Genomic DNA, 211,476 nt, shown 5'->3' with positions numbered 1-211,476 from the left:
ATGTTTCAGGACGGTATTGTAAGATCTTAATCATTCGGACATCTGCCTTTATTTTTTATTCCACTGAAATGATATGTTATCACACATTCATTCATTCAAAACCCTGTATCATTCTAAGTGCCAGGTACTTGGGGATATTAAAAGAATTCACAGCCTGGTGGAAGACACAGATTCCTAAAGAGTACACATTTATCCCTGGCACATGCAATCATCCTAAAGAGTTTAATGTTTATCCGCCTGATTAATCCAACATCCTGCACTATGGGCATCTGTGAGCCCTCAAATCCATCTCAGTAACCTACTTCCACATGCCATACCAAATCGATTGACATTGCCTCGGGTATCAGAGCCTGAGTATACACTGATCACATTTTGGCAAATTTTATTTACTAGCAATTATATGAGCAAGTTGCTCTCTTAAGATTCCATAGCCTGATCCCTAAGTGTATTAGAACCAGAGCAGGGCCTGGGCTGAACACTAAATTGACAACTGGGCTAAGTCTTCTTGTAGTTCATAGTGAATTGAACATCTGTAATTACCAAGAGAGTTTCTTTCTTTTTATCTTATTTTTTTAAGAAGTCTTTCTTGGCCCTGGCTGGGTAGGTCAGTTGGTTAAGAGCATTGTGATAGGCCAAAGTTGCAGGTCGGATCCCCAGTTAGGACACATACAAAAACCAACAAATGAATGCATAAATAAGTGGAACAATGAATCGGTGTTTCTCTCTCTCTCTCTCCCTTTCTCTCTCTCTCTCTCTCTCTCTCTCTCTCTCTCTCTCTCTCTCTCTCTCTCTCTCTCTCTCTCTCTCTCTCTCTCCCCCTCTCTCAAATAAATTTAAAAAAGACAAAACTACAGGGAGAACAGATAAGTATTTGCTAGGAGTTGAGTGAGGCAGAGATGGGGTGGAATGAGCAAGGTATATTAACTATAAAGGGGTAAATTGAGAGAATCTTTGAGATGATAAAACAGTTCATATCATAACTATCATAGTGGAGATACACCTACGCATTTCCAGAAAACTATGTACTACAAACACTGAATTTCACTGTATAAAAAATTTTTAATAAAAATTAAAAACCTGAGGCTCAGAGAGGTTACGAATCTCACCCAAAGTAACACATCTTGGATATAGTACAGGCAGCATTTCAACCCAGAGCCTTGATGGCTCCAAAGCCCATAGACACACCGCCAACCACATTGCCTCTGGATCCCTTACTGCAGAGGCAGAGACTCCCATTGATACTGATTTCTCTATGTTCAACTCTCTGCTCCCAAACAATCTACCAATTGATAGTGTCCTCAATAGCATAGATTTCTTTCTTGACTGCAAAAAATATTTTTAATTTAAAAAATTCAGAGAATTGCCCTCAAATGGGAAATTGCTACAGCTGTGTTCTTCAGGTGCCAGAATTGCCAACATTTTTTTTTAAATCCTCACCCAGGGATACATTTCTTAATTTTAGAGAGAGAAGAAGGGAGAGAGAGAGAGAGAGAGAGAGAGAGAGAGAGAGAGAGAGAGAGAGAGAGAGGGAGACACTGATGCAAGAAAAACATCCATCGGCTGCCTTGGGTAGCACCCTGACCAGGAATCAAACCTGCAACCTTTTGGTATACAGATGATGCTACAACCAACTGAGCCACACTTGCCAGGGCAAGATTTCACACACACACACACTGGCAGTAGCAAGTACCAGAGATCCCAGGGCAAGATTTCACACACACACACACACACACACACACACACACACACACTGTAAGTAGCAAGTACCAGAGATCCAAAGTAGATAGCAATATTTGTATCACTACATACACTGCTTTAATGTATTTGGTTAGAACACTGAAACATATTTACTTTGCAAAACAGCACACTATGGCTATTTAAATTAAAGTTATAAAACAGTTGGAAAACCTCCCATGAAAAAAAGATCGACACATCGGTGTCTAAACTTAGACTATGATTCTCCCAGGAATTTAGCCAACTTTTCAGCCCGAAGCCTTTTCTTTAAAGATTTTTTTTTTTTGTATCTTTGTTTTCAATTTAATTCCCATCATAAGCAGAAAGTAAGTAAATTAGAGGCAAGTGAGGGGCTACATTATATTGCTATTGCCCATGTTTGACAAATAGGCACAAAGAAGAGCGAAGAAGTTACTTTCCCAGAGACAGCTGATCTCAGTGGCAGAACTGGAACCTGACCTCGGGCCTTCCTGCCCTTTGTCCTGATCTCCAGCTGTAATATGTTTAACACTTCCTACACAGCCTGCTCATTTTTTTAAAAGCAGTTCAGTTTAATTTTTAACAGTTTTATGATTGTTTACATGACATGTCCTAGGGCTGTTTACACAGCTGATGACTCAATTTAATGAGAAGAATCTTCTGAAGGGAAAACCCAGCACTGGGCTGAAGGAAATAAAACCTTATTTCGCCCCTGGCTCGTGTGGCTCAGTGCCCCACGAACCCAAAGGTCATAGGTTCAATTCCCTGGGTTGTGGGTTGAGTTGTCTGTCAGGGCATGTAGAGAAGGCAGCCGACCGATATTTCTCTCCCTCTCTCCCTCCCTTCCCTTCTCTCTAAATAAAAAATAAATAAAAATAAAATTTTAAAAATCTTATTTCAAGAATGAGGCCTCTTGGAAATAAAAGGGTTGATGAAATGGAGATGAGGCGTCAAATTCTTTGTACCTTACTAAGTAGCCACTTGATAATCAGATTCCTGAGTAAACAAATTCACTATTCAAATATTTGGATACTGTGTTTGTGTTGTTAAAAAAAAAAAAAGAGAGAGAGAGAAAGAGAGCACTTGTTCATATTCTAGATATGTGGGTGGGTTCCTCCAATGGAAAAAGACTGGGTAGTGTAATGAATAAGCACAGAGACTTTAAACTCACTGGATTCAGATCCCAGATTTGCCATTTATTAGTTCTGTGATGGGGAAAATTGCTTAACTTCTATATATTTCAGTTTCTTCATCTGCAAAAAGAAGATATGTCATTGTACCTACCAGAAACTTCCTGTGAGAATTAAATGAGTTTTTGGATAATAAGTTGGTATCTTGAAAAAAAAAGTTAGATTCATTCCTCACACCTAAAAAATTAAGGTACTAAAAGAAAACATGGTAGGATTTACTTTATACTCTTAGAGTGCTCAAAGCCTTTCTAAACATAACACAAAATCCAGAAACCATACAAAAATGTAATTTAATTTATCAATCTATATAAAAGTTTTTTTTCAATTCTACATGTCAAAAATGCTATTATATAATGAAATATTATGCAATTCATTGCTTTATTGTTAACACATGACAACAGGAATAAATATGAGAGCAAAAAATGGCAAGCCAAAGAATATATACTACATGATTTCACATAGGCAACACTAATTAGGTGTTAGAAATGAAGGAAAATATTGTCTTGAGGTATAGGAAAGGCATAGAAATGGGGAGAGGGTTGAAGGGATAATCTGGGGTGCCTACCAATAGGTAGTATTCTGTCTTGCCTGCCAACAGTATTCTATCTTTGTCATTGGTAGTGATTAAAAAGATATGTTCAAAATATTTGTTTCCTGATTGTGGTGGTAGGTATACAGATCTATATATGTATGTTTTAAAACTCACATACATTGAAAGTACGATTCAATTTTACTGCATATAAACTCTTTTATTTATTTATTCTTTAAATTTGTGTTTATTGATTTTGGAGGGAGAGGTAGAGAGAGAGAGAGAGAGAGAGAGAGAGAGAGAGAGAGAGACATCAATTCGTTGTTCCCCTTATTTATGCATTCATTTGTTGATTCTTGTATGTGCCCCAACTGTGACTCGAACCTTCAACTGGCATATCAGGACAACTCTCTAACCAACTGAGCTTCCTGGCCAGGGCTATATATAAATTTTAAAATAAGCCCAGGCTGGTGTGGCTCAGTGTATTGAGTGCCTGCCTGTGAACCAAGAGGCCGCTGGTTCAATTCCCAATCAGGGCACATGCCTGGGTTGGGGGTGGGCCAGGTCCCCAGTTGGGGGTGTGCAAAAGGCAACCAATGTGTGTCTCACACATCGATGTTTCTCTCCCTCTCTTTCTCCCTCCCTCCCCCTCCCTCTAAAAATAAATAAATAAACTTTTTAAAAAAGAATACTTTGCCATGAAAACAAATAAATAAGCACAAAATTTTTTAAAAAAAAGAATGAGGCAGCTCTATGCGTATGGATATGGGAAGATCTCAAGATTTTTTGTTAAGTGAGAAATCAAAGTGCACACTGTGTATAGCATGCTACCATTAGTGTGATTAAAAAATATATTCAAATATACATATATGTTAGGTTGAATCTCATGACAATGGTGATTCTATACGGTTCAACAAATGTGTATATGTGTATTTGTAAACACAGATATTACAAAATGTATCTGGAAAGACATAAGAAATCAGTGACAGTGGTAGCCATCAGTGAAGGAAATTAGGCAACTTGAAATATCAGCACTGAGATTTACTTTTATGTCTTTTTTATCTTTTGAATTTTTCTGGGAGGAAAATTCCCTGCTCTCTACCCTGCCTTAGCTCTTATGGCTGGAGTAATAATAAAACAATAAAATTGACACAAGGCTAGATTAACAGGAAAAAAAAACAATTTAATATGTGTGCACAGGAGAATCACAATATGATGCTCAGATCGTAATATGAGGCTCAATGATCAAACCAGGTATCTTCTTTACACTTTTTAGACAAAGAAAACAATAAATTTGTGAAGAACTGATGGAACAAATGGGAAAAAATGTTAGTGCTCATTAGAAAAGACTATTAAGCAAGGTTTGGATATTGATTAATGAAGAATTTTAAAAAGTAGTAAATTAGAAAAGAGGCAACAAGTCTTGGATCTGAGTTGTTTGACTGTAGCAATTAGGAGTGTCTTCTAGGTATGGGGAGAACACCTGTCACATGGGAGATGTAGTTCCTGAATTCGAGGAGACAATGGAGGGTCAATGTGCCCTTCTGGCATGGCTGCTTGTCAAGTAATTTTAATTCAAAGTAATCAATATGCCATTGTGGGATGTTTTCAGGCAGCCTGTCTTGGGCCCTGACAAATTCATATTTTAACATGTTAAAGAAAACATAGGCAATGGAGAACTACCTTCAAAATTTTAAAGGAAAATTGTTTTCTACCTCAAATTCTTTTTCAGCCAAAATACCAAAGGAAACACACCAAACTCTTAGTTGTGAACATGTTAACCTTGAACAATTTAACTAATCGAAACAGGGGGAGTGCAAGTTTTATTTTTCAGTTTGAGTGTATCTGTATGTTTTGAATATTTAAAATGTGTATATGACACCAAGATGTGGCTGCACCCCAAAGGGAGGTGCTGCCCCTTCCTACCTCCATCTCACAACAGGATAATACTTTAAATGACTCTCCAAAGGAAGACAGACTCCCTTGTGCAATAGAGAAACATGGATATTTTACTCCAGAATCTAGAATTTCTAGAGTCTAGATTTTTAAAAAATCCTTACCCAAGGATATGTTTATTGCTTTTAGAGTGAGAGACAGACAGACAGAGAAAAAGAGACATCTATGTGAGAAAGGAACATAGATCAGTTGCCTCCCATATGCGCCCCTAGTTGTGGATTGAACCCACAACTTAGGGATGTGCCCTGACTGGGATTTACATTGTCTGGTACACAGTACTTTTCTCCAAATATTCTCATGAAACATACGTTTCTCCCAGACCGTCCTATTCACTGACCTCTGGGTTGCTGTCAATCTCCCTATGCAAATGTCAGCCTTGTTTGGCTGAGCCTCCTCCTCCTCCTGGTCCAGAGCAGTCCGGGGCCTCTGGCATCTCTGTCCTTTCCTGACGCACGGCCTCCTCCAACCTTGCATTCCCGTCTCTGTCTCTTAATTCCATCCTCCCGGGCAGGTGAGGCAACTGTTGCCGGGAAGCTGCTTCTGCACTTAGCAAACCAAAGATCCTCTGGTTAGTAGGCACTGCCTCCTTAGAAAGAAGGGAAGGAATTGGAAACAATATTTCTTTTTCTAACAGCAAGAAATATTTAAAGCTTCACACTTGTAATTTAAGAAAATTAGAGCTAAAAGATAAAGCCTTCTCCTGACATTTTCCTAACTGTGGAAACTTGGTTTCAATGCATAAGCTAAGGATCTTTATATGAACAAGGGTTTCTGGCCACTGGTTCCTACAGGAACAGATAAAGAAAATTAAAGTTGATGAGGGATATTAAAAACATCAGGCTGTGCTCTGGCTGGGTAGCTCAGTTGGTTAGAGCATCATCTCAATAAAGCAAGGTTGCAGATTTGATCCCCAGTCAGGGCACATACAAGAATCAGCCAATGGCCCTGGCCGGGTGGCTCAGCTGGTTGGAATGTTGTCCAAAGAGTGCGGATTCAGTCCCTGGTCAGGGCACATACCTAGGTTTCGACTTCGGCCCCTAGTCGGGGCATGTATGGGAGGCAACCAATCAATGTTTCTCTCTCTCTCTCTCTCTCTCCCTTTTTCTCTCTAAACTCAGTTTAACAAAAAAGAAAAAGAAAAAAATCAGGCTTCGCTTTTCAATCCAGGGACAAAAGGACAAGTGTCCCACATTTGTGAGGGTCTGGGATGCTCATGGCTGCACCTTGTAGACCCTCGAAAATAAGCTTGTGTGCTCACCTTCTACCAGGAGTAAATTACCCACCAGCCGCCCTCCAGGGTTCCCATGGCAACCGGAGAGTGTTGGGCCACTCTCTCCTCACATTAGGCAGACAAGTGGGGCCTCTAGTCTCAGCCAAATCCCCACCCACCCCACCTCTAGGCCAGGTTTGTGAAAGGTGGAGAAGCATTCCTTTCTGGAGTGTGCTTCCACCTCAGACCGCTCCCTGAACACCAGTTCAGCAGGTCCCCCAAGGGGCACGCCCCAGTTCCAGAGTCAACCTCTAGAGACACCAGACGCCTGCCCTGCACTCTCCACATCAGAACTGTCTACACCTGAGGCACAGTATACCTCTCATCTTCTGTCCTGATCATGGGACAGTTAAAGTGGGATGGATTTTAACACACACGCATGCGGTATTCTGAACGAAATACATTTTCTTTATTTCAGAGGTCAAGGTGTACATTTCATTACAGGCTCAGCCTGCAAAAATCATATGTGGTAAACTGCCATGTCTAACTGTCCCAGAAGTGTGATGCTAGAATTCTGTTCTTTCTCCATTTGAAAGGGCATTATTCAGAGTGCGTTGGCCTGCTACTTGAACAGTCTTTGAGGGGGGAAAAAAAGACAGTCTCTCTTGTATCTTTTTCCATTGTGTATGAAAGAATTGCCTGTCCTCCCAGGGCCAAGGGACAGATGCCAGGGTGAGCTGTGGCTCAGCGGTGTGGGATGACTGTGAAAATATTGACCTTTGACAATAGGCCCCAACCACCAACTGTGACAATTCAGTAGCTGCCCCAACTCAGGCAGGCTATGGTGGCAGCCAAAAGAAGTTGTTCCCCAAAGAAGAGGTGTCTGTTGTGGGACAACTCCTCTGATCCCCACCCTAGGCAACTGCAGGACAACACTGACTTATTTGTGACTTCCTGTCACCAACCAGAGAGAATCACTCCTGTGCAGGGAGCTGGGCTGCCCTCTCTAACCTGCCCTTAGCTCTATTTATAAAACTTCCTCCTATCCCCTAGGGCGGAGGTTGTTAACTTCCAAAGGAATGTGCTGTCAGAGTGATGGTAGGTAAGAGCTCAGGACACCATGTGCTGCAGTTGCCTCCTGGTCTCCTTCACTTGCTGTTGATGTGTCTTGACTTCAGTGGAGTCTACCAAGTCAAGGAATGTTGGCCTATTTCTCAAATGTTCTCCCTCTCCCGACTCCCATTTTTTGATACCTCCATGTACCAGGGTCCACTCAGGAAAACATACCAGGTATGGGGAACTAGTTACACAGGTATTGGAAAAACCAAAAAGCCAAACAAGGGATGGTGAGGCAATCTCGAGCTTAGCAAGAGCAGGGAGCTGCTCCCATTTCTACGGCAGAAGGCAGGAGGGCAGGAAGGGGTGTTAACAGAGTCCAGGATTAGGACCAGAACCACAGAGATGGAGCCATCTCATTGGAGACACACTCCCTCTCCTCCCACCCTTGATCTTCCTGTGCTCACTGGCAGCACCCAGTTGGCAGGGGAGCCTGGGAACTGTACTTGCAGAGTCAGCCCCATGCAATTCCAGAAGTGCAGAGCAGAACTGAGAACAAATGGGAAAATGACTGTCACTCTGAAAATGTCATTTCTGCAACAAATAGAAGCTCAAAATCCCCTACAGTGGACTCTGCACTCTGATCAAGTGCAAAATTCACAGAGCAAGAGACTCAGGTGCTGTCCCCACGGTGGGACCAATAACATTTCCTAGTGTTTCCCAAGGAGGATCCTTGGAAAACTAGATTGGGGAAATGTTAGCAGCTGCAAGAAGGAGGGAGAAAGGGAAAGAACCTGGGAAAATGGGTGTTTTTAGCAGAGATTAGATAAGACCTGATTTGCATTTTTACAAGAGAAACCTGGTTGTGGTTTAGAGCAAGACTTCTAAAACGTTAATGTGCGTGATCACCGGGGCAACTTGTTAAACTGTGGGTATTTTAGCAGGCTAGGGTGGAGCCTGAGATTCTGCATCTCTAGGAGGCTTCTGGGAGATGTTGATGCTGCTGGTCCATTGACCACGTTGGAAGCAAGGATTTAGGGAGGGTCTTGAGTTTGTGTAAGTGCTGATTGGAAAGATCCAGGAGGAAGAAAGTGTTGATGCAGAAAGAGATAGAAATAGAAGATTCCTGAGAACGGGGGAGAGGATATGATGCTGCACATAGATGAAGAAACCGTTCTTAGGTGGAAAGAGATCCTCTGTGAAAACAGGAGTTAGCGAGAGATGTTGCATACAATAGAAGTAGGAGGCTTGGCAGGAGGTTATTCAATGTTAAAAAGATTTCAGATCATACAGGTTTCTTAACTGAGGTTTCTTTCAGAACCTTTACTATACTAAGGTGTATTGTGATCTAATCCTAATCATAACTGACTACAGAATTCCTTGTCAACATAAGAAACATCCAAACCTGCAAGAATTTTTATGAGTTTATTTGAGCCAAACTGACGACAATTGCCGGGAAGCAAAATTGCAACGGATTGAGAAAAAGCTCCAGAGAACAGCAGTTTTGCTCCTTATTTCATACATTATAATCAAAGGTGGAGGCATAAGTGGTTACATGAAATTCATTGGTGATAGATTAGGGAGGCGAAGAAAGCAAAGAGGGGAAGGAGAGAGGGAAACTCTGGGATTGGATAAAAAGTAAAACGAGACATATACTTCTTTTTCATGGGTGGGCATAGGAGAGCTAACAATTAACATGATAATAATGAGGGACTTGTGGTCTCTGCTTTGGTGCAGTGATTATGCTTTGAGGGATCCAGAGAAAAGGAAGTTACTCTGATATTCCAAAGGTATGTTATCATAAATGCAAAGAAAGAGAGAAAAAAAAAAACAGGCTCAGTTAAGGTAAAGATTGAACTTTGTTACGGAAAAATACTGGCCTAAGACATGACTGCCCACCATGAACCACTTCTGGTTAGAAAGTTTTAATTTCAGGCCACCCTGTGTGGTTACTCGAGGTCTTTAATTCTTAAGACCACCATGCAGGCCTCTCTTGAGCTTGTCAGGTTTAGTATGTGACCTCTTTTTTGTCCACATACATTTCACGGCTCACCAAGGGGGCTTGTGTTCCGAAAAACATAGCTTGCAAAACCCTGACCTACCTAATACATGCTTGAACTTTCCTAGTTATTAAATGGAGACAGTAAGATCTTATCTGACAATTACTTCGTGATGATAGTGTGAAGATAAGTTTGAAAAATATACATTTCATAGTTAAGGTCCTAGTGTAGAGATTCAAGTAGGGAAAGACATATGTTTCAGCAACAGTATAGTCCAGGTGGTCATCTGAGCAAGTAGAGCTGGCTGTTGTCCAGCAGAACTCCCAGAGTGGCATTTAATTACCTTCATGAATTTACCAAAGCTCTCCACCTTGCAGGCTCCGAGACTCTTTTCTCAACACGCTGACAAGTGACATCTCTCAGAAGCCAGTGTGCATGAACTAGTATCTCATGATAGAGACGTAAACTAAAGTTCATGCATTTACAACAATGAGGGCTATATCTGCCCCGTGGGCCTTGGTAACCTTATTCGTTCATTCAAGAACATTTAATAATTGCCTGTTATATGCAGGGCTATGAAATGGACATAAGATCTCAGCAACGTTCATCAGTGTCCTTCCTGGGAAGTGATACACAGATCTCTTTCTGATGACATGGTCTAGCTTGAGAGGATGTGACTCTTGGGCTGCTGGAGGATTAAAGGTGTTGTGAAGGTTGCCTGCAGAGAGAATAAGATGAACATGCAGTGAAAAGTGGGGACAAATTATGGTGAGATCTGGATGGAGAGAGAGTCCTGTTTGACAGGGAGTTCATGCTTGCAGTCCCTGAGACCTTCAGTTCTTTGGCTTCTCCTCCCACCTTCTAAAATCACCCTTGACCTAATAAAGTATTTCTGCTTAAACTGAACAATTTGCTCAGGTCCCTTTATAAGTGACAGAATCCTGACCAGTATACCTGGAACAGAACTTTTCCGGATCAGGCTAAATTTGAAGTCATTTAGAGCAGCTGGTGTTGCCTCATAATTCATGAGCCTTGACAGAGAAGATGAAAGATGCAAGCAGGGCAGCAGGATGTGTTTAAGGCTAACATCTGCAAGATCTGAGAAAAGAAGACTGAAGAATGGCATCTTCCTCTCTGTGGCTTGACCAAGGACAGTGGTGCCCCTTTACAAACAAGAAGGGTAGAATTGAATGAGTCTTTTAAATGGTTGGGTGCAGAATACATCAGTACCAACCCGTTTCCTTAGTTGTTGGTTCCCTTCTGCCCGCAGCTGCAGCCCAGGTCCAATCAAAGTCTGATAAAGGAGGCATCTGACGAACTCCCGCCCCACAAGCGAGGCATCAGCGTGGATGATGTTACTTTGTTCTGGTTGCAGTGACCCAGTTCTGATAACTGAGCTCTGGTCTCATCAACAGGATCACATCCCCAACATCCCCAAGTATTCTGTTATTTATTTGGCCTCTGCTTGTCTCTGTTCCTAAATTCTTATTCTGATACGCCACCTAGTATCTCAGTCTTCCTCCTCCTCTGTGGACTATAGATTTTCTCCTTTCCTCAGGCAAGCGGCCAGTGTCTTGCCACGGCCTGACCCATCTACCTGTTTTTCGCTCATTCCGAGTTCCTAGCTTTCTACCGTGCTTATTGTAACAGTCTCAGGAGGCTCAATTAATAACCTGCTACTCTCCTTTCAGGTTCTGAGCCAACGGAGAGATAAACACCGGAGTCAGAGAGACGGAGAACAAAGTGTCAGCTTTATAACTGGTAAGAGTGATAGGGAGTAAGTGGCATGTTGTATGTCTCATGCCCTTGTTAATAATCTTCACTCCAGAACTAAACGAACGATTCAGCAGAGGCAGAGGCATGGCATTCGACTGCAGCCTCTATGCCCTGATGCTGCTGCTAGGGCTCAGGCTGGGCAGCTGCCAGTACTTTGTTCATATCACCCAGTTCCCGGTGACAACTGCCCTGGTAGACTTCACCCAAGACAACAGCTCAGGTGCAAGGAGTTCATTTGGCAGCTAAAGAAACACCAGGAGGAGGGGACATGAGACAGCATGGGAAAGGCAGACAGAAAAGGGGACTTGAACATTTTCAAGCCAACTACCATGGGGACAACTGGAGCTCAATTGTGATTCTGGGAGCCAGTGGAGACTCCCACTCAGGTGTCCGACCCAAGGGGAAGGAGCTTTGGTGTTTATACACTAACTCCCATTAATCATCAGTTGAACAGACTAGTGGGGAGTGGGGATGAAATAAGGGGAGGGACGCTAATTCTGGACACCTGCAGCCTGCCACACAGGTGAGCAGAGAACAGTGGCCAGAGAACAGCCCTCAGACAAAGTTGTAGGAGCTGGCAGTTGGAAGTTGGTGTCATATGAAGAGGTAACTGAAGAGTAGACAGTCATAAAACATAGTAAAATGTATTCTAGAAGCATAATGAGTACTTAGTAATGATTTATACCCTTATCTTCTTTCTAGAAGGCACTGAAGCTGGATGAGGCAGTCCTGGCAGCAGCTCTGTGTTCTGTCCAGTGTCATCACCGCTCTTTGGCATTCAGGTACTTTATCTAGGTCTTACTCACTGGGCCATTCCCTCTCTCTCTCTCAGAGTCAGTGCTCTGAGCCTCTATTGTCCCCCTTGTAATCTGAGCATCTCTGGAGTGACTCACTCATCAGATATGTTTATACAGCTGATGTGTGTCTGATATAGGAATGCACAGGGATCCAAGGTGCTCCCTGGAAGCAATCCCAGGAGATCCTGAATTTGAAATGTGGATCAATGGGAAGGGGCACTGCCTAATCACTCTGCCGAAAGCATTGCATCCAAGGTCGTGTCTGCTTGACACCATGATGGCAGTCACTGTTGGTACTCCATGCAGATCTTTTTACCTGATGGTGACTTTGGAGTTGTGGGTACTGTGACCTTCTCCTGTGCTCTGCCCTTGGCTGATAGGAGCCACCTCCCTGGATCTCCCCAGGAGGTTATACCTGCTCCCCACAGGGGCAGTCAATGAGTGATCATTGCTGTAATGCAAACACATCAGGGCAGGGCAACTCTGTTATGATTTACACTTTACAGTGTCCTCCGGCATAATTTTCTCTGATGATGGAATTGCTCTGTTCAATATGGTAGCCACTAGCTATAAGTGGCCACCAAACACTTGGCATGAGATTGAAAAACTGAATTTAAAATTTAATTCCTTTCCCCCCGATATTTGTTTATTTATTTATTTTGAGAGAGGGGAAGGGAGGGAGAAAGAGAGGGGAGAAACATCAGTTTGAGAGAAAGACCCATCAGTGGCCTCTTGCATGTGCCCCGACTGCGGACCGAACCCACAACCCAGGCATGTGCCATCATTGGGAATCAGACTGGTGACCTTCTGCTTTGGGACAATACCTAACCAAGTGAGCCAACTAGTCAGGGTGAATTTTAATTCCTTTTAATTAATTTAAATTTAAATAGCAACACGTGGTTACTGGCTACCATATTAGACGACACAGATCCAGAACCTCCCATGTATCAGGCCAAGGAGAGACTTTGCCTGAAACCACCTCCTTATTCGTCTCTTCCCCTTTTCCTATCCCATTTCATGCCCTCCTTTACTGGCTTCTCCTGAGAGCACAACCTCAATAAGTCATATGCACTCAAACCCCTGTCTCGGGATCTGCTTCTAGGGACTCCACCTGGGATGTTACAATTATTTAATAGCAAATCACAGAAAGCTTAAGCTCTGAATCAAAAGTGCACATACAAATTCAATACCAGTCAGAATGTTTCAGCAGAAAGTATAAAAGAGTCTCAGATTCATCAGGCCAAACAACAAGGAAATGATTATCCTGCACCTAGAAATTTAAGCCTAGGACCGCTCCGAGGCTGGATGATTCAGTGGCTCGACAACATTCTCAACATTCTTTCCATCTTGCTGCTCTGTGACCCTGGTGGACAGCCTTCATTTTTGGACTAGCCTCCCCCTCATTGTCACAAGGTGGCTGCCTTACTGCCAGCCTTCATGTCTAGATAGAGCTATCTCCAGGAGGGAAAAATAAATCATATTTTCTGGTGTGTCTTTTGTTGGGAGCAAGACAGCCTTTCATTCTTTCAGTCTTTCCCAGAAGCCTCCTCTAGACTTCCCCTCAGATTCACTGGTCAGAACAGCATCACGTGGCCATGTCTAAACCAATGCTTGCAAAGGGCAACAGGAAAACCAGAACAGTCATAGAACAATCAGGACCTGCCCTGTGGGTCCATGGCCAGCCTCTCCTGAAGCACATGGTTGAGCAAAGAAGGGTGAATACCTAAAGGCAACATACAGCATTGGTGTAATATAGCTGGATAAAATGGATGTTATAGAGACAACCACTGGATCAATTACAGGTTTCCTCAGGCCAGTTTCTCCTACAATGTGTTCTAGGAACCATCTACATGAAAATCATTTACAGGGCTTGTTTATATGCAGATTCCTAGGCCTAAGGCATTGTCTGATACTTGGCAGAAGCTTAATAGATATTCGCTGGAAGGAGGGAAGGGAAGGAGGAGGGAGGGAGAGACAGAGACCTATTGAGTTAGAATCACCCTCAGATGATTTTTATGCCCACTAACCCCAAAGAAACACTAACATAAGCTGAAAACTAAAGATTCACCTCTAGTCTCTTCATTACCAACCTCCCAGCTGAAGGGATCCCAAGTGTAACCAGGCTGCCACATGGTGCCTCTTGGCTCTAACACGCTCAGTGATGTTTTAAGATGACAAGAGTGCCTATCACTTGTACTTAACATACATTATTAATATGGCTTTCAGCTTCACTTGCTGAAGCCGCGATTCCTGTTACACCACATCGTGAAAAATAAATGAGTGTGATAATGGCTTCTACTTTGTGGATTAATATATTAAAAAAACATCTGAGAAGACTTAAATATGATGTTTGTAAAAAGCAGCATCTGGAACCATTTTTTTAATGCAGTAAAAGATATCAGGGGTAATTTTGGCATCTGGAAAGCAGCTTCCCCAACAGCAAACTGTTTACCTCCTGGATAACTCTGAATGGAGTCTGATACAATGCTCAGTCTCCACTTGACTAGCGTTCATCACCAGGGAAAAGAAACCCTGGGCTTTCTTAAACAGTAATCACCTCTGTTTTATTGTGAATACTTTGACTCTTTTTGCAAAGTGCTTGCTTAACTTCATTGGATGTCTAAGAATCATTTCAATTATATATATATATATATATATATATATCTCCAAAATAAAATTCTTGAGTATACCTTCACTGCTGATGTTCCTGTTAGTTTTTGTCCCTTCCCTGTCTCACTGTCTCCACCGCTTCACTTCTGGTCCCTGGTCACCTCCCTAATAAACTGTTTGTACCTAAGCCCTGGCTTCCATCTTCAATTTTGAGGAAACCCAAACTCAAACAGGTGATAGGAAAGGAGAGAGGATTTCTTGAAATATTGCTAGAACACTGTTTCAAGGAAATTATGAATACAGTACACACACAGCACAAATGACGTGCCTTGAAGGATAGACATGATTCAAAGAGGCACAGAAACTGGTAACGTTTACCTCTGGGGACAGGATCGGAGACCAAGGGAAGGCATAATCAAGGAACTTACGGTTCACCATGACCTTTTCTAACTTAAATGCTTTTTGCCTAGTTAAACATACCTATTTTATTTTCCTTATTTATTTTTTAGAAGATATTATTTATTTTTAGAGAGAGGGAAAGGGAGAAAGAGAGGGAGAGAAACATCAATGTGTGGTTGCCTCTCACACGCCCTGGCCCGCAACCCAGGCCTGTGCCCTGAATGGGAATCGAACTGGTGACCCTTCAGTTTGCAGGCTGACACTCAATCCACTGAGCTACACCAGCCACGGCCATACTTACCTATTTTGAATGTAGACAGACACAGTGACTCTGAAATCCAGACTGTGCTATCTTGGTATGGAATTTGCTTTGTGCCTGCACTGGGGGGCATGTGTCCCTTAGCCCTAGAATCTGCTTGATGTCATAACCACAATTTAAGTTGCTTTGTAAAGAGAGCCCAAGCATGTAAAGACCTACTGAACTTGGTGGACAGAGTAACAAATAAGAGAGGATTTATCTTATGCAGATAAACCTCCAGGGCTCTAACTAGAGGGGAAAAGTGTATTTCACAGTCCATAGGTTACTACTGTGGTTCCCAGTATGCAGTCTTATTATCCTCCAGGCCTTTAGGTGTTAGGTCTAAAAGAGACTGAGAGGACAGAAGGACTGAATTTTCATGAATAATTAGACAATTCAGAATACAAGCTGCCAGCCAGTGTTTCCTGAAGGGTGGGTGGGACACACATATCTCTGGAGTACAGGAGGTCATTTTAGGTGGTCCTTGGCCTTTGCTATGATCTGCCTTTCATGGTGACCCTTCTCGTCCATGGTCCGTTTTGGGGGGGGGGGGGCGGGCAGGGGAGAGTGCTTGCCAGTTCTAGGCAAGGCTTGCAGAGAGAACTCTGGTTGCAGAACTGGCTCCTTCTGCTGAGGGAGGCCTGGGGAGAGAAGGCTGTACCCACACCTCCATCGGGGTCAGAGACGAGGTGTGGCCTCCCCTACCCCAGCTGCTGGGTGGAGGCAAGAAGTGAGTGTCATGCTGCCTACGTTCTCTGGATCTGATACTGAAAGTGATGCCACAGTTGGATACACAGAAAACCTGATCCCAGAGGATGGATGAGGAAAACTTTCAAGGATAAGTCTCTACAAGTTATAAAGTCCAGGGCAAGCAGAGCCCACTTTACAGTGTATGTAAATAAGTTGGATCTTAGTTGCATACATGCCCTGAATTATTCTCAGATGCCTCTCCACCTTCTGTCATGCTACCGGAAGGCCGAGGCTACTATGCGGGTATTCTCGAGTTTTCAGCATTGGTCACCCAGCATTGTTTCCTTAACTACCTGGGTTCCAGGCTGTCTTCTGATCTCAGACTCCGGTTTCTGTAAGACCTTGGCTGACTCTAGACCATGGGCCTCAGGCCTGCTCCTAGACATTTTCAACCAGAGTTAAAAGGGAGTGCTGAATGGGCAGCAGCAGAAAAACTGCATGGGAAGGGCAACAAGCCAGACCTCAGAAGAGATAGGTACGAAGGGATGAGCAGCCATTAGGAGTCAAGAACAGACAAGAAAACTGCAAGTCACCAAAGAGAGGCACTTAAAAGTCGGCAGGTGATGGCAGAGAATGCTGGCTTAGACGACAAAGTTGAGATTCACAGAGAACTCAGCTGGCTAGAACGTGAACTCAAAACAGCAACATGAGATGTTAAAGTAATCAGAGTGCTTTCTGTTTTTGGTATCACCATGCCATAACCACCGATGGAAAACTTTTGGTTTGGGAAAAAATTTTATGTGAAAAACATCTCCGGGTTTAGCACAGCCCCAAGGTGAGCCTCAACTCTTAATGCTGAGCTAAGGAGAACGGGGTTTAATGGTCCCCTTGAACTCTACCCATCAGACCACACCTGAGATATGTGGGTCCTGGTCTGGGTATAAAGACTGAAGGTATACAGATTCCCTTTCCTGGGCAGCCATTCCCCACACACCACAACTGGTGGCTGCTGACAATTCACAGCTGTACCTTGCTCAAATGGGAAGCACTTCTCTCAGGAAGGTTACTCCTGTCCCCAAGCTCCCAGAATGATGGTTGAGTGACACAGATTATCACAAACTGAGCCACCAAAAGATGAGCCATGGGTTTCCAGGTGAAATAACTCTGTAGTGCCTTTCATGCTCCAGACCTGCCCTAGGGATCAGCCTGAGGCTCATCTCTAGCTGAGACCACTTCCTTGCTCAGCTCTGTCCCCTGCCCCATTCTGCATCTCTTATGCCCCTAGCACTGTCCCCTGAGGGCACCCCCCCATACACACACACCCTCGGAATCACTTGCACTAGAATCCTAATCTCACACTGCACTTCTAGGGAACCTGACCTGAGAGAGAAGTACAGAGTGATGGGGACTCTGGAAATCATACTACATAAGAAGAGAGGAAAAAAAGCTAAAATAGTTCAGGGGAATAATATGTGGAAATATGATAAGCAGCTGCGTTCAATTTTTTTTTTTTTTTTAATTAGACAATAGGAAAAGGACGGTTTGGATAGAAATTAGATCAAGGCAGAATTCGGCTCAGTATCAGAAAGAAGTCCCTAAAAACCAAAGCTTTACAATGTAAGTATAGACTGCCTTACAAACTGGCAACTTGCATGGGAAATAGTCACCCAGAATCCAGACAACCATGGGATGGGATGATGGGATACAGTAGGAGGAACTCTACGATGGTCTGGGGGGTGATTCACAGGACCCAAGGCAACACTCTAATTGTTATTACTCTGAGTGGCCACGAGATGGCAGCAACAGCAAAGTCACTGGAAGGTGATTGCATAGAAAATTCTAGTTGTTTACACAGATTTGACTCACATCTTCAGACATTATAGGAGGTGTTGTGTATACCATTATAAGCCCTTCTGTATTTATGACACACAAACTTGCAAAGTAATAACGTTTTCCCCAAATCATACATTTTATTTACTCTTGGAAAAAATGGAATCATAAAGGCAGAAAGAGGTAAAACCCTGATCGTTAAGATTACACTGAATCAGGATAAATACACTTCTTTTGTTCTCATAATGATGTCGTTTGTATCTTGTCACACAGGTTTCTAGGTCCAGCCATTGTGTCCCTTCCATGGGGTCTGTGTTTGAAACAGGCTCAACGATAGGGCTCCATGTTAGGCCTCAGCCCGTGCTGGTCTCTGGTCCTCACAGAGAAATATCTCCGTGTTTCTCGGCCCCTTCCTACATCAATGTCAAAGTCTGCAGGAAGCTGTGTCGGCACTGAGGGCCTGACTAACAACTCTGTGATTCCATGAAGCATACTGGAGCCCTGTGTACAACGCTGAGGCCGGCTAAACCCACCAGGCCTTCCAGCCCTACCTGGTCCCTTCGGTGGCTGCCACCCTCCCAGATGCCCCCACTGCCGTGATCCTTTCCTGCTGGGTCTATGCCATTGTATTGTCCCCGTCCACACTGAATCACGGCGGGTCTGTGTGACCAGTAGGACGCTGTAGGAGTGATGAGGTTTATCTCCTAAGACTAGGTCCTAAAAGACATCGCTTCTTCGGTTGTACTCTTATTGGGTCGCCCACTCTGGAGGAAACCGGCTGCCATGTTGTTAGGATATTCCAGCAGCCTCATGGAAAGGACGTAGGCCCCCTGCCAACAGCCAGCGTGACTTGCCACCCACACGAGTGAGCCATCTTGCTGGTCAGTCCTCTAGCCCTAGTTAATCCTACAGAAGACCGCACCTGACCAACACCTTCGCTGTACCTCATGTGAGACTCCAGGTCTGAACTACACAGCTATGCTGCTTCCGAATTCCTGACCCACAGAAGCTATGAGATAATTTTCTAAATTAATGTTTATTGTTTTAAGCTACTAGTTTTGAAGTAATTTGTTATGTAGATAACCAACAGAACATTCCAAATGCCAGCTTCCCTGGCCATAGACTCTATCTTTTCAAACATTTTCCTCTCTACACTCTGGCTGCTGTTCTCCCCACTCTGGTTAAGTAACAATAACCTGCTAACTTTTTTTTTTAAATCTGACCCAAGGACATTTCTTCATTGCTTTTAGAGAGGAAAGGAGAGAGAGAAAAACATCAACGCGAGAGAGAAGCATGGATTGGTTGTCTCCCATATGCGCCCAGACCGGAGATCCAACACCCAACCTAGGTATGTGCTCTGACTGGGAATTGAACCCGCAACCCGCTCCAACCAACTGAGCCACAGAGACCAGGGCTAATCTGCTAACTTTGAAATGCAACAGGCATTTTCCAAGACTCATTGAATCTCTGCTTTATCTGGCAGTGGAATCTCCCTGGCTTCCATGACACTCTACAGACTCCGGTTTTCTCTTTCAAGTCTTCTTTCACCTTCAAAGAGGTTTCTTTTTCACATGACATGTAAGTGTGGGTGTTGCATCAGAGTCTATCCTTTGTTCCCTCCTTTTGACCCCGAACCAACTCTGCGGGTCATCCTACTGTGAGGTTACTACCCCCACAGCCAGCGGCCTGCAGGCAGAGGTGCACCGGAGCCCATTCTGAGCACCTCTTGAGAGTCCCCTGCACACATCTCTTCCCAACTCTATACTTAGCAACATCACGTTGGTAGATTGAAACCAGCCACGATGAGAGTATTTACACCATGGCATTCGATAAATGCTACCAATCAGGTCTTTGTCAAGAGCCAGTTAATAAACATTTATCAGCACATAGCTGTTCAATCAGATGCTTCTGCCTTCTGGGTTCCAGCCACCTCTCCTCCTTGCTGTTCCTGGCACGCATGAGGACTCTCTCTGCCCCAGGGCCTTGGCACTGGGTCCTCTGTCTGCCTGGAATCCTCTTTGCCCACATATCCCATGGTTCAGTCCCACATGACCCTGAGAAATGGCCTGCTCATTAGCATATGATCACCGAAGGGCTATGGCCATATTTTTCCAACTGTCCTTTGGATAAAATATCGGTTCTTGGGGAGGACACGTTACATTTAAAACTGACAGCCTGGGAACATCTGGATAGGGTGGGGAAGGAGTGAGTTGAGGGTGATGCAGACAGAGTGGCCCATATTCAAAGGTGGAGGAGAGATGTGCATACCATAGTCAGGAGCTACTAATACAGGAAACCAGGCTTTGAGAGAATGAATCACTTCCCCTGAGTCCTAATAGACCCTCTGTGGACTCCAGGACTTCTAACTCCCAGGTCAGCACTTTCTCCATCCCTCCATATTCTTGAAGGGTGATAAATGTTCAGGTCTAGTTCCTTGAGAGCACTGAATACTTCACGGACCACCATGGTCCTGTTCAAGCTGCATGGGCTGTATCTGTATCCAGATTCCAAGAATCCTATCAAAACAGGAAGTATCCCAGGTTATTGTTCCAACTCTGCCAGCACCTGGGTCCCTGTCCATTCTAGAGGTCAGTGCCTCAGATCACAATTTCCCTTTTAGCATAATGGTAGAAGTTTACACCTGTGAGAGCTTTTCTTATTGACTTTGTCTCACGTGTATTAGTCTGTAATTTCAGGCTGGGCCCCAAGGGTTTTTCTGTGTGGATTTGGGGTGGGTGACGGGTATATAGGGATGGTCTGTGGCTTTGAATCTGAGCTTTAACTGGTAATAATAATAATTGTTAATTAACAACTGGAGTAATATCACAAATTTTCTTGATAAAAATAATAACACTAAGCCATCATTACTGAGTGTTTGTAATGTGCAAGCCACTAAATTATATTGAGGTAGGGGCATTTAAGGGTAAGGAAATCAACCACACAAAGTCAGTGATGGAGCCAGGGTTCAAACCTGGGCAGACTGACTCAAGTGCTTATTCTGTTCTTTACAAACAAGCCTCCATCCTCATATTCTCCCCTCTTCCGTAGCACTTGCTTCTCTCCAGTAATAGTTCTCAAGTCTTTGCTGCCTCAGCTCACCAGATGGATGATACTTCCTTGCACAACTCACTTCTTGGGTCCATCCAGTCTCTGATGTGTTGCGTGCCCATCTCTGTCGGCCGGCTCTGACTCCCCTTGCAGCTCTGATTATGGCCCGGAGTGTGTCCAACAACATCCCACTAAGGGTAAGGCCATACACCCTTCAGAGAAGGAGGAAAGGACTTTCTCATTCTAACCTACCCCAGCCCCATCTTCCACCTGATTTCTCACACTTCCTTGAAGTCTCCCCTTGAGCCAGACCAGGCAGAGTTCTTGTGAGGCTTTGCCGATGACGTCCTCCTCACCTGGAAAAGCTATTCATCCTTCCCAGCGATTTTTGGAAGGCTCTCATCTCACAGAGTCCAGGAACTTTTTGTACAAGGCAGAATTCTGACCTTTGAAAGACCTCATTGGAATGATATGGGAGAGCTCACAGAATGTACAGAATTTGACCTGTCTGGCCCCTGAAAGAAGAGAAATAAGGGTAGTCTAGGTAGCAGGAGGTAAGGGGCAGTCTGTTCACGGAGCCTCCACCAGGAGAGATTTTTTTCCACCCTTATGTTCTTGTGTTCAAGATCCAGATTTCTGAAAGAAAGAACGCGAATGGCCTGGCTTGGCTTACTCAGTCACACATACCCCTTGGCCATTGCCCTTTAAGTGACAGTCCCATCAAGATGATATGTAATGTGTGAGGGCCAGTTTCTCAAGGGTTCATCAAGGTGCTGCAGTCAGCAGAAGGGGGAAGGGACGCTGAGCAGAAGCTTTCCCTCTCCTCTCTCAGGCCTTAGACCCACCTTGCTGTCCTCCCTCAAGGTGGCCTCTCACCCATGTGTCTTGCCTCAGGTTGTTATTTAAGTTGGATGCAGCAAAATCACTGTCATAGCCATCATTGTTCCGTGTCAGAAGCCCGTATGTTACCTTCCTCCAAAGTCTGTAAACTCCTTGGAGTCAATGGCTGAAGCTCCTAATTCCATAGGTTTGCTCAGTGCCCCGCCAGGGGCCATATAACAGCTGAGTAACCGGCTCCATGTTGATGGAGGAAGAGGACACGGAGGTGGCAAGAAGCTCTAGGTGAGTGGGATACTTTCCCTGGGAAGCCCTTAACCCCTAGAATATGCCTATTCCCAGGTGAGAGCAACTAGCTCCAGAGGCTCTGGGAGAATTTGATCAATGAATTGCACACGCCTTGGGGCTGCCTCGCTAGGTCAGGCTGCGCCAGACTTCCTTCACGGTCATGTTTGCTTTCCTAAGCTCTCCCTGTCATTGAATTTCCTGTTATGCTTTATTTCCCTTTTAGTTTTTCGTTAAAAGCCCTTATGGAAAATACTGACTTTTCCTTTGTTAACTTACAGTTTGGGAAAGAGCCTGGACAGGGGACTCAGGACATGTGATCTCTGAGGCCAGCTCTGCCCCTAACTACTGGGCTGGCCATTCATTCATTCAACAAATAGGTATTGAGAACCTACTGTGTGCCAGGCACTGCTCAAGGGCCAGCTGGGATACAGCAGTGACCAAAGAGACCAAGTTCCTGCCCTGATGGAGCAAATATTCTAGTGGAGGACCAGAGAGAAAGCAGGTTATGAGGCAGGGAGCACATTCCCCACCTCTCTGGGTCTCCATTTCCGGCCTTTCTTGAAGGTAGGAGGCCTTCATCAGCTCTCATGGCTTTTTCAGAGCTAAAATTCTAAAAGGATATATGAAGAGACAATAAGGAGAAAGCTGTCTGTATCTTGTTCAAAGCAAAGGGTTATCAAGGTACCTTAAGAGGTAAAACAACAGAAGTCCTGGTTGGGTAGCTCAGCTGGATTAGAGCGTTGTTCCAATATGCCAAGGTTGTGGGTTCGATCCCCAGTCAGGGCACATACAAGAATTAACCAATGAATGCATAAATAAGTGGAACAATAACAATTGATGTCTCTCCCTCTCTGCCTCTCTCTCAAATCAATTTAAAAAAATTTTAAAGCAACAATGCCCAACACATAATGAACACTTAATAATTATCTGTTTAGTGGGTAAATCACTGGGAAAGGGGAAGGAGAAGGAGAGTTAAAGAGTGATTGAGAGGGCGAACTTCCTACTGCCTTAGGCCCTCACATACACCTCTTTCTCTCGCTCCTATTTTGGGAATACTGCTCCTTCAACGTAGCCCCATCTGTAACTCCCCGCCTTCTCATGCATTTGGGTCCAAGCAGGGTTCAGGTCGGAAAGTCCAGAATTGAACTGTGGGATCTGCTTCTTCCTACTTTCCATGACACAAGAATAGGCCCTGGCTCATTATTGACTAAAACTGGGCTCCCCCTCCTCTGAAGGAAACCTGCCCCTCTTGGTCTTCCTATTTCTTTCTCACAGAGGAGAATGTTGGCTTCCTGAGCACCTAATATAATCTTCCATGATGCACTTAGCCCTGGGGCACGCAGGTACACACAGAAAGAGGCCAGGCCCTGGCCAGTGTGGCTCAGTTGGTTGGATCATCACCCTATAGACTGGAGGGTCCTGCGTGTGATTCCCAGTTGTGGCACATGCTTGGGCTGCAGGTTTGATCCCAGTCAGGGCACATGTGAGGGGTAGCCAGCCAGTCGATGTTTCTCTCTCATATCAATGTTGCTCACCCCACCCCCACCCCCTTTCTGAAATCAATGGGCATGTCCTCAGGTGAGGATTAGAAAAAGAAAAAAAAGGCCAGGTAGGTAATGTCAGTTGTGATAGACAACAGGGAGTGCTGGGGACTGTGGTAAAATGGAAAGCTGAGCCCTATGTGGCCAAAACTGTACTTTCAATAAGTACTGTGCGGGCCAAACCAACCTCTTCGGTGAGCGCTCTGAAAACAGTGGTCTACCAGTTCACGGCACCTACCAGTTATTAGGGACAAGCCAGAAAAACTTGTTAACTTTTAACTCTTCACTCTGCAGCATGTCCTCCCTGAGACTGTGCTTGAAAGGAGGGAGGTGACAGGAGGACATGCCCACTGCAAATCAGAATGTAGGTCAAAACCCTAAAATATCATCCTCCTATATCTACATGTGGCTTGGGTTGAAACTTGTCTTGGGCTAAACTATTCCAATATATAAAATTGCTATCGAGGCACAATGACTGGCTTCAACAAAAGCTGCCTCTGACCATTGAGAAGGGAAAGTCTGGGTCAGAAGGATCCATTTCCTCACAAGTCAGTGAATAAGTCTGAGTGGAACTAATCAGGCTTGTACAGAGTCACCCTTTTATAACCCATACTCCAGTGGTGTGAAATCTGACCACCCTTTTGTGACTTGCCCACCACCTCCTTCTGCTTTCCTAACACGTATGCAAACTCACTGCATATGCATGCACACACAGGCCCCTGGAGGGAATAAGATGTAGAAAAGTAGATTTTAGTGATAAGAAGGCTCAGAGAGGATCTAGAGCCTTCTAAACAAGACCGGAAACAAAGAGATATGCCAGAGGATGATGACCAGTGGGAGAAACTTAGCTCTCCTTGACTCCAGGGAATGAGGAAGGTCTCCGGGAAACACAACCCTGGGTAACAGATGAGCTCCTCAGCAAGGTGAATTCCTGAAGGATCAAAAGATGGGAAGCATTCCCAGCAACACTTCTGGTTACTGATGCCAAGGGAATAGGAAAGTAATCGATTAACGTTTCCTTCAGGATTCCAGCTGGTATGATCCCACCAAGCCCTGGATCATATCTCCAAAACTGTCTTAGGTCAGGCCTGGATTACCCATTTTATTAGGTTATATTGGTTTCATGGAAGAAAACAGACTTGGGCTGACTTAAATGAAAAAGGGGAGGTGGTTATGGGGAAGCTCTTGGGGCTTTTATACAATGAAAGGAAGGCTGGAAACCACAGCTCAGCAAGGGAAGAAAATGAGCTTCAGGGTTCATGGTTGTGGTGCCATTGATTTGATGGTTTCAGCATGTCTAGGCTCTCTGACTCTTTGGGAAAAGAGGATCTTAAGGTTTCTATCACTTTGCTTAGGTCCCCTAGACTCAGAGAGATTTTGGTGCAAATGATTGATGGGAAAGTGCTCTCATGAGGGAAGCAGGATGCAGCAGAAGATAGAACGAAGCAAGTCTAGATTCAGCCAGATCCCATAGTGGGGTCTGGAGAGTGAAGGACATTGCAGAGTTATCCCATCTTTTGAAGCAGTAGAGCTTGCTTTCTGTGCCTCCCTACCCATCAATTATTGGCTGTGGGTTGTATTTAGGGGAGGGCAAAGTTTCTCAAGCATATTGGGGCAAGGTGATTCAATAGAAGGGGGCAGCCGGGAGCTGCTAAGCAGCCAACATTCACAGCAGCTGGGGGATGGTGCACTGCCCTGCAAGGAGGTCTAGGCAGAGCGCCACTGGCATCCATGGCTCCTGGCATGGGTAAGGTGTCTATTCAAGAGCAATCAGCCACTGAGAGAGAGGCAGAACCTTGAGGTCTAGATGTGGTGGCAGGGGCTGTTCCCAGAGGAAGGTAAACAGAGGAGAGAAGGGCAGCCATGCCAAAGGGTGTCCAGTGTATACGTACACTTAAATCACTTCCGCTGGAAATGCCCTTCTGGTCAGCAATTAATATTACTTGCCTGACCTTTCTCTATATGCATTTGAACTTGTGACCCCAGGTGTAAACCCATTAAAGAAAAGTTAGGTGTCTATATACGCACCCAGAAGTGGAATCTATAGGTCATAGGATGTGAATGCATTCAGCCTTAGTAGACATTACCAAAGAGCTTCCCAGAATGGTTGTACAATTTGATAATGCTTTTAGCAATGTGTGAAAGTTCTAGTTGCCCCATACCTTTACCAGCACTTTGTATTGCTTGTCTTTTTCATTTTCACTGCTTTAGTGAATATATAATATTGTCTCATAGTGGTGGCCAGATCTGTTCCATGGGCAATAGTCTGCCAACTCATGCTCTTGTACTGCCCCAGTTGAAACAGAAGAAGTAGTGTTTGATTTCATTCTTATTGATTTATGGGAACTCATTATACAAGGTCTGTCCAGAAGATATCCAGCCATGTAATATGAAAAATAGAGACATTTATTGACGGAGATACAAGTAACGTTGTATGTAGGACAATGACATCTCAGTTCCCTTCAAAGTAGGCACCTTGGGACCTCACACAGCTCTCCCAGTTGCCATCATCTGCCCCATCCTATTTTCCTGAACCTCATCAGTGCTTTGAAATCTCTTCCCTTTCAAAGGTGGTTTTAGTTTTAGGAAAAATCCAGAAATTTCAGGAAGCCAAATCTGGGCTGTAGGGGCTGAGTCACCTGGGTGATCTGATGTTTCACCAAAAAACTTTGCACTAGACGTGATACATGAGCGGGCATGTTGTCATGATGAAGATGCCAACCACCAGTTGCCCAGAGCTGTGGCTTTCTGAATCATCCCAATAGTTTCCACAGAGGAATGTTCAAGCTTAATGCAAAATTTGATTCAGATTCGATGATCTACTCACTCAGTCATTTTGAATGCGACAGTCACACAGGACACATGTTCACTCAGTGGAGTCTACTGCCCCCACTGACTAGTAAAATAAAGTCATCCTTGTTCACACATGCGCATTCCAGTCTGTTCTTCTTGGCTGCCAGGTTACATTGATGTTGTGCAAATTGTTCTTGTATTAACAATGGCTGGACTTTTTCAGGACAGACATCATGTATTCTGAGTTTTCTGTCAGATATATATTTAACAAAGGATATATATGTGTAGACAAATACAAACACATATACATATACAGAGAGAAGATATGTGTCATTTATATATCAACCACTTTAATTATATATTTTAATACAAACATATTTGTATTAAATAAATATATCAATATGTATTTGCATTAAATATATTAATATATTTGTATAGCATATAAAATATACTTATACATACAATTTATAAATTATATTTAATACATATTATATATAAACATATATAGCTGTCACATATATCTTCCCTCACTCTTGCCTTGCATGCTTTTTCACCTTTTTAAAGATATTTTTAATGAATACAAACGCTTAAATTTAGTTTAGTCCAATTTAGTTTAGTATCCATTTTCCCCTTTATTTTAGCATATTCTGTGTCCTACTTAAGAAGTCTCTTTACATGTCACAGTCATATAGATATTCTGTTTTTTTCCTAAAAGCTTTATTATTTTACCTTTGCTACTTAGAAATACAATTCACCTGAAATTTATTTTTGTGTTATGAGCTAGGAGTTAACTTTATTTTTAAAATATGGATAGCCAGTTATCCAGCACCATTTTCCAAGAGCATCCTTTCCCAAGTGGACTGCTGCTGTGCCATTTTTGTCATAGTCACATGATAAAATATGTACGGGTCTATTTCTGGTTTCTTTGTTCTCTTTTACTGGTTTGTTTATAGTTGTGCCAACATCACACTGCCTTAATCACTATCGTCCTATACGAAGTCTTAAGTTAACTGATTTATCCTGGTTTTCCCAGTGCATTCTGGTTCCTCCCCATTTTTACTGAGATGCAATTGGAATATAACATTGTATTAGTTGAAGGTGTACAACATAATGATTTGATGTACGTAACTCTGGGTTTTAGAACAGAAACCATTACATCCCAGGAAACCCCTGGCAAACAAGGACAGTTGGTCACCCGACTAGGTTGTGATATCTGGTGCTTCAGCTATTCTTCATCATTTACATTTCCACCAAAAAAAAAAAAAATTGTTTGGGGCTTTCATTGGGATTGCATTAATCTATAGATAATTTGAGAAAGTTGGCTGCACATTTTTCATTACATTTGTTCCTACATATTTAATGTTTTTTGGATGTTGTAACTAGTACTATTAAATTTTTTCATTTTATTTTTGTTACTGTGTTGCTGGTATATAAATAAAATTAAATTATGTATATTGACCCTCATTCAGTGACATACCTGAATGCACTTATTAATTGTAATAGTTTATAGATTCTTTAAACATTTTTTAAATCATATTTATTTATTTTTAGAGAGAGGGGAAGGGAGGGAGAAAGAGAGGGAGAGAAACATTGACGTGAGAGAAAAATATCCATTTGTTGCCTCCCATATGTGCCCTGACTGAAGACTGAACGCACAACCCAGACATGTGTCCCAACTTGGAATCAAACCTGTGACCCCTCCCTCTGTGAAACAATGCCTAACCAACTGAGCCACACTGGTCAGGGCTAGTTTATAGATTATTTTGAATATAATATGTATACAATCATACTATCTGCAAAAAAAATAATAACTTTTTTCTTTCTTTACAACCCCTAACATCTTTTATTTCTCTTTCTTGTCTTATTGTGTTGGCTGAAAACTCTAGTGCAATGTTGAATTGAAGTGGTAATAGTGGTCACACAGTCATCTTTTAATTTGATCCTTTAGAAGATATTATTCTTTAACTTAAAAAAAAATATTGAGGGTAAGAGTTTTAAATACTGTGGTGAATAGTTAGTTATATGGCTTGTGGGTCTAATTGCATCCTTACTTTTAAACAAGCATATACTGGAAGTACTCCTAACTGAAGCCAAAAGAGATGATTTATTTATATTCACCCATGTGGTGCTGAAGTCCATATTTCCTGACAAACTTCCTGTAAGAACATATATTGATGTTTGTCTACCTGGCATCCCTTCCCCTTTCTTACTTTCTCTTTGTTTTTCCTTCATTCCAACCAGGAGATTCCAATGAGGCCCCCAATCAGATTACTGTGTCCTCTTTGCTACTGGGCTGTAAACTGGGCCCATCAGTTTATTTCTCCCCAATATTCAACTGCAAGGCTCCTGAAGTCTTATAGAAATATCTTAAGAGTAGGCCCAGAATCTCTAGCTGCTGAGGACCTGACGCTTTCCAGTTCCTGTTCTTCTGAAAGTCATGATCTCCAGCTCTTCCTTCAATTCTGGAACTGTTCAAGAACCCTCTTTCCAGTAAACTCCCTTTCCCCCTTAACCAGAGTCAGTTTCTATTGTTTGTTAATTGGAGAATAATTGTACACCCCGTTCTCTTTGCCCTGCCACCAACAGTGAGCAAAATGGGAACATATTTTTAAGGATTTAATAGTATTCTATTCATTTATATTTTATTTTATAAATAAAATTTTAATGGACTTAAATCTAGACATTGCATATTAAAACCATAACTGTGAATTTCTGTTATTGCATATTCATATGCATAACTTGAGTCCATATGTTCTAGGTTTATTTACCCTAAGAGATAACTAGCAACCTAATTAAAAAAAAAATTTCTATCCCTTTGAATCCTCTATTTTAAGATAGGCAAACTATTCTGTAAAGGACCAGAAAGTAAATATTTCAGGCTTTGTGAACCATATGGTTTCTCTCATAACTCTATTGCTGTAGCAGCCGTAGGCAATACATAAACAAAATGGGTGTGGCTGTGTTCCAATAAACAGACACTGAAAGTTGAATTTCACATCATTCACATGTGTCATAAAATATTGTTCTTTTGATTTAAAAAATAATAATTCTTAGTTTTCAGGCCATACAAAAATAGGTGGTGGCCAGATTTGTTTCATGGGCAACAGTTTGCGAATCTGTGTTCTAGTAGTTCCCCAATTGAAACAGAATATCGACTTATGAAATTGAGATTATAAAATAGCAATAGGCATTATTTATGGACTATATAGCAGCTTATTTGTCTCCTCAAATGTATTCAAAGACATAACTATAAAACATTAACTGGATAAAGTTTTTCTTATTCCCCGGAATTCCTTTGTAACATAGGAAAATTCAGGAAGATCGCCCACACTATATGCTAAACTTCTCTGTGGTTGTTTCTTACTATCTAATTTTATAATGCATTAATTAAACATTTGCTGTTAACATAGAATAAAAGGAAATAAGGGGCTTTCAGATATAAATCACCTAGTCACTTAAAGTAATAACGATGCCTAACATTTATATAGCATGTGATAGTTCCCAGAAATTACAGTTTCGTATATTATCTCTTAAGATCCTCACACCAATCCTGTTGGTAGAAAGGCAAGGTATTTATTAACCTAATTTAAAGAAGAGCAACCTGCCCAAGATTACACAAGGAACAAGGGAGTGGGAGGAATACTCTGGTCACACCTCTGAATCATAGTCAGAGTTAGGTGTTTCCATAAACTGTAATAATACAATTGTGTAATTCAAGAACTGGGTAACGAGTAAACCCTGCTTCACCAACTGAAGAACGCACAATGCCTCACCATAGGGATGTTTCCGGTTTGTTGACACCAGCCTCACATGCCTAGATCAGTGGGAAATCTAGACCTCCTCTTCTCCCCTTCTCACTTCACCTCTTCCCCCCACATGACTAGGGATCACTGGGATCACAATCATGGCTGGTTGCTCTGGAAGGTGTCACCCTGGCTGCTGTGGAATCTGGGAGCCGCATGTTGTTGCTGACTCTGAAATATTCCACAGCTATGCCCTTGGAAAACAAGTCCTTTGTCAACTTCCACTGCTGCCCACAGGAGGGTCCTTATACCTAATGAAGACTCAGTTGAGATAATTATACCCTAGTTCAGACCTGAGCTCCAGGAGTCCTGTCGGTGAGAGCTTCAGCTACCTCTACTTGGATCACTGGTGGACACACAGGTCATCGGAAAAAGTGACTTGAATTGTGCTTCCTGTCCTCACAGTGGCTGTTACTATCCTCAGGTTTACACAGTTAGGTAGATGCATCCACACCTACTGGCTCAGGGATTCCAGCATAACAGTTTATATTCATTCACAGTTTCTTCCCTATGGCACAAGTCAGGTGCAGGAATAGGCTGCCCTGAAGCCTTTATGTATGTAAGTAAGTATGTCTGTATTCATGGATTGATTTAACTTTTAACTTCTGTAATAGTAAACACACACACACACACACAAATAGATTATAGTATTATACCCCAACCCTTCATCTGTCCTGACACTTCCCCTCATTCCTTCTATTTTGAAGGAAACCCTAGAATTTCATACTTAAATTACATAGACAAGACTGTTTTCAAAAACAAAACCACAGTATGATTATGACATGAGCAATTATTAACCCTTTATTAATAGTAATTCCTTAATGTCATTGAATATCCAGTCTATGGTCAAATTTCCCCATTGTCTCAAAAATGTCTTTCTATAACTGGTCAAATCAGGATTCACATGCTATATTTTGTTGTTAGGTCTCTTACATCTCTTAATGTAGTGAGGTAATTTATATGTTAAAGAAATCCTGTCATTGGTCCTGCAGAACTTTTCATATTATGGGTTTAATTAATTGTATCTTCTTGGTGTTGACACATTCCTCTATTATTCATTCTCCCTCCTTTCCAAAAACTGATGGCTACATTTAGAGGCTTGATTGAATTCAAACTCGAAATATTTGGAGGGTTGACAAAAATACTTAATAGGTAATTCAATATATTTTTGATTGCACTACATCAAAATGCATGTGATGTATGGCTATTCGATTTTTAGTGATGTTAAAATTAATCAGTGGGTCCAGGTGTTACCCACCTGGTCCATTATTATAAATTCTATCCATCAATCTTTCATCTAATAGTTTTAGTAGCCATTGATGATTGTTATTTAAATATGTTATTTTATTAGATGTTTCCAAAATGATGATTTTTTAATTTTATCATTCCTTTTACATTTGTTAGTTGGAAATATTTGATACAAAAGGACTTTTCCTTGTCATCTCTTTGGCTACTCTAAAATACAATTTGTACAAAAAAGGCAGAATAGATGTTTGATTCTTCCTCTTTGTTTAGCAATTACCATTACCATATAATTTAACCATAGCAACTTTTATAGATGACATGCAAATTATTTTCTCAGTATCATTAGAAACCTGTGAACTTTAATATCGTTTATGTGATAAATGCTTTAGAACATATTCTGTAGGCAGTGGAGAGCCAGCACCATTTCCAAGTTTCAAACATAAAGTGTACCTAAAAATATATCTAAAAATCAAATGATAAACTTAACTGTTTTAGGAGGAATCTTTTCCCGAAGAACTAAAAAGGTCAAAATCTCTAAACACACCCGAACTTTTAGGTACAACTTTTAACAACAAGTATTTGAGGATTCTGTTTCTGTTCTCTGCTTTTCTTCTTTTTCTTCACACAATTTACTGGCCTTTGTTTCGTGAATGTTCGGTTGTGTGATTGAGGCTAAAGATTTACAGCTTCTGGCGCACCTAATGATTTCCACCTTAATGTCGCATCACATTGGTAAGACCTATAGTTCCTGTAACTAGTATTTTCACTTTCGCTTTTATAGACTAAGAGGGAATAAAAACTCAAATAACTGAACACTAACAATTGAACGCTGCTCTGTGAACGAGGACGGGGATGTGGCTCAGACTGAAGCACTGACCAATAGCGAACGCCACTGTGTGGGCTCAGCATGCTTGTCAGCTGATGTACCCACGCCAGATCTGATGTGTCCAAGGAGGCTCAGGCGCTCTGACGGCGAACGCACGGAACTCTGTTGTCAACTGTGACGTGCTGGATTGTTTCTGTCGGCTTACTTGTTACAGCTCCACTAGGCAGGTCTGGGAGGGCAGGAGCCACACCTGTAGTGTTCATTCACTCCCGGCATCCAGTACGTAGTTTTCTAACAGTGAAAGAACAAGTGATGTATGCGAGGTAAGAGAAATATCGACAACGGTTTTGAGCAGTGAGACTCATAATTAGATCTACGTTTTAGTTATATCTTCTGTATATTTTGAGTGGGGTATTGGCATTATAAGCTATTTTTCTTTAAAGATTAATTTATCTGAGTATAGATATAATGTATTTCACCTAGGAATGTTTCAAAAAGCGAACAAATCAAATTAAATCACTGATAATCCATTTCTTAAGGTTAACATTTGGGCATCTTTTCCATTATTTGTCTGTCTATAGTGTTAAACAATATTGGAATCATCTAGAACATGTTTAGTAACTTACTTTTTATGTCTAAATACATGGTTAACACCATCCTATGCTACCTTCCCCTACAATAGAAACTTTAATGGCTATATTCCATTATATCTATTTTTTTTTCAGATTTAATGTGTTTTATTGATTAAAATATTACATTTGTGCCAATTTCCCTTCCCTCTGCTCCCCTCCACCCGGTGGCCCCCCTCCCTCCAGTTGTCCCCCCCTTTTAGATTATGTCCATTAGTTGTGCATACAGTTCCTCCCAACCTCTCTCCGTCTATTCCATTCCCTCCTACCTTGATCCCCAATTCCTATATCATCTCCCTCCCTTTCCCCATTCCCCCTCCCTGTTGACCTCCCCCCAATATGCTTCCCGTACCCACAGTTCCTTTTCCACTCTCGTTGCCTATTTAGTTTGCCTTTGTTTCATCTCCCTAGCTTCTGTTTTTTTAAACCAGTCCCTTTAACATCTCATATAACAGTGGTTTGGATCTAATGAACTCTTTCAGTTTTATTTTGTCCTGGAAACACTTTCTCTGTCCTTCTATTCTGAATGACAATTTCGCTGGATAGAGTATTCGTGGTTGTAGGTTTTGGATTTTCATTACTTTGAATATTTCTTGCCAGTCTCTTCTTGCCTGTAGGGTTTCCCTTGAGAAGTCAGCTGATAGTCTAATTGGGACCCCTTTGTACATAATTCTTTTCTTCTCTCTTGCTGCTTTTAAGATTCTCTCTTTATCTTTAATTTTTGACATTTTGATTATAATGTGTCTTGGAGTGGTTCTCCCTGGGTCCAGTCTCTTGGGAACTCTCCTTGCTTCCTGGACCTGCAAGTCTATTCCCTTCCCCAAGTCTGGGAAGTTCTCCTTTATTATATTTTCACTCAATTTTTCAAGTTCTAGTTCATCTTCCTCATTCTCTGGCAAACCAATGATTCTTATGTTGGGCCTTTTATAGCTGTCCCAGAGGTTTCTGATCCTCTCATTGTTGCTTCCCATTTCCTCTCGCTGCATTGGTTGACTGTTTGTTCCTTCTCCATATTCCAGTTTGTTGAAATGAACTCTGGATTTTTTTTTCTCACCATCTATCTCGTATGCGGTTTTGTTCCTTTCGTTATGAAAGTTTTTCGCTTCTTTCTTATCTTTTTCCTGCTCTTTTGTGAATTCTGTAAGCCACCTGATAACAATGGCCCAGAACTGAGCCTCTGACAGGTTTCTTATCTGTTCATCTGTCAGGTTCTCTATCTGCTGCCTGGTGAGTTGTGTCACCGGGATTTCTATAGTTGTCTGCCTCATTTTGACAGATGCGTTTTGTTTTCTTGGGCGGGCTGTCGGGGGCAGTGCCTGTGTACTCGTAATGACCCAGCGACCGGCGGGCGCCGTTTGGCGTCACAAATCAGCGACCGGTGCCTGCCTGTCCGCGACCTATTTCGCAGCCCTGTGGTGCTTTCTTTGGGGGCGGGGGTCCAAGATGGATTCACACAGTTATTCAGCTAGGAGACCGGGATCCGTCCTCCCGCCCCCCTGGGCCTCACTGTTCGAGGCGATGCGGTGGCCGCTCTCCCCAGCGCCGGAGTCGCGCACCGCCTGGGGCTTGACCGCAGCCGGGATTCTTCGCCGCTCGCCGCTCCGGGTGCGACCGCAAACAGCACTGCCCTCTTTAACTCTTACCTGCCCAAATGGCACTGCTGGTTTATAACTTCATATGTTGGGCTTCCGTGTAGTTTTATTTTCTGGAATTTCTAGTTATCCTTTGTTTTGAAGTAGTTGTATTCCTCTCTAGTTGTAGAGGGAGACCTAGCGTGTCCGTCTAAGCCTCCATCTTGGCCGAAAGTCCCATTATATCTTTTTTTAAGGTAACCAGAACCAAATCCAATTTCCAAACACAAAATTTTGATGAAAGGTCCACAGGGCAGTGACTCTGATCAGAACTGTGATTGTTAATAAAAGCCGGCTATTCCACAGCATGCACAGCTCCAGGATGTGAGATTAACTTCAACAGCTATTCATTTGGTTTGGTTTGACTTTCTGCCAGTCTTACGACCAACCTGAAGTGGGTCTTAGAACAGAGAATGTTATGTTTGGTGTCCAGGGAAGCAGCAAACTAGAGGAGCCACTTCAAATTCCAGAATATTAGATAGAGCCAACATTCCCTTTACACCAAAGTTATCCGTTTTCTGCAGCAAAATCTGAACAAAAATGTTAAAAATGCCATATGAGTTAGATCAAACATCTCGTGGGGAAAACAATCTGTTGGTGTTGAAAGGAATAAAAATGGTGAAGCTGAAACAAAGCTGAAGAGAAAACAGTTACATCCGTAGATACATTTTGCTGTCAAGATCTACACTGTGTAAATGTCCTTCCAGAAGATAAACCTAAGCTGATTCATTGTCACTTGCTTCTGCAGTGGTTTCCCAGGCATCTTAGCCAGCAGCCACCCTGGCCCCAGGGGACTGAGGGCAAATAGATGTTTCAGGCAGACTGACAATAGGAAAGAATTGTAGGACATGAAACTACCTGTAATACCTTGGTGGGAGTATCCTGGAAAGTGAAGAGCAGAGATACTGACCCTTCCAGCTGGTTAAGTTCTATACTCATGCACTTACTTTTTGTGACATCCACTCATCGGTGACAAGTGAATATTTTCCCCTAATGATTCAGGGGAAAATGCAGTATTGTGTATGGACTTGGAAGAGAGTCAAAGTGAGTGTCATGACATGAACTTCTATTAAAAGCTTAAGGGAAGAACAACGCCCAGACCTTTGAGTTACTGGTGCTGTTTTTTGACCATCAGTATTCATTTCCTTGTTTTGGTGACAGCACTCCATTTTTATTTCTGGGCAACCACTCCCCTCCTACAGTCTTTGTTCTTCTTTGGGTGAACCAGAGGTGAAGCATGTGACTCATATCTGGCCAGTCACAGCACAGAATTTTCCCAGCTACAGCTGTCAATAATTTCTTCGGGGATGGGCAGGTCATCCACGTAGATTCAATTGGTAAATTCAGGAACTGCTGAGAAGCATCTCCTTCTTGCTGAAGTCTTGCTGGGCATAAAGTCTGAGTATAACCCAATGTAGAGGAGGAGAGCTGAAACTTTTTTTTTTTTTTGATAAGGTCTCTTTTATCTGGCCTGAAATAGGCATGAGTGGCAAAAAATAAAAAATATCTAACTCTACCCTTATTTTCACAGGACAGCTACAGGTGTCTAAATTAAAATTTTGTAAGAAAATGGATGTTTTATAACACAAAAGAGATGCAAAAGTCTATATTACACTAGTTTATTATATGAGCATCATGAAATGTCTTCTAGGAATATAGCATTGTAAGATCTTCCCTGAAGATATGTATAATCTGCTTGGGAAGAGCCAAAATTAAAAATCTAAACTCTTTAGAATACAAGTGAATTGCAGACAGTAATGCCTAAACATTTCTGAAAGGCAATATAAAGTAACTGATAATTATCTACAAACAAAGCCACCCTACAACAGAAGCATGAGCAAGAGGCTTTAGGCTAAACTCTGGATATTTCCATATGATTCTCAATGTATAGGTACTTGTATTCCTATTATTTATGTGAATTCATACATTTCTATTTCCTACCTGGATTATTTCCTCTGAATTACTGACCTTCATATTCAATTACCTCTTTGATATCTCCACTTAGAAGTCCAACAGGTATCTCAAGCCTACCTTGTCCAAAAAGTCTTTTCCTCCAAACCTGCTTGGCCTAGACTGCCTTTTAGTAGATGGAATCCCCATCCTTTCAGTTGCTCAAGTCTAAAATCTTCCATGTTATCTTTTATTTTTATTTTTCTCACATCTTGAATCCATTCCAAATCTTACTGGTTCTACATTCAAAATTTATTCAAAATCTAATTACTTATGGTCTCCACTGCCACCTAAATTATTGCAATGGCTTAAATGGTCTTCTTGATCTCACCCTTGCCCCTGTCCCCACAAGGTCTATTCACAACACAGCAGCTGAAACAGTCTCCTCGTTTTATTAGAAAGTATTTTAAACATACAGCAAAGTGGAAAGGATTTTAGTGATCCATCTGTACACCCACCACCTAGATGCTACCATTAACAGAACAGTTCTTTAAAAAGTGACACGTGTAGCTCCTCTACTCAAAAATCTTCACTCGCTTACCTCATTCAAAGAGAAAAACCAGTTTCTTACTATGGTCTAGAAGACCCAGTACAACCTGGTCCCAACTGCTGTTCTTCCCTCTTGTCCATTACTCTTCGGTCACACTGGCCACCTTGTTGCTCAGATATGGCCAAGCACATTCTCACTTTAGGGCCTTTACACTTGCTGTCCCTTCGCTTGGGATGCTCTTTCCCCAGGTATTTTTGCATGACTTACCTCTCTCTTCCTTTGGATCACCTCATAAGAGGTCTTCTCTGACACTTCCAAGTATTAGGTTGAACAATATAACTCCAATGTCCCAACCAGTTGACCCACACAAACCTAATGTCATGCTGAGGTTAAAAAAAATGATGTAAAAATATCAATAATTTCATAGGGTTCAAGCTAATAGTGACACCACCTTATCCTTTTCTTCTTACATGGGTTCTTTGTAGCACTTTTCATTTTGTGTCCTATCTGGGTGTTATCTGTAAGACCCGCAAAAATAGAGACTCTGTCTATTTTGTCCACTGCTATGTACTCAGTGCACAGACAAGTACTTGGCCCATAGTTGGCAAATGGGACATATTTGAATTCTTCACACTGAAGCCAAAATGATTTTTTGAAAACACAAATCTGATCATGTTGCTCCCACTAAAAACTCTTCAATTAGTTTGCATTGCTTTTCAAACAAAGAGTCCTCACCAAGCCTATAAGACCCTTACTTAATTCTCTAGATTCATCTCACATTATCGCCTTCACTTCTTTTCACTCTGAGACTCTGCTGGTTCCATCATGAGGTCTTCATGTAATTCCTTCCTCTTCCCCTACTTCTACACTGAGTTTACTCTGCGGCAGTTTTAAACCTTGGCTCAGAGCACCTTTTGCTAGAAGCCATTTCTGACAACTTAGATTGGGTTGAGTTTCCACTTTAATGTCCTAATGCAGCACAGACCTACCCTTAGTAATAACTATTAGGATTATAGTTACTTTGGTGTGATAATTTGTCTGTTACCAGACAGTAAGGTTTTTGTTTTTTTGTTTTTTTTTTAATAAATATAATTTGTTTTGAGAGAGAGAGGAAGGGAGGGAGGAAGAGAGGGAGAGAAACACCAATGTGTGGTTGCCTCTAGGACACCCTCAACTGGGGACCTGACCTGCAACCTGGTCATGTGCCCTGACAGGGTACCGAACTGGCAACCCTTTGGTTTGCAGGCCAGCACTCAATCCACTGAGCCACACCAGCCAGGGCCAGGGAGTAAGTTTTATGAGAGGGAAACACAGCTTTCTTTTTTCACTTCCCATTAGATCCCTAGCATCTGGCACATAGTAAGAGCTTGATACTCATTTTAAAAACAGATCCTGTTGCCCTGGCAGGGTGCTCAGTTGGTTAGAGCATCATCCCGATAAACCAATGGTTGTGAGTTCAATCCTGGGTCAGGGCACATACAAGAAATAACCAATGAATGCATAAATAGGTGGAACATCAGATAAATCTTTCTCTCTCTCAAATCAATAAATACTTAAAAAACAGGTGCTGTGTGTCTTTGTAACTAGTGCCTAATTAAGTGCCTGGTACATACATAGTAGGTGGATAAGTTTGTTAAATGAGCCATAAGATGAAGGATGCTTAATTATTCATTTAGAATGATTATATAACTCAGGAGTGCCATTACTTGGTTATCTGATTAGACATTTTTACATAATTGATATCTATACAAAATCCCAAATTCTCCCCTCTTATTAACCTTTCCTTCACCATTAAGACTGAAGAAAGTAAGTTCCACATCTTTCCTTTCCTTTGTTTACCCTCTGGTAGCGTAAAGGGTGAGCTACTCTGGCTAGGAGATATCATGTAGAGCCAGAATTAACTAAAAATGAGATCTGGCTTCTGAACCAACAAACCATGGCACTCCCATTTGTATAGTTAGATGTTTAAATACTTGTTTTTTGAGTCATATGAGGGGATTTTCATTATTTTTTCTTTTACTTTAATAGCAATCTCTTTAAAAACATTTCAGTGGCCAGAAACTGTATGAAATACACACATATGCAGGTTGTATAAATTTCTAGGTTTCTTAGGGCAGGATGACATGAAATAGTGTAAGCAGAAAAATAACAAAAATTCTTACAAATGAGTCATTTTTAAAAAGATTTTTTAAATTTATTTTTAGAGAGAGGGGAAGGGAGGGAGAGAGGGCGAGAAACATCTATTGGTTGTCTCTTGCCCACCAACTGCGGATCTGGCCCACAACCCAGGCATGTGCCCTGACTGGGAATCAAAAGGGTGACCTTTGGGTCCACAGGCCAAGCTCAATCCACTGAGCCACACCAGCCAGGGACAAATGAATGATTTTTAAGTGTGTTGACCCACAGAAGTTTTTAGTAAACTTGTAACTCCAGACGAGGACCATGGGTTTACTATTTAGAAAAGGGAGAAGAGCCAAATCAAATGCAATAGAAATGAATTGTGGCGAAATAGTAATTTTTTGATATAATGAAACAAAAATAAACTAAAAACCTGAAAAAGATAGCCAGATGCCAACTTCCTAGTTTTCATAATGTAATTATAGATATGTAAAAGGCTACCAATGAGGGACACCTCTCTACTATTTTTGTAACTTGCTGTGAATCTATAATTATTTCCAAATCAAGAGTAAGAGAAAAAAGAAGACAGCAAGAGAAAAGAGTAAATCTAGATAAGAAGGAATTTTTTGAAAGAGAATATTTGTTTTACTTAAAACAAATGTACATAGTTGCTATGTTTGCATAGGTTTGTAAGGAGTTAACCAAAATTTAAAAAATGCTTCCAGCACACACACACACACACACACACACACACACAAACGCACGCAGACACTTTACAAATATAAATACTAGGCTCTGAAAAGTGACAATTATTTTTAATGTTTGAATTAATGTTTTTCAGATATGTGTACAGAATGAAACATAGCATTATGTTCACAAAGGACAACTTAATTTTTTAAAAACCACAAAAATGAGTGTTTGCTCTTGAGAAAGGAAAATTTTTACTTCCTGACATCATCAAAGAAAAATGTGAAGGATCTGATATGAAAGGAACAAAAATGTACAAATTCTACTACCTCATTCCTCAAAACTGTATAAACACTTGCAAAATTTTCCTTCATCTGTTAATTTTTCCCTAAAGCAGCTAGACCACACAGACCTGGGGGCAGTACATGTCAGAATATTCCATCAAGATATGGGAACTCATATTTTTAGCAGAACGATCACTCAATGTGCAGGGAAACTCTGGTTACGAAATCATTCAGAGTGATGCATTTAGTCAGAACCCCCTGGCAATGACAACGTCATGTTAGCATCATCCTTTGTAACATTCTTGGGAGTATTCAAAAGACACATGGCAATATGAACTCTTAAAACAAGTGGAGTAGTTTTTACAGTGCCAAATAGATGGCAAGTATCCTATAACAGGAGAAGTAAAACAGAGAAGTTCCAAAACGGACTCGTTTAAGTCCTGTGTAAAAGTATATTTTCATAATAAAAACTTAAAAGCAACATAGAAATTTGCTTGTCTGGACACTTCACTTATATTGCCCTCTTAAATAAATATTAAAGTACAGCGATATGGTGTGAAGGGAAATAGGGCCACAAAGATCTGAGTTCAAATTTTAGCCCTTCTACTTAGTCAAGTCACAGTCTCAATGTATTTGTTATTAAAGTGGGTTTGGTGATCTCTGTATCTTAAGGCTGGTCCTAGTACTGCGAGGGATAATATACTTAAGTGCTATCAGAATGCTCTGCAAATCACAGGTACCCAATAAGTGTGAGCTCCTGTCCAGTTTTCACAGAAGACACAACAAAATATTTCTCTCTTAGTTTGGTTTGAGCCAAAACATGTGGTTTAAAGAGTAAAATTTTTAAAAGGCAAGAGAATCTCATCCTAATACTATCCAATCTTTCCATTAATTATGCAGTTATATAAACTAATATTTAATAAACATCATTGAGTTTATTGGTATTATTCAGGTAATGCATCATTACCTGAATAGGTACTCTCTCTTGCAAGTTGGCATTTAATTTTGTCTTTAACTGATTTAGCAAAATATGTCATTAATTCTTTATTCGGATCATAAAATAGTACGCTCTTTTGGGAAGATTACGCTCCTCTGGATCCCAGGTAAAAGTCATGGGTTTGAGAAAAAAGTGACATGGAAAGAGAAACAGTGAAAAGCTGAAGTTGTCTTTCAAGGCTGATGGTATAATGCAATAAAGCATCTGTTTCAATCTCACTGTCTAGAAACCAAAGTTCCTCAATTCATGCCCTGAACTTCTCCTAACAAGGCCGTAGTCCCAGCCCCCTTAAATGCTAAAGGGCGAGCAAGCCTCCTGAAATAGCAGAAGCACAGAAACGGCCCCTAGACGGCTTTAGTGACTGGTCCTTAGACTGGAACCCGAGGGTTTATCCAGGGGGTTCCGGAACCTCCAGTCCTGTATGTTAAGTTGTGTCTAAATGTATTTCGTGCCTTTTCCCCAGGAGGCTGCTCAACTGTCACTTTCCTCTAGTGCTCTTCCCCAGTCACCTGATCCAGCCAAAGGGAATAATCTCATTCATCACTGTTATTTCCTGCAGAGCCTTACACAATCTGTCATTACCTTGTTTGTTTGCCTAAATCCGCCTACCGCACAAAGATCAGGATCCTGGTCTTCGGTGCCTTGGACCTTGTGGTTCTTGAGAGAGACTTTTGGAATGAATGGCAGGCCTGTGTCTATCAGCTATCTAAATGGACTCTATATCCAGCGCCCCCCGCCCCATTCTTCTCAGGTAATCATTTTTAAAATCACTCGTTTTCACTTTGAAAATGAGGCTTTCAGCATTTCAATCACACCCACTCACCCTCGCACACTTGTTTCCTACAGTCGTCACTGCCACCCGGGCCCATTTAACCAAGGCCACTAGGCCGGGCAGTTCAGAGGCGACCACAGCAGGTGCAGCCCGTGAACAGGCACGCTTATCAATTCACATTCCCGGCTCAGGTCCTGGGGGCAGCGGGGCTGCGCAGGCACCGTGGACGTGGAGGAGCACCTCGAGGTCGCCCCCGGCCTCCACTCCACGGGTGGTCGTGCCCCCCCACCCTCCCTCCCGCGCGGCCCCAGCAGCTGGCGGTGGCGGAGCATCACTCCCGCGGTAGCGCGCAGCTCGCCACTGGAGAGTCGGGTACACTTCGCCCGGCCGGGTTCAAGCCCATCCCGTAGCGCGCGCCGCCGCCATCACAACTACTTCCGGGTTAGCGGGTCATCGACCCTGTGGCCCCGCCCCTCCTTTGCCTCCTCCGCCCGCGGCCCGGGCTGCGGCTCCTCCCCGGGGCCGGTTCCCGCTGTCTGTGCCGCGGCGTCGAGAGGACACCGGCGTGGCTGGCTGACTGGTCACCGGCATCAGGAGCTGCCGCGTCCAGCCCGGCCCGCCTGGCCGGGGACCTGGGACCAGGTTCGCCCTCCGCGCCACTCGCCCTTTGCTCCTCGTTCTTCGCCCCGGCGGACTCCCGGCCGGCCCCGGGCGGGCGAGCCGCGCTCTGGCCCTTCCCGGGAGGCGCCGCAGCCAGCAGCCCGCGCCCAGAGACAGGTAAGGGCTGCTCTTCCCGCTGCTCGGGGGAGAGCAGGGACGGGGTCCCCCTCCCCGGCCTGTGCAGCCCGGGGGTCCGCGCCGCCGCTGACCCCTGCTGGGGGCCGGGCTTCCCCGGAGCTGGCCGCGTCCCCCCGCGGGCTCCGGGGTCGGGGTCGATCCCTGCCTTCCGCCTGTCTCCGGCCTCACCCCGGACTTCCAACGCGCGCCCACCGTCCGCGGGAGGGGAAGAGGTTACTCCCATTTGCAGGAGAAATTAAATTGGGCTGCTGTCCCTCCGCTGCGGGTGCTCGTGGCGCCTTCTCCTCCTTCCCAGACGCGGCTCTCTCGGTCCTGTCCCCAGGCAGTCACCCCAGGGAGCGGTGTCACGCCAGCGGAGGGCGTAGCATTTTGGGGCATTTTTTTCCCTTTTCTCCTTGACCCGAACTGAAGCGCGCGGGCATAACAGGCGCGTACTAGGAGTGTCATGCTTCATGCTTGACTAATAAGGGGTGTCATTCACACCCAGATGGTTACACTCCGCAGTCCAGTCAGGCCTGCTGCTCTTGCCTGTGGGTATCCAGTAAGAAGCAGGGGAACCTAAGGAAACCCACTTCTTTTTTCTTTCTTTTGGGGGGAAGAAGCTCAGGTGTTTGCTCGGCTGTGTTTTCACCGTGGGAGATACAAATACCGGGCAGCTGGGTCGTGGCGAGGGAAATGTGTTATCCTCAACTTTACGCAGGTTGTAGCTCTTTTTCTGTGAGTTTCCATTTCATGACTCAGCATTCCTGCCGTAAACAGAAAAACCGTGGAGTAGGTAAATTGGCCAAAAGATAAAGGTGAGGGTAACCGAGTGGCCATTAATTATTTTTATCACAATGGGAAGAGAATGTCGACGCAATAATCGCATCAGCGATGGAGAGCGGAGGATGATGGATGCGTTCTTAATGTTTAAAATAACATTAAAAAATTCAAGATAGCATTTTATTTGGGGGATAAATCTGTTTTTGGAGAATGCAAAATGTAGCAGATAAGAGTTAGTTGGCAGGGACTTGAGGTTTGCTGTGGTTTGACAGTCTTGCAGAATTAACCCTGTGTTATCAACATCGTGTTCGGTTTTAACAAATACAGACCATGATGACATGGTATTCTACAGATGTAGAATAAAAATTTTGGGAAGTGTGATTCATTTAGGAAGTTAGGTCACTACTGGGTGAATCGTTGATATGGATCTTAACGTTGGAGTAGAGGAAAGCCAGAAGTTGGTTACTGCCTGTTTTATTAGATGCCTTCTTCACTCGTTTTATAGGGAGGATTGTATCACACGTTGTTAGGTTTGTTGCTGGATACTTATTGTCATGAAGTATGGCGAGGAAATAAAAAAGAACTCCTGCAGGATGTTTGGATGTTAGTTCCCAAGTGGGTCGTTGTGATTTTGACCCATATTGTGCCTGATGTGGGGAGATAAATGAAGGGCTCTAGAAACAAAACACAGGCTGGTGAAGAGGAGAGCTGCCATGGTTAAGGTAGGGGAAGTTCACAGAAAGAGCCTGCAGCATGCAAAATAGTCCTTTGAGTGAAAGGTCTCACTCATTTTGCAAATCTCTCCTTAAAAATGATGTGGAATGAGACTATGTATACTGAGTTCTTATTTAAGTTCTGGTATAGAAAAAAGTGTGTACTGAAGTTGTGACTTATTATTGGAGCAAATTCATTTTAAACTAGATATAACTTTTTATGCTGAAATGTAACTTGACATTTCGGCTTTTTAAAAATGTTGTTAAGTAAAATAACTGAGTCAGAGTTCTTGATATCCTTCGTCTTGTTTTCTTTTTCTCTCTGAAATTCAGCTTATTTTACATTGATTTTCATTTGTAAAGAACGTTAGTCAGTTATCAGTGATAAAGTAATGGTAAGTTGACCCTGTTGGTCTTGCTTACCAAATTCACTTAATTCTTTGACTAAATTTTGGCATCTTGTTTCCTAGGTTATCCATTCTTATATTCAGAGTGTTCCCTAATGATTTTTGTCCAGTTATTAATGACATAAGCGTTTCAGTTCCCCATGAACAGAGATACCCTTAATGGAAATCCCTCGTGGAAACCACCGGCTCCATCACTGACAGTCTTGCAAGGGAAACCTTCTTAGGTCAGGATTTAAGCATCTCTGTAATGAAAGAAAAATGTGATAGGGAGAGTATTGACAAAGAAGAGTTTTCCTCTCTCAAAACAAAACCAGAACCAGATCTTTACTAGAAATGAGTGGAAGGGAGCAGTTTCTTGCAAAGCTCTTTGTGAATTGTTTATCTTGCCCTTGGTGTAAAAAGGAACAGAATTGATGATGGATAGAAAAAAAATCTCCCTGCAGTGTGCAGGGAATGTTGATGAGGAATCACTTAAGAGGAAATAAAATTCTCTGCTCTCATCCTAAGATCATTGCACCTATGAAATAGAGACCCTTTCGTATCCCTTTCTTTTCAGATACAAGCAGTAGCATTCTCTCTGACGAATCTGAATAGAGAGATGGTCCTTTAACCAGGAAAACATACTACCTTTTCCAGTTTGCACAGAATAAATAGACTTTACGACCATTATTCAGAACTCTTAAACTTCAGAAGAAGTTGAGCAAATTTACCCTGTGAGTAAAATAACTGTCCTTTTTCTCCATTTTCTCCTTAAGGTGATAGATAGGACACTTGAGGAGTGAGTGTCTGTGTGTGTATTCCATTGCCCCTTTAAAACTTTCTGGCTTTTAATAAATTGGGCCCAGACTTAAAAGTAATCAAACAATAAGCTAAAAAACTGGGTTTATCATATTTTCTGCATTTTCCATTTGTCCTGTTATTTCTTTATTTTGCTTGGGGAGGGAGACAGAATTCTTTCTTGGAGAAACTCTGAGATTTGTTGCATATGTATGCTTTTGTTTTTGTCCAGTGGTACGGACAGCAGTAGAGAAATGTTTAAGAGGAGGAAGGAAATGGGATATATGGAAAGAGAACGTTCACTTTGTGAGTTCAGTAGGTTTTTGTAGGACATTTTAAAATTGATCAAACATTTAAAAAGAAAATGTTATATGGTGAAAAGGAAGTCTCCCTTCTACAATAAACTGCTAGCCTTTTCTCAATCCCCAACCCCTAATCCAGCCAACCACTGTTAATGGTTTCCTGCTTATCCTTCTCCAAATTTTCTATTACATGTATAATCACATATGTTTAGGAGAAATGTCCTATACCTTTCATTCTTATCCTTGATGTCTTAGAGATCTTTCTATATTAGCACATATGTCCATCTGATTTTCTTTTCTTTTTTTTTTTTTTACTTTTTAATTGTATTTATTAGGGTGAATTGGTTAATAAAATTATATAGGTTTCAGGTGTACAGTTCTATAATACATCATCTGTATATTGTATTGTGTGTTTACCACCCAGGTCAAGTCTCCTTCCATCACCATTTATCCCCCTTATATCCTCTTCTTCCTCCTCACCCCCTTTTCCCATGCGATTTTTTAAAAAAGACTGGATGTCTTGCCTAGTGTAGATGAACCATAATTTATTCATTTCCTATATTTATTTTACCATTCCCTATTACTAGGATTTATGTTTTTAGTTTTCTACGAATGCTGCTATAATGAACAACCCATATACAAATCTTTGCACTAATCCATAAGTATGTGTGTGGAATGTATTTCTGAAAGTGTGATTGCAGGATTGCAACTTAAGTTGTGAAATCTAAAAATGTATTTCAGTCCTACATTGGGCTTTATTTTATAATAGAAGTTAACTTCTTTCTTAACCTTGAAGAAGGAGAAAGGAGCTCTTAATTACTTGTATTCTTTTTCTTATTTTTTTTTTTATTTTGGTTTTTCAATTTAATTACTTGTATTCTTTATCCTCCTCTCCATTTAAAAAAATACTGCAACTGTATTTTATAAAGCAATTTAAAAAACATTTTAGAGCAACAGGTACTTAGTTTTATTTGTCCTGGTAAGGGTAAAAATACTGTGGCTTAAAGACTGGTGCTGTTACAGACAAATCATGTCATTTATATTTGGTAATAGTTAAATGAATACCTTTTGTAGTAGGTTGATTGTTTTAGGACTTTATGACCAATATCAATTAAAAACATTGTATATAGTTTAAGTATTTATTTATTTTTTACATTGTATATATTTTAACTTCTTGCCCTGCTGAAGTCTGCTACTATATTATTAGTCACAAGGGAAAGACATAACACACCTCTTTTTCCTTTATTACCTTCCTCATTCTAGTCTATTGTTAATAAAATAAACCTCTGTGGAGTTTGAGATCCAAAAAATCCTTTGGCAAACTAGAGTGCTATTGATGGGTTAATTTGCCAAGGCAGAAGGTAGGTACAGTTTCAGTTGTTATTCTGCATTGTTGTGAGCAGAATAAAGGTTTAAAAATTTTAATTTCTATGTTATATAGCTCAATCATGACCAGGAAGAGGTTGAGGAATCTTTGCCCTTTTAAAATAAGAGAGACTAGAGAAAAAAAAGAAAAAGTGCTGAGGGGCTAACATGTTATGATGAAGTTGGAACTTGTGAGTGGCAGTTTCCCTGGCTGGTGCCCAGGGTCTATTTTGAGGCCTTGTCAAAGCTTGCCTGATAGAACCTACCACATTCGTGTAATCTGTCCTGGCCCTGCTGCCAGTCAGGAAGGCCTGCGGTTTAGGAAGAGTGGCAACCATAGAAGAGGGAGCCTATAAAGGCATTGCATTTGCCTTCAGAAGATTAAGGCTACATTTTGCAGTGAACATCTGCTTAGCATGCATATCCTAGGATCCAGTTTTTTGTCTTCCTTTTTAAAGAAAAGAGCATGATTAAGGAAAACTAATGAGGAAAGTGTTTTAGAAAAATGTGTACAAGCAGGAGAACAGGATTGTACCAATATGGGTATTATGCTCTGGTTCTAAGCATGTTTTCCAAGAATCAGTTACATATTTTACAATAGGGCAAAAACATTACTATTACTGGCATAGGGAGGTCATACCCCTATTTGAAATAGTCAACTTCAGAGATTTTCACACTTGTCAATGGGATCAGAAGGACACTGGGAATGATGGACTGTTTTGCAGGATTATTTTGAGTTCATGCAGAGAAATTAGCTTCTTCCCAGATTCTTGTTCTCTTCTTTCCATTCAGCTGTTACATGTGTAACATCATGGAGTTACCTCTTTAAACTCTTGGTTCTTACCAGACGCTATCTTCCAGCATAGCTGCCTGTACCCTGTGCTTCTCATGAAAACGTCGGTGTTTTGTATACTCAGTGAATGAAACACTCGAGTTTAAAGTTCTTTAACTGATCTCACTTCTTAGACTAGAAAGCTGTAAAAGAGCTTAGTGCTCCACCCTTTGGACCAAGGTTCATGTCACCATATTTAACTGTGTAGCCTGTATTGCAGTCAAAGTTGTTTGAAGAATTTGGCACACGGACTTAATTTACAGATGCAAAAGCTGCATCCTTTCTTTTGCTTTATATTAGGTTGTGACTCTAGGAGATACAGTTTCTCCTTGCCCGTGGAAGTTTGGATAGCTAGCATTTGATAATGATGATGTGTTTAGTGTTCAATTGGAGGAGAAAAAAATAAACTGCAGTGTGGTTTTTTTTTTTCTTCTCTATTCCTATGTCTGGTTTATTCCTGTTATCTCTGTTCCTTGTTTCAGACTTTTGCTCCCCTCATAAAAAAAGAAAGAAAGAAAGAAAAAGAAGAAGAAAAAAAGAGGTTAGAACAGAGCAGAGGTGAGAGTGGAAAAGAAGATTGGTTGGAGTAAAAGGCACGTGTGAGGGTGTTTTATTTTCTCAGAAGTGGATTATTAAAACTTTTTAAAAAGAATTCTAGTTTATCTTTTCCATGATTTTCACTTGGAGCCCTGTATATCTTAGTTTTCCTTCTAGTTTTGATATAACGCATCTCTACTGCTTTAGGAAATTAATTTTTAAGTTACTCGTTCTGTTCGCTGTTTTTCGACATCCCTCACCTTTCTAAGTAGAAACATTTTAACAGCTAGGAACAATCTTTTGGCTCTCTGTTTTCTAAGTTAAAGGGAGTACAGTATACCGTTTGCAGAGGATTAGGATGTTTAAATATTTATTTTCCTGTTAAGTGGTTTAAATCATTTATAACAACAAACAGTACAGTTATTAAGCATGCATGTTGTTGCAATTTTTTAAAAAAGTTTCAGTTAAGTCATCCAAGAATTATAGGACTAAAGAAAGAAAGAAAGAATCAGTTTTAGAGTAGATGTTTCTTCCCCTGTTGTGGGTATTACTGTACGTGGGCTGTTAAGGAATGAGACGGTCACTGTCCCCCTTTCTTATCAAGTTCACCCTTTGCTACCCATCCAGAGTTTTGTTTTTGTTTTAATTGTGCTAAAATAGTCTTATTTGTTTACTTTTTTCTTTTGTTACTCTTTCCTGGGGAGGTATGTCTGATAAAAAATTGCTCCGAGCAATGTCCGAGATTTTGCTGCCAGAGTTTTTTTCTAGGATTTTTATGGTTTCGGTTCTAACATTTAAGGCTTTGATCCATTTTGAGTTTGTTTTTGTATGTGGTGTAAGGAGGTGGTCTTGGTTTCAGTTTTTTCTGCATATATCCAATTTTTTCAGTGCCATTTATTGAATATCTTCAGGGCATTGTACGTGCTTGCTTCCTTGGTTGAATGTTAATTGACTAAAGGTGTGGGTTAGAAACTTGGAAAATTAATAAATAAATTTTGGTAAAACGGATATGACTAAATTGGCCATTTAAATACTTCAAGTGTACAATTTAGTGGCATTAGGTACATTCACACTTGCGCCACCATCACCACTGTCTGTCTCAGTAACTTTTTCATGAACCCAAACTGAAACTTTACCCATTAACAATAGCTCCTCGTTCCCCACAGCCCTTGATAACAACTCTTTTACTGCTGTCTCTATGAATTTGACTATTCCAGGTACTTCATATAAATGGAATCATATAATTTCGCTTAGCACAGTGTCCTCAGGGTTCATCCATGTTGTAGAATGTATGAGAATTTCACTCCTTTTTAGGGCTGAGTTAACATTCCATGGTATGTATATGCCCCATTTTGTGTATCCATATATGTTGATGGACACTTGATTTGCTTTCAGCCTTTGGCTGTTGAGAATAATACTGCTATGACAACAAGTGTATATAAATATCTATTTAAGTTCCTCCTTTCCTTTTCATTCTTTTCCTTTCATTTATCTACCCATAAGTGGAATTGTTGGGTCATATAGCAATTTTGTGTTTAATTTTTTGGGAAATTGCCATACATTTTCCAAAAACAGCTACACCACTTCACAGTCCTAGCAGTGGTGTATTAATACAAGGGTTCCAGTTTCTTTACATCTTTTGACACACTTACTTTCTGTTTCTGTTTTTTTTTTTTTTTTTTAATGGCCATTCTAATCAGTGTGAAGTGGTCTCTCATTGTGACTTGGATCTGCATTTCCCTAATGATTAGTGATGTTGAGCATCTTTTCATAATACTTATTAGCCATCTGTATGTCTTCTTTTGAGAAATATCTATTCAAGTCCCTTCCCCATCTTTAAATTGTGTTGTTTATTCTGTTGTTGACTTTTAGGGGTTCTCTATATATTTTGGATATCAGTCCCTTATCAGAGAGATGATTTGCAAATATTTTCTCCCATTCTGTGGGTTACTTTTTTACCACTGATAGTATTCTTCAATGCACAAGTTTTAAATTTTGATGAAATTTAATTTATTTTCCTTTCTTTTGTTGCCTGTATTTTTGGTGTCATATCCAAGAAATCATCGCCAAATCCAATGTTATAAAGCTTTTCATGTGTGTTTTTTCTAAGGGTTTTTATTGTTTTAGCTTACATTTATTTTTCTGATTTACTATAAATTAATTTTTGTAGATGGTGTAAGGCAAGGATCACTCTATTCTTTTGCACGTGGATATCCAGTTTTCCCAGCACCATCTGTTGAAAAGATTGTCCATTCTCCATTGGTTCGTCTTCACACCCTTGTTGAAGGTCATTTGACTGTGTGCCAGGGTTTATTTCTGGGCTCTGTTATATTCTTTATGTCCTTATGCCAGTTACACACTGTTTTCCTTTCTGTAGCTTTCTAGTAAGTTTTGAAATCAGGAAGTGTGATAACCTCCAATTTTGTTCTTTTTTAATATTGTTTTGTCTGTTTGGAGTCCCTTGTGATTCCGCATAAACTTTAATTTTAGGATAGGTTTTTCTACTTCTGCAAAAAACGTCATTGGGGGCCTTGGTGGGGTAGCTCGGTTGATTAGAGAATTGTCCTAATATGTCAGGCTTGCAGGTTCTGTCCCTGGTCAAGGCACATGGAAGAATCAACCAATGGATGCATAAATAAGTGGAATAATAAGTCAGCCTCTCCCCCGCTTCCTCTCTTTCTCTCTCTAAAATTAATCAGTAAAAATATTTTTTTAATGTCATTGGGATTTGATAGAGATTACATTGAGTCTGTAGATTTCTTTGGGTAGTATTGACATTTTAACAATATGTCTTCTAATCTGAACACAGAGTGATTTTTCACTTATTTATGTCTCCTTTAGTTTCTTTCAGCAATGTTTTTTTCCTAATCTTTTTTTAAAGTATATTTTATTGATTATGTTGTTACAGTAGTTCCAATTTTGTTTCCCCTTTGTTCCCCTCTGCCCAGTATCCCCCTTCCCTCCAGCAATCCCACCCGCCTTAGTTCATGTCCATGGGTCGTGCATATAAGTTGTTTGGCTTCACCCTTTCCTATACTATTCTTAACTTCCCCCTGTCTATTTTGTACCAACCTATTATGCTTCTTAACCCCTGCACCATTTCCCCATTTCTCCATCTTCCCCCTCCCAGCTGATAACCCTCCAAATGATCCCCATACCTATGATTCTGTTCCTATTCTTGTTTGCTTAGTTGGATTTTGTTTTTATTTTTTAGATTCAGTTGTTGATAGTTGTGAGTTTGTTGTCATTTAGTGTTCATAGTTTTGATCGTTTTTTTGTTAAGTAAGTCCCTTTGACATTTGATATAATAATGGCTTGGTGATGATGAACTCCTTTAGCTTTACCTTGTCTGGGAAGCATCTTATCTGCCCTTCCATTCTCAATGATAGCCTTGCTGGATAGAGTAATCCTGGTTGTAGGTCCTTGCTTTTCATCACTTTGAATACTTTTTGCCAATTCCTTCTTGCCTGCAAAATGTCTTGAGAAATCAGCTGACAGTCTTATAGGCACCCCTTTGTATACAACTCTCCGCTTCTCTCTTGCTGCTTTTAGGATTCTCTCTTTATCTTTCACCTTTGACATTTTAATCGTGATGTGTCTTGGTGTGGTCCCTTCTGGGTCCAGCTCGCCTGGGACTCTCCGTGCTTCCTGGACTTTGTATGTCTATTTCCTTCACAAAATTTGGGAAGTTTTCCTCCATTACTTTTTCACATAAGTTTTCAATTTCTTGCTCTTCCTCTTCTCCTTCTGGCACCCCTGTGATTCGGATGTTGGCACATTTAAAGTTGTCCGAGAGGTTCCCAAGCCTCCTCATTTGTTTCAATTCTTGTTTCCTCATTCTGTACTGGTTGACTGTATTTTTCTTCCTTATGTTCCAAATCATTGATTTGAACACTGGTTTTCTTCCTTTCACCATTAGTTTTGTGTGGATTTTCCTTCATTTCATTTAGCATAGCCTTCACTTATTCCCTTATGCGTTTGCTGTACTCAAGCATATCTGTCAAGCCTGTGAGCATCTTTATCACCAGTGTTTGGAATTCTGCATCTGTCTGTTAGGTTGTCTGTCTTCTCATCTGTTAGATTGACTGTCTCCTTTTCACTTAGTTCTCCCACTGGAACCTTGATCCATTCCCCGTTTTGGGCCATACTGCTCTGTCTCCTCATCTTGACAGGTTCCTGTATTTGTTTCCCTCTGTGTCTTAGGTAGAGCTGTTGCTCCTGTTACGTTGTAAGGGGTGGAGCCTCAGGGATTCGTCAGTACAGGGCGACCTGTTTCACCACGTTGTGGCGCTGTATGTGGGGGAGGGGTCTGAGAGGGAACAATGTCGATTGCCCAGCACTTGCCCCTTTTCCAGTCACTTTTTCCACCTCTGTATGGGACCGGCGCCTCTCAAGCTGTTGCCCTGGCCGCCGTTCCCAGAGTGGGTGGGTCTGCGGACATTCTAGGACCGTGGGGGCCCTTTAAACAAGCGGACTCTGCTGAGAGACTGGCAGTTTCTTTCTCCACCCCAACCCCCACTGGTCTGCACAGTCAGAGGCAATGAGGCTTGATTTTCCCCAACACTGGACTGTGAGCTTCTCAGTCTGGTGAGGAGCTCAGAACGCTCCCCAGGTGTCCCTCCTGACTTTTTAAAATGTGTGACTGTGCTTTCTGCCAGCCTGCTACTGCCACCACCACACCGCGTCCTCTCCGCCCCAGCTCCGCCCCTTCTACCTGTCTGGATGAGTATTTCTTCTTTATGTCTTTGTTTGTTGGACTTCCATGCAGCTCGGTTTTCTGGAACCTCTGGTTGTCTCTAGTTTTGAGGTAGTTGTATTCCTTCTTAGTTGTGGAGGGAAACACAGCATGTCTGTCTACACTTCCATCTTGGCTGGAAGTCTCAGCAGTGTTTTATAGTTTTTAGTATACAGGTGTTTTGCCTTCTTTGCTAAGTTTTTTCCTAAGTATTTTATTCTTTTTGATGATATTTTAAATGGAATCATTTTCATTTCCTTTTTGGGTTATTCATTGTTAGTGTATAGAAATGCAACTGTTTTTTAAAAATTGGTTTTGTATCCTTACAACTTTGCTAAATTTATTCATCCAATGTTTTAAAAGCTGTTGTATTGGTTTTTTAATGCTGTGTAACAAATTACATGCATTTAACAGCTTAAGGCAACACACATTTATTATCCTTGAGTTTCTGTGGGTCAAAATTCTGAGCATGACTGAGCTGGGTCCTCTGCTTAGAGTTTCGCAGGGCTGCAGTCAAGGTGTTGGCCGAATTCTCACTTGGAGACATAACTGATAAAAATCTGCTTCCAAGTTCAGTTAGGTTTTTGGCAGAATTAATTTATTTGTGGTTTTAGGACTCTTCAAGCTTGTAAAGGCGGCTTTCACTCTTAGAGGCAACCTGAAGTTCCTTGCCCCATGATGTGTCCATATATGACCATTTCAGCAAGCCATCAGGGAGAGTCTAGTGCAAGTCTGCTAGCTACACAGTCTTGTGTAATGTAACATAATCAGGGGAATGACATCTCATAACCTTTTATTGTAGTCCATTGGTTAGAAGCAAGTCACAAGTCCTGCCCACATTCCTGGGGAGGTGTTTACACAAAGGTGTGAACAGCAGCAGGAGAGGGGATAATAGTGGGGAGCCACCTTAGAGCCTGTCTGCCATAACTGGTTACAAAATAGCACATATTTTACAAACCCATTTTTGTTTATAAAACATATATGCATAATTAAGAATATCTCCAGGTGGTGGAAATTACTAGTGGTTTTTATCATTACTTTTTATTTCTTCATTATTTCCTCCCAATTCCCCTTCCTGCAACATGCCAGTTTTACAATTTTAAATCACTTGTTGGTGTTTTTATTATAACTCAGTAAATATTGTTTACTACTCAGCCAAGTATTGTATCATGATTGTTTCCTTTCTAGTTTAACTTTCAGTTTTCTCAGGGTGTGAAGAGATGCTTCTTTTTGCTTAGTTTTCTATTCACCGTATTTTTCCCAACATATTTTTCAAGTGTGTGTTCTATTTATCTATCTAATTTATTTTGAGGAAAATAATTAGTTTATTTGTGAAACAGAGAGATATAAAAGAAAATATAGTTTCTGGAAGAATAATAAAATGGGCATCTGGTCTCACTACTTAAGTCAAGAAATTGAATATTACATTTGTGCAAGAGGTTCCCTGTATGTGTTATTTAATGGTATCTCTTCCCCTCCAAGTAATCGCAGCCCCATTTTACATGTTAATCACTCTTTTGGGACCACCCCCTGTTCCCTATGTGTATTTCTAATCCATATGTGGTTTAATTTTGAAAAACTGAAAATAGCTCTACCATCTCTTTCTATAAGTGAGGGTAGCCTAAGCTACGTTAACAAACAACCCCCACCTTTTGGTGGTTTAGCACAAAGTTTATTTATCACTCACATCTCTGTCTGCTGTGAGTTGGAAACAGTGGCAAAGGAATAGTTTGTTCCACAGTCATCCAGGGACTCAGGCCCCTTTCATTTAGTGGCTCAGCTGTCCTCTGGGACCTCAGACCTTTACTGCTGTCTCTGCATTTGGTTGCTGGCAGATTTGAGGGCAAAGAGAGGGGGTGTGGTAGATTGCGAGGAAAGTTTGATGGGCCAGGTATGGACATGGCAAACTTGTGCCTTCATTCCACTGGCTAGGACTCAGTTATATGGCTGCAGGTAATGGTAAGGAAGTCCGTAAAACATAGCATAGCTGTAGGCAGAAAAGGGAAAGGGCTTAGTGAACAGTAAGCCAATATCTGCCATAGTATGTATGTGTCCCTAAGCAGTATATTGTTTCTTTTGAAGAACTGAATAGCAAGTATAAACCTAGCTATGAAAGGAAAGGTCCACATTGCCACTATTAAGTGCAGGTTCCCAGGAGAAGAAAAGCTGGACAGAGTCTTCCTAGAATCTTTTCTGGTAAGCCATTGGGAAAGTTTGTTAGTCCTGGGAAACTGTAAGACTCACCACAGTCGTCAGGGCATCTGGAAGAGCCGAAGTCTTTACAAGGTGCTGAGTATCTCAGAGAAATATGGTTGGGGGACTAGGCTGCTCTATATACAGGGTGGGGCAAAAGTAGGTTTACAGTTGTTTGTATGGAAAATAATACAATAATTAATAAAAATGCAGGAATAAACTCTTTCGTGTACTCAGCATCTGTAAACCTACTTTTGTATTTTTGCTTCTAAGCTTATCATGCTCTTGCTGTCAGGAATAGGTAAAAGCAAAACGCTATGAAATAAATTCTCGGCCAGTCTAGGCACTGGGGAGAGGGGGCAGCAGGAACTTGGTCAACATGGGGTTAAGACAAACTAATAAAAACCTGGACAAGGCTCACCTTGTATTAAAAAGAAGTCTCAAAGGCTGTGGAGATTTTGGTGATGACATCCCTCCATTATGTCTTTTGAATCCCATTCCTTCAATCTGTATCTTTCTTCCTCGGATATTTATCATCCTGCTGGAGATCAATCCCTGCTGCTCCCCTTCTCTGTGGGATTTATTTCCTGTTTGCTAAGTTTCCTCTATCTTGATTTTCTCTTTTATTTGATGAAGTATATCTTCTAGTAGCAGGTGGACAAAGGGTGTAAAAGTGGTGAACTTTTAAGACCATGCATGTCTGAAAATGTCTTTATCAAGTATGAGGATAGAATGGTTTGAGTGGGCACAGACTGTATAGGTTGTCTGTAATTTTTCTTCAGAAGTTCGAAGGAATCACTCTAGTCTTCTTGTTTCAGAATTACTTTTGGAGGTCTGAAGCCATTCTAATTATTAATTATTAATCCTTTATACCTGACCTGATTTTCCCACCCTTAGAAGCTTGTAAAGTCATTCTTATCCTCCCTGTTGGAATTCACACTTCACTATGAAATACCTTGGTGTGGACTCAGGACTCACGTGCCCCAACTGGGGACCTGGCCTGCAACCCAGGCATGTGCCCTGACTGGGAATCAAACCAGCGACCTTTTTATTGCTTTTAAGGGCTGTGGGGCGAGAGAGAGAGAGAAGAGAGAGAAAGCGAGAAACATCAATTGGTAGCTTTCTTGCTTCCTGCATGTACCTGGACGGGAATCAAACCTAGGTATGTGCCTTGACCTGGAATGGAATCTGCAACCTTTTTGGTGTGTGAGATGACACTCCAACCAGCTGAGCCACCTAGCCAAGGCGACTGGCATAAATTTTTATAGTCCTGCTTTGTTTATTGAAAACCACAAAACACTGTGGAATGAAATTCAGAAAAGGATTTTTAATTGCAGTTCCCAGTTCCCATGCCTCGTCTTAACTTAGTTGTCTTCCATTCTCTACCAGTTTTTTTGTTTGTTTGTTTTTTGCTAACACTTAATTATAAAAATTTTCAAACAAGAGTTAAAAGAGTTCTACTGTAAATATGCATATACCTGCTATCTGGATTATACTATTAATGTTTTATTGTACTTGATCACGTGTCTATCCCCTATATTCATTCCTCTATCTGTTATTTCATTTGGGGGGATGCATTTGAAAATAAGCAGCAATAACAGTACACTTCAACCCTCAGTGTTTCAGTATGCGTATCATTGACCCGAGTTCGATATTTGTTTAGAGGTCTTTTTCTTTTGAAGTAAAAACTACATAGGAGGGTGTGCGTAGATTCTAACTGCACCATTTAATCACCCCTCTTGTCTATTTCCTTCTAAGTCAATTGTTCTAAGAAGTTGACTAACACCCATTGTAAAGCCATCCTCCCAAACTTGTGTGTTCATTTAGACTTTGAAAAATATGTTTTAAATACCACAGTGTACCTTAAATATTTTTATTTTTTATTTTATCATGTAAGTATGCTGTATAGTATGATGATTATACTATAGGCATTTTTATTTTTTCCAGATTGTTCCATGCTTCAGCAAAACTCCTTAGCATGGCAAATGATATCCTATGATGCATGTTGGAGGAAATAACTTGAGGATATTTTTGTTTAGTTGAAAGTATGAAACTGTAAGGAAAGGAAAGGATTGCCCCTTTGTCAACTTCATAAGCTAAATATGTAAAAGAGGTAGTTAATTCATGACACTTTAAACACTTCTGGAGTGGTTTATAGGTTTACTAAGGGGTTGCATTTATCTTAATGCCTTTGAGCCTCACATCACCCATGTGAAATAGCTGGGACAGTTGTTTCTGCTCTATAGATGGAGAAACCAGGGTGTAGGCCGTAGGCAGGGTGGCGCAGAAGCTGCTTGTGCAGTCAGATGAACTCGGATGTAGTCACACTAAGTCTTTAGTTCAGGTGCCATTCCAGATACTGCAAATTGCTTATGAATAACTACCAAGTGTTTTATTGTGCAGACCAGCGTTATCTGTAATGACAACGCTGATGCAAAGACTAATCATGCCACTGTTTCGAGTTCTCCATGATGAAATACTTAATATAAGGGAACTGCAACTATCAGTATCCAGACAGAACTAAGTGTGCTGTATTTAGAATGTGACGTACTGACATTACATACACATTCTGTTCTCAACAAAAGGGAACAATCTCGTAATTGAAGTGCCACTTAATGTGGCAAAATGCCTGTTTTTCAGAACTGTGCTATGTGAGAAGCTCACTGGGGAAGAGAAAGCTTTATTGATATACAGTATCTGTTTATTTTGGAATTTTATATTCCACAACATTCTGTAGGTCCTTCCCTTCTTTCCCTTAGATAGACCAATACTTAATGATAAAACCATCTGGAGAAAATAGGCTTGACGTTGTTCATGTAAAGGACTTAGCAAAATACAGGCAGTTTTGTTCTTGTCAGTGTAAAGGTTTAGCTCTTGGTTTGGTCAATACCACTAAGAGAAAGCTGGAGGAGAATAACATGGCTCCTGAAGAAAAGTGTTCTTGAGGAAAGCTCCTTGGGATAGAAAATCACTGAAATTCCTTTTAGGATCAGAAACTGGAAATAATATATTTAAGTCAACGTCCTTATTGTCATTTTGTTGAAAAGCAGTTTTCCATTGGCTATGCCTGGAATCGTATTTCTTTTAAGGGTTTTCCCCTACAGCTGTTCTGGAGTTATTACAAGATTGCATAGGAGCTGAAAACTTTTTCGGATGTTTGCCTACAGAGTATAAATAATATAATTTTTTTCTATAGCACTAGATTGATTTTTTTAAGTAAGTAGTGGTTGGTGTGCCTATTGTACAGTTGCAAAAGGTGAGAGGACCTGGCCAGTTAGTCACATAAACTTACCTAGGAGCCCTCTGTGGATAAGGCCGGGAAGACAGACCGGAAGTTGTTCTCTTGTCCTGTTTGCCCTCTGCCTCGCTCCCTTTGTTTGTCATCCTACTTTCGGGACTAGTTAGCCTGAAACTTGTTGAAACAGTGTCATTTTGAGGCATTTTTAAGAAAAGATTCTTTATGTAAATCTGTGTGCAAGGAATATCCCGGCAGGTCTAAGGTCTAAGGCATTGTCAGTTGTGGGTTCTGGGGAAAGAGGAGAAAGAAATATATTCAAAAGAGTGCCTACCACCAGCAGCCATCAGATGGGGTTTCTCAGCTGTATAGTATGTTTTGCCTAATTGGGGTGAGAAACACTTTGGGGCCGGTTTATCCTTTGAGCCTTGGATTTGCATGTTTTTATTTTTATTTTTAATGCATGTATCTTTTCCCAGTGCTATTGAAATGTTAGAGAATTAAGAAGGGAAAAATATGCATCTGTAATCCTCCTTTTCTCCTAATGAAACTGCTGTTGCATATACTTCCATCCGAATCTTTTCTTTTTCTTCTGTAGTTATTTTTATGTGTCTAGAATTAGAAAATGCCTATATTTTTGTCTCCTGCTTCTGTGAAATGTCTTTCATTGTGTCCTTGGAAAGCTGGCTGAAGGACAATTACTGGATGATACCACAGTGTGTTAGCTAAGTTGTCACTCTAGTCTGAAACTTTGTATTGCATACTGCTTTTTTCTCAAGACGTGACTAATATTTGTATACTGTTACTATTAAGTGATGAATGATCTTAAAATTATGCTGAGGATGAGGAGAATGGGAGACTAATGAGAAAATTCTTCTGTGCTTTTCAGAAATTATCCTGATTTGTAGCTTGGATTTGTCAGCTGCTGCTTTTAGACATTCATTTTTATTTTTTTGTTGGTTTCCATTTAAATGAGTTCATTTCTTACTTATATCCAGATATATTTTCTATGGCAGAGTAACACTCATCAGTCTTCATTCTGATTGACAAACATAGCAAGCTAGTACTATGGGAAATAAGAAGTGGTGCCAGAAAAAGTGATAATGGCCAGAATTTTCACTGGAGAAAACTTTTGGAAGAGTGAATTGATTGATGGAGTGGTTGGAGTGGTTTTGTTTTATTTTGCCTGAATCAAGTAAATTCTAGTACATTAAAGTCACTTATAGTTTTAATATATATAGTTTATTTTGTTATGACAAACTTGAGAATTCATTTGTGACTCACAGTGTACTGAAGGTTCACCAGTTTATTTTGTTAAAGCAAGGAAACTTTTTAAGTTAATGGGTATTTAGCTAAATGAGCTGTAATTCTCAGGAATGTGTATAGGAGAGAGGGAGATCACGCAAACTGAGAATCTTTAATTTCAAATATGTATTGTGTTAAAAGGTTAGTCAGGTGGTTTTTTATCATCCTTCTTATTTAATCCTGGAGGATTAATTTTTCTTTTCTCCTAAAAATAAGTCTACAATGCTGACAGCAATAATGGATCCATAGATGTATGTCAACTTGGCTTATCACTTTATTTGGTACCCCCCCCCCCCTTAGTACCTGGCAATAGCAGGCACTCAGATATTTGTTGCATGGACAGTGTTGCTTATTGTTAATTGAAGTATAATAAACCTTCATTTGATCTTTTATGTGGTAGTGGTTTAATTGGAATTGTTTCTTAAATTACTCGAAAAAGCCCAGTTACCTTTGTACTTTAAGGCACTACAGTATTCCCTTACTTATTGTGGATATTATGTTCTAGACCCCCCGTGATAGCTGAAAATCCGCGAAGTAGGAACTTTACATTCATTTTAGTATTTATATATATTTTAAGGCTTTATAAACCCTTCCCACACACTTATAAACCATTCCCAGTCCCTTATTAACCTTTTCCACATTTATAAACACTACTTATGTTCTTAAACATATTCTACACTCTTAAACCTACGTAACTTTAACAACATACATATACAGTACCGCAAAATCCCACGATATAGTGAAAAATCTGCGATAAATAATTAAATATAATATTTTTAAAAATCCCACGATACAGTGAAGCCACGATAAGTGAACCATGATATAGAGAGGGACTACTGTATTAAATTTTTTTAAACGTGTTTTCTCAAAGTTTTAAGCTGAATGACTTTTCTCAAAATTATTTTTCCCTCAGGAACAGAAGTAAATTTTAGAAATAGCTGTAGTAGTTTTAAACAAGTAAAATCGATGTTGATTGCAGTTTTCTGAGGCTAATAGTATATTCTCAAAGTTTGCCATGGGTAGTGTAGTAAAAAGGGTTGGGCGGTTCAGTGATTAGTATAAATTTAAGTATTCTAAAAATTATTGGAATAATTTGAAAATGAGAAAAAGTTTTCGGTGATTAAATTTATACATAAATATAATTTTTCTTTGTTAAAAGCGAATATAGTATATAAATGAGCATTAGAACTGCACAAAGAGAAACATCCTTTATTATTGTTTCTTTTTATTTCAGAGCTGAAAACAGACTGAAATCGTTTTTCAGAGTTTAAAGAAGATCAGGAAGACAAGATGGGGACGCCTGGCTCTGGAAGGAAAAGAACGCCAGTGAAAGACCGATTTTCTGCTGAAGATGAAGCTTTGAGTAACATTGCCAGAGAGGTGTGTGTGGAAAACCCCTCTCAGCACTGACATGTACAGATGAGAGTGTTGTAAAAATGCTAGAGTGAGAACTATACAGACATTGATAATGTTTACTATAAAATGTATTTGGCTTCTGAAATACTGTATTAGAATAAAATATAGTTGCCATCTCCTTGGATATCTGTTCAACTCATTTAAATTAACTTTTCATTTTATTTTTGTGGATTATTTGAGTTCCAGGTAGTTGTCCTGATCTATTGAATTTTATAATTAATCTTCAGCATTGGAACTTAAGGTAATTAGAATCATGAAGATACGCTAGCTATATTATAGATGCTCCATAGGCTACATATACAGTTAATATATTCCAGGAGGCTCTGTGTAAATGTTGGCAGAAACAATCCTTATTTGGTATCTGCTTAGATTCAGTGTCTTAACTGTTTTTTAAAATATTGCAGTGGAATTTTTATGTTTAACTTTTAACTAGTAACAGGGCTTCTAGAGCATTTTTGTTTTAGTTTGTTGACAACTCAGAAAAAGAGAAAAAAAAGGAAAGGGTGTCACCTATTGAATCACTGGCAATGTTTCCTTTTGCACTTTGGAAATTTAAGATAACTCCTAGCTGTGATTTCTTAGTGAGGTGCCAACTTTGTTTCACGCTCTATCTATGGCTGCAGACTTGACCTAAACTAATCTGATACAAGAATTGCTTAGAGTGCTGTATTATTAAGTCATACATATTTTTTTTGGTGAGAATTATTCCCTCATCACTTCCTCTTTGTGCTTCGTAGTACGTTTAGACCTACCGTTGTTTCCTTTCGACATATTACACAGTCTTTTTTGGCCCAGCTTATTGTTACATTTTTCCTCTTGTAAACTACTCAGTTAACGTTTGAATTAGAAGTCAAATTTTGTAGGAGGATATTTGAGGCAAAGAAAAGTATTCTAAAAAGTGATGACAAAATTTATATTACTTTAACAAAATTATAACAGTGAGATATTTTTAGATAAAAAGGTAAAGGATATTTAAAAAAGAAATAAAATGGCTATTACTTTATAACAATATTAAGTATTTGCATAAATGGAGTATTTTGGAACCACATAGTTTTAGTTGAAAATTGAAACTGCTCAAAATATTTACTTCCAAAACTGGAGGGGTATACCCAGATTTCTTTAAGGGGATAGGATACCAGTACCTTCTAGGCTATTTTTGTACTGTCATTAAGTATTTGAACTCTTTTATTTTTAAGGGTCTCTTGTTTTATTTACAAATTTGAATAGCATTCTAACATCCAACACCTAAGTACTTACTATGGGACAGACACTATTTTAACTATTTAAAATGCATTAATTAATTTAATCCTCACAAAATTCTGAGATTGGCTTTATTATTATCTTCATTTTGCAGATGAAGAAGCCATTGCACAGAAAAGTTAAGTAACTTCCTTAAGGTCATATAGCTAGGAAATAGCAGAGCTTAGATTCAGACAGATGAACTCTGGCTCTGAAGTCTGAGCATTTAACCACTCTTTCTGCTATATTGTTTCTGAAATCTTCTCGACTATTGTAAACATAGTGCAATGAACAGGGGGTGTATGTATCTTTTCGAGTTAGTGTTTTTGTTTTCATCAGATAAATACCCAGAAATGAAATTATTTAATCATATGGAAGTTCTGTTATGTTTTATTTTCATTCATTCATTTATTCATTCATTCCTCACTCAAGGAGATGTTTTTATTGATTTTACATAGAGGGGCAGGGAGAGAGAGAGAGAGAGTCAGAGAGAGAGAGACAGAGAGACAGAGAGAGACAGAGAGAGAGAGACAGAAACATCAATATGAAAGAGAAACACCAATTGTTTGCTTTCCATATGTGCCCAGACCAGAGATCAAACCCGCAGCCTTTTGGTATACGAGATGATGCTTCAACCAACTGAGCCACTTGGCCAAGAAGTTCTATTTTTAATTTTTTGTGAAACCTGTATACTGTTTCCCATAGTGACTGCACCCAAGTTTTATTTTCACCAGTTGTTTACGGTAGTTCTTTTTCTCCACATCTTTACCACCACCTGTTATTTCTTGTCCTCTTAATGATAGCCGTTCTAAAAGGTGTGAGGTGATATCTCATTGTGGTTTTAATTTGCATCTCTCTGATGATTTGTGACTTTGAGCATCTTTTTTAATGTCTATTGGCCATCTGTATGTCCTCTTTGGAGAAGTGCCTATTTAGAACCTTTGCCCATTTTTTAATTGGATTTTTGGGGGGGTATGTGTGTTGAATTTCATGATTTCTTTATAAATTTTGGATATTAACCCCTTATTAGATGTATCATTGGTGAATATGTTCTTCCATTCATTGGGTTGTCTTTTTATTTTGTTGGTGGTTTCCTTTGCTGTGCGAAACTTTTTAGTTTGATGTAGTCCCATTTGTTTACTTTTTCTTTTGTTTCCCTTGCCTGAGAAGATACATCAGAAAAAATAATACTAAGAGAAATGTCTAAGATATTACTACCTGTGTTTCTTCTAGGATTTTTATGGTGTTGAATCTTATATTTAAGTCTTTAATCCATTTGAGTTTATTTTTGTACATGGTAGAAGAAGGTGATCTAGTTTCATTTTTTTTGCATGTTTCTGTCCAGTTTTCCCAACACCATTTATTGAAGAGACTGTCTTTACCCCATTGTATGTTCTTGCCTCCTTTGTCAAATATTAATTGACCATATAGGCATGGGTTTATTCCTGGGCTCTCTGTTCTGTTCCATTTATATATATATATATAGATAGATAGATAGATAGATAGGTATCAATATATCTGTCTATCTGTTTTTATGCTACATATTTGGTGCTTAAACCTACTTGTAAGAGTAAGGAACAAAGAAAGCTCTGTGGCTGTTTTAACATTTGTGGCTACTAGAAATTTTGCATTTCATTTCTAAAAATAGCTTTATTGAGATATAATTCACATAACAATTCACCCATTTGAAGTATGTAATTCAAATATACTAATAGTATTTGGTATATTACATTACTAATTTTTAAAATTTGTTGAAATATATGTAACAAAATGTGCCATTGTAACCATTTTTAAGTGTACTATTTAGTGGCATTAATTACATTCACTGTTGTGTAACTGCCACCACTGTCTGTTTCTAAAATCTTTTCATCACCCCACACGGAAATTATGTTACCATTAAGCAATAACTTCCCACTTCCCTTTCCCATACCCTGGTAACTTTTAATCTACTTTATGTCTCTTGCATTTGACTATTCTAGATATTTCACATAAATGGAGTTTCACAGTATTTGTCCTTTTTTGTCTGTCTTATTTCACATAGCATCATCTCTTCAAGGTCTATTCATATTCTAGCATGTATCAGAACTTTATTTCTTTTCCCCCTTTTAAATGACTTCATTCTTTTATATGGCTGAATAATATTTCATTGTATGCATCTCCTACATCTTGTTTATCCATTTCTTTGTTAATGGACACTTGGTTGGATTGCATTTTGTCATCTAAGGAGGTAGTAGCTGCTCTGAGCCTCTAGTCATGAGAAACAAAAATGCGTAGTTTTTGATTATGGATTAGCAGCCTGAGAAGAAGGATACAAAGGGAAGAATTGTGCTTAGTTTAAAAGGTACTGTCCATTGTTTTTGTTTCATGGAATGGTAATTGAAATCGTTTGCTAGAGCTGATGATCTTCTCATAGTTATTGTTATTTTATTTGAGTCATTTATTCATTTTTAGGCCATGGCAAATTAAGGCTAAAAAACTTATGGCAAGGATAGCCACTTTTAAAAATGCAAAGAATTATCATAATCAGCAATAATTAAGAGCGTTAATACCATCTTTCATTTGAGAATAGGGTTTTTAAAAAACATGAATTTAGAATGTCATTCATTCAGTAAATGTTTATTGAGCATCTGCTCTTCACAGATGTTGTGTTAGGTACAGAGGATATGAAATGGGCAGGAAATAACATGGTCATTTCCCTTATGTAGCTTAGATTCTAGAGAAGATAATAGACACTAAACAAGGGATTACCTAATACAGTAGTTTTTCAATTTTCAGCTCCTTTTGTCCTTCAAGATTAATGTTTACATTTAGTATGGTGATTTCTTTTCTGGAATTGAAAGCTACAATTGTCAGTGTATATCACAATCAGTGGCATTCTTAGAATTGAGGAAACACAGTACTGTATTTATTTACAACTATGTTAAGTGCTTTGGGTAAACAGTAAATGGTTTTATTACAGAGTGTGACAGGGGAACTCAGGCTTTGGAAGGCTTCCCTGAGGAAGAACCCTTCCACATGGGTTTTGAAGGATGAGTGGAATTATTTAGGGGAAAGGGAATTTCAGATGTTGGGATGAGCTTTCCAGTCAGAGGGAAGACTGTGACAAGCTTTTGGGATTGAAAGAGTATTGAGAATTCAAAGATTAACAAAAATAACAGCTAACATTGCTGAGCTCTTGTTATGTGCCAGACACTGTTCTAAGTACTTGAATGCATTGAGTCCTCACCGTGGCTCAGCTTTGGCTTGCGCATCTGGGTGGATAGAGTGGGGAGGAGGTGTAGGGAGGAAGACCATGAATTTATGTTAGCGTGCGTTAAGGTGCCTATGTGGCTTCTAAGTGGAGATTTCGAAAAGGCAGTTTTGGGGATACAGATCAAGAAGTCAAAGGAGAGGTCTTGGCTGAAGATAAACCTTCGAGACTTGTCAGCATGCAGAAGGTAATTTAAATCAAGAGTGTGGGTGAGACTGTCTAGGGAGAAAGTATGGAGTTGAAGAAAATCACTCCTCAGGCTGAGCCCTAAAGAGATCTAAGATTTCAAAGTCAAGTCTTTGAGTCTTTCTTAATCCTGACACTTTTTTGATCATTGTATATGTTTTGTTCAGATTGTTATGTGCAAATTGAATTTGTCTGAAAAAGTAACTCCATAGGAGGCAGAATTATTCTTACTTAAAATACCTTTTTTTGGTTCTGATGGTGTGGCTCAGTGGGTTGCGTGTCATCCCCCAAACCAAAAGATCCCTAGTTCAATTCCCAGTCAGGGTACATGCCTGGGTTGTGGGCCAGGTCCACAGTTGGTGGCGTGTGAGAGGCAACCAGTTTTCTCATACATCAATGTTTCTGTCTCTCTCCTCCCTCCCTTTTCCTCTCTCTAAAAAATAAATAAAATCTATTAAAAAAACAAACCTCTTTTTAGTCCTTAGAGAGAAAGTGGGAGAGAGAATCATCAACTGGTTGCCTCTGTACACACCCCGAACCTGCAACCTAGGAATCAAACCCACTACATTTCAGTATACAGGATGATTCCCCAACCAACTGGCCAGGTCATAAAATACATTTAACTGTTCAGTGATGGCACAGAAAAATGTATTAAAGATTATGAAATGTGAGTTATTTTTTCAGAATTATAAAAAATGAATATTTTTCTTTTCATTTCTACCCAGTTTTATAAAGATCAAAATTCTCCTTCTTTACTTACTGCTTTTATTAGACAAATCCTTTGAAAGAGTAAATCCAAGTTCTGTAGTCATTTGGGATTTCTTATATCGGCATTAGTGCATGATTTCAGCCAATTCTCATCAAGGGCAGACCTCTCTCCATTTTCTCTCCCCATTTACTCACTGGAACTAAGGCAGAGGAGGTGGGAGGTGTGGATTGGGGCAGCACTCTCTTCCAGCTGCCTCTCCCCTCTTGCCCCCCGCCCCTATGCCAGCCTGGCCCTGGCTCTGTGATGGCCAGTGTTACTCTCAGTATCTCTGTTCCTTGATTTGTCCTTCTAACCAGAGTTAAGGGAGGGTTATTGAACCCTAAAATTTAGTTTTGTGTCAGGGTTATTGAAAAAATATTTGGTATAATGTTCACTGTCATAATCTTCACCATTCCTGTGACTTACAGGAATTTGGATAAAAAAAATTTAAATAGCACAATATCATTAAACTAAATGTGAAGACCATACTGACACCACCTTTTACTACCTTCCCCTCCCCCTCAAGTATATCTGCTAAAACTGATTCACATTTTCTCCTGTGGTTAGTTATGTTACTGCAGATTCAAAGTTTCAGTTTTCCTGTGCTATCTTTTTATTAGGTTCTTTTTAGACCTCAGTAATAAAGTATGTAATTTAAATTTCCTCTCATTCCAAAGAATATTTTTCTATCAAAAGGTCTTGAATAAAAGGCAGATATAGTTATTTGATATCAGAAGAAAATGAGTTAAAAATCCCTAGATTTTATCTAATACATATTGATGCTTATGCTCAGAAAACTTTAAATATTTAGTCTTCATTTATCAAAAGCTTTAAGAAGTGTGGTTTACCCTGGCTGGTGTGGCTCAGTGGATTGAGTGCCAGCCTGTGAACCAAAAGGTCCTGGTTCGATTCCCAGTCAGGGCACATGCCTGGGTTGCAGGCCAGGTCCCCAGTTAGGGGCATGTGAGAGGCAACCACATATTGATGTCTCTGTCCCTCTCTTTCTCCCTCCCTTACCCCCTCTCTAAAAATAAATAAATAAAATATTTAAAAAAAAAAAAGGTGGTTAAACATAATTACATTGTAAGATCTAAGAAAAATGGTACCTAAGATTTTCTACTAAAGGGATGTTGCTAGGAAATTGAATGATGATCTTTATTTCGTAATTTGGAAACCATAGCAACACAGTAAATATTATGTCTCTTAATTTGTCTTTTAGGATTCTTTTGGCATGAGTGCCATGGAAGAATAAACAAAATTAAACAGTAAACTCTGAGCCTTAGCTACCTGAATTAGTCATTTTCCTTGAATGTTTCACTTTCCTAGAATTTTGTATTTCAGATTTGTTGAAATTAAAGCATAGTCTGTAAAGGTCCAGATTATACCTATTTCTATTACTCATGCCAGTTGCATGGCAACTCCAGACTTGGCTCAGTTCAGTGCCGTTAAGGAACTGCTAAGCTGTTTTCAATAGAGGCTGCACCATTTTGCATTTCTATTAGCAATATGTGAAGGTTCTGATTTCTCTGCTTCCTGGCCAACAATAGTTATTTTTGGTTAAAAATTTTTTTTATTATTATTATAGCCATCTAGTGGGTGTGTAGTGGTTTCTCGGTGTGGTTTTGATTTATAAGTTCCTGATGACTAATGATGTTGAGTATCTTTTATGTGCTTATAGGCCATTCATATATCATTAAAGAAATGTGTATTCAGTTCTGTTGACCATTTTAAAACGGAGTTATTAGTCCTTTTACTGCATCCCATCTGCTTTTGGTTCTAAAATTCCAAAAAGCATAAATCTAAAACTGACAATGAAGGCAACGTCCCTAATGTAGAAGTACTCAAACTGTACTACATAATAAATTCTCATTTTTTCCTAGAAGTTCTTTCTCACTGTTCATTATACAATTCCTAATGATTAGTTCAGTGATAAAGTGAACATTCTACAAATATCGAAGGTTGAAGAGTTAACACAACTTAAAGCATTTTTTCAGGTGTGATCAAAGCCCACGATTTTTGCTGTCATTTTTTTTCCCCCTATTTGTCCCAGATATTCAGTGAGAAATGAATTTAATACTATTCAAATGCATCTTAATTTTTTGCGTTACCATTTTCACTGCTCCAGGAAGAATAACATTTTTTACTTACCTGATTGGATATTATTTTCTTTCATCTGCTTTAATGTGCCCAATATGTGAAAGTATAATGATTAGAATCATTTTTAGACACGTACTTGGTCCCATGACCTACTTGACTTTCAGTTTCCAGTACCCGGAAGTGGTAAAATGTATGTAACAGGATTTACCATTTTAATCATTTTGAAGTGTACAATTCAGTGGCAATAAGGACATTTACATTGTTGTGCAACGATAACCACCATCTATCTGCAGAACTTTTTCATCATCCTATACTGAAACTCTTTACCTTTTTAATAACTCCCCATTTCCTCCTCTTCCAGCCCCTGCCAACTACTGGTTTACTTTCTATCCCCATGGTGTTTGTTCTTAGGTATTTTATATAAGCAGAATCATAAGATATTTATCCTTCTGTGTCTGGCTTATTTCACTTAACATTATGTCTTTCATGTTCGTACGTTTTGTAGCATGTTGTCAAGTTTCCTTTTTTAAAAGGAAGACTATTTCATGTGTCCATATATTGACCTAAAAATGCCCAAAACTGTAGTAAATTTTTCATAACAGTTTGAGTCAAAACTAATAACATATGCAAGGGAGCAAGATTTCAAATGCTCCCCAGAATAGCAGCTTGCAATTTCTCTTATGCATTTAGAATTAAGGAGGAAATGTAAGGAAGATTACATGAAGTTTGGAGAAAGCAAGGAGGGGTGGGATTACAGGATAGTTAACCAGATTATTTGTTCTCTTGAGGGTGGCTACACCTTGTAGGTATTGCTTCTGGCATTTCATAGATGTGTCTACCTGGATGCCAAGAACAATAGACCAGTCTTGCTTAAGGGCTGGTGCATGACAACCCACCATGACCTGCCCAATAAGGAATTTCTGATTTATTTCAACATCCCTTTTTCATACACATATATGACATATTTTGTTTATGCATTCACTCATTGATGGACATGTGAGTTGTTTCCACTTTTTGAATATTATGAATAATGCTGCTTATGAACATTGGTCTATAAATATCCGTTTGAGTCTCTGCTATCAATTCTTTGGTCTTATGTACCCAGAGGTGGAATTATTGGATCAAATGGTAATACTGTGTTTAATTTTTTAACCAACTTTGTTTTGAACGCGGATAAACTTCTGTGGTCCTTTATTAGGTCCCATTTTTTTATATGTGTGAAGTAGGTGTTAAATCTGTAGCAATTCTTCCATGTGATTGCATTCTGAGGGGAAGATGCTGGTGTTAACTACCTAGAAGTATACTTTGTGTAGCTGATGGTGGAACTCAAGAGTTAAAGAGTTTAGCTTCAGTCATAGTTGAAAGGCTTAACTGATTAATACATGTAGAAAGCTGTTATTCCAGGAACTGGAATGCATGACTCCAGGAGGTCTACAAGCATTGCAACCTTTGTGCTCCAGAAGGTCTGCAAGTGATCCAGATGGTGTCTGAGCCATGTGTTCCAGGCTCAGATAAAGAATTGTTGATAAGCAGATAAATAAACACTAGGAAAATTGCCACTAGACTGCTAGTCTTATCTGACTAACCTTTTCCAAACACCTTACCTACTCTTTTCTTCTCCCTATAAAAAGGTTGGCTTGAAGATGAGACGTTAAAATGGTTATTGAGGGTCCATAACTCACTGTCTTCTCAGATTGCTGGCATCTGATTAAAGCGCCCATAAAGGTTCAATCCTTGTCTCTACTTTTCGGTTCTGGTAGTGACAGGCAGCACGAACACCCACTTTTCCAATTTCATATTTATCATTGGTCTGTTTAAAAATGTATCAGTGTAAGCAGCTATTTTCAACCCGTGTGCTACTGACCTTTTCTCTAAGATTGTCAGATAGAAAAAAATGACAACAGCCAATACAATAATAGCTATCTGGTGTGAATAAATCAAAATTATACCTATTTTTTGTCAGATTGGTAAAAAATACATATTGCTGTGTGCTGCAGAAGTTTAGTAATTAGTTTATGTGTTCCGTGACATGAAAAAGGTTGAAAATCACTGACGATAGGTAATAGAGCACATGTTTTGTCTACTACACGAGAATTACCATTAGTTCCTTGTTTCTCCTACCCTCAGCACTGCCTCAGGCATCTGGTAGTAATGTAGCCAAAGAACCATGTCATCATCGGCAGCCGTCCGTCTCGAGAGACGATGGTGTAGCTTCTTAAGAGTCTATCTGCACCGCCGAGAATGGTTGTGCAGTCCGACTCGGGAGTGACACGGTATCTGTCTCCTCCCGTGTTGACGCTGGAGTGTCCTCTCCAGTGAAGCTGAAGCTACAGAGCCTGGGCAGGGTGATATGGAGGGTCTGCTGTTGCCCATGCAGCAGACCCCCCCTCTCTTCGCAGCTGAAGGGTCCAAGGGAAAGATGGAGTCAATACAGCTTGGCTTCAGGTGCGCCGCAGGAGTTGCCGGTGTTGACTACAACGTCAAACCGCCTTAGGGACTCCGGCTCCGGATTTTCTGTCGGGGTTTACTCCCTGAGCCTTTCCCCTGAAGAGGTATGCCGCAAGACAACGGAGGTTTTTTGGAATCAGAGTTTTCCTTCTCTGATGTGCCCTGACTGGAAGATCGAACCAGCGACACTTAGCTCGCAGGCCGACGCTCAATCCACTGAGCCAAACCAGCCAGGGACAAAGAACCATATAAAGTAGTTTTAAATCCTGTTTCTCTCTCTTAAGCTTGTTTAGATGCCTCTTCAAGACCTCCAGGGGAAGTAACATCTGAGTTTTGATCAAGCTGTCTAAGTAACACAGGGAAGGGAAGGGTGTTTTTGTGGCACTGAAGTCCATGTTCCTTCTGTTACACAGCAGTCAGGTTCCTCTCCCTTTTGTTGTGAAAGAAGGTTTATTAGAGAATAGATTTCAATGACCTATAATTTCGGTTTAGTGAGCGAAGTCCCATTTTAGTATCTGTTGTGCAAAGTTGGTCACAGATATTAGAAGCATGAAATTAGCATTTTTGATAAATTTCTAAGGGAGGTGACAAGTACAAAGCTAATGTACATGGAAATGAAAATGTGTATACATTGCTATGGCTTTCTTAAAAAAGAGGTTTGAAACTTTTTCCCAGGAAAATGATACTTTGTAATTTAAAAATGTTTTTGCTGTCTGCTGAAGCATAACTTTAGACTTGCGTCTTTTTCTGTAAAATAAAACTTCTAGTAAGAAAGTGGTGCCCACTCATAGAGAGATAAAGAAGGCAGAGCCTAGTTGTTTTTTTGTTTTTGTTTTTGTTTTTTCCTTTAAAAAAGAAGGTGGGTTATAGGTTTTCTAAAGCTAGAGGCTGATGTAACATTCGTATGAGGAGACTAATTGCTCTGGTCATGTCAGTGTTTACAGCTTGAGGTTGGTGGATCGGTTGATTGCAGTTACTTCATAGGGTTTTTGCTACTGAAAGACCAGTTAAGCAGACGGGGAAACTGCTGAAACTGGGTAGCTGAATAACTGTTAACTGTTAAACTGTCTCGTCCTCACAGAAGCCTGCTGTGACCTTGTCAGGCATAACTTAATTGCTCCCTCACGCATGCTTCCTTATAAGCATTGTGTTTCTGTCTCCCTCGACTAGACTGTGAACTTCTTTAGGGCAGGGATGTCTTATCTTATTCTGTATTTTCAGTATGTAGCATAATTGCTAACCCACTGTAGACCCTTTGAAACATTGGTTGAGCCACTTCTTAGTATGAGACTTGAGCATAAATATAACAAATGAGAAGAAACAACCACTGTATACATCTGTCAGGAGGGGAGATTGAAATCAAAGTTAGGATGTGGCTGAGAACAGAGGAAACCACTGCAGGACAGAAACCAGAGAGAAGACTTTTGTTTCATGTGGTTCATCGTGCTATTTCCTTGTCTCATTTCCTTGGGACTTTGGCCCATGGCTTGAAATTCTTTTGTTTACTTAGCAGACATTGAGGCATGCAAGTTGTAGGGTGACAGAAGCATGTCATTTTAATGCAGCGTCATAAAGCCACATGAGAGGCATGTACATACAGTATTATTCTATGAAAGGGGCATTCTTCATAGAATGCAATATTTTAGAATAAAAGAGAATACCTCCTGCCAAGCAACCAGTCTCTGAAGAAAGGCTTAACAGAGCACAGCCAAGTCCAGGAATGGCAGCAGATGGGAGCATCCGGTATCTGAGGGGCAAGCGCTGGGAAGTAAGGCCTCTAGAGATCTGACTGGGAGTAACCTTATTTCCGTTTTGCTTTTCCTCTCCTCTCTTCTATTCTCTTTGTGCTAGTCCGTGGAGTTTTTGCTTTAACCGTAAGTAATGGGGAGACAGTGGAGAATTTTACAGAGCAGAATGACATGATCAGAAATGTGTTTTGAAGGGTAGATTGTCAGTCTTGTAACCATATAGAAGATGAATTATAGGGCAGAATCTCAAGGCAAACAGATGGGTTTGGAGGCAGTTGCACTTTCCAAGCAAGAGAGGAAGAGTTCCTATTGTGTGATTCTATTTATATTAAATGTCAGAACAGAAAAATTTATAGAGACAAAGTTTTGTTTGGCCAAAATGTTTGTTTAGTTTTTTTCTGTATGATGGCTCCAGTAGTGCTTAGTTGTCTTTAACTTCTCTCAAAACAATTTTGTATTGTTTTTTATTGTATTGTGACAGCTGTCATGTCAACATGCATTAAAAAAAAAATCACAATTGGTGAATTTTTGTGCAGCCATTTTAATATTGAAGGTGGAAGAAGAGATACAACATTTTGGCATATTATGCTTTATTATTTCAAGAAAGATAAAAATGCAACTGAAATGCAAAAGATTTGTGCAGTGCGTGGAGACGGTGCTGTGACTGATTGAATGTGTCAAGTGGTTTACAAAGTTTCTTGGTACTGTTGACATTTTGGCTAAATAATCCTTTGCTGTGGGGCTGTCTGACGCATTGGGAGATGTTTAGCAGCACCCCTGGCCTCCGCCCACTAGAAGCCAATAGCGGGAGACAGCTGACATACTCAAAATATCCAAATCAATAAAGTTATTGGTGAAAATGAAAAATGTCTTTTATTTTACAGAAAAAAACTAAACAGACTTTTTGGCCAACCCAATAGATCAGTGTTGCCAGGAGCTGGAAAGAGGGGATAATGAGTGACTATTACTGAGTGTGGGGTGTTTTTGTTTTGTTTTGTTTTGCTTTGGAATGATGAAAATATCCTGGAATTAGATAGTAGTGATAGTTGTGCAACCTTGTGCATATACAAAAAAACCACTGAATTTGATGGTATGTGAATTATATCTCAATTTAGAGAGAGATGAAGAGTTCCTGAAACAGGCAGAAACAGTGGAAAATAAAAAGGCAAGATGGGTTTGTGAGAAACTCAGTGGTAAAGAATTGACCATACTTGGAGACTGAATATTGGCAATGCCCGAAATGAAATAGAGGCTGGTTCTGATGTCTCTAATTTGTATGATTAAATTGATAGGGGAAGGTACTCTGGAAAAAGTGAGTTTGGAGAGACAAATAGCAAACTGTGTGAAAATTTTTGAGTGTGTAATCAAGGCAAGCAAAGGTAAGGCCCAGATTTCATGAGAATCTCTGGGACTAAAGAAAGAAATGAGTGTATAGGAGTTGACTGAAATCAGACAAGCTGCTGATAGATGATATCTTGTCCTACCACTGCCCCCAGCCCATGGAAGGTCATGGCCCATTTGTTCCTTATCCTCTAGGCTGGTGTAGAAGTAGTGGTGATTGCTGTTTTTAAATAAAGCTGAATCTTTATATTACTTTTCAGGCAGAGGCAAGACTGGCAGCGAAACGGGCTGCCCGGGCAGAAGCAAGAGATATACGCATGAGAGAACTGGAACGACAGCAAAAAGAGGTAATGGGGGGAGTAACCCTAATTTTGTGCTAGTCTAAAAAAAATTCATACTTGGCTGGTTTACTTCTGAAGTAAATCTGGTTTCTTTTGAAACATTGGGAAGAGTGTAACCTATTGTGTGTATTTTAACAATCCATTCCATGTCAGCAAGTTAAATGTGGTATTTGTTTTAAATAACAGCAAACACATATTTAGCTCTTACTATATACAATGTTGTAAGTTATTATGGTGTTACAAGTGCTTTACTTATTAGCTATAGTATGCGTAGAGATGACACAGTTATTTACTGTAGTTCTAAATGTCTTAGAATTTCTGTTCATTATACTGTGATATCTACATCGTAAAGTGCTGTGAAGTCATTCATCCTTAGTTTTTAAGCATAATTAATAACAGGAAAATATTCACATGAGAAAGTGAAAAAACAAAACAAAAAAACAAACAAACTGTAAGACTTTTAGAACTCCAATTTTATGTTATAAAACCTGGTACCCAAATATAGGGTCGAAAATTACTAGAAAGAAGTGGTCACTATTAATACTTCAGTTTGTGGTGGAATTATGATAGATTTTATTTCGGTCTTATACGTTTCCATAGTTGATACATTTTAGTCTGCTTTCATCATCATCAGAAAAGCAGAACCAAATTTAAAAAAATAGGCATATAAAAATTAGGATGCTCAAAAATGAAACAAGTACATTTTTTTTTTTTTACCCTTTCTTTCTGACTTTGACCTAGTTCTGTAAATTCCCATAAAATATTTCTGATGCTGTATTAGTACAAAGGAGGAAGAACCTGCAGAGTAGTTTTAAATACTTTATTTTGATATTGATGGTGGATCTTCTGCTAATGGATTAAATAGAAATATATAGTTTCCATATTGTTACAGCTGAAAACCAAAAGCAAAAAGTTCATATGTTGCTAATATTTTTAAACCTCATGTATAGTTTCAAATGTTGAATGCAATTCTTGGCTTGAAACAAAAATGTTGCAATGCATTGTTTTTTATACTCCTAAAGTTTTAGTAAATTATAATGAGATAATTATTAAGTACAAGTTCTATTTATGGTCCTCTAAACTACAGATAACCATATGTGTCTTATTATTGAACATACTTAGTTTAGTAATTTCTGTATTTTTAATGTGTAACTTTGAGTCAGCAATCATTGCTCTTCAGGGCAAATGTATATGATTAATTTAAGACTTCAGAGATTGCAGTAATTTGGAAACACTTCAGTTTATGAAACTTTCCATTTGTAGCATTCTCATCATTCCTTTGATCAGAAGTGGGGACAGATTCACAAGTGGCTGGTAGGCCAGGATTGCCTGTTCTGCATGTTGTGTTCAGTTGCTGAAATAATGCAATCTTGAAGTAAAACATTGACTAATAGTTTGCAAAATAGGAGTGTTAGGCATGTTTGAATCTAAAGGTTAGAGAGACTCTTCCGTCTGTAGTGGACCAAATATGTACTTCGAGTCCAACCATTTCTGGTCTGGTTTCCAGCCTCACAGTTATCTCAGGAATACTTCTGACCAGAAAGATTGAGTAAATGAGTATGTTTTCTTTCTTTGGGTTTGTTCTTCTCGCCTTTGAATTTGTCCCCCTCTCCCTATCTCCCTTTCTCCTCCTCTCCCCTTCACTTTTTCTCACTCCCCCTTCTACCCTGTCCTCCACCCCCCCACCCCTTTTAACAAAGTTAGCAGGGTCTTTATTGAGAGGTGACCCAAGTCAGTTTTCCATTTCCTCTGAAAATTACTCTTACTTTTTCAGTTCTTTCACTTCCTTTTCAAGTCTACCACCACTCCCAGATTTGTTAACTACAGGAGCAAATTGTGAACCAGTAGAATATTATTAACTGTGAGTCATTGTCTCCTATTGCAGGGGTTCTCTACTTGGTATGTGAATAGACTTGGGGACGGGACACAAAGCCTTAAAATTTCACACACACAAAATTTTTTTAATGTGAAATGCCCACAGGTATTTTTATCATCAAATACTCAAAGAGTGTTTGATCCCTAAAGGGTTAGGGACCACTATCTGATTGCTGCTAAGTCAACAACTTTCATAAGCAAATTCCTTCTGTGGCATCATTTTAGGGTACAACCAGAATTAAAATATCTATGACCGTGTTGACCTACACATTTAAAACTTTGTCATACTTCTCATTGTGATATTTTAGAACATAGAAAAAAGATGTTTTATTACTTTAGAGTGGGATCTGTAAAGTGTCATCTGCATGTAATTGGATTAATATTACTAATGGTGCATTGAGAATGTTTTGTGTGAATAAAAGAAATAACTTTGCTTGCAAATTTCCCATAGATATATTAGTTTAATTTCTTTTTAATGATATATTATAGTTCTAAAATTAAATTGCCTAAGATTTTAATATCTTAGAGCAGACCAAAGTGTTATCGTACAAAACCTACATTAAAAGTCTGATATTTGATTCCTGTACTCAGAGTCCATGAAGATAAACATATTTTCATCTCTGTGAAATGTGTGCAGTTCAGGCAGTGAGTGTGCTAGATTTTCGTGGAAGGGAGAACGATTTGGGTCAGAGGTTTAAAGCGCGGGTGGTGGCTAACCCCAGATTTGAATGATAGCTCCGAGTCGGGTGTGCAGAGAAGCTGGGGTTTTAGTTTCAGATGGGAATAATGATCACTTCTAACCTCTTCTGACACTTGCTTTTACTCCTTTCGAACTGATACTTCATCTCACTTTTTATCTTATTCTTGTCTCTCTGGCTGCTTTCTGTCAATGAGTCTATAGAAGTTGGCATATGATAGTCACAATATAAAATATAAATTACTAATAAACTTATAATAAGATAATGCAGACACAAACAATAGGATTTTCAGTTATTAGAAGGAAGAATTTTCCCGGGTGAAAAACTTCCAATTTTAATTAATTTTTTGTGTGAGGTGGAATGTTGGGATGCGAACAGGGAAAGCAAGGGTGCCAGGCTCAGGAATGAAGCTCACTTTGTGTTCTGTATGTCAACACTGTGCTAGTGCTTTTTACATGTGTGTTCATTTCACATTCTAAGATAGGTGCCACAGTCTGTATTTTATGGATAAGGTGATAAAGGATTGGTGAGTAAACCACTTCTTAGTCATGGGCAGAGCCAGAATTTGGAGGTATGACAAGAGTACCCCGTCTGCTAATGGAGTAGAAGGTAAAAGGATCAGCAAGAAAAGACCTAAGTTTTTCTGGGCGTTCAAATAAGTAGTGTTTAGTTTAGCCAGTGAGTCTGTTTTTAAGTGGGCTGTCTTAATCAGTAGCATGTTGGTGACCTGAAAGAGGAACTGCAGCTTCTGAAGTTTCCTAATTGGAGACTGTGGGCCTGGCTGTAGCCTGACTTAAGTGTTATTTGTTGACAGAGAAGATGGTCATGTGTATTCACTGGGTTGTGGGTTTTTAAAAAGTAAAACTACTTTATTCTTACTTCAAGTGGACTTTGGAAAACAAGAATTATGTTTCACTTCCATTAATTTAATTTAAATGTATTGAGGCATGATTTTCCAGAAAGCCTTAAACAAATATAAGCATCGTCCTATACGTTCAGCCTTGGATACTTTATACTAATAAGAACTGCCAGGACAGTGAACATGTGTTGTTTTCCTGACTGTGGAAGAGAAGGATACTCTGCCTTAGAACTGGCGCCTGAAAACACAGCTTGCTGAGTTGTTATTTTATAGGGCCCTGGTGCTGTTAATTCAAGAAAAGCCAATTGGCAATTAATTAATTCATCCACCCTCACCTGAGGACATGTTCATTGCTCTTAGAGAGATGGGAAGGAAGGGAGAGAGAGGAGAGAAATATCCATGTGAGAGAGAAACATTGATTGACTGCTTCTTGTACGCGCTGTGACCAGGGACTGAACCCGCAACCTAGGCATGTGCCCTGACCAGGAATTTAACCTGCGACCTTTTAGTGTATGGGACAATGCTCCAACCAACTGAGCCACACCAGCCAGGGCACAATTGGCAATTTAAATACTGCTATAGAAATACCTAGGGAGTGGAGCTCTTTGTTCTTTCAGATAAGGAGATATTTCTGAGTAAAAATTAGGAAAACTGCTATTTTCTTCATGTTCTTTTTATGTAATCAGTGTAGAGTTAGCCAGTGTAGGATGGAATCTTTATGGTTCAGTTGTCTGGTGAGTCAAAGGAACCGAATGCTGGTCCCAGCTTTATAACTCTGAAGGGATCAGACTAATTGATCTCTAAGGACCCCTCTCACTCTTAAGAATAGTTCTAGGGTGATGCTGGAATCTTTTCTTTTATATGAGGGTTTTCTTCTATTTCCCTCATATTTACCACTATGCAAAAGTATTCAAGGTAGGGGGAGTAATTAAAAAAAACCAAACTATCTAAATGCCTGTCTTTCTATTTAAGAGTGGTTCTGAAGGGCAGATTTTCAGTAAAATATGTGTTTTGGGTCTTTCCCTGGTGTAATAAAATTTTACTTTGAGTTCTTTGTACAGTAGCCACTAGCCATATGTGTGTAATTAGATTTATATTTAAATTGATTAAAATTAAAAATTTAGTTTCTCAGTTGCACTTCTAGCATTTCAAGTGCTCAAAAGCCACATGTGGCTAGTGGCTACCCTATTAGTACAAACATAGAACATTTCCATTCTTACAGAGTTCTGTTGAACAGAACTGGTTTACGGTGTAGTTTACGATTGGAATAAGCTCTATTCTCTCAGTTCAAATTAAGTGGCCTTATATGGGGTTTACATTTTATTCTCTAGACTTCTGAAATCTTTTTAGACCTTTTTTCAAAAGTGGCTAAAAAGAAAAGCTGTTTAAATATAGAGGTATATCAATATTTAATAAGATATTTTTATTTAGAATTATTTTTGTAATAATTATAATTGAAAATGAATATGAATTCATTTGTCTTTGCTGTATCATGAATGGGATGTGCTCATTAGAAGTTGGTTTTTAAAAAGAGCTCTTGTATGGTAGGTGGAATGAAAAGAAAGTTTAGCATGAAAGGAGGATTGAACATTAAACCATATCTGTCATTCTAGTACTCCAAATAATACTGGGTGGGGGCATGTAGAATTAGCCAGCCTTGGTACCACAAGGCTCTTTAAGCTAACCAAGCCAAGTAGCCTAGAACTGGTCACCACTGAACAAACTGAACCTACGCTGCTGGGCTAATTAATGCACATGCCCCCAAAACTTTTGTGCTATCACCTGATAATCAAAGAAAGGCAAGAAGTTTGTTTAGCTTCTTGCAGATTACATGTGTCTATGGAAATATAAACCATTGATGAATTCCTAAAGATCAGAACACCCTATTGGATATTGGCTCATTGAATCATACGGGTGTTTATAAACAGACTTCTGAACAGATTTGATCAGATGTGTCATTGTATACAGCAGATGACAAACAGGAGTTTTTAAAAAATTATTCTCAAAATCATGGCCAAAATAAGGCATTAAATGTGGTGTTTAGTTGAATTACTATTTCTGTATTTGAAATGAATCATCAGGCAGAGCCACATTTTTTTTGTTCCACCTGCATAATGATCATGCTGTGTGGCTGTGGGGTGTTTGAGGTACTGATTCATCACCGTCATCCACTCCGACCCCACGTGGGCCAGTTGCATGTCTGACTCTTAGTCAATACAAATCACTTCAATACTTTGAACTTTGAAAATCTGATAGATCAGAAGTTTTTTACTGTTGGTTAGGTTCTAGGGGCTAGTCATTTGATTTCACATAACTCAGGATTTAATGCTCCAGTGCTAATATCTGAATGTGGAAAAGTTTAGAATTACATTTAATTCAGTCAGTCTTTAGGTTGTGGTCAGTTTTCTTTGCAATATTCATAAGACATAATTCTTACTAACTTCACCAACTCTAAAATACCCAGTTATAAGTAGTTTTTCATATTAACACTACATAGTCAGGGACTGCTTCATTTAGTTGCTTTTTCTTTTCCAGTTAAAGTAGTGAAGGAAAAATAAATCTTTGTAGTGAGCAGAAAATTATAATCCAAGTATTTTCAAAGCAATACACTGTCTCTAATAAATCTGTAATAAAGTAAACATTTCTTCTTGCCTTGCATAAACTAACATTCAGAAATGAAAAAATCGATGAAAGTCTACTTTTAATGCTAAACTCAATTTCTGTGTAAGTATACTTTCTTATTTTTATATTGGTATGTTGAGTTGTCTTCATCATACATAGATTATATTCTATAAGTGGTCAGACAGACATACATACACTTGTTAAAATAAAAATAGCGCCAATATTATTTCTACTTTCTTTCCAACTGAAGCATGTGGCTGCCCAAAACTTAGCTTTTGAAACTGAGTTGTCCATACCTGCTTGCTGTAAGGAAGGTCTGGCTGTGCTTTTAACTGACTGTTCTTCACTCAGTTGTTCTGATAGACAACCCTCTGTTCAGTGATTAATTCTCCATGTACTTTCTCCTTTCCCAGGAAGATTCAGAAAGGGCCAGGTATTCCCACCGGTCCAGTCATCATCGTTCTTACCTGGTTTGTAATAACCTATAAACTTGCCTCTAATACTTTTCCTCCTTAACTTAATGTGGTCACTCACAAACTTTTGTTTTTATTTTTATCAGGGAGTTGAGGATGCATTGTCCATTCGAAGTCTTGGCAGTCACAGGGTTGGTATTTTAAGTTGTTTACACAATAGCAAAAGTTGTATATCTGAGCTTTCTGCAGCACCATTGCCTAAGCAATCTGACAATGTTCATGCAATTCCTTTTCCTTTTGTTTTTTAACAGAAAATATTGGCAAAGTTCTTTCTTTGGAAAGTGATGCTTTCTCTCAAATTATTGCTATAAGTCAATCAATTCTAAAATCATATCTTTTAATCTATTATCATATTTACTCTTTTTCTATAAAAAGACCTTTGATTTTGGAAAATTATCACAAAATAATAAGATTGATTTTATAGAATAACATCTGCATGGTTCTGACTTTCAGATTTCTTCTACTTTCATATTTTTAAAAAATATTAAGTGAGAAATATTTTAATTAAGCTTTAAGTTACTATTTGTAATTTTATTACATGGAAGAATTGAGTTACTGATTTGAAAAATTCCCTACTTGTCATATTTACAGAAATTATCCTGCTTCAACATTGTGATTAACGTTTTGTAGTTATGTTTCAGTTTTAACATGCATTGTTGTATTATGTCAAGGTAAATGAGAAATCACTTTTTGAAGACTTGCATATTATGCCAAGACACTGATAATTCTCTTAAAGAATTGTGCTGTAAACTTGAAAGCAGTTTTTTAAATTTGCACATTGATAATATTACACACATACACCCACACACATCCAGATGTTTCATCTGTTAAATTAACTTTAATGTTAAGGTCTATATTTGTTCTTTCCCTTCAAGTCTAGTTTTCTTCTCATTTTATCTAACGTATGAAAATATACTATAATCAACTAGTATGTTCCAGTATACTAGGTATTGATGTGTTTGTATTCGTAGATCTTTACTCTGGTTATATTACTTTTTGGTGAATGTAATCTATTGCCTTTTTAGAGTAGGTTACTAAGCTAGTTTTTGAATCCTAAATATTTTGGTTAATTATCAAAGTTTATATTTGTAAGAAGATTAACAAGCCTTTACAGAAATCTAGTCAGCAGCTTCAGAGTGACTTTAAAGGAGAAAAATTTTGAGATAATAAGTTTGTCATCTGTCTCCCTGGAGATAGATAGATAGATATAGATATATAAATACTTTGAGAAAAATCATACAGGGAGTTAAGTCAACAAAAGATTAGAAGTTGAATGTCTTTGAGGGCTTTGAAAATAATCTTCTCTCCCTCCCTTTTTAAAAATGCCTGTTTTTTTCTTTACTTTCCATTATAATGTTCATAGTTTGAAGTTTCATGCAGTTATTATCAAATATTTGTAAATTTGTATATGGCTTCAGGGAAACTTGATTATAGTAAATATATTAGTTTAACCTAATGATAAAACAATCCAAATTTGACCTAATTCAGGAGCCTTTAAAACAAATCTGCAAACAAAACAGAACAAAAACAAACAAAAAATTAAAGTAAGCTAGTAAGGAATTGTTTACACAGAATGTCTAAAGTAATGAGTGGGTTTTCTTTTTATAGAAATTATATCATTAAATACATTTAAGATATAACTAGAGCTCTCACAGTATTTTATTAATTATGATAATTATGAAAAATTTGTTACTATGAGAAAAAGAATAAAGCTCTCAATATTAAAAGAAATCAGTGTGTGAACTTAAATATTAATAAAAATCTTAGCCCTGGGCACTGTGGCTCACTGGTTGGGCATCATCCCACAAAGCACAAGATTTCTGGGTTATGAGTTAGGTCCCTGGTTCAAGTGCACAGCCAATCGATATTTCTCTTTCACATTGATGTTTCTCACCCTCACTCCCTTCCTCTCCCTCTCTAAAAAATGAGAAAGAACAACATAATCAATAAAACACACGCACACACACACAGACACAAAGAAATTAAAGAGAATCTTAAGAAATTTTAAAAAAGAAAGTATTTAAAAAATAAAATAAAATAAAAATTTTATACTGGAGGAGATTCTAGTGCTTTACTGTGTGTGAGTATACATTCAGCACATTTTAAATATGTCGTCTTTCCTGGAAATATGTCTGAAACTCACTAATAACATTGTTTAAAAGGAATGTACTTGAGATTAGTTTAATTTTTTCTTTTCCTAGATAATATTGAGAGTTCTAAGTTTTATTAGATTATTTGCTGAATTATTATTATTATTATATTAAACTGAATATGTAGCCACTTTTAATTCTCTGTAAAAATAAACGTTAAGGCCTAAAACACTGACCTACATTGTATTGGGGTTTGCTTAAAATTTTGGGGTTTTGGTGTTTCTCTGCCTGTCTTTTTTTTTTTTTTAATGTTTTTTCTTATGAGCCATGTTTTAAAATGTCTAACACCTTGGGCCCTTGTGTTTGATGTGTGAACATTAGCAGGAGCTGGATGTGAAGCAGATATGGTTTTATGCCGCATTCTTAGGCCTTTGGTGTGTCCTTTTGTCCAGAAGTTAACTTTCAGGAGCCACCTTCCTGAAAGGTGGCCTGCCAGGAGCTGTTCGGGCTGGAAATGGCATCAGTGCTATAAACATTGTGCATAAAAATGAAAAGAGCTAGAAAAATAAAAAATTGTGAAAGTTTAAGACCGTGAATGGTTGGTTTGGGGAGGGAGGAATTAAATCAAAGCTCTGGGGTTAGAATTGAAACAGTCTTTCGCTTTAAAAAACAATCTGACTTAAAAAAAAATGTTTATAGTTGCTTGGTCACTGCTTTATATGCTGAAATACAAGAAGACTATAAGATAGACATCCAAAATTAGAAAATGAGGTGACCTTGAATGAGAGCAGGAGGGATAGTTGGTATTGCTCACTGGTGGAGATTTTTACTGTTTTATGTATTAGTTCCCCGTTATATGTCAATGGCCTCAGTATAACTCTAATGAATTCAATTTTAATATGGTTGCAATTTGTGTTTTGTCATTTACTACTACACTGTTTAATTCCGTGAAGAACCCGTCGAAGGACATAACTGGGACACATTGGAGCAGAGCCAGTACACCCAGAAGGAAAGACATCATGGTGTGTAGTCCAGAAAAATGTGCAGTGTCAGATTGTGCGTTCACTGTTGACTCTCAGAGTTCTGGGGACTCGAGGAGTAGGGATATTCTGATAGAAACGGACACTTACTGAACTTTCTTTCTACAACCTGTTTGCTCTGCTTTTTTAAAAAATTTCTCTTTCTTTCCAAAATGAAAACCTTCAGTTCTCAAGTTAAAAACCATTTTTTTGATAAATTATTATAGTAGATTTGAAAGCGTTTTTGAGATCTTCATGTTTTCAGTTTTCTCTTATTTGTGAATTATTATGTTTTTAAACAACATAAATACCAGATGTCACTTTTTAAGGTTTTTTTTTTTTTTTTAACCCAATTTTTCTAATAGTAACCGGAGTGTCCAGGTTATCGATTTCCCTACCAGATACATTCAGCTGAACTGTGTATTATATTTTGGGAAGGGAAAATTGAAATAGGTTGATTTCAGTTCAGCTTGTTAAATCCTGTATTGGGAAATGTCATTGATGCTACAGAGAGAATAAGAAGAAATAAGACTTGACTCTTCTCTTCAGTGAACTTATCTGGTTGGGAGGATGGAATAGTTTATATGCTAGAATGTGTGGCTTGAGTAATACATTGTTTTGGTCATGGTATTTTTTAAAACAAAAGGAATATTTTGTTAACTGAGAAGAGAAATAAATGAAATTTCTTTTGAAAAAGAACTTTATTTTCAGGAAAATGCTACTCACCATAAAGTGACACTGTACCATTGTACACATTTACTAAATGCAACCACCTCTAGACATTTTAGAAAATTTTGGATAAAATTTTCATACATGTAATAACATGCTTGCTTTTTCTGTTAGTTTCAGGATAATATAAGAAAAGCATGGAAATGCAGATATTTTGTTCTACTTTTTGGTATTTATTACAATAACATTTTCACTGAGTTTATACCAGCAGTGAAATTGTATCACTTAGCCTTATACTATTGAAATATATTTTGGGGCATTTTTCAGTATCTTTTGTAAATGATCATGTCATTAGGCATAAAGAGGAGGGCTTTGGTTTTGTTCGAAGTCTTATTGTAATTATTAGAACTAGAATTTACAATTTCATCTTATACTGTATTTTAAACTTTTAAAATTTGTAACCTTTAAAACAAGAAATACATTTTACACCGTAATCCAGTATACACATGTGGATATGTGCCTGTGTGTTTATATATTATATAAATATACACATTATTATTGAAAGAAAAATCTTACAAAATAATATTTATTCTTACTGTGCATGAAGAACTCTGTTTTCTATTTCATTTTTTAAAAGTGCTGCTTCAGTCCATAAATTGATTTCTTGACCTACTAATTAGTTCCAGCCTACACTTAGGAAAACGTTACTTTAGATTAGGTTTTGAATTTTATTTTCTAAAATCCTCACTGGGTATAAGAGTTGCAAAAGTAAGATATATTTACCAAAGTATACCTGAGGAACTTACTCATTGCTTTTGTTTTTTTATACTTTGCTCTTCTGTGTAAGATTGCTTTAAAAATATAAACTAGAATGCTAAAAAGAAAAGAAAAGAAAGGAAGAATGGTAGGAAACCACAAATCTCAGTAGTTACATTTAATTTAGTTTCTTGGATTTGAAATGTGGTGGTACTCACATTATCTTATTTTCTTAAAGACCCTACGTGAAATGCGGTTTTCTGATCTTATAAATTTTACATCTTTTTCTTTGACTTATATTTAATGCCACAATTATATATATACTGTGTACTCCACACTGTACACTGACCAACTTTCTAGTTTGGTTGAGCATTTTTAATAGGGAACGTCCTTGAGAAGGGAAGTTTTTCAGGTGTGTGTCCATGAGCAGCAGATCCAAAGGAGTTCCCCCTTGATGCTGCCATTGAAGTTTCTGTGTTTGATTAGTTGTGTGCTCTTGCCTCACTGCCTGTCCATGCGTTGCTTTTGTCTTGTTCAAAGGATGGGAAATGATGTTAACAGTCACAATAGTAAAAAGCAAAACATCTTTTGACTTCAGATCGCTAATTCCTGCATTTAAAGCCTTCCTTAGGGTGTTTTGTGCCATAGTGCTGCACTGATATGGAATCATCTCATCACTACCGATTGTGAACTCTGTATGTGAAAGAGAACATGCAATTTTACATATAGTTTAGCAATAACGTACACTAGGAAAGAGGGGGGTGAAGAATAGTCTTTAATTCACATTTAATAGCCTTTATGTTTAATAATTTTGGGCTTTTAAAATAGTGCTGGATTTTTAACAACTGCAAATGTTGCTTTTTCCCCCCTCTTTATATTTCTGATTTTGGAAATACAACCAACTTCCATCTTTTTCTGAAATCCAGTATGACCCTCTCAAGGATAGATCGTCAAGACTTCCATCATTAGTATGTAGTGCATGACTTTTTGTTAAATGTAGTTTTACTTTTTAAACACCTGATGGTGCTAATCATAGATTATGACTAACTTTCATAGTTTTGTGTTGATGTTTTGGGGAAAACATATTACTAACAAAGCAAAAACTCTTGTTTTGCAATTGTGGCATAATTAACACTTGAATAATTTTTTCTTTTAGTATTTTAGGATCAGATAAAAATTATTTGCTTCCCTTTTCAGGACTAAGATTGGTAGTAACATATTTTCTTAAAATGTTGAACCAAGCTGACATCCACTCATTGCCCTAGAAGACATGTTTCTGGCAGGGTTTGATGCTCACTGAACTATGGCAACACAGGCTTCAGCGTGTTTAATGTTGGGTATCACAGGCCAGCAGGTGTGAAGTTGCTAAACAGAATACCCAGCAGTGACAGCAGAGTCCTGAAACATCAGTTCTGTCCCCTCATTTTTGCTTGATTTGGTTTGATTTTTATGGCATGCCATTTTAGCCAAGGAAGTTAAGCTGTAGATGTTTTTCTTGGGTTAATATTGTGTCAGTGGATCATCTGAGTTTCTAGACATATAAGACATGTCTTAAAATGTCCAGGGTAATATGTAAAAGGAAAGATGCTGATTCAAAAAAGAGAAATGACTGTATAATTATCAATTCAGGATTTAGCTGTGCGGGCCAATAGGCTTGCCTAGAGCAGACTGTTGCTAGGACACTTGTAGCTGCACCCCCTCATTTCAGGTGAGCAGTGCTCACCTAGATTGCCTTTCTCGTCTGTCAGTTCACCTGGTTGGTACCATTGCTGTCCTTTATCTCGGCATACACACTGGACTCTTTTCTCCTAGGAGAAGTTACGTGTTGAGACAGTGCTGTCTTCAAAGGACTCATAAGGTTATTGCCTAATAATGCTGCTGCTACGCAGGACGGCCATACCTTCTGGCTCTTTACTCCTGAGCAGTCCTTGCTGTGGGGTCCACTCACTGGGGTTAAGAGCACTGTCTGGGGCAATGCAGCATCATGTTCTTTGTTCTCTCAGTCTTGTTGTGTTGGTCCAAAGAAGGATTCTTGTCACCCATACCTTTGTAAAGAAGATGGTGGGACTCCAGTGAGGCAGGTTGAAGGTCCTCACAAATACCCTGCCTGGCTCTGTGTCCCAATTAGGTTTTTGTTTTTTGTGTAGCAGACTAGGCACTGGGCTGGATGGCATGAGGGTGGGTGAGGAGAAATGCAGTTGTGTGAAGAGGTGGTATATCTTAGCCAGTCATGCGCAGCGAATCATTTACTAACAGATGGGATTAGATTGCATGTAAATTACTCTGCATTTCATATGGACCTCGCTGTCTGTAATTTTTAACATTATTTTTCAAACTTCACTGTATGATCATTAATCTTCAAATATTTAACTTCAAAAATTTACTTCCAGAATCATTCTTACAGTTACTCTCATGGAACGAAGAAGAGATCTTCTGGTTCTCATAAAGACCCACTGGTTAGTTCTGTTGTGTCTCCTATCACAGCATGTGCTGCTGTAAAATTCATTGGTTACCTTTAGGGAACTTAAGAATTACAACTGCTTTGGTGTGCTCTTAGGCATTATTGAAATTTGATAATATACTAAAACGTGATTTATCAGAACCATGCTTAAAAATAAAATTGTTTTTATTTACAAGAGTTAATACCAAGTTAACATATATAAACCCCAGGGTCTAGAGTTAGGAAGGTGTCACAAGAAGGTCATTAACAGTGTATTTTTATTCATGGTCTGTCCTTTGGAATATACCTCAGAAAGAAGTTTAGTGAGATTCTTTTCCTTATTTTAGAAATTTAAATTGATTTAGTTGTGGTTTTATAGGCAGTACCAAACTCACAGATCGGTTTCATTCTGAAAGTTTGTTAATAGCTCAGATTTTGGGAACTTGGCGTGAATTTTCTGTTAGAAATGATAAGGCCCATGATGGCAGACACTCCATGCCATCTTGCAGAAAACTCTTTAACTTATAATTAAATTGCAGAACTAGTAGTGCTTTCCATTCCAGCCCCCTTGCCAAACAACATTTCTACGGAGGGGGAGAGTGTGTCCCGAATGCCCATTTTGAATGCTAGGGGTACCTCTTTCCTGTTAGGCTGCCACAGGCCTGGCAGAGCAAGTATAGTTTCACCTCCCCGCCCTGACCATTGCTGGGTGGAGAGGTCAGGACCTGACTGGTAGAAAGGAGGAGGGGGGTGGGAGGAGAGACTAATGGAGAGGACATTAGTGAGAAGCCCTGGAGGGTTGAGTATTGGGAGCTCTGGGGAGAGGTGAGTCTGGTGCCTCCTGAGGGTGTGTGTGCTACAGGAAGGCAGGGCCTGGAGTGGCAGGGAAGGGTGTCCCTGGTTCCGTGGTCTGCAGTGCAGTGGAGAAGGAGTCCTTTTGTAAGGGATCACCTAAATTTCCTTAACCTTGGGTTAAAAAAAATAAAAAAATGGATGAAGAAGTTAGAAAGGGAATTTCCCCCCTTCAAGTTACCACAATACAATTTTAATTACTGTTTTGTGCAGTGTATTGAAAATGAACCGCCATAGATGTTTTAGACCAAACCAGATTTAGTGTGCTCTCTCTCTCTCTCTCTCTGGTAATTTAATTCAATCAGTTTATTTTGATAAATAATGGGACTAGGAAAAGGTTGGAAAAAATGACTGTTTAGTAATATCTGTGGCATTGCCAAATGGATTATAAAAGTGGTAATTATTCGGTTGTCCTGGCTTTTCAAGGACATTTCTAAGTATGACATGAGACTAAATCGTTTGCTATTTCCATTTTGCCTGAGGGTGTGTACTCTTGTTTTTAAAGTGAAAATTAGTAAGTATTGTACTTGGTTTGCAAACAGTTAACCCTAAAGTTGTTGTTCTGGAGATAAAGGGGTTTGGCAATATCAGATTTTGCCTTTGTGTGTTGTTAAATTAACAACATTTAACTTAAAAAAATGGGCTTAATTTGGTTTTCGCAGAGTGGCCTCTACTTTGACCAGAGAAACTATAGCAGTCTTAGGCACAGCAAACCCAGCTCTGCCTACTACTCTCGGGTTTGTCTCAAGTTTTTTGGCTTCATGTGTTTATCCAACTTTAACACACTTCTAATCTCCTATTTTGCATTTTGATTAGTTAAAACTAACCTATGAATGGCCGTGTGTATGATACTGGTTTGTGGTAGCTGAATTCACATAGCCTGTTTGAGTGTAAATTTAAACAGCAGGAACTATTGAATCACCATGTTTGTAAATGAGTACCCGTTTTTTTCTAATAAAAACTATTTAACATACAAAAAGTTCAAAGACTTGCATAGAACCACCCCATAACTACCATTTAGATTCCACAGTTAACATTTTACTCTGTTTCCTTTATCATGTAATTATCTGACTGTATGTCCATCCAGCCATCAATTTATGTTTTGGGGGGATGCATTTCAGAATAAGTTGTAGCCATCAGTACACATCATGCGGATGCCCTTTTATTAAAAGCTTTCATGTGCAAATTGACAGTGTAAGTGGGATGAGAAAAACGTAATTATTTGTTCAGTGTTAGAATCCTTGTTTTTTTTTTTCAAGGCATTTGGCACATGATATGTTTACAACACATTAAATATGTGGCACACTGCATTTAGAATGATTCTGTTGTCAAACCCTGCACACACAACTCAGATACTCTTATTTTCTTGTCTGATTAGGCTTGGTAAAAAAGAACTGAAAATTGTATCTTCAAATGACAGTAAGAAAAGAAATATTTAATTCCGTTCTTAAAACATGCTGTGCCTTGGTAGTGCATGGATTTATTGTGACCAGTACAATTATCTGATTAAACTAAGGCACTTTGTCCATGACTTGTTTTGAAATACAGGTTTTTCTAATCTTTTCCGACTCTTGGAAAAGAGTGTTTATAGTAATAACTCAGAGCTCATTTTTCAGGTTCCCCAAGGCCATTTGGAGTGTGTCATGAGATCATTGAAAATATCACAGGAGCTGCTGGTGACTGCATTGCGGCCACCACACGTCCTGTGCCATGACCCTCTTTCCCTGGGTCTTCTCAGGTCGCTGTCTCATCTCCCAACATGAACGTTCAAAGACCAACAGGACTCACATGCAGTCATAGAAAACTCTTCCCAGTGTTTTTCTTTCTTACCCCTTAAAATTGGTATTTAAAAAGGTTTCTAACGATGAAGTTTTTCTCACAGTGCATTACTTACACCTTAAGCACTCACGAGTTGCTAATGAATTATAGTGTGAAATAAACATGTTTTCTGCTTTCATGACAAAGACCAATTCATTCTCTCCCTCTCCCTCTCTCTCCCCACTCCCCTTAATTATTTTGTTTCATTTTGTTTTCGTTTCTTTACAGTCTTCTTCCCTGTGCAGTGATCCTCTGGCGACATCTAAGAGTACCAGGGTTAGTACTTTCTGAGGAGTATGTTGCCTTCAAAGCTACCAGTTGTTCTTCTTTGGGTTAAATCATGTGCTTTTTTCATAGGCCTCTCTTACTGCAAATTCTGGTGTGCTGAGAAGTGCCAGTCTGGTTTGTATTTTCCTCTTCCAGCGTGTCTACTCCTGGCAGGGCCGCTGTCATGGTGCCGGCTCTGGCTTGATAGCTTTCCTCCAAAGTAGTCGAGGACCCATGGCTTTCATGCTATGTGCACTGCAGAATGTGCTGCTTGTGCTTGAAATACAAAACTTTACGGGGGGGTCAAAAATCAGCATATTTTCTTCACAGTGGTAGATACTGCTGGTTTTGGTAGGCTCTTGCTTAGAATTCGTTTCCTGTCGAGAAGATAGGTTTGCATGGGTCCCACTATTCTTGCCTACTTTTGTCCGATGGCTGCCCGTGCTTGGGATGTCATTATTTTTCTTTGAGACAGCTGTGGTCTTGGCCATGTTAATACTAGGCTCTAGTAAGGCAGAACAATAGCTCTTTGTAACATGCGAGCAAGGAGTTGGTGCTTTCAAGCTGTTGTTTATTGTGTTGTGGCCTGTTCTAGTGGACTGGGAACCTGAGGCTTTAAATTTTAATTTTATTGTGACATTGGGCAGAATGCTTTGTACCTCGCCTTCTCTGCTCTATTTGCTCTTCTGAGAGACTAAATTCATAAATGTTCTTTTAGTTTTATAACATGATGATTAAAGGAAATACTGTAACCAGTGTGCTTTTTAATGGAAATGTAGCTTGAAGTTTTAATGATGCATATAAATGAGTGTTATCACCTTCACAGTCTTCACCTTGGGAGGCTCTACACTTACACCGTTCTTCAAAACTTTTTTTGGGACTGAGTACTGCAGAGAAGTTAGGACATTTTAAAAATAACTTTGATGCTGAATCGATAAATGGCATTTTCTTTGTTCTCCAGGTGTCATTGTACGATGGTGGATTGTATAACCCTTATGGTTCTCGAACTGTAAGTCTCACCAGGGGAGGTGGTGAGGAGGAGGAGGAGGGCGATGTGTAGGTGGGCACAGTTTACTTACAAAGGAAAGGTCCTTTCATCCGACCCGTAATTACTCTACCAGCTGTGACCCATTAGCTAGCAACTGTGACTCTCACCCAGGCTGTGAGAAGGTGCCTGCTGGGAATCACGGCTTCAAGGATGAGGGATGGAAGTCGAGAAGCCTCTCCTTGTCCATTAGCTCCTCAGGAAGAAGATAGAGTAGTGCTTCTCAGCACCCTCTCCTCTCCTTCCTGCCATGGGCTGGGGTGTGAGGGGGGCGTGAGGTGGAATCGCAGACCGGGGAGTAAGTTACCTTAACACTGGGAGCCAGGAGCTGTTTAGGTCACTAAGATATTCCCAGCAGGACAAGGATGATAGCTATTATAAAACCTTTCTTCTTGGAAACTTTATAGCCGTCTGAATACAGTTATTACTCATCAAGAACAAGTTCAGCCCGAAGCAGTCCTGTGGTGAGCTGTTTGCATGCTTTGTAGGAACCTTTGGTTGTTCCATTAATCTGCACTCACGGTTTAGAACATGGAGGATGTGGTGTGTTTCACTCTCGTGCATGGATGATCGTTTCCCTTCAGTCCACAAACTCGAGTACTAATTTGTCTTAATTGGTGGTTTCTGTATGAATGCGACTTAGCATGTAATTGCCTAAACGAGGCTGCAGTCAGTGTCATTAGTGTTTTTTAAAATTTATATTTGTTATTTATGTGCAACTGCTTGTCTCCAGCGGTCGTAGTTCAGTGTCTGAGTTGGCTGCCCTTTGTTTCTCCTTGCCATCTCTGTGCCCTGCTTTGAGCCATTTCCCTGTCTCGTCAGCGCTTTAATCAGTGGTGTGGGAGAAGAACTAAGCCAGTCAACTTCTAAAAATTGTTCCTTAAGAGACAAAACTGCGACAAGTCTAATTACCTAATCTTTCTGGAGTATTAAGTTTTAAAATATTTATAAAAGTAATATTAGCTTAAGGAAAGTTCAAAGTAAAAGTTTCCTGACCTTCCCCCCCTCCATTTCCATTCCTCAGATGCAACCCCTATACTTGTATACCGTTCAGAGATATTTTATGCATGTATGAGTATACTTTATTTGACATGTATATGGACTCGTACATACTGCTCCTCATTTGTTTACTTAAATTATCTTTTTGTATTAATACATAAAGACTTGTTTCATTCTTTTTTTGACATTTAAAAAGATTTTTAAAAAGTAAACCATGTTGCTTACTTTTTCCACTGAATGCCTGTTAGTTGTATGTCAGTACATTCTTTTAAATGGTGATATATTATTCCATTAATGCACGGGCTGTACATTTTAAAAATCACTTTCCTAATGATGGACATTCAGGCTGTCAGATTATTGCTACTACAGACATTGTACAGGTGTGTTTTGTATACTTCAATGAGTAGATCTGCGAGGTAAATTGCTAATCATGAAATGGGGGAGATCAAGAGTATATACATTTAACTCATGATGTATATTACTATATTGCATACCAGAAGGACTGTACCAATTCATAATTCCAATAGCAAATTATGACTTTAGGAGCTACCTTATTATTCTTGACCATATCAAAATTGAAGAAATTATTAAAGCAGTTTATTAATGGTCAACATAAGTTACTTTGTTCAGTGGAAGAGGTGAGCTCTATGGGCTTTTACGTATGTATTTGGCTCAGTCCTCCTGCCATTTCCAAGTGGCACTTCTCAAGAATTCCAACTCCTATACTGACAAAAAACTACTCAGGATGTTTAAGAAGATAAAAGCTCTTTCACCTAAGAAGGAACTGTACTTTTAACCCACCTTCTAATAAAATTCCACTTGGCAGTTCTTGGGCCTGGTAGCACTTTTTATGTCCCAGGTGTGATGGCCTCTTATAAACAAACTTACTGTAATATGTTTTCAATCAAGTGTAGAATCTTGTCCTTGTGTGCTGGCTATGCTGTTTCATTTGCAAATTGGGTTCAGGGTTATTATCTTAGTGATACCAGAATGGTTTCTTAGTGATGTCAGAATGGAGATAACCTATACAGACTGAAGATGAGTCTTGTACTGCTGGTGAACCTCGAAACAGGCAGAAAACTGCAGGGTGATGATAGAAATATCTCCACTCGTTGCATAGGAATGAATAAGGAAAATAAGAATCATCATTTCAGTGTAATACTGGTAGGAAATTCTGTCTTTGACTTATATTACTTCACTTTAAAATATTTTAAAAATTTTTCACACTAAAGCATTAAATGTATTTATTGACCCCTGATGGGATCCCAAAAGGCCTAGAGGTTTAAAAAGCATGAAAGCTGGCTTTTGCTGTTTACACATGTTCCCCTCCCCCTTCCTTTTCTTTAACTTAAATAGAAGACAAAGTGCTGTTTTATTTTTTGTGCTTTTTGGAAATACCTTTTGATTTTTAACAATGATTCACTGTAGCTTGAAACACCTTTCCTGTCTGAGGTGCACAGTACGTGGTGCCAGTACAGCACGCACAGAGTGTTTGCACGCTTCCCCAAGCCTCCCCGTGTCCTCACGGTCACGCAGCACGTGCAGTGAAATCGCATCTTTTTCATTCTGCTTTTGATATCTGTAGTTGATCGACGATGACACCGCAAGCATTGCGTCTTCTGGTCGTTCCAGTCGTGGGCGAAGGGAGAGTGTGGTGAGCGTGGTTTGCATGCAGACACGTACAATAAGTTTTAAAATTGCAACATTGTGGGATCACGTGAAATGTATGGGAAAGTGAAATCTGCATTTGGCAAAATGAGCATTTTCTTCAAATTTAGCATACATGAATAATTTGTTTTCAAAAACGCGTTTCTGACCGTACATATTCTCTGTGGCTGCATAAGCTTTCATTAATAACTTGGCTCTTCACACTTCTTACGTGCTAGTCATCGTGTATTTAAAAGATTTTCACTTTTTATTTTTTGTTTTATGCACATTTATGTGCACAGTTTACCAAAAGCAGAGTTTGTCAAGCAAAATTAATGCTTCCACATTGTATAAAACTCGTAACTATGGATTATAAGTCATGTTGCCATCAGTTGCTTCTTTGCTGTGTTTTTCAGTTTAATCATTCTTTGTATATCTTTTAAGACCTTTGAACTTTTTAAGAGCTTCTGATGGCACAATTTAAAAATTCTGGCCTTAGAATTCAGCTGGAGTAATAATTGCAGAGGCAACAAATTATTAAAATACAAATTATGTAATTTCAGGGTATTTTGATGAAGCTGGAAATTTTAAAGAGCTGATGACATTTTTACATTTTTTAGAATTTATTTGAAAAGTACATTGGTGAGGATGATGTGTCAGCTTACAGCTAGAAAAAAGAGCCCAATAACTAAGAGGCGATAATTTCTTTTAGAAAAATAGAAGTCCATTTAATATGAGTCATGTTTTGTGAAAGATTTTAAACTCGAAGTTTCATAGAGTAGGGAACACCAAGTGTTTGTGGGATTTGTTACCAAAGATCCGGTGATCTAATTAAAGGCAGTTTGTCCACTGACAAGCCAGTTAATGCTCATATTCAAAGCTGAAGCAGAAAGAAAAAGCCAGGATATTTGAAAGCACCTTAGAAAGCAATGGAGTGGAAAGGCAGGCATTTTATTATTTTTTTAATTTTTTATAATTTTTAAAATAATTGTTTTACTTTTTAAAATTTTCATTACAGTTGCCATACAATATTATATCAGTTTCAACTGTATAATATAGTGATTGGATATTTATATAATTTATGAAGTAATCACCCCGATAGTTCTAGTACCCATCTGACACCATACATCATTATTACAATATAATTAACTGTATTGCCTATGCTGTACTTTACATCCCCATGACTATTTTTATAACTGTCATTTTGTACTCCTTTAAAAAAATTTTTATTGATTGATTTTAGAGAGTAAGGGAGAGAGTAATATCAATTTATTCCACTTAGTTATACATTTATTGGTTGATTCTTGTATGTGCCCTGCCTGGGGACTGAACCCTCAACCTTGGCATATCGGAATGACACTAACCAACTGTGCTACCCATCCAGGGCCAATTTGTACTTCTTAATTGAAAGGCAGAGACTTTAAAATAATGGTGCTTGGCCTTGAACCACTTTTACAACTTATTTGTGTATTAGTGTCAATTTCTTTATTTTTACAATGGATGTTAATAACTATCTTTGTAGGTAGACTTAATGTATGGGTTAAATGAATTACTATATACAAAATAACTATCAAAGTTCTGAGACAGTAGGTACAAATAAAATATTAGGTATGTGTAAATCTAAGTTGTATAATTGTTACTGTGAATAAAAAATTATTGCTTGATTGTATTAGCCCTTAGCAAAACTTTATAGTTGTAAGCCTTCTTTGTCTCTGTGCATGGGCTTCCTTATTTCCTTCCTAGAAGGAAGAGTTTTTTAAGCAAGGTAATCAGACAGAGCTGAGGTAAGGAATAGCCAATGAGTGAGGTAAAAATATTATTAAGTGCTTATGAAGAACCTAGTATATGTAAGGCACTGTGTTAAGTACCGGGAATAATGCGGTAAGCCAGACCATATTTCGGATTTCCTGGAGCTTATATCCTAGTGAAAAAGAAATGGAAAATTAACTAGGAAAGCAAAGAACAAAAAGGAAGTAACTCTGGGACTGTGAGGAGGACAAGCAGGTGATAAGATGGGCAACATTGAGGAAGCGTGTCTGTGTCCCTGTGGACAGGGTGGTCAGAGAAGGGTTTTCTGAGAGAAGTGACCTTTGAGCTGAGACCTGAAGTGTCTTCAAGCCAGCTGCTGCTTTCTAGGCCAGCGCCAAAGTCAAAGGTGGGGAACGACTGGGTGTGTGCGCGGAACCAGAAGGGGGCGAGTGCACGTCTGTCGTTATTGTGATCTACAGTTCCTGGTCATGAGGAACCTGAAAAAGAGGGAACTGTGGAAATTGGGTAAAAGGGGCAGTAAATACCCTAGAAATCATTCTGCATTCAGTATGTACGTGCTTAACAGAGGTGATAGTTATAACGAATAGTAAATTTGTGAGATATAGTAGAGGCTTTAGGTAGCTATTATTCTAGAAACCTTACTAGTGAGGGTGATGCATGTCTTCAATGAAGGAGAGTTTGCCGGCCCTCGGGCATAAATGATGTCTGTGGAGCCCCAGCTGAGACGAGAGAGGCTATGTGAGGGAGCTGGGGTTCATTTAGGAAGCCCTGTACATTTATCATTTTATAATACTTGATCACACATCAAAAAACCTTCCCCTCCTATATGCCACTGTTCTTATTCTTTTCTTCTCTGTCAACTCCTAAAGCATCTCTTTTTTCTAACTGCAAGGTCTCTGCCGCTGATTATTTTAGCCGCTCCTACCGTAGGGGGAGCGTCGTCTCTGAGGTGGATGATGTCAGCGTCCCAGAGCTGGCCAGCGTGAGTGTATTGCATGGGGGGCGGTTCTCTTGTCTCAGGTGTGACTAATGGCTAACACATCATCCGCTTTAAAATTAGGAGCTTAATTTACTGCCTAGGAAATATTGATCTGAACACACTATCATAAAATGCAGTTATTTGTTTTGTTTGGAATGTATATAATGATATGTTCTGTTTAAAAAAAAACTTCCATGGAAATTTTCCCCCATAGACTCCATCAGCAGCTACAACAGTTATCAGTATTTTACCAATTTTGTTTCATCTGTGTCTTCCCCTTGTCCTCTTTCCCCCTAAATTATATTAAAGCAAATCCCATGCATCATGTCATTGCCCAATAAATAGTTCCATATGTCTCTGTACTGAACTTTTGAGATTTTTTTTTCACACTCACTATACCATTATCTTACCAAATGAAATTAAAAATAATTCCTTAAAACCACCTATTACTTAACCCATATTTAGATGTTCCCGGTAGGTCTTAAAATTTTTTCCCTTTTTGTTTTTGTGAATCTATAAAGTTCTGGGTGGACTTTGAAGTTGAGCAGTTAAATATACTACTTAGTAAAGTGTCACTGATTTATAGTAATGGGAGATTCTGAATAGATCTTAAACATTCGGATTATGGCATTGCTTTGAAGAAATGCCTGCCCATTGCTTTCACATCATCGTGGACTAAGTTTAGCAAAGACTGTCCAGTAGATGCCTTAAGGCATTTGTCTTAATGAAAGAACCCCACCAGCAGATCTCTACTTGCCCGATTTGTCTACCAGCCTTATTTTTTTGTGACGCCTCCTCTCGGTTGCTGGCATTAGTGTTTGCCCTTGGACAAATACTGTCCTGACTGTCAAGCACTTTGAAGCAGGTGAGAGGCAGTGCTTCTTCATAGGAAAGTTAGACAGTTTTTTAATGGAGAGATAATTATGTTTAGCACCTCACCGACTGTATTTAATAGCTATTTCTGAATGACTTCAATCCTAGAAAGTAATTTTGAGTGTGGCCCATAACTATTCTGGGTTGTTGGCTCTCACACCTGGCTGTGTAACAGTCGTGTCTCACCCTGCGTCAGGTGAAGGAAGGAATCTCCGCACACAGAATTAGAAGACTGGTTGCCAAGTCTATTTCCCCTGAAATAGTGCTGCTTTTATAATTTTCTTAGTACCCTGTTTTTCATAAACAATTACATTTAATTTGTTGTGTTTACTTTTTCTCTTAAAAACTTTGAATTCTAATAGCCTCTAATTAGTAATGTCTGAATTAGTGGTTATGTAGTCCTTACACATATTTCTTGGCAATTTATTTCAGTAACTACACAGAAGTGAAAAGGTTGATAATTAAAAAAAAAAAAAATCTCCCCTTGGCTCTACTAATTAAATATAACTACTTTTTTTCCAGGTAGTTATTTTATTTTTACATTTTTAAATAAAAATGTACATATTTAAGGTGTATAATGTGATGATTTGATATATGGACACACAATATACATAGCCTATATGTGTAGCAAATCATCATGCTGTGCACCTAGTCACGTAAGCAAAAGATCCTCTAAGGAGGCTGGCAGCTCTGGTCAACCCCCTGTTGTGTTACAGCATGTTAGTCAGTGACGTATTATGGATATTTTTCCATCATCACAACTAAGATGCTCTTTCTTCATTCAAAAAGGTTTAGTTTATTTTGGTTTTTATATTTTAAATAATTATCTGTGAACCTGTACCAGGTCGGGCAAAAGTAGGTTATAGTTGTGAGTACACAAAGAATAGTTTATTCTTGTATTATTATTTATTAATTATTGTGTTATTTTTTCATACAAACAACTGAAAACCTACTTTTCCCCCACCCTGTATAATATTCTTAATTTTGCCTCTTGGCAAAGCTTAAAATATTTTCGGATCCTCTAGATCCAAAAATATTTTCTCTATTATATTTTTTAAAGGGTATCGTATAATTCAGTTTATTGTAGACAAATAACAAATGGGCTTGATGCTGGTAAGCTCTGTTCCCCCATCCCCCAACACACACACTTTTTCAAAAGATAAGCTGGAAATTTGCATTTTAATGTCAAATATTCTGATTTTAAAACGCTGACCATAAATTCAAAAATTTAAAAGATACCTTCTAGCTTCTCCATTGTGGACCAGATATGTATATAGTCAGCTAATTTATAACTTCTGAACTAGGAGGTGCTGAAAAAGAGTGCCAGGCCCTGAATTATGCAGTATTTATGGTCACTTTAGCCCCTTGTCTCTTCTTCTTCATTGTTTTCCTTTCTGTTCTATAGGTCGGGCTAGATTAAAGGAAAAGATTGTAAATATGTTAATTTTAGTTTTACTGATTGTTAATAACTAGACCATTTCTGAATGGAATCCTAGGCCAGTTTTGCTTTAGGAGATTATTAAAATTAATTGTTCCCCTTTTGTGTTTGGAGAATCAGATCTTCAATTTGTTTGTTTTTTCCAAACAGAATTTTTGAATAGTATTATTAAGTCAGTATATGTAAATCAGAAGTTAACAAAGGATTATAATCTAATGACTACATTCAAGAAACTATAGTATACTTTAAATGATCTGCCAAACTAAGAAGCTATACTCAGAGAATAATTCATATCTTTGAAGAAGAAAGAGTTTCAAATATTTGACAAGATATATATTCTAAGAAATACTTCTCATATGTACAAATTTCAATAAATAATCAAGGAGTTTGATTTCAAGAGAAACAATCAATATAATGTGAAGAGCAAAGCATTTTCAGATATCCTAGACATAAAAGAAGGCAAAAGCATTTATCACTGAAATATGGGAAAGATATTTAAGACTTTGTTTACTAGTTGATAATATGAAATTCTTTAATAAAATGTTACTTTTGAACTTTAAGCATTCAAATTGGAATATAAAGTTAGCCATCATGTACTCTTTTTTTGTACATTAATACTAATATGAAATATTATAAGCTTGTTAGCTAACTTTTCATTTACAACTATCCAGGAGAAAAGTGCCATTTTCTTGATGGGAAAATTACCTATTTAATTATTTAAGAGCAAGATGGCATAATATTTACTTGAAATTTTTGAGAATAGTAGGCTACAGTATCTATATAATCCTCACATGAGGACATTTTTCCATTGCCTTTTAGAGAGAGAGGAAGAGAGAGAAACATCGATGTGGTGCCTAGACTGGGATTGTACATGCTCTGACCAGGAATCGAACTCACAACCTTTTGGTTACGGGATGACACTGTAACCAGCTGAGCCACACTGGCCAGGGCTACAGTCAATATTAATGAACGAGTCCTGAACTCCTTACTAGGGGAAAATAAAAGCTTTGCTTATTTCTTTTTTTAATCTACCTTTTTATTAGCCACATACTTATTTTTTAGCAATTTGATGATTTATTTTCATTATTTTTCACTATTGCAGTTTAATTTGCTTGTTTTACAGAATTGTGATCATTTAATACATCCAGCTTTTGTTTTTTGATTTTTCACTTACTAGTCTATAATCATTTTTCATATTAGTGCATATTTTTTCATGTTATTTATATATAATTTCTAAAATCAGCTATAGTCACCATGCTTCACATTAGATCTTCAGACTTTATCTTATAGCTGAAGGTTTGTACCCTTTTACCAACCTTTCTCTATTTTATACCTTAATATATTGAACTCAATTAAATTTTATTCCATTTAAAAAGCCTTTTCAGGGTCTGGCAGACTCTTTGGGTCATCATTCTTAGCAGTAGGTTGTCATTGCAGTGTGACTACGTAGACCTCCTTCCTGGCTGTCAGAGCACGGGGCTTTTAGAAAATGAGGTTTCAGCTAGCATTTGTTGGAACGGGATACAGCACGTAATATAGCGCAAAGGCTGAGAAGTGAGAACTGAAGAGACTCTGGCCAAGTCACTGCAGCCAACATAACCGGACTGCGGCATGGCCGCTCTGGGCGTTTTCTGCCGCGTCATCAGGTGTATGTTGCGACAGTCGGGATCTGTCAGATGAGAGCGAAGGCAGTGGAATCAGCATCGTGCTGGGCTAGTGCAGTATGCAACCTCTACAATGTGAGTTTATTTCTAGCTGACTCTTAAAAAATGGGTTGGTTTGGAGGCTATTTTAGTGGGGGGGTAAATGGGGCAGCATTTCAAATAGGTATAGAAGAATGCTTCTGAATGCTGTTTTTCTCCTTAATTCATTAGTAGAAGAGAGTTGGAAGTTAGGCTGAGGAAAATAAGGCAGTTTATTCAGATGCAGTATTTCTTTCACTCTAAAGAATAACACATTAAATATTAGGCAATGTATTTTACTAGTATAGATGTAGTGGAAGAGTATTCCTTTTCATGGCAAAAATCATCAGTATAAAAACTACTGTCATTGCCTGATTGTTATAAAACACTTTGTGTGTGGTTTGAAACAATCGGAGTGAACTAAAATCAATTCTTTTTTAGAGTAATACAGCAAGAAGTAGCAAAAAGAGTTCAAAGTCTAAGATAGTATTTATATTATTGATATAGTACTCATAATAAAGTGTATTTACTGAGGAAATGAATGTAATAAATGTGGGTAATGAAAAAGAACAGAAAAACTTTTCAAATATGAGGAAGTTAGAATAAAGTGATTTGAATAAAGCCAGATAATGCTGTTTTGTGTTTTAATAATTAACTAAGAAAGGTTTTAAATCTTTAGATTGGGCTGGGAGGGTTGATATAATAGTTGAAGTCTGGGCATATTATTGTTTAGTTAAATCTCTATGTGACCTGCCCCCAAGCCCCCACCAATGGTAATTGAAATAGCATATAGAGGTAAATAATATGAATACTGAGCCAAAATTCACAAAACTGAGATCTGGATGCAGTTCAGACATTGAGTAGTTGTTCAACCTTCAGCGACATCTTTCACCTCTGAATATCTCTTCCCTCAGCTGTAAAGTCAGGGTTTTGCATTAGACTTTTAAGGTGCCTCACTTATTGAAACACTGTTTAACTAAAACAACCTTAAGGCCTATCTGTCAGCGGAAGATAAGATAATCCAGTTACGTTCAGATAATAGGATATATGCAGTTGTTAAAATGAAGGTAGGTCTGCAAGTACAGATGGAGCATGATTCATCTTTTCATTATCCACCAAATTTTGAGTCTATATGTCAGGGGCTATTCTTGGTGTGAGGAACACAGAAAAGAACACAGACATAGAGCTTACATCAAAAAGAGATCAGAAATAAATAAACTAATAAATATTATGGGTCAGGGAGCAATAAATGCTATGAAGAAAAATCAAGTACTTTCTCTAACCTTTGAAACTTGATAAGGGGGAAAAAAGATATAGAATGTATTTGGGACACTATCGTTAGAATTTTTTAAAGACTTGGGAGATAGTTGCCCTTGGAGTGAGAATTGGAGGTCAGGATATGATGTGGTGGGGAGAGTGGCTTATTTTGCATACTTCTGTGTAGTTTTACTTTTTTCATATGTGTGCATGTATGACAGAAACAAAAAACAAAACAACCCAAAACCAAAGCAAAAAGACAATTGAATTCTTAATGTTGTGGGGGGAGAATTTTTTGATGATATATTTAACATGCTTTAGTCCAATCTGAACTTTTTTGACTAAGAGTACCAGTCTTATCTATGTGTCCTGTGTCCTAATAATGTTTAGATAATAAAGTCTTTTGGCTTTTGGTTATATTGGACTTTTCCTGTTGATGTGTACAAGTGTGTTTTGTATTAACATTTGCAATACTAAAACTTTAGTTTATGTATAGTTTTTCTTAATGTGTTCAAGTTCCATGAAAACAATATCTAAAATTTGTAAACTTTTGCTAAACGATAGCTTGCTTACTTAACTTCATGTCTTCCCTAGGGTAAGAATTTAAGTTCTTGACATTTTGTCTTATGTATTTAAACTTTTATTTCAGTTTTAGCATGTTTACTTTTAGGTTCTAAACATCAGCTGAACTTGGAGAAATCAAAAGAGGTCACTTCTTTTTTTCCCCTAAAAAAATCAACATGCCTAAGCATTTTTCCTGATTTTTATCTCTGTTCTTTTCTAGTTGGATGAAAAATCTGACAAACAGTATGCTGAAAATTACACAAGAGTGAGTATACAAAGTCCTAAGGGAGTGAAGTTCTCAAGATCAGTTAGCTTACTTTCTACTACTATTTCATCCTTTTTTTTTACTACAATCGAACTGATGGAGCTACTCTTCCTCTCCTCATCTATTTCCTGTCCGTGACCCCCAGAATTCCTCCGGGGTTGAATCATGTGAAGCACTGGGAAGAGAAAAGACACTGCATTTTATTTCACTGAATGTTGCCTCCTAAGCCTTTGGCTGTTGTTTTGATTTTCATTCCTCTAGAATTTGATCCTGAGAAGAAGCCATTAAACACTGTAAATGAAGTGTCTTTTAGGAATGGTGGTGGCAAACTCTGAGTTTGTTTATTTTTTTCCCTTTAAGATAAATTATTTCTTTGAAGTAAAATAACTTTTTTCTGGGAGTTGCTTTGTGTCAAAGTCTCTTAACTTTCTTCTCCAAGTATTTTTTGATAGTCCTCTAGGGAAATAGGATTACTTTTATGCTATGCCCAAAAAAGATATACAAGTTGCACTATAAATATAGTGCAAGCCACCAATGTACCCACATATGTAAGTTTAAATATTCTAGTCGCTGTATTAAAACAGTAAAAGAAGCAGGTAAAATTAATTTACATAATATATTTTATTTAACCCCAATATCCAAAATATTTTCAGCATAATCAATATGAAAATTTATTGAGATATTTTACATTGTTGTTTTGCACTAAGCCTTTGAAATATAGTGTGTATTTTATACTTTAAAAAAAATCTCAAAGCAAAACAAAACAAAATCTCAACTGGAGTAATCACATTTCAAATGCTCAGTAGCTATACATGGCTAGTGGCTACTATTTTGGACAGCCTAGATCTATGCCATTTATTAATTCAACAACATAATCTCCCATTTAAACTAATTGTGGGAAGAGCAGTTTAAATCATAGAGATACATGGTGTTATTTCTCTCGGCTACAAATAATATCTCCAACTTTATTAACAAAATGTTAGAAAAAGAAACAATCCTAAAGAAGCAGCTTCAGGAACTAAATAGGAGGACTGCTAATTAGCATACCAATTGTAAAGTTAAAAAACTTTTAATATTAATCTGATGTGCTCACCCCAGTGTTGTTTACAGTATAGCAAAGATAAACTTAGAAAATGAAAAACGTACACAAGCTATTTCCTTTTTAGTTATTATGAATTCTAGGTTCCAGTAAGGTGTTTGTGGGAACAGTTGTGCTTATGGTGTCTGGGCTCTCTTCTGGGTACTCCCTCCCCCAAGCCAACCCAAACTGCCCATAGGTTGCCCTTGGTAACTTCTCATCCACGCTGTATCAGATCTCCCTCAGCACCCTGCCCCATTTTTAGTTTTCACAGCAAACATTTTTAAAGAAACAAGAGTTAAAAGTCATATTTCTTTTTTCTAGCCCTCATCTCGAAATTCTGCCTCAGCAACAACCCCTCTCAGTGGGAACTCATCCAGGCGAGGAAGCGGGGACACCAGCAGCTTAATAGATCCAGACACCTCATTAAGTGAATTGCGGGTAAAATGAAATTTTTGGTTTGCTTTTAAAAATTTTTTTGGCTTCTTTGCAGTATACCAGTCTACTGGAACTATTTAGCATCTAACATGACACAGTAGAAAGAAAAGGAGTATGAGTTCTTTAAAAGAAAATTATTAATACAGTTAAAGAATGTGACTTTGGCCTGAAAGGAAGGAGATTGGTTTATTTTTTCTGTTCTTTCCTGAACTTTTGATGATATTGGAATGAGTTTTGCTAATTTACAAATGCCAAGAAACTTTTTAACGTATCTAAAAGTAATTCTCTCAGAAATAATTGGCCATATTTTAAATGGAAAATATGTGTATGTACAAGGAACCAGACCCTGGTAATTACTAGTCTTTTTGAGCCATTATAGTAGTATTTGGCTGCTTGAATATTTTTCATAATAAGACAAGTATAATATATGAGATAACAGAAATACCTGAGTAATGAAAAGTTTATTTAACCTGTTGAGTTTTCATTTTTATCAGCCATTTTATTTGAAAATGGGGACTTTAAAAATGTATTTATTTGAATGTCTCTTTGCAGAACCTGCTATTTGTGAGCAGTGGGGGCAGGGGCGTAATAAAAATTGCATTGCATTCATTCATTCAGCATTTATTGAGCCCTTGGTCCCAGAGATCTAGGCAATAAAACAAACATTGGGTTTTTGGAGTTCACTGTTTCATAGGGAAGATCAGCTCATACAAACCAGTAAAACCAAGCGGTAGCAAGAATAGGACTGTTAAGGGAATTCAGAGAAGCATCTTCTAAATTGGGCTAGAAGAGATTAACAAAAGGCTTTTCAGAGGAGAAAAACTCTCCGCTAAGGTTTGAAGGAAGAATTAAAGTTATACAGGCAAAGAAGTTGAAGGGAGAAGTCTTTCAGAGAGAGATGAATTCAGAGAGCCTTCAAGTGACCTGTACAGTGAGGTTGCCAGAGGGCAGGGTGAGCAGTGAGGGGCTGTGGTGACGGTGAGTGGGGAAGCTGGAGCTGTGGGCCAGAGCATCTTGTATGGCGGCCTACCGGGGGCTCAGGTGTGCCCTGACAGCTCTGCTGCCTCGGGCAGGGGGCCCTGAGACCTGATCTGCATGCCTGAAGAGGGGCCAGGGTTGGGAGGAAGCCCTGGACTTGAGAACAGTAACCCTGTGGTTAAACTTTGAGATGAGAACAGCAAGTCAAACTGTGATGGGAAGAAAAGTAAGAAACTTGCTCTGAAGACAGTATTGGAGGTTAGGAAGTTGGCTGGCCAGTAGCAAAGAGAGAGAGAAGGCTAGGAGAGGATTTTTGTTTTACATTAAGGGTGGGATGATTCTTTCCCTTGGATTGAGGTAGCAGAGTGAGAATATGAAGGCTGAGGAAGGAGAAGGGGAACAGACAGCCAAGTGCCTGAGTGGGTGCGATGAGAGAATGTCCAGGCTCAGATGGATGGGGGCCTAATTTGGAGGGCCCCTCTCACTGCCACGGTGGAAGGGGAGGTGGGGACAGGCGGGGGGACTGAGTAGGAGTGCAGGCAGGGTGGGAGCAGGAGTCCGGTTTGTGAAATGGGCACCTTGGAAAAGCAAGCTGGGTGTCGGGAGAGGGTGGAGAGGTTTGGAACGTGGCAGTAGCAGTGGAGAAGGGGAGCTGACCCAGGTCAGCATGGCCGTGACTTTGAAAGAGTCAGTACTTATTGACCTCTTACTAAGTACCAGGTATAAGTGCTGGGAGTACAAAGTTGAATACGGTAAACTTTTCTTAAAAGCATCCACATGAATCAGTAAAATTTGCTGCTTAAAATGAATTTACTACATATTTTACTAGTTCTAGGTAAAGCATTATGCCAAAAATTATGTAAGTGATTTATAAAATTTTAAATATTATATGATAAAAATGTTATAACTTTTAGTTATTTATTCATATGCAACCCCACCCTAATGCTGTCTCAACATGTGTTAATGCCGAGAAAATATTTAACACTTTAGCTACGTTACTTCCAGACCTTCAGCCCCAGTATCACGTGATGTTTGCCCCTTTTAGGTTGGGATCGGCAGTTACGTTTGTGTACTCTGAATTTTTTGCTTTTAGTCTGGGATAGTCAAATACAGTTGACATTTTCATCTGAATTCTTTGAGACTTAAGATATGTTTGTGGATGGTTTTATGCAATGGTTCATTCCTATGTCCTGCAGGATATCTATGACCTTAAGGACCAGATACAGGATGTAGAAGGGAGATACATGCAGGGGCTTAAAGAACTAAAGGTATCAGGGCCCCTTCTGCAACCCAAGCATGCTGTCTGTCCGCAGAAGTGCTGGTAACGGCGGCTTCGGGAGTTCTGTTACCCGCACTGCACACAGCTTTTACTAACAGCGTTCGTCTTTCCAGCCCGCGCTTAACCCGCAACGCGTAGGAAAGGGGCACTTTTAGTCTCTGCTTGTGTTTACATGTTTCGTACGTAGTTTTTGAACCATTCAGTAGTATTACACCTTACCGTTTTAAAACCATATAAAATACTTAAATGTCATACAAAATTGAACTGGGCAAATACCTAAAAAGTATTCTAAGATTTTTTTTAAATTGAGAATTAGACCTTAAAATTCTTCCAGGTTTAATGAGAGAGTATTGCCTTTTTTTTCTGTCACCAAATTCAGTCAGTACTAAAGGCAAGAGGAAGAAGTTTCTAAGAGCATAATTATAAATATTTCCTCTGGAGAAAGGACCTTAAGCATGAGGCCTCTGTTTTGTTTCTTGTTTTTAATCTGTAGGTCAAAAAGGATTACATAGATTCAGTGCCTTAAAGAATTTGGAGATAAATTTAAATGGGCCGTATGTTTTCCAAGTAAGGCTGGCTACCGGTTTTCAATACGAGCATCCATGTGAGGCAGACATTTTGCTTATTTTGCTCTTCCTCATGTTTTATTATGAAGTTCAAGCCTAACATGAGAGCAAACTCAGTTTCTCTATTTGAAATAGAAAAACACAACAGACTTCTAATAAAAGCGTGAGCAAGGCAGTCAGAAAGGTAACTCAGGATAGTCCAAACGACAAAGTGTGGAGCTAATAGGCAAGGCTCTCCTCTGCCTCCCTGGTGTGATTGTAAGTACCCCAGCCACCAGACAGAATCTTCATGCAGGTGATTGTTGTTCATAAGGAACTTCCCCTGACGCTCATGAAAGGGTGGGAAGTCCTGTGGAGGCTGCCCTCCAGGGAAGCCTGGAAGCTGGGGCATGGCCATGGGAGGGTGTCAGTGAGCATGAGCAGGACCCCCGTTGCATGCTGATGTGCTCATCTAGTCTTATTGCTCTGATTTTCAGGGTTTAATCCCCCCCTTTTAAGACTTCAGACATGCGATTTTTGGAATTATCTTGCTTGGATCAAGGCAAAAAAAAATCCAGTACATTAAATAGATATGCTTATATTAAGTCTCATATGTAATATAATATATCAGTAAAGCAAGCAAGCAACTCAGAGACATTTTTGCTTTTTATTTGATCTAAAACTTTGTTTTACTTTTAAAACTACCTTTTATTGCATTTTTTGAAGGGTACAAAAGAACAGATTGAATTTATGTGAGACTTTGAACAGATAAGGTTCCTTTTCTTATTTTATGGTCAGCATAAAATTGAACTTGACTTCAGGTTATATTTATCCTTGCAAGAACTTTGAAGTGGAAGAAAAATCATTAAAAAAATCTGATTGATGATGAAGCGCAGTGGTGTGATGTATCCATATCCTGTTGAAAAAGAATGCTGGGTGATTGCTTATGACTTTCCCCTACTTTACCTTCCATCTAGAATCACCTGAGTCTTGTTAAAACACAGATTGCTGGACTCCCCAATTTTCTTATTCCGTGCATCTGGGCTGGGGTTGAAAATTTGCATTTTTATTCAGTAATGCTGTTGCTGCGCATTCAGAACCCACCCTTTGAAAATCTCTGCCGTAGGCACATTAAGTAAAACTGATTCCTAATGGGTATCGTTGTGTAAGCTTGATCAAAATCACTATTACTATCTTGATACTTATATTTAAAACAGTTGTCTGCGGTCTTGTTTAAAAGAAGAGTACATTACTTAAACTTTATATCAAATTTCTTATATATTGCGTCTTGCATCTACTGTTGAACTATCTTAGATTCTGGTGTCCATGCGGTTATGACCCATTTTATATGGACTGAGTTGCGAGGAGGACTTTGAATGCTGTTATCCTTTAAGATGGACCAGAATCATTCTACATTCTGCATTATATTAAGATACTACCATATTTAAATTATTATACAATTGACTTTGCTTATATTCCTTATTTGGGTTATATTGTTCCCAAATCTAATATAAATGTTACCTGTTAACGCAGTCCTAGTTGTAAAGTGTCATTAAGTGTGTGTGTGTACTTTATTGTGACAGAATTCACACACCATAAAATTTACCCATTTAAAGTGTACACAATTCAGTGGTTTCTCGCATAGCCACAGAGTAGTATAACCATCACCACAACCCAGTTTTAGAACGTTTTTGTCCCCCCGCCCCCCCCCCAGAAGAAACCGCTTACTAATTATCAGTCATTCCCCACTCTTCCTCTCCCACTCACACACTCAGCCTGGGTAACCACTAATCTTGGTGTCTTTGTGAATTCGCCTATTCTGACATTTCACATAAATGGAATCATACAATATGTTGTCTTTTGTGATTGACTTTTCATTTAGCATAATTTTTCAAGATTGATTCATGTTGTAACATGTATCTGTGGGGGGTGTTACGTGTGTTTTTTATGTCTGGGTAGTATGCCATGGTACAAATTTGCCACATTTTGTTTACCCATCTGTCAGTTGATGGATGTTTGGGTTGTTGCCAATTTTTGGCTATTCTGAATAATGTCGCTATGAACTTTTGTGTACAAGTTTTTGCTTACACACATCTTCTCATTTCTCCTAGGTAGACAGCTAGAAATAGAATTGCTGGGTCATATGTTTTAACATTTTGAGGAGCTACCAAACTGTTTCCAAAGCAGCTGCATATTCTCACCAGCAATGTATAGGGTTCTAGTTTTTCCACATCCTCACCAACACTTTTCTTTTTTTCATTATAGATTTTATCAATTCCAGTACATCTGAATTGGTATCTCATTGTGGTTTTGATTTGCATTTTCCTAATTCCTAATCATGTTAAGCGTATTTTCATGGGCTCATTGACCATTTGGAGAAATTATTCAAATCCTTGCCCATTTTAAATTGAATTATGTGATTTTTAAATTATTGAGTTGTAAGAATTTTTTATATAGCCTAGATGCAAGTTCCTTATCACGTGAGGACTACAAATCGTTTCTCACATTCTATGGGTTGTCTTTTTACTTTCTTGATGGTATTGTTTGTAGCACAAACGTTTTAAATTTACATGGTCTATTTTTTTCTTTTGTTGATAGTACTTCTGGTATCATATCTAAGAAACCATTCAAGTTCATGAAGATTTACTATGTTTTCCTTGGAGAATTTTATAGTTTTAGCTCTTACGTTTAGGTGTTTCATCCATTTTGAGTTTCTTCCCTTTTTGAGTGTGATGTGAGATGGGAGTCCAGCTTCGTTCTGTTGCGTGGGGATATTCGGTCATCTCAGCATCATTTGTGGAGAAAATGATTCTTTTCCCTTTGAGTCGTTTGAGTACCCCTGTCAAAAATCAATTAATCATAAATATAAGTGTTCTGAGCTCTCATTTTTATAGCATTAATTTTCGATAAACATTTGCATTAGTATTTTTTGAATTTATTTCCAGCAGTGATGACTTTTTCTATGTGAACTATTTTTTTATTTTTATTTTTAAAATGTTATTAGGCAGTAGTAATTACCAAATTAGACACAGTTATTTAAAAAACAGACTTATAAGCCATTTTAGGCAGAAAACTTGGAAGAATATAAAATTTCAGGCATTTTGTGGTAGTTCTTTTATAATCATTTTGGTATTGCTTATTTTAAAATGACTAAAATTTGAATAATTACTAGAAAAAAGTGTTTATACATTTACATTAGCATTATTATGCAGTCCAGGAAAGTACTGAAAACAGACGTCCAGGAAGGAGCAAAATTCACATAAGGCTGAAGTTTACTTATGTGAGTGAAGCTGTATTCTTTTGAATCATTGCATTCTGAATACCAAAAACTTGTTAAAAAATACAAGAGTAGCATTTCTGAAAACATTGGTTCTTCTTTTTGTGACTCTTACAAATATGTGTCCTCTGTACACCTGTTTATCTTTCAGAGGCTACCTTGCTGCTTGCTTTTCTTTCCTCGGGTAGCAGAGAGCATACAAAGTTGCTATAATGGCGTTAGTCATCCTCCTATCTGACGTGCATGTTACTAAACAAGGAGTTCCCCAAACGGCTTGTATTTGGCAAAAGTGCATCTTCATGTGTTTGTGCCACTGCTATTGTTTCCTGTTATATATTGTATATAGGAAATGAGCATGTGTTAGGTATCAGGCTGATAACTTTGACTTTCATTTAGGAGTCTTTGTCTGAAGTGGAAGAAAAATACAAGAAAGCCATGGTTTCTAATGCACAGTTAGACAATGAGAAGAACAATTTGATCTACCAGGTAGACACCCTCAAGGATGTTATTGAAGAACAAGAGGAACAGATGGCGGAATTTTATAGAGAAAATGAAGAAAAATCAAAGGTAACTGTTCATCTTGTATAACACCTTTATTTTGGATCAGAAAATTAAAATCTTCCGTTTAAAAAAGTGCTGGGCTTAGTGGAAGGAAGCAGCATACCTGATGTCTCAGTCAAAACCGATTGGTCCAAAGAAATTGGTACATACCAGGTCCTGAAGTATTTTTCTTTTTAAATTTTATAAGATGTGGTATTTTGTTAAAGAAACGCTTATGACCTCCTTTAGTTTCTGCAAATAGAATAGAACTCAAGTTTTATCTTTTTTTTAATCTCTTAATTGGGACAATTACAGTTATTTATTTATTTTTTTTCCTGTTTTAACTGGCTGGAACGGCACAAAGCTTCAAAGACTTTCATTGCAATGGTTCATTATTTCTTTCTTTCTCTCCATTTTTCAAGAGACGCTGATTTCTAAATGATAGGAGAGAAATTTATGATCAGAAATTGAGAAACAGCAGTGTGGAAGTGTGGGTCAGAAGTCCACATGTTTTCTTTAGAGGTCTGTAAGCTGTATTGTTACAAAGTGCAGTTAAAGCCACTACCCAAGATCTAGGTTTGCCGTTTGACAACTGTAAAAAAACAAATTGGATTCTCTCAAAAGCTTGCTGAATTTGGACTTCTTAAAGGGTTGATGTCAGTCTGAGCAGAGACAAATGGATATTACTGCCAAAAAATGAGTTGCCCCTACATTGCAAAAATAAAAAATTCAAAAAATAATTTAAGGACTGCGTGTTTGTGAATTGTTAGAAACAACATCAGTTGAAATTTGTACAAAATAATGGGAGAGAAGCTGTTAATATAACCTCTAAGGGACCAACATTAATACCATAGACTATTGGGATTTCTTTCATTGAGGACTGAACGTGTTCATTCCTGTCTGATTCGGTCATGTTTAAAAATTGTTAGGGAGTGTTTGCCAAGGGGTAGGGGGAAGGAGGAATGAATAGGCAGGGTGCAAAGTGTTTTTAGGATGATTTTACTCTTCTGTATGATGCTATAATGGTGACTACATAGTACATTTGTCAAAACCCATAGAATGTGCAACACCAAGAGTGAACCCTAATGTAAACCATGGACTTTGAATGATAATAATGTGTCAGTGTAGGTTTATTGATTATAACAAATGGACCACTCATGGGTGGGACATTGACTACGGAAGGCTGTTCATGTGTTGGGGCCTGGAGGTATATGGGGATTCTGTATTTTCTCTTCAACTTTGCTGTGAACCTAAAATGCTCTAAAAATTAAATCTGTCTTAAAAGGTTAAGATAAAAAGACTTGTGTCTAGACAGGAAAAAAGAGGCTTCTGGGTATTTTCATATCGGATGACAGTGGCTAGTTGGAGAGATTTGGTGACAATAGGTAGTTTCTTTGTTGATTCTTCCTCTATCTCATAGGCCAGTTTTGGATATTCTGAGCCCTCCTGCTTTACTTAGAGGGCTTGGCCTCCTTTTTGCCTTCCCGTGCATTTTTTATATCTGTTTCTGGCCGTTTGCTTCTAGCAGATCAGAGAAAATCTCATGCTCAGTGATTAATGGTCAGAACTAAAATGAGGTCTTACCTTTTCATCTTCTCAAATGTCCTTGAGTATTTTTTTAAATTAGAAAAAAAAAACAACCCTATGGTTAACTATTTTAACCAACTTTTTTTTTTTCAGTTATCATTTTTAAGATACAGCGATGTCTTAACTATACACAGAGTTGTGGTTTTTTATCTTTATTTTTTTTAAAAATCTGCTTTTCAAATTTGAAAAATCTATAAGCTTTTTAATACCATGTAAATCTGCTTCAGATACTGTGCTGCAGACAGACTCTGTGATAGTGCCTCTCTGTAAAACATACCTTCACCCTGAGCTCTTCTAAACAGCTCCTGCTTCATGAAGTAGAATGTCCATGTTCGGAGACTTACAAAGAGGCCAAGTGCTCTATATTTTCATTACTGTAGCAGATGGTGAGGGTAGAGAAGACCATTCAGTTAAGACAGTAATGATATTAATGCAATTCTTTCAAAAGGTTTTTAGTGTTTGCTGCTGGAATTACATAATAACTGTATGTTAAATATTGTTTCCATACCTACTTTAGGGACAGAATGCCTGATTATGATTGTCTCTCAAGTATATTATTCTTTTCTTAATATCTATTCATTTTAGTAGGGAATTCTTCTTTTTAGCTTCCCTGAGATTTTAAAAAATGTTTTATTACAGATTTTAAACATACGAAAGAATAGAGGAGTATAATGAATCCCCTAAACCTATTACCTACCCCCAGCAGCCATCGTGTGGCCTATTTGCTCCATCCACTTCCCCGACCTCCCACTCATTCATTGTTTGAAGCAGCTCTTCAGTATCATATTTAATGTGTATTTAGATATGGCTCTATAAACAATATGGATACTTTTTAAAGCAGTCATAAGATCATTCCACATCAGTTCCTTCATACTCTGTTTCTAATCACTGTAAAATTTTAATTGTCTCAAATATACATGGCTTTTTTATACTTAAAAAGTTGATAAGTTCCACACATTGGAGTTAGTTGTCATGTCTGTTAAGTCTCTTTTTATATACAGGTTTTTTTTAAAAAACTCTTTTTTTCTTCCTTACAATTTATGTGTTGAAGAAACTGGATTGCCTGTCTTACCAGTTTCTGAGAGTCTTAGGGATTTTACTGTTTTAGCCCATAGAATCTTTAACATGTTCTTTTTTCCTCTGTATTTCCTTTAAATAGGTAGTTAGGTTCAGAGGCTTAATCAAATACAGGTTTAGTATTTTTGATAAATCTATGTCATAGGTTGTTTTCCTTCGGGAGGCCCAGATGTATGACCATTTCTCTCTTAGTGATATTGTAGCTGGATGCTCAGATTGGCTAGTTGATTAGGGTTTGCAAAATGGGATAGTCTTAATTTTTTCATTACTGATTTATTTTCTTTTATTATTTTTAAATAGCTTTATTGATATGTAATTTATATACCATACAATTTATCTGTTTTAAGTGTATAATTCAGTGAGTTTTTTGTATATTAACAGATATGTGTAACCATTACCATTGTCAATTTTGGAATATTATTATCACATCAAAAAGAACCCCTGTACCCGTTAGTTATCATCTCCCTTCCTCCTGCCCCTCCCAGCCCTGAGTAACCACCAATCTACTTTGTCTATATAGACTTTCCTACTCTATAGACTTTCATTTTAATGGAATCATCTAATATGTGGACTTTTGCGATTGGCTTCTTTCACTTAGTTTAGTATTTTCAAAGTTCATTCATGTTTTAGCACACTATACTGCATTCCTTTTAATGGCCTACTAATATTTCATTTTACGGGTATACCACATTTTGTTTATTTGTGCATTGATGAACATTCTCCCCCACCCCCACTTTTTATCTATAATAAATAATGCTGCAATAGACCTCTGATACAAATTTTTGTGTGGACACATGTTGTCCCTTCTCTTAAGATATACTTAAGAGTTGAATTTCTAATTGTTAAACTCTTGTGTTTAACAATTTGAGGAATGCCAGACCATTTCCAAAGTGGCTACACTATTTCACATTCTCACCAGACGTCTCTGCAGGTTCTCATTTCTCCACAGCCTCACTAACACTTGTTATTATCTGATTTTTTTTCTAGCCATGTTAGCAGGTGTGGTTTTGATTTGCATTTTCCTAATCTCAAGTACCTATTTTCATATGCTTATTGACAATTTTAATATCTTTTTGAAGAACTATCTATTCAGATCCTTTGCCCATTTTTAAATTGGATTGCCTTTTTATTACAGAGTTATAAGAGTTTATATTAGTCCAGATACGAGTCCCTTATCAGATAGATGATTTGGAAATATCCCATTCCATGAGTTGTCTGTTCACTTTCCTGTGCTTTATTTATTAGCATAACTCCATCTTTAAAGAGAAATGCCCCCTCATCTCTTATTAACTCAGATAAGACGGTTTACATAGGAAAGGCAAGATAAAAGCTTGATTCTTTTACTTTACCTTACGAGTTTTCAAAGTAAAGAATTGGTCATTTAGCATTCTTCCATAGTCATCCTTTTTTTAAAAAAATATTATGAGATCAAGTATCCAAGCATTTGGTGATTTCAGTCATTTATAGATTTTATTCTTACTGATTTTCAAGTTGTCTGACCTTTAACTAATGTGAACCTCTTCAGGTTGCATCCCAAGTAACTTTGACATGAGTCCAATTGTTTTTAATAGCGTCCTTGCTATCTGGTCCATTTCCTGCTCCAGGCCTGGAGTCAGCTGTTTGTCCAAGGAACTTTCTCTTTTAGTGAAACACTGGGGGTGCTAGGGGTGCTCCTGTCCCCAAGTTTGTCACTATTTATAGTCCCTTTTAGTAGATGTATCAGGTAAGCATGTATGTGGGATATTTTTTAAAATAAAAAACAAAGGTTTCAAAGTCAAAATATATTATGAGTTTATGTTGATAATTCTAGTTCATGTTCAGGAATCCAGGGTTTTTACTTAACCTTTTCTTACACATGTATATTTGTTTTCCCACACTACCGTTCTCGGTTCTCAAAGCCACGGGGGATGATAGTAATTATGTTATAGTCTATTCTCATGGCTTTATCCCACAGTACCCAGAATAGCAATACCAACGTTACCACCAACTATATAATTACTTAAAATAGTTAAATGTTTTTCTGTTTTGTCCTGTTCGGTTGTTATTTTACTGCTAGGCTATGTATAGTCCAACCATTGTTTTTAAAAGTTACTTGAAATAGTTTCTCTCCCTGTGCTTATGCTGCTAACTGGAAATATAGTTAGGTTCACTGCATTTTATTTCAATATTTAGAAATTGCTTTTCTTACTCTTTATTTTAAATTATTTTTACTTTTAATTGTGGTAAAAAACATGAACAAAACTTATCATCTTAACCATTTTAGAGTGTACAGTTCTGTAATGTGAAGTATGTTTACATTGTTGTGCAGCAGTGCAAGCGGCTTTATTTTCTGGAACTTCTGGTTATTGCTGGTTTTGAGGTAGTTGTATTCCTTCTCAGTTGTGGAAGGAGACAGAGCATGTCGGTCTAGGCCTCCATCTTGGCCGTAATTCTCTTCTGTCCATTTTTAAATGTTTTTCTTCCAGATATACTTTGTAATCAACTTGTCTTGCTCTAATGAAAAACACGTGGTGGCATTTTTATTTGGACTTAATTAAATGTAAGATTAATTTGGGAGAGAACTGACATTTTTATGGTATTGAGTCTTTTTATCCAAGAAGATAGTATGCCTTTCTGTTAATTCAGGTCTACTTCTCTGTCTTCCAAGAATATTTTATATAGTTTTCCTCATATAGATTTTGGAAATTTTATTAGTTTACATGTATGCATTTTTAAAATTTATTTTCTGATATTGTGTTTATTGTATCTTCTCTTTTGATTTTATTTATATCTATGAAAATATTGAATTGTGTATGTTGATTTTTTTAACCTGTTAACTTTACTAAGTCATCTGATTGTTCCTAGTAATTTTGCCATTGATTAGTTTGGCTTTTCTAGATATATAATCCTATAAGATGAAAAGTTAAAATTTTCTGTACCTTTCTAAGGACCACAGAGTTTTTCTAAGTTGCTGTGTATCAGCAGTTCAGGTGTATTTTGGAAGTCATCTTTAGCCTCTGTATTGTTAGATTGTACATGTTCCAGTTTGTCGTGTGCCGATATCTGTGTAAACTGTATCATTTGTTTAATAACAGGAGTTAGAAAGGCAGAAACATATGTGTAGTGTGCTGCAGCATAAAATGAATGAACTTAAAGAAGGCCTTCAACAAAGAGACGAGCTTATTCAGGTATGTGCACGAACTGTGGGAATAATTAATCTTGAAAACAATGCACTGGATGGGGCGAAGGGTGGGTGTTGGGAGGGAAGGGTGTTAAAATGCCACGGAGAGTATACATACTGCTTGTCTCTTCGTATTTGGCTGTACCCTAAAATTCGGGAAACATGAAACATAAAGGCAGGCCTATACAATTAATTCTATGAACCTAATAAACACATTCTTTCCTGAAGAAGATACCTTAGGAAGTGGGCAAAAGGAAAAATTAGAGTGCCATTATTCTTTGGAATGTAGTGAATGCTTCCTTTGGCACGTGATTCTTGGGGAATAAGCATGGTATTCACTGAGGTAAGGTACATTGCTGCCGTGGCTGAATGAAAATAACTTGTTGAGGCACCTTAATACACAAAGGCAAAGGCTGGCCAGTGCTGAGTTCAGGTTTCTGCTGCTGGAGGGACTCTGAGTGCCACAGTGCTGGCCGCCTTTTAGGACTGCGGAGCAGTGTTGTCCTCCAAGGCATCTTTGAAAGCATGATCACCCTTTGTGCCTCTACCTCACATGCCACTTCTGTTCCTCTTTAAGTGTGGTCTTTCCTCTTGAGGTGGTCATTTCTGTGAGTACGGGATTAAGTTTGTTGAAAAGACATCCTACCCACTATTCTCGGAGTGTTATCCGGGGGTGGGGGGCGTCTAATGTTGCCTTAGTGTTAGAGACATACGCGTGGTGTCAGGAAGGCCATCTCGGAGTGCTCTCCCGGAGATGCCTCGCTTCCCGCACTCACTCAGCCGCGTGCCTGGGCACCCAGACACTGTCACCTCCACCTCCACCTCCACCCACCTCCCACCGCTCTTCTTTCCCCCACGGAGGCTCCAGCCTCTCTTAATCTCTCTCCCTATAAATAACTTTAAAACCCCTTTGAATAGAGGAAATGACCTTTTTTCTGTTTGTGGGTTTGTGTTACTTTTCTTCATTCTTGAGAGTATTTGAATTGAAACTAGCCTGCTGAAAGTAGGTGGAATTCGTGAATTCTAAATGCAGACACAGATAGCCTTTTGTAAATATCAAGTTACACGTGAAGTTTGTTGTCTTAATTTTCCCATATATGGCAAGAAGCATATTATCCAAATTCTGTTTGCTGCTGGTATTTAAAAGTAGTGTGGATTCCTCTTCCTTTTGTCCTTTTGTGTTTCTGTGTGTCAGTGTGCCAGCTACTTGTTACTCCTTTTACTAATTAAGATATATACTTTTCCCCTTTTATGATATCAAAAGAATACTAAAACTGTATTGGGAACTGCTTCTCAAATTCAGTAGCTTAAATGAGAAATGGTTAAGTGTTCTAGTTTTTAGTTTGATAATGATGTTCAGGAGGAATTGTAATGTGTGATTTCTGTAATTTGTCATTGTGGTTTCTTTAAAAGCCCAGGGTGCTGGGTATACAAATTTTAAAAGCGTTAAATTAGTTTTAGGTGTTTCTTATATTTAGAATTAACATCTTTTAGATATCAATATCTAAAGTAGGTAAGGAATGTGTGTGATTTGGGAAAGTAGGAGGTGATAATTTACCAATAATGCATTAAAAAAAACCTGTTAAACATAGCAGGGTCATTAAACATTGTGTAAACAGAAGAGTTGTTTAAAAACTGCTAAATACTGAGTCTACTTTTTCTAAACATCTGTGTGAGTATTCATTTGTAATTCATGGCGTTCTTTCTGTCGTAGACTCTGCTAACAGAAATTCACAATGATGAAGCTGAGATCTGTCCCTTTTCTAGTTAGTTCTGCTTAAGATAATAACGTTTAAAACTACTGCTTATTCTCTGTGATAAAGATCATAAGCAAATATGAATTTCCTTCTTTAAAAATGTCAGTTTTTCCATGTTTGGAAAAGAGGCAGTTATCCCTGGAAGAGCACACATGTGGAGCTCCATGCACACAGAAACCCTAGCTGGCTTGCTGCCGCATAGCTGTGGGCGGAACATTATCCCCAGGCCCCTGACTTACTTTCATAGCGGTGAGCCAAGGCGAGTCATGTCGCCAAGACACTGGATGTCATCTTTCTTTTCTGCAAGCACCTCTTGCTTTCCTGTTCACCACAGACACTGCTCGTTCCCCATTTAAGTTTCTTTATCAGCTTTAATTTTGTTCTGTTTTCCTCCCCTCACCCCCTGCCTTTTATGTTTCTGCTCTTTTATTACTTTTCTTTCCCTCTTCCTCTGCAGGAGAATCAGCGTATGCAGCAGAAAATAGACACCATGACAAAAGAGGTGTTTGAGCTCCAAGAGACACTTCTTTGGAAAGATAAAAACATTAGGGTATGAGGTGAAATTGGGCTTTGGTTTGAAACTCATCAATGAGGAATAGACCAATATAATGTAACCTAGAGATTCCTAAAAATCTGTCCTTTTGACTATTTTTAAAAATTTATACAGCGTGAAATACTAATAAGCAGAAGACACAAACTTCTGTGGGAAAACCTGATACTGTGTGTGGAAAGAACTCTTCTGTCCAGCCATCTCTGGGCTTGTGAAACCTACAAGTAGGAACTTTCTAAGGCTGTTCTTTATTTCCCCAGGATTCTTATCCAGAAGCAAACACAGGCATTTAATTCAAACTTTGTGGGTAACTTTTTATCTTTACATTGCAAGAATTTGGATTGAGAAGCAAGAGGATAAGGAGTTAGGAGTGGGGGAAAGGTTATTAGCATTCCATAAATCCTTGGTAAGTAAAATAGGAAGAGATTAAAATCACTTTAATTATGAAAGTGGATAGGAATGTCAGATTTTCTAGAGCTGCCAAGTTGTGACGTCATCTTCTAATTATAACCTCATAACTCCCCAAAGCAGGGGCCCAGATAAGGAAAAAGACTTCAGTGGTTTTTTGCTAAGCCATTCAGGTAGATTCTAAGTACACAGTAGGCTGAAAAAGTTGCTACCAGTTCATCCCGTGGGGCCCTTGACGGGCAGCCCCGTCTCATGGCATGAGCTGTCTGTTCTGCAGCTGGGGCACCACCACACAGCCATAGCTGCTGGAGGCTTACCTTGTCAGGGAACGGCTGTGGGGGGTGGGGTGGGACGGGCAACAGGGAAGGAACCCCTTTTCCTAAGGGCACAGTGAGAAAGACTTGTTCTGCTTGGGTTAGGTGGGGTAGGGAAAGGAAGCAGAGATCCCCAGGAACACGTGTGATACACCTAACGCTATGGGTCACACCCTCCGTTGTTGGGCGAGGCCTGGTATCACGTTCTTTTCACACCTCCAGTGACCCTGTCCTGTCATTAATAAACGCCTGGGAAACAAAATTACTTCCTACGAGTTTGGTAGACCAAAAGCTTTAAAGAAGTAAAGCTACCTTTTTAGAGTTTCTAGTACTTAAATACCAAGTTTCTAAAATTTTACCCAGAACTGGAAGAGCCGTCTGGAGTATAAATTAACAACTCCGTTAAGAATTTTAGAAGTGTGAGCCTACTGATTTTATTTAAATTTTCACTTGGAAAATTTAAAATGAGCTGTAAAAAGATGTTTGGCACAAAGTAGATAATTTGAAAGTTTAGTTAAAATCTGGCCAATATCTAGAATGGGTTTCTTTTAGGACCTAATTTTCTTTAGCACAATTCTGAGGTCCATGATTTCTCTTTGAATAATTATCTCATTATTTTTAAACTGATTATTTTGGACCAGCCATAGAAGAATTCCAAGCCTCTCAGTCCAATAAAATAGCTCTTCAAAATAAAACAATTTTTTTCTTACTAAAAAGTTGAGCTGATGGTTAAGATGTAAATTATTTGACTTTTTAATTTTCTTGGCCTTATTGAATGAATAAGTGGATATCTTCCTTCCGTGTGTGCCTTTTGCGTTTTGTTTTTTTTTTTTTAAGATTTTATTCATTTATTTTTAGAGAGAGGGGAAGGGAGGGAGAAAAAGAGGGAGAGAAACATCAGTGTGTGAGAGATACATCAATTGGTTGCTGCTCACATGCCCCCAACTGGGGACCTGGCCTGCAACCCAGGCATGTGCCCTGACTGGGAATCGAACCGGCAACCTTTCGGTTTGCAGGCCAGCACTCAATCCACTGAGCCACACCAGCCAGGACTGCCTTTGGCTTTTTTAAAAATTAAACTTCTAAAACATTTTTGAGGTAATTGTAAATTTGCATGCATTTGTAAAAAAAAAAAAAAATACACACACAAAGAGATCCTGTATGCCCTCGTGTAGTTTTCCCCAAATGTAACGTCTTGTAAAACTATAGTACAATATCACAACCAGGATATTGACTTTGATATAGTCAAGATACAGAACATTGTCGTCACTGTTATAAGGATCTCTCTCCTGTTGCCCTTTTATAGCCATAGCTACTACCTCCCCTACCCTGTCCCAGGCCCTGGTGACCCTAATCTGTTCTTCATTTCTATAATTTTGCCATTTTAAGAATGTTATGTAAGCAGAATTGTACAGTATATAACCTTTTGGAATTATCTTCTTTCACTCAGCATAATTCCCTTGAGATTCATCCAAGTTGTTGTCAATAATTTGTCTCTCCTTTGACATTAAAAATTTTTTTTAAACTGTGGTAAAGTACAAATAACATAAAATACACCATTTTTAAGTGTAGCGTTAGTTGGTGGCATTAAGTATATCCGCATGGTCTTGCTACCGTTGCCACCATCCATCCATAGAACTCTTCATCTTATAGGACCGAGACTCTGTACCCACTGAACTATAACTCCCTGAAGCCCCTTCTCCCCGCAGCCCCTGGCAGCTACTATTCTGCTTTATGTCTCTATGAGTTTGACTCTAGGTATCTCATATAAGTGGAATCATTAGTATTTGTCTTTTTGTGATGATCTTATTTCACTTGGCATAATGTCCTTAAGGGTCATCCATGTTGTAGCATGTGTCAGAATGCCCTTTTTAAGACTTAATATTCCATTGTATGTACCAGTTGTTTATCCAGTCCTCTGTTGACAGGCACTTGATTTGCTTTCACCTTTTGCCTGTCCTGAATAATGCTGCTGTGAACATGAGTTTGTGAACTCTCTTTGTGACCCTTCTTTCATTTATTTTTGGGTGTATACCCATGAGTGGAATTGCTGCATAATATGGCAGTTCTGTGTTTAATTTTGTGAGGAACCGCCACATTGTGTTCCATAGCAGCTGCCCCGTTCTGCATTGCATCAGCTCTGTACAAATGCTCCAGTTTCTCTCTAACCTTACCAACAGTTGTTTTCTATTTTTTCGGTAGTAGCCATTCTAATGTGTGTGATTTGATCCTCCCTTGGCTAATAAAGACACAAACTCAGCATGATCAGTGACTACCTATTGCATTACTCGTCTCTAGATTCATTTTCAAGATTTAAATTTAGTAGCTTCATGAATGAGCATGGCCGTTATTCTCACATTAAAGTTCAGTTTTCTTTAATTCTTCCTTCATTGATCCTGGGGCTCATGCCTTTATCCGCCAAGGCTGGTCCAAGCACCAGGTGGCCATGTGTAGAATAGATACTACATACAAAGGAGATTATACACACACACACACACACACACACACACACACACATCCATATAGCCCAGCATAAGACTCACTGCCATTCTGACTAAAGATATTTGTGCCCCTGTGCAATTATATGGAGAGTTAACCTGTTGCCCAAAAGTTCAGCCTCTTATACATATCTTTCAGGCTTCTTGACCCTAGAATTTGAGGTTAGGTCAGGGATAAAGAATTATTTAGATCTCCACAAGCATGTACTTTTTACCCTAAAAAAATTCACTGTAGGAGCTATTACTGAATGCAAACACAAGGTTAGTGGTTATATGGTCAGGTAGTACAGAGCATTTCAGATCTAGCGTGAATACATTTGGTCCAATTATGAGGTATTTCAGTCCTCTTCAAGCTTTGTGGTGAAATAGAGAACTTACAGGATGTGTTTTATTTTCCCATCCATAATTATGGGAAGATGAAATTAAAAAGTCCAAAAGTAAAGACAAAATCCACTGCTATAAGATGTGGAGGAGGAGCAAAAGGCATGTTTGAGTATTTGCTAGAATTCCTAGCTTCAGGTTGGTCTGTTCCTAGGAGATCTCTTCTGTTTGGTGGTGGTGTTTCTATAGAGCATGTTGTGACAATAACCACTGATGCAGTTACATGTGGTGATGCATGACATAACTATGCACGCAGATACCAGTAACCAAAAATACCTAACCAGCAGGCAGTCAAGTGACTGGCCACAGATGGAAAAGTACTGCTTGTGTGCTTTGTTGTCTTAGCGTTACATTTGTTATTAATGTGATGGAATGTTAATATTAGCTTGAAGTGTTTGAGGAATGCCTTATGTTATTAGAAACTCATGTTATGAATTTACAGTCAGACTCGAGACATGTCATGTGGTGTGAATTATTGAAAGAAAGTTAGCTGTTGTATAGTTGGGTAAGTGAGGAGTAGGACTGGCCCTGTGGACTGCTTTCCAGCAGTATCCGGGGTGACAGTAAGGGGACAGGACATAATTGTGGCCTTCAAGTTGCTATGATATGGAAAAAGTATGCAAGGGCTTTGCTACTTACTGTGACTTTGGGCAAAAATATATATATATATATAACTTCCCTGAGCCCTACTTTTTGATCCATGAAATGGGGATAATACAAAATATAAGGTGTGTAAGGGAGAAGTTTTGTTTATATATATACATATATAGGACATATAAATGCTTAATCATATGTATATATAACAGAGCCTACCATATAGACGATGCCACACAAATGGTAGCTGCTCTCATCCCCTACTGACTTATTCCCAGTTGGTTGCAGAATAGGATTATAATTTTAAAAAGTGTCCAGTTTCTCAGCAACCAGTCACTAAGCAGTTGGCCCACTTCTAAACCCAGGCAACTGAGAGGAAAGTGACTTGTAGTTTAACTTCTTGGATTCATGGGAATGCTGGCAGAAAACATAAATATAGGAACAAATGGGGAGAGAAAGGCTTTTTCAGATAGCCCAGCTGTTGGGTCCCTGAATAGACTGCCTAACTTGGGGGTGTTTTGAAGGCTGGGTTACTTGATGACATAGAGTAGGTCTGATTTGCTACGGGCGATCAGAATTGCCCCTGCCTCTTCACCGTCCTCAGCTCCGACCGCTGTGAGAGCAGTCAATGACCCGGAAAACGCAGGCGGAAACGCTGGCTGGCTGCTCCCAAGCCCTCGCTGTGGCCTCGCGCAGCATGGCAGGGCTTCCCACTGAGGACCCCTCTAAGTCTGTGTCTGTGGGGTGGGTGCTGCCGCCACCTCTTCCCCTTTTTCAGACGAGGAAGCTCAGGCATCGATCAGTTGATAAGTGCCAGGACTCAAAAGCTGGGTTCTAAAACTCGTATTTGCAGCCCTCTGTACGTGGGCTATATTTATTTTGTCAGTGTGTTATTTTCGTTTTTCATATTTTGAAGGTATGTCAGAAAACCAAATTACTCTTAATTGTATTTAGTTACAAAATAGGTTCTTGACAGTCCCCTTGGAGAAAAGCTATTTTTAATTAAGTGGTTTTTGAGGAGTATTTTGCTATGCTCCTTGCTGAAAAATCACTACAGTCCATAGTTCATTACAATAGCTTGTATATACTGGTCATTTTTCTTCCAGAACTTTTTCTTGTTTCAAAAAAAAAAAAAATCAACCATATTCCTGAATAAACTATTTTAGTTGAAATGTGGGGAGTTTGATTGATTCACCAAAAGAAAAAGTCTTAAGGAGATCAGTAAGGTCGACTTTATTTTAACATTACTGCTGCCTTCATTTTCCATTTCCTGTTTCTTCATTGACTGAAAAAGATTCGTTTTCCTGCCTGATGTGATAAGCACGTCTGGCCAAGATTATGCACGATTAACCAGTTGTTATTAAAACGCTTCTGGAGATGTATATCCACGTAACTTTGTATTTCCTCTCCTGTCTAACTGCTTGTTTCCAAGCTTTTAATGCCGCCTCGTCTTTTATGCCTTTGTCTTTATTTGAATCAGGTACTTCTCTGCTCCCTTTCACTTGCTTTTTTCTGTGCCATTCTTTCCCTTGCTACCCCGTCTAAAACCAGGCCCTAGAGAAACAGAGAGAATACATTGCCTGCCTCAGGAGTGAGCGAGATACGCTCCGAGAGGAGCTGGCTGACCTGAAGGAGACAGTGCAGACGGGAGAGGTACGTACGTCAGCATTCGCCTGGAGCTCGTGACCCTCCACGCTGTATTCTGCCTGCCTTTCGTCCTGGCATGAGCACAAACCACAGTGATCGTTCTCCAGTCCACATTTGGTCCGCTTAAGTCATGTCTGCTCCAGAGCTGTATTCCACGTGACCGGCTCTAACCAGGTTTCCCCTGTGGCAGACCTGTTGTCATGGCGTCACCTCACAGAGCACACTGCTTCCCTGGGGGGCTGTATTGGTGATGGTGGGCTTCTTCCTTCCCCACAGAAGCATGGCTTAGTCATCATCCCTGACAGCACTCCCAACGGCGATGTCAATCACGAACCCGTGGTCGGAGCCATCACGGTGGTGTCTCAGGAAGCTGCTCAGGTCTTGGAGTCAGCAGGAGAAGGCCCTCTAGGTAAGACACGGGTGCTCTGTTGACTTGGATTAATGTTACCCTTCTAGACTTCCAGCTTGTTCATATCCCATCTTGGAAAACAAAAACCACACAACCACACAAGGATTGTCAGAGCTTTTTCTAGATCCTTAACAGGAATAAATCTGGGCACGTTGTCTTCAGACATCCTTGATCTTGGGTCATTGTAAGTCCCTTGGAAGGAAGCACTGTAGGTCTGCAGACATTGCTTTTTTCACTTAAATATGACACATCACTTTTTCAATTAAATACAGACCTGTGTCCCAGGGAACCAGTGGGCTGGTAGGCGACTTTCCAAGTATCTTTTCTTCCTAGAGCATCTGGTTTTATGTTCTGTTACTTACCCAAGGTTCTTATAGCTCTTTACCACCTCATTTCTTAAGGCAAGAAACAGATGACCAAAAAGGTAGATATCATAAGAGTGTTATTTCTAGAACAGGACTTCTGAGCCTCTTTAAGTCTAAGCCTCTTAAATGTAACCCTTCAAGAACGTAGTGACGCCTCTCAGGAAACCACACAGATGCCCATCAGTTGCCTCCACTAAGAGTCCTGCTGTAAAGGAAGAAAATGACACAGGTAGATACTGTATCATCAGCTTACCTTTGTTTATAAAAAAATAAATAATAGATGTGTAGGTTTCCTAGAAGAGTGGGATATAAGAGTAGGGGAAGTCAAAAAACTTTACAAAAGCTAGTAAGCACCGTCTTCACTGTCCATAGTTGCAGAAGGGTAGTTGTGGAGCACGTTAATGAAGCCGAAGCTACTAGCATGGCGTGGGAGAGCTGCTCTAGAGAATGGACCGAGTCTACGGCTCTGGCAGGTCGGAGGTTTCCCTCTGCTTGATGGGAAGGTGCTGCAGAAGAAATCAGAGCTTAGATTTAGCCATGATCCTGACCTGTTGTAGGGGGTGCTGACTAGGTGTCAGCTGCTGCTTTTACTCATCTATGGGTACCCCTCAGCCCAAGAGGCCTATTTTAATATGTGTGCCTGGGAACAAGTAGCCCCCGCAGCCCGACTCCAGACCAGGAGCAGTCCCGTGATCCTGCACCCAAGCCTGCTTAGCCCGTGGTGGCCCGCATTCCTGCCCCCACTAGCTTTTGTGGGTTTTTGCTGCTTCCAGCATTGTGTTCCTCTGTTTTCTTTGTCCAGCTCCTCTGAGTCCCACGCTTAACCGCTGTCTTCTGTCCCGAGGTTTGTTTTCTCCTGCTAAGGGCTTACTTCAGCCTGCGGGTGCGCCCTCAGCATTTGAGTTGGCTGTCTACGGGTCAGAGCTTGCAAAGTTTTGAAACAGGGAAATGATCTATGTACTTCAGTTTGTCTTTTAAGTGGAAAATCACTGCTCTTGGGAGCAAATGTTGTATTTAGTGCCCGGTAAATATCAGTTGTGTGGAGATGTGTTGAATAATTAAGTACTTTTCCTTAACGCATTAAAACTTTCATCTTGATAGTCAGAGCTGTAAGTTGTTTATCAGATAATACTCGCTATCTTTCAATTTGTAGAATTATTTTTAATTGTTTCTATATTGCATTACAAATTCAGTTTATAACCTTTTAAATTCGTTTTAGATGTAAGGCTACGAAAACTTGCTGGAGAAAAGGAAGAGCTGCTATCACAGGTAAAGGCTTTCTTCTCATCGGACTAAAATCACATGGCAAAATGTTAGAGATGTGCTTATTTTAAATATCAGTGCTCAGGTAAGATTTGAAGACTAAACAGATTATTCACACTTTACCTTTGTTGTTTCCTATTCTGTAAACAAATTTATAGGACACATAATTTGAGGATCAACTAGTTCCACAGAGCTAGTTATGAAGCCAGAAGTGCTCTGTCTGCCTCCCCCACCCTTACCCATGACCATTCCTACTTGGTGTTTTTAGCTAATTCTTTTGGTGTATACTGTTCTTGTTTGTTTATGTATAACATGCTTATGTTGCTTCTGTTGTTCCGTTTTTCTATTGCCGTCCATCTATGGAAGGTGAACATTTAGCTTTCTTCCATCCCCTGCCCCTACTACACATGTATGTATACTTCCCATCCCCACATCTGCCGCCTCATAAAGGAACAGCGTCATTCCAGTCTGTTTATGTCATTGCAGTCTGTTTGCGTTGTCGTTAGAACTCTGTAAACACGACCCACAGGGGAGCCATGTCGCATTCTAGGATTTCTTTTCATCTCTTCCACAACTCTTTATTTCCCCCAAAGTTAATATTGTAGTTTTCCTTTTCATTTGCTTGCTTTTCTATGTGTTTATTAGTAATTTAGCTGCAGACTTTCCAACAGTAGTTAAATCCTCTAAGCGTTTTCAGATGCATGAAGTCTTCTCTCAGTTCCATCCTTCTGATTCTTGGAGCCTCTGACTCATCCCGTTCTGAACTTAATGGCTGATTCCCTCAGTAAGAGAGACCTGGCTGCCCTTCCTCATCTTCTAGGGTTTCCTTTGCCTGCCTTCATCCTTTGTATTCATTTTCTTATTTTGGTATGTCCTCCAGTAACTTCCTGAGCACAGGGTATGTGAGTTGTACATTTTTCTTAACCCTGGAGGCCTGGAAATGTCTTCATATTACCCTCTGAGCTGATTCAACCGTTTGGATATAGTAATCTGTGTTATAATTGTTTTTTTCCTTCATCTTTTTTTCTTCCTTTTTTAAAGAAATTGTTTCATTGTCTTCTGGCTTCCAGTCTGGCTGCTGAGAATTTCAAGGACATTTTGTTTTTGATCTTTTGTATGTGACCCCTTTTCCTCTCTCTGGAAGCTTGTATCATACTCTTTCTTCTTAGTGTTCTCAGGTTTCACGGTGATGTGGTTTGGAGTTTTCATGCATGGTCTGGGACCCTGTCAGTTCTAGGAATTCCTATCTTTCAGTTCTGGGAAATTGTCCTGCATGATTTTCTCCCTTCCCATATTCTGTGTTATCTTCTTTGGAAACTCCTCTTCAATCATTCAGATGTTGAATGAGGCACTATTTTATGCATCTGGAATATTTCAATGAACAAATCATTTAAAAAAAGATTCCTGCCCCAGTGGACCTTGCATTCTAGTGGAAGGAGACCAGGCAATGAACACCAAAAGTAATTAACAAGTAAATTGTAGGGTATGTTAGAGGTTTGTGTGAATTCATTGATTGTGTTTCTCTAGCCACATTAAGCTGTATCGGTGCAGACATGGAGTGGGCAGAGTTAGCTTTTCCCATGTGAGTATAACAGGGCAGAAGAGGTGGGAGAGTAATGATGGACTTAGAGATTAAGCTGGGCAAGGAGGTTCGTGAGGACATCCAGGGAGACATCAAGGCACAGGAGCCATGGATTGATTATAGGTGCTAGTGGGATCAAAGGATTTTTGGAGGTGGGGTCCAGAGAGAATGAGCTGGAAGGATCTGGAATAGCAGTTAGAAGATACGTGGATTGGAGGTATGTAGGGATTGCATTATTAATGAGGAGATACCGTCCATGACTGTGGGGGTGAGTGGCTGGAGGCAGGAAGGGATGATGGAGAGGAGGTGATCCGGAAGCTGAGGTGTCAGTTGTAGGAGAAATCCTCTATTTAGATGTATTTTGAAATTGCCAAGAATTAAGACAGGAATCATTTTGATGAAGTGCAAACAGCAGCTAAAATAGTGAAGAGTGGGAGAATGGTAGCGATGAGGGGTAGTTCGTATGCATAATTTGAGGAGGTCAGATTAGGAGTCAGGAGCTTTAGGGAGGATGGAGGGAGAATAGTTGGGCACCAGCGAGGAAAGCAAGGGGACACCCATTCCCTTCCAGGCCCCGCAGCAGGAGGGCTGTGGGAGAAAGAAACAGGACTTCGGAGGGCTGCAGGGGAAGCAGGGTCCTGTTAGAGCACGGGGTGAAGGGGGTGCTCTGAGAAGAGATCGAGGCGAAGGGGCATTGCTGATGACAGACTGGGAATCCAGGGGGCCTGGTGGGAGAGTTTCAGGCTCTGGGAAAGACTGGGAGATGAAGACAGAGTAGCAGTTGTACGGAGCCTTTTGGGGGAAGTGCAGGAGAAGGTATGACCCTGTTTGCGGTGGACATAAAGAGGAGCGATGGGGATAAGGAGATTAGTCTCGCTTCACTCAAGGCAGACAGTAATGGTGACCGTGTGTGTGTGGAAGGGGCAGAGGTGCCTGGGAAGCACGGGTTCAGTCCCTGTGCAGAGCTCGCCCTTTCCCCGTGAGGGGAGCGGCAGGCTTGTTCCTGGGGCTCAGGCTTCCCCGTGACCCCTGTGCATAGAGTTGACACAGTTGGGGAAGTTGCCCCTTGCCCTTGAGGAAGGATGAAGAAGGCATGGGGAGGCTTTGTCTCTCCTTCCCAGCAGCAGCTCCGTGTGTGTCTTGTATGTGTGTGTGTGTGTGTGTAGTGGGGGGGAGGGGTGGACTTGGTAACAATTGTAGCATTTGGAGAAATGCTGAAGGAGGTGACATCAGTCCTCTGGCACTGAGGCTCTTTTTGTTTTTCTCCTGTTTTTCCATCTCCTTTACCCTCTTTTGCTTTGCTTTTAAAAGTTTCTCAACTTAATTTTCTAATACTTTTGTTGAGTTTCTATTTCTGCAATCATTTAAAGGATCCAGATATTTTCACTTATCTCAGAGGATATTGATAGACTGGTTGGTGTGTTTTCTGATGTTTTCTTCTGTCTACAGTTAGTTTCCTCCCACATGCTCTTTTTATGTATATGTATTTGGTCTTCAGAGGCAGGGACTAGCCAATGGGCAGCCCCGAGGAAATGGGTGAGCTTGTCCACATTTTAGTGAAGATTGATGTGGCTGGGTATTTTGTTGGGAACTTTCAATGTGGGAATGTTGGTCTTCTGTTTTAGGCTGGCCAGAGAGTTCTAAAGCTGTGACTCCGGTCTCCTGCCTGGGGGTGTGGATCCAGCTGTCTGCATTCTACGACCTGAGTCGGGACTAGAGGCCTCAGAATTCAGGGCATTTGTGTTTACCCAATTGCTTTGTTTTCCACATGTGGGGTTCCTTCCTCTCTCCACTCAGCTTTATTTTTTCCTCCAACCCAGAGTCCCTTTTATTTTTTAGTTTCTTTATTTTGCAAATCACAAGAAAAACCCAGCTTTATTAGGGTATAATTAGTGTAGAATAAGTTGCACATACCGAAAGTGTACAAATGTACATATCTGTATTATTTTCCTAGGGCTGTTATAACAAACTACCCCAGACTGGGCAGTTAAGAACAGAAATGTATTGTCTCACAGTTCTGGAGATTAGAGGCCCAAGATCAAGGTATTAGCACTGTGCGGGCTCCTTCGGAGGCCTGTGAAGGGACATTTGCTCCATGCTTCCAGCTCCTGGTGGCATTCTGTGGCTTTTAGATAACGTTCTCTGTGTCTTCACATCATCTTCCCTCTGTGTGTCTCTCTTCATCTGGAATTCTTTCCATAAGGACACCATTCATATTGGAGTGGAGCTCCTCCCTACTCCAGTGTGACCTCATCTTGGCTTTCCTCGTTGCATCTGCAGTGAAGGACCCTATTTCCAAGTAAGGGCATACTTTGAGGATTTCAGTATATGAATTGGGGGGCAGGGGTGTCAAAATTCAACTCACAACAATACCTGTGGAGTGATCACCACAATCAAGATGGTGAAAATATTCCTAACATTCCAAAGTTTCTGTTCCTTTGTACACGGTCCTGGCTGCCCCTCCCTTCTCTCTCCTCTCCTGCTCTCCAGGCAGCCACTGATCTGCTCCTGTCACCGTAGGTTAGTGTGCACTTTCTGGAGTTTTATGTAATTGGAATGCATCCTTCACGTACTTAAGAGATTTAGCCATGTTGTTGCCTGTTTCAACAGTACTCCCCCGGCCCGCCCTGTTTTTTGCTGAGTAGTAATTCCATGTATAAACGTACCACAGTTTGTTTATCCTCCTGTTGGTGGACTTTTGGATTATTTTTAGTTTGGGCTATTATGAATAAGCTACTCTGTATGTCCTTTATTTTGGGTAAGATAAGGTAGATCATGTAGCCGAACTAAAAAATATATTTCCAATTATTTCTGTATACAGGAAAATTTCTAAGACTATTTAACCTAACTAAAATAAAACAAAGACATTTAACTGCCCGTAGAATTTCCATTGTGAATAAAAACAAACAAAAAAAGAAACAGTGGAAAGTGAAGTTCTGAAATGCTACACAACCAGGAACGTGGAGCCGTTGCTACGGCCCCTTCCTGGAGCTCGCGCCTGGTCATGTTTGTTCACGGCTTCTCCCAGCAGCACAGCGGGCACCCCAGACCACGGCTTCTGCATGAATGACCTGTGTGGCGCGTGAGGACCTGCCTTCTTCTATGATGTGGCCCTCGGGCCAGGCGTCTGCCTCCTTGAGACCAGATTTGCTGAGCAGCCTCTGTCTCTCCGCAGATTAGGAAGCTGAAGCTGCAGCTGGAGGAGGAGCGGCAGAAGTGCTCCAGGGCCGACGGCTCGGCGGGCGGGGACTTGGCCGGACTGCAGAACGGCTCGGACTTGCAGTTCATTGAGATGCAGAGTAGGTGCTGGGGGAGGCCCGGCCCAGCCCAGCGTGTCTGCGGGCCGTGTCCTGGGGGCGGGACTGTAATCGCATTTCTCAAGAGGAGCTGTTGTTACAAAGGTTGGTTAGCGCTCAGCTCCGGGTCAGCCCTGGAACCGAGCAGCGGCCTCTGCCAGCCTGCGTGCTGCAGGGGTGGCCACTCTTCCCCTTCCCAGCAGTGTTTCCGGGAACAGTTTACCAGTAGTGACATCCTAACACAGTCCTCTTCCCTGCTCAGGTCAACTTCAGGCTCCCGTGTAGCACTCTTCCTAATTCCAGTTTTATTTGGGGGAATTACCTTGGAATAATTGGAGGGATATATTTGGAACTAACTCACACTAATAATATTGAACAGTTTCAGAATTTTCTCAATTTTCTTGTTAACGCAAATTATTACTAGATGGAATTTAAAACAAAGTCACAAAGTAAGCCTAAGCAGTTTATAATATTCCAGTTTTTCTCCCTTTCTACTTTTGACCCCATATTATTTTAAAATGCCTACTATATTCACAGTAATTCCCATGGTAGGGACAGTCCAGAAGCCAGTCATATAGTTATTGTATAATTCTCTCACAAGGGAGACTTTTATTTTTCCAATTTGAATAGTGGCATTTCTGGTAACTTATTTTAAAATATTGGTTATTCCATGGCTTTTTCATCTAAGTATTCTGAAGTAGGCCAAAGAGAAAAGACTTCTTAGATTAAGGCTTATTAATACTGTTAATACCAACTTTTGAGATTAGTGTTATATCCTTTATTGGATATTGAGTATGACCTTTGTGATACTTCCTGGTGAATATTTTGTTCAAGAAATGACACTTTGGCACAGAGGGTTGATGAAGACAGGGACATGACGAGAGGGGAGCTGATGAGGTAGGAGGCTGTGATGGTGAGCTGAACTGCTACGATGGCTGTTAACAGTCTTGGGGACAGGGACGGGGGTAGATTGGAAAGAGATTGGCCTAAAGCAGTAAAATCAAAAGGAATCATACTGGAGGGGAATGCACATGCGTTTATTTAGCGTGAGTGCTTCCTAGTGCAGGCAGGCGTACCCAGGGCTTGTGGAAGGCAGGGAGAAGCACGGACTGGAGCTGTACGTGGAGTTGAGCTGAACAGCACCGGGGAAGGCTGGGCCTCGCTGGTAAAGGCAGAAGCGGGTAGCCCTGGCCAGTGTAGTCAGTTGGTTGGAGAAATGTCCCATGGACCTAAAGGCTGCAGGTTCAATCCCTGGTCAGGACACATACCTAGGTTGTGGGTTCAATCCCCAGTGAGTGCGTATATGTGAGGCAACCAATTGATGTTCCTCTCTTGCATCAGTGTTTCTCTCTTTCTCTGCCCCTTCCTTCTCTTGAAAAGCAGTGAAAAATATGTCCTTGTGTGAGGATTAAAAAAAAAGAAAAAAAAGGCAAAAGCAGGCAGCTCCCTGCACCAGACGGCCAGGAAAGGAGCCTGGGGGGCTGCTGGGCTGGCCGCTGCCGTGGCTGTGAAGCATGGCGTTTGGGATGGGACTTCACAAAACAGAAGAGATGGCTGAGACGCAGGGCTTACACTTCTGCATAGAAGAAGGAATGGTTGGGTTGGAGAGTGAGAAAAGAGCAGTACATTTTGATAGTAAGTTCCTGGGCTGAAGAATTAAAAAACTAGATCCTGAAGCTTCTGCTTTAGAGCCCAGGAATAGGGACCATTCTCTGACTCCCAGGTGGCTTTTGGGGAGAGGGTTTCATAACCCCTTACTTTTAGAGTGATAGTTAACCATCCAGTTAGAAGAGCCTCCTGCATTCAGGTTGTTAAAGTTGGCTTGTTGCAAGAAGTTTTTTCTCCCCTGTCATTTATAAACTTCTCATTTTAAATGATTTACTTTTTAGGTCAAATATATGTAAACAGATATATATATAGCTGTACCCATACCATATTATCACGTTATTGAAGAGCATTTATTTCAGCAAATATATATTAAGCATGTGCTATGTGCAAAGCATGTGGCTATAGAGGTGGATTCAAAAAGGCTAGAACCTCTCCTTGCATACATAACGTTAGGAATGCACGATAAACATTATAAAAGGTGCAAACAAAATGCCACAAGGGAAGGAGAAGTTATAGTTAACTAGGGAGAGGCATGAAGGAGGTGAAAACGGAGCATAACCTTGGAAGTTGGTTAAGACTTCAGTCAGAGGTGGGGAGCAAGGGGCACCTGCCATATGCGAGAGCAGGACGGGGAGGTGCGAGGGTGCCCGGCTGGGGTCCGGGGAACTGGAGGGCCTAGTCCTGTGAGCCAGAGGCTCCCTGGGCCACGGGGCTGCTGGCTGACAGGGCTGCTTGCTCAGTGTTCTACCTACACACATCATGGGGTAAAGAGTGCCTTTTCTTCTAACTCATGACCCAAGGGATGCCGCCGTTAGAATGCAAGTGCTAAAGCTTCTCGTAGCATCCAGTTCCGGAGGCTGGGCTGCCCGGTGTGCATTTCCCTTGTCTCCTCAGACTGCACGGTCCTCTCTTGTGCTGGAGAGGGCATCACTCCCTGATGGGTCACACCTTCACCTCTCAGAGGTGGTGATTCACTGTTCTCTTCTGTTCTAGGAGATGCTAATAGGCAAATTAGTGAATACAAGTTTAAGCTTTCAAAAGCAGAACAGGATATAACCACCTTGGAGCAAAGTGTAAGTACTTCTAATGGTAGCAAGTGACTTAAATTCCTTATGGCACATCTGCCTCCTGCATCTAAATGGCTAACATATGAATGCCTAGGCTTCTTTGGGCTGCCTCTACACTTGGATCTCTAGAATATCTCTGTATTAAAGTGAAAAAGCCAGTGGAGAATACCTGGCAGGGCACATCCGCCTTCAATTTCCTGTGAAAATATAGAAAACTATAGCTATAATTGTTTTTTATAGATACTTCATGAGAATGCAGGAATATCATAGTTTCTTACAAAGTGCTTATTGTACATTTCAAGATGTCTAAAAACTTCTACTCAGTCTTCTTCTGCAATGTTACTTTGGCATTTAACCAATACGGTCATCATAAAACTTAACATGGGAAACTGGCCTTATAATGACTATAGTGTAACCCTTTAGGGACATTTCTTGATTTATAAATAGCAGTTGGGTTCTGAGAGGGCCTATGACTCACCCTAAGGGGACTTGTTAGTGTTAGATTACTTGGAATTTTAATGACATTGTATTTCCATCATGGCTGCAAAAAGTGATGACTCCTAGTGCCCAACACCAGAGGCTTGTGTTCTATTTCCAGAACTGCCGGCTTGAGGGCCAGGTGCTGAGATATAAAACTGCTGCTGAGAATGCGGAGAAAGTGGAAGATGAACTGAAAGCAGAAAAAAGGAAGCTACAGCGAGAGGTATTTAACACCCTGCCTGGAAAGCATTCCTAGAAAGAAAACCTCCTTTGGAAATAAATACTTTGTTGCATAAGGAAGTGAATCCTGGGTCCCATCTTAAGGAAACAGCAGTGGAGTCCCTCTCTGTGTTGGTCTTTGACCTGCACAGTGACTGCCATTTGCTTATATGTTTAGATCAGTTAGATAGTAAGAAAAGGGGTAATTTTAATTTTGTTTGAGATCGGGTCTATTTCTCCAGCTTCTGTGGGTCCTGTCTGTGACTGATGCTCAGCATCCTCGTTTAACACCAGTAGCTGACGAGACCATTACACTGAGCAGTATGTCCACTGGCCAGAAAGCTGAAAATGAAGTAGCACTTGGTTTGTTTCTGACCCCGTGAAGTGACCGCATTCTTCCTGTCTGCAGCTACGGACAGCCCTGGACAAGATTGAGGAGATGGAGATGACCAACAGCCACCTGGCCAAGCGGCTGGAGAAGATGAAGGCCAACAGGACAGCGCTTCTGGCCCAGCAGTAGGGGGGCCCCCCACCTACCTGCGTGCTGCTCCTGGGGCCCCACCTGGAGGGACTGACTTCTGTCCACTGACAAACCCCTTTCAGTACTGTTTTGAGTTTTGTCATAATATAGCCACCTTTGTATTTTATAATTTATGAGAGAATGAAATAGGTTTGAGTCTTCATGAATGAACATTTTGGATTTTGTTCGTAGTTTCATTCTAGACCAAGAACTGGTCCATCCCCCCCCCCCCCCATAATTTTAGAATCAAGTTTACTCACCACTCCCCCCCGCCCCCCCGCTGCCTCAGTGACTGGGCACTCGGAGGCCTTGCTCAGGTTCAGAGGACAGCAACTCTGGGAGTGCTCACTGAGCTACTTGCTGGAGACCTCAGAAAAAACACAAGTGCCTTCTCCACAGTGCAATTCAGCCTTCAGCGATCTCCAGCGGTCAGAGACATTTACCCTTACGGTCAGATAGCGTTTATATTTTAGTGAAGAAACAAGTTCACAGGTGGGGAATATATGTTTCACTAAAATTTATATGTTTGGAGGAAAAAAGCCTTTTTTTGTAAAATATTTAAATTTATATAAGAAAATGTTAGAAAAAGATGCTTTATTGCATGGGGCAGGGGACGTCCAAGGCCTAATACTCTTAAAGGAAGAGTAGGGTCCTTAGTCCTCAACATCAACTGTGCTGTATCTTTTAAGGTATTTCATACATCTGCTGCTGCTCTGTGGAATGAAACCTCAGACAAGCCCAATTGGGGGGCGGGGGGGCAGGCAAGTGGGACATCCGCCTGAAGATTCTATTAAACACACCCTTTTGCTGACCACACTTGGCTACTGACACATTCATTCTGTTAGAGGAGCCTGTAAAACAAATCAGGGCAACCATGCCTTACTTGCCCCTCTTCTCTCCTTCCTGAGGAAAACTCTGGAATATAGACCTTTTCCTTTGAAGAATTTTAGTTTCATCTTTAAAGTTACCCAGTTCAAGAGGTTTCTATTATCAAGTGTAGTCATTCCGTAGGATTTGTGGTTCTCTTTCACTGTCAGAATCAAGGTGGTTTTATGGAAATGATTATCGAAGCCTCTGTGGGGCAAGTCCAATAAATCAAGGCCACATCAGGATAAAATTAGACCTGACACTAGATAATGAAGGTAACTCAAATGTGAATAAATTATTCTGTTGTTTAGAGTAATGAGACCCTTGTTTTTAACATATAAAACCAATCTTTTGAACTAAGATGCTTTGCTAGTTGGGAGGAGGGAAGCATGTTCTGAAATGCAGGTTTATCCCATAATCTCACCGCTGGAACCAACAGTGCGGAGCAGTGCGCGCGGCCATGGAACCCTTCTTCCTCGGCACCCACAGTCACTCGCCTGTGTCCCTCCCGGCTCACGCATCTCACGTCTTGAGATCCCCAGGTCTACTTTCTGAAGTCCTAAGTGTTAGAACCTGCCTCTTGCCCCTTTCGTGGCAAAAGTATGTCTCTATCTGTCATTGCTCCCGGTCTTTTCTACACGGAATGGCTCCGCTTCTTTATAACATAGTTTTCCGTTCTTTCTAACAGAACTTTCTTCATTGAGTCTTGCAATCTGGACTTTACCAAAAAAATACAGGCATTTTTCCTTCCTGGGCTGACTGCACATTTCTATTAATGCGGGTTAATATTAAAGTAGCTTATCATAAAGGCACTTATAGTTTAAGTTTATATTTTTATATCATCCTTCAAACAAGAATACCTAGAACTTTAACTTCTTAAGCTTGTAGTAGTCATAGCCATTAACAAAGCAGACTACCTTAAAAAGCCACATGGTTACAGACTGGATTAGGACTATTTTCTTCTCCAAAGTCTTTTTTAAATCCAAGATCAATTATTCTTTGGTTATGAAAAGTACTACTAGATTTTCAGTTCCACTTTCTCCACAGGCAGTGCCGTCAAGCCTCTTCTGTGTTCAGGATCTCTTTTAAAAGGCACCTGAACCAACACAGTATCTTTCACTTGATATGAGGAATTTATCAGAATACAGAAAGAATCATGATCTATGAAATCTTCAAGGCCTTATTAGAAATTTTATCAGATGCCCAGGGGGCTTTCAAATTACTCTGGGGATTCTTTAACACTATCAGGTATATACTAGGTGAAAATCAGTCGAGAAAAACTTTCAAGTGTAATGAAATAAATCATGTTAGGATACATCTGACCATTGCTTTATAGTCCATCCACCAAGCGTACGGAGTGCTACTAGCTCGGAGGCAAACGTGAGTCTTCAACCGTAAGACCTACCACACCAGGATACACAGGGAGGACAGCACACGCAGTCCACAGGTGACCGCATTTAACACCTCTCAAAGACTTTGTATAGATCAGGCAGGTTGGCAAGCTGCAGGACAGTCCCATCTTCTGTGAAATGTTTAGGAGGCAGGAGGTGTGAGCGGAAGGCTTTATAGACGACGTGCTCCACAGTCCACTTCCAGGGGTGTGGCGTGGAGCCAGGGCCTCCACTCTAGAAAAGACATGGTACATGTCCTAAGCCTCCCTGTTTGCATCCCAGCATACACTGCCTTCCTGGCTGACATGCACTGGGCTAGGAAGGTCTTAGTATCTCATAATGGGCCGTGTGACCTAATGCTTGTGAAGCACCTAGGCCAGCTGCTGAGAGATCCGATGGGCCTGAACACGAGAGACGAGGTGGCAGAAATGAAGAAGCCACGGCTCTCATGAGACTTTCTCCCCTGGACCCTGTTTCCACTCAGGGAGAACGTGATGTTGTGTTAGGATCTAACATGATGGCTGATCCTGACTATGATGTTTGGATAGCAATAACAGGAAGTAAATTTTTAATTCGCTGCTAAATTTGGGGGTCTAAATGTAGCCACATATTCCTAAAAGCACCACAGGGAAGAAATGAAAAAAATAACTTTCACCTATAAGAAAATGTTCTTTCTCATCCATCCTTTCGTTGAAGTAAATTTTTCCAATCAAATGCGATACTCTAACTTACCTCCTTCACTGGAATGAGAGATTCCCTAGGGGCTTTGGCCAACAGGACCTAGGACTGAATCTCAGCTCCAACACCTCCAGGCTCTGGGCACCCTTGAGCATGCCAGCTGCCCCTTAGTTCCCTCCACTGTGAAACGAGTACATCACTTCACCTCAGAGGATGACCGCAGTAGTCACTGAGGATGGTCATGGACGTCAAGGTGCTACCCTTTGATTCTTGGATTATTCAATCCCAACCAACCCCTCCGAAATAACTGTTGTTGGAAAAGCATTGTCATCTGATTGGGGAAAGGGACACAGAAACATGAAGAACCCAGGCCCTTTTTATGTCAAGCTCTCCTTCCGTAAGAAGAGCTGGGGGTTTGGCCTCCTGGCAAAGCAGCGGCCAGATGGAGAGGAAGGAGAAAGCTAAAGGGGCCTGGGGAGACCGGTCCAGGATCTGAAGACTGTGGCTACACTTAGGGACTTTAACGGGAGATGGACCCACTCGCCCTGGACAACCGAACTCTGCCTCCCATCTCTCACTGTGATGGCTGGTGATTTTACATCTGACAGATCACTCTGGAAGTACCTTCTAGAGCGGCAGAAGAAACAAAACTCATGAATAAAAGCTGACCATTCTGTCTGTGTGTGCAGTGAAATCGTAGGAATTTAGAGATGGGCAAGTTTCATCTGAAGGTTGTGTGAGGGCCCATCCCATCCCGGGTGCCCCAGCATCGCCACGGTACCTGTTGGCCTGAGAGGGTCAACTCCTCGGATATATACTGCTTCCGGATGGAGTAAAACATAGCACATTCTTTACTGAGGCTTTCAAAACACTCCTTTTCTTCATCCCAGTTCACCTGGTCCAAAGAGAATTCAATACCTCAATACAGGTATGTGCGTTAAGCAGCCTTCATTGCTAAATGGAGAAAACAGACTCTAAAACTAAATGACTTTTTAGGCATCAAAGCTGTTAACTGGAAAAGCCAATATTGCTGGGGGGTAGATGGGGATGAGACGGGGCCTTCAGCTATTTCACCTTGTTATCATTATCATTCCAAATACAGGTGGGGCCCCGTGTCCTCTCCCCCAGCACACACTCACGTGCCCACATACTTAACACTGGCTTGATCACTTGCCTCAGTGGCTAGTCGAAGAATGAAGATTGGCAGACCCTCTAAAGGGGGCACATAGTTGTCGATCAGAAGGGGTAATCCAATCAGGTTCCCTTCCTGCTTGGGGAAAAGGAGGTCAGGACGGCGGGACAAGAAATAATGCTATTACATTTTACATAAATTCCATTTCCCCAGAGCTTCTTCCATGTCTTGTCCTCATGCCTGTCATTCTGGTGACCAGGTGCTCAACTGGGCTGGGCACTGGGGGCAGGACAGCTAAGAGCCTTTTGTCCCAACATGTAGCAGAACCACCTTTTCTCTGGGTCTACCAAAGAACATGTTAAGAAGGGAGGCCCCAAAGATCAAGGGGTAAGAGGAAGAAATGGAGAGCAGGAGGCTCATTCACTAGCTGGCAGGGACTAGGACCTGGCCTCTCGTGTCAAGGCCCTTCACCCTCGGAACAGGAATGGGCATGAATGGATGAAAAAACTGTTGTGTAACCTAGAAATGCAAATGCCGAGTCTCATCCTGAGTTTGGACCAACTGCAGAACTTGACTCTTATTTGAAGACTACTCTTATCTGAAGACTACAACTGAGGTGTTAAAATGGCCATCACATACCTCGTCGATTTCCAGGGAGAAGTAGTCTGCAAGCATCTCCGTCTTCTTTTTCAGGAACTCAACAATGTATTCGGCAAGTCCTTCTTTGGGACCGTCTTCCTCTGTCCAGCCGCTCTCGGGACTATCCAAAGCGAGCATGGCGAGGTCAAAGAGCGGTGCTGGCTCCTAGGAAAGAGCAACAACATTAAGGAGTAAGTGTTAACACACCCGAAGGAAGCCCGAATTACCACAGAACCACTATAGGAGCCGCAAAACCATGATCAAGGGCTTTAGAGAATGTTCATTTCTATTTTTACCTCTTCCCAGGTTTTCTTAAGTAGATATAGTAATTTCTATAATAATAAACATTTGTTTAAGTTGGCTACCAAATGGCTGTTCTTTGTATAAAACTATTATAATTAAAGATATTTCCATATGTAGTTCATATAATAAACTAAGCATATTTAGAAAAATTTATCACATTACAAGAAAGATAATGGGGCAAAGCTATTATTTTCAGAAATGACCAGTTGTTGAAGTTTCAGGAATGACAAGCAGCAAAAAAACTTACCGATAACCTCAGAACACCAAAATTTGCAAAATCGTATATGAGTATCTGGTAGAACAGTTCTTCGCTGAAAATAAAAATGAAGTCACTTTAAGGAAAAGCTGAATCCATGCTTGAGAGCCGCACAGTAGGGAGAACTGACCCCTGAAACGTGGCAGAGACACTCATGGTTCTGCGCTGCTGGGGACCTTCTCAACAGGCTACGAAGATCTTCCCCTGCGAAGAGCTGGGATTCCAGCGTGTGCTGCGGCCCCGGCTGCGGCCAGCGGCCTCCACACACAGGTTCGAGCACTGAAACCAAGCCTGCTTTGATCACCCGTGCCCTCCCCACAGCTGGCGCTGTCAAAGGTTTTTGACATCCTGTAGTGAGAGTTAAGGACCTTTTGTTTGCTTGCCTTTTCCCCGCTTAGAAAGCATCCTATAAACTTTTTCTTTCTTTCTTTTTTTTACAACTTACCATTAGAAATGATAGGGAATGTATAGGAGGGCAGCGAGATTTCCTAAGTAACCAGCAGTGGACATGAGGCAGGACTAGATTACACTGGTATAAGGTTTAGACTGGCAACATTCCCAAAGCAGCTGTGACGTATACAATATACTGAACTATTTACAGAACTACAGAATTGAAATAATTGGTATTTTTATAGTTCTTACAGCAATGTGAACCATGTAGGTCTTGTTTAAGGACTTCATTTTCTCAAAGTAGACACAGATCTGTTTATGCCAGCATTGCTGTGGGGAAACTGAGGCACCCAGTGAGTAGCTGGCTTGTCCTAGGTCAGAGTTAGTAAAGCGGGAAAGGAAGGAGTTGGATCTCGATGTGGCCCCCTGAACCTGGTTCTCTCTTTATCTTCCCACTGGGAAACCATTCACATTTATTAACAGCTGACATTCTGGGACTGGCCTGGATTTGTATCCATGAAATGAAAGAACCTGAACGCAACTGTGATTCGGAGCCTTGGCAATCAGGCACTTAGATACTGGAAAAGACAATACAAGGTGAGTAGTATTCCCAACCATCACTAAGAGCCAGGGCACTGCACAAGCCTGACAAGCCTCTCACAGCAAGGGAGCTGCCCAGGAGGGTGTCCCAGCCCAGGCAATGAGGACTGGGGTGGTTTCTAGCTCAGGGAGATCAAATCTCACGTGCAACTCCAAGCACCATATAGTGGCTGCCCCACTCACGCGGCCGGGCAGCACTGTGAGGCCACAGCCAGCTCAGTGGGAGAGTCCCACCGTGCGCAAGTGACGTCCAGTAGATGCAAGGTGGCAGCCCCCTCCCGTCTGTGCTGCCGATTTGCGAACTTAATAATATGGGTTCTAGACTCAACAGAAGCTCATCCACCAAGGTCCCTGGAAACAACCCATAGAAATGTCGCCGACTAAGCACTGGGCAAACGGCCCTACTGGGATGGCCGTCTCTGTGTCATCCACCCCCTGGCTTGCTGGGTGGCTACAGGAAGCCTTTGCTACATTCCCAAAGCTGGAGGGAGGGAAGGAGCCATCCGGTCTGCTTTCTCTTGCACCGCCCTCACAGCAGATGCTAGAATTCTCTATCAGCACCAAGCCCTCACTCGGCACCTGGTTCATGGCAGCCAACATTCACAGAGCACCAAGCACCTACTGACCAGGCTTCTCGTGCCATTTCCTATCCTCACAAAACCCCGCAGGTTTATCGCCACGTACAGCTGGGACATCTGAGACAAAGTCGGGGGAAGGACCCTGTCCGCGGTCACAGCAGCCGTCAGGGGCTGCGCCTGGCCCTGACTGCAGCGTGCGGGCCCTTTCCCACTACGCCGTGCGGCTGCTCCCCCAGCTCCCTGGGCCTGAGCCCGGCAGCTCGCTCCTGCACGCACGCCCTCACGTACCTAAGTTTGGTGGTGTTGAGAAGGTAGAGCTTGGTCTGATGCTGCGCCAAGGCCCACTGAGGATTCACGCAGCCCACAAAGGAGTGGTTGTGCAGCATCTCCTGCAGAGCTGGGAGAAAAAACCAGGTAAGTGACGGCGGCCCGCCCGCACCTCCGGGCAGCCCAACGCACCAAGCATCAGGACGAGAGACAGGTAAGAAAGATGACTGAACTGGGCCTCTTGCTGAAAATAAAAGTGAGGAATGACACATACCTAATTTTTAAAAATGCAACAAGGAATTTCTAAAAGATTCAGGATTAATCAAAGATCACAGTCTAACACAAAACAGGAAGCCGGGGAAGTGATGAGAGCTGAGGCCAGCTTTACCCAAAAACACGAGAGGAGCCTCAGGAATCATGAACTTTAGTTCTTGCACACACTGGGGTGTGGAGAAAGAGAAATAGAAGCCTAGCAATGGTTTGAAATGGGGAGCCTAACAGGAGACCACTTCCCCACACATGAAGCTGGGACCCTATGGCTGCACCCTCAGTGTGAAGGAAGAGATGTCCTACCATGACCCACACCCAGTCCCCTCCCCGTCAAAGGGCAGGAAGCACAAGCGCCCACTGTCTCAAGCCCTGGTGTTGGGAGTAAAGGAAAAAATGACATCCCTGCGACTTTGTAACCATCAGCTGGTCCTCACAGGCCTTTGCAGCCAGGATTCCCCTGAAACAGGGTGGCAAGAAACTGTACGTGCAGAATTTAGTTTAAAGAGATTCCAGGGCTGAGTGTTCCTTCAGGTCCCTGATAGAATGAAATGCAGACGTCTTTGAAGGAATCCATCTTCAATCCAGGCCTCAAGTAATCCTTCACAGATAAAGTACCAGGAATTGGCAGTCAAATATGACAAAACACACAAAGGAACAAGGCACCGAGAACTAGAATCCAGGCAAAATCACAGAATCCTACCTGCGAAGGTTCCAGAGACTGGAAATATCAACAAGAAGATAAAATAGGTATGTTTGGTATGCTTAAGAGGTATTAAAACAGTAAGTACCAGGAGACTATCAAAATAATCAAGATTTCCAAAAGAGCCAAATAACTCAGCAGTAACTTTCCTAAGTACACGCCCTGCAGCAGAGCTTCCCAACCTGTGTGCCACGCTCTAGATCCCTGCCGGTGTGCGGAAAGGGATGGGTGAGAGGCAGAGATGAGGCATGCGGGTCCTCCAAATGTCCTTCAGCAGCAGAGCGAGGGACCAAACGTGCAGTGTAGTCACGAAGTGGAATCAACTACACCACGTCAGTCAGAGTGTAACCAGATGGATGAATTCTAAGAGCATAGATGTGTGGGTATGTCTATTTCATAAAAATACTGACAGTAAAATTTCATTTATATGAAGTGTAAAACTATGGATAGTAAAACTATAATAAAAAGAAAGAAAATAATCATAAAACTTAGAGTTGCAGTTACCCCAAGGGAGAAGGCAAGGGGATGGGACCGGAATGGAGGACACAGAGCTTTGAGGTGCTGGCAATGTTGTTTCTTTAAGCACGTGTCCCCTTGTTTTCTTCTGTAGATCCTGCATATATTTTACAAATGATTCTGCATTTAATATAGTTGTGCGTGTGCACATGTGTGTGTATATGTATTTTTTAATGAGAGATGTAAAAACACCACGATAAAGGGGCGAGGCAAAGAGGGGCTGGGGACAAAGGGCAGGGATCTCAGGGACAGAAATAAGCCTGTGCACCACGATTTTACTATACGTTTTCTAAACTTGGGCATAATTCTTAGGTTTAATTTGTAGGCAGATTTTATGAACTGTTCTTTATAGATTGGCTTTTTTAACTTATTTAGGAAATTATCCCCAGCTCTAAGATAACTGAATATATGCTCTCTGTTGTTACGTATGATCTGCAACACTCCCTGTTCTCCGCATAGAAAGAAGCTTGTTTTCTCCATTTTTAGAATAAGTGTTCCCCTCTGTTCCCACTGGAAACTCAATGTCTCTGCAGGATGTTCTGCGTGGGTGGGAAATGATTATTTTAAAAGCTGGAGAACATTGAATAATCCTGAATAACGAGGCACTGGAGGAAAGAGAAAGCAGTGTAATCCACTAAACGAGGGCCGGAGCCTTCCCACCCAGATTTGCCATGGAACGCTCTGACGCACCCACAGCTACTGAAGCGTGGGCTCGCCAGTGAGCGGGGGCGGGCGCCGGGGTGGGAGCACTGCTCCAGCCCCAGGCTTCCGGAGCTCTGCCAGCCAGGCGGCAAGCCAACCAAGAGGCAGGCAGGGCTCCTCTAACCTGGGCGCGGGAGGCCATCAGGGCCCCTTCATGGCCCCTCATCAGGACCTGGAGGACCTCTACTTCATTCTCCCCCGAAATGTCCCCACAGCACTAGACGTCTGTGGCCATTTCCCCACCATGCTGCCAGCGGCAGATGGCACAGAATCCTTCCATGCATCAAAGCCAAGCCACACATCAGAGTTCACGACGGATGCCTTGGGCCTCAGCACGCTCTCCGAGAAGCAGCGAGGAAAGCCAAACCCGAGGGCAGGGCGACAGGCCCTGCGGCTCCTGACGGCCATCTGCAGGGCGGAAGCCCAGCGCCCAGCCCCTGTGGCCGGCTCCTCTGGCTGTTGCCTGAGACCACGCAGAAGCCCTCCCGGCAGGTCCCAGGCTGGGCTGCTGAAGTGGCCTCTAGCTTTGCTACAGTGTCTTTCATTCTGCCTTATGCTGCAGCCAGTTACTCAGTGCATGACCCCCGAACACCATGGTGCCTTTGAGGCGGGGGTCATGTTCCTTCTGCTCACTTGCTGCTGCAAGGCTGGGCATGACACACTCTGTACCGAGAAGATACTCCACAAATGTCTGCTGAACTGATTTCATGTACCAAAGAAAGTGTTATCTGCTGACAAACAATATGAGTACGTACATTTAGACCTAGGACTGTTCACCAAAGACTAAGAAAATAAAATAAAATTGCAGATAAAAGGTTAAGCACCCTTTCATACTCAAACGATAGCAAATAACTTAGGACACTCCTTGTCCTCAAAAATTTACAGCTTCAAAATGATGGGGCTGACAATAATAAGTCCAGGCACTACTAATCTGAGATGAGCCTAATTCCATGGGACACCTGGCTGGACACTGGGCAGAAAGCAGCCACCTTTGGGGGTCGCATGCGTGCCCACCAGGATGGTAAACCCACTGGACTTGAGAGTCGTGGGATTGCATGTTCCCCTTGGACATCCTTTCAGAATCAAGGCTGTACGGCTTCCCCTCCCAGGCGGCTCCTCTCCATCACTTCCTCGCTCCCTCAGCGAATACCTACTGGGTCCATGGGCCAGGCACTGCCGGGCACCCGGGATGAGCAGTGAGCACACAGGACAATCCCTGCATGGACAACCCTCTCGTGAAATGACCACACGAGTACGTGCAGCTAGAATGTCATTACAAGGCAAACGTCTCTTAGGTCTCCCCTGGGCCAGGGGCACAGCTCTCGTGGGGGCAGCCAGGCTGTTGGTCTATCACCAAACCCAAGCTTCAGAGAAACCCCTGTACAGCATTCAACGCGAAGACAACCTGCTTCCCCACCAGGGTCTCTGGATGGAAACCAAATGGCAGCGGACAGCACCCAAGGCCGAGGTCCCTCCCCTGGAACAGAGGCTTGGAGCCTCCCAAACGCACACATGCTATCTTGGGTGTTCACCTCAGAAGTCCAGCAGCAGCAGCAGTTGACAGAGCAGGAAAACAGCACCCTAAAACGGCAAACACTTTTCCGACTGGCTACAGGAGGGGCTGGCAGGGGCTGCAGCGGAGTTGTGACTCCAGAGGTGCACCCTGCCCCCACATCCCAGACAGCTGGCCGCTCCCTCTGTGGGACCCTGCACCGGTGCCCGGCACCCAAGCACCAGCCTCTGCCCGAGGGGTGAGAACCGCAGGGTGCCTGTCCCGCATGGGCAGCGTGTCTAATGCTGCATCTAAGCCTAGGCTGGCCCTCCCCGGGGGCAGGCCATGCCGGCACCAGCCCACCCTCCGCAGGCAGGTGCCTGGGACGTTCCCTCGTCTGTCCCGGCCATCTTCCATTCTGTGTCCTCATCTTTAAAATAGAGAACGGCATCTCCTTTTTCTCCCTCACAAGACAATTCTAGCGTTACATGAGATAACGGGTACGAACATACAATTTTAGAAGATTTAGATTCATCACTTTGGCCTCAGTGGTGGACTCCAAACCTGATCAAACTTGACACATTCTATTTTTATATCGCACTGAAAACAGTTTGCACGCATTCAGAAATGGATTGAAATCACAACTTTAAATAAATAGCCTGCTTCGCCCAAAGGATACAAACCCTTAAAGAAAACCCTAAATTCCAAATCTAAGGAGTCTGTCCATTAAAATTACTGTGATGAAGACTGCGAAATAGATCGAGTAACAGCCCACACGTCTTATATTATTTAGAAGTGGTTTTAAAAGCTCCCAGCTGGAAGGCCAGAAACAGAAGGAAAGAGCAAGTGGAGCAAATCTTCATGGAAACCAAAATCAACAGCCAAGTGGCAGCTCCTTCCATAGCTGGCAAGCCCGTAGCCACAGGAAGTTTTTACCCTTCCCCACAGTGGAGACACCCTGTGTTTTCCCCACACGCAGACAAGCCCAGTGTGCTAAGAAAAGAGTGCGAACAAGCCAAGGCAATTTGAGGCCTTCCTCAATTCACTCAAACCAGTGGGGACTGGGGAAGAGGAAATGCAAGAAGCCACCGAGTCGGAGAAGCTATTCCAGAAGGCTGTGCGCTGGTGGGGAAGGTGCTAAGCCGCTCTTCAGCCACTTGTCTCCTTTAAAGTCAGTCATTCATTTTAAGACACATTTTACAGCAGTGCTGAAATTTAACTATTTTAGTCGAGAAATGCGTTCCAGATGGAAACGGAAAAGCCATGGCTAGCTTGTGTAGACTCCAGGGCACGGCTGCCACTGGAGCTCGGGGCACCTGCCTGACTCATCACGTGGGTTTGGGACAGCTGTCGGGGACCAGTCCTCCATCCCTGGGAGGTGACTGGGCCCCTTTTGTTTCCTGAAACCATGAGGTTAGTTTTAAAGTGATGGGGACCAAAATGGAGTTGTATACTCTGGTATTCCGGAAAGTGATTTCTGAAGAAGCTGACAGTGGTTTATTACTTTGTCTCCAGGACATAGAAGTATCTACTGATTCCTTGCTCTGTAACAAGTGTTTGACTCACATTTTATCTCTAATTAACTCAATTATCTTCAAAGGTAAAATCAATCTCATTTTACAGATGAGGAAACAAATGAGGCACCACAGGGTTGGGTCAGGAGTCCAAGGCCACACGGAAGCGGGAGTGGCGGGATGTGAACTCAGGGCCCGTAGCGCCTGTCACTTTCAGCAACAGCACACCCCAGCCAGGCCATAGGAGCAGAATTTTGCTTTAAGGTAAAAAACAAACTGAAGGTCACTTAAATGAAAGCTTTATTCGCACTCCTATGCTTTAAAGAGAATACTGATCAATTCCAGTTAAAACCAGAGACTATTTTTTCCCTTCTCTCCAATGAAAATTGCCCTTGCGCTGCTGCTGCTGCTGCTGCGGCTGCGGGTCAGGAAAGGAAGGGAGGTCTGCTCGGCACACTGCAGCGGCCACCCCAGCCTCGGGATGGTCTGCATCCGCAAGAACTACACGCTAGCGGCCCTGGCCCTGAGTCTCCGACAGAACTCGGCACTTACGTACTCTCATGTCCCCGCTCATTAATTTCTTCCCGGAGACTCAGGACACTCGTGAGGTTAATGATCCTTCTCCGGGGGGTGCAAGCTGCTGTCATTTCCTTTCGGGACTCATCTTCCACCATTTCCACATCAGAGCCTTCCCGATGTCTCTTTCTGCAATGGAGGTAAGAAACTGCCAGATTACTATTCTTTTTAAATTAAAAAAAATTTGTCAGCAAATTTGGTGTATTGAATTTTGGAGAAGGGAGCTGCTTCTCTGTGCTGGCTGTGGACATCTGGGGAGGGATCTGGGTGGCAGGCCAGCGAGATCAGTCTGTTCTCCGACACACTGCTTACAGGACAACCCTCAGGGCCCCGCAGCTGGCCCTGCACACGCAGCACTCCGGAGCCTAGTTCGGCCCTGTGACACTGCAGGGCCGTGAACAGCTGAGCTGACCTTCCCAGGTCTCATTCATTCAGTGCTCTGTCTCCCTCTCCCTCTCCATCAGACATTGTTATCATACCAACTACATAGAGTCATGAACAAGACAGACAAGGTATCTGCCGTCACGATCCTTGCTTTCGAGTCGGGGAGTCAAACGGCAACAGAAAATAGATCATTTTACGTAGCCACAGATGCTATGAAGAAAATAAAACAAGGTAATAGAATAGAATGGTGGGGAAGTGAGAGAGAGAGAACTTTAGATTCAATGGACAAAGGCCTCTGGTAAGAGGCGACATTGGAAGAGAGCTCGAGTGGCAAGAAGCCAGCGTCTTCCTAGGCCGAGGGAACAGTGAGAGCATGTGGAGGGGCAGGGGGCTCTGTGAGCAAAGGCTGGCCACAGAGCCATGTGGCCGTAGCATCGCAGGGGAGAAGGCAGGTGGGGCTGGAGGGTGGGCAGGGGCTCTTAATCCCACTGGCAATGTGAAGCTGCTGGTTTTCAGTGGAGGAGTGATACAATCTGACTTCTGGTTTAAAAAGATTTCTTGGACTGCTATGTGGCTAAAAAGCTTGTGGTATTGGTGTCCTAAGTAATAAACAAGAGACGCAATAGTTCCCAGCAGGGCTATTGAGAGCATGAAATAAGATCATGTATGTAAAGTATCTGGCACAGAGCGGGTGCTCAATAAATGTCATCACCCTTTTTTATTCTCTGGGAAAAAGTCCTTAGTAGTTGTCTCGCTAGACTGACTCAGAAGGGAGCGAACTAGAGTTAAATAACCTGCCCGGGTTCCAATGGCCAACTGGTGCCAGGGTTTTGGTGGTCAGCCACCAAGTGGATGTGAGGCCATGGGCAAATGACCCTGAGCTCCAGGTTCAGTACCTGAACGCAAATAACAAATATCCGCCTCGCAGATGTCAGTGCGATGTCTTTCAAGAACCTGCAGACTGTGCACTGGAAATGCTCAGAATTCAATAACAGTCAATATTCCTGTTGTCCCTGCCTTCTTACTCTGCCCTCGCTCACCACGAGCTCACGTGCTTCGGAAGTTGCACAATTTGAACAGAGAAAGTGTTTCTTCGGAAAGGAGGGAAAGCAGCCTTGAGCAGGATGAGAGAGAATCCTCCAGGTATTGTAAGCTCCTCTCTCTAGCCACCTCTGGGGTTGAGGCTTTATCAAAAGTCATTACTAAAAATAAAGAGTAAATCTGATTTTTTTCCTGAGGTTTCTAACTAATGCTTAGAATCATGGGCATTTCAGCTACTTCAGAGGCTACTATGACGGGTGACTCTTGAGACACGGTCAAAGGCAGACAATGGATAAGGCCACAGTGCTGTCCCACTGGAGGCCGAGGCGGGTCAGGCAGAGGGAGGAGAGATGCACGTGGTTCATGAACAGCCCAAGTGAGAGGCAGTTTTGTTAAAGAACAAAGGGAGCCACTTGCACTTTTCCCAGAAGGCCATACCTGGGGTTGCCCGGGCTGGAGGGGGACCCTCTCTTCTCTGGCGCTTCTAAAGTCCCCTGTGCTGCAGCTGCCTCCGAGCTCTGCTTCTCAGCAGCCACGTCAGCAGGAGTGGGGAGTTCTAGCATTTCCTCATCGTGCTGCCTGGCGCTGTCCTCCAGGACAGGGACCTGGGGCTGGCTGGCTTTGCTCACAGGCTGCAGGAAGGCATCGAGCTTCTGCTCCCGGGAATCTGTGCGGACCATCTGGTAGGCATAGACCTTGTCGCCACTTCCAGAAGCAGGCAAGGGGGTCACTCCTGTGGTGGATTTAACCATCTCCCCAGAGGGACCCGCAAGACTTGGAAGTAAAGTCTGTGACAAAAAAGAAGACAGGAGGAAGATTCAGAATGTGAACTCTAGAACTCCAGGTCCCAAAATGGACAGGACTAGAGAAAGAAGCTAAAACCAGGTGTAATTATCATTACAGGATTATTACTAAAGAAGCAATACTGACTTAAAGTAAGAAACAAAAAAAGATACACAAATATAAAACTCAAAAACTCAGCAAAATCTTTATAATCTTAAAATTGGTTTGAAATGGAAATATTAGTGTAAAGTTCTAGTATTTCTACAGGCTTTTTTGCTACCATAAGAGAATTTTTTTTAAAATTGTGGTAAAATATGCATAACACAAAATTTACCATTTAATCATTGAAGTGTACAGTTCGGTGGCATTAAAAGCATTCACACTGTTGTGCAACCATCTTCAGACTTTTTTATTATCCCAAACTGAAACTCTGTGCCCATTAAACTCACCATCCTCCCCCTCCCCAGCTCCTGGCAACCACCATTCTACTCTTTGCTTTTAAATACACGTTATCTCCCAGCTGTGTCCACTGGAAAGGCCCCAAATCAGTGAGCACCCCAGTATTCATGAGGACCTCCGGATCCAGATTATAGTCTCTAAATACCTCTCCCTACTGAAATAAATCAGAGCTCCTTGGAGAAATAGACTAGGAAAGTACGATGTGAACCTATAATACCTTATCATGCCAGAAACAAATAAACTATCCAAAACTAATGGAATTGGGTCAAAAGGACAAGAACACCAACTTGCAGGGGCTTCCGTTGGCCTAAAATGGAATTTGAGCATCAAAAAGAGGAGAGAGAGAAAAAAAAACAAATCAACACAATTGATTAAATTATATTGCCTGGTTAACAGCTATGACACACTAAGGGAAAAAGAAAAGGAAAAGGAAGGACGAGAGAGGGAGAGACAGGAAGAGGTGGAGAGGAAAAGGGCATTAGATGTCACTGGCGATTGCGAGAACAACGCATGCCTTTGCAAACTGATAATTAAAGGGAGGGAGTTCAGCATTTTATCAATACTTTCTAGTATGAACTGTATTTCAGGATAACCAAATAGCTCTAACAAATGAGGGAAAATTCTTCTAGATAGAATTCTAATTAACACAGAAAAATGATAAAATCAGAAAATCATAATCTTGCAATCCCAATGAAATAAGTGAATTCAGGTGATGGCCACTGATGAATGGTGAAACCATTAAGCCAAGTATCAACAGGGAACTTTGCAATGAAGGAATCAGACTGTCACCAGCTGAATCACCAAAATGACATAAGTCAGTATGTGCCTCCTGCTGGAATGTGACAGAAAGTACATAGCTTCATCCACCAAGAATTCTTGCACAAAATTTTAAAAAATCTGAATATAACTGTGCCTCTGGATCTAATTTCCAGTTGACAGGAAATATGGAGGATTAGAACAAGTTAAACAGCACTAAGAAGCAGCCAATTCAAAATGTGCGTTATTCTACAGGAGACCTTTAGAATGAGCCAGTGGGAACGACACAAGGTAGGGTGACTTTCCTAACCCCAAAGACACTTAAAAGAGATTTCAAAGACATAACCACCAAACATCATGTGTGGAAGTTAACTGGATACAGATTTAAACAAAGCTGCTACAAAAGGATCGTTTTTGGATGATTAGGACATTTAAATATGGTTTGGATATTAAGTTACATTATTACTATCTATTTTACTAGTTAAAAAAGGACACTGGACCACCCTGGCCAGGAGCTCAGATGGTTAGAGCATCATCCCTGATACGCCAAGTCTGCAGGTTCGATCCCCAGTCAGGGTACTTACAAGAATCAACCAATGAATGGATCAGTAAGTGGAACAACAAATCTATGTTTCTCTCTCTCTCCCAACCCCCACACACACTTCCTGTCTGTAAAATCAATTTTTTAAAAAAGGACAATGAATTACATAGGGAAAATGCTTTAAATTTCATAACAGAATATTAAGTAAAACAATAAATGCCTGGAATGTGCTCTGAAACACTCCTTTCCTCCCCCCAAAGTGGGAGAGGGAGGAAGAAGACAGCATGGCAAAAGGCTGCCGCTGCTGAAGCTGGGTGACGGGTACGTGAGTGTCTGCTGTACTAGTAGAAATATTCACTAATAAAGAGTTAAGTAATAAAAATTTAAAGCAGCAACTTTGCTCACATAGGAAAACCTTTTCCTCACGGACAATTCAAAACCCTTGCAGTATATTTGCCTATGTAATACGCACAGGTGGGTTTTAGGAAGCAGAAATTAACATGGCTATTTTGCAGCCAGGAATTTTAAAGTCCAGGACAGTTGGAACAAACTGCAGGAGTCCCCAGGGTTCCTGATTTCCATACCAAACGGCTTCACTGCAAACCAGGGCTTTTGCTTACTGGCCCTGGACAGTGGAGTGCTAGGCACAAGCTGGGGAGCAGGCAGAAGGCGACTCCAAGGCCCAAAGTCAGCGGCTGGGGTGGCCTGCTGCTAGCGGGCAGAGAAGGTAGTCTGTGGACACACAGGAGCAGGGACAGCTGAGCTGGGACCCCACCGCCCTCAGCAATGCTCCTTGGCTTGGGTACCAACACAGAGGCAGGCCCTGCGATCCACCGCCTCCCAGGGCCCATTCCCTCCGCTCTGCCCTGTGCATGCGGCATCAGCCTCCTGAACATCTCCAGGGAGAAGGCCACAGGGACAACGAGCCCCACTCTGTTTCATAAGGCTCGCTTAGGCCCTGGGACCCCAGGCCCGGGTATAACAGGACAAAGCCTTCACAGCTGGGTTCCAAGACAGAAATGTTACTAAAACTATCAAATATTTGGAAAGAAAGTCCTAAAGCAACAGGCACAGACTTGGGCTCTCACAATTGCGGGGGCGCATCAGAAGGCGGCAAGGCACTGGAGAAAGGGGTGGCAGCACCCTCACCTGCGTGAAGTACATCCTGGAGGAGTTGGAGCCCAGGAGCTTGCTCTCAATGTGCTGCTGCACTCGCTCCAGGATGCTGTCCTCGTGCAGGAAGTGGACTTCGTGCTTTGTGGGGTGCACGTTGACATCCACGTTCTGAGGGCTGATTTCTAAACTGGTAGGGAAAAAAGAGAAGAATTACCTCAGATGGTGGAGGATGCGGAAAATTCCCACATGGTGTATGTGGTGGCCAAATGGCAAAACGGTCCAAACTTCAGGGTCAGGTCTGAGGGACCTGGGTTCAAAGGCTGACCGCTGCGTAAAAGCTGGGTAGCTTTGGGTGAGTTATGTCATCTCCCTTTGCCTCAGTTTCCTCATCTGTATAGTGAAGATCAAATTCATATAAAGCACTTTGCATGTAGCTGGCACATTTATTATATGTCAGCTGTTACTATCATTCCAGAACTAGTGGAATTTTTTATTATGTGACCTGGGGTAAGTCTCTTATTTTCTCTGGGTCAGTTTTCTCAGCTGTAAACACGGACCTGTTTCCTACTTATCATTCAGTATTATATGAAGATCAAAACAAGAATATATGTGAGGACACTTTCTGTCATTAAAATGTAACACAAAAATCAGTTTAGAAATGTGCAGGCTACCAACTTACTGCCTCAGCTCCAAATCCACCTTTTGCTGCTTGCTCTGTGATAATGGAGCTTTGCAACGTGAACCTTTGTCAGGAGCTGGGGCTGGAGGGACCCAGCAGGTGGAAGGGGTTTCCCCACCAGGTTTGGGGCAATTTCTGCCGGTTATGCCCCTTTGTTTTACCAGCACAGTGCCTGGCCCACGGCAGGCTCTTGGGGAGTCGGCCACATGAGTGAGCAAAGGAAAGGAAACTGTGCCCTTCGCTGTGAGAAGGGACACATCCATTCACTGGGGGTGCCCAGGACTCGCACCCACCAGGCTGTTAGCAAGCCCGTCTCTTTCAAAGGGGACGGCACGAGAGAGCATTTCTTACGAGTCTCGGCGAGGAGTTTGGTGCTACGTTACCTGAGGTACAGGAATGGGTGTGTGTTTTTGGGCAAATAGGCTGCATACACCGTTTCAATGGCTTTTCTTAAGGAAGATGACTCTACCAGACGATCTAGAAAATAAAAGGGAAGGAACCAGCTGAGACTGTCCTGTCGGGTGAGGTGACAGGTGAACAGTCATACAATCCACACAACCACCTCAGGGAGACGGCCTCCAGGGAGACCCCACATCAGACTCCCGGAAAGGAAGAGCCCCTTAGCTGCGGCTACTTCCCCGCATCTCACCGCGGGCCTGGGCTCTCTCCCCACGCTCAAGCAGCAGGAACACAGCAGGGCGGCGGGTTCTGCCTCCCTGCTTCCCTTGCCCTCAGCCAGCCCACACGGACTAGCTTTGCCCCCGCTGGGCAGCAGGCAGTCTGACGTCTGCTCGCAGCCTTTTCATTCTGCAGGTACGTGCTGGCTACCTACCGCACATGCACGTGCGGGAGACTGCGCCGGAGGATCAACTACTTCCCACCCTGAGCGGTAAAGCACTGCTGGGGGGCGGGGTGCCAATGGTCAGACGAGGGAGCAACTAACTCTGCTCAGGGGCTTCCAACCGCGGGGTATCCGAGCTGAGTAATGAAGGGTAAGGATGAGTTTTCCAGGCGTTTCTGGCACGAGAAATACCTGTGTGCTGAAGGTAATTTAGGAAATGAGGCAGGTTAGAGGGGGTGAAAACAACAGAAGCTGGGGGAGAGATTAAAATCAGGAGAAGACTTATTTTCAGAAGACACAGCTTTCCTTTCTCCCCAGACAGATGACCTGCTGGTGGTCCGCTGTCCTGTGTCGGTGTAGCCAAGGACCTGTCACATCGTTTTATGTTCAATGAGAAGAGGGCCAGTGATTCAGTCAGGGCGGGAACTATGATTCTCCGAGTGCTCACTGCATCCATAGCCCCCTCAATAACGTCACTGTACTGTGCAGCCGTGTCCCAACCACACAGGGCTGGGGCAGGTGGTGGCACCTGACAAAGGGACAGCTGGGGCCCCTCTGCTGAGATTTCTGAACTTGAGACACGCCAAGGAGTGTTGCATGTCCCTGCCACCCGAGGAAGCCTGCACCGTGTGCGGACAGCTGAATGGCACGCATAGAGCTGACTCCTCTTTGCTACCGGGAACTTGGCATCAGGACCAGATTAGCTAATGTTCACACAGAGCCTGTGTGGTGAACAGTCGCACCAGAGGCATGGATGTGACATACTCAGATGGCACTTACAATGATCTCTGCTTGTCTGTTCTGTAGCCGACATGTGCTACAAAGCAATTGCCCTTCATGGTTAGGAAAACACAAATGGAAAACATTTTCTGAGTCCTGACTAAAGCAAGCTTTGTTATACACCAGGTTTACATCCTTCCCAACAAAGTAGGAAACGACCCTGCTAATACACATCAGTATATTGGCTACAAAGTATTGACTCTCTCCTTACCTTTTATATATTGCTTTGAACTGCTGTCATATATGTATAATGGAAGGTGGGACTATACCAGTTCCAATAGCAACCAAACACAACAAAAATGATAAAATAATTATGAATTGCTTTAAACGATAAAGGTAAAGGACCTATAGGATTAAAATGATAAGAAATGAACAAATGGAAAGATTCATCTTGTTTGTGGATGGAAATGGAAAAACATTTGAACGCGAGACCATGTTTGGGGTTATTTGCTGTTGTTTGGTCACTGTCTCTCCAAACTGTATAATGTGCCATTAAATAAAAAGAAGCAGAATACACAATAATATCTTTAACAGGCAGCAATCATGTAAATACTACGTCAGCAGAAAGACAGACTGGAAAGAAATCTGAGAAACACCAAATTTATTTAGTTAATTTTCTCTCTGACTTTTAGGACTGTTCTTTGTATTACAAATAATTCTCCTTTTTAAAAGGGAAACTCTCAAGGGGCTTAGCTAGCATTCAACTTCTTTACTTTAGTAACATTGCCTACACCCCAAATAGCCCTGTCCCTATGTCCTGTGTGTAATTTCAAACAGTGGGCCTTGATCTAAAGAGAGAACCAAGACCTGCCCAGGGCCTGCTTGGAAAGGCTCAGGTGCCAGCCAGTGACGAAGGCGTGCTGGCTCCCAGGGGCCTGCCGTGCTCTCTCGTGGGATCCCTCTTGGGGGTAACAGTCAGCCAGCAATGAGCACAGCTCAGAGGGCTGAGCAGACTTAGACCAGCAATTAATTATAAATGCTTCCTAATCAAACCACATTTCAGCACAAGGTGTTCCTGTGTGTAATCGAGCCTGCAGGTCAGGAATTTGTCAATGGTTCCATAAAATTCCCTGTGGATGGACTTCCCCACGTGGTTCTCTGGCACTTACGGTTGATGAAGAGTAAGAAGATGCACTTCTTCACCGAATAGTTTGCGTTGGATATGTAGCCTTTCATTCTGAAGGCCAGCATTTTATCCTCACAGCCAACTTCTATCAACTCTCTGGTTGGAAAAGAGAAACTTTGAGGCTCTTGAAAATTCCAGAAAATTCAAATATTATAAAGAATAAGAATCGGAAAAGGCAGGGCTCCTTCCCATAAACTAATTCTGCCAAATGAGGGCCCCAGGGACTTGTTTCGGGGAGGTCCTCTGGGCCCCCGCCCGTCAGTCTGTCCGTCCACTGACCCAGACAGTGTTTTCCAGCACTCACGCTCTATGCCAAGCACTGCCCTAACTGCTGGGACAGAATGACACGCCTGAGCTCTGAAACCTGATTTGGCTGGAACTTTTGTTTATATTAGTAACCACATCCCAGAGGTGAGATTCCTGAGAAACTCATCCCGCTGAATCCCTTACAGTACTGAGTATCACACCATAACGGGGCTCCAGCGAGGCGCTCCCCAGGCTGCATCTTTGGGGAGGGGAGGGTAACAGATGAAAGGAAGTCCTCATACACCCCACACGCATCTCTGCCTGTGGGGGAGGGGTCTTCCTGAACGCTGGTCCCTCTGGCTGGAAAGCTCCTATTGTTGGCGGGTTAACTCCTCCTTATCCCTCACACCTCGGGGGTTACTTCCTCAGAGGGCCTTGCCTGACTCTCCCTCCCTGGCCCCAAGAGACTCTCCCACAGTGCCTTCTACCTTTCCTTTGCAGAGGCTGCACAATCACTGATGAATGGCACAATTACTGCATGTGCTGTTCCAACCAGAATGCGAGTCCTCTGAGGGCAAGTACCATTTCTGCTGTATTGCGTCCTGTAGAGCTCTGCCACAGAGCACAGTACCGGCACCGAGCAGCTCTCACCAGGCACTGGCTGAATGGAGCGGAAGCTTCCATGTGGGACAGTAATGTGCGCTCTTTGAGCCCCTGAGCCTGCGGTGGAGTGGGCAGTGTTTCCCATACACAGTGAACCAGCAAACCCTTTCTTCCCAAAATGTCTCAAGAAGCTGCTGTTCAGGAAACATCCTTTAGGAACTGCTGCTCCGCGTGGGATTTCTCTTCATTTACAGTCCCCAGGAATTTTGTAACAACTAATTCTGAGTCTTAAAATTTGGTCGAGAAGCTCTTAAAAGTTTCACTAGAAAGTTCACTTTCACTTAAAAGTATACTAGAGCTCTCTCTTGGCTCTGGGAGCACAATTTTAAAACAATTAATTCATTACCACTTAATTAGTAAGAAAAAAGTAATGAAAAACAAATTGACCATTCCCTAGTTAGAAACTTGGTTTTGCTCAAAGAATAAATACTTCATCTTCTAAGTAGAAAACTGGGGTCTGTGACTGCTGCTACTGCTGCTTTTGGGGCATTTTGAGAAAGTGAAGTCAGGGGCTGCCTCCCCCATCTGGGTGCCCCCAGCATCTGATGCATGCCTGGCCTCCACACACAGGATGTCAGCATGTGTCCGCTCAGATAATGACACAGGTGTCCTGGGCTTTGTGAAGCCCTGAGGGTTAGCTGGGAGTGGGTGCTAGCCACGGTGGTTTTGGTGGTGGTGGCAATGGGGACTGCCGTAAGGAATCTGTAATGCAAGCCACTTCCCTGCTGTGGCTTGCCTTGACAATGAAGGTCTGGTGACCCTGACAAATCTGCTTGCCACCCCAGAGGGAGGTCTTTGAGGGCAGGAAATACTTTATTCATCTTGACATCTTTAACTCTGGCACAAAGCCTGGAATATGGGAGGCAATTAATAAATATTGAATGATGAGATAAATGAAATTCTAAAGTGATGATGATGGAAAGACGAGGGAAACAGGGAGCGTTGGAGGATAAAACAATTCACTATAATATCAGTATTTGAAGACTGAGGCCTAGAAGGAACGCACTGATTTATACAGCCAGACCATCTAAGAGAATGTGCACCCAAGTCTTGGTCACATAAAATAATGACTCGATTAACAAACCTAAAGCAGGAAAAGTATCTGCATATTTGATTAAAGCAAACAGTTAAGGCACGTACTATCTTACCCAAAATAATGGGATAAAATGCCTAAGATTTTTTTAAAATTATCAGTTCTCAACATACCGGCTAACAGCATTTCCAAAGATGGAGCGAATATTGTCCACCGTCGAGGCACTGGGCAGCGTTCTGACGTCGGCCACGGTCTCCCCTTGCTGATACACAGAGATACGACTTACTATCTCATGGCTAGATTGAAATGTTGTGACCTTATCTCTACAGGCAAACTATAAAAAACCCTTTTTACTTTTAGAATACATAACCCTCCCCTATGAATCAAGAACTTACTTTTTTAACTGAGAAACCGATGCCTGAGTTGTGTATTGAATACCTGGCAAAGAGAAAAACAGCAAACGACAGTAAGCAAGGAGGGGCCGGATACGCGATGCGTGTCAGAGGCCCCTTTCCGTTAAATACACTGGTGGCATGAAGTGATGTAAAACAAGACAGATACAAAAAACAACATCTTCATGTATCCTATTTTACGCAGAGAAAGAGGAGCCAGCAGAGACCTCACGGAGATACCAATGCTAAATGTGGCTGAATCAAACAGAAAACGGGGTCCCACTCCACCTTCACAGGCTGCTGAGCAGATGCAAGGGTCTCTCTCAGTACAATTTCCTTCTCACCTACAGTTGTACTTTCACAAATTCCGAAGGTCTGCATTGCCTCAAGGACATCCTGAGAACTCGTACTCTTTGGTTCTGGCTCAGAGCCCTTCGATTCACGGGCTCCTCACTCGCTCCTTCCCCCGCCCTGGGTCCTGGGCCAGTGTCCCCCAGCCGCTCTTCAGCCGGCCATTACTTAGGACTCCTCCCCCCAGGGACCCCATGAACTGAAGGGTTGCGGCTAGCAAAATCACTAATTCAGTAACAATTCACTTTACTACACTGAGAACCAAAACAGCCCACTAGAGCTCCTTTATTTCCAGGAGATAATTAATATTCTGACACTGATTTATACAATTCCAGGGAAAAGCAGACACCTGGTGTCTGGTCTGTTCCCCTTTATTAGGGGCAAATGTTTTATACATGTTTGATTTTTCAGAAATACTGCAAAATAGTGAACATGTCTGTTACAAGTCAAGGACACGCAGGCTCAGAGAGCCCACGCCCGAGCCACTGCACCAGCAGGTTGGGTCTCTCCTAATGTTGTTTCCACCTGCCCCGAATCCCCTTACCATCTGCTAAAAGCACCAAGTCTTCCTTTGGGAAACCACCTCTTCCCCATTCCACTTGCTGCCCTTAGACTGCCAATCAAAAAATCTCCTCCCCAGAGCCGGGGGCACACGGGCACCGGATGGAGGATGCGAGTCAGATGCGCTCTCCCAGGAAAGAGACTTTTGAGCCGAGTCAAGAAAAGAATGACAATTGTGACGGGGTCACCACGGTGACTCACTGGAGTGGCCCTGGTGCCTGTCCTCCCCAAGGAGCCAGCATCCACGCTTCTTACCCCCTGCTGAGTCTCTCCTAGACGTCCAGTAAACTTATTCTGGGCTCCAGTTAGCTAGTCAGTTTGCTTTGTCTGTCACTAAAGAACCCTCCCTGACCAGACACCAACTGCTCTCTCCTGGGGACACGAGAGAAAAGCCAGCAGCAGTGACTACACCTTGACGAGCAACATCGCGCAGGCTAGTGCCGCTGTCTTCCCGCTCAGCAGCCGTTTCCAGGTCACAGGCACTGGAACCCATTCCTTTGGTGAGAGATCGGACACCCACGCCCAGATAGATTTTGAACTGTACCTGCCAACAACTTCCAAAATTTTCCCATACTCTTCACTTGGATTTTTTAAGGCTTTCCTCCTTGTGGATATGTTGTAAAAAAGGTCCTCCACCTGAATAGAAGATTGAGTTTTCTTGTAAATTCATAGAAACGGAAATAAAAACCCGAACACCTAAACCTGTTAAGTCAGAGAATCCAACGCTACAGACAGCACTGTTCTAAGCACTAACTGGGGGAGGGGTGAAGAGATAGGGTAGCCTTAACAAAAAATCACGGATATTTCTCCTTTCCCCACATTCATTCCCTATTTCTCAAACAGGACCCGGGGGCGAGCGCTATGTCAGGCTCTTTGCTCTGTACTGGAACTATGAAGACAGAGAAAGCACAGTCTTGCCCAGAACAGCACAAAATTTACTGGGGCAAACATACATTTATAATCATAATATCACGTGGCGGTCAAACATTGTCAAACTAAGAACAATTACAAAACCTCCGCGATCATCTGGGGCTCTTGAAAATCACACCATGGTCACCCTGTACTGGATCCCTCTCAATGTGAACTTGGAAGCACACACACACTTCTGCCTCCTGCCTGCCTCACCAAGCCGGGGGTGGGGTTGGGGGGGGTATCTTCAGGGAGACGTGCTCTGGCTGGGGCTGGAGGCGGCAAGGTGGGATGCACGATAGGGGGACACTTCACGGGATCACAGGATGGGAAGAGACCGAATGGGGCCCACAGAAATAAGGCAGTGTGATGGACTTTCTCCTGACGACACACTTGAATTACTCAACAATCCTTGGAGTGGGCAGGTCTTCTTTATTCCGTTTGACAGATGAGAAAAGTGAGGTTAAGGGACATTAAACAACTTGACTCTGGACACACAGCCACTGAGTGGCAAGGCTGGGACTCTGACTTCTCGCATCTTTTGGAGCCAGGCTTAAGTCATTCCATGCCAACTACCTGGCTCCTGATTTCTACCATCCCAATAAAAAGACTCTCCCAGCTTCTTAGAGAAGATGCAGGAAGGGACCTGCCACAAAGCCAACAATTGTGTCTCCTGCACAGAGGATGATATCTTGGGGTTTCTAATAACTAACAGAAATTCATTTTCCTGTTACTGTGAAAGTTCAGAGACACTTTTATTTCAATGTTTATACAAAGCCCTTTTTCAAAAACCTACCCGCCCCAGTCCCATCCTCACCGTGATCTGGGTGCCCTGGTTGCCTGCACACGGTTTAGGGGGCGCTTTCAGCTTTCCATCTGAGTAACTTGCTCTAATCAGAAAATACAGGAGATTATAAATATCCAAGGGAAACAGGATACTTACTTATCCAAAAGAGGAAAAGGAAATTTATACCAACGATACATTAAAATATAGCCAGGTTGTATATTGGCCTAATTACCATTTCCCTCTTTATTTTTCCACTAGTTCCATAACCATTCTAATTAGATGCCCAAAAATATACATCCCTATTCTTTTAGCAGATGTTGCTTTTTAGTTCTTAAGTGGTTTTTTAAGTTCTCACCTGAGGATATGTTTATTGATTTTAGAGGGAAAGGGACAGAGGAGGGAGGGGACGAGAGGGAAGAGAAGAGAAGAGAGATTAATTGGCTGCCTCCCATACGGTTCTTCATTGGGGACTAAAACTGCAACCTAGGTATGTACTCGGACCGAGAATCGAACCTGCAACCTTTTGGTTTAAAGGAAAATGCTCCAACCAACTGAACCTCCTGGCCTTAGTTCTTGAGTTTTGAGCTATAAAGAAAAGTTTTGCCAGTGTCTTAAGATGACAGTAAGTGTTTTTCAGTAATTCTGCAATTATTTGAGGGGCTACCATGTAGCAGGCCTACAGAGGCCCCGGTAACAGAGAAAGGCCTCAGAGAGCTCCTGCTGTAGTGAGCGTGTAGAACAAGTGCTAAGTGATCTAGAGAGGTAAACATTCAGCCTAGGGTGAGAGCAGGAGTACGTGAAGGTGTCACAGAAGAGGTGACAATTCATCTGGGCTCTAGGGAGGAAATGCATTTCAGATGCAGGGCAGGGAAGATCATCCAGGAAGAGAAAAAGACCAACAAAAGTACAGAGGCTTTAGAAACATCACAGCTGGGGACACGTGGAGAGAGAGGCTGAAAGGTGGACGGAGCGCTCCTTAGGAGGGCATGACTGCTATGCTGACGACTCTAGATGTCATACCGCCTAGGAGGGGAGTTACCAGAGGTCTGAGCAGGGACAAGACATGATCCCAGAGGTGAAGAAACGGAAGTTGTCTCCCCGCTTTGTGAGAAGGGATTCCAATCCTATCAGCCCACCCAGATCCGAGGGCAGTTGTAATTCCCATGGAGCCAAACTCCTCCAGCATCAGGGCTGGATACTCCGCAACACTCCACTTTCCACGACTTCACACATTTGTCTGTCCAAGAGACTGAGAAATGGGCAGAACTGCCCACTAGTGAGTGGCCAGTGTCTGTGAAAACAAAGATGTGATCCTGATTCCTTGAGTCCTATTTTTGCTCTGTTCTAAGGCCATTCATCAGCCTCTGAAAACTGTCAGCACAACAGTTGGTCCGTGGCCACCCCTAAGAAGGCAGCACAGGCCTGCCCAAGCGGCAGTCCTGTCATCATTTCAAGGTGATGCCCCACCACTTAGGGTATCTCGGTGTAACAGACACCTTGCTACATGCTTGGAACATGGCACATCCTATCTTTTAAGAGCCCATGAAATAAGATTATTACCTAATAACTGTCCCTGTGGATTACCAACTAATCCAAAGGGAGGCGAGAAAATTCACCCAAGATCTGGGCCAAAAAAGGTAACAACCCTGGTGTACAGATAGGATCACTTTGAGATGCAGAAATAAAGCACATTTCTGGATGAATGTACCTGTATGCACATTTTCCATCAGCTGTTTTGGTTGTAATAGTAACGTGAGCCACATGGCTTATGCTGGCCAAAGCCTAAGGAAGAGAAGAAAATGGAATGAAAAAAAATTCACCGCTGAGTCAACCCTGTCACATCATTAAGGGAAAGGTTATCTAAATTGCCTCTTCCGTTCTGGTTCTGTATTAACAAATGGCAACAATGAACACTCTGTCCACTCACTTTGAAAACATGTTTTAAAAATAAAGGAGGATATCAAATTGCTCTGTAGCATAGTTATTGAAACAAGGGAAAAAATATGTTAGGAAGTCTAAAAGAAAACACACCAAAGAATCAATGTATTAATAGCAATTCTGTTTAGATGTAAAGTTACAGGCATGTTAAATATGTTCAATGATTTGTCTTCCAACAATTTGAAAACTTACCTTCAGAAATGAATAACAGAGTCACTCCAAACAGATAATATTGTTTACTTTTTTCAAAACTGTTTTTTGTAAGCAATTACATGTTTAGAAATGTAAATTTTAAATTATGCAATCAGAACAAAACAAATTAAAAATGACCTTTTTGTTCCCTTTATAATGAAGACTGGTTTCCTAGCCCTGTGGAATCGGTATCTCCTTTCACAGGACGGCACAGCATATAAAATCCAGCCCAGGCACTGTGATGGGCTCTGTGGGATAGCATCTCAGTGAATACAGCCCGTGGCAGGTTCAGTTCATGGACAAGAAGTATGGCTCAGGCTCAGAGATCACCTGACTCCTACCTGGATTTCCCTGGTTTAAGTAATTGAGCCCATTTTCATCAATAAAAATGTATGTAATTTTGAGACCTGTGTAAGGAAGGACATTAATTACACACAATACTACATAACGCCAGGAAGAGAGCGTGCCACTGGCAGACGGTCTGCTGTTTCAGAGGCCTTTGTACTGGCATTGGAGCCAGTAGAGAAGAGCACAGGCTCTGGACTCAAACTCGGGGGTTCAATTCCCTAGGCTGCGGCTTCCTAGCCGTGTGCCCCCACCACACTTCCCAATGTCTCGGTGTCAAGTCTCCTCACATGCAAAACAGGATAATAATAGAACTGACTCTGCAGAGCTGTCAAGAATAGAAGAATTAATACATACAAGGTGCACAGAACCAGGGTGGCATGCAGATATCCTTTAATCGATTATTCTTCTTTAATTACAGTGAAATATCCCCAAAGAGACCCAATAGCTGGGTGAAGGCTCCAGGAGGGCTTAGAAACTGAAGCCAGCAGCCTGAAGCACACTTAAAATCAGGGGAGCCTCAGGGTGAATACTCTGATATTGCCCCTACCTGCAACAATCTGGGGCTCACTGTGAGCCAGTGTGCTTGAGCCCACTCTGGTTGGAGCTAACTAAGAGTGACTGGGCTGCCTTTTAAAAATTAAATGAAAGTAATACACACACACGATAAAAAGCTGAAAAAACTAAGAAAGGCCTACACGAAAAGTACTTCCCCGCCCCCACTTTCATTTTCATTCCCCTCAAATAACTACTCCAGGACAGCTCCTCCGGTACGCCCCCTCCGCCCCCACATCCAGCAGGGAATACAGCCCGGCCAAGACTTGCAGTGAGACCAAGTGACACCATGTCTTCTGACCTCCGAACGGTAAGACAGTAACTATTGTTTTAAGCCACTAAGCTTGTGGTCATTTTTTTCAGCAGCAACAATAATGCGATACAAACTGTTGGAAAAGTATACATATTTTTACTTAACGAATGCTATTTCTATAAATAGAGCCTAAGGAAATACCTGAAAAAAAACCCACCATGTATGTACATGAATATTCCCCACAGCATTAAAACAGGAAAACGTGGCAAAGAGCACAAACATTCAAAAAGAAACCATCTGAATAGACTATAGTACATACACGTAATAGAACAGTATGTAGCCGTTAAAATTTATCTAGGTCTATATTTGTAGTGAATGAAAAAATATCCACAGAATAGTGTCCTAAAAATAAGTTACTATGTCTTTTTTTTCTGTATCATATGTTCCTAAGCTACATCATATAATTTCATTCACATATATTTCAGTATATAGCTTAAAGGAAAAGGACTCAAAAATAGCCCATGATACTATTTTTACACCAAGAAAATTAAGAGTAATTTCTTAATACTGTCAGATAACCAATCTGTATTCAAATATCTCTGTCTCAAATCAGAATCCAAATAAGAGCTATACTTTGGAGCTGGTTCATATGGCTCTTAAATCTCTTTTTTAATCTACAAGTTCTTTTATCACGTAGTTTCCCAATCTCAGTATCATTTACCATGCTCCCTACATTTTCTTTATATCGTATTTCATTTATCTGTTGAGAAACATGCTGACAAATGGCAGAAATGTCATCACAGGAGGACAGTTCACACATGTATGTAACGTTTAGCTTACCTCACCCCGAAAGCCATAGGTAGAAATAGTAGCTAAATCCTCAAAGCACTGCAGTTTACTTGTAGTGAACCTCTCACACACAATATCCAGATCTTCTTTCTAGAGGATACCCCAAAAATAAGTAAATAATTATATTACTTTTTCCAAATCTTTTTTATTTTTTTTTCTTTTTCAGAGAGAGGGGAAGGGAGGGAGAAAGGGAGAGAAACATGGATGTGCAAGAGATACACTGATTGGTTGCCTCTTGTGCGCCCCCCAACCAGGGACCTGGCCTGCAACCCAGGCATGTGCTCTGACTGGGAATTGAACCGGTGACCTTTCGGTTCAGAGGCCGGCACTCAATCCACTGAGCCACACCAGCCAGGGCCCAAATCTTTTTTAATTCCACATTTCTTGAATGAATCCAAGAAGAAATTCCTCTCAGGAATTAGCAGTAACTTTATCACTTGGCACCCAGGAGACCACATTGACCTGGTGCTCCTTCCTTCTCACCTGTCTCATTTGGGGGCTCTGTCTCCTCTTCCCTGACTGTGGGGTGACCCAGGACGCCACCCTTGGACCTCTTCTCCACCTACACACACTGTCTTGATAATCTCATCCAGTCTCATGGATTGTATAAAATTTATTAGAAAATATCCCTATTAAAAATCTAGATACATTTTACAAATGCATTCAATTGTAGTAAAATATACATAACAAAATTTACCATTTTAACCATTTTTAAGCATAGTCCTGTGTCATAAAATACATTCAAATTGTTGTGCAACAATCACCAGCATCCATGTTCCTAAACTGAAACTGTACCCCTTAAACAAAGACTCTCGATTATCCCCCTCCCAGGCCCCCCATTGTTCTGCTTTCTGTCTCTGTAAGTTTAATCCAGGAACATCACATAACAGAAATCATACAATATTTGCCCTTCTGGGGCTGGCTTATTTCACTTGGCATAATGTTTTCAAGGTTTATCTGTGTTGCAGCATCTGTGAAAATGTCATTCCTTTTTAAGGCTGAATAATATTTCATCATAATTATATATCATATTTTGTTAATGCATTTATTTGTTGACACTTGGGTTGCTTCCAACTTTTGGCTATTGTGAATATGTTGCTACAAACATGGGTGTTCAAGTCTCTTCAAGACCTTGCTTTAAATTCTTTGGGGTATATACCCTAAAGTGGGTCATATGGTAATTCTGTTTAATTTTTTGAAGATTTATTATACCATCTTCCACAGGGGCTGCACTATTTTACTTTCCCATGAACAATGCACAAGGTTCTAATTTCTCTACATCCTTGCCAATACCTTCTTTCTCCTTCCCTCCCTCTCTTGCTGCCTTTATTTATGCCATCCTAATGCATGTCAAGTGGTGTCTCCCTATGGTTTTTATGTGTATTTCCCTACTTAGTGGTGTTGAGCACCTTTTCATGTGAGTCTCATGGCTTTTAATACCATCAGAATGTAATACACCAAATTCTTATATCCAGCTCAAACCTCTACCTGCACTCCAGACTCACACATATATCCGACTAAAAGACATCTTGAGTTTATCACACCCCCAAGTGATTTCCTGATCTTCTCGCAAACCTACTCTGTCCATCATCTATCCCGTCAGTGAATGGCAACTGTTTTCTATTTGAACGGGCTAAAACCTTGCTATCATTTTCGACTCCTCTTTCTCTCACACCGTGCGTACTGCAGCATATTCTGAGAGCTTTGTCTGCATAACCAGCCGAGAACCTCACTGCTTCTTACATCTCTACTTTGACCAAACTGGTCCAAGGCACCATCACCCGTCCCTGGGATTGCTACAAGAGTCTCCTCACTGCTTCTGTCCTGTCCCACTAGTCTGTCTTTCACACTGTACACAAAGTGTTCTTATAAAACTCACTAAACCATGTTACCTCTGCTCAAAACCTTCTAATAGCATTCCACCTTATTCAAAGAGTAATGGCCCATGAAGTTCAACATAATCAGTCCACTTCTCTTTCAGATCTCATCTCCTGTTCTAGACACACTGGCCTCCTTGCTAATCCTTAAACACATCAGGCATGCTTCTATGTCATGGTTTTTGCATGTATTGTTCTCTTTGCCCAGAACATTCATCCTTTAAATGGCCTCATGACTCACTCCTTGCCCTCCTTATTCCCCTGCACAGTGCCCAGTATAGAATAGGAACTCAATAAACAACTATTGTTGGTGTTGAATTTTTCAGTCAAACAATCCCATCCACAAAAGCCCAGTTTCCAGAATTGGGAAAGGTTCTGCCACTTCCTGCAGATGCATCACACGAAGCACTCAAACATCCTACTCCTCTGAGGTTTAACTTACCCTGATCCCGGTGCCATTGTCTTGGATCTGAATCAGCTTCAGGCCTCCCTCTTTTACAACCACTTGAATATTTGTGGCTTTTGCGTCTAAACTGGCAAATTAAAGAGAAAAAAAAAATCAGTCTGTAATGACCCTAATGCACAAATTTTAATATGAACTAAGGAATAAGAACACATTGGAGATAAATATAAGACTGTCTGATTAATGTCTTTCCTTTGTCTTACAAGCTCTGTATCTCCACTGTTATTAGTTTAGAGAGAGGGAAGAAAGGGGCAGAGGGGGCCAACCATCATTTCTAACAGAATATTCCCCACTATTTCTGGTCCTGTAAGAAAAAAAGTGAAGTTAGAAGTAGGTCCTTCTAGCACACGCGTTTTTCTCCAAGTCCACCATGTTACTCAAACTTCGTTCAGCCTCAGGTTCCTAAATGACTAATAAAATGTCATTAAAAATTCAAAATGTTTTCTCTTACTCTGCCCTTTTCTTTAAGAAAATATATTTATGTTGGGGGAAAGAAAAAAGGGCAATGCAGAAAGCTCTTCAAGAAGCTAAGAAGAAGTCTTTTGTACCTTCAAAGGCTACCCTACGAACACAGAGCCCCCGCTAGAGAAAACAAATTCAGGCTGGTGCTATAAGAGGAAGAGAAGTTATGGGCACCTCACACAGAAAATCCTTTATTTAGAAGGAAGACAGTAAGTTACTTAAATATTAAAGACCTTTCTCAGAAGACCCTGAGTTGAAGTAGTTCAGCCACCTTGACTTACATACTAAGAAGAGCATAAGTGGATCCATACAAAGTCTCTGCTTGTAGAATTAATTATAAGGCCTGGCTGAGTGGTTCAGTGGGCTGCAGCGTTGCTCCAGACACCAAAAGGTCCAGGTCAGGGCACATATGTAGGTTCTGGGTTTGATCCCCGGTGGGGGTGCTTATGGGAGGTAACCCATCGATGTTTCTCTCTCTCTCCCTTCCCCTCTCTCTAAAATTAGTACACATATCCTTGGGTGAGGATTTAGAAGAAAAGAATTAATTATAAGCCACTGAACTAATTAGTTTTGCTGTACAGGATTCTGGCACGGTACAGTAACGGGCCCAAAGTGTCCTGTCAGTTAATTCTAATACTGTAGAAACAAAAGCCAGCCTTTATAAACTGTGTAAATCAAGTCAAAAGGAGAAACTGCTCCTAGGTTCCCTGTTCCTTCTCTTTTCTACCTTCCCCTTAGCAGTCATTTCTGATCCACTGTTCTTTTAGTCCCGTTATCCTGAAGTTTGTTTTCACAATAAATCCCTTTACAAATATACCATTCTTCGCTGGGGCTTTTTTTTTTTTTTTTTTTTTTTTTTTTTAAGGTATGGATTTTATTAACATCAAATTGACGAACACAAAGGACCTCCCATAACGTTTAGGTCCGTTATGAGCGTGTCTTTTTTGAGGTTTACAGTTTACCCGGCCACCTTTCTTTCCACGTTTGTCACCTCTTCCCTCCACATTATCTGCCATTTGCAAACTTCGGAATCCACAGAGTACCCTATAAAATCACGTATCTCCGAAGTGGCCCCCCATAAAAGCAAAGGGTAAGAAACATTAAGTGGGATCACTAATTTGGCAATAGGAAAACCCAAGTTAAACCCAGAGAAAGTCCCTCGGCCTGTCCTAAAATCTCGACAGTCTATTTAGAATAAAACTCAAAATGAACTGTACTCTTGAATGTACGTGATTTTTTTTTTTTTAATAACCACGTATCTGACGGAGGGAGAGTTTTTCCCCACCGAAAGTTTTTATACATTTCAAAACTTGCACCTTCTGCATATACAATTTTAAAACTTCCTTTCGTTAACGACACCATTATAACAATACTCTGTAGCCCTCTAACTGTGCCCCAACCAATGCAAAAAGTCTCGCGACAGCGCCGGAGAAGCGGGAAGACACGACCCCCAAGACTTCAGCCTCTGTACGCATGCGCTAGACACGCCTTCGTCCAGGGCAGGGAGGCGTGTCCGCGGCCCGTTAGGTCGTAGCTTATGAGGAAGCCTAGGTATCTCCGTACCAGTTCTCAATCATCTCCTTGATGGCATTAGCCGGCCGCTGGATAACTTCCCCGGCCGCGATGCGGTTCACCACTGTCTCGTCCAGTCTCCGAATAACGCCCGCTCCGAGCGACATTTTGGCGCCAGACCCCAGGTCACGTAGAGATGCTTGCTGGCCGTGCCGTCAGCCAATCACTACAGGGCTTCGTGCTTACGTCATTACCTTAACTCTGTTTACGCCATCCGGTCCCTTACCCCTTCAAGAGATAGCGCCCCTTCCGAGCCAAGGAACTATTGATTGGGCAGTTTGAATGCCAGTTAAGTTTCTTAGGTTCGTGAGTTGCTAGGTCTCTTCGTGTCTCCCTAAAGCAGGTTCCGCCCCCTAGCTAGGAGGATTTGCGCCTGCGCGATAGAAATCACTGTCCGCTTTTCTGGCCAATAGGAACGTAGGTGTTCTAACGGGAGGTTGGTGCCGTGCTGCTGGGGTGATCTGGCGCAGAGCGTAGGTGCTGTTTGGCGCTTGCTTTTGGTCCGTCTCTTTCGTTGCAGCCACCGGGTCGTCTGCCCAGCTCTTTTGGCCGCCAGTAAAATGTGGATGACACCTAAGAGAAGCAAAATGGAATTCGAGGAGCCTCGGGGATTCCGGCCCGAGTGGACCCAGCGTTACTTGGTGGTGGAGCCCCCGGAGGGCGAAGGGGCCCTGTGCCTGATCTGTGCCCACCTCGTCGTAACCCTCTGCGAACGCGACGTCAGGCGCCACTACGAGGCCCAGCACCAGTACTACCAGCGGTATGTGGAGGAGGGAGAGCGCGCGGCCCTGGTGGAGCGTCTGCGGCAGGGCGACGTGCCCGAGATCATCCCGCCCACTCCCGAGGAGAGAGCGGCTCGTGCAGGCCTCGGGATCGCCCGCCTCTTGGCCTTCAAGGGTCGCGGCTGGGGCGAAGGGGACTTTGTGTACCAGCTAATGGAGGTGATGCTGAGAGATGTGCTGCCGGATCACGTAGGCGTTTTGGGCGGCATTGATTTATCTCCAGACACCATCCGCCAGAGGGTCCTGAGCATTAACGGGAATCTACGCAGTCAGCTTTTTAACCGAGCCAAGGACTTTAGGGCCTACTCCCTTGCCTTGGACGACCAGGCGTTTGTGGCCTATGAGAACTACCTCCTGGTCTTTGTCCGCGGCGTCGACCAGGACTTGGAGGTGCAGGAAGACCTTCTGACCATCATCAACCTGACTCATCACTTCAGTGTGGGTGCTCTCATGGCGGCAATCTTGGAGGCCCTGCAAACAGCAGGGCTTAGCTTGCAGCGAATGGTTGGGCTAACCACGACCCACACTCTGAGGATGATTGGTGAGAACTCTGGACTGGTGTCATACATGAGAGAAAAGGCTGTAAGCCCCAACTGTTGGAACGTCATCCATTATTCGGGATTCCTTCACTTGGAACTGTTGAGCTCCTACGACGTAGATGTGAGTCAGGTCATCAATACTGTATCCGAATGGATACTTTTGATTAAAACAAGAGGCATTAGACGACCCGAATTTCAGGCTTTACTGACTTCATCTGAATCAGAGCATGGTGAAAGGGTAAATGGACGGTGTCTGAACAATTGGCTTAGAAGAGGGAAAACTTTAAAACTAATGTTTTCGCTAAGGAAAGAGATAGAAGCGTTCCTGGCTTCAGTTGGGGCAACGACGGCCCATTTCTCAGACCAGCAGTGGCTTTGCGACTTTGGCTTCTTGGTGGATATTATGGACCATCTCCGGGAACTCAGTGAACTGTTGCGATTCAATAGGGTCTTTGCTGCTACGGCCTTTGACCATATTTGTAACTTTGAAGTTAAGCTGAATTTACTTCAGAGACATATTGAGGAAAAAAATCTAACACACTTTGCTGCCTTGAGAGAAGTTGTCGATGAGCTTAAACAGCATGTTAAAGACGATGAAAAAATCCTTGATCCTAATCGGTATAAAGTGGTGATCAGTCGCCTCCTAAAAGACTTTGATAGACATTTCAAGGACCTCAAGTTCATTAAAAAGGACTTAGAACTGTTTGCAAATCCATTTAACTTTAAACCTGAATATGCACCTATTTCAGTAAGGGTGGAGCTAACCAAACTTCAGGCAAGTACTGACCTTTGGGAGGAATATAGAAACAAAGACTTGGGGCAGTTCTACGCTGGATTGTCTGCTGAATCTTACCCAATTATCAAAGGAGTTGCCTATAAGGTGATATCCTTGTTTGATAGCAGCGAAGTCTGTGAAAAGGCTTTTTCATATTTGATTCGAAACCAACACACTTTGAGCCAGCCGTTGACAGATGAGCATCTCCACGCCCTGTTTAGGATTGCCACAACTGAAATGGAGCCACACTGGGATGCTCTTGTGAGGGCAAGAAATGAACCTACTCCATAAGCCTTTGTAGTACAGCATTGAAACACTCTACCAGAATCCAGTTCTAAAAGCCAAAATTTGATTTTTCAAGTTTACTAATTTGGATTTCAAGAAAGCACTGAGTTTATTCATTCAAATTGATCACAATTCAGGTTCTTTGGACAGATTTTTTTTTTTTTTTTTTTTTTTTTTTTTCATCTCAGGAGGCAGCCTGGGAATGAAACATGCAAACACCTCTTCTAAAACTTAAGGACAAAGTCATTGTCTTTTGTTTTTATGATGTAATTGTTTTTAAAGAAGTTTAGTACTGATGATGTGCGTTGAATTAGATGTCTCTCTAAGGTGTTTTGAAGAAATTTTAGCTCTTAATGAAATGTTAAAAATTCTGATGCATATAGTCTGAAATTATCAGCTCCTTAAATGTATGTTTGAGCCAATTTGCAGAAACTTATATAGCAAATTCAGAAGTTTCTGAAAAGGAAGAACGTACATTCAATGAAGGTATTTTTATCAAAATGTTTAAAACTTTTTAAAAACATTTGTGAGTCTGAGCTAAATATTGATAGGTTACCTCCTTCTTACCTCCTTTCTGTCCACCCTATTGATAATGATATAACTAGTAGAGGATATAATCAAATAAAATTTTAGGAGCAAGAATTATTTTTAAGTTGCTAGTTAGAAGGCTTCCTGCAATTTGGAGATCAGAGTAACCAATTATTGGAGGTTTCCCCTGAATGATTCACAATTGGGTACTGTTTTACCAGCTCGCCTATTAAACGACTGTGGTAAGTATAGAATCTTAATGATTGCCCATTAGTAAATGCTTTTTTCTGTTGTAGACAAATGTTTGGCCCTGTCAGAAAGGATGAGGCAAAAAGAGTTTTGCACTGCAGAATCAGGTGGTGTGAAATACTTTAGTTTATTTGTTCTATCTGCATGGGTGTTACTGCTTTTTAAAGAAACCCTGCTTAAAGGAAGCTTTATTTTTAGTGATATACTCAGATTTTATTAGCTGCTTGAAGTGGATTTATTAGAGAATTTGAAACTGCCCTCTGCATTCTGTATTTAAGGCAGCGCACAAGTAGAAATATTAACTCTAGAAGCAGCTTTATTCAGGTTATAGTAATTTCATATTTCTAGTGAACCATCTGTTTTGTGATAAAACTAATTTCAAATTTATATTAACCATGAAAAGGAAATCTTACAGTAAAGCCAAATATGTAAAATGACTTAAAAACAGGACTCAGTTTATAGATCCTCTGAAGTACAGTCTGAAAACATGTACTGAAGTCCTAACTATTTTAACACCTTATTCTATGGTCATTAGTCCAGCAAATTCAAGGAACCAGGATGCAACCAAGAATTTAGAAGGAACTGATGCCTGAGCAATCCAAATAGTGCGTAAGAACCCAAGAACCAAAATTGTGTGATTGGTTCTCAACCAGAGGCAAGTAAACCCTCTTTCCAGAGGCTGTTGGGACATACAGGGGACTTTTTTGGTTGTCACATTTAGTTGGGGGTGAAGAGGGTTCTGCTGGCATTTAAGTCATAGGATGACTGGGCACACTGAAGAATCATCCCTCTCAGAGTGCCAGTAGACCCTCCCAGTGTAGATTGTTTTATTTTGAGGGACGGGGAAAATTACCAGTAGATGCAAAATTAGAAGGCCAAGTTGAGCAAACTGGCCATACTTGATAGGGAAGCCTGGTAAGGTACAGTAAAGTCCTTGATGTGTTCTGATAGCTCACAAAAGCATTTATAAGTCAGTAATTGTTACTGAACCAGAATAAAGGACTTTATTCTGTTCTATACAATTCATTGAGGGCAGAAAAGCAAGCTATGACAAGATACTTGCCAAGAATGGTCAAGTTGAGATTTTAATTACATGGAGCAGGCTTAAATTTTGGGGAGGAAATACAGTGAAAATCTAACCAAACAAAAATCTACCGGTAATTTCCCCACAGTTTGGGGTATTCTCTTTCATGGCAAGTGCTTTATTGAAAGAATGATTGGAAGACCTGAAAGCTGCTCCTGCTTTCTGACTCTGGTTCCTCAAATATTGAAGTCTTGTACATTTTGTGAATTTCTAGTCTATATTTTGCTTATGGTAATAATAAAATTAGTTTGCATCATATAGTCATTGAGTGGGTGGGGATGGGAGATATAAGCCAAGGATTTTAAATCGACCCTGAGTAATAGAGAATTTGCTATAAACTAGTCTTGTTTGTAAAAGACAAATGTGTATTTTACCGTTTTCTGTATTAAGTAATTCTGTAACTGCATGGCAGTCTTGTTTTTTAAATATTTTTTTATGAAGTAGTTGTTACTCGTCCTGTTAGTGAATAGAGTTAAAAATAAGTACTATTTTTTACAAAACTCTTACGTACCCTATATTTCCTATTTCTACTAGTGTTCTTAAAAGATCTGTGTGTATTCCTGTTCTCCCATATTGTCACTCAAACTGCTTTACCAAGCTCACAAAGTCCTTGTGAATATTCTTACCCTCTGACACCGCTGACCACCCTCCTTGAAATAGATGTTTACTTTGGCTTCGGAGAGGTACCATGTCCAGGTATGCTTGCTCAGTCTTCTTTGGAGGACCTGCTTTCCCTTAAGTACCTGTGTTCTTGGGACAGTAGTTAAGTTTTGTTTTAGGCTGCCTTATTCTACATCATCTCCTTAGCTGATCTCATCTCCTTTTGGGCTTCAGTTACCACCTATATGCAAATGACTCACAGATGTTTATCTCCTTTCTAGACCGTTCTTAATTCATATATCTAATTTCTAACTTAAGCGTGTGTCACTGATCTTGCCCCTAAACCTTTTCTCTCTTGTTCACTCTTTTAGGAAATGGCACTACCACTACTAACCATTCAGTTGCCCTTGCCCGAGCCAAAACCTGAGTTATCCGTGACTTTTTCCTCTTCATACATCCTACCATTCACAAAAACCTTCTTGTTAAGCTCACTGTCTAAATTTTTCTTAATTCTCTGGTGCTACTATTCTCATTCAGGCCATCAGCCTGCCTAAACAATAGTGACAGCCCCCTCATTAGTCTCCCTTTCCACACTGCAGCCAGATTGTTCCAAAGGACACACCTGGTCATATCATGCCACCACTTTCACCATTGCTCTTACGACAGGATACAATTCCTAGTCATCTTTCAGGTCTCGCTTTATATACTCTTTCCTCCAAGAAGCCTTGATCAATGCCCGCTAGGCTAGGTGCCCCTTACTACATGCTCCCTAAATACCTGTTTTTTCCCAGCCATACACTTAACACACATTATTGTTACCTGTTATTAATCACTGCTGGACTGCAAGCTCTATAAGGGCAGGGACCTTTTGCCTTGCTCACTGTGATATCTTGCTTAGCACAATGCCTGGTGTTTTAATAAATGTTTGATGAATAAATGTTTGTGTAGTGTTTTACGATCTTTGAAGCCCTTCCACCGTGTCATTTACCTTCACAGTGGTCCTCTCTTAGACTGCTTGCTGGGTAATTGCTATCCACATATTACAGATTGAGAAATGAAACTTAAGTTCTTTGTGACGAGGGACCTCATTGTATTCCCAGAATGTAGCTCAGTGGTTCATGTGTGGCTCAAATATTATGTGAATGTTGGGGAAACGAACTTAGATTGGAATTTGCCCTAGTGAACATGAGTCGTAAAGCCAGGATTCAAACCCAGTCACACTCATGTAACTCCACTATGTAATAATAAGTCATTACCTCCTTGATATAGAAGTCTTAATTTTTTTTTTTTTTTTTAAATTTCTAAAGGAACCTGGATGACTATTTAGTGAACTAAAACAATACTTAAGTAATTAGAAAATAACATTCAGTATCAGAAAAAGTGAATGCTGCTTAAGAATTAACACCCATTTTCCTTTTGTAAGCATCAATCCTAGGAGAAAATGGTGTGCTATTTACTTGCTCCTTTTCTTTACAGACAATTTCTGGCTCTCTTCTGGGATTTATAAGTAAGTCAGTTTAACAAAATAATAGAGGGATGACTCAGTCAGCCCTGCTGGTCACTAAATATTTCGTTCACTTGCTTTCCTACCTGCAAACTGCCCTTAGGAACCTCCCCAATGAAGATGACTCAAAAGTGACATCTAGTCAACATGTTCTTCCTAAATTTACTGTATTTGGTTTCTTATTTGCAAGCTTCTCTGAAGTTAATTCCTGGGTACCTGGTACTTTCAGACTTCATGGGAGAGCTTTATAGTCTCTTTCCTTGAGCCTTTTTGTCCAATTTAAGGGATTAACTAGTGTGACATTTTTAGCTGGATTTTCATCTGAGGCACATTAACTCTTTTCAGAGATCGTAACAGTAGGTATGATAGACATCCAGTGATTTCATCCTTCTGCAAAACTGGGTTTTAATCAAGCTTTGGATTAAAGCATTTTTCATTTTTTCTAATTGAGAAGTGGCCTCATCTTAATAGGTAATTGAGTTTGTGAATGCTCTCTATTTCCTTGCATTCCTGCTTGCAATTTGGTGAATTCTTTTCTGAGTTCATCTCTTTCCTGTTCATTTTGTCAAATGCAGCCAATAGCAATGATAACATATTCCCTTTTTTTTTTTTTCCCTTTAGTAAAGGGTACATTACTGGCTTTCCAGCTTCTTTCAGGGGACAGTTTCACCTGTCCGTAACATGAATTGCCCCTACATGAGTTATTCCTTCCATCTTCCAATAGCAGGGTCCCAAATGCCTGCCAACTATGCCCATGTTCAATAGTTCATGTTTTTTTAAAACAAAACCAGTTTCTGTATCAGGATGAGGTATTGTATTGCCATACAATAACCCCAAAATCTCAGTGTCTCACACAACTTTTCTCTCACTTAGGCAGGGACTTTGCTGTGGGTCAGAGGTTGACCACAGGCAAAATCTGGCCTGTGTTTGTTTCTAGAAATAGTTTTACTGGAAGACATCCTTGCCCATTTGTGTATTGTCTATGGCTGCTTTTGCTTTATAATAGCAGAATTGAATAGTTGTGACGGAGTGCATTGCCCACAAAGTCTAAATATTTACTATGTGACGCTTTATAGGAAACATTAACTGATCCCTGCCCTAAATTGTCATCCTTCTGAGACTCGGGCAGACCAAGCAGCTACCATCTAGGGTGTGGCTGCTCATTTGGGGGAAATGAAAAGAGTATGGCAAATCACTCATTGGCCCTTAAAGTACTTCCATTGGCCAAAGTAAGTCACTTGACCCCACCAAAGTCCAAGGAGTACAATCCCTACAAGTGCCTGGGAGGAATACCAGAATTATTTGGAAGGCAACCCTACTGATTAACACATGGTGATATCTTTCTATTTACATAATTTCTTTAAAAATATATTTTTTTAGTGAGGTAAACCTTACACTCAGTAAAGTGTGCAAAAATTAAATGTTCACCACAGTGGATACTTATAATGCACCCTTGACTATCACACAGATCAAGATCCTGAACATCTCTGGCATCCCAGGAAGTGCTCTTATGTCCCCCCCACCAACAGATAACCGCTGTTCTCACCCTTATCCCCAGGGATTGCTTTTGTCGGCTTTAAAACCTAATGTAAATGTAATAGTGATGTGTGATCTTGTCTGCTGTTATGCCTGTGGGAGTAATCCATGTTGCATGTAGCAGCAGTTCATTTTTCACGGTTGTGTAGTATTCCCTTATGGGACTAACATAGTTAATGGTTATCACGAATAAAGTTGCTGTGGACATTTTGGTATCTGCCGGTGAACATGTGCACCTATTTCTCTTGGGATACTCTGGTCTATACCTTGCTTCCGTACTTCCTGCGCATAATCATTAATCACACAGCAACTAGAACGGTCCTTTTTTTTTTTTTTTTTTTTTTTTTAATATAAATCAGACCATGCCATTCATATGCTTAGAATCCCCCATGGCTGAGTATCGAATCAGAATAAAATCTAAGGTCTTTATCATGGTCCACGAGGCACTGCATGGTCTACACTCACATGGACCTTACTCTTCCTACACCACCTTACACCATATCCTTTATTCCTTCCCCTGTGCCTCCTCATTCTGCTCTGCTGGCCACCGCTTATAAATTGGGATACCAAGGTAAGTTATTTGACCCTGTCTTTAAAGAGGTTGTACTCTACATAGGTAATTTTAATATAATCCATAACACTGGCTAAGGTTATTCTGAATATACAGCAGAACCAGGACAAAAGCTATTTCCTGACCCCTGTTCCAGTGCTTTTCCCACTCTTCCGTTGCTGTCATTACCAGATCGGTCCCCATTCCTTTCAAGGAACTACCTGTTTGCCAGGTGGAACATCCCAGAATCCTCTCAGTCTTGACCTTTTGTTCTAGCTAACAAAGACTGAGACAGGATCTCTCGGTTCTTAGAAGAAATCCTTTAGGATTCTAGAATATTTTGAGAGTTCTTTACGTTAGAATTCTTTGAGATAGCTTAACATAAAATGTTCATATTTTGCTGTGTATTCTGTAATGGCTTATATGCATATTACCCATGTCTATAGAGTATGAAAAAATTTATCTGAAAAGAACGGGACAGGTGCCATGTTAGGTAATTATTTGACAGTTTTTCAATTTCTTCTGTGTATCTTGCTTTTAAGTTCCTTTATTTCAAAAAATATTTTTAATTTATTGATTTTTAGAGAGAGAAATATTGACTTGTTTTTCCACTAATGCATTCATTGCTTGATTCTTGTATGTACCCTGACCAGGGATGGAACCTGCAACCTTGGCATATTGGGAGAATGCTCTAACCAACTGAGCTTTCTGGCCGGGGAGCATTTGAATTTCACTTAAAAAAATTTTTTTCTAGGAGGTTTTCCATTAAAGTTTTCAAATTTATTGAATTGTTCATAGCATTTTTATTTTATTTCCTCTGTATCTCTGGTTAAATTCTCTTTCCTAATGTTTGGACTTTCTCTTTTGCTGAATTTGCCTCATTTCATTTCTTTTTTTTTTTTAATTCTTTTAGTTCTTTTCAAATTTACTATTGCATGGTTTTTACTACTTTGGTTTTGTACTGATACTTCTTTTATACTGAACATATTTGCTCTAAAATATTAACATAATTTAATTTGCTTTATCCTACAATATTCATAAAATTCTTAAACAGTATTTAAAGAGTTTAGTAATATTACTTATGGTAGGATTGCCAAATGAAGTTGAGATTTCTGGAAAGTTATTGTCTTGACAATATATTCCTTTAAGAATGTACAGTTAAAATACTGTTCTCCAAAGTTAATTGAAATAATTACTGTGTGTGTGTATGGTTATATGACCAACTTGATATAGTCATTTAGTTTTATTTGTTTCAGTTTGGGACAAGTTTTAATTACTTTTTCATTTTTTTATTTATCATATATTGCTTCTGAAGATAAAATTATATGATGTCTCATTTCCATCCTTTCCCTTGTTGTTCAAGGTGCAGGACTATATGAAATTAGCCCTGGGTTATCACCATGGATTGTATAGAAAATAAACTAGCAAGACTCTCATCCTTTTCTTTAATGAGATGATAGCATCTGTGAAGCATTAAGGTCAACTGCAAAACTAGAAGGAATACCACCCAGCACAAGATTGCGTTCACTTCTGACACAAATGAAAGTTCAGGGGGTTCCCAAAACTACCCTCAGTTTCAGGAATACACTATCAGGACTCACTGAAAGCAGTTGTACTCATGATCATAGTTTATCACAAGGAAAGGATACATATTAAAAATCAGTCAAGGGAAGAAGCATATGGAGCGGAGTCCAGGAAAGTACCAAGCATGGAGCTTCCGTTGTCCTTTCCCCACAGAGTAAGGATGCATTACTTTTCTGTCATTGATGTGTGACCATAGGCACAGAGTATTGTCACCCAGGGAAACCTCTATGTCCAGAGTTTTTATTGGGGCTGAATTACCTAAGCAAGATTGATTGTCCATGTGGTTAATCTCACTTTCCAGTTTTCAGTCACTCTGGGTGTGACTCAGAGCCCCCGACCTGCATCCACTGTTGGTCTTCTCCCACCCTAAATTATATTGTTAGACCACTGGGCATGACAAGGCCCCCAAGTAAACAAAGACACTCTTATCAGGCATGACATTCCAAAGGTTTAGAAATCGCCTCCCAGAAGCTGAGGGCAAAGGCCAGACCTCTTTCGTGGGTAAGGTTAAATTCTTTTTTTTTTCTTTCTTTTTTTACAAATTGAGGTACAACTGACAGGTTACATTCTTCACTACACGACAGCAAACCTCAATTTCTTATATCAGCAGTTTCCTTACATCAAGGATCTCCAGAATCCCACAGGCTTCAAGGGTCCTCGGCTGTGGGTAACTGACTTCCCAAGGCAACTCTTGTGAATAACTGGGACCTCCAATCTCAGACTGCCTGGCACCCAACAGCCTGTTTACTCCCCTACTGATGAGGTCAGTTTATCACTTGTCCTATAAGAAAGGAGACCCACAGTAGGTTTCTCCAATGGAATTGAACGGACGCTGTGTCCAGCAGGTGCCCTGACCCTGGCACACCTGTCCATGGGACGATGGTGACTGATTGATTGTATCCCTCTGTTTTGCTGACTCTGATCTTGTGAGTTGTCCCCAGTAAAGCCAATTCCTCTGTGAGGGTATAGACTTTATCTCAACCCCTTGTACAAAAAATGGCAGCCACAAAGGGACCTAACACAAAGTAGCATTAGATAAATTCTCTTTGGCACTTTGTTAAATGAGCGATACAAAGAAACAACATAGTATACTGGAGATCCCTACACACTGATACGAAGAGAGCTTCCTCAATGTGTTTAGTGCTGTATAGTATACCTTTTTGTGAAAATAACTTAGTTAACTTGTCCTTTTGATTGTTTTGTGTCTCTTATTTTTACAAATAGTACACTCACGAATTACTTTATGCATAGGTCATTTCAGAGTTTACCTGATGAAGCTTTGAGGAAGATTGCCAGAAGTGGAACTCCTAGGTAGAAGCATAAATGCATTCATCATTTTTCTAGATGTTGCTGAATTTGCCCCTTTTGTGGTTGTTCCAGTTTGCTTTCTCACCAGCAGAATATGTGTGTCTGTTTCTCCACAGCCTTTAACAAAAACAAAAGTTGCAGATCTTTTGGATACATGCCAACCTGATGATAAATGGTATTTCAGTGTAGCTTTATATTTCTCTTATTATGAATGAGATTTAACATTTTTATGTTTAAGAATTGTTTTTTCCCTGTGAACCCTCTGCTCAGATATTTTGCTGTGTCATGGTTACCTAAAAATGTCCAGGTGATATTTTCTGGTAAGTGACTGCTCTCCCTCCCTCTGGGGTTAATGAAGCAAATACAGATAAAGTCGTGTTTTTTTGTTTTGTTTTTTTTTACACCATTCTCTGTGCTTTTGATGTGTATCATTTTTTTAAAAAAGAGGACTGCTACTCACTTCTCATGGTCAGGTTTGCTTGTAACAAACAAGGGCAGCAGGTCACGCTGACTGGCCGGTGTCACAGGCAACAAAGAGGGAAGTGAGAGCAGGTATAAGCTTCCTACAGCTGGACAGCATCACATCATGACAAGAGAGAGTTCAGGAAGCTGGTGTGTCTCAAGAGAAAGGTTGCTTGGTGAACAGCAGGCCTCAGCATAATCTTTGGTATCAGTGGAAAGCTGGTTTCCCTGGCAACAGGGGCCTACTTAATGAAGGGTGCCAGGCAGCAGGCATGAACGTGTCCATAGCAAGTGTACATAGAAAAAGGATGCCTGCTCACCAAATACTGCTCTCTGGTCTGCATATTCAGATCTAATGATGGTATATAGAAAAAGCAGAAAATGCCAAAAGACGTGATAAAAAGCTTTGGTGCCCTCACTTCTCCCCTCCCTCACTGCTCTGCTCTAGTAGTAACCATGTGGAACCTTCTTTTATATTAGTTATTTTGGTTACATGTATCTCTATATCACTACTTCAATTCATCAACTCGAAACATGGTTTCTGTCTAGTTTCCTATGATAAATAAGAACTTTGCAAGTTCATGCTGCTCTGTTTCTCCTTGCTTCACTTTCTCATAGTTCTGTTGGTTTTCATTATGTTGATTAGTTCTGCAAATTTAGATTCTAGTCTTAAACTATTCGTGTTTCCTCTGCCCCTGCCATTGCCGCTCTCTCCTCTCTCTTCTACCTCTTAGTCCCCATCCAGTCTGGGGTTAGGGTTAGGGGACTCGGCTTTTATATTTACACACTGATAAGGTTAAGAAAATTTATAACATTCTGTTCAGAATTCATTACTATCCCCCACACTTGGTCTCCAGCTTGATGCTAGAAGTTCAAAATTAATAAACACCAAGCTGTGACACACATTACATTTTCTCCTGTACTTCCGATGTCACAGCCCTGGACCCCTCCCAGGACAGCATTCCTAGCAAATCATCAAATACATTCCCTTTTCTTAAACTACCATAGTTGTGAAGTACATAAACCACATTTTAGTTGGCTTCAAATTTGGATCCTAACTTTCAGGTCTTGGAATTTTTTATTGTCCCCTGCCACCCCCCCAACCCCCCACCCCCCTACCCCCTGCCTCATTGGGAAAAGTAAAAACCTTTTTCATTGTAGCACGGAGAGTTTCTTTTCTACTCTAAAATAGCTCAGGTCTATTCTAGAATTCTTTAGAACATCTTTTTGGAGTCCGCTGACAACCTGTTTTAATTTAGGCTGATTTATTTCAAAACCTACTGGAAGCTTCACCTTGGAATTTCAGAGTTGTTCTCCCGCAGAATTTTGAAGGTGTACTCTAGCAATTTTTAAAGATTTTTATTGTGAAATAGAATACATATACAGAAAGGTGCATAATCACAAATTTGTCTCTTAATGGTTATAATTATCCATATCACTACCATCCAGGCCATAAAATTTTTTTTGTCAAAACCCTAAAAGTCTATAACCCCCCCAGCTCAAATGTTCCTTTCTGATCAAAATGCTGCCCTTCCCTCTTAGAGATAGTCACAATTCTGACTTTTATGGAAATAACTCTATTGATTTTAAAAAATGTTATAAGTATGTATCTCTAAGCACATAGCCTAGTGTTGCTTATTTTTGAGCTTCACATAAGTAGAATAATACAGTGTGTTCTTTTGTTTGGGCGCCGTTGCTCAACATTATATTTTGAAATTCATCCATGTTGTTGCATGTAGTTGTAGTTTGTTCATTTTCATTGCTGTGTAGTATTCCATTGCATGGATCTAACACAATGTATTCACCCCTTCTTCTCGGTGGATATTTAGGTTATTTCCCATTTGGGGCTATTGTGGACAGTGCTGCTGTAAACAGCCGTAAGCATGCCCTCTGGTGCTGATGTGTAGGAGAGTTTTTGACTGCTTATTCTACCAGTTACTGAAACAACATTGTTCAAAGCTCCCACCAGCACTGGGAATTTGTCTTTGTAGGTCTGACAGCTTTTGCTTTACATAGGGAGGCAGGTGTTTGGTACACACACGTTTAGAATTGTTAATTCTTCCTGATGACTTGAACCTTTTGTCGTAGTGAAGTGACCCTCTTGAATGCTTATTTTGACCTAAATTCGGTTTGTCTTATATTAATAGGGCTAGGCCAGCTTTCTTTCATTTTCTTTTTTACTGTGGTAAAATACACACAATTTAAAATCTTCCATTGTAGCCATTTTAAAATGTATAATCCAGTGGCATAAAGCACATTTACAATCACCACTATCTCATTCCAGAACTTTCTCGTCATTTCAAACAGAAATTCAACAAGACACCCATTAAACAAGTACCCCTCCCCCTTTCCCCTCAGCCCCTGGTAACCACTATTCTGCTTTCTGTCATTACAAATTAGGGTATTCTAGGTAACTCACATAAGTGTGATTACATTTGTCCTTTTTTTAAAATACGACTTATTTCCTTTGTTTTTTGGAGCTTTAAACAAACTTGCTATAAGATATCATCATATAAATACACTAAGCAGAGATTTCGAAAAAAACAGCCTCAGTATGTAATACCGTGTGGGGGAAGCAAAGAGTATGAATTTCTATTCCTAAAGTGTTTACAGAGTAGTTAGGAGGAAAACAGGAGACGGATTAAAAACAGGACAACAGGGAATAAGGATCAGGGAAATGTATGGCATATGATCTTCCTTTTGCTTCCCCTCAGCCGATGTAAAGGAAATTTGTGACTATTATTTAAATGTTCTTAAGTTGAATGGATAAACATGCTGGGATTGAGGAGCGTTTCCTCCAGGATGGAGGTAAAATCGGAGCCTGTCGCCTGGTGGTGTAGCTGCACACTCCGGCCTCAAGGTGGCGACATACCGAAATGAAAGCTGTAACAGCGCAAGTTCCTCCAGGACCGAAGTTGCGAAAAACCAGCAAGATCTTATCACCTAGGAAACAAAACCCTTTACAGGTCCAACACTGGGCGAGGTGGCTGTCAGCAGGGTGCTGGGAGCACTTCCTTCTCATATCCCACCACCTCAGTTGTCCCTGCACAACCCTCTCCGTTACTGTCGCTTAATTCCTTTGTCTTGCTACCCCAACCACCCTCCTCAGAGCCCACCAAGGCTTCTGTCCTCTGAGGCTTTAGTTGCATTTCTGCATTGTTCTTCTTTTGCTCCTCCCCCTCCCCCATGAGAATCAGTTTCCCAGTTCAAATGCAAATTCCTTAGTCACCCTGATGAACGTGATTTTGCCCCACTCCGAATCTATAAACATCAATAACCGTATTGCCACGAGTACCAATTTGGAACTAGATCCAGTAGCTCCGTGACTTTGGTCTCATTACTGATAGGTATTGTTTCTTCATTCATTCCACAAACATTGTGTCAGCTAAGTGCCAGGGAGGGGACACACGGAACAAGATGAAATCCTGGACCTCAGGGTGCTTGCTGTCCAGCGGTAGATGACAAAGTTATAAAACAAGGTGACATGGGCTGTAACAGAGACATAAACAAGGAGCAGTGAGCAGGAAGTGAAAATGGGGAAGTATGGGCTGGGCAGGTGGGTCAGGTCAGGCTTACACATGACAGGTGACGATAGGGTTGAGTCATATAGGGACTTTCAGAGTTTACCAGATGGAAGAGGTTGGAAAGGCCATATCAGGCTGCAAAAATAACAACACGTGAGAACACCCTTATCAATTCCTCAAACGAGTTCGTGAGTTCAGGACAAACCACATGTTGGGCACCTCCCAGCTTGCCTTAGCTTGCCAACCAAATCTAGTATAGTGTTTAATTTTATTAGTGACAATAAACTTGGCTGACCTACCTGGCCCATCTGTGGCTGGCTTTTATTTGGTGTGTACTGCATTAAAATTTTGAGTGGTTAAGTAGGAACTTCACATAATAAAGTCAAGATTTCTGGTTTCTATCAAAAAATCAAAAGAGTTTTGCCCTGGCCGGGTAGTTCAGTTGGTTGGAGCATCTTCCGTACACCACAAAGGTTGCAGGTTTGATTCCCTGTCAGGGCGCATACCTAGGTTGCAGATTGAATCCCTGGAGGCAACCAATTGATCGAGCTCTCTCTCTTTCTCTCTCTCTCTCCTCTCCATGCCCTTCTCTCTCTAAAATGAATAAACATGTCCTTAGGTGAGAAATAAAAAAATCTCAATGACATCGAACACACCTTCCCTATGGCAACAGTTGGAGCCACTTTAGAAGGAGCCTGGCTGTTCTGGTTTGCTGCAAACCTTACCCCTAGTACTTATACCTGGCCAGTACTCTCCATTGGGATACTTGCTTTGTCCCCCACCCCCGATAGGCAGCTGAAATTGTGATCTCTGATTTGACATCCCACCCCAGTTACAGGTGTGGGCTAGAGCTCTTTTTTTTTTTTTTTTTTTTTAAGATTTTGATTATTTACTTTTAGAGAGAGGGGAAGGGAGGGAGAAAGAGAGGGAAACATCAATGCGTGAGAGATACACGGATCAGTTGTCTCTGGCATGGACCCAGCTGGGGACATGGCCCGAAACCCAGGCACGTGCCGTGACTGGGAATCGAATTGGTGATCTGATCTCTCAGTTCACAGGCTGGCGCTCAATTCACTGAGTTGAATCCCAGGGCATGGGCTAGGATTCTTAAGCCTTGTGCAGATCCCCTTCCTGGGGGCAGTAAAGAAGTAGAGGGAGGGAAAGGAAGCCGATTCTGACCCAGCTGCTGAGACTGGTTGTGTAGAGGGCCACCTAGAGGTCCCACCCTCTGCAGAGAGGTAGGTCAGAGCAAAGGAGGAGGAATGAGGCAGCACTCCTGTGGCCAGAACCTGCACAAGGAACAAAGAGAGTGATGAATAAACAGGCGCAGGACTGATCCATTGGACATTAGTCCTGGTCTATGAGGGTGAGATAGGCCCACTCCTGACCATTGTGGGGGTCGGCAATAGTACAAATGGAGATCCACAGCCCACAGGCTTTGTCTTTCTCTTTCTAGTCCCGCCTCTGTCCTACAGCATGAGATGCACATGTGTGTGGACCCCTCAGCCCACAAGTTAACTTCTATCACAACTCCTGTGCTCCTGGCAAACAGCTGCCCCTTGGCTACCCCTTGGCCTAGAGGTGTGCACACCAGAAGCTCGGACCACTTTCAGAAAGACAGACTCAAGAACCAGGCCTGGCCAGACCGTGAAAACAGGCTCAGAGCCTTTTGGGCAGGAAACTATGGCCCAGATCATGGTCTAGAAGGAAGGCGTAGGGTCTGGATGGGCATACCCATTGGGCCAGTGGTCCTCTCACCCCCTAGGGAAGGGCATGGTCAGAGGAAAGCCAGAAACCTGGAGTCTTCAAAAGCTCGTGGCCACGGCTAAGGTGTCAAGAACAGAGATGCACTTGGATTACCTTAGGTCATGAGGTCTATATTCCTTTGCTGGGTCTGCTGTAACAAAGTACCACAGACTGAGTGGCTTAACACAACAGAACCATAATCTCTCATATTCTGGGGGCTAGATGGCCAGCAAAATCAACGTGTCAGCAGGGTTGGCTCCATCTGAGGGCTCTGAAGAAGAATCTGTTTCATGCCTCTCTCCTAGCTTCTGGTGACAGCTGCCAGTGCTTGGTATTCCTTGACTTAAAATACATCATTCTCATCTCTGCCTGCATCTTCACATGGCATTCTCCCGTGTCGCTGTGTCTTCATACGGTCATCTTCTTATAAGGACACCAGTCATATTGGATGAGGGGACCACCTTACTCCAGTGTGACCTCAACCCAAACAATTACATTTGCGGGAATGCTATTTCCAAATAATGTCACATTCTGAGGCATAGGGAGTGGCCACCTCAACATACTTGGGATTTTTTTTTTTTTTTTTTTTTGGTGAAGGGACACACTTAGTCCACAACAGGGTCTATCATGAAGTCACAGGCAGTGACAAGGGAGGCAAGACTCAGGTTTGCAGAATCCATCTTTCAGCCAGTCCCCCTGCAGTTGGGGGACAAGGTGGGTGTTTTTTCAAGATAGCTTGGTTCTCACTGACCTGCTGACAAGCATTGGCTGATCACCCAATGTCACAGCGCCCCAGTCTCCCTGCATCTGCTTCGGTCTCTCCTGCTGCCTTCTCTCTGCGCATCTCTTTCTCTATCTCATGCCTTTGGCTGACTCTGGTGCTTATGGCCTGGATGACTGCTCTCTCTCACAATTTTTCATATCTTGCTTCTACTACCAGTTACCCTGGCTCTCCATTCAACCTCCAGTTCAAATTTCTGGGAAATGATCTGGTCCAGGAAATCACTGTGATTCCTGTTGGAACAACCTTCTCGCTGGTTTGCCTTATTGGATGCCCTTGGGACAGGTCCTGCCCACCCTGATCCAAGTAGCTGTGTCCAGGGTTGGGGCATTGTGGCATAAACCACAGCCAGTTAACAAGAAGCAGCCCCAGGTGGTTTATTAGCAAGTGGCTAAGGGCAGGACAATTGTCCACTCTTTCCTCCAAGCCAAGATTTCCCAACCTTGGCACGATTGACATTTGGGGCTAGGTAATTCTTTGCTATGGGGTATTGACTTGCCTATTGCAGGATGTTTAGCAGCATCCCTGTTCTCTTTCTAGTAGATGCCAGAAGCACTCTCTCCCATCTCCCAATGAGTTATGACCGAAGTGTCTTCAGACATTGCCAAATGACTCCTGGGGGAAAGTCACCCCTAGTTGAGAACCACTATTCTAACAGTATGGGAGGCTCCGGGATTAGCCCTTCGAGGTGGGTATAGTCAGTATTGCAAGTATAAAGGCTACTACTGATGACAGTATATCTGCCTCTGTCAGGGCTGACTCAGAGGCTGAGAAGGGGCAGCTCCTGCTGTGGGGAGGGCGTTCATACGTGATAGCTGCACTCAGTCAACATGAAGAGACCAAGAAATAGTGTCATGTGAGTGTGTTTTTGTAGCTGCATGAATTTGTATGAACATGTTCATTGGTTCACTTTGTGTGTACATGTGTGAGAATGCACAATTGTTAGTGTGAGTGTAGGTAACTGTGTGAGGACATATATGTGCCTGTGTCTCAAGCTTGGACTGTACATAATCCATACTGCCCCTCCTCTTATGTTATCAGGCTAGGTCAATATCATATATGACACACTTAATACTATTATCAGAGTGCTACACAGGGAAAGAATCAGCTGAAGTTGAAATGAAACGCAGAATTTCCTTCAGAGTGGTTTTTCCTGTTGTGTGGACCTGTCTGCCTCTAGGCATATGTAATGTGTAATGAATGGGTAATGCCTCCAGTGACATCACCCTTTAGTACCAAAATAAATCCAGGGCAGACTCAGCTCAGGGTCCAAGAAGCACAGCCAAAGCCATTCTGAGTTCATCAGTGTTTTCTAATCTCAGCTCTTTGGCCAACTGGACTTACAACAAGCTGCTTAGTTTAGTTTCCTTTCCTGTAAAATGGGGATGATTAATATCCTTCTCACAGGACTCCTTTGACAACAGCTTATAGTATCATAAGGATTTTAAAAATTGTGTTCCGTAAATGTTGAATGATAGTAAATTGTATTTCCTCCTTCACTTGGCATTATGTAAACTGTTCACTTAAAAAAAAAATCAACTGATATCTGTTTATGCTCATTGTCATCTACCTAAATATTTGTCTTTCTTATTTGTGTTAGCTCTGTGGGTACACAGGGTTGGGTCTGTATCTTTACTTGGTATAGTGGCCATTAGGTCCCTATTGACTCATCAGTTGTTTGTTTTCAATGATATTTTTGACAGTGATGTTTCTGCCCTGCTTAAGTCCTCAAGAGCATCTGTTCATTTTCAGTTATTTAAGGTCATTGAAATGGGTTCTTGAACACTTTCAAGGGAGAAGAGCTTGTCATTCTTTCAACCAACCAACCAACCAACCAGCCACATGTGAGAAACAGAAAGACAGGTGGGGTAAGGCTTTGGTCCTCAAAACATCATAGTAAGAGACAAGCCACAGACTTGGAGGAGAGCTACCTGTGGACACTTGCCAGGTGATTTTCCTGCTCTTAAGAATTAATATTCTTTTCTTCCTTTATTGAGGTACAATTCATAAATAGAATTGTATATATTCAAAGTGTACAACATGATGCTTTGATATATGTATACTTTTTTAAGTATATTTTATTGATTATGCTATTACAGTTGACCCAGTTTTTTTCCCCCTTTGATCCCCTCTGCCCAGTACCTCCCTTCCCTCCAGCAATCACTCCCCTTCCTTAGTTCATGTCCATGAGTCATGCATATAGGTTCTTTAGCTTCTCCATTTACTTTACTATTCTCAATGTTTCCCTGTCTATGTATTTTGTATCTACCAGTTATGCTTCTTAATCCTTGCACCACCCCCCCTCCACTGATAACCCTCCATATGATCCCCATATCTATGGTTCTGTTCCTGTTCTAATTGTTTGCTTAATTAGTTTTTTTTTTTAGATTCATTTGCTGATAATGATAATGATGTGAGTTATCATTTTATTGTTCATAGTTTTGGTACACTTCTTTTCTTAAATGTGTCCCTTTAACATTTCATATGATAAGGGCTTGGTGATGATGAACTCCTTTAGCTTTATCTTGTCTGGGAAGCACTTTATCTGCCCTTCCATTCTAAATGATAGCTTTTCTGGATAGAGTAATCTTGGTTGTAGGTCCTTGCTTTTCATCACTTTGAATACTTCTTGCCAGTCCCTTCTTGCCTGCAAAGTTTCTTTTGAGGAATCAGCTGACAGTCTTATAGGAACTCCTTTGTAGGTAACTCTCTTTTCTTGCTGCTTTTAAGATTCTCTCCTTATCTTTAACTTTTAGCATTTTAATTATGATGTGTCTTGGTGTAGTCCTTTTGGATTTAGCTTGTTTGGAACTCTCTGTGCTTCCTGGACTTGTATGTCTATTTCCTTCACCAAATTAGGGAAGTTTTCTTTCATTATTTTTTCAAATAAGTTTTCAATTTCTTGCTCTCCCTTTTCTCCTAGCATCCCTATGATTCAGATGTTGGCACTTTTGGAGATGTCCTGGAGTCTTCTTATACTATCCTCATTTTTTTTGAATTCTTGTTTCTTCATTCTGTACTGGTTGACTGTTTATTTCTTCCTTATGTTCCAAATCATTTATTTGAATCCTGGCTTCCTTCCTTCCACCATTGGTTTCATGTGCATTTTTCTTCATTTCACTTAGCATAGCCTTCACTTCTTCTCTTATGTGTTTGCCATACTCAATAATTTCTGTGAGTGTTGTTATCACCAGTGTTTTAGATGCTGTGTCTGTTAGGTTGGCTATCTCCTCCATCACTTAGTTTTCCCTTTGGAGCCTTGATCTGCTCCCTCTTTTGGGCCATACTTCTCTGTCTCCTCAACTTGATAGGCTCCTGTGTTTGTCTCTGTGTATTAGGTAAAGCGGTCACACCTGTTACATTGTAAGGGGTGGAGCCTTAGTTATTTGTCAGTACAAGGGGACTGATTTCACCAAGTTGTGGTGCTGTATGTGGGAGAGGGGTCTGAGAGGGGAAAATGCCGCTGGCTCACTCAACACTCACCCCTTTTCCTGTCACTTCACCCACTTCCCGTATGCAACTGGCACCCCTCCAGCCATTGCCCTGGTGGTGGTTCCCAGAGTGGGTGGGTTTGTGTACGTTCTAGGACCATGGGGCCTCTAAACAAGCGGACTCTCTTCAGAGACTGGCAGTTTCTTCCACTGCCTCAACCCCCACTGGTTTTCACAGTCAGAAGCAATGAGGCTTTATTTTCCTGGCTCTGGAATCATGAGCTGCATGGTCTGGCCTGGGGCTTGGGATCGCTCCTCAGGTGTCCCTACCAACTTTGATAATGTGTTACTGTGCTTTCTGCCTGCTGGCCACAGCGACTGTCTCACCGCTGCCGCGGCTGCATCACGTCTTCTCCATGCCGGCTCCACGTCTCTGCCCCTCCTACCCATCTGGATGAGTATTATTTCTTACAGTCTCATATAAAACTCTTGCCAGAGTTTGGGTAGATACAACCTTCTCCATCTTGTTAACTCTAATAATGTTTTGGGGCTCCTTAGATGTGAGTAGCTTTGGCAGTTGCCCAGGTGAATTACCCCTTGATGTGGCTCTGCAATCTAAGGGCATAAGGGAAGGATACATGGTGCCACAGAGCAAAAGTATAGCTGGGTGTGGGATCAGAGGCATGGAATGGGAGAAGCGGTGTTGTTAGTGCATTCCCCAAAAGGTAGACTTTTAACCATTTGAAAAGAATATTGGAGGGCAATAGTGGATAGAACACAAGTATTTGGTCTTATTCCTTCCTAAAATCTCACTAAAACTATAATAAAGGGATCTTATAAAGGCATAGAGAGAAGAGGAACAGGAGAAAATACAACAGCAACAAAAGCCTGGATATTGGAAAGCTATTGGAAGAGTGGGAAATGACTTAGCAGACATAAGAGAAATAATAGTAAGCTGGCAGAGAGGAAGCTAAGGGTCAGCTTATATTGCACAGTGGGATCACTGAAAGTCTCATGGATGATTGGTACCAGGTATTTCTGGAAATAGGGGTAAAGAAAGGGCCTAAAAATAAGGAAGTTTGGTTAAAAGTCTATTTAAGAAGTGAAGATCCCTAGATCCCACCCCAAGTATAGCTGCCTGCTGCCCCTTCCTGGAGGAGGTAAAAAGGTGGATCTCAGGACCAGGGAACAGCAGACTGAGCGGAGAATTAAGGTACCACACTGCAAGCTGTCAACATGTGTATACAGGATGCTGAGGCCCCTAACTTCCCTGCATCTCCTTGGTGCCTACAACTCAGGCAGTAAGACCTTTGCCCTCCAAAAAGTAGATTGCCTAGCCTCACCTGGTCAAGAGGGGAGATCCAAATAATCTGATGTCAGAGATTCCTCACCCTAGTGACTCACTGACCACTTGCAATGCAAGCTAATAATTTCATTCACATGTTCTGAATTTCCACTTAGCTTTTAATCCCGCCCCATCTCTCCCAACTGTTTTGTATGGAAACATTTCCAGCTTCACAAAAGTAGAGACACTAGTATAACAAACCTCCATAAGACCTATTACTCAGCTTCAACGATTATCAATATTTTACTAATCTTCATTCATCTACATCTGCACCTTTTTGGTTTGTTTTACTTGAGTATTTTAAAGCAAATACCAGACAGCCTATCATTTCACTGGTTAAAAAAAGGAAGAGAGACACAAAGTGTGTACCTCTAACAGAAAAAAGACTTAGAAAAAACAACCATAATATCATTATTATACCCCCCAAGTTAACAATTTCATCATATCATTATACTACCCAGTTTGTGTTTTACAGTTGGTTTGTTAGAATAAGTACTCAAACAAGGTTAACACATTGGTTGATATGGCCCTTAAATCTCATACTCTGTTACCCCTTCTTCATCCCCTATAGATTTTTCATCGCCATTTTTGTTGTTGTTGAAGAGATCAAGTCATTTGCCTTATAGAATGTTCTATTATGGATTTGTTTGATTGCACACTCAGTGTGTCCTTTTAACAGGTAGTATTTCTCTAGCCTCTACGCATCTTATGAGTTGATAGATCTAGATCGGGGATTATTAACCTTTTATGTGTAATAGGCCCATTTTGGCAATCTGACAATGTCTACTTACCCCTTCTCAAGGTATTTTTATTTTTTAAAATAATTTATTTGTTTGTTTATTTTTATTTTTATTTTTAGAGAGAGGGGAAAGGAGAAAGAGAGGGAGAGAAACATCACTGTGTGGTTGCCTCTCACTTGCGCTTCCAACTGGGGACCTGACGTTCAACCTAGTCATGTGCCCTGACTGGGAATCAAACCAGTGACACTTGGCTCACAGGCCAATGCTCAATCCACTGAGCCACAGCAGCCAGAGCTTCCTCAGGGTACTTTTAAATGTAAAAAATAAAATGCATAGGATTATAAAAGAAAACTATTTACGTTAAACTACCATTCTCAAAACATTAAAAATGTGATATAATAATATATATTATTTATTAACATATTAAATAATAAGACCTAGCAGCAGGTCTAATAATTATCATAACTCTGACATAGGTGTGAGTAAAAACATTATTTTGAGGTATCCACAATAACTAAGGAGATATGAAAGAATTCACAACTTCATTTTAATAAAACTTTAGGTTACTGCTTTTATGGTGGTTTTTTTTTTTTGTCTTGTTTGCATTTGCGTAAAATCAAAACTATAAAACAAGGTATATTTCAAGAAGCCTAGCTTCCCTGTATTTTCCCTCTATTCCGTTCCTCCTTATAAGTAATGATTTATCTTAGTTTTTGATTTTCTTTCCAGTGTTTCTGTCAGAAAATATAAGCAAATGCATAAAAACATTTGTGTTTCCTTCTTACTGTAAAGGTAGCATACAATAAACACTATCCTCTCCTAGCTATTTTTCCACTTAACAGTATTTCCTGGCTTTCAGCTTCATAGTGCTATATAGTGAACCTCCGCATTTCTTAGTATAGTTGCATAGTAACCATGAAAAAGAGAATGTGGTACTCCAACAGAGTAATGCTCACAGAATAAGAAAGAGCATTTGGAAAAATCAAAGTGTGTTATTAGAATTAAAAAACTCTTTAGGAAGACTCATGAGATACAGTTGAAAAAACCTCAACTTTAGGAGAGAAGAGATTTGAAAATTAGGGGACAGTATCACAGGAACAATCCTGGAAGTTCAATATTGGAATAAGAGGATTTCCAAAAGGAAAAAATAGGAAAACTTGAGAAGAATAACCAACAAAATGTTTCAAGATCATTTCCCAGAACTAAAGAGCTTGACTTTAAAGATTGAAAGAACCCATCCAAACACAGTAGAATGTATGCATGGGCCCACATTAAAGCACACCATTGTGCATTTTTGAAACATTTGGGGAGAAAAGAAGATATTTCAGGCTTCCAGAAAAGAATTTTTTTTTAAAAAACCAGAGAAATGACATAAAATGGGTAATTGGATGTTTTCAGAAATTTCAATAGCAATACTGGGAACAGGTGGTTACTTTAGTAATATCTCCAAAATCCTGAAGGAAAATTATTTCCAACCTAGAATTTTATACCCAGCCAAGTTATTAGAAGGTGAAGGTTTTCAGACCAGCACAGCCTAAAAATTTCTTTACCTGATGATGTTGGGGGGAAGAAACCCAACAACAAGAAGTAGCAGTGTTATTTAGAGACACTAACATAGCCATCCACCGGTCCCCTAACAGATAGAAGTTGCCTCTGGGGAGGAAGTAAGGTGCGAGGGGCAACTGCTCCTTTAACTATAAGAATATATAGTTTTGATGTATAAAAATATCAGGAAGTGAAGAAACGGTTTTTAAAAAGAAAGACTTGACTGTTTTGAGGACTGTGTTGAGTTGATGTGACTGCTTGGAGGACTATAATGAAAGATACTGAGGAAGAAGTATGACAAAAAGATTCTGAGATGCTTATGTAAGAACCCAGCTAGCCCTCTGGAAGCCACCTCCTCACAGTGGCCAAAAAGAAGAGACAATACTAGAAGAGGTGGCATGGGCCTTTCCTAAATACAGAACTGGGAGATGTTGGGAAAAACATTGGAGAAAGGACAGGTCAAGTTTCCTACGAGTGCAAGGATCGATGATGTCTGCGAAAGAGCAAGTAACTCCAACTATTTGAAGACTAGGAGTGTTTCCCCAATGTTGTATCATACTCACCTGAGGCGCTTTTAAAAATCCCGAAGTTATACCCCATGGCCCACGTCATACTCCATATCAATGAAATCAGACGGTCTGAGAGTATGAGCCAGGTATCAGTCATCTTAAAAGGCCCTCCCGTGATTCGAATGTTCAGCCAAGTTTTGGAACCACTGAAACAGTGTTTGCGTCAGGAGGCTAAATGGTCACCCGTCTGAAACGCGCAGCTCCCTAATCTGGTCTCCTGGAGGCAATGGGATGCCACTGCACGCTTTTTAACTGCAAGTGATGTACAGCGGTATTGGGGGAAGATGAACGCACAAAAGAACCGCGAGGGAGGACGGGACCACCAACTAGACTGAGGCTAGTTCTTGAGTAAGCGGTGCAGAGAAGCGCGCGAGAGCGCGCATTGTGTTCACGGCCCTCAAGTCCCCTCCGCTGCCCTGGAACTAGTCCTGTTGGTCTCTCTAGTGCTCTGAGGTGTCCCTCCTCCAGGCCACAGGGGTCCTGGCGCGCTGATGCCTCGGAAGGGAGGACGGGCCACCAGGAGGCAGTATGGGCTGGAGCCCTGCCACGCTGTCTGTTGGGGCCAAGCCCCCAGGTGTGCGGGAAAAGAACCCCAGGGAGACTGAACACCTAGCCTGGGCCGTGAGTGAGAGCGTGGGCCGCGGAGTGGACATGGACGCCGCAAAGGTAGCCTGAGGTTGTCCTAACCATCCCCCTACTTGGGAACACACTGCCCTTCCAGGCGGTTCCTTGCTGCTTCCTGCTCGCGAGGAGAGGCGCCTTCCACAGTGGGTGCCATGAACACCGTCGCGAGCGTGGAGAAGTGTGAGGCCTCGCCAGCCTCTTCTACCGGAATGCCCAGCACCCCAAGAATGGGGGCTCGAGCTCAGAGTAAGTAACTCGGGATCCAACGAAGGGTTGATGGAGAACAACAGGAAGTGGGAGCTAAGGCGCCCTGGGCGCCCGCCTCAGTTTCTTTGTAGGAGGGGACTCAGGGAAGGAGAGGCGAGTCCAGGTCCTTGTCTTGGGCAGGGTCTTCATTCCGCGGCCATCGCGGCGGTCTGGTCAAGACGATCAGAGTTCACGAAAGACCAAAATGTGCTGGAGGGGTGTGTGTGTGCTCAGTGCCCCGTGGTGACCTGCCGGCGGCACCCGATATTCAAAGGCGACCGACAGCCACTCCACGGGAGCAGTCACACATGCTCCAGGAGAACACGTCGAAACGCCTCTTTTTGAACACACTGGCAAACACCCCCTCCCACCCAGCAGCGACGTGCACGTGACAGTCTTCGGGCTCCTGCAACTACGTGGAAACTTGGAATAGGTCTGCGGCTGCACACAGCTGGCCCCCGGGGTCCCCGCGCCCCCGCCCTGCTCGTCACCGCCCGGGCTCCGCGCCACCGGGAGCAGGGGCCCCGTGCGGCCGCTGCACCGCACCGCCCCTGCCCAGCGCCGCGGCTTTCGGGCTTCTGCACTGTCCGCCGCGCCCTGCCAGCTGGGAAGCGGTTCCCGAGGAGGCGGCGGCGGCCCCGGCCCGGGCCCTTAGGCCCCAGCCATGTGGGACCCGCGGCCAATTAGGTGCGTACGCGGCGCGGGAAGCGCGGGGGAGAGTCGCCGGCCTTCCGGGCTCCGCGTCTCTTCCAGGCGGGAAGCGGCAGCGCGCAGGGTCTGGCGACTCCCAAGGCGGAGGCCGCGCCAGTCATCCCCGTGGGCCCCGCGCTCATCTAGGTGCAGACCCCGGCCTGTAGCGCGGGGTCGGACTGGGGGCGGCTCCGGCCTTCCGCGTCCTGGGGGACTGTGGCACGCGCTGCGACAGGACTGCGGCGGCGCGCGGCCTGTCTTGTCCCCAGCCGGGGACCGAACCAGCGGCTCCCGGTGCCCCCCCCTCCTCGGCGGGGGGGCAAGGGGGGCATGGGGGGCGGGGGAACCAGGGCACCAGCACGCTCTGATGAGAAGACCTGTGGACGCGCCCCCGGGCACGCACTAGGGCTGGCCAGCGCAGGGGAGCGGGGCGGGATCTGCGGGGAACTTGGAGAGTGGCCGCTTCCCAGGAGGAGGAGGTTCGCGATTCCAGCCCCGGGAAGGCCCCTTACCCAGCCCTCCCGATAGTGAACAGGGCTGCCCGAAAGGGGCTGCACCGTCCACGGTTCTCAGCTAAGCGAGTCTAGGGCGGGGGAGCAGCAGGGGCCCAAGGCCGAGAAGGGGAGTTCCCTGAAGCCCAGGCTTCTTCTTTCCATCGTTTCCAAACGTGGGCTCAGAACCTGGAGCCTGGGGCCGGGGTGGGGGGGTGGGGGGCGCTCTCGGTCCCCTACACCCCGCCCCCGGCGCACACGCACTGGGAGCCCTGGCATTTGCAACGCCGCTTTAACAGCTCCTATCTTTGGGTGTGCAGCTCGGGCCAGCCCCCTTCCCAGTTAGGGTTGTTTCTGGGCAGCAGCAAGCTTTGGTGCTTCCTGGTGAAAATTTTTGAGGGAGATGTGCAATTTGAAAAATAAAGAAAATTTTTAAAAGGAGAGAGAAAGGGGCTTCCAGCCCAGTCGCTATTAGCTCAATCAATACTTGGCTGAAGAAATATCAGGGAGCAAAGGGCCTTGCTTGCCCAGCACCCAGGTTTCTCCACGCTGAGCCTCCCGGGTGGCAGGCACCTTTCTCAGGCAAGTTTGTTACACAGTTGGCTTGCTCTTTTGTTGAGCATCTTGTTTTGAACCTGAAAGGAGGTACTACCACCTTGAAGGAGAGTCAGAAGTTTGTTTCAAGTGTCTTCCAGTCACCTCTGTTTTGTGGACTTGCAGGATGGGTGCTGGGTCCTTAGTCCCCTTTGCTGGCCCTTGTATCCTTCACAGGGGATGGAGGTGGGATTGGGCTGTTAGCATTCGTCCCTTGAGTCAGATCCCACATCCTCCGTCTATGGGTTTCTCAGTCTCCTTTTAACCAAGACCAGCAATAGAGACCACACCCACTCACGTACTTATATAAGTATGAAACTCAACAAGAGCTTCACAGTATATTTATTCTCTCTGCAGAGTGAGGCACAATAATATTTTGTTTTTGTTTATTTTTGAAGCTGGTCATAATCCATTTACTTGGTTTTGTGACTGTCTAACCAGTTTCAGTGGCCATTGCAGGCTGTCTTTGGGACGTCTCCTGAGAGGCTGGGGAGAACCTCAGCCTTTCCCTGGGAAAGAACTTCGCAAGGGAGGAAGCGGTGTTGGAGAGATGGAGGCTGATATTCATACTCGAATAAGGAGATTCCTGCTTAAATAATTAGAGTACCACAGGACATGGCTGTGTGGTTCATACCAGTAGCGCCTGCAAAGGATGCTTCTAGTTACGCTGGTTGCCCACAACGTCCTGGCTGCTTGCCATGAGCCCAGTGGCACCTTGTGTGAGTTCTGGGTGGGGATGGGGGTGGGTGGGAATAATGATTTCTTGCTATTAGGAGGGAAGGAGGGAGGAAGGAAGGAAGGAAGGAAAGAGAGAGAGAGAGAGAGAAAAAAAAAAGAAGGAAGAAAGGGAAGTGCTGCAAGGCTACCACGGGGTTTGTAAGTCAGAAAGGGGATTCTTGAAGCCCCTGCTCACAATTTCACACCTGCAGTGTCAGGGGCAGGGCCATGAACGTTTTATAGGTGAAGAAACTGAGGCCCATCCCCTGTTAGTCACCAGTGGTGGATCTGGGATTCCACACTAGTTCTCTTGACTTTCCAGCCTATGGCTCTCAGGGACCAAATGGAGACCTTGCCCTCGTGGGATTCTTAAACTTCTCTTCACTGATGAGTTCTGTTTTCCTGTGGCTGCTGCCAGAGGCCCACTGCTGTGGTATATTCCCTTTTTCTTTTATCTTTGTTTCTTGGGATGAAGTTTCTTTTAGCAGCCAGAGTCTAGCCTGCAAGGCCCATGTTTGGGGTGGGGGAAGGATAAAGTGATCCCAGGATGTTTTTAAGAATTGAAGTGGGGATTCGGGTGTGGGCCTCCGGCCATTGTCAGGAAGAGTGTGGCATTGTTTGAACTGACCTTGAGGAATAAGCTGTCCTGCCTTTTCACTTGGGGAAGTGGAGCTGACCGGATAGTGCCTGGCCTTTGGTTTTCTAGTCAGTGACTGTCGGCTGATGGCTTTTGTAACAAGATTCCTTAGCATGCAGCCTGAGGTTCTTAAAGTCAAAAAATCCCTGCTATAAGAAATGAAAGAGGAATTTGAGGGGAAATTGTCTCTTTAGCAAAGATGACACTTTTAAGTTATAGCAGCGATGGATGATGGGGACAGTGTCAGTGTCAGGGAGAACACTCAGGTTTAAAAAAATTTTTTAAAGGTATTGAACCAGGGAAACAGGCATCTCTGGAACCCCAAAACGTCACAGTGCCTAAACCAAAAGCAGGTTCTTTCTTTGCTCAGCGATGCTGTCCATTCTGCTTGATCAGACATTTTTCTTGGTCTAAATTTCGTAACTAAGCATTGCTTCATTTCCTTGTTTTTAAGCATTTCTTCAATTCCTTGCTTTTAAGCATTGCCTCATTTCCTTGTTTTTGTGGAAAATCTGGAAGCATGAATGAGCCTTACCTGTGATACCTTGACTCAGTTGACCTGAGGTGACTCCCTCTTTTGCCTGGGTGTTGTAGTATCAGTGTCCCCTGTACTCAATGTGGCATGCCTGTCTGAGCTCCTGTGAGCCTGCTGAGCTGGTGGGACTCCTGTGTGGCTATCAGAGCCGAACCAAGTCTAGGTTTAGCTACCTCTGTGTTTGACGTTCTAAAGACATTGGAAGATTGAGATGTTTAAAAAAAATTTTTTTTAAGGACTGTGTCTTCCTGCAATGGGGGCAAGATTTGGAATTGGGGCAGAATTTCTCTCCCTAGAACAGTGGTTCTCAACCTTCCTAATGCTGCGACCCTTAAATACAGTTCCTCATGCTGTGGTGACCCCCAACCATAAAATAATTTTCGTTGCTACTTCATAACTGTAATTTTGCTACTGTTATGAATCGTAATGTAAATATCCGATAGGCAGGATGTATTTTTATTGTTACAAATTGAACATAATTAAAGCATAGTGATTAATCACAAAAACAATATGTAATTATATATGTGTTTTCTGTTGGTCTTAGGCGACCCCTGTGAAAGGGTCGTTCGACCCCCAAAGGGGTTGCGACCCACAGGTTGAGAACCGCTGCCCTAGAAAATGGTGATGACATTTTGGAGGAGTATGGGTGGAAAGATTTTCCCTTCTTCCCTACTTGGTTTTTTGGCTGTTGTAATGGTTAAACTGGTGGAAGACAGATTAAAAGGAGAATAATAAATTTAATTTTGTATGTATGGGAGGTCTGTAAACATATAAGACTCAAAGAAGTGACCAAAGTGAGAGACGCTTTTATACCTTTTAGACAAAGAAACAATAAATTTGTGAAAAAGTGACAAAGGAGAGACTGAAGTGTCTGGCATCAAGGTGAGCAGAGGCCATTGTCTCTTTTCTGCCCCCATCAGCACCCCCAGGGACTTAGAATGGGAATCTGAGTTTGGGGTGGTGATGAGTTGGTGAAGAAGTAACCAGGTTTGTTTATATAGTCTTCTCTGCCCTAATTTCCCTGTCTGGTGATCAGAATGCCTTCTACCCTCCTGGTGCAGGGAGAGTGCCTTTCACGTGGGAGATTGGTCTCACAAAGGAGGGTCAGCTTGCACTGGCTGTTTCTCAATACCTTTAATTCAGAATAATCAATATACCAAAGTTACATGTTATGGCATGTCATATTCTGTTCCCCTCAGAGGAAACCAGGCCATTTTGGAGGAAACTGCACAGCACAGAGTAGAGAGAATCACAGTGCTCTACTGGGCAGTTCGATTCACTGTGACAATACTGGGATCATAGCCTAGAACTGGGATGAGCTTCCTGTCCAGCTGTGGCCTCCAGGGCACTTGTCTTTTGTCACCCATGGGCCAGCTCATCCTCTGCCCTGCGGGGTCCACTCTACCTGGAGACTCAAAATGTGGTGAAGTCACTCAAGTCTGAACTCATCGGCCAGGCACTAAGGTTCTTTCTAATATGCCTTTTATTCTCCCCTCAGTGTCTTGCTTCTTGTCACCTCTTTTTTGCTTTTTGCTTTTCAAGGCAGTTTCGCTTTTCACAAAACTCAGGGCCCGGTCCTATGGAGGATGTCAACCTATAAGACATAGGCACTGCTAACGGTGGCAGAACAGAGTTAGTGCCAGGCAGGCCTGTGAGAAAGGGTTAGCAGAGATGCAGACAGGCACTCCAAGAGAGTTCCCAGCCCCTGAATCCTTCCTAGGGGGACGTATGGGAGGTCACTTCTAAGCTGTGCCTAGACCTATGAAGAGAACTTCTAGCAGGCAGATTGAGGGGTGCCAGGAGTGAGAGACAGGCATTCTGAGTAAAAGGAGCAGCTTCTTTTTAAGAATAACGGTGAGCAACAGGGCTTTACTTTAAACATCAATATAATAATAATAATAATAATAATACTGTAATAATAGTAGTAGTAGTAGTTGATCCTGCGCCAGGCTCTATGTTAAGTGTGTCTCATATACTATCTTATTTAATTCTAACAGAAATATTATGAGTAATTCCCTGCACTAGGATGTAAACTTCATGGCTATGTTGGATCAGTCTTGCCCACTTACATGTTCCAAGCATCTAGCAGAACATGTGACACTCAATATTTGTTGATTGACTTAAGAAATGTGAGTCCAGTCCTGTAGACGATACTGTCTCTGTTTTCTAGTAAGGAAATTAAGGCTTAGAGTTCAGTGAATTAGGTACCTGACACCGGGCCTAGAAGAGGTCAAGTGAGGCTTCTAGATTTTTCTCTTCTCTCTGGGGGATGCATTCATATCCTTTGATCCCTCCTCCTGGCACTAGCCCCAGCCCCAGCCCTGTTACATTGCTGTGCAAAGGCATGTGAGAGGGAGACAGCCAGATGAATTTGGGGTCATGTGGCTACAACATCATGGGGCACACAGAGTTGGAGAGGGCTGGAAAGGTAAGTTGAGGGTGTGTGCACATGTAGGACTTAGAATGGAAATCTGAGGTATTTGGGCTTCATTCTAAGTGGAGTTGGGGCCATAGAAATGTGTGTGTGTGTGTGTGTGTGTGTGTGTGTGTATGTGTAATGGTTCTTGAGTTTTATTTAGAAAGCTGGGAGTGTGGATGAATAGATCTTTCAGTCTGGCTGCTTTTTAAGGCCAAGTTCAAGGCCTTGTTTCAGGAAACCTGTTAGCTAGTATTAGAACTGGGGCTGGAACTCAGATTCCCTCAGCACTACTGAGGGACTGCCTTCAGGGGAGACTTCTGTTTATGAGGATTTCCTGCGCACCTCCCAACCCTTCCCATGTCTCAGCGGGTGGTGTTTTAGCCTCTTTGCTGGGTTTGTCTTGCCCTTCATTCAGATTGAGGGAGAAGTAGATTATTCCAGTCTTGAGGGTGGGAGGTGGAATGGAGGCCATTAACCAGCATTAACAATATTACAGAGGAGCCCTGGCTGGTGTGGGTCAGTGGATTGAAAGCCAGCGGCATGTGAGCGGAAAGTCGCAGGTTCGATTTCCGGTCAGGGCACATGCCTGGTTATGAGCCAAGTCCCCAGTTGGGGGCATGCGAGAGGCAACCACACACTGATGTTTCTCTCCCTCTCTTTCTCCCTCCCTTCCCCTCTCTCTAAAAATAAGTTAATTAAATCTTTAAGCAGACCCTTTATAAAAAAGAAAAATAACAGAGGAGATTGGGGTGGGATCTGGAGGAGAGGATGATAGGGCTGCTATTCAACACAAGTTCTGAGAGTGAGAAAGCGTGTTTGTTCAAGAACTGCCTCAGGAGGGCTGTGTGCCCTGCTCGGGGCTGCTCCAAGCTGCAGACTTCATAATCATCTGTAGCTCCCAGGTGCCTTGGGGGAGAGTGGAGATATGAAAGGAATGTGGAACTTGCTGGGCAGCCTGGATTTAGCACAGATGCTGAATCAAGATTGTGAGCAACCTGTGCCGGCCGATGCTTAACTTCCTCATTTGTCTTGAAGCAGAGAGCAGAATGCTAACTTTCTGGGCTTTCTCTGGGTTTGCTGTTGCACGGATTTTATTTTAATTTTAAAGGCCATCATTCCTATTTTCTCCAGTCACCCTCACCCTTTGTTCCCCTCATCTCTCCTAGGGCTTGTGAACATTGATTGTGGTACAGACTTGGATTTGTGCCTTGCTTAGAGAAGTCCCTTCGCTTTGAGTAAACCGGTTGTTGTCCAACTTGGGAAATTAGGATGACAATGATGCATCTCTCACTGGCATTGTTAGGGACAGTCAATGAGAAACTACCCAAGAGGGGCTTTGTACAGCAGTCCCTCTCTATACCGTGGTTCACTTATCGCGGCCTCACTGTACCGCGGGGTTTTAACAAATATTATATTTAATTATTTATCACAGACTTTTCGCTATATCGCGGGATTTTGCGGTTCTGTGTACGTATGTTGTTAAAGTTATGTAGGTTTAAGAGTGTAGAATATGTTTAAGAACATAAGTAGTGTTTATAAAAGTGTGGAAAAGGTTAATGAGGGTGTGGGAAAGGTTAATAAGGGACTGGGAACAGTTTATAAGTGTGGGGGAAGGGTTTATAAAGCCTTAAAATATATATAAATACTAAAATAAATGTAAGGTTCCTACTTCGCGGATTTTCACCTATCACGGTTAGGGGGGTGTCTAGAACATAATACCCGCGATAAGTGAGGGAATACTGTATATGGAACATAGTAAGTGCTCAGTAAATTTTACTTGTTTTTACAGCAGTCTTGGACTGCTCTCAGTGAAACAGCAAAATGGAAAAATGCCGGTCTGTGGCATACACTGAGGAGAAACTGTGACTATCACTGGTCACCCGCTGGGAAGAGGCTTCCTTATGGCCTTTCTCTTTGGAGGTCAAAGGATCAAGACTTCACTGCAGAATCAGGAGTTGAGATTGATCTATCTTGACCCTTTAGTGATGTTTCTTGAGCATCTTCCAGGGACCTGGCAAGGTTTTAGGGACTTGGAAAATCTGCCTTTCAAAATCTAAACCATTTGCACACTGTGCAAGCCTGAAATGTGCTGTAAAGTCCTGAGCTCGTCCTGCCTTGAGAATGACTTTCTTTAGTCCGAGTTTACATTTTCCTCTTTTTTTGGAGGATTTAAAATGTTCCTTCTTTTGTGAAATTATGGGGAGAGAAGATGGTACACTTTTTATTTTTTAAAGATTTTTATTTATTTATTTTTAGAAAGAGGGGAAGGGAGGGAGAAAGAGAGGGAGAGAAACATCAATGTGTGGTTGCCTTTTGCGTGCCCCCAACTGGGGACCTGGCCCATAACCCAGCCATGTGCCCTGACTGGGTTTTGAACCTGCGACCCCCTGGTTCCCAGGCCGGCACTCAATCCACTGAGCCACACCAGCCAGGGAGATGATACTCTTTTTTAAAAAAAGTGTTTTTATTTTGGGAAAATGAAGAGTTAGCAGCCTTATTTAGGTTCCTTTTGATTTCTTTTCTGTGTGTGCAAATGTTACTGTTCGCCAGCTCCCGACTGAATCTACAGGATTATTCTTTGCTTTGAGCATTTCTGCATCTCTGGGACTATGATTTCACACGGGAATATGTGGCACTATTTGAGGACCATTGAGTTCTCAACAGGTGCTTATGAATGTGTAAACCTCTCTCTTCTTTGTTTTCCCCGAGTAGCTGGCAGCTTTGGCAGTTTTGTTTTGGTTGGATCTGTGTGGTGGTTTCTGGTCTGTACTTTTCTGTGGTTGGCTTTCATTAAATCCGTGTCCTGCGAGGGAACAGCTGACAGTTCAGCATTTCTGGGCTTTCCAGGACATGGTCAGAAATCCAAAACCTCTAGTGAAATTAACTGCTGCCCCCCCCCCTCAACATTTCTTCCTTTCCCATTCTTCCAGCTTAATCATCTGTCTCTGATAAGTAAAGAGCGAGCCAGAAAATCATTTATTCATGCAACAACCCGGAGCCCTCGGGTTGCAGAAATACAAAGGCTTAGTGAGACTTAGTTTCTGCTGTAGGAGCTCAGTCTACCTGGGAAGGCAGCACCGCAAAGGTCTAGCTAGGGTGGAGCTTTGCAGACCTAGCACAAGGGATACTGGCAGGACCGCGCTGATGTAGACCTTACTTAATGTGAAGTCGCAGAAAGAGGCGAAGTAGGCAAGCCACTCTCCTTTCCTTCTAGGGAATGAAAGAAAACAACTCCTTAAGCAAAAGGAGGAAAGTTCTGGAAGGCTGCTGGTGTCTTTGATAATTAGGGAAGGGACCGGGGAGCATCTGGGCCTCAGAGGCAGTGGTATCCCTCTTTCTGCCTCTCCTGTCTCTGGGAATCGGATTCTCTCATGCCAAAGTGGCCTTTTTTGCAGGGTAGGGGGCAAGGCTACCCCATCTGGAGTCTCCTACCTCAGCTGCCACCGCGGGAGGAACTCCTCCCAAAGTGCCAGTTCAAACCACGCCTGTGGAGGAGCCCGGTGCTTGGATCACACCGGTGGGCCTGCCTCTGTGCACCTCGACTCTCCTAGGAGCAGGCCTCGTGCTGAGCTGAGCAGCCATCCCAGTGGGTGCTTACCACAGTGACAGCCCTCCAGCTGAGAGGGGTTTAGGGACTGCAAGCAGGTGCCCGGCCCTTCTTCCCAAAGGAACAATCACAGAGAAAGACTTGGGGCCATTTTCCGCTGTGTCAGCACTGACCCCTCCCACCTCCACCCAAGGCCTCACCTCTCACGGATTCTCATAGCTACGGCTGCTTCACTGGTGATTTCAAGAAAGCCCTGTGAAAACAGGCAAATACTAGGATTGTTTTTAGCAAATATTTTCTCTTTGCTGAGTCAACAAAGCCAAGGTTCTGTACATGTTGTGAAGTTTACACTCAAATTGCCCACAGGGACCACCATAGCCAGTACCATTGCCCTGAGCCATCATGGACCAGGGACAAGACCTGGGTTTGGGTCCTGGCTTTCCTGCCCACCCCCAGGTGGTAGGGACCAGGGCGCTCCCTCACCACCGTATGACCCTGGTCAGGTCCTCAGATCTCTGAGCCTTGGGTTCCTTGCTCCAGGATTTTAGTTCAACCATCTCACTTTATTAAATCCTTTGTATGTGTATGATTCTGTGAACTTATTCAGAGAGGGCTGCAATAACAAATTCCTGCAAACTGGGTGATTTAAAACAACAAATTTATTCTGTCATAGTTAGGAGTGTTTTCCCTGTTCCCAGATCTGCTTCCCAAAGATCACTACTCTTTTAAGTTAGTTTCTTAAGTGTCCTTCCAAAAATTCTTCTCATAGGTCACACACACACATGCGCACGCACACGCACACACACATCCTTAAGTTCTTCAAGTTGCACTACAAATTGTTCTCCAACTTGCTTTATTCACCTTAATTGCATATTTTGACATCTTCCTCTTTATCTAGATCTGCTTTATAGTTTTCAGCTGTATGGTTTTCTGTACTAAGCTGTATGATTTTCCTAAAAATATAAAATCCAGTTGTTGGCCTTTTGGATTTGTGTTGTTTTTGCTTTTACAAAGAACGCGGCATTGAGTACAGCATTCCCTCACTTACCACGGGTATTATGTTCTAGACACCCCCCCGCCCCCCGCGATAGGTGAAAATCTGCGAAGTAGGAACCTTACATTTATTTCAGTATTCATATATATTTTAAGGCTTTATAAACCCTTCCCACACACTTAAACCATTCCCAGTCCCTTATTAACCTTTTCCACTCCCTTATTAACCTTTTTCACACTTTTATAAACACTACTTATGTTCTTAAACATATTCTACACTCTTAAACCTACGTAACTTTAACAACATACGTATACAGTACCGCAAAATCCCGCGATATAGCGAAAAGTCTGCGATAAATAATTAAATATAGTATTTTAAAAAATCCTGTGAGACTATGTACTATATCCTCATGTACTTGAATGAAATAGGTTTGCAGAATAAATTCCCAGCAGCTGAAGAGCTGTGTGAAAGTTTGTGCGTTTAACTTTTCTATGGACAGATGCTTCACCACTTAATCCGGCCATCAGCAGTACTCGATAGTGACTCTTCACCCATGATATTGCCCATTTAGGCTGTTATTACTATTTTCGGGGCTTTTTGATGTATAGAAGTTTTAAATTTTTTATGAATTCATGACTATCACTATATGGTTTCTGCTTTTGTTATCATTAGAATGGCTTTTTCAAATGTGAAGATTGCATAAAATATTTTTGTTGTGTTAAAACTTTTGAATATCTGTAATTAAAGAATCAAAAGACCAAAAAGGAGGGATTAGGTCTTCCTCCTCAGCCCTCTCCCCCAAATAAGGGTAAATAATTTTATTTCTGGTGGATCCTTCCAGAATTTCTTTATGCATGTACAAGCAAATGCAAATGCATATTCTTATTCAGTCCTTCCCTCTTTTGTTTTTCTTAATTCTGCACAAAAGCGAGCATAGTGTACACAGTGTTCTACATTTGCTTTTAAAAATATACTTTGGAGACTCCCAAAACAGTATATAGAAAGCCCCTTCCTTCCTTTCTCTCTCTCTCTCTCTCTCTCTCTCTCTCTCACACTCATGTACTACTCTGTATGGGGGCTTTTAATTTGTTAAACCAGTCCCTTGTTGATGGGCATTAAGGTTGGCCCCAGTCTTTTATTGTTATAACAGTTTGACAGTGAATATCTTGTATGTCTCCTATTTCCTGTGTGTGCAATCAGTCTGTGATATTGATCCCCAGAAGAGGAATTACTGGGTCAAAGGCCTTATGTATGTGTCACTTATTAGATATTAACTAAATTTTCCCCTAGAACAGTTGAAGGTGATCTAAAATTTGTATCTATATCTTCTCTTTGTGCTTTATGGTTTCCTTTTCTCAATTATCTTTTTGTAAAAGAAAAGTAGATATTAGCTTGCAATAAAAGGCACAGATTTTAAGTGTACTGCTTAGTAAGCTTTAACAAATTTATATACCTATATGGCCACCCCCTCAGTCAAAATACAGAACATTTTCATCCCCCAGAAAGTGTTTTTGCGCCCCTTTCCAGCCAATAGCCCTCCCTCCCTTTGATTTCTTGAATTTGTTCATTCTAGAACTTGATCCAAGTGGAATCACACGTGCATATGCTTTTGAGTGTGGCTCCTTTTGCTCAACATAATGTTTTTTTATATTCTTTATGCCACTGTGTGTGTCAGCAGCTTGTTCCTTTTTATTACTGTGGGTTTTAAAAATAATTTTATATTTTAGTTACAGTTGACATTCACTATTTTATATTCGTTTCAGGCATACAGCATAGTGATTAGACAAACAATTTATACTGTGGCTTTTTTTTTTTTTTTTACGCTAACATTTGTTTCATTTAGAATGAATTTTGGTATATGACATATATTAGTTTTCTATTGTTGCCATAACAAATGATCACTGACTTAGTGGCTTCTATCAACACCAATTATGTAATGATCTCCCAGTCTGTAGGTCAGAAGTCTGGGTTAGCTTGGCAGGTTTCACGAGGCTGAAATCAGGGTATTGGCTAGCGGGGCTCTTACAGAATCCTCTCCTGGGCTCCCTCAGCTCTAGGGCTGAGGGTCCCGTTTCCTGACTGACTGTCACCCAGGAGCCTCTCAGTTCCCAAGACCACCTGCCTTCCTCCTCACCTTGCCCCCTCCGTCCTCCCACGTGCAGCAATGGATGTCTTTTACATGCTTCCTGTCTTCTGTTGCGTCTCCGCTGCTTTCCTCTTCTCTGGGGTCTCTCTCACTCCAGTCAGAGAAAGATTCTCCTTTAAAGGGCTCATGGGACTAGATGAGCATCTACGATAATATCCTATCTCAACGTCTGTAATCCTAATTACATCTACAAAGTCGCCTTTTACCAGGTTATGTCACGTTTTCTCAGGTTCTGGGGGTTGGGGTGTGGACATTTTGGGTGGGAGGTGTCCATTATTGGTCTACCACAAGGTGTGAAAGAGAAATCGAAATTCTCTTGCAAATTTGAGCCAGTTGTAGTAACTGATTCATTCTTTTCCTATCGATTTAAAAAGCCACCTTAATCATGGATGAAATTCTTTTATAGTATATATTATTTCTGTATATTCAGTTTGTTCCATTGATCTTACTCTTCCAGGTTAGTGTCACACGTTAAAAATTAGATAAGTTTGAAAATTCATTTTAAAATGGTAGGGAAGGTTTCCTCTTAATTTCTTTTTATTAAAAATACCTTGGCTATTCTGGCCTGTTTATTCTTATTGATGAAGTTGAACATTCTCTCATTAATTTCTTTAGACATCCTGTTTTTTAATTGAAATTAAAAATATACATTAATTCATTGAAAATATACATGAATTCATTAATATGGAGAGGGTTTGACATTTTATAGTAGTGAATTTGTGCAAATAGAAACATGTTGGGTATTTTTAAAAGCCAAGTCTATCTTTTGAGTAAAGTTTTTTCTTTTTCTTTTTTTTTGGTCCATGTAAGTCTTGCAATTTTATAAATGTTAGCGGATATTCTATCAGGAGCTTTTTAAAAAAGAACCTATGAGAAGTTTATATATACCTATACTTACATAT

The 211,476-nt window shown here is 41.2% G+C and overlaps 3 protein-coding genes and 1 pseudogene across 17 annotated transcripts; 2 read left to right on the top strand and 2 right to left on the bottom strand.

The window, feature by feature from the left end:
* Nucleotides 1-42,018: 42,018 nt before the first annotated feature.
* Nucleotides 42,019-43,014, bottom strand: LOC150005252 (uncharacterized; annotated as a pseudogene).
* LRRFIP2 (LRR binding FLII interacting protein 2) lies at nucleotides 42,467-137,458 on the top strand. Of its 15 annotated transcripts, XM_090284495.1 has the most exons (28): nucleotides 61,199-61,334; nucleotides 74,688-74,774; nucleotides 76,032-76,082; nucleotides 81,236-81,292; nucleotides 81,382-81,426; nucleotides 84,339-84,407; nucleotides 86,756-86,797; nucleotides 88,220-88,285; nucleotides 89,784-89,858; nucleotides 91,168-91,215; nucleotides 91,297-91,341; nucleotides 92,168-92,215; nucleotides 92,659-92,715; nucleotides 94,836-94,904; nucleotides 97,560-97,649; nucleotides 103,681-103,725; nucleotides 105,128-105,244; nucleotides 107,416-107,487; nucleotides 111,717-111,887; nucleotides 117,599-117,691; nucleotides 119,899-119,991; nucleotides 125,738-125,839; nucleotides 126,110-126,242; nucleotides 127,827-127,876; nucleotides 132,628-132,751; nucleotides 135,350-135,429; nucleotides 136,022-136,126; nucleotides 136,532-137,458. In XM_090284495.1, exons 1-28 carry the CDS (start codon nucleotides 61,245-61,247, stop codon nucleotides 136,640-136,642), a joined length of 2,235 nt encoding a protein of 744 aa, XP_090140621.1. In that variant the 5' UTR covers nucleotides 61,199-61,244; the 3' UTR covers nucleotides 136,643-137,458. The 15 variants fall into 15 exon arrangements, with proteins under 15 accessions (XP_090140607.1, XP_090140608.1, XP_090140606.1 ...); XM_090284481.1 differs by lacking the exons at nucleotides 94,836-94,904; nucleotides 97,560-97,649; nucleotides 136,532-137,458 and adding exons at nucleotides 42,467-42,770; nucleotides 48,432-48,507 and having other exon boundaries at nucleotides 61,189-61,334; nucleotides 136,022-136,174; XM_090284482.1 differs by lacking the exons at nucleotides 94,836-94,904; nucleotides 97,560-97,649; nucleotides 136,532-137,458 and adding exons at nucleotides 42,467-42,770; nucleotides 48,432-48,542 and having other exon boundaries at nucleotides 61,189-61,334; nucleotides 136,022-136,174.
* Nucleotides 137,459-138,680: 1,222 nt separating this feature from the next.
* Nucleotides 138,681-171,764, bottom strand: MLH1 (mutL homolog 1). Its single transcript, XM_090284496.1, has 19 exons — nucleotides 171,459-171,764; nucleotides 169,413-169,503; nucleotides 167,085-167,183; nucleotides 164,670-164,743; nucleotides 162,992-163,064; nucleotides 161,810-161,901; nucleotides 160,357-160,399; nucleotides 160,135-160,223; nucleotides 158,003-158,115; nucleotides 155,656-155,749; nucleotides 154,627-154,780; nucleotides 151,377-151,726; nucleotides 149,494-149,642; nucleotides 143,765-143,873; nucleotides 141,900-141,963; nucleotides 141,350-141,514; nucleotides 140,753-140,845; nucleotides 140,360-140,473; nucleotides 138,681-139,134 (listed from the first exon to the last, which is right to left on the bottom strand). The coding sequence occupies exons 1-19, from the start codon at nucleotides 171,572-171,574 to the stop codon at nucleotides 138,967-138,969; spliced, it is 2,250 nt and encodes a 749-aa protein (XP_090140622.1). The 5' UTR covers nucleotides 171,575-171,764; the 3' UTR covers nucleotides 138,681-138,966.
* Nucleotides 171,765-171,897: 133 nt separating this feature from the next.
* EPM2AIP1 (EPM2A interacting protein 1) lies at nucleotides 171,898-174,020 on the top strand. Its single transcript, XM_090284479.1, has one exon. The coding sequence runs from the start codon at nucleotides 172,028-172,030 to the stop codon at nucleotides 173,852-173,854; it is 1,827 nt and encodes a 608-aa protein (XP_090140605.1). The 5' UTR covers nucleotides 171,898-172,027; the 3' UTR covers nucleotides 173,855-174,020.
* Nucleotides 174,021-211,476: the final 37,456 nt, after the last annotated feature.

The sequence above is a fragment of the Furipterus horrens genome, unplaced genomic scaffold (assembly GCF_987537825.1).
Source record: "Furipterus horrens unplaced genomic scaffold, mFurHor1.1.pri manual_scaffold_7, whole genome shotgun sequence".
NCBI lineage: Eukaryota > Metazoa > Chordata > Mammalia > Chiroptera > Furipteridae > Furipterus > Furipterus horrens.
Note: the sequence above shows the minus strand (reverse complement) of the source record. Positions and strands in the feature narration are given on the sequence as shown.

What these genes read in the sequence shown, in the direction of transcription:
- LRRFIP2 (XM_090284495.1), top strand. Translation starts at nt 61,245, where the DNA reads ATGGGGACGCCTGGCTCTGGAAGGAAAAGAACGCCAGTGAAAGACCGA. An exon ending in AGACAGTGCAGACGGGAGAG is followed by an intron (nt 125,840 to 126,109) that starts GTACGTACGTCA and finishes CCTTCCCCACAG; the next exon opens with AAGCATGGCTTAGTCATCAT. An exon ending in TAACCACCTTGGAGCAAAGT is followed by an intron (nt 135,430 to 136,021) that starts GTAAGTACTTCT and finishes TTCTATTTCCAG; the next exon opens with AACTGCCGGCTTGAGGGCCA.
- MLH1 (XM_090284496.1), bottom strand. Translation starts at nt 171,574, where the DNA reads ATGTCGCTCGGAGCGGGCGTTATTCGGAGACTGGACGAGACAGTGGTG. An exon ending in CCAGGATGTACTTCACGCAG is followed by an intron (nt 151,727 to 154,626) that starts GTGAGGGTGCTG and finishes TTTTTGTCACAG; the next exon opens with ACTTTACTTCCAAGTCTTGC. An exon ending in TTGGTGTTCTGAGGTTATCG is followed by an intron (nt 141,515 to 141,899) that starts GTAAGTTTTTTT and finishes GCTCTTTCCTAG; the next exon opens with GAGCCAGCACCGCTCTTTGA.
- EPM2AIP1 (XM_090284479.1), top strand. Translation starts at nt 172,028, where the DNA reads ATGTGGATGACACCTAAGAGAAGCAAAATGGAATTCGAGGAGCCTCGG.